The sequence below is a fragment of the Drosophila teissieri genome, chromosome 3R (assembly GCF_016746235.2).
Source record: "Drosophila teissieri strain GT53w chromosome 3R, Prin_Dtei_1.1, whole genome shotgun sequence".
Lineage (NCBI taxonomy): Eukaryota > Metazoa > Arthropoda > Insecta > Diptera > Drosophilidae > Drosophila > Drosophila teissieri.
In genome coordinates, this window is record NC_053032.1 from 18903871 (window position 1) to 19192228 (window position 288358).

A 288358-nucleotide genomic window follows, 5' to 3' on the forward strand; every position below is an offset into this window, starting at 1 on the left:
AGCAGCGGATTCTCCATATTGACCTCAGTGCACTGCGACAAAATGTGTGTCAATAAATGTCTAAATATATAATATAATATATAAAAAATAAAAGAAATAAAAACCTATTTTCTATTTAACGCTTTTCGTGGTCCTGATAAAATTTAAAAAAAGATCTATAATTTCAAACATATTCCATATATTTCATATTGCGACCCCAACTTGTTTTGTCTGGGGCAAGTATTTATAAGCAAGTATCTAATATTGTACTGCCTTAATTTCTCTCAGTGCACCCACACAACCAGCTCATTAATTCGCATGTAGTTTAGCTCATCCTTCGGCCGCCTGGTGACATTCATTTGCCGGCTAAATGCTTTCTGACATTGTTTAATTGCCCTGGCCGCTCGGCTCCTGGTCTCGACTTCTTCCAGTTCCAGCTCCTCGGGGGGAAGCCCCTGCTTATCCGATGGCCGATGGCCGATGTCCGATGGACATTTGATAAATGATTGTGCCTGCAGTGTGCGCTTCAATTTGTTTACCTTCTTCCCGCAAGGAGGCGGCTTTCGATGCTCGATGTTCGGTGTTTGGTGTTTGGTGTGCCCAAAGTGTCCTTCGGCGCGTTGACAGCTGTCAAAATTGTGTGGCGCTGGCGCTGTGTGCCAAATCGATAGGCGGACTACCAGTTGCCACTGGATTTTCCGCGAGCTTTCCTCTCGATGCTTCCAAGTCCATTTTCACTGCGCAGTGAGAACCGGAAGCTTCCGCTCAGCAGCAGCATCTCAGTCAAATGCAAAGGCAATAGCAATGGCAATAGCAATAAAAAAAACAGCGAAAGAGAGTTCGCACATCCTTTGTTTACAATGAACAACTCCACCAATTTGAGGAGGATGCTGATGCTGATGCTGTGCTGCTGATGCCGATGCCGATGGTGATGCTGCTTTTGGGGCTGCAGGACATTCGTTGATGACGGGCCCGGAGCAAATTCTCCGGAGAGGAGAGTCCTGCATATATGCTATTCCGATTCCAATTCCAATTCCGTGTGTTCGCTTGCGAGTGTTGAGCGCAAAGTGTCAACGCGTGCTTTGGCTTTGCCAGCATTCTTCTACGCTTGGTTCTACGGCTCTTTTTTTTGCCCCTCCACCCCACCACCCACCGCCCGGTTTCACCAGAGGATTCCGTGTGGAGCCGGGCATATGGCAATCGATGGGCGCATTGGCAACGCTCAGTTGAATAAATATTTTATTAATGCAAAATTCCCATCTGTTGTGCACGTACCTTGAGCCAGGGGTTTCTTATCACATCGCATCGAAGGGTTTTCGCCGTGCGTGGGTTTCCATATTCTTATCGCACTCGGGGTTGCAAATTTGGCATTACGTTTTATTGTGCGTCGTAGAGGTAAAGGGGAAAATTCTATTAATATTTGAAGGGTAACCGGAAATGTTTTGCAATTGTATTTCTAGTGTTTCGAAAGTTTTCGGTGTATCTAGAAGAACATGAATAAAGTAATGGGGGTCCAGAATCAGGGTATTACTAGATGAACATTTCCTCCTATCTTCAACAATTTTAAACGTATATAATATCATATTTTTTGATAAATATAAAACCACTTTGAAGTATTTAATAATATTTTCTACCTATTTCATATAACTAGTTCTGTAGCATTCAAAACAGATTTTCTTCATATTTACTACCATATGAACATGTTTATAACAACCATTTTTATCCATTAAGCTGAATTTATAAATTTAAAATAATTAAAAAAAAACATTTTAATATCTGTTTTAATATTTTAAAATCTTTTTACTTCGGTTTTGGAAGAGCATTTCCGCGGTCGTCCTTGAAATTGACAAGCTCCGCTTGGAGCTTTTTATTGTTTTCGGTTTTAGACGCAGCAGCCGCTGCCAGAGGAGAGAATGTTTTGGCCGTGTGGTTCAGTGGCTCAATGGCTTTCGGTGGCTGGGTGGGGAGTGGTGTCCTTTTGGGGGAAGGGGGGTGGGGATGCCGAGTGGGGCGCAGCACCGCACAGCATAGCACACAGCCCACAGCACACAGCCCACCGTGCAACGGTGGTCGGGTTGAAAACTATTCTGTCCCGTGCGCTTTGATGCTCACTTCACTTTTCCACGTTCCACGTACTTTTTTTCACCCATTTTCTTTGGCCGAACTTTTAGAAATGCTTTCGCTGTGCGAGTGTGCGAGTGTGTGTGTGTGTGCGTGGTTCGATGGCGGCAACGTTTTTGGTCCTTGATTTTGGTTTGGGTTTCGCTGTGGGGACGCTGTGAGATTTTGGCTTTTGTCGCTCTCTTTGACAAACGCAACGCAACGCGACGCGACGCGAGTGGGCTCTTGGCCAGGCTTTTGTTGTTCCCAATAAACGTAAAAAAATAATAATAATACGAAATTCAGATAAAAATAACAAATAAAAATACCAAAATGCACACTCACTGGCGGCTCCAAGCGTAAGTTGCTCAAGTAAAAAAGTGCGGTGAAAGCAGCGACCAGAGGCTGAAAAATCGAAATAGTCGCGAGATTAGAAGTTTTGTGAGTGTGTGTGAGGGACATGGAGAAAGGACATCGCGTCGCCATGTTAGACGTGTTTGTTGTCGTTGTCGCCGCCACGTTGTCGGTGCATCTCGCTCCTGGATGCCACTAGAATCGGGACAGCCATAGCCCATCCTCGGCGCGGAGCATTGGACAATGGCAGTTGCTCCGTAATCCCCACCAGAAAGTGCTAGAGGAAAAACCCGCCAGCGGAGGAAAGTGGGAGCACCGTTAGACGTAGACGTTATCCCGTAGACCCCCCGGAAAATCCCCGTATCCCCCCTGGAAATTCCCACAGTGTTTTAGTTGTTCGCTCGCTCGCTCGCTCGCTCTCTCTCTCTCCCAATCTGTGTGTGTGTGTGTAGGTGTGCGTGAGAGTGACTTACTCCTTCGCGCTGTCACTCTCCCAAGGACTCTTTCGGCACATCCTCTCCGTTACTCTCTCTGGCGTGACATGTTTATGTTTTGGCCCCAAACGGCGCTCTCAGTGGCCAACTTTGACAGCCAGAACTGTCAGTGTACAGTGGCGCCAATCGGGCAAATTGCGCGCAAAAACCTTGTTGACAAACAGCATGTGATGGTGGAGTGAAATGGACAAATGCAAGACTCACCTAACGCACTTAATGGTTCCTAGTTGATACTAAACTGATACAAAGGACGAAGGACAGCGGTGGATATCTCTGGGACACTGGCGGTGGATTGGTAAATTGATTGGTAAGTGAAGTAATGACTATTGCAATTTTAATTAAATTTGTATAATTTTATAAAACTGTGTATCAGAATGTTCTTTTAGCTTTAACTTACCTTACGTTCTATTCTATAAGCAAACTGACACTATCCAGTTTATTGTTTAAACAAAAGCAATTCGACGAGTGAAGGAAAACTCCTACTTGAAGCCATTAAATTCACTCTGAACACAAATGAACTCGTGTAACGTGCTCAACAAATCATTGGCATTTCATTATTGACTAAGTATTCAAATACCATTACGAGTTTGGGCCACCATCCTGCATAATTTCCCGAAAGCCCGAAAAGCCGAAAGTCCAAGATCCCAACTCCGACTGGACCACCCACATTATCTAATATTTATCGAGTCGCACCGCCTCCGCAGAGGCAGAATCTAATTTGGCCGGACCACGACTGAGCCACACTGACAATTTTAAATCAATTTGCTTATTACAAAATGCCATCGAGAGATCCCAAGGCGCCGAGCGGAAACACGCAAATATGCAAATGTTGCAGAAAGCCAAAGTGCAGAATGCCAAATGCCAAATGCACAACTGCAAACTCACACAGAAACACACTCACCCACACACATACGAAACCCACACACATAATCTATTTAATTAAAACTCTATTATTAGTATCTATTAAGTATGCAATGTGACAATCCGACAGGCGAGACATTTGTCAACGGAATTTTTCATTATTTTAATTAACTTTCTCTTCACTGTTCGTTCACCAACTCAAACCAAAAAAAAGAAAAGGAAAATAAAGGCAAATAACAAAATCAGACCATTTCGTGTGCAGACAACACAAAGCCAAAAATTGTTTTGCTATTGCATTTTTTGTTCGGTTTCGCTTGCATTTCCATTGGGCTGCACTTCTTTTGCAGAGGGAAGCGATTCCATTCCATTCCATTCCGCTGTCCTTTATCCTGCTAAATCGCATTACTAGCCTGTCATGTGAAATGTCAACCGTAAAGCGTCCGCTGATTGTTAATTTCACTTTTATTACCACTCGCCGTGGTTGTTGTTCCTGGCTTTTACCGCCATCGTTGTGGATCGCCACATTTTGTTTGCCATTGGCCAATTGTCGGTCGCTTTTGGCTTTCAGCTTTCAGCTCTCGGCTTTCGGCTTTTGGCTTTTGTCTTTGAGCCGCGTGGCAGGAGCAGGACCTCCGGTGGCAGGTCGTCCCGAAAGTCGCTCTAAATGGGCATACAGTTCGCCTGGTTTGTTAGTCGTCCCACCAGCCGCTTTGGATGACTTTCAGTTGCAGTTTTTGGTGCCCAGAGCAGCCTTTTGGCCACAGATTGGCAGGCTTAGCCAGGTATTTTGCCATTGTTTCAGCCATTCGACGAGGGGGCCATATGGCTGTGGCCTAGTGGGTGATAATCGAAATGGATTACAGCCCGAAATGGGAGATCGCTGTCAACAGAAATGGCGGAAAGGAGAGCAGGTGACTGCAAGTGAAATCGCAATAAGTAGATACCTGAACAAGCAGTAATAAGATTTAACAAACTGAATCGAGTTTACCTTAACTTAACATCAACAAATTATATTCCATTCTGTTACTTTTCTACCGCTCATAATATGATATGGATCATAGAACACCAAAAGTTATTGATTTCCCCATATTACTTTTAAAAGCTGTATTCAAATTTACAGAACGACCCAGTTGCTTTGTGTTTTCAATTACCATTAAATCAGAGAATGTGCACAGAAGTGGTTCCCTTTGCGACCACAATGCTGCATGACACCGTGTCACCTGTTACACTTGGCCCTTTGTCCATTTTGGCCCGGCAATCAAGTCGCCATGAGCACACATCGGAGGCCAAGAGAAAAAGAGTCACAACGTGCATTTGGTCAATTGTCTCGTTTACAAATTGCCCCGCCGTCCGGGACACAAGCTCATTTTCATAAATGCAACAACGCCAGTGGCGACGTCCAACTTGCTGCACGTGGCATGTGCAACTGCGACCCCCGATCTGCCCGATTCGTTGCCATTATCTGGCAACTATTTCAGAACAACCACCCACTCCCCAGCGCCACATAACCCACTTCCACATCCACATCCACATCTCCATCTCCATCCACAACCACATCCACATTCACTTCCAACGTCTGTCACTTGCTATTCCCAAAGGTGCAAACAAAGTGATTATACTTAGCTATTGTTCCGACTGCTCGAAAAGGTGAGCGGTGGGAGTTGCTAGTTCCCCGGGAATTCCTCGGAGTGGGAGTTCTCCGTTCTCCATTTTCCGGGCGTTACTTCTGCGTGCCGGGAGCGGGCAGTTTATTAATTGAAATGTTAGTGCGGCCAGAAGAGTAGCAGCGCCATGGCACCAGCCAGTCTTAAATAATAGATTTGTATCGAGAATTGCGGCCAAAACGATATGGCTGTGCAGATACGGATACGGACAAGTCGGATATTTGATGCTCATTAAGTTAAGTGGTTTTAGTTTTTCCCCACCACCACCACCACCACCAACCAATCTCCCAGCGCAATTTATGCGCAGTAGTTTTCCTCGAGGATTGGGGCAGTAGCTGCACTGCAAGAAATAATTGGGTACTAATCATACAGATCAAATCAAAGTCTTAGATACGGTAGACATGCAAAAGAAGCCACCTTAGTTCTATGAGTATTGTATGGCAAAACTTGCTGACTTGAATATTGAAAATAACATTTTGCAGCTAGACTTTTTTGCCGAGTGTAGCACTCTAAGGCGGCTCACCAAAGAGGTTCTGCGAAGATGAATCGGTGCTCGTTTGTTTGGAATCCAGTGTCGCCGCAGTGGGTCGAACTTACTCCGATATTGGGCATTATCTGGGGAGCCCAGATTCGTGACTTTTGTGGCCGTGGCCTTTGTCTCCGCTGAAAGAGTCGGTGCCGGTGATCCCCAATGGGATCTTTCTCTCTTTCCTTCATTCTTTTTGGTTAAAGGTTTTTGTGTAAGGTGCACATTAGTAGTAATTTTTAATGGTTTACTTTTCGGTTTTGTTCGCGGAGGCTGTGAACGGTTTTTTATTTAAATTCGTATTCGTATGCGTTGTCTTCTCTACGATTTTAGTGGTTTATTATTTAAATGAGCCTGTGGGTTATTTCTTGGCCCGTCTTTTGTTCGCCCTGGAGCCTCAGATTGTTCGTTGTTCGAATTTAATCAATTTGATTTATTTTCCTCTCTCATATTGTGTTGAAAATATTGTTCAAACGCATTGTGTCCATCCAACCATCCGACCATCCATATTCCAAAAAACCCATATCGCATGGCATTCTACACGTGTTTTTTTTTCTTTCCTATTTTTTTAAATTTTTGTGGAAAATGTGAGGAGTAGGCTTCTCTCGAGGGAATCGGGGGGAGGCATTAACATAAGCAGCTAAGGGCTTAAAAATTGTCCAAGTCAAGACCTTTCCGAGATAGACGACATTTTTGGAAGAGACTCCGGGATTCCATACCCCAAAGAGACTGCATTTCTTCAGGCCGAGATTTATGGTTTGCTGGAGCTTCTTTGGTGGTGACATGGAAGAATAAAAGTAATTGGAGATACCAAAAGTGGTCGTGGGTCCAGGAGAAATGTAACTAAATACTCCATGTTCAGGAAATTTATTTAATGCTCTGTGTTACGAAGGTGTTTTTATTTATTTCGTAGTAAAAAGCATTACTGTTCAAGCTCAATAAGCAAATTATCAACACGACATTTTACAGTCTTGTTTGCTTACTGCAACTATTTCATTGATCATTTTCGATATAATTGAGTCGTTTACTTTTGCAAGCGGAATATAATGATGTTTACGTATTAGTTGTCTTTAATTAGGTAAATAATTTGCACAATAAATTAAGCCAGTCGGCAATTTATAGCAGATTTAAGGTTAGTTAATATCAGTTTACTGCCTTTTTAATGCATTTATTCAAATGAAACTCAAGTTGTTTGATGGACTTTATTTTTAACATTTATTGTTGACATATTGAATGTTTTTAGCAGCAGGATGCTTTAGCCAGAAGACTTTTAATGTCCCAGATCAACTTCAGCATCATTTCCACTGCTCATTTGACTTCTTCGAGTTTCCCCCAATCTGTTGGCTTATCAATGCCAACTAACAAGCCTAACCAGCTACCACAAAACACGACACCAACACCACCACCATCGCGCCCAAAAGTTATCTTTATGGCCAGAATGCAATCGTTGAGCCAAGATGGCAAATGGAGAGGAGTTTCGCTTGGAGATGGTTATGGAGCTGGATATGGAGATGGAGATGGAGCTGGAGATGGAGACACGACCACACCCCGTTGCTAAGTTCCACAGTCAGCCCACTTTGGTTGATGAGAAATTACATTTGAGCTGCGAGCAGCAGATGCCAATCTTATTAATGTTGTTAGTAGTTCCTGGCCATGCCAATGCCATTGCGAATGCCAATGGCAATGCCTTGTCGACTAGCCAACATTTTTGCATGCAACAGCAACAAGAAAAAGAACAGCAACAACATCCCCACCCCCCTCCTTCCGACCAGGCTGAAATGTATCAAATTTCAATGCACAATCATCACAATCAAAAAATAAAAATTCTGAAATCAACTTTTTCCCCCTCCCCTTTCCCATCCTTTCGATCCATCGGTCCATCTGGAGCTGGCTGGGATTTGGAGTTGGATTTGGTCGTGGCCTCGGCTTTATTCTCCACTTGGAGCCTCACACTTGGCATTTGCCTTTGATGTTGCTGTTGTTGCTGTTGTTTCTGTTGTTGCTGCTGCTGCTGCTGCAACGCTTGTTGTTGGTAATATAAGATACGAAATCAAAAATACATCATTGCCAACAAGTAAAGGCCGCAGAGGCTACAGCCACAGTTTCCGAAAGACAGAGTGCACTGAGGAAAACAGTGTGTTGAAAGTCTGAGTTTTTTGTCAAGGAAAATAACTCTTTAGATTGGGTGACTTTAAACATTTCCTATTGGCATGGAAAAGAACAAATAGTAGCTGTAGATATGCTTTTGAATGAACCCAGTCCCGTTTTTCTCGCTGTGCAATCGCCCTGGAGCTAAAGTCCAGCTTAAGCAGCTCCATCTGCATTCCCCGATGTCCCACGTCCTCCGTCCTCCGTCCTCTGTCCACTGCCCAATGTCCAGTGCCCGTTTTCAGTTTTCAGCTTGCGGAGTTGCAAGTTGCAAGCCTCGCTGATTGTATGCATGTTTCGCTTTTCTTTTCGCCGCGCGCTAAATGAAGTAAGCAAACGTTGATTACATGGCCTCAAGTGTGCGCCTCCAAGAGAGGATTGCGGATTCCGAGTGGAGGATTGGGCATGGGGCATGGAGCATTGGGGATTTGGGATCGGAGAAAGATCGGGGAGTCGAGGGGTAGAGGATTCATGAAGCAGGCACCACAGTCCTCGTCGTCGTCGTCGTTTTTAATGATGACTTCAAATGAGACGCTGTTTATACGTTTTTCATGCAGATACAGCCAATCGGGCGGATTTGGCCAAAAGGCCTTTCCATATAATAGACTTGATTTTCGTCTGATTAAACGAATGTTTGTGGCAGCCCCTCCCACAGCTCCTCGTTTACCTCTGCCCCCTTGGACAAGCGAAGAAGTGTGTTAATTTTTAATTAGAGTTGTACTGTTATTTGTTGTTGCCTCGATCAGCTTCAGAAAGGGTTAAGAATGCAATTGACTTTGGCTCGCCCTCTTGACTTCACACGGCCGCCACAAATTTGCAAACGCAACGAGACACGAGTCCGATTTCAAGGAGGAGTTCAGTTCAGATTGGGGGGAAGGCTTTTGGGGCTTTTGGGGCCTTAGGGACAACGACATCGACAGCCATATAAGGTGGGGCCAACAGCAGCAGGGACACAAGCTCCTCTTTACAACTAACATGTTCTTAATTACAACGAAATGGCGAAGGTGAGGCCAGTGTTGGGGCCAGGTGAGCATTCGGTTTGGCTTTGATCTGAATGGCAGTGGGTACTCCAGGGTCCAGGCACTGCAGTCGCCGTGCTATTATTATTATCATTGGTCACTCCACTCCACGCCATGATATGCAAATAAATAAATAAAAAGGCAATTGACAAGCTCATAAACTCACGGACTCGCGCGCGCCTCAAAGGAAACTCAATCTGCTAGATGCAAATGAAAACGCAATCATATTTTATGTATGAGCCTGGCCCGCTGACAAAAAAAAAGGAGAAAAGCAAACAAAAGGAAAATCAGCGCGAATAACATGCGAAATACAATAAACTGGAGTCGCCCATACATACATGAGCCCGAAGATTGGATTGTTGGCCGCAGATGTTTTGGCCATTTCGCAGAGGGTGTCTCGTTGGGAGTGTGGGGCCAACAACATTAATCACAATTACCAGCTGATGTCATAATGTAACTTCGGGAAAAAGGCGCACCAGCGAAATTAAACTCCAAATGAGTGGCAAAAGCGTATGCTTCTCTGAGTGCTTTGGTTTTCATTTACCTACGAGCAGGAAGGCACACCACTAAGATTCAAGATTATACCATATACATAGTAGCATATAGCATTCATAAGATACAGCTAGTAACTAACAGAAAGATAGTTGCATTCTTTGAATTATTTGCCAACTTTCTCGCCCTGAGTCACCCTATTCCTGGTCATGTGGGGCGCTTTTGGGAAACGCATTTGCCTGGCAAATGCAATGACCGTGGCACTCCGGCGAAGACAACAGCGAAGGTGTTAAGTTATGGCACAGTCTGCTCCACACAGCTGGGCATCCAATTTGGCCCACCACAGGCCGCTGCTCCTCCGTGCTCCTCCACTGGTGGCCACCTCCAACTCCTTGGCCAGAAATTAAGCATCAGCATCGCAGTTCGCATTTCGCATTTCGCATTTGCCATTTGGCGTGTGTGTTGGAACATTCCAATGGCTCTGGGTGGTTTCCACTGCTGTCACTCGGTACACTGAACAAAATTGAGCAAAAACACCGCATATAAGGATACCTATTTAAGAATACCAAGTAGTTGCTGATTAAATGAATGTTTTATTCTATGTGAAAATGGTTTCTTTTTTCTTTAATTTAATACCAATTTCCAAGCTATGTAAGCCCAGTTGAAATACTATATTTTACGGTGCAAAAAGGCAGGACAAGGGGGAATATGAGGAGTGAGCAGAGCCAACTCGACCACTCACCCTGTTTTGGGCCAACGAGCGAGCTACGCGATTTGATTTATGGCCCGTTGTCAAATTATCCTTGATAAGTCATTAATATATTTTGTTAGTTCTTTTAACCAGGAGTGCCTGCCCCTCGCCCTCTCCCTTGCCGCCTCGATTTCTGGCCCTGCCCTCCTCGTCAACGAGTGTGTGTTTGTATTACTCGATTCCGACATTTGACTTTTGGAGCGCCAAACACTTTCGTTTGTACCACAATTCACATGGTCATAAAAACTGCGCCTAAATAGCTCCCGCTTCACAATATAATTTATGTCTCTGCCAGCCAGCCATGCGGCTCTCAAATGAAGTGGCAAATTCACACTTTTGGAAAACCACTCCGCCGCAATCGAGAGGCCCCCCCAAAACGAAAGGCAGTAAAATCGTAATTGTGTGGGCTGAGAATACGAGTAACATCATCATAAAAACCAATTCACAAATCATAAATATAAATGAATTTCGTGCGGAGGAGCAAATCGATTCGATCGCATTTCGCATACAATAAGGCAATCTCTGATTTTCGTATCATAAACTTAAGTATATCCCTCCTAGACGTCGCGAGGGGCCCTCTGAGCACATTGGCTATGTGCCAGCCGTAAATCTTCCGGCCTATCAGCATCTCCCAGATATTCAGAGATCGAGGTATCCAGAGACCGGGGTATCCAGAGATCGAGGTATCCAAGGGGTCCAGGTCCAGGTCCAGTGTTTGCGCATGCGCACGCGTTCGGGTTTGAGTTCGAGTTAGCCGGCGCTGATAGATTTATGGCGCCAAATAAAATGCCTCGAGACAAGCGGCAAAATCACCAGCCTCAGTCTCAGCATCAGCCTTAGTCTCAACCTCAGTTCGCTTCGGTTATTTGCTTTTTATTTTCTCGATGGTTTTCGGCTGGGAAAACAGGAGTTTGTGGGGCGGGTGGAGTGGTACTGGGATTGGGATTGGGAATGGGAGTGTGGGGCCTTTTGGCTGCCGGACCAGCTGCTTAATCAAATAGTAAATGCGAGAAGAGTGCAGTAAAACACGATCATTGACGAATGCGGCCATATTACAGCTCCATAAACTGCCGGGCATATTGCTTTTGACTCAATCTAGTAGCGATTTGGGTGCTTTTCCCAGCACCATGGGAAAGTAGCACATTTCGGACTACAGAAATATGAAAGTTATCAAAGAATACTAATTAAAAGGGGATTTAGACAACACCTGGAAAAGCCCTTCAAGTTATAGCTTATCATTATTTATTCATATTAAAGTTCCCTCTTCCATAAATTATATTTCAAATCAAGTAGAATATTTTAATGAAGTCTTTTAAGCAGGGTGCTTCATATTCTTCTACTTATACAGCGATATAGCGAAGCAAATCTAATCACTTAGTGAATGAATCGCGGCCACGCAATTTGCAAATCGCCATCATGATCGCACCACAATAATTCCCCCGATACGATAATTAGTCGCAATGCGATTATAAAACATTTCCCAGACCGGAGCAAAAGACTGGAGTCTGGTGGAGTCCCCCAATCGTGGAGGACACTGCGCATGAGTAACGCGCCGCCGACTCAAGATTTATGGGCTGACGCTCTGGGGGATTGTGGAATGGGTCTCCAACTGGAGACGGGGCCTCCAATCCGCCCAGGGCGGTAGATAAAGCTGGAGCACACTGGGAGAAAATATACAAAAAATACTGAATAAAGGTTTTAAGGCCTCAGTGTAGTCACCAAATCGGAAGAATTATCTATGGCTTTTTTATATGCCTGGTTTCTTGGATTTGTAACTCAAACTCGACAGCACCTAGAAGCTCTTCTGAAACCGATTTTTTGCAGTGCATCCTTTGCATCTGGCTCTCTAGATGGCGACACTGCTGATGTCCGAAAGATCTTAACCGCTCAGCGCTTTTTGCTTTTGCTGTGCTTTTGCTTTGCTTTTGCTTCGGGCATGAGCGCTCGCTCTCGTAATTTATGCGCTCAGATCGTTGACATAATTGGTTTGGGGGGAGGGTTTCCACGCCACATGAGCAAATTGATTGAAAACCTACAACAAAATCAACGGAGTAGCTAAGAAAAAAATAAAAATAAAAAATCGAAAAGGAGTGCAGAGAGAGGGGGGGAGAGAGAACGAAAACTTTTTCGGAGCGACATGCAACAATTTTTATGAAAAATAATTACACCTTTGTACTTTGTCAATCAAAGTGAACACGACGCAGACGGCAAAAGGCAGACAACATGTTGAAAAATCGGTACAACATTTCATTGAGTCAACACAAATGGGCCAGGCTAACTGACTGCGAGCCACGTAAATCTCATTTGAGCCTCCACTGACATGTCGCAGGATTAAGTTGTCAATTGCTTCGGAGTTGGTTTCATAGTGCCGTGCCTCCTGCCTCGTGCCCCCCTTTTCCCCCCACCAAGCATGTATGTATGTACATGTATGTATGTGGCAGCCACGATTTCCCCTCGATGCGAGTGCAAAAATATTGAAATTACGGGGGGCTTAGTTGCAATCTCAATACAATGATCACCTTTTGATGGATTCCCCATGATTTACGATGCGGCAGCCAGTTAACCAGCTAACCAGCTAGCCAGTCGCCTTTGGGCCTCCAGACATCGAGCAGCAACAATTAACGAGCCCCATTTTAGGTGTTGCCTGCCACAGAGCAAAAGACGCAGCTCCTTCCACCTGCCAATAAAGATAATTTATGTACCTTCAAAAGTGTGATGGTGTGTGTCTGGTTAGTTGGATTGCGGATTGCTGGATTGCGGATTGCCGGATTGCTGTATAGCTGGATGCCTGATTAGCACCACGTTCTGCCATCTGAGGCTATAAGTCAATTAGTTGGGCGATCTCTGGCGATAAAATTGGCAAATGATATGCAATTGATTTTTAGACAAAAAGCACAGGGACGGTAGACTGGGTAGATGTCTTCACTTGATTAACATTAATAAGCTAGATGCTTCGCAATATATTCAATCAGGCTTTCATCTTAATTGCTAGATAGATGTATCTTCAATTTAAGTATGACAATAAAAAACAAGTTGTAAAGACTTATATGCCAGCAAGTGTAAACCAAATACAAACTACTTTTAAGTGAAAAATTCACACACCAGTGTCACAGCATAAAATCAAATTAAAACTTTTTACAACTTTGATTAAATTACACCAGTGCGCTGGCTGGAATATCTGTCTGCGAAATAGCGCAACTTGCATAGGGGCCAAAAGTTTTTTATCCTGACATTTATACGTTACCAATGGCCATAAACATAATTGCGCACGCGAGGCAATAAAAGTGGCCAACTATCAAAAATAGTGGAAAATACATGGGAGTGCCGTAGTTTTTCGCATATCACGACAATGATGCAAGCTGTCAACTTCCCGCGGTGTTCATAAAAGTCGCGTTTTGTTTTGTTTTTGGGGGCAGCAGATGGAGGCGAACTCACAGATACCCAAACTAATAGATGCACGCAGAAAAAACCATTATTATACATACAAATATAGTCATTCGTATGAAGTATTGATGTTCTAAACGGTTAAACTCTTTTATGTTTATTTGTAATGGGATTTTGTTGGCATAACCATGAATGTTTTATACAGACTTCTTCTCTGAGTGCAGTTCTCCCAAACCTATGGAAACATGAAGTGGGTGCCACTGCATTGGCATTGTTATCGCCCCGGATACGGGCCCCATTTTCAGCGGCAAGTTCGTCAATATCCATTTGCAGATTCTGGTTTCGCGACCCCCATGCCTCATGCCTCTTCACACATACATATGTACATATAGCAGGCGGGCACTCCGAAATATCTATCGACTGCACATTCCTGTTGCATATTTGCGTTTGCAGCAGCGGCACTTATCACTTCATTGCAGTTTTATGATGCGTCAAAATTGATGCTTAACGGTTTTTCGCGTTCTCGCCGCATTTAGAGGCACTCCGTGTTGACGGTTTCTATCTGTGTGCACATCTGTATGCGTGCCACTTTGCGTGTGTATGTGTGTGGGCCTGGTCGTGAGCCATGGCCAATGCAATGAATTTGATTTTGATGTTGATTTGCCCGTCCGCGAAATGTGCCCAACTGTTGCATGCACATAAAGTCAGCCCAGTTTTCAATTTTCATCGCATTTCACATCCGTGTTGGGTTATTTTCTCTAATTGAATGTTGTCTGGCTCGAAATAGAGATAGAGAGCAGAGATCGTACTAATGAAAATCAGCTGGAAACTTCAAATCTTTGCAGAAATAATAATAATAAAATCCAAACTTACTTATTGATAATATATTCATATTTCTGAAATTTATTTCAACTTTCTACAGGACAATCTTCATTAAAATACAAGTTGTTTCGACTTTATGATAAGAAAAATTAATCCAAAATCCAGTTTACCAGTTTCTATATTGGCAATAAAAAAAAACCTACCCAAATTAGGCATGAGTTGACTTAATTGCAGTACCCCAGTAATTTTCCACTTTACTGCGACACATATCACCTTTCAGGCATTCCTGAAAAATATAGCTGCTATCACGCTGACAATACCAATACTCCCCTCATTATTATGGTTGGCTGTTTTTTATTTGATTAGCGCCAGGGGAATTCCCCAAAAATGCGGGGGAGGAGTTTTAGTTAGGAAGTTCGACGGCTAGTCCCATTCCAGTTAGGGTTCGATTGATTTTATTACCGATTTTTAGGTGGTTTTTATGTTCTAACAACAATTTGGGGAAATTTTACGACAGAATAACTTAGGGGGCAAACAACTCTGTTTCCACTTTTATTTTCCGCCATTCAGAAGAACTTTTACGATCGTTTAATTGAATCGTGAACATATCTTTCGCTTTGATTTCCTCTATGATTTTTTTATTGTATATTTTTTGTGTGTTTTTTTACTTTAGTACGCGAGCAACCAGGCAAATGAGCCAATGAAATATGGTTACGATCGCTGGCCAAGCATTAAGTATTTACATTGACAACTCGTAAAGGGCGAGCATTAAAATCGAAAAGTGGGTTACTCAATTAATGTGGGCTGGGATTGAGTCACTCGATCTGGGATCTGATCTTGTTATACACTCCCAGGCAGGCACAGAGGAGCGACAGCTGAAAGTAAAACTGTACAATTTACACAACTGCCGAGCATGTGGCAAAGTACGGAGGACGCAGGACGCAGGACGAAGGACGCAAGTCGAAATTACTCAAACAAAATGGTCGTAAATCGAGAATTTGACTTCTTGTCGTCAAAGTAGGCAAAGGAAACCACCACCGAGCGTTCACTTTCAGGTAGAAGATGGCATATATAGTTTCCCCCGAAATGTGCCGCCTGAGACTTCGGGGAAATACTACACAAGCAACACTTACCAGCCAACCGACCGATTCCGATCCCAATCCCAGTCCAAAGGTTAAAGGTTATACCTCTCCCTCCAGAGGACTTGTCCCTCGCTTTCTTTCGTTTTCTGGATCGAGGGGCGCAACCAGAAATTGAAACAAAACAATCAGCGATGCGCAAAGGATGCGCTGTTAATTTCATTTACCCCGAAAACTCACTTTCGCTTTCAGTGCCAGGATCTTGGAATGAAGGGATCCTGCCTGCTGCCATTCTGGGCTACGAACCACTCCACCGCACTCCATTCCATCAGTTTTAATTTGGCAGGGGTTTGCCTGCCATCCATGGCTGCACATGTAAGTCGACACCTTGCCCGGCGAACTATGACCTGGATAACAGGAGACACTGTGAGAAAAGAAAAGGAATTCCGAAGAAAGTGTTGCAAGATGATCGACCAGATTGAAAGCACTTTGCACCATCAATGAGCTTCTTAAATTGAAATCAACTATTGAAGGAGAAACATATCCAGTTATATCAGTTTAAAACAAGAGAGAACGCTTTAGTCGAGTTCCCCGACTATCTGATACCCGTTACTCAGCTAGTGGAAGTGCGAAGGAGAATCTTCAACACTGACGGTTTTTGTCGCTTTGAGGGCGTTAGAGTGGGCGTGGCAAAAAGTTTTTTGGCAAATCGATAGAAATTTACAAGACTAATACAAAAATGAAAAAATATCGAAACATTTTTCAAAAGTGTGGGCGTGGCAGCTTTGGGCGGTTTGTGGGCGTTAGAGTGGGCGTGGCAAAAAGTTTTTTGGCAAATCGTTAGAAATTTACAACACTAATACAAAAATGAAAAAATATCAAAACAATTTTCAAAAGTGTGGACGTGGCAGTTTTGGGCGGTTTGTGGGCGTTAGAGTGGGCGTGGCAACATGAATCGACAAACTTGCGCTGCGTCTATGTCCCTGGAGTCCGTATGTTTAATCTCAACTTTCTAGCTTTTGTAGTTCCTGAGATCTCGACGTTCATACGGACAGACGGACAGACGGACAGACGGACGGACAGACGGACAGACGGACGGACAGACGGACATGGCCAGATCGACTCGGCTACTGATCCTGATCAAGAATATATATACTTTATATGGTCGGAAACGCTTCCTTCGTTTCCGTGCCCCGTGCCCCGTGCCGCCAAAAATGCAGCAACGACTTTGGTTTATAATGGCCGGACAAGTTTTGTTTTTATGCGATTTCCTTTCAGCCTGGTTAGTTTTAACAGTAGTTTTAGCTGGACATTTAGATTGCGAATGGCCTGATGGCTCATATTATGACCGCAATGAAGTCCGATCGCCGATAATCCGCACAGCAACTGGCTGAGTCAGTTAATTCTCAAAGATGAGGCAGATTCCTCCTGATCCCGATCCCATTAATTCGCATGAATTTATGAGTCAACTTGAAGCATAGGTTAATTGAATCCCTCAATGAAGTGTAGAAAACTCAAGTTAGTCCTTAAGATTAGGAGAGAAAGCAGGGGAAGTGGCTTACTTATACGAGCTAAAGTGCTAAATCTCATCTTGTTCATAAAATCTCTTTTTATCCGCGAGCCAATAAAATCGGTCATCAAAATTTCGCATGCCCATAAAGTCGGAGTAAAAGGTTATCATTATAAAAATTCCCACCCTTGAACGCGATATCTCGGAGTTTTGGAATCTTCCCACAGAAGCCTTCACAAAAAAGCCCAGTCACCTGTTGATTGACCTTTGGCCTCAGGTGAATCGGGAGCCAATTTTAGAGGGGGGGGAGGGGGGTTCAGCGGGTGGAGCCGAGCTACTTATCTGGCCAAAAAGCAAACAATCACGCGGCTGACTTAACCAAATCGCTGCTCAACAATGAATTCAATTCAGGCAACGTCTGCCACCCAGCGATCGAGTATATATATTGATATAGATATATACATATATATATCTCCATATACAGACACTTGTATATCAGTGATTGAGCGATCAGTTAAAACGTTTCTTTTTATTTTATTTCTTTTTCCCCTGAAGTGAAGCAGAATGATTGAGTGGCTTTCATAGACCGACCTGCATGTTCCATTCCATTCTCCACCAAAGGTATTTCCCATGATTATTTTTCGAGGTACAGCGAAAAAAAAAACAGATAAAGGGATACAGTGCGGTGGGAAAATGTAAGGCTAATGAGTATAGTATTTGATGACATTTGTATGCACAGTAACTGATGTGTATAGTTCCAAGAAATATCATGCAAAAATAGCAATCTTTATTTGTTACATGTTCGTTGTGGTTTTATATTACCGCACCGCACTGTAGCAGAACAAAATGCGTAACCGCAACATTAAGTCGCATTAGGCAGTGTCAAAAAAAGCATTTACCTTTGCGATAGAATTTGGTGCGGTGTTTTTGTTTGCCTTCGGCCGCTCTCCACCTGCAATATATTTCAATTGCTAACTTGACATGTCTATCCGCCTGTCCGTCCGTTAGTCCGTTTGTCCGCCTGTCCCACTGTCCCGCCGACCGTTTTGGCCCACTGTACCCAATCTGGAGAGGGCTCAAGTGGCATAATTACAATATACCTGTCTCTGCTCCACCTCCACCACCCCCTTCCCTCTTCCCCCAAAAAAAGAAGCCCATCAATTAGGGAAAACACTTTTGGGGAGCTGTCAGTTTTGACCACGTGGCCAAGGATGCAGTTAGGTGTATGCTCGTAGGTACATAGATAACCCGTGCTTAATGAAACGGGCGATAAGTTGCTCAACTTTAAGCGGCATACTTGTCACTTTCGACAGGTTCGTTAATGCAGCATGTTGCACGTTGTTTCAGGTTGCAGCTTTATTTTTTGCTAGGTGTGAAGTGCCATATTAAGCGGAAATTTACGATCCCGTCGCGGATATGGATGTGGATATGCTTAACCCAGAGCAGACAACCTGTTATGGTGCGAAAGTCCTTGAAGGCCACAAGGCCAACACTCAATAAATTAACCCTTACCCAAAATCCTCCTTCAACTGGCAGTTCTAGTTCTTGAAAAGGTAAAAATCTCGTTGTTCCGGTCGTAAAAACTTTGCCATTGTTTTTTCTGGGCAGTTCGCAACTTTACGACTTTCCGAGTGCATCATCAAATGGGAAATGGAAACTGGGAAATGGGAAAACTCCATGGCAATGGGCCCGAAATGAAATATCAATAAACGACGCAACAATTGAATTTACACCAAACAAAACTTTTTGACAGCTTGTAAAGGCAGAAAGGAGGGGGTCTGGTTCTATTCCTCAGGAAAAGATTGCTGCAAATGGAAGGACGGAGCATTCGGGGAACGAGGAACCGAGGAATCGAGGGAGACATTTTTACGATGAGCCCACGGCGAAAGGGTCGCTCGAGGGTTATGTACACTCGCCTCTAGTCATAATTTTCTATTTATCGTGTAATTTGTAGCGCAATTTGTTGCTCGTAAAACTCTCAAGTGAAAATACCATCATCGTGTTTAGCGTCATCGTTATCATCATGGTAATCATCATCATCGCACTGAGGGCCCATATAAAACTCGTAAAATGTGAAAGTTGTCTCCGTGCCACGGGATTCGGCATTCGGGATTCGGTATTCGGGGTTCTGTGCGTGTAAACATCAGGAATTGACATCATAAATGGTTCTGGCCGAGTTCATTGAATTTATAGACTTCCTCGCACTCATGAAGTCACAAAAACGTCCATTTCATCGGTCGTTAAAATGTTTGTGGGAGATTTTCCAATGGGAAATCGCTGTAAGGTGAAAATGTTGTGGTCAAGCTAATTAGTAATCCAGTTTAATAGCCTTCATTAAATTTGGTAATGTGCATTTATTGTCATGTAAAATATTATTAATATATTAGCATACATATGTATAATACAAATGTTATCAGATATGGTTTAGGAATTATGCTGAGGCTCATTTTCCTTTAGAGCAACTAAAGAGATTTTACTTAGAGATTTAAGATTTAGTTTGATTTGTTAAACTGACCTCATAAGATATTTTGTTTTCTTTCTGAAGATAATTATACCTAAAAAGAGCTTGTTTTATATTCAAGCAAATCTTAACAAATGCTAAAAATTATAGGCAAACGCCATATCCAAATCAGTTGTTTAAATCAAGCTTATAACCTGAGAGAAAATTGTTTTCTACCCAATTGCTCAATAAACATTTCCCGTGCAATTTTTTCGCATCGCACACAGGGCGTATACGCAATCGGCAGATCGAAACGCACACACGCACAGGCATATCCATCATCAGGCACACAGACGAGCGCGCAGACACACGAAAGTATTTTGCAAATTTGCGCTCAATTAATTGCAAATAATTCATTTGTTGTTCGCCACGGATCAGAAAGAGATGGCCGCGCACTGGGGTATTTTATGGCATTTTGATTTCATTTTTGTCAAGCAACTGGGGGGCTGCGGCAGAGCTTTCCCCTCGTCCCCGCCAGATCCCCACCCCGCCGCCCGCAGAATCCGAGCCTTTTGATTTATTGCCGACCTTGTTATGTGCAGGCGCATTAGCGATATATCCATTTCACTTTCCATAATGGCATAATGGTGGCGGGTTCGCATGGAGACCACCCCTTCGGCCGGCGGGCGAAGTCCACGCGCGAGAGCGAGACAACAGGGGCTTTTCCAAGCTGTAAAGTGCGGAGGGGAAATGCGCTAGCCCTCTCTCACTCTCTCTCTCGTTCGCTCTCTCTCGCTCTCTCCCTTTTGGCGGCTTCGGCTTTTCCCCTCGCTTTTTATGGCAAAACCGAAGAGTGCATCCAAAAGGAGGGGAACTCGAGGGGCCACTCAAGGATGGCTTTCGATCGCCTGGCATCCGCGCGTTAATCGCAATTTATGAGTTTTGATAATTAGGAAACGCGATTAAAACAGCCCGAAACAACGTCATCGTTGTTGGCCTGCTGATTCCGAAATGAAAAGGTGGCCTTTTAATCGAGACTTAATGTAATTTTTCTGTCGCTTTAACGGGTTATCTCCTCCTTTTTCATTTTGCAAGTTTTTATGTCTGCAGAAATGGCGATCTTAACTGAATGCTTCGATTATTTTCGATACTCTTGAAAGAAAAAACATAGTAGGATGTAAAAAATAACTAAATTCGCTTTTGTTAAGGAATAATGAGTATTGTAAAACATAATAAATGTATTGAAAGAAATATGCGGTATATAAGGTATAAAAGCCTTCTTTAGATATATACAGAAATTCAAATTATATTTATTTATTTATAACCAATCATGGTAAGAGCATGCAGAATCATCTTACTTTCATAAAAAGTCATTGTCACCCCACGTTTTGAATAACTTTGTGCGGCTTACCTTTTTTTTTGCTTCAGAAACGAAGTTGCACTGACAATTAAATTTAATTTGACGTAAATGCCAATATTCAAAATGCAATAATTCTGCTGAAACAGCAGAGTCGTACGTACGTATTTGTACTCATTCCGAAAATCCTGATTTCAATCCGATTCCTGATCCCAGCAGCTTTTCCCCGTCATTCGGCTCATGGCTTTTGGCTTTTGGCTGATGGCTTTTGGCTTTTATTTTTAGTCGCGCTCGAAATCAATTTATAAATTTCGTTTCATTCGGTTTTTAATCTTTGAGGTTTCGGCTTTTTATTGTTTTTGTTATGCAAATGGCCGGTGAGCAAGAACAACAAATGTTTTATATTATTTTTGGCCAGCTTAGTCAGCCGGTTTGGCAGCATTTCCTTGGTCGGGTATTTTATGGCATTTTGCAAGATTTAAGAGCATAACAGTTCTCCAGTCCAGTTCGTGGCCAAATGTGAACCATAAATGTCCAACGAAATAAATAAAAAAAGGTCAGCGGGGTCGCTCATATTTTAACTAATTCGACTTTATTCCACATATTAAATTAATCGCTAGCTTGAAGTTATTAAAATACTCGTAAAATTGGTTTAGTTTCAGTGAATCAAGTTTATGATTGAACTAACACAAAATGCAACTCAACACTTTACGCAAAAGTAAAAACATTAGAATACCAGTTCTTTGCATTAAAAGTGTTTTATTCAATTTTCTGTGATATAATAACACAAGTTTTTGGGTCTAGAATGTGGTTATATTTACTAACGAATAGTTTATAAGAAACGAATGTACAAATTTGATTATTCAAGCATAAGCAAGCGCCATACCCTATTTTTTCTCTAACAGGCTAATGGACTGTATTAGGATAAGTCACATTTTTCACACTTAAAATGCGTTGTTAAAGTGCACAGATTTTGCGAAGACCCCTAGATTACTTAGCCCGACCTTGAATTTCCCTAAATTGTTGCAGTTTGCTGTTGGGTTGCTCGTTTTTCTCCTCCGGGAGTCGACTCCTTTTTGGCTTTTGTTGCGGTCCGAACAGATTGAATTTTTGGCAAAAAGTTTTTAGCAAGTCCCACAGAGTCCGAGGACTTTGCAAAGGTCTCCGAGGCCGAAAGTCCACAAACTGTGACCCCAACGATAAGAGGGCTCCCCCCAAAAGCCGGAGAAAAATACAGGAATACAAGAATTCAGGAATGGGGCCCAAACTAAGAGTAATTGGTTACGTTGCCTTATCGAAATACGAGTACACACAGAGAACCGGGGGAGTGGTAACAGCGTTTAATTAGAGTTTGCTCTTTACTTATTTATTTATTTGTGGCCATCCAGCCAGGACCATCTTCCTCCTCGACCATCTTCCACATCCCAGTTGCTCCTGGGCTCCTAGGCTCCTGGGCAGCTCATGTTGCTCCTGTGGGTTTGGTGAAGGGGGGGCTCTTGTTTTCCTTGGCTGCACTGCATTTCTGTGTGCTGACCATTAATAATTTCATTGAGTCGATATGCTTGCTGTTGTTGGTGTTATTGTTGTTGTTTGCACAACAGCAGCAACTTGCAACAGCGGCAAGAGCAACATGGAAGCAAAAGGCGGCTTCCGTTTGGAAGTCCCCCCGGAAAACTTAGCTTCCTGCTCCAACGATTTTTATCCGAACTTTGGCTTTGATTTTTGTATATATCAACAGTACACAATCGGGGAATTGAAACAATACAAGACATCATTTTCCGCCATGAAGTGGCAAGAAAATAAATAAAATGTGTTTTATACATTAAAGAGTATTTTTTAAGCGTTTTTATAAAATAGTTGCAGTTGTTTTGGCATCGCTTTTCCTTCTTTTGTTTCCTTCAATTTTCAATTGAGAATTTTTTGGCACTTGCAGATTGCATCCAGTGGCCACGCCTCGGAAAATCCAGCCCCTCAGCCCACTGACCACTGCCTTGCCACCCGAACCCCCCCTGCCACCTCCTCCACTCCCCTGGAAAATGAGCCATGTTTTCGGTTGCTTTTCCTTCGCTGCTGTTCTGCCGTTCTGCTGCTGCTGGTCATGCGATAATAATATTTGTTATTTACTTTGGCGGAAGGAAAACCAAGAAAACCAAGGAAAAAATCAACTACAAAGAAAACCTCGAAAAAATAACGGAAATGCACATAAATTTATTTATTTTGTGCGTTTCTTGTTGTTTCTCTTGCCAGAAATTTTCTTCGTCGGGTTTCTCATTCCTTTGCTTCTCAATTCGATTTTCTTGACATTTTCAAAATAAGTTTCATTCTGATGCTGATGGCATTTTCCTGCGATTTTGTTTCCCAATTTTGTTGACATCAATTTAGGATAATATGCTCGACAAATAAGATAAAAATGAGCTGAAATTCCATTAGCAGGTTGTTATTGCCAATTGATTGAATTGCAGTTTGCTTCTTTTGAACTCAGGTTAAATTTATTCATATGTATTATTAGTTAACGCTTTCTTAAACTATAGTTGGTGATATATGAACTGCTTGAAGTACTTATGCCTTTTACAAAACGTTAAATGGAAAAGAATCTCTAAGTTTTCGATTGAAATATCTCCCCTTGACGAATCGAAGTCCATTTAGCAACCGCTTTTGTAATCCTAGAAATGGTATCTCATTCCTTAATTTAGTTATTAACATGATGCGTCGTCTTCTTGCTGCCCGCCTCCATTTGGACTAAGTAGTTTTTCATAGGAAAACGATTTCCTCCATCTGTGTAAAAGTGATTTTCACTTCATTTCGATGGGCTCACTCCCCTGGAAAACGGCACCCCCGCCCCCCGATTGCGCCCTTGACAGTTTCAAGTGGTTTTCCAGGGCAATCAATCAAAAAGGCAGCCAGAAGAAAAACATTTCCCGACAAATGTGCCAGGAAAAGATCACCGGTCCTGAGAGGAATGAGTCACTTGGGAGCGGGATGAGGATTTCTCATTTTCGATTTTCAATTTCCAATTTTGAATATTGTGTTTTGGATTCCGTAGTGTGTAGTTTGCAGTTTGGAGGATTTGTGTGGAGGGGTGCACAACACATGTGGTCACAATCACATGCGGATGGACAAAAGACTCGGTGCATCTTAATCCCCGTTGCCTTCCGCTCATTTGCATTTCCCAATCCCAATGTTTTTCCTCCTGACTTTTCCTCAACTTCAGCGCGGACTTTCTGCCCTTTTCTAACTCAATTTTCCTTTTTTCGTTGCAGGTAAAGTATGATCAAAAACCCGGATCAGGTAAGTGAGTTAGGAAACCTAAGCCCCTTGGAAGTTAACTTTGTGGAAATAAGTTTTCCAGCCTGATAGATGTTAAAATCTTTATATACAGTGGATGATTAAAGGAGTAAAGCAAATTAAAAGATTTTTAAATAGATGTAGTAAGCAACCTAAATATTTCTTTATTCTACATTTACTTTATATCGTCCAAATACTGTTATAATTACCCTTTAACCCCATGCACTGTATACAAAAATATGGCATCGAAGGCGACGGCCTAAATTTAAACCCAATATATTGTGATGCCGGCGGTGTCCTTGAGATTAGCGGGGCGACAGTGGGCGTTGGGCGGGGGGCGTTCCGTCGGCTGGCCGAAATGGAATTGACACTTTTGTCGGCGGCTGTCAAAAGCAGAGCGAAACAGTCGAAAACGCCAAAAGGACATCGTCCTGGATGACCCGGCACATTTGTTTAACCAGCAAATTTGCCATCGATTTTTCTTCGGGTCAGTTAAAGTAGGCTGAATGATGACTGGAAGAAAATCAAGTAAAACTCGAAGGACCTTTGCTGCACAGAACAAAATAAGATATTCCTTTTGTAGATAAATTAAGCACATTATAGCAATAACTTAAAGAATCCACGTGCTGCATATTGGTTTATTGAAATATCTTAAAGTCATAAAAAATCAGAGGAATGTCCTTGTTTCTTTCCGTGTAGAGGGTGTGAGTCGCAATAGATCAGGTAGATTTACGTACAAGTGTCCTAAGCCTTTTATGGGCCTTCTCAAGCGTTGAAAGTCACAAAAAAATTAGTAGGCAAAAGGAAGATTCAAGGAAGATCAAGGAACTGCCAAAACAGGTAACTATGCAGGTAAATTCCGCGTTCACAATGCAGCTCCTTTTGACAGGACCTCAGATTTTAGATAAATTGTATAATTTTAAGACCTTGGTTAAATGAATTGTAAGTGGCAAACGGAATCAAAACCAGAAATCGCGTTATTTAAACAAAATAATGGTTTAATACATCAAAATATGAAATATGTGTGCGAACAACTAAAATAGAAATAAAGAACAATAAAATATAAATAACCCTAAATATGCAATGAAAGCAATATACAGACTAATATGATCAGTTCAACAATGTTAAAACAATTATAACTTATAAATTATAAGAGAAAATCGCGACTGGCTTTAATCTTTAACTTACAAATAAAAGGAGTGCACATAAAACTCAAAGATCCTATAACTCCAGTGACTCTCAAATCGTGTAACATGCCTAGCTCAGCAGTGGCTGCACAACTGTGAAACAGCTGTAAAACGCGTTGCCATAAAACACTTAGTGCCTCTCGCTCCAACGCAATGCAACGCAGGCCATCTCGCTCGCCGCTCTCTCCCTCGCTGTTCGGCGAATTCAGACAAAAACAAACCATTAAAAGCGCGGCGAAAAGAGCGCGTGCACTTGTCTGTCAAGATTATGGCGGTTTCAGTCACTTTGTTGCTGTTTCTGTGTGTTCTCTGTTATTTTTTTCGCATTTCGCAGCGACGGCGAAGAAGAAGAAGAGCGCCGACGGCAACTCCTATTTTTCTTCATGTGCCATTTTTTTTGTTTTTGGCTTTCTGTTTCGGTTCTTGCTTGAGTGAGTGAGCGGGAGCGAGCGAGATGGCGCCACATCAAGTTGATATCGTGTCGTCGTCTTCATCTTTTGCTGTCGCTCGTCGTTTGCGTTTGATAAATTGCGTTTATAAGAAAGAGATGAATTGTCATGCACACAACACACACTTCTCTGCCGGCGTCGACGGCGACGCCGACTGCGCTGCCGGCGTTAACATCACTGTAGGTGTTCACAAGTGTGTGCCTGTGTGTGTGTGCGAGTGTGTGCGTGAGTGTTTAAATCATATTGGCTGGCCCCCCAATTGGTGTGAGTGCACGTGTATGGGTGAGCGTTCCCCCTCTTTTCCTTCTCTTTCGCTCGTCTGGGATTGGAAGTTTCCAAATGCAATTTTCCTTGAGGTTTTCCCGAGTCGGTTCCTTTTCGGCTTTTCTTCTTTCATTTGTTTTTTTCCCTTTTTTTTTGTTCGCCAGCTGGGTGGAGACCCAGCCCCCTAAACTCGCTCCCTGCCCCTCTTTGGACCCAACCCCCCTAACAGACGCTCTGCTCGCCTCCTGATTATTTTCCTTTTTTTGGGTGATTTAAATTTCATGGTCCCTTCAATTTGGCAAAGTTCTAAATATTAAATTAAATTCCTCTTTCATTTGGGAACATTCTTGAGCTTTTCTGGAGCTGTCTAACGATTTTAGAAACAACTTTGAGATTCCCATGATTTACCCAGAATATTGACTCAACTGTATATGTAGTCCTTAATAGTTTAGTTAATATAAAGCTTATTATTAAAGTATTTTGTATAGAGCTCAAAATTCAAAGTAAATATGTGTTCTTCAGTCTTAAGACTTTGTATTAAAAAATAGTCAACGCTTTATTTACATTCTTGGAAATGCAAGTTATCTCTGCTTATCAAGTTTCATGGGAAAACAGTTTGTCACTCAGCCAAATTCTGCGAACTAAGTAAATTCTAGTCCTCGACTATCACTTCGCAGAAAACCTCGAATTTTCTCAAACAAATAGCCTTAATTTGATTAAAATTTCGTGGGATCCTTGAACTTTGCTACCGCGTCGATCGATCTGCGGCTTTCGCATTTAATTTGGTCACTCAAAAGTCCGAGAAGTTCCCACACTTGGCGTTTGCCTAATTTATTGCACTTAATTGATTCGCTTTTATGTGATTTTTGTTTCACATAAATTACCCGACTTTTGGCCCATGCAGAAGCGCCAAAGTTGGCCGGCCGAAAAAAGCCAAAAGAAAGCGAGTCCCAAAACCAAAAAAAAAAGAAGGGAAAGGAGGAAAGAGGGGAAGAGGGAAAAAGCAGCCGCAAATCAATCAAAGTCTCATAAATTTGTCAAAGTGTTGACAAGACGCAGAAACAGAGCACCTATATCATGCATAGCTCCCAAGATTTGGGGGGTTTGGGACTCCCGGATGAAATGGCAACCAGATTAAGTGCAACATCATCTTTTTGACCAGCGAAAACAGACACGGGAAATCCTTTTGGCGAGCGTCGGAAAACAAACAAGGCTATTTTTCATTTTCCTAAAAACGCCGGCCAAATCGCCCCGTCTCTCTCGCTCGCCAGTATCCCCGTCTCTTTCGGCGTAATGGCAACTGCAGCGCCAAGCCAAAAATACGCTGGTGAAAAATGGCCTGGGAATATGTGTTAACTGCTTTTTAAACTGCCACGAGGACGACGACACGACAGTAACAATAACAGCAACAATAGACAGGATTTCGGGCTGAATACGAAGATTGGCATACCCTGGATTTTGCGGATCAGACGTAGTAATTGGTATAAGAAATTGGAATCATTTATTTGAGTACATTTGTTTGAAATTTGTCTGTTTGAAATCACGCCTAAGTTATCATAACAAAAATCTAGTATTTTTGCAATATATTTTTTTGGGTTGTACCACCTTTTGGCGTTACAGGGTATGTAGAAACCCAATAAAAGTAGGTTCGCCAGACAGGAGAGCGGAATGACCTGCAGAATATGCAATTTTCGGTGTATGTTTTTGACAATTTATCGCCGTGCCATTTGTTGTTGTTCCTCAAGAGGTGGGAAACAGCGAGAGGAGAGAGTAGAGAGGCCCGAACAGCTGTTTGTTGTTGTCAGGATCGCATATCCTTCCAAAGTGGCCAGATCACCGTTACAAGCAAAAAAGAACGCCAAAAGGAACTGCAGCGAAAAGTTTGTTTTCGTCGTCGCCGTTGCTTCTTCTTCTTCTCCTTAGAGTTTCTTCTCTTTTTTGCCGCTTTTCTTCGAAGGCGTTGCCTATTCGCGCTGAAGTGTGTGTGTGTGTGTGAGGGGGGCCCGAGTGTGCCAAAAGAGAGCGAAAAGTGAGCGAAAGCTGAAGCTGATGGACAACTGAAGCTTTCTCGCTGCCTTTCAACCTGTAAAGGTGCGGCGAAAGAGAGCCAAGCTGCCAACTGCCACTCACTCAAGCGAAAATAACAAATGGGATTGGTTTTTGCTGATTTTCGACGCTGACGCCGGCAGAGGGGCGAAAAACCCATAAGCCGTCTCCTTTTGGCCAAAGCCAAATAAATTTCAAACGCGGCGAACATTGCGCAAAAAGAGGCGAAAACTGAGAAAGAGAAAGAGATAGAGCACCGCTGTACGGTACCGTATATGCATGTGAATGACAAGTGTGTGCATGACAGAAGAGGCGTACCAACAAATCAGTCATCGTCGCCCAGGATGCGAGAGCGCCTGCGCTCTCTCGCCGCCGCCAGCAATTCGCCGGAGCGTGCGCATAAACCATATATTCCTCTCGCTTGCACTCGCTGAGTTATGGCCATGAGCGAGTTAATGGCACAATTGTTGCATCTGAACAGAGCGGGGCAGCTGCATGATTGACAATCATGCCGCACCGCTTGCACCCGTGTACTTTGCTGTTGTTTGCCGCTCAGCGCTCTCTTCGCTGTTAGTTAACAGCGATGTTAGGAGTGGAAACACGTCCGACTGTAGCGTAAATTCAAACGTATCTGGCGGGTTGGTTTTTCGATGAAATATCTTTCATCCGCACAGTGTATTTTTGACTGCGAAGCGCGTACGACGTGTGTCTGTGTTGCGTTGCGTTCGAATAAAAAAGAGAAGAAAAGCGAAAAAGCGTTGCCGTCGGTGAAGTTTATTATTATTATGATTATTATTATTGCCCGTTAACCACGCGTTTTGCCATCAATCAACAAATAAACAACACAAGAACCACATTGGAAATCGCGCGCGTTTTTCCATCGCGCGTACAAAACAATCACGTTTTTAAGTGTGTTTTTCAATCACAATCGAAAAGTTCTTCTTTTCACAAATTGAAGGCCCAAATAAATACTGTTATTTGAGGGCCGCGGAGGGAATTTCTTTCAACGAGGGGATCCCGCCGATCCCCCCGCAAAAAACAAAGAAACACGCAAATTGCCGTCGCAAAAACACCACACAAATTGCATTATATATTAACAATATAATTTGTTCATCTCTAGTAACGTAGTATGTAGAAGCAGCTGTGATAAATAGTGCGCATATTATACGAAAAAAGCAAAAAGAGTATACGACAAACAAATAAAAATAAAAAGCAACCACAACTACTACTATAAAATTAACCAAGGAAAAGGCAAGGAAACTCGCAAAATAAGAGAGAAAGAGGAAAGGGAAAACGCCATGGATTTATGACAACAACAAATGCAACCCAGTAACAAATGATGTTGCATCAACTACTACAATACACGAGTATACCAAGAACAACAACCACAACTGCAACGGCAACCAACAACAAATTGTATACGATTTTTATAAACCAAACAAATGCTATGTAAATAATTATTATAACAAACACACAAGTAAAAAACATTCAGAAACAGATCTCCCGCTCTAGAAAACAAACAACAAACGCGCGCGTAACAAATACGAAAGCAACAACATCAACAATACAACAAGTATACAAACGTAATAATAATACATAAAATCTAAACAAATGTGCCTGTGTTAAATAAAAAAGAAAGCAAATTCAAGAAGCAAAGCGTTCAAAAAGCAAAGGCTTCCAAATACATGAAAATAGTGCAAAACATATAAAACAAAATCCCAGAAAATAAAATCCAAAACTAAAAGAACTGGAAAAGGAAAAGCCAAGAGCCAATCTAAAGGACTTCAAGCGGGCAGCTACAGTAGAGCTTCCCTAGAACCGAAGCAGTTGCAGCGGCGGAGCGGGACGTCGGTCAGTGTGTTGCGCCCCCATTTGTTGTTCCTACTGTAAAAAGTGGCACAAATCGGGTTAGACGTCGCTCCCAGAGCATTAATGGCTCAGCCCAGGGTAAGTAGATCCCCCAAATTCCACAATCTATATAGAATCCATATAGAATGGTCCCCGAGAGTGTTGTTATCCTTAAACAAGTACCGACGGCTAAGAAAATTTAGTCAGTTCTCAATCAAGTCAAGTAGCCAAGTAGTGCCGACGGCACTTATAGGTTTTACTTTAAGATGATAATATGGCAGTTTTCATGTAATAGGTATCCTACCAGTGTAACCAAGACCATCTATGTATAACCAATATATTCAAAATGGTTCGAAAATCGTTATCCAGCTTCTTAATCCAACTTCATAGAGGAAATCTATATAACAAAAAAACCTAGTCCAATTTCACCCATTTCAATCAATTCAATGGGGAATAGTTCTCATTTATTAGAGCCCTATCAAAATGAATTTTAACTAAGCGTTTCCGAGTGCGAGTGTGTGTGTTGGAATAGGAAAGAAATCACATTTGATTTATGCGGGTCATTTTCTGGTACAAGTTTATATAATTAACTGAATCCATTTCATTTGGGCAATGCTCGAATTCAAAGATCCCCGAAAAAGTGATAGATACTATATGACAAAGAACAAGTGAATTATTTAGAAAATTTTAAAATGATTTCTAAATGCGGTTAGAGGTCAGTAAAAGTGTAAACTTCTCCACAAGACTTCACATTTTCGCACCAACAAAGTTGATTAGATTTTTCTATAAACATGGCTGGGACCTTCACCTCCAGAAAGCCCCCCGCTGAACAGCCAGCGATGTTTCCACCATTTTCCATCACGTTTATAAGGCATAAATTCTCGCCTCGCTTTTTAAACGGAGTAATAATTTTTACAATCCATCTGGATCGTAAATTATATGCTAATCAGGTGACCGGCAGTCTCCGCCCTCCCGCACTTGAAAAAAAATAAAAAAATATTATTACCAAATCGCAGTTAGACTTTATCAATTGATTATCATGGACATGCGAAGTGAACTTGATTTTTATTTAACGGAGCAAAGAGACCTCAAACATGGCTCTTTGCCAGTGTGTGTGCTACCAATTAGCAAGTGTGTGCGTGTGTGTGTGTTACCAAAAGGTGGGCCTTGCTCTTTGGGAGCATTAAAAAATAAAAATGGAAATGGAAATGGGAAAAAGGAAAACGCCCGCGGGAATTTCGAGTGTGCTGCGTTACTGGCGAATAAATTTACGCCTGTGGTTTAATACCCGATTCTGTGCCGAATTTACCTCTTTGAATCCCCTTTTTCGTAATTCTCCTGCGGCTCTTTCCCGAATCGCGCCATTTCAATTCCATCAAATGAATTTTTCGACTCGGGGCGAAAGATATATGTATATATACATATGTATATATATGCGGGTATTCTGTCTGTTTGTCTGTTTGGCTGCTTGTGTGCATTTGATGCATATAATTTTATTGCACATTTTGCACATTGCCAGCGGCCCAAAAGCGATCCATTCAGTTTCTGCCGCTTCGCGGTTTTATTATTTACAATTTTATTTGCACCATTTTCCATGACTTTGCACTGCTATAATTTGCGAAAAATGGCGGGAAGCAATTTTCGCGGGTTCTTCTCCCAACCCTTAACCCCCAACCCCTTACTGCACATGCATTTTTATATATATTTAATTTGATTATTTTATGCCATCGAAACGGAGAGCAAAGAGAGGCCGTGTAAAATGTGCACAAAAAATGTGCAATTGCAATTTGTATTTGTATAAAAATGTGCATTGCAGCTGCTGCACAATTCCCCCCCGGCGCCTCCCCCTTCGGTTTTCCCACCATTTTTCAGTTCGTGTGCCATTTCAAACGCCTGCGAAATGCAGCACAAAAATTGTTTTGGTGTTATTTTAATTTAAAGGTTAACCGCAGCGTAATTTGTGGCATAAAATATAATTCGTCTATCGTGTGCTCGACTCTCCCACTGCGTTTGTTCGCCTATTTTTTGCTGTAGTGTTTCTCGTTCGCTCTAGACTTTTAGAAAATAAAATGAAAACTCAAAATCAAAATAGAAAAAGAAAAGGAAAAGATCAAGGCGAGCGGAGCAGCGGAAAATGCCACAGTCGATTCTGTGGTTTACTTTGCTGGCCAGCAGCATTTGCCAAAGTTGATGGAAACATTCGGATTTCGACTTAGCTGGAAACTACAAGCAATTTTTGCCAGGAAAAAATACTTTTCAATTTATTAGATAAAACTTTAAGTTGCAAAATGCGCAGGAAACTTAAAATAGTTATAATTCAGTGAAATTATAATTCGCTGAAATGTGCGCAAAATAGTTATAATTCAGTGAAAATATACTTCGCTGAAATGCGCGGATTGTGGATTTCTTTAAAACTTCTAAAGCCAATCTATTAATAGCCATAAATTGAATTCATTTTGGCATTTCCTATTTATTAATCTGCTGGAAAATAATATTCGTCAGCTTGGTATAGTAACATATTTTCCCCACTGCTGCTTATCATATTTGCAGAAGGTTAATCTGTGGCAGCGATCAACCTTCGTCGCGAATTCTTTTCTAATTAAGTGGGCAATTCTCCAGTCTTCCCAGCTTCCCCGCATGACTCATGGGCTCCAGCAGAGCAGAGCTCCTTCCCCACTTACCCCCCTTCCACCGCTCCACCATTCCCCCGTTTATCTGGAGATTTCAGATACATCTTGGCTTTCGGTTGAGAATCCGCTCGGCAGACGCTTCACATGCCAGCGAAATTGAGCGAGTAGGAAGCGTCAGGCTGAGAGGAATATTTATAAACAAATTACATATGCATATTTCTGCAAGGGGTGCGAAGGGGGGCCCAGGGGGGGTCATGGCACTCTATATGGGGCCTCCACTTCTCCCACTTTCCACCGATGTTGTTTTTCGTGTGCTAAAGAGCTTCATGTTTAATGATCAAATTGCGTGCCTGATTCTTGGGTCGGTGCCTGCTGGTGCTATATAGTTGTTGCCTTTTGCTTTTTGTTGCTACAGCCTATAGAGTAGAGAGTAGAGTAGTATTATTATTTTAGTTATTTTTTGCTGGCTTTTTTCTTGCTCTTTTCTGGCTTACTACCAGCACACATAGTTGCCAAGTTTGACGAGGTCGCTGGCTGCCGTTGAAAGTGTTTTCATTAGTTTCATTTCTTCTTGCATTTACGCTTAAAAGTTTTTTAAATATCGCTGCCTGTTTTCGTTTGCCGTAATTTCCCCAAGCATTAAGTCAAAGTGTTTCGCTAATATTCATCGAATAAAATGGAATTACTCTTTTTGTTCGTCGTGAACTCTTTTCTCGCGGATATCCATCTCTCCAACTATATAAAGGCAAGAAAAAAATGACTGAGGGTCTGAAACGGAAAAAGTGTACAGACGAAATGTGTTGTAAAGTAGAGGAAAAATCATTTAGACAAGTTGCACGCCGCTCATTAAATTAAATGAGCCATCAGCACGCAATTTATTTTCGTATTTTTGAGTAACTTTTGGCCCCGACCAACATGCCAAACTCCAAAAGACTTTTGTTTCTTGGCGCCCGAAATTTGGTCAGCAAAGTTGGCCAAGTCCTTGTGCCTTAGCAATTTAATTAAATGGCCGAGAAGCGGGAATCAGATAGTCATTTAGGCCAATAAAACGATTACTGAGTGTGTTTTTTCTTCAACTTGTATAAATATAATATAATATTTTCAATTAACTCGAAACGCATTCGTTTAAATCCATTTAAATGCAATACTTTTAATTTGCATGTCTTGCCGCCATTTTCCGTCGTTTTCCGTCAATTTAAATTTCAAACATTTTCCTTAAATTTCGGCCATTAAATTGTCTTCGCTTTCGATGCGCTTTAAGCGTTAAATTCCCAGAAAGCGGCTAAAAATATTTTCAAAATTTCTTTTCTTTCGATTTATTTCTGATTCGATATTTGTATGTGCGGTTTTGCTTGTGTTTTCCGAACACACGAAATTTAAATTTACCTTTTTGGACAAACTTTTTGTTGCTATTGGCCGCGCTTTGTTGGCTTTTTGTTAATCATCTGCCAGTTTTTTGTGTCTGCGAGTTTGGGGCTCATTTTAATTTAATAAATGCCACAGACTGACGTCATTTGTTGTTGATTTTTGATAAATGTTAAAACGCCAAAGTATTCATTTATTTTTTTTCCGCCGCTGCTCGCTTTCAATTCGGCTACCGAGCATCTAATTTTTCTGCTTTAATTTTATGCATATATTTCAGTACCATTCCTTCTTTTTTTGCGTGTATTAAGTATTTGTTTTTCGACATAAATTAAATGGAAGGCGAACAAAAAATTAGCACACGTTTTCGATGCTTGTCAACGTTTGATGTTCGCCTGCTCGATAATATTGTTATTATAAGCAATAAAAGTTAATAATATCGCCTAGGATGAAGCGTGTTTTCGAAGTTTTTTTTGGGTGCTTGGCAGTGCTGCAACTGTAAATTAAAATAACACCCAGGCACGCAACAAAAATTAATTGTCTAACACCAAATAAAACTTTTGAGGCCGCCCGAAAAAAGGCTGGGCGTGACTTCGTCCGTCGTCCGTCGTCCATCGGGCGTTGGGCGCAGGGGGCGTGGCAGCGGGACACACCTACAACCAGCGGCTCAGCGGCTCGTCTGCTAATTAAGCAAAGCTAAAGTTGAAGTCGTCCCAGAAAAAAAGGGGATAGAATTCTATATAGAGAAAGATATATGTGCGGGAAGAAATGGAAAGAAATTCAAATACAACATGATAAACAATTAATTTTGATTAGGCCTTCGACTGCGCCAGCGCAATTAAGAAGGTTTTTCGGTTTTTTTTTTATTTGGTCTATGAAAATACGAAATCCACGAAAAAGTCCAATAGATAGAAAGGGCGAAAAGCAAAAGTGTTGGGGGTACGCAAGAAATCGATAAACGAAGTCGGTTGTGCAACAAACATATTGGTGGCCTCATGCGGGGAAAGTGGGTGGTCGATATGGCTATATGACTATGTATAATGGCGGCCATTGTCACCATTTTGGCCAAAACACCAGCGCCCCACACACACACACACATGCGCACCTATTTGGCCATCTCTGTCTCGCATTTTCGGTCTGGCCGCATTTTTGCAGCCATAACTCTTCTGCCACTGGCGTCTGGTTTTTGGTCAGTTTTAGGCGCCGCTAGATAAAGCCCAACCTCCCATTTAAGCCCGTTTTTAGCATATCCCCCCTATAGACACACACACACGCAAAATGTCCTTGCTGCGCGGCTATTTCCGGTTCCTCTCTGCGTTTTTGTTTGTGCAACGCTTGCAACAGTTTCAAGTTCACGCAGGCTTTGGTAACTCTATTTCAGGCTTTCGGCTTTAAGCTTTACGGTTCAAGCCTAGATTTCCAATTTTATTCTCAGATATTTGAAATGAGAGTTTGTTATTTGTGCCCTTTTTATGGAATTCGATTTGCAGATTTCCCCCATCCAATATTTTCTTCAACTAAACTAAACTAAAGTTGTTGCCTGTTAGGTAGAGCAATAGTTTAAGTTAGAATTGCCGGCTGAAAGCAAAAATCTGCATATTAAAGCTCTGCCTAAAGAGTCCAATTGAGTTGTTGCTGTTTAGTTGGTCGTAGGCTGGCTTTCAGCAATAACTTAATGTGGCCCAAACACGACAAAAACATACCAAGAACCGGCACACACGGCCCAACCAACAAACAAACAAACAAACAAACAGACAGACAGCCAGCAAGTGGGACAAGAGTCGGAAAACGCAGGAAAACTCCCCCAAAAAAAGGCTGCTCCACAAATATATATAGAAATACAACACAGAATAAAAACAAAATCGTAGCTCCTTCAGCGCCTGTCACTGACAGTTTGGAGCACCACCACCCAAATTTGTGCCCACTTCTGTTGTTGTAGTTCTTGTTGTTGTTGCTGTTGTTGTTTTTGTGGCTGCCATGGGGGGCGTCATAAATTTTTGAAGGATTTTCGACGCTGAACTTGTCAAAATCAGACCATGGGCCTCGACTGCGGTGCTCGGTGGTTGGTTGGCTTATATTGATCCGGCTGGCCAAGAGCTTTTCCATTCAACAAGGTCAACGGCTCGGTCACTAAACAACAGAGAAAAATGGTGAAAAATACAGGGACAGCCAGTGAGTTGGGGAGACAGAAACCCGACCATCAAAGATCATCAATCAAAGTTGGCCCAAATGGATCGGGGAGTTGTAGCCCAACACAAAAAAAAAAAAAACAAAAAAGAAAACTATGGACCTAAGTGTATTTGCCTGTTCGATTTTTACTCCTCATTGTATTTTTGTTATTTTGAGCTCCTCTTCTCCACGGCGGCGGCTCAAATTCCCACATTACTTATGTACAAGTACAAATTGTGGTAATTTTCAAGATCTCTTTGTTGCTCCACAATTTCCTCATTTCTAAACGAGCCAAGAAGCGAACGCCAAGAAATCGAAACGGTTAAAAAGGAAAAAAATAAAGTAAAAAGAAAAAAGAGCAGCATTCGGTTGCCACCAACACTAAAATTAGCATAACAACTTTATAGTTTAACAGCCATGAACTGAACCCCAGCGCGAAAAACCGAAGCCGAAAAAGCCAGGCCAAAACGAACCGACTAAACCCGGACAAGTTGCTGGGTATCTTAGTGGCTGTAGTGGGCATGGTAGTATCTATGAGTTTGTATCTCGTGCATGTGCACACAGCAGGCAAGAGCAACAACAGCAAGAACACTAAGAGCAAAAACGGAGGCAGCACGACCGCCTCACTAAACTAATCTCTGGTTTGTATCTCAAGGATTGCCACAACCTCAAAGGTTGACAATCGTCGTTTGCAGAAGCTTATTTTGTCCTCCTTACTCGATTCTTGTGCCTATCCAAAGCCACCTGCAAAGCCAGCTGCTGTTATGACGCGCACTGCTCACTGCTCACTGCACTAGTTCAAAGTATAGATACAAAGACACAAAGATACTTCTTCCCTACCAACAGCTGCAGATCCTTGACATTTTCCGCAAACAAGCCAACCCCACCCACCGCTTTTGCACTTCAAAACTCCTCTCTCAACGGCAAGTCAATTGCTCATTTAGTGTCAAAGATTTTTCCAGGCTGATAAAAAATCAACCTCAACTTGTTCGGAATGGAGGGAGGTGGAGAGGGGGGGATTCGAAAGGGGGGCCATCTCTTGTCGCTGCACAAAAATCTTTTGTCAACTTCTTCGTGTTCCCTCAAATTATGCAGTGTGAAACGGAGAGGCGAAGTGTATCTTCAGCCGACGGACGCCACTTGAGTACAAATGATAAAAATCTCACACACCGCGTTGAACTTTTGTTAAAAAGAAGGAGAAAAAGTACCCACATACATATATGTATGTGTATATGTGCATATGTATGGACATATAAGAAAAATCATTTCTCAGTTGTTTGGTGTTATTATTATTTTGTAGTTGCACCAAACCTGTTTGCAATTGCGCGGCTCCACAAAACGTTGTACAACTTAAAGATAGATAGAGAACAACCAACAAACCTAAAAAACACACAAACACACTCGAAAATGCCTGGCCAGATTAACTGATAATATTCAAAATTGTCTGCTGCTTTTGGCGCTTAATTAATATGCAAAAAACGTCGAAAGACAAAAGTAAGGTAACCGAAATGTATAGATACATCTGTATGGGTTGCCAAATGTGCGATGAGTATACGTCCATATAATGTCGAAGCAGCGGCAAAGTAATCACAAGGTCGTCGCTTTTGTTGCGTTTGTCTTCTGTTGTTTTGTTCTTCTCCTTTTTCGAGGTTTGAGCGTCTTTAATTTAGAAAATGTATTTAAATATGTGCGCTTAAAAACGATTTCATGTCGCCGCTAATTTGGCTGCACTCAGAGAAACGAGTCAGCAGTAAACTCGACTAATAGCCAGGGAATATTACATAGCAAATCTATTATATTTGGTACAAGTGAATGATAACAACACTCTCAGGACTATATCAAGCTCAATAACAAATAATTTGGTTATAACGAGAAGTAGTAAAGATGCCTTTTAAGCATCTCCCCTTGTGAACACCCTCTAATTGACCATTCTGCTCTTTCATTCTGCTCATCCCCACAGTACGACGATGGCCTACACGGCTACGGCATGGACTCCGGAGCCGCAGCAGCGGCCATGTACGATCCACACGCCGGTCACCGGCCGCCCGGACTGCAGGGCCTCCCCTCGCACCACTCTCCGCACATGACGCACGCAGCGGCGGCGGCGGCCACAGTGGGCATGCACGGCTACCATTCGGGGGCCGGGGGTCATGGAACACCTAGTCATGTATCGCCGGTCGGTAATCACCTAATGGGCGCAATACCCGAAGTACACAAACGTGATAAGGATGCGATTTATGAGTGAGTATACGTATAGTAGTGTAGTGTAGTGTGTAAACTAATGGAATTCGGTTCGCCGCCTTCCACTTTGGCAGTGGTGGCAACTCTGCTCGAGTGACCCGAGATGATCTTGATGCCAGTCGAATTTAGTTCAGATTCAGATTGGGGCTCAAGTGGGGAATGAGGAATGTGGGAAATTTGGACCCAGAAAAGTATCTGTCAAGTTGTTATTGATCAAGCACAGAGTAACATAGTTGCTGAGCACTTAAAATCTTTAGTATATGTAAGCTGAAAAGTGTAGAAATGAAATAAAATACAGTTTTAGGTGCGATTTATAGAACTATATAAGTTTATTGCCTGTAAGATTAGTTGAATGCCATAATAAACTTTGAATTGCATTTAATTAGGATCAAGTCCAGCCTTCTCATCCACAATCAGCTGGATATCGATCAAAGTAGCCCAACCAATCACTTCCAATCAATATGCCGCTCTTTATCGATTTATAATCTTTGGCATGTTCGCAGTGACCCAGCCCAATTTGCCACCTGTTTTCGCCTCTGGGCACGCGTAACTTCGCCAAACAGGAAAAAAGAACCATGCAGGAAGGATCCTTTTTTCCAGAGATAGAGGGAGATAGAAAGAGAGGAAGATAGAGTGATAGAGAGAGAGGGAGAAAGGGGCGTGATCCTCTTGCGTTTTGCGCAAAGTACAAAATTATGGGTTTGCCTCTGCGGCCGAAACCCGAACAGAGAAATGTCCGTTTTCCAATTCCACGGTATCTGGGGGGTGTGTCAGGTGTTTAGTGACGGACACGGAACATGAACGTGCTTAGGCATTAGGGAGTCCGCAAAGAGTCCGAAAACTAAGACCCAACCAACCAACCGTCCGTCCATCAAAAATGAGGTGCAGTTTCTCGCTCTGCGGTTCGGGTGTTAATTTGCCAAAATTGTGGTCTCTTCTCCATTTGGTTTTTGTGTCTTTCTCAGTTCTCTGCTTTTTATACATAGTTTTAAAGGCGTTTTTTCTTCTAACCCTATCGTACGATCGTTTTTGTGTCATTGCGTGTCCTGGCAATTTTCATGTGTTGCAACTGTTTTGCCAGCTGTCTGAGTGCCCGAAATGCTTGTTTGCCCAGTTTTTTACTGCACATACATAACACACATATAGGAGTATATATTTTTTGTGCAAATATTTGCTTTGAAAGGGAATTTCATGAATGACTTATGTTTGACGACTGTTTGATGATTGTCCCTGTCTCGAGTGACTGTTTAAACACGATGATGATGATTATGACTTCATTGAGCACCTGCCATTATGATTATTATTATTATTTTTTGTTTTTTGTTTTTTGGCACCTTATTCCCGAATTCAAATTGAAATTGAAATTGAAATTGTGGAAAGGGCAAGACAAAGGAAAAGAGCTCTCCGCTTAACACCTTCTTGGCAGCCAAACTTCAGCTGCTCTTTTTGCCTGGTCATCGTAAATGAGTGTCAGGCGGTTTTATTTTAGCCTTTTTCATTTCATTTCGTTTGGTTTCGTTTTTTTTCTGGGTTTTTGTACTGCTCCTGATCCCAGACCAAAAACGCACTCAACTGTAAAAGGCTGGAAACTACGGACTCGGACTCGAACTCGGACTCTTATTAATAGTTTGTTAAGCGCAGGTCGACACCCCCTACTTTTGGGTCCGGTCTCTTTTCCTTTTTTGTGCCATCTAATGGGTTCTTTTCTGGTCAGAAGGGTCCCGCCTAATTTTGTTCAGGTGCAATTTGTACAGAAATTGAGAAATTGGTCAGGGGAAAAGCCGAGTGCCAGCCGTGTGGAAATGGAACAAAAAATGGTCAAATCATGTTGAGTTGTTGAACTAATCCGTCAGCATGAAGAGGGGGATTATTTATGTGTGCATAAAGGCTAAGATACAGATACAAAAACAGATATAGAAACAAACACAGATGCAGATGGGCAAAGCAGCTGCTCATTTGCATTTAGCTGGACAGGAAATGTCCTGGGTTTTCAAGTCGATACTCTGATGTATTGAAAATAGTTAGTAGCTAAAAGTGAAATGCACTAGTAATCGTTGATAAGTAAGGTGAATAAAACATATTATCCAATTATATATGCTTGTGCTAGTTTATTGGCCAGCTAATCTTTATTTATTGCCACTTTCAAGATTTAAAGTTGCCCAGAGCAACCGATATACATATGTATATACAATATAGATAGAGATCGAGGGACAGCTGCTCATTTGCATTTTGTAGGGCAGGAAGTGTCCTGAAATTTGACCAACTGATGTATTATGTATAGTGTATTATGTACGATGTATTTATTGTGCCATTTTCCATTGCAGACATCCGCTATTCCCGCTTTTGGCGCTGATCTTCGAGAAGTGCGAATTGGCCACATGTACGCCGAGGGAGCCCGGGGTGCAAGGTGGCGATGTCTGTTCGTCGGAATCGTTCAACGAGGATATTGCAATGTTCAGTAAACAGGTAAGAATAATGGGCCCAGCTTTCGTTTCCATTCGGTAATTGGAGACGACTCTTTCGGATGGGGATGCCATGGCATCGGGTTGGCCTGGGATGGCCTGAGTTGGGAACACATGGCCCACATGTGGCCACTAAATAAATATAAATGAAAATGAAAATAAGAATAAAAACAACAGCCAAATCGCGGCACACGAACTTAACGAAGCAAGCCGCTAAATGATCGGATTACATTGCCCCGAGGAGTTGGATCGGGATCGTCGAGGATCGATTCCCATCCATTCCATACCATACCATACCATTCTGCTGCTCGGTCTCAATGAGCGGGGCAGTCTGCACTTAATTACAGTCCCCGCTGACAAGAGCAACATCTACGATGCTGCAGCCACATCCCGAATCCAAAATCCCACATCCCATCCCGCAGCAAGATCAACAATGTCTTGCTGCCATATGTCACAAATATGCGATGTGACTTCAGAATGGCGCTGCCCACACTTGACACTTCCTCCTCCGGGCCGCTTCCACGCCCCCTTTAGCGCCCCCTTTTTAGAGTTCATAAAACCGCTCCTGAAGATGCGCTGCCACACACTGACATTTGGATAATTTACGATGTTTTAACATACAAATTATAATGTTGCAAGTAGCTGCCACTGCTGCTGTTGCTGCTCCACATCCTGCTCCCCATATGCGTTAGCCAGCTATTTTTATGACTCATTGAAGATCGCATTTGAGTAACGAAACAGTAGACGCGCAGAGTCCAAATGTTGATGCCAAAAACGAGTGAAAGCGAAACAAACAAACAAGAATATGAACAAGAACAGGAACAAGAACTTATGGCTCCATTCTACGCTCGGTGACATTTTTGGCAAACAACAAATGCAACCAGCGACGCCCCCAGTTGAATGTTATAAAAATGATGTTCTTATTTATGGTCCATTTGGAATTTTGACAGGCCCCTGCTATGGGCAATAAAACGGGCAGCAACAAGAACAACAGCAACCGCGAGAACAACATAAAACAACACTCGGAACATCGCCTCAAAGTCGAGTCACATTTATCAAGATCTGTCCGAATGTCTTGGGCTCTTGGGCTTTTTGGCTGGCTGGGTGAGATTTTGATAGACTTATGTCAGATTGTCAGTAAAACGTCACTTTGGGTTGAGGTGTTCGAAAGATCTGGCAACGCCAATGAGCAAATCAAGCTGCACCACTTGACAGTCGATTAAATCAAGAAAAGTGTGTTAACTATTAGAACTTTTTGGGATGCAACAATTATGGGTTACATATAATGCATACAAGTGCAATATTTCACGCAAAAGTTAAAGTATCTTGCGATTCAGCATAACGATGTGCAATGATCCCATCTCGCGGCTGACATTTGTTGATCATTCACCGAACCGAACGTCAACAACTAAGTTGTCGCTTGCATTTCGTTTTTATTTCGGTTTTCGCCTCGGTTTTTCTTGCTTTCCACGGTTTCCTCGGTTTCCTCGGTTCAGTCGACCGACTGAGTCTCCCCGTTGAGTTTTCAGTATACTCGTAGTTTTTGGCCGAGCTCTTGCCTGTTTGCGTCGTTGTTGGACTGACAAAAATAACTCAAAAATGTCATTCGCCCATCGAATTTTAACAAACGAGCAGCGGAGAAAAGAGCGTCGCCCCAGAAGAGGGGCTAAAAATAAGGCGGCACATTGGCACTTTTTTACTCGTAGTTGCTGTTGGCGCAGTTGTTGCTTCTTCTGCATCTGCATCTGCTTCTCCTGCTCCTGCTGCTGCTCCTGATGATGATGATGATGCCGATGCATTTTATATAGATAGATTGCATAGATATATCTCTTCGTTGGCACTCTCCCGCTATGCCATACATATACGTACGAGTATATTCACTTTAATTTGGACTATGCAACTGCGTAAAATGCGCCACGCCAACGCCGGCAACAGGGTGATATTTTCCCTACAATATCTCGAAGACCATCCCAAAATCCCAGTGCCCACATATATCCCCCATATCCACCGATCTCTCTCCGCGGAAGATCCCCCTCGGTATGGCGGGCATAGTTAGGCGACTTTTGGTGTTGGCGCTGCTAATGATGCAGCTAAGGAAACGCTTTATAATTTCTCTTTAAAACCAGCAACATGTGATGCAAATGATGAACAAAAAAATAAAGACCACAACAAGAGCCAGAATAAGAAGCGCCCATGCAGATACATATATATGTACATATAAAAATATATATATAAAATGCCCAGCGAAAAGTTCGTTGTCTGATCATTTCTTTGTTGCGGATCCCCGAAATGAGACAAAGGATGGCGCGTCTGAGTGTGCAGATCATTTCATATGATTCCCACTTAAAGTATGTAATTTAAAATGAAAATCAGCTCGTTTCTTGACATTTCGCTAATAGTTTGGACATGCGATGAGTTGATTTGTTGCATGGTGCAACACGTTGCGAGCATGATTGCAAGATGGCAAGATCCGGGATGATTAATGAAGTGCCTCTAGTTGGCCGTCCTTGACATTTGTCTGGCTGCCTAACAACTGTCACAACATTTCAAGCTGGCCAACAACGCATAAAGCAGGTAACAGGCTTCTAACCGTAACCGAACAGGTTAAGCCCTAATTCCAATCAATGTTGTCGGGACTTTTCGGTTTTCTCCGGGTATACGGCTGGGTTTTCCCTACAAAAGGCAATTTACCAGCTTACCTTTTCCCAGTCCCCCTGCACCGTTGCCCCCTCCCGTCCTCTTTTTTGTTTCGTAAATTGCATTTTCTGATTTCATCCGAAACGAAGGAGGATGGTTCATAATCAGGTATGAAAGGTTACGCTTCGCATTTGTGTTGTTTGTGTATTGTCAGCAGGAGCAACGCACAGTCTCAGCCTCATTGGAATGTTCACTTTGCCGAGGGATCTCTGTAGGAGAGATATCTCTGCTCGTCCCGTCGTCGTCGTCGCCTTCTCCTTTCACCATTCTCCACTACGCATTTGCGTTTCTCGGGGTCCAAAAACCGAGGAGAAAAATCCAAGAAAAGAAAAGGAACTTAATCTCTTTTGTGCAATATTCCCTGCTTCGACTCTCCGTTGTTTTGTTCATTTAATGATAAAAAAAAGAAATACAGAAACCTTTACCTTTTTATTTGGAATTTGGTACCTTTTTAATCTCGCCCTCTCCCTCGCTCACCGACCCTCTCCCTCTCGCTCCCTCTCGCTCTTTCTAGCTGTATTATATATATTATCAAAGCATTGTTCTTTTCGTTGTGTGCGATCGCAACCCTTAGCGGGTTTTGAATTTCTTGGCCAGAACAAAAGGTTCCCTCTGTTATTTTTATTTATATCTCGCTTTTATTTAATTTCTTGGCCAAACTGCGAAATGAGCAAAAGTGCGCAGGCGCAACTGTTTCACCCAAAAATAAAAAAAAAACACAACAAAAAACCCAAAACAAGGAACCGAAATCAAGGGGAGTTTTAATTTTTCGGAATTGCGTTGCTTTCATTCCGTATGGTGATTGCCGCAATTGCACAGCGTGAATTGATTTGGCACAGACGCCGAAAAAAAGGGGGGGAAAAATCGAACGCAGGGTGGATTTTCCAAGATTATTTACTTAACAGTTGCATACGAGCCACAATCCATTTCCATTAGCAGCCAGCAGACAGCAGCCAGCAGACAAGATGCGTTCCCAATTCCCTCAAATATTTGTTTATGGAACCACTTGGCGCCTTTTAAATGTGATTATTTAGTTAACTGCCTGCATATCTCGCTCTCTATCACCATTCCTATGTCCGTCTCTTTCCGATTTCGGAGTTTGTATTTGGATTATGGCAACATTTTCGAGCTGCTGCTGCTTCTCTGCCCGGGGAATGACTTTCAATATTTGTTCAGTAGTTTGACCCTTTTTAACAGCTCTATATATGCCAGCGCATGGAATGCGTATCTGTATCTGTCGGATACATGATGCGAGTTAACCCATTAGGCCGAACCATCAATTTTCGCTATCCAAAGTAAAGTAGAGCTACAAACACCAAATAGAGCCACAAATGATACCAAGATCAATGAATCTCACGAAATATGGAAATGATTTTCCACAGCGCTCGCTCTCTCACAAGCATTTCACATTTTACTCTTTCGCTGCGCCTTTATTTATGTGGCGTTACTTATGGGGAAAATCCAACCCCAAGCGCCCCAACCTCCCCCCCCAGAAGCTAACCCAAAATGATTTATGAGCGCCGGCTCCCGAGACGAGATGTCTGCTAAACGTTCTCAATTAAAAAGCAAAGCACAACGAGCGGCTGTAAAATGACAAATTGTGATACAATTGACAGGCGAACTTGTCGGCCAGCAACCGTCTTTCTCCGATAATGTGTGTATAAAAGATTTCTGCTTATTTGCACGATTATCACGATTATCACGATTATCAGCCAAAGACCGGATGTTTGGGCGCAGCGTAACAATTACGTATCTCTGGCACTCTGCTATTTTCTACGATTTTCCACTAGATTCAACGGTTTTCTTGCATTTTTTGGTTCAGGTAAGCGGGGAAATCTCGTGGCCAATGCAAATATTGACACCGTCTCTGCAGAGCTCTTTCTGTATTTTCCTACCGTGTGTGTTTGCCCACAGCGAAGAGCGTTAGAAGTACGAGTGCAGTGTATCTCAGCGGTAGCTGCCCCAGTGAGTTTACCTTTGGGTCGTAAACTGAAGTATCTGAAGTGGAGTATCTCCCGGGGACCCACACTCTTCTACTATACACTTCACGAGGGGTACGAGGTTGTGGGGCTATAAAAAGAAGAAGCAGTTGGCGAGTTGGTGGGGGTCGCCGAGTCTCTGGTTTTGTTTCTAGTTGCTGCTTGTGTCACCTCAATTGCGGCTGTTTTACTACCGATATTGTGCGCCCATTATAAAGATATAGATATGGAACAACTACAACTATGACAACGCATTCGCTTTGCCTATGTTGTGGCTCTATTTGTGTTTCTGTTTGCTGATGATGCCGGGCAAAAGTAATCAACGACATTAAACAAGTCCCCAACATCATCGTCATCGGCTAAGCAAATAAAGTTCTCTTTTTTTCCCCGCTGGATTTCGGTTTTGTATTACAACGAAATTATTGTTATTTTTATGAGTGGGTTGCGGCACAAGGGCGGCGCGCCGAGCTTTCGAAGGGGGGCTATTGAAATAGTAGTGAATGGTAATGTTTGATTGCAAATTTTAGTTAGCAATCCGATTGCCTCCTGATTTACGATCATAGTTATTGTACTTAAATATTTGTTAAGCAGACTTGCCCCCATTATTGAGCCCCTGCATTTTGGCTATTGAGCAAGCTTTTAGGCACCTAAGCGTGGTTCCATTTTCCCATTGTGTAGGTGTGAGAAACCCGATATGGTTTTGTCTCGATGCGAGTTGGCTCTAGTTTCATTTGATTTGAGGTAGTTTGTTCGCTGTTTGAGGTAAGTGCAATTTCGCAGTGACTGCGCAAAGATACATAGTTCTTCGTGTGTTTTGCGGTCACAACTTTTGTTCAGGTCTAGACGAGATACTCATTTCTTTTAGCCGAGTTTATGAAAAATGCCCCTCAGCCATATCTGCATCTTCTTCGGCTGTTACTTTAATTCGGTTTGTTTTCCCCGGGGCCACAGTAAAAATCTTGATAACAGACACTCGCACAGCGTCGCCAAACTCCTTCCCAAATATATATATGTACGTACATATCTAGTATAGTATTTATATAAATGTTGCTCTTGCTGTTTGTTTATAGTAATGTTGAAGGGGGGCAGGGAAACCCGCATGCGGCTGGCGCCGTGGCACGCAACATGGAACTGAAAATAATAAAATGCGGCTACGTGCTGCAATTTAGGCGCCTCGCCTTTCGTATCCCCCGCTGACTTTTGGCTCCGCAATTAGATCAACTAATAATAGGGCGGGATTCTCCAGGGCTAGTAGTTGCAGTCTCAGTTCTGGGTCGAACTTTGAACTTTGCGGTTTGGGTTTACAACTAATTAATGGGGAAATATTTATTAGCATATCTAGCAAAGTATGTTATTATCGATAAGCCTGGTTAATTTCGCAGCGATAAGAAGGCGGGCTTTTGGCTTTTCATTCAGACAATGACTTGTTTTTTAGCTGGGCCATTCCCGCTCTTTTTCTACCTTTTGCGAATCTTTTTGGCCGGCCCTTTTCCGTGGTATTGGGCCGTGTTATCACGGCTATCACTGTTATCACTGCACTCTTTTCTCAAGTGGCCCAGAGGCTCAATGGCGATCGACAGGCGGCTTCTGACGGCAGCGACAAATGCTCAAAATGCTGGCTACTGTGCGCTGATTCCAAAAGTCGCTGGTGCGGTGGTGCATAAATTGCTTTATGGCCCAGTCGCCCAGTCCGCTGGTACGGGTCTAAAAACTCTGGCTGGAAGTGCTGGGAGTGGGAGTGGGGGCTTTATGGCCACCAGCCACCACATTACTCAAGTGCCTGCAGACCAGCAAATATAGCATTGTATACCGTAGTATTGTCCCTAGTCCGGGGCTATCTCCTCGCTGGCTCGGAATGATTTTATAGCCAAGCGACCTGGCCATAAAATCATGCCCAACCGTGTGTATTGGCATTATAAAACGAATATAGTCCGGCTGGAATGGAATGATGTCTTTTACGAACCCAGATTTAGTTGCTCAGTTTTCGCTTTTCTTCCTCGCGTCTCGCCTTTCGCCTTTCCGTTAATTGCCCGAGGAAATTTCCTGATTGAATCATAATTTGAGCTATAGAAGTGAGTTCTAGAGAAACGCATTGTATATGTATATATAGTTTTTACGACGGTGTATGATGATAGCACGTGGTTGATGAAATGGTACTGATTTCAAAATTCCCCCCATAATCGCGCGCGCGGGAAATTTATGACCACCTACGCCAACTGAGTTTCGATTTTTATTTTATTTTACTTAAGATTTGTTTTTTCTGTTTTTGTTTTGTTTTTGTATCTTTGAGGCCAGCGATTTGGAGACGCGACATTGTAAACCTTTTGCCGGTTGTATAATTGCATTTATTGGCATCATAAAAAAGGCGCTTTGAAGAGCAGTATCTAAACAGTAGTGATTTCTTTTCGCCCGTTGTCGCAAAAAATATGAAGTGAATAAATAAAAAATCAACAACGGAAAACAGAAATAGAAATTTATGAGGTGCTCATGTGAAACTGATTACGAACGGGGTTCGCTTTGGGCACTCAGGTTCCGATTTTGCTTCTTTTCTATTTTCTATATTTTTTTTTGTTATTTTTCTGTTTTTTTTTTTTGAGGCGCGTGACGATTTCCGCAATGACTCGATTTGAGAGTGATTCGAAATAAAACTGAACTATAAATACGAAATTGTCAGCTGCAGACGCCCACGCAATGCAGCAGCACCACTAGCAGCATGTTGACAAAACTGTTTTTGGGGAAAAGCTGGGGAAAATCATTTCGTTTTTATTCCCATTTCCCATTTCATTTTCACGCCCCAACTGCCGAGCGTATTGCGCGTATTTATAGACTTGTCTCATGCTGTGCATTTTACTAGTTGCCCGCATGATTTATATATTTTTAAAATCATACCGTTCTCGTCTCCCATTTTCGGCGAAGAATAACTTCAATTAGGATGGACCGCGGATGTGTTCAAGGTTTTGGGGCAGCCATTTTTTTTATTTGTTTGGCTCAAAAACCAAAAGAGGTAAAGTGCGTGCAATATAGGCCCGGCCAACATCTTTGGCCAATTCTTTTCTGCTTTTCTGCTTTTCATATCAGTTAAAGCCAAAAGCGCGAGCCTGCATAGCGAAACCAGTTTGGCGAGTTCCCATTTTATCTGTATCTCCAGTGTGTGTGCGTGTGTGCGCCCGCGTGTGTGAGTGTGTGTGCAACACCACATCAGCCAACCAGCATTTGAAAATGCAACATAAAAGCCAACGGGCAACAACTTTTGCAAAATACCCAACACGCAACTTGGCTCCCCGCATCAGCCCCCCTCAATTTTTCGATCGCGACTCTTCAATGGCCGTGCTTTGTGTTTGTTATTATTGTATGTAATGTGTAGTATGGCATGGCATGGCATGGCATGGTGTGGTATCGTATGGTATGGCACTCACAATGGGGCGTTTTTCTCATACGACCATTTCGTACAATGGTGTGGAAGTGCCCACATATCGAGATACAAGTCTACCAACTCCTTCCCGCCTCGCCGTCCGTGTGCAAAGTGTGTAATTATTAGCTGCACATGGCTCAGTTGATTTCAAATTGCCGTTACTGCCTTGGACCGCTGGAGTCGAACTCTCGGACTCGATGCTGTGTGGGTTTTCTTCTATCTGGAAGATCACAGTTGCAGGAGCTGTGGGAGACTCGAAGCTTTATAGCTGATTGGAGAATGCCTAACAGCATCCCAAGTGCATAGTGTGACCAAGGCAGTGTAGTCCCCAATCAGTGTGGCCTTGCACCTGGCATATGCGATTAATTGTGTTTACGTTTTCAATATTGCCCTAATCCGCTCATTGGGAGATCATCCGCAGTGCACGTAGCTCCTTTCAGGGTCATGTCTTTTATGCCCGGAACAATGTAAAACCCAACTGGAGGACCGCCCGCCTGCAGGGCAACCTTGTTGCACATATGTAGCTGGGTGGTCAGCCGGCCACAACTTTGCACAAAAACACAAGCCACACATACGCATGTGGACAAGGTCAGGTCCGGCGACCGTCGACGACCGTTATATAAGATATCGCAGCGGGTGTTTGTCGGCGATATCTGTTTATCTAACTGAAGACCGAAAACTGAAGACCCGAGCTCGTCTCGGCCATATATTGCGGCTCAGTTCCGTGAGAGCCAACACATCCAGCGATGAGTCGCAGTTCGACAACGGATTTCAAATAATTCGCACAGCATTTTGATGACCTTCTCGGTCAGTCGGTTGGTCGGTTGGCCGCTCGGTCTGTGTGGCATTTTATCTAGCCAGATATTGCCTTTGTGATCTTTATCTAAGTGTGTGGTTTATTTTTATATCTCTGTGTGTTCGGGATTGCTATAAAAGCGAGAATCTCTTTTATGGTCACAGCGAGTCGCATCGTCACCTCTTCGGTCTCTGGGCTCTGTGCTATGGGCTATGGACTATGGGGTCTGGGGTCTGGGTTTTTGGCTTTGGCTTTGGGTCCGTTGATGAGCTGATGAGCTGATGAGCACAAATGTTGCGTTTCCCATGCTCGCCGTGGAACCGATTTGCTTATGGTTGCTGTTGTAGTTTTATAATGTGTACAATATTTTGGTTTGGCATGAGCTTATCGGCCACCAGGCCATCATAAAATGGCAAAAAAGAATCAACTGAAAGAGCACTGTGCTCGTTGCACACAGGACAGCTGGCCAAAGTCTGCAGTACAGAGGGGGAAAAACCTGTGCATTTATATAAATATCATTTAAAATGGTTGTTCATTTAGCAGAACTATTTTTCATTGTGTAAACTTAACACCTACTGACCATGTCCCTCTCATTCTTTCTCCTTGCAGATAAGATCACAGAAACCCTATTATACCGCAGATCCCGAAGTCGACTCACTGGTAAGTACGATGAAAAAAAAATAAACCAAAAGCAAAGCTGGCAACAAAGTTGCACAGCCTCCTTAGCAGCAAGTTGCCAAAGCCAAAGATCATGGCTATTTTTTTATTTCTTTCCCCAAGCGATCTTGTGTGTGTGTGTGTGAGTGTGTGTGTGCATCACCTTGACCCAAAACAACGACGACAATTGAATAATTTTCTTTTATTTAGAATAAATCACAGTGAATTTAGCAAAAGCCACAGCCAACGAACGCAATTTATGAGCATTTGTTCGTCCGACCGAACTGAGTTGTTTAGTCATTTTATTGGACAGCGTTGCCATACTTTTCGCTCTTGCTATTTCCCCTGCTCTCGCGGGAATGGGGGGATATAGTAGTCGTAGTCTCTGGGCGATATCGGGGCATATAGACATGCATATAGGGGAGTCGAGCGACGAGCGTCGAGCGAACCCATGCGAACGACAATATGAAGCAGAACGATTTAATGATGCATATGACATTTTTGCACTCTCTAAATGGGCTGCCTGCCTGCCAGCCAGCCTTGGGTGTGCAAAGAAAAAAAAAAAAACAAGAAAAATAAGTAAAATGCAAAAAAAGATGCAAAAAGTAACAACAATGGAGCCAACGTCTTGGCTTCGGTGGAATATGCATTCGCGATCTTGGGCAGAAAAGGGGGGCTCGATCCAAGGCAAATGCCAGCAGTCAGCAGCCAGCAGCACAACCTTGACGATGATCATGATCGCCGCTCATGATGGGCTCAGATCTTCGAGGATCATTATGATTATAGTTTTGGGGGGAGCGCAACTCATGCTAATCTGCCAGAGGGCATCCAGATTTTGAGCACTTAGAGGGGAGCTCGTTTATGAGCCACAGCCAGAAGAAGTTTGGGATATCTAAAGCAGAGCTTACACCAAAATTCATTTAACAACATTTGCTAAAAACATCCGCAAACATCGTCTAACCGCTCAAGTTAGGAGTAAGCCCCAGCAGATCCTGCTCCCTATATTTTTGGTTAAGTCTCTTTCCTGGCATTCCGCAGCCCGCAGAGTCATAACAATTTTATGGCCAAGAGTTGGGAAGTGCGGGAAACGTTGGGGGGGCCAAAAAGAGATCATTTCGGAGGCAGCAGCAGCAGCATCCAGCTGAATGTAAATCAAGACGGAAATGCCGCGTGCAAAAAGTGCAAAACGAGCCATGCAATTGGCTACCAGCTAAGCCAAAGTCGGATGATGGAAAAAATACAAAAAAAAAAAATAAGTAAAAAATTCAGATGCATGCTGCACATATAGAGGAACGTATGAACATATATAGTGCAGAGAGCCGGGAGTCTGGCGGAGTATAATGAGATTATGGGCAAAACTAATTTTAATTGCCGGCAGTCGTAAATGTGTCACTCACTTACCCACTCACTCACGGCGGAGCTGCCTCTGGTGGCCCTAATTTTATGCACTTGCAGATTAGTTTATTAGTTGTAGTACAAAATCACTGAAAAACCCCCCCACCCCCCGAGTGGCAACCGCCATTTCCCCCCGCCTGCAGCAGGGGCATAGATCGTCTTGGCCATGGCCGTGTGTCTATCTTTTGGCCCGCTCGCGTCTGCGTCTGCGTACTTTGGCCATAAATCATTTTGGCATGCCACTCTGTGGTTGCCACTCCCCTGGCCGCCGCGTGCACCGCCCTCTTTATCCGCTATCGTGTTTGAACATTTAAAAGTGCATTTAGTAACACTCACTTAAAGGAAGAGGCAGAAATAAAAGAAACCCCTTGCTATAAAAATGTTTATGGCATGTCTTGGGTTAAAATGGAATTCCTGGCTGCAGTAGCCGCAACAATAACCAAAACCAAACAGGCCACACAGCAGCAGTTAGCAGCATCGTAAAAATGTCAAATGTCAAGCTGATGTTTTAATTAGCGGTCTGGCCACACCAGCAATCACTTCAATGCCTCTCTGTGTGTGTGTCTCTGTGTGATTGAGTGTGCCCGAGTGTTTTGTGTAACAAAATTAAAATGTTAATTTAGAGTTCGTATCGCGATTGATGTAGATCTTTGCAGTGACATGTTTTTATTTTACCCTACTACATTTGAATTTCTTCTCGTTCTCTTTCAGATGGTGCAAGCAATACAAGTACTTCGGTTTCACCTTTTAGAATTAGAAAAAGTAAGTAACGATTTTGCAGTAATATTTCTTACTTTAAGCATACCACTTAAGTCAGCTTAAACATTGCCATAGCTTCCATATCAAAGCCCATTTATGCAACCTCATCTATGCGGCAGAAAAAGCAGCATTTGTTTAGTCATTGCAATTAACTGAAAAAGCCAGAGTGGCAAGCCGGGCCAAGTCGCAGTCGTCGGCAATCATTTATCAACGCCCCAAAAAGACCACCCAAAATGCTTAACCAGGAACCGAGGAATAGGGGAATCGAGGCACCGAGGTACCCAGGACCCAAAAACACAGTCTCCAGCCGGCAGGCCCATAAATAAAACCGGGTCCAAAACGGCGGGGCGAAAAAAGCAGGCAAATAGTTGCCAACGGGCGCGCATTTCAATTACCAACATTTGTGTTGACATTTTATTGAGCCATGTTGCAAAAGGGGTGAAAAGGGGCCAAGTGGCCGAGGGGACACATGTATAGTTGCCCAGCAGGCGGCCACAATATATATACATGTACATATATGTATATATATCTGTATATATCCGCAGTTGGTCTAATACACTTGCAAAATGTCTAAATTAAAGGAGCCATTGCGGCAGCAACAAGAAAAATCGGAAAAAATGCAGCTGAAAATTGAAATTGAATTAATTGCCAATCAAAGTGAAATATTTGTTTGCGGGGCAGAAGGGGAACACAGGATGTGGGCCTAGACCACAAATATTTGGCCAGCGGCAGGTGTTTTCTGTAGTTGGTTACAGTTTCGTGCGTAAGATAAAAAACGAAAACGACAAAAAAAGGCAAATTTTTTTGGAAACAATGGAATGCATTCAGGTTTCGGCATCTCTTTTGTTGTTGATACATGAGGTGTGATGACTGCAGGGACTTCCCCCCCACGGATTTTCTAACATAATTCCTAGATAACGCAGTCACATTAATTATTTTCCCAAGTAAATTGAATGAGGGAGGGTTCGCTGTTCACTGTTCTCTGGCACAACACCTACTTGATTATTAGACACTTTATTGTCTAAATGGAAAAATTACAGGTTGCCTAATTTGTTTTAATTTCAAATAATATGCAAGCGGCTTCGGGTGCGTGTCTCCCAGTCTGTGACTTAATGGAAGTTGTTCCTCAAACGTGGTCGTAATTAATGCCGGCTAGCCCCCTCTTTTCTGTATATTTTGTTGTATTTCATTTGTTGTATATGCTGTATTTGTTGTTGCTGCTGCTGTGCTGAGAAAATTAATTAGGCAAATGCGCAACGAAGCGTGGAGCGAACCTAAACCTAAACCGAAACCGAAACTGAAACCGAAGCCCAGAACCCAGAGCCGGAGTTTAAGCCAGGCTGAGACTGAGACTGAGGCTGAGAGCTAAGCCGGCCAGCAAACCCGTCCGAAAGTCGCTCTTCACTCTTTTTTCAATTAAGTCTTAAGTAAGAAATTATGCAAAACATTCTACACGAACCGAAAAAGACCGAAGCACAACAAGGCGAAACGCTCAGGGAATATATATTGAAGTGGAGCTATATTGGAGTGGAGCTGGCACATCATTAATGGCGATTGTTTGAAATCCGAGGAACATGGATACTATCGATTTAGAAGTCTGATTTTGAGATAAGCCACCTGACCGATGCAACATTACTGGCCATAAAGCAGTCGGCATCTTGGCCCTGCACTTGACCCAAAGTCATTTGCTGTGGAATGCAGCAACTGGCGGCTGCTTTTTGCGGCAAGAGCATAGGCCATGGATATATGGGCTAATGACGGCGAAAAGGAATCGAACGAAGAAGAGTCAATCAAGGTGCAATTAGTGGCTAATCACCAAACGCTTTCTAAGCTCGCGAAAGCAAACAAAAGCGCAAAACTAGTGCAGTAAGCCAAGTTAGTCAGTCAGTCAGTCAGTCAGTCAGTTGACCAGCTGCAATTTGTTGCACCCTGTATAGAAAGCCAGAACAAGCGTGCAGAAAAACAACAAAAAAAAATAAAACAAAACTAAAACAGCCAAGATCTTTATCAACATCACAGCAGCGGCCGAGAGACCACGACAGGTTTTTGTTTTGTCATTTGTCACTCACACAGCTTGCGACACACACGAAACCAACAAAGAACTGTAGCAACTTGTACTGAAAAACGTTAAATCGAATTCGAACCGAACCGAACTGAACTGAACTACAAAAAAAAAACAAAAAAAATAAGGCATAAAGAGCACACTCATTTATATGCAGCCAACAAAATGCAGCGGTCGATTTTTGGTGTATAAAATAAATATATAAATGCAAAGAACAAAACGACAGAAAAAAGGCAGAAAAAGCACAGCTACAATGAAATACAAAATATACTTAAATAAAATGTGCGGGTTGACTTGCAAAAAACAACAAAAAATTGTGAAAAAAAATACAGAAAAAACATACAACATCTATATGGGAGCGAGTAAATGTATATCTGTATCTGTGCATATTTGTTGCCGCTGCTAAAAACAATAAAAGCAACAACGGCGAACAGAATCAGTTAAAAAGACGTTTTCAAGACTTGTGTCTGTCAAAAACTGGTTTGGCAGTCTCAGTTTCTGAGTTTCTCAGTCTCAGTCTCGGAGCTCCAGGCTTTGGGGCCCCAGTACCCAGTACGAAGTGCCCAGTTCCCAGTCTCCAGCTTTTTAGCTCCCCACAGCACACGGACAATTCTCGTCACAGAGTCACATGCAAAAAGCGAAAAAAAGCCGAATCAAAAAAAAATACAAAATGAAATACAGAGAAAAAATCAAGCAGGCAGGCATTGCAATTGACAAACAGACAGTGGGACGGTGGGACAAACCGACTGATGGACAGATGGACAGTGGGACAAACAGACAAAACAGGCAAACGCAGACGGAGATGGAGACGGAGATGGAGACGGAGATGGAGACTGGGACACAACACGTTGGGTCAGTTGCACACGCTTCTCCGCCAGCGGGGGGCATGGGTATCGTATCGGATCGGGGAATCGGAATAGGAATCGGAATCGCTTGGCTTAAAGCCGGCATGGGGGCATAACAGAACCCACAACAACAGCAATAGCAACAGCAACGATTTGGGGGCCTTGTTTTGATGGCCTGGCCAAGATCGCTTGGGGATCTCTCGCTGAAAAACACCAGCAACATCACCATCGACAGCTGTGCACTTTTGGCTTTGGCGATGATGCAAGCCGAGGGCTGCCAAAAGACAACTGATGCGTTTCGAGCACTTTTTCTTTCGGCTGATATATCAAATATATCGGGGAACTCACAAACCCAACTCAGAAATGAGCCAAGTAGTGGATGCGTTGAACTTCGAGCAAAGGAGGTTCGATCTTAAAGAGCAACGTTGATAGGCTATTATGGGGGCACTTATGCAATACGTGCTACAATTAATTGCACCGCATTTAAATGTCAGAGAGAGCACAGTAAACTTGTTAGACAGACGACTGTGTGCTGCTGTGCACTTTTGGATGGGGGAATACTGAATAGACTCGTATAGTTGAAGCTATCTATGAGCGGAAATCGAGAATTACCACTGCGCAGATTGGAGCGATTTGCATCGAGATTAGAACGGAGGAAGCTGCAAGGGAGGGGGCGAGGCGGGAAAAGCCGATGTTGCTGCTGTGAAAAGTTTTGCTTAACAGGATGTACAAATGAGCGTCAGCGTTTACAAGCAACGCCCTCTGGTTGCTGCTGCTGCCAATGCCGCACTCCATGTCCGCCAGACGCCCTTGTTGCTCGTGCGGCCACCCAATGTGCAACAGCAACAGCAGCAGCAGCAAGAGCAATGTGCAACAGCAACATGGGGCCACTGGCAGTCATAAATATCGCAATGAGCCGTTCGAAAATGTCACATACAATGCTGACAAATTAATCAAAACTTATCAGCCAGCCGGCATCGGAACTCCAGTCCGCCAGTCTCCGAAGGGCCCCAACTTGCAACAGCAGCAGCAACAACTGCGGCAGCAGCATCGCATAAACATATCAATTTGGTGGGCGCCCTCATGTTGCATGTGCATGTGCGGCAACATGTTGCTGGCGCGCTAATTGCACGCTTTATGGATATTGTTATGGTCACTTTGACAGCTACAAATGCAATCATAAAATCATGAGACCGCCACGAGTCGCGGCTCCTCCGCCAGCAACATGTTGCCGCTGCTGGGGCAGCTTATCAGCGGCGGCGACAAATTTGACATTGTCCTGTCATAAACCAGTTGCCCGGCCAGCCCGTTGCTCTTTTTATCATATTTTTGCCATTCTTGTTGCTGTTTTTTGGCTTTTGCGTATGTATTTTTTCGGTGACAATAACATTGAAAGCAGCCTGCAAACGAGTTTGGCCAGTTTGGGCAATGGGCAACAAGTTAATAGCCTGGCTGTTGCAGCTTTTGCGGGCCAAAAAGCGTACAGCAAAGAAGCAGAAGCAGCAGCAGCAACAGCAGCAGCAGCAACAGCAGCAACAACAAACAATTTGCATAAGCAACGCGCACTTTTTCGTAAATTAAATGCCTGGCCCGGTTAAATGGAGCACCCTGTTGTTGCTGTTGTTGCTGGTGTTGCTGGTGTTGCAGTTGTTGCTGTGCTGTGTCTGCCAGCCATGGCCCAGTGCAATTAATTTCTTTTTAGCCGTGGCGGCGGCTGCATTCCTCTCTTTGTTGCTGCATATTTGCATATATGCCTGACTCACACTCACTTTGGCCTTATCGCATTTGTTTTATCACACACACACACACACAACACTCGCAACAACACTCACGGCAACAGCAACAACAGGGCCTTAAAAACGCATTCTGTTTGGGCCAAGTCTTCATGGGCCCTTTGCCTTTTGCCTTTTCCCGCTGACGATGACGATGACGCCAGCGATCCTCCACTCCATGTTGCTAATGCGAGTGTTGCACGTGCTGCTGTCTCATGTTGCTGCTCGGTCTTGGCCCGGCTGGTTATTTGGCTGAAAGTGTGCCCTGGGGCTAAGCTGCCTGCCTCGTCTCGTTCGGCTTGTCTGGCCACTTCCTTTTCGGCCAGTGCATTATTTCGTACCTCTATGCATATTTATGGGCCTTGGTTAGGAACTAAAGCCGCTGCCTCAGCCATTTTTGAGTGCCATCATCATGTTCACGGGTCTGGGCGATGGAGTCGCCGTCTGAAGTCGGAGTTGGAGTTGGAGTTTTCAGGTAACGCATCAAAAGCAATTTGCATGCCATTTGCCGGAGAGGGGGAGGGGCAGATCGGCCAACCGGGATGAGCAGGTTTTCTGGTTGGGGCAAGAATGCGATGGCGCTTAGTGTAAGGCAATGTTTAAGCTGGCTTCAAGTGTAGATATAAGCTATGAGTGAAAACTAAATATCAGCGATACCTTACACCTGCAATATTTACTTGTCACTGCGTTCTAAAATGCATTAAAATACCTACTACTGTACAAAAGACGTGTATAACTAAGTTCAAAATCGAAACATATAATCCTACAGATGCAATTGGCTACTTATTTCCATCGTCTAATGTGCTTTCGTTACTATTTTAAATGTTATTTTTACACATAGCATAAGGATACCCTCTAGTTATAAGCCCCCTCTGATGTTTTCAGAGCACCCCGTCCATTTAGAGTGTAGCACCCCCCTTTAAATGCACCACCACCCCACCCCCATCCCCTGCGCCCCTGAAGCAAATCGACTCAAAACTGATGATCTCTTCTCTCTCTCTCTCTTCTCTACCACCTCCTCTGCCTTGATCGCGGGGTTGTCTCGTTGCAGGTACACGAGTTATGCGATAACTTCTGTCATCGGTATATATCGTGTTTAAAGGGTAAAATGCCAATAGATTTAGTGATCGACGAACGGGACACCACCAAACCACCGGAGTTGGGATCGGCGAACGGAGAAGGGCGCAGCAACGCCGACTCCACATCGCACACCGATGGAGCTAGTACACCAGACGTTGTGAGTACCCCCTTCGCGGGAGCACATGGTCCTATATTGGCGAGCTACAATGCGGTGGTGCACCCATGTTCGTAGTACGATAACGACCTTCTTGCAAAAACGAAGCGGGTGCTCACAATGCCCTGGGATTAAATGAATCAATAATAATAATTGCGATCAATCAATACGAAATGCCAATCGAGCGAATAACCGAGCGATAACCACAAAAAAAAAGAAAGAAAAAAAAAGAAAGAAAGTAAAGAAATGAATGTTGCTGCACACTGTTCAAGCAAATTAAGTAAAATTAATTCACTTTGTGCGAAAACAAACATAATATTAATATTGATGAATTCAAATCCAAATCCGAACGCAGAAGAAGTTGTACGTCATTATGAACACACACAAAACACCCACACACACACATTGTAAATTAGTCAGAATCAGTAAAAGTAAAAAAAATACGCAAAAACAAAACAAAAAGCGAAGAAAGCTCCAAACAAACACACACACAAAACACAACAAAATATATTAATAAATTCAGAAATTCAGAAATATACAGAATCAAGCGAAAAGGAGAGCAGAGGAATTTCCTAGCCGGAGCAGCAGCAGCAACATCAGCGGCAGCAACATGCAGCATGCAACATGCGGCAGCAACATCAGCCGCCCAGCAGCAGCAGCAGCCGAGGACAGTAACCGACATGAGTGACTAACCAGCGACAAACGAGCTTCCAAGAGGCTTCGGCCACAATCCGAACCGAAAAAACACAACGAACCGACTCCACGAACGACCAAACAAACGAACTGCAAACCACGAATCACGAGTGTATCTCGCAGATGCGGATGCGAACGCGGATGCGGATGCGGATACCCATTAATGTTGCTATCGCTGCCGCGGCCAGAATTTGTTTGCTCTCCTCTGTGTACAGTAAATGCCATAAATATAAGTTCCGAAAAGCACTGTGGACAGCCGCGGCCAGGGCCGAAGTGAGTACACTTTTGCCTGCGCCGCGCGCCTTCCCAGTTCATCTCACGCCCTCTTAAAAAACAGAAAACAAAAAACAGAAAACAAAAAACACGTAAACACAACAAACATCAGTTTATATATCTCAAGCAGATTGTAAATGATAAAGATAAACAATACTAAACAAAAGCAACTGAGCAACAATAATTAGAGCAACAAACAATTTCGCTTAATTTGTAAAAAGTACCAACAACTAAAGAAACAAGAAAGCCAGATAAGAAAAGCATAAAGTAATTGAGAACTAAATTACAATGAACCATGTTCCAGAACTTCGTTTTTGCAAGAGGCCCATATAGCTCGCCAATATATTATTAATTATTATTAACAAAAAACCCAACACTCACACACACCATTAACCAACTATTTTTGATTATTTTTCTTTACTTAATACCCACACTGAACACCCTCAAAAAAAAAAAAAAAACATCCAACTACCAACCAACAAGAATTGAAGTAATGAACTTATATTATGAGAAAGTTTACTAACCCCCCAAAAACTAACCAATTTTTAACAATTTTACATATGCACATAACTCTATATAGAGTTCTATATAGAAACTATATATAAATACCCACAAATACGCATATATTATATATGTATACTGATATACTGATATGATATGATATACGAGCGCTGGCCTGACTCTTCTGCCCTGATCCTCATCGGGTACAGTCAGTTAGTCAGCTGGTCAGTAGGACAGTGGGATCGATGGGTTCGCTCGTCGGTTTTTGAGTTTGTAAACTTGTAAATACGTGACATCCCCCGTCCCTCCTCTCTGAACAATAACAGCAACAACAAGCAGACACAGACATAGCCAAAAACAAAAGCTAAACTACAAAATACAGAATACAGAAAAACACTAGAAACACAGAGTATACGAGTATACCCCCACATTTCTAAAATCTCTCTCTATCTATATTACGAAAACTCTTACGTAAATCTGTGCCAATTACTTGGAAAACGATCACAGCATCCCAGCACCCAAGACTTTTCACCGCTGGAGGAGACCTATGCCAGTTATCGCATCAAACACGAGGCGGACTTTTAGTACCGCCCCCCCACTACCCCCCTCGTCTTTTCCCCCTCGACCCCCCTCAGCAGTTCTGTATGAATATACTGAAAATCGATCTAGTATAGAGATAACGCTTAGCCATGTAGTTTGTAACTAAAGTCAAGTCTAGGCTGCGCTTAAAGAATTCACTCGCAAGTAAAAGAGAGAGGAGCAAACGCTAAAAGTATAGTTAATTCCTAGAAACTTCTAAACATATTTTCTATGCTTAGTTTTCAATTTTTTTTTTTTTGGTTTGTCTATATGTTTTCGGGAATTTTTGCACTTTAGCAAACGTGTATACGATTTTTCAAAAACAAAACGTCCTCTTCCCTCCTCGTGTTTTACAACACTGGAGCGAACTTGCCAAATAATAAATAATCGCAAAAAAAGAAAGAAGAAAAAATCAAAAATGAGAATATTAACTATTTTCGTTGATCTTTTTTGTTTAACTCTCAACATGCAACGCATATACGTAAAAGAGATACCAGAAATGAAACCCCAACCTGAGTTCAAATGCAAAGTATACGAATAAAACTTTATTGTTTATTAAATAAAAATGAAATCGAAAGAAAAAGAAAAACAAAAACTTAAAGTTAATTTAATTAATTGAGGATTGCAATGCGCCTATACGAACGACATTTTAAATGAGCCGATACCCTTCAAGAACAATGATATACGTAAATCAACCGCAACAAAAACTAACTAAAAACTAAACAAACTTTAAGCATTTACTAAAGCAAATCGAAAACTACGCGATACTACTATTATAAAATACACATAAAAGGAGAAAGCTAATGTAATTTAATTGAATTAGAGAGCCGTGGAGAAACTTAGAGATCCCGCGCTCTCCTCCCCCCAATTGTATACTATAGCGTACGTTATATAGTTCTTAGTCAGGCCCCCAAAAACCCCAAAAATCCCAATTTCCCCACTTAGGAGTTGTATGCCTGCAATCGAAACTCAAAGATACGAAATTCGTTAGCAGCAAACCCCTCTTCTAGCTACCAAAACCAACCAACAAAACACTTTCTACTGCTAATTTCTACTACTATTTTGAGTCGTAGACCTACTAAACCAACAAAACTACAAGAAATGTACTTAAATCGAACTGCGAACAGTCGGTCGCAGTTCCTCAGCTATATGGGCAGTCATTTGTATACTTAGACTATAGTCGAACCGATTCCCAGCGGTTTATTATAGCCAACTAACTAAAAACCAACAACAACGTGAAAAGCTTTTGTACTATTTTTTCAAAACTACAAAACGAAAACTTCTTGCAAAACTATAAAGAAATTTGCAACAAAAAAAAACATTAAATTAGTTGTTGTACTTTGTCTCAAACCCAGAAAAAAACAAAAACAAAAACTTGTATGTAAGAAACTAAAATTAAACTTGAAAAATCGCTGTAATTATGTAATAATTTTTCTGTTAGCATAATTCGCCGCTTTTTAGTTAAAAACAAATCAAAACACTGTTGCAAAAAAGGAGAGAAAATACGAAGATGAACACTTTGTTTCCTATGAGTTTAGTGTGAGCTTTTTGCATTTCGTTAAATATTATTTTTAATGATTTTTGTATTAAATGTTTTGCTACCAAAAAAAATACAAAAATTCAAAAAAGAAGCAAAATTTTTATTGTTGCATTGTAAAAATACACTAAAAATACAAACACAAATACTGAAACTGAAATACGTAATTGCTTTAGGTGATATTTTATAAAAATATAACACAAGTAAAAATAATAATAAAGAACTAAGATTAAAAAATGATGCAAAATATATACGTAATATGTTTTAAAAATCCAGAGAAGGCGCTTTTTTGCTTTTTACTATTTTTAAAATATAAAATAAATAAATAAATTAACCATAGTTTGAGCATACATTTTTTAATAATTATTATTATTATTGTTTTTACAACTGAAACGTTTTATTTAGTTTTTAGCAAAATTGTAAAATGAACGTAAATGTTAAAAGAAACGGAGAAATGGAGGAGAGAAAACGCAATCAAAAATTGAGAGAAAAGAGAAAAGTAAAATAAAAATCCAACACAAAACAAAACAACCAGCAACTTCTATACGATATACGAATACATTTTAATGTAATATTTTTAATTATTTATATGTATACTAATAATATAATTAAAACAAGGAAAAACAAAAACACAGAAGAATTAAGTAAAAACAAAAACTACAGAGTAACGTTTAAAGAGTTAGCCAATAAATATATGAAACAAACGAAGAAACAAAAACAACAAAAAAAACCAAAATATATTTGAAAAGTATAAAACAAAATGAAATCGATTTTTTTCTGGCCACCCTAGTCTGTAAGCAATCATGGATTTTAGGACTGCTCCCTCTAATCGAACTGGGAGAATTAGGATGCCATTGAAGATCACCATTCAAGGATATTCCGCCGATGAAACCAAGGAAGGATGACCGTTAAAAAGGATTCGACTTTTTTCAATTCTTTCAGCCGGATTTTTCAGATCAACTAAATGCAGATGGATTTCCAGATGGATATATATCTATAGTTTAGGGACTTCTTCTACTTTTCAGCCGCGTTTGGATACGTCTTATTCGTTCCATGGATCTTTGGATACTAGTATTTCCACCTTCAGGTCTTTTGGAAAATCAGATCGGAATTTTCGATTAGCGGTTTTTGAAATGGCCTCAAGAGAGTTTTACTAAGTAGCTGCCATTGATCATGCGACTTTTATAACTAGGTACCTAAATTACTAAAGATTTTGTGACTTTCAACGCAGTTAGGTTAGGGTCCTTATAGAACATATTTTCTCAAACTCCTTAATACTTATATAAATAATTTACTACAATACTTCTATCATAATGACCTTTATTATTATAACCAATTACTTTTTGAGATGCCTCTGTAAAACTTGCTTTCTTTCAAAGTGCAAACGAGTTCTTCAGATATTTTCACCCTGCTCAGGAACGGGAAACAGGACATACTTCTGGCTCCTGTTCCATTAACAGCGGGTGTAAATTGAGAGGAGCTCGGCTCGTATTACTCGAAACCCAGTCGAAGGACAAAACCAGGCGGCACGTGTAAGCCGCTTAAAGTGCAGAGGGAGGTTTTCGATCCAGAATATTGGGGGTGCTGCCAGCAGGGATCACTCGATAAGTGCGCCAGATCTCAGAAACTCTGAAATTCGAGCAGTGAACCCAAGCCAAGCCAAGCCAAGCCAAGCAAACCCAACCCGATCGTATCGTATCGAATCGTATCGTATGGGACAGCTGCCACGCGGGGAAAGAACGTGTGTGAAACACCTTAAATGACTCTTTTTTTTCGGCCTGGCTTATTTTCCGTGTTTTTTTATATTTGGTTTTTTGGGTGCGTGTTAGATGAGTTCGTTCGCTTAATGGTGGCTACATGTAATTTGGCATTTTGCGTGATTGCCCTGGGCGTGTTTCTGGGCTCTTCAAAGTCAAACCAATTCAAAAGGAATTTCCACCGAAGAAAATGCTCTTTCGTGTGGCTTGGCTTGAGTTTTGTATTAATTTCTCGAGCAACGCCCCAAAGCAACAACAAACGAAAACAATTTTCCAAGCAGCGCGCGAAGTAACCTATAATTTTAGAGACATTAAGACAATCCATTCCCTTTCCCAAAACTCCAATCCCAACTGGTTTTGAAATCGAAGACCAGGCCTTTGCAACAAAGTAAATAAAAAACCAAACTCTCACAAAAAGTACAAGAAATACGTTGCCAAAGGATCGAAGACTTTGGGGCTTTGGCTTTGGCTTTGGCTCATTAGCGGCACTCTCACCCGAAAACTTTTGAGCCGAAATACGAGTTAGCCAAAAGGATTTCTTTCTTATAATTTGCTTTTATGCGGTTTTTTCTTATTTTGTTTGTTTTTCACTCTTGCGGCTTTCGGCGTCGTCATACTGTCTGCGTTTTGTGGCACAAACGAAACCGCAGAGCAGACTTGTCCCGAAATTTGTGCATTCATTTGTGAAACACAGAGGGACCTTCGCCAAGTCCAAGGCTACAATTAATAAGCCAACAGGCCGCAAAAGCCCTACAAATGCCCAAAAAAAATCCAGAAAGTTTGATCGCTTTTTTGGGGGAAACGAGCGCTGAGATACCCCTGTGTTGCACTTAGAATGCAGGTTCTTAAATGAGTTTATTAGGACAAATTGCTTAAATTAAAATCACATTATAACTGATGAATTACGTTAGGGAAGAGCGGTGCAAGTCGATTGCCGTGCTAATACACTCTCCGAAATACAGGGTACTCGGCGAAACCCAAAGTCATGCGCGCCGGCGATTTCGCCCTTGTGATCCGTCGATCTTTTGTTATTATGTATGAAGTGTCGCGTTGGCAGGAATTTCTCCATCGCACAACCAACAAAAGCAACAAAGGCAACACAAGCAACAAAAGCAGACGATCCACAGACGGTTTTTTGGGTGGTGGCCAGCGGGTGGACAGGGGGGTGACCGCAAAAATGTCATCACTGCTAATGTTTCAATGCAGTTGCCACAAGATTTCGTCTGCGGCTGATCTGCTGTTCGTCTTCTCTTCGCTCCATTTTTTGTTAGCTTTCAACGGCAAATTTTTTGATCAGCATTTGGTTTTGCCAGGGGAATTGCACGTACTGAACGCGTTGAATGCGATACCTTTTGGGTCACCGAAATCTCTGGGCGGCGTGAAAAGACATGCCAACCTGACGGCTCTCCCATTTTATAACCATTCGAAACGAGAAAAGATTAAATCCTAATGAAAACTTTTCGCCACAATGTTAACTTCTAGTCGTAAAGATTTTATAGAATATCCCTTTTGCCATTTAACTGTTTTGCTCGATTCCAGGAAATCGTAGAAGCTGGGCAAAAAGCATTTTTGAAATCTTAATGAAATTTCGCTGCTCAAGTGTTGCCTTCAAAGGACGGCGGCCGACAGGAGGAATACTCTACCTGATTGTGTCAACCCTTTTTTTTTGTTTTGTTTTTTTTTTGTTTTGGCCCTGTTGCTTACGTTTTGGTGGCGGCCAAAAAGTATCAATTCAATGGAAATTTATGCCGTAAAAATGCCACAAGACCAGCCAGCAACAAAAAACACACACACTCTTTGTCTTGGACTGAAACATTTTTTCCAATGAACACACAGTTTCGGTTTCATTTTTTGTGCTTTTGGCTTTGTGAAATATTTTTGCACCGAGCTCTCCTCTATCTCTTGGCCATTCAACTAAGCTGCAAATCGGTTTAAGAGCTTAGCGAAAAGGCGAGGGAAATTATACAAAGTCCGTTGGACGGTTTACTTTTGTGTCATTAGGCAAATGCAGCACCTCTCCCAGGCTTTTACCTTTTTTTTATATATTTTTCCGTTTTGTTTTTTAGTTTTTTTTGCCATGCCCACCTGAGGGAAGCCCTATGTGGGAGCTCAGCTCAGCTCTGAACAATTACCATTAATTACCCGGCGTACTCGCTGCACTTGGCACCGCAAGTAACGCCACTGAAGTCCACTCGAATATCAAAAGGAAAGAGCAGGACAATTTACGCTTGTTTTAAACTCGATTAGTCAGCAGTTGATCCTATCATCGGATCAGTCCCCCCTCCCTCGCCGTTGATCCCTTTTGACCCCATTGAGTGCTTTTCAATTACCAACACGCAACTGACCACAGGGAAAATATAAGAACAGGGGGCCCTTAAGTCCGCTTAGCCCGTATTGACCACTTGTAACGTGTAATCGAATCCAGCTTGAAGGGCATCTATTTCCTATGATTCAAATATCAAAAAGGGCAGCCACTGACCGCTGCTAATTGAATTTGGCCCGAGTCTCTTAACCCTTTTCGCAGGGTCCTTAAACATTCGCCTCTGCTGCTGATTGATCAATGTGGTTTCGAAGGGCTACCCATTGGATACATTTCAATATTTCCCTTGCATATGGAATGCAGTAGATTTGTCATTGAACTTTCAATTGATTTTTTGCTATTTTGCTCTGGCTTTCGTCTCCATGTTGCTCTTAGCTAATTTTTGGCTCTGAATCTGAATCGGAATCTGACTTGGTCCAATGATTTCGCCCACATCTTCGAGGACATAAATCACTTGCACTTAAACCCGCTGCTGGCGACGTCTCCGCTTCTATCTGTATTTTCCCGTCTATCTGTCTGATTGTCTGATTGTCTGTTTGCCTTGGCCATTAGGCCCAGTCCTGGATTTTGGCTTATTTTCGGAAGGGTGTCCTTAGGCCTTTGTTGTTGTGCTGGCATTTCTATTGGCCCGGAAGCTGTGCGGCCAACATCTACAAAATAGTCGGCTCAAAGTTATTTTCGTGGGGGCAGCAAATTTTTATTGCCTTTTTGTGCTTTATTTCCTGCGCACTATTTGCGGGCCTAAGAAGTTTTCCACGAGGAAATCCCCGGAGTTTGGGCTTTATGCCTGAATGGCGCGCCGAGCATTAGATAATGGTGTTCCTGCTTATTGCTTACATTGGATTTTTCTTTATCCCCACATCTCGCAGTCTTTGGGGGGGATTTTCTATAATTTGCAGGCAGCTTAGCAAATTCCGCAGTGGCCAGGGGTTCGGGGGTAGCAGGGAACTAGCCAAAAATAATTTATTGCATATATAATAGCGCACGTGCCTGGAAACCCTACTCCTTTGTTTATTTTCTGCCTTGGCCTATTTTCTCCTTTTTTCATACCTAGACAGTTCTTTGATAAATTGCCTTATTTATACATTGGCTAGTTTTAAAGTTATATTTTCTATAATAGGTTATAAGTCACAAATAGTAAACCCCTTTAACGTCTAGCTCCAACTTCTAATTAACCCGAATGACTGCTAAGTGCAGCTTAAGAGAAATTTCAATGGAACCAATGCCGCGTAAATCTCTAAGCTACTTTTACTTGCCAAGTACTCAGCCCTGAGAATGAGAGTTCTCCGCCCTTGTCTCCAACTCTCCGTGAGTATTTCTCTGAGAGTTCTCTGAGTGCTCGGGCTGCTTAGCCGCCGAGGCAATTCCCATTTGGGCCACATATGCCCGGCATTATGGGGCATAAATAAAAATGCCTGCCACGCTTGCAGCTAATAAATGAAATATGATGCCACCCACCACCCTCGATGGAAATGGGAAATTGTCGTAGCTCCTGTTTATTGGCCCGGCCTCAAGTTTTCAATATCGCTGCATATTTCTGCACGGCGACACAATTTCTATATTTTGGCAAATTATTTTCTCGGTCGCGTATTGGATTTCCCCTTGGACGGCTGCCGAGCAGGAAAAACCACCCACTCGAAAACCCTCTTAGGTGTTCGTCCTTCCTCTTCCTTTTTCTTTTTCTCTTTTTTTTTTGTTATTTGTGTTTCTGGGATGTGGGCTGTTGCTTTGCTTTGGTATGCGCGGTGCGAAAACAAAATTGACGTCAATTACGCAATGCACACGGGGCGCTGAATATTCACTCCCCGTTTTTACCAGTCAGACACCAGCTTTTCCCGCTTTCCCCCTGCTTTTCCCCCGCCGCTTTTCCTCGGATGCCTGCGCTCTTACTAATCCGCTTCGGGGATTTGGGGAATTCTCGGAGCAGGGCGCATAGCATACTTTTCTGGGCGGCGAAAAGCGCGGGCAACACTTTGCGTCAGATGCTCTCAAGTTGCTCGTGTTTCGCACCCTCGGCGCTGTTGTTGTTCCTTCTGTGTTTGCCGGGCGCTAATTAACGCATTAAATCATATTAATGTCGCCAAATGTTTCAAAGTCAGCCTGTCCCGCTCTGCTCTCGCATGCTTATTGGGTTGCCTTCGAAGGACTTTTGGTCCTGTCAATAAGCCGGCATAAATGGCCTCTAATGCAACGGTCTATTCGGGTGGGTTTCGCCACTCGCGATGTTGCCTTAGTGCCATCAGAAGTTGCTGGTGGTAATGAGCGATTTAATGCCTCCGTTTTTGTATTTTAATTATTTTCTTGAGTATTCTCTAGCGAAAGCGCTTTAGTAGAGAGCTATTTATAGGGTTTTCTTATTTAAATAAATGGCTTTGCAGCTATACTGGCTACTTAGAAGCTGACTCACACTACTTTGTATGCCATATTTCCTGTAAAAGCAGCTTTGGGAGCCACTCGTGTTGCAGTCGTCTGTCTCTTATAATTCTAGTGCTGCTGGTAGCCGAGATGCTGCTAATGCGGCAGCTTATGAAGTATCATAACTTGCTGCCAGCTTAGTTGTTGCTGCTGCAACTCCAGCTTCTGATGCAGAAAAATCACAAATTAATTAAAGAGTCTCGCGCGGTTCTGCTTCAGCTTCCTTCAGCTTCTGCTTCTTCATCTCTCGCACAGCCAATAAAACTTATATAATAATTGTTCATAAAGTGTACAATATTATGTGTTTTCAAATGAGGTTTGGCTGGTCGTCGGCCAGACGAAGACGAAGACGCTGCATGTTGCATGTTGCTTGTTGCATGCAACGCTCATCGGGAAGAGACGACGGAAGACTGGAGACGAGAGGAAAGGAGTGAGAAGCGAGGAGTGAGGCGAAGGGAAGGGAAGCCATGCCGTGTTGTCAACTATTTCTTCGGTTCATAAAAATTGTTATTAATTGGCACTTAAATGCTCAAACGCAAAAGTTGAGAGACGACGACGACGACGAACGTTGATGCTGTGTGTTTGTTTGTTTGTCTGTCTCCCGAAGCGTGTTGTGAAATTTAAGCTTTTTAGCAGTTGTTGCTGTTGTGTTGTTGCTGCAGTGTTGCTGCTGCAGTTGTTGTTGCAGCTTGCCGTTCGTTCGTCCGTTCGCTCGTTGCATGTTAACCTTTGGCTCGCTTGTAATGAATGCAACCGAAACGAGCTGCCGAGGAGCCAGAAGAAAGATGCAGGCTGCGGAAGAAAGAAGCAACAGCAGCAGCAGCAGCTGAGGAGACTTACTTAAAGCTCTCCATATAAATTTCCAGACTTCATGTGGCACTTGTTTAAAGTCCATTTTGTGCACTGCGTGAGTGTTTATTGAATGTCTCTTTCTTTTTTTTTACTTTGAGGCCCAGACCCCAACCTTTCCCCCTTCCTTTGCCAAGAAAGCCGAAGAAAGTCTGTCTCCGTGCGGCGAGAAAAATTAATAAAATGCGATAAAATGGCAATAAAACGGCAGCTTCATACATATAAAATCAGAAACACACAGAGTAGAAAAGTCACAGTTCTCATTCCTTCAATTGTCGTACTTAAAATTGAACAAAGTATTTATTTTATACATATGGAGTCAAGAAGTGAGAGAAAACTCGTAACAATTATCAGCAATATTCCACACATAATATATATGCGTGTTCGTCATAACGAAGCATGACTGTGTTTAATCGAGTCGGAGCTGTGTTAAAATCGAATTGCAATCTTTAAGCGCCCCAGCAATGTTAATTAAAATTATAAAAATACGAGTAAATTAAGGCACCAAGGCACCCAGCAATGTGCAAGAGAACACCTTGAAAATATAATTTCTGTTTGAGCCAGCAGGCTCCCCACCTAGCGGCCCCTCCCCAAATGAAGCAACAACAAGAAGCGGGGGAATCGGTTGTGGAATCATACGAATATATACGAGTATATGTATATACGTTATATCTGAGATGCTGCCCCGTTGCCATTTTTGGCCGACCGACCGCTGTGAACTGACTGAATGTCTGACTGAGTCGGGTCTTGGACTCGAATTCGAATTCGATTCCGTTTCCAATTGCCAGCTCGAGTGGCCGAGTGTAAATGATATATGTGGGCACATCGGGGAGGGGGAGGGGGAACAGCGGACCGCACCGTACCGTCTTGTCTGTCATTTTGGAGCCACACAAAGATCCCAGGCCCGTGGGCTCCAGGCCCCGAGTGCAAATGACTTATAAGAATTTAATATTTAACAACACAAATCAATTCAAAAATCATCAGAGGGGTGCAGCAAAAAGTGAAATACAAATGCAAAAAACAGACCAAAAAACCAAAAAAAAAAAAGCAAAACTCATTTGTTGCAGCTCGGCGAGGTTCGAGGTTCGCCGGTTTCCTGGACAAAGTCTCATTTCGGTTCCTGCCCTTTGCTTTTCGTTGGTTTGGCTTGGTTTGGTTTGGTTGGTATCACTGCGCAGGCAACGAAAATGAAACTTTAACATTACGTTAAGGAAACGATCCGGCACACAATGTACAGGGTAGCGGGTTGGTGGGGGACTTGCAGGGGGTTGGCAGGGAGCCCAGCCCAACCGAGAGGATGACGATGATGATGATGATGATGAGGCCGGAGTCTGAGCCCAAAGTCGTTAACATGGTGGTCGTTGCCGTACGGTACGAGTATAGTGTGTTGTTGCAGCCTTTTTGTGGTCAGCGCAAAAATTATGAAAAATCTCAAAAAGAGCTGACTGTTTTGTGTTTTTTTTTGCTTTTCATTCTTCTGGCTTTTGGCCATGGCCTTTGTATGATTTCTTTCTGGCTTCACTTCGATTTCGAATTTTTCGTATTTTAAAATTGTATTTTTAGTGTCAGCTCCAAAAACTCCGCTCCCTCCCCTTTCCCCCCGCCCACCGAAAGGCACAAGGCCAGACATAAAATTAAAAAGACACACAAAGCGATCAAGAAGCAGCAGCCACATCGCCACAAAAGATGCATCTCCCGCTGCGACCCGAAAAGAATCGATAAATAATAATAATAAAATAAGGAACCAAACCGAACGCCAGGCGATCCAAAGTTTGCAACACACTCAACTCACAACATTCAAACAGTTTTTGCTGTTTCTCTCTAGCAAAACCGCAACAAAAATAATTTAAGCGCTAATTAAACAGAAGTAAAAAGTGCAAAAAATAAATTAGTTATCAAGCCAACCCAGTTCTTAGTGACCAAGGTAGAAAGAGATCGTTAGACAAACAATTTGCAAAGAAATCGGTAATACTCCAAAAATAGTTTTAAAGATATAATACATATATGTACATTAACTATTACTACATTGCACTAAAATCAATCCATAAGATGCACTTTACAGTCTGACTTCAGTAAGCAATCTTTGTCATTAAGTGACTTATATACAAATCACAGCCGAAATAAGTTGCAAATGAAGTATAAATTTAACTAAAAATCGAAAGAAAATAGCGTTTAATTGAGGAGACAAATCGCCCAAGTTGAAGAAGTATGCACTCGAAAATTATCGAGCACTTAACACGGTCGCGGCAGAGATTCCGATACGGATTCAGAAACAGATACAGCTACAGATACAGATACATATGCAGATACAGATGCAGATGCAGATTCGGGATCGCGATCGACCATATTGCATTCGCCACAGAATGGGGATCGATGGGGCGATATATATCGGGGCATGCAGAGGGGCTGTGGCGGGGACCTCGGGGGCAATCTGTGGCAATACAAACACTTTGCACTCAACACCCATTTAGCTAGGCCGCCTGGCTGATGATGATGATGATGATGTGGCCGCCAGCCGCCAACAGAATTGTTTACAATACAAAAAAAAGCATCGGAAAAAAGAAGAAAAAAATGGGGAATGAAAACCGAAAGAGCGCGGAAAAGTGGGGGAAATTTTGCGATCGATTGCAGCGCGGGCAGAGGAAAAGGAAAAGGCAAAGGAAAAGTGTGAGGAACCGCAGAGAGAACTGTAAACTATTTACAGCCTAGCTGGCTCAATGATTGTTTTGCTTGGGTTTGTTGCTGCTTTTATACAATAAAATTTATTTGATTTCTTTACGCCGCTTTCATGCCTCAGTATTTTCCTTCAATTTTCCCGCTTTTCCTTCCCCAGCCGCTGCTCGCCTCTGCACTTTCGTGAACGTGAACGCTTCGCTGAGGGAGCTGTGAAGGGGCGAAGCGAGGGGCGGGAAAATGCAGCACAAGGAAAATGCAGCGCAGGGAAAATGCATGGTGATCATCGTGATGATGACGCCAACTTCGGACTGGCGGCGGTCGCTTCGCTTTTATAAAAATAAATTGTTCGCAGACGTAATGATGCGAAAGCAATTGAGAATTCTATATATGCAACTGTCTGTGCATCTGTGTGCGTTTGTATCTGTGTATCTGTGTGCCTGCATTTGTTTGTTGTTTGTTGGAATGCGTAGAATTTCAATTGACTGTGGGCCGAACGAGTGCGAGCGAGAGGGATATGGGCGATAGACGGAACCCACTTACACTAGACTTCAAAGTTATTGATCGTTTAAACCTCTGACTTAAGGTATACATTTCACCTCACTGGGTTTTCTACTCAAAGATGCGAGTGTTCTAGTGCAGAGTTACTATCTCCTCTGAAGCAATTAAACTGGAAGATTGATAATCTAAATCTTGCACCTCTCCCCGCAAAAGTCAGGGTCAGTTAGTCAGTTAGAACCCGTCCAAAGTCAAATCGCTGTCAAGTCACAGCCTTGGCCACCTCATTCCCCCTGCGGCAATTGCCAGTGCTCAGTCCACGGTGATCCTCGCATCGTGATCTCTTCCTTATCGGCGGTGGACCATCGATAATGATTATTTTGACAGGCAACTGACACGACCACGTGATACCCCTGTCACTCGCATTTCTGCCCCGATGTGCCCAGTGTTGGCTAACGATCAACGAACGCAGCTGGAAGCGAAATCTTTTCGATCTTTCAGTTGATTGCTCGTTTTTTTATTTTCTTGTTTGGTCGATTCTTTAGAAATCTAGTTTTTTAGGGATGGCCGGACACGCCCCGCAGAACAGCGAAAAAACCTCAACCAAAGAAGTTAATTGTTCGAGATATATATGTATGGGTATAGGTATAAGCTACCCCCTGCGAAGCGTAGTCGTCTGTGGGAGCGGGACAGCAATAGATATAGGACTAAGGATTCGAAATCAGAACTCGAAACTCATCCTGAACATCCTTGGAAAATGCGCCTGCGTGGATCTGGGTACAGTCTGGCGGAGTTAATCCGATTTGTTGCGCCCCCTAACCGAAAAGTCCGTAGACGAGGGTGAGTTATGCGGCGGTCCTGTGATTGATTGCCTGATTTTGTCAGGGTTTTCGGGGTGGTTTCCGTACACACACACACACAACCCTCATTCTGGCCAAAAGCCAGTCGAACGGCGAGCGAGTACGAAGTGAAATTGTTTGAAAACGCATTTAATTGCATCTCATTGCCATCTGACTCCTGCCAGTTACCATCACGTTTCGGTAGGTGAAAATTTGATTAAGAGAAAGAGCAGGAGAAGCAGCAGGAGAAAGATACAGAGAAAGAGAAAGGGGGCTCTTCGGTCTGGTCAACATTTTAATTATGGCAATTACAAATTGCAATGGCAAGCGCAGAAATTGCAAAAATCACGCATTTTATTGATTTTTAATTGCAACTCGTTGCATACCAAAAGATACCAGCAGCGTCTCGAGGCGAGGATCGCAGGCAAAGAGAAAAGAAACAACAACTGAAAGGAGAAGAAAAGATCCGGGGACATGGGCATTTGTTGTCTTTAATTATGTTGTTGATTGCCCGTCAGTTGGCCAGTCCGTCCTTCTTGGCCCGTCATTCTGGCCATTTAGGTGCGAACAACTAGCTGCCTCTTGGTTGCACAGCCACACCACACCAGTTAGTCAAGTTAAGTTGTCATAATTTTTGTCGTTCAACAACACCTGCAGCACGTATGTACATATACACACCCATATGCACACACCTGTATAAGCTGCATACGCTCCATACACACCGTACTCTAGAGGGCCAGGAGCTGGAGTCGCAGAGCGCGCCAAATGCCGCAAATAACTCAGTTAATATAATTAAGTTTTGCACGAAATGTGCAGCAGAAATATGCGAGAAATGCCACGCAATCTCCACACTAAAAACAAAGCTAAAAAGGCAAAAACAACAATAATACGCCCAGAATTCTGCCTTTGGGGCAGAATGAAACGAAAGTTTATGAACTTGTCCAAGTGTATATTAGTGTGTTTATTTCTCCTTTTTTCTTCTTTTTTGTATAATGGCTGCCCCAATGACTTTGCGTATATGTGCATGCAAATGACGTAATGACAATGTGGGCAGCAGCACGATTTATTAACCTGGCCAAAGTTCAGCGATAAAGAACCAACTGGCAGCCAGGGAACTCAAGAAATGTCAGCCAACTAATAGAGTACTTAGTGCCGAGCACCTTTAATAATTTGCAGCAATTTTTCCAGCTTTGGGTATATAGCAAATAGAACTAACTAAAAATGCTTTTAAAAAATGCATACATTTCTGTACGTTACTTCAGCATATGAATTTCCAGCGTAATTTAATTACGCTTTATAATCGGCTTAGTGGCAGAGTGGCAGAGTGAGAGAGAGCGAGTGTCTGGCACCTGTTTTCCACCAAATGGAAAATCAAATTTCATGCCAGCCAGCCAAAACATTTGCATACAAATCAGCGAGAGCAACCCTTCAAATGCCCAGACAGCAGAAAAACAAAAAGCCAAACCAAATGAAAAAAAAAGCACAGCCTTCTAATGATATTTTGATGTTGTCTCGATGGGTCTTCAATGGGTGTTGGTTGGAAACCCGCAAAATGCGTGTTTTAAATCCAATTTAGACATTATCTAATTTAGGGCATCTCCTCTCCTGACTGCCTCACTGCCTCACTTGGCTCACTTGGCTGACTTGGCTGACTTTGCTGACTCTGCTGACTGACTCGAGTCGCTTGGGGGCTCTCGCTTTATGCAAATCTATGGAAATTTCATTATCGCACACCCCTTTTGCTCGGTCGGGAAAACTTTTTACCAAACATGCCCGGCCGGCTAAATGATGTAAATGCCGTAAATGCTGTGAAAGGCGCCAAAAGATGTAATAAACTCATTTAAACTCATCGCCACCGTTAGACTGTGCTTTTTTCGGCTGTCGAGGGTTTGGGTAATGAAATTTTCGCTAGAGCATCTTTTGCCCTCCCAATGATAATATGCAAATGGCCCGGCCCAGTGGGACGCCCAGCCTACCACTTCCACTTCCGAAATACACTCCTACTACGCTGACTACTCTGAATACTCCGGCTTGAACTAAAGTGAATCTCGGGCAGCGTTTCGTGTTGCAATAATCAAATTTTCTAATTTTTATGGCCCTCTGCGGGCTGACAAAGCGGCGAGTAATGGCCAAAAAAGTGAGGCTCACGACCAGGTCTAATTGATTTGGCAGTGGCCGGCATGATTCAACCTTAAGTACTCTTACTTATTCCTGGAGAGGCACAGGCAGCGGCATTTCGCCCGAAATATGGGAGTGGGAATCGGAATGGGAATCGGAATCGGAATGGAAATGGGAATGGGTATGTTACTCTGGGAGTCGAGGAGCGGAACTTGTGCCTCGTCATGGCCATGGCGACGTCGTCTGCCAGTCTGCTGCTCGCACTGGCCATGATGCGACACTTTTGGCCAGGCCAACGCAGGCCAGGCTTTTAAAGACTCGACCGCCCCTCTCGCTATTCAAAATGCTGTCTCGAAAAAGGGGGAAAAAAGAATGAAATAATACACAGAACTCAAAAGCGCCGTGCTGAAGTTCGCGGCAAAGATGACTGGGCTAAAACTCAAAACAAGAGTGTTCAGATCGCATTCAGATGAGGATTTCATGGCACTGAGCAAAAAACTGCCACTTTTTAAAGTGTATTAGTATGAACTTGATCTGTGAAGCAGTTACAACCAATATGAATATTGATTGTTAATAAAACTATCATATTTTGTGCCTAACAGTTTAACTACCTTTAACTATGAATACATGGAATATGGGCTATCATTTTGCCTAGCTACAGTTATTCCCCAAGTTAAGTAATATTATAAACATTTTCTCAGTGTAAAACTCTCCTATTTCGGAGGGACGGGGGCGTTTATTTGGAATGCGTAGCTCGCGCGAATCTTTGATCTACATTTGAGTCACTCTGGGCCATTTATCAGTGTGTTCATATCAATAATACTGTATGAATTTCGTATTATGCTGCCTGCTGAGGTGACTCGCCACTTTTCGGCTTCCAGAGGGCATGGCATACCATGCAGCCCCGCCCATTCCACCATCACCATCACAGCCACAGCCACAACCACTGGCAATGGCATTTTTTTTTGAGGCATGACTCGCCAGACAGCGACAAATCCTTGTAATGCCTCGTCTCTGGGCATGTTTCCTCTAGTCGGGCTAATTTCAGCTGTCAGCTTATCGGCCGGGCCGGGCCGGGCCGAAAGGAACAAGCCGGCGAGGCGATAAGTTGGCCAACACCTTGGGGCACTTGCAAAGTGCAATCTATGAAATCTGCCCGCTTGCGAAATGAAAATGTTTGCGAGCGTCGTGTAGCTGGGATTTGCGTTAGTCCGCTGACAGGGAAACGTCCACGAAGTGTCCGATTTGGGATCGGAATCGTACTCGTACTGGCGAATGGGAATCGGAATTGGAATCGGAATCGGGATCCTGCTGGCCCGGTCTGGCCCGATGTCTTGGCTAATCTCTCGGCCAGGTTGTCGTCTCTATCGGCCAGCGGAATCTATTTGACACCGTCTGGGGTCTGGGGTCTTGGCTTTTGGGTTTTTGGTTTTGGTTTTTGGACGCGATGTCGTTGTTGTCTTTCCGTTTGTCCCCCCAGGGACTTTTTAGCACGCCACACAACAAACTATAAAAAAAAACAAGAAAAAGATGGGGAGTCGGTTAAAAATGGGGGAAAAGAGAGTGGACCAGGGGCGGGGAGGGGGCGTGACAGTTTACATGAAATTACTTTGCATACACATGCATCAAATTAATTACACGATTAATGTTCTCACATGCAAGCCAGTCTGCAAGCCTCTTATGCAAATCTATTTCTCGCGATCATTGCAGCATTTGCATGTCGCTATCTTGATATCTTTTGCCGGCAAGAAAATGATTCCATTGCCTTTCGTGATTTCCCTACCTCCCCTCCCTACCACCCCCCTCCCGTTTGCATCCCCTGGAATTTGTGTTGGAATTGTGTGAAACATGCCATTTGAATAATTATCTTATTTGCATGGCAGCCGCAGCGAGAAATGCACTCAAGTGCAAATTAAAAGAGGAAAAAATAAGGAAAACTAGAGTCCAAAGTTCTGGAGGCCTGTTTTTGTTGTTATTTCTCCGACTGGTTAATCTGGGGCTGTGTGAGCGAAAAGTTCAAATTGATAGCTCCGAGATTTGTGGAGCAGATAAATCCGATCTCTGCGAAATGCAAAATCGCGTGCAGCTCCATCTGCTCCATTTGCTCGATTTGCTGCATTTCCGCCGGGTTTTTCCTGCTTCAGATACCTATTTTCATTTTTTTGTACTTTTTTTTGGGGCTGCAGTCGCTACGTTTCCACTGTTTGTGTAACATAATAGCAAAGGCAAACAAATGATAAGTTTGATAGAGTCACAATTGCGCGCCACCGCTGCCTTATCTATTTATTATTTTACCTTACTTGTATTCCTGGCTTCTTCGGGGAGCTGAGTAGTTTTTCAGGTAGCTTCTGAATTTTTATTATCAAAATACTAATTTCATTGTTTGCACAAGATTTCCAAATTTCTTTTTTTTTTGTATTCTCTGCCACGGCAGCCAGTGCTTCAATTTGGCTGTTATCAGCCTATAAATATTTAATCACAGACCTGTACTTTAGGCATTCATTCTCCACTCTCCATTCTCGCTCATGTTTTATTGTTATTTTGGGTTTGAGTTCGGGTTTCGTTGGCTGCTGATAGCGGACAGCATGGGAAGTCAAGATTTCTGGTTAGATAATGGTCACAAGGGAGCTGCAACGCGGCGTATGAGTAATTTGCCGTGTTTGTATCTAAAACAGTCGACTCGCTGTTCTCTGGTTTAGTTTAATTATGTCAAGTGTTTCGACATGAAATTAAAATGTTGCCACTCGAGCTGGAATTTAGCTGGAAAATTAATTTGTCATTGCTGAGTCGAATTCTGAAGATATGATAGCAGTCGACCTCAAATGACTTTGCGACCGATGACTTAGGCGCTGATTAATATGGAATTATTCTGTGAATAAAGAACTAAATAAGTGTGATGGTGAGGTGAACATTTTGCACCAGAGCTTAGCGCCTTTAATTTCAATAAACTTCAAGCAAACTCGAACAAACTTAAAGCCTTTTGTCTGGCTGAGTGTACACAATAATTGTGTGTAATTAACTTGCCATTTGATTGAAATTATACCCCGCACACACACACTGACACACACTTAGAGACACACACCCATTCATTCATTTGTGGAAAATTCTTAGTAAAGCAATTTGCCTGCCAAAAGTGATGGCTGTGCTGCCAAGGGGGCGAGCGATTCCAGTCAGCCATATTGAATTGTTCGGGCTGTGCCAAGGAGTTTTGCACCTCCACCGGCTTTAATTAAAAATTCAACCCCCCAAACAAAATGGCTCACACACATGAGCACACGGTTTACAGCTTGAGCAAATTTGAAAAACAATTAAATGCCATGCGCGCAATTAAATACACAAAAGGTGGCAACAGCGAAAAAGGGGAGTAGTGGGCTGTGTGTGGGCCGAACTCTGGGGAAAAGGGGTGAAAAGGGGGGAAAAGTGGAAAAGGGTGGAGCAGCTGCTGCTCAAGTGGCACACACTCGCACACACACTTAGGCACACTTGGAGTTGGGGGGTGGTTATATACCGTTAATTAAGCAGCCTGCTAACAGAAACCCAACGCCAAAGAGTCTTCAGACCGAGAGCATTCCGGACTGTGGAGGGCCTTGTGGCTAAAACCAAAACCTAAGCCAAAGCCAAAACAACAAACATGACACAAACAGACAAACAAAAGCTTTTGTTGCCCCAGCACAACAACGGCAAATCCATCAAAACAAACAGCCAGGAGGGATTGTTCCGAGGATTGGGACTGGGATTGGGCTTCAGCTTGGGGTTTGGTCTCAACTTCCACTCGCTGCCACTCACTTTTCCACATCGAGCATTTCCCATCAGCCCCGCAGATCCTGCGAAACCAGAAACCGCACGGAAAAACTTTCATTCGCAGCGGCCGTGTAAAAAGGATTTAATTATTTGCTCTAAGGATATGCTCATCCGCTGGGGGAGAAAATTTGTTCCTGCGTGTTTGCCAACAAATAGAAAAAATATGCTTCACGTCCACTTGGCAGGGTGTTTGCCAAACGAAATCAAACAAAATTACAGGACTATCTGCACAGAGGAAAATGATTACCAAATGGTTAATTTATTTCAATAAATAGATATAGGTAGGAGCAATCGAATGCAAGATTAAATATCTTGATAGAAATTGCATCTATAAGATACAGATTTGGTTTAGGGAGTTAGAGTGCGTTTTTGGAAAGTGATAAATGCTGTTTTTTTAACTAATACCTCTCCCTTTCCCAGCTAAGCTGCAGTTTGGATTTTAAATTGTAAAATGCGCCCGAGGCAAAGGTCTAATCCCAGACCCAAACTCAGACTGGGATTGGGATTGCAGCCGCGGGTTAGGCTTAGACTTACCCCCGAGAACCCTCTCCCGAATGTCAATTGCAGGATACACGCCGTCGGGCAATTACGGCCTAGTACGAAGAGTATGAAGAAGGGCGGGAAATCTCTGCGTGTGCCACGCCCACATCGAATAAGGGAAAACTTCCCACGCACCGAAAACGGAGTTACGAGCCGTAATTTGATTGTTTTGCTTTAGTTTTCGATGGGACTTGAGTTCGAGTTCGAGAGGGCTGCGTTCCGAAACTGTTGATTGTAGTGATTAAGCGGCCAGGAGCTGTGACAGAGATTTTACCAAATTACAGGGCTCCATGGAAATTGCATGTTTTGACTTTTGGGTGGAACGCAGCACGACACGCGTCGATATTCGTTCGACGACTACCACCTATTCCACCCATTCCACCAGCAATTATCTCCCGCAGCTGAGCCGACTTAGCCAAGTCATTTGGAAAGTTCTCAGACTGACCGCAAGTCAAACTTCTCGCCAGCGTAATGAAGTGAGCGCGGCCCAAAACAATTGAGCAAAGTTATTCTATGCTTCAGCAATTTGTGTGCTGCACTGTGAGTAAAGGGAGATGGGTTGTGGGAAATCGTAAAAGGAGATGAGTTGTGGGAAATCGTACTTTGAATTATTTCCCCCAAAAGCAACCATGTTTTTGAAAGACTGCATGGTCACACTGGGCTCCTTCGCTGCTAACGGTGTGACCTTGATGGACTATAAAGCAAAAGCAAACAAATTCTTGGTAATGCAATGTAAACTTCTTTCCAACGCCCTGCTCTCAGTGTAAACTTTGATGGCCCCGGTGGTCGTAACTTTTTTTATGACTCACTTGGCCCTAGAAATTTGCGGTTGTTGTCTCGGTTGCCCATCTACACTTGCGCTCGCCCAATTGTCGCTACTCCACTCCAGATATCATCAAAAATTTAGCAAGACGAGCGGTCGGAGAGGGCATTAAATAAATAATTTAGCTCCGGCAGGTAAACGAAAATTGTTTCTTGATCATTTTAATGCACCCAAAGGGCCGCTCCGCCCCGAAAAAAAACTTTTCACGATGAGGGAGCATTACGTGACGTGGAAATGGAATTGGGGTTAGATGGGTGAACCCCCGCGTTTCGCTTTCATTAATATTAAAAGCAGTCCCCAGCATGGGCGCTCATCATTTGAATAAAAACCGATATTTGTTAATAATTGTCGCAGGACATGCGAAAGGAATTCGATAGCTTAATTTGTGGAGCGGGCCATCGGCTAATTGAAAATGTAATTAAAGCACGCATCGATTGGCCGGATCCTCTTCAAGGAGCACGCCAGGCATTTGGGCCAACACTCGGCGGTGTTCCGAGCCTCTCAGCTCCCAGTAATTGGAGCCACCTTCACAGGGCCCAAACCGCCAAAAACAAAAAAAAAAAGAAATAAAGAAGTAATATTGAAAAATGAAACAGAACCCTGGCAAAGTGTGCGGCAAGTGTGAAAGATGCGAGCAAGTCCAGAAGACTTGGCCCAGACCATCAAGCCTATCAAATTTCACCGACTCCGCTTGGGAAAGTTGTGTTGCTCTCTTTGGGCCGCAGCTCTGTTTTTATGGCCATTTCATTTGATTTCGGCTGGCTAATTAAATAGTTCCATTTCGGCCGACGGTCAGTCCAAAGTTGTTGTGTTGTGTTGTGCTTTGTCTTTGTTTATAAGCCATTAAAGCAACGACAATTGCTACAATTGCAGGCGGTTATCGCGTCCGTTTATGGTGGAAATTGTTTATGCGACTATCAAGAGACACCTTATGGCTCATAAAGAGGAGGGATGGGTTTGGATCGGATTGGATCGGATTGGCTGGGCTAGGAGTGTTTAAAATGCAGACGGTGTTGTCTAATTATTAATAGATTTGCGGCCGCGAGTGTGTTTGAAATGGAAAGTAGGCAGAAAAGCAGGAACCAGCCTTCCCCTGGAACTTGGCCAAGTCGCCTAATCTAACCCAAGCTATATATTATTTTCCCGATGCCTTCAGTTAAGCTAATCCCCTAAAAGTTCATTGCTCTGCGAGCTATCTATTAAATCAAATATATTCGGCCATAACAATTATACAAAGCAAACAAGCCACAAATTGTCTATAGCAGGGCGCTATTAATATGCGATTTAACAAATATTTAGCGAAAACACAAGCAATATGTGCCCCGAATTCGAAATGAATCGCAAATGCGACGAATCACATATACGTATATTTCATTGTATTCGAAAGTCAAGAATTTTTACGAGCTTGGGAAAATAATAATTTTATGGCTAAAAATTGTAGCTTGCACGTGCATGAAATTAATGCGAACCGCTTTGTGTATTTTCGTTATTAGCAGAATTTAAATTGCTCTCCGATCGATTTCGATCGCTGAATACCTGGTACGTTGACATTTTTGGTTTCTGCATAAGTTTTTCCCCGCTGTTGTTTCTTTTTCCTTCCCGGTTTATTTTGTTTTAGCTGCGTTTAATATGCCATCGTTGTCGCTGGCCTGTTGTCCATTGCCAATGACGATGACGATGGCGGTGGCGATGGCGATGTTGATGATGATGGAGATGGAGACGAGTTGATTCTACTCCTAGTTAGAAGACGGCCAGATCGCCAGAGCCAGTCGCTGCATATTAATTTGATAACTTATATATACCCTCGTACAATATACATGTATATCTAGCTATATTTATTTCTGCACACGACGTTGTCTGCCCGCTTGTCGCTTCGCTGTGGCTCAGTTTGGTTTTGGTTTGGTTTTGTATTTTGCTCTAGGCCTAGGCCACGACAATCTTGAACATTTGTTTGTCCACAATATGGCCAGGCCATGGCACTTTTGACAACTTGACAGTCGTGCAGACAGACCGTGGGGAGGGGGAGGGCGAGGGGGGTTATAGCCAGGCCAGGAGACGGAAGAATCCGGACAAGACGGGGCTGGCTATGTCTGCCTTTGGCATTGGCCATGGCTGTAGCGTCTGGCGCATTTAATGGCCAGGCGTGTCAATTTAAAGCGACATTTATAACCAATTTGTAATCAATTCTAACAATCAGCCAACGCATGCCCCACACTCCCCACCACACTCCCCATTCCCATTCCCTTCTATTCCTATTTATATTTCGTACTGAATTTACTTACTCATATGCCATGATTTACTCTCCACTTGCAGCGGCCGCCGAGCTCATCGCTGTCCTACGGCGGCGCAATGAACGACGACGCCCGATCGCCGGGCGCTGGTAGTACTCCCGGTCCACTGTCACAGCAGCCACCTGCCCTAGATACATCAGACCCTGGTAAGTTCAGCCCCAAGTCTAAAACCTATAAGCTAAGATCTGAAACATCATTAGAGTAGCAGCAAATACTGAGACAGGCTCATATCAGTTAGTCGCCTGCGATAAAAACCCATCTGATTGATATGAAACTTGGGATGAAACCATGTAGTTAGCATACTTACCAGAAACTAAGCTTATTTTGATTGAAATATGCAGGAAATCTATTGTAACAGAAATTACTTGTAATCATACCACGCAAAACTCGAGCTGATTCTAGCCAGTTTCGATCTGCTTAATCCCTATAATCGCCATTGAATGTGTTACACACTTCACACCTCTTGAGGCGGCTGTCTCCCACTTTTGATTATGTTGTTTGCCCCTGTTTCAAGTGCCGCCAAAGCTTTTCGAACAAGTTCGCCGCGTAAGCGTACAACAACTTGACAAAAGAGTAACAACAACTACGCGCACCAACAACCAACGACGAACAACCAACAGCCAACAACCAAAAGGCTGGAGAAGAAACAACAACTTTCCTAGGGACAGCCCTCGGATCTGCGGCTTTTGAGGCCCTAGACTGCCTGTCTTGGAGATCCGAGCCTGGAGCCCAGTGGACCCACCACTCCAAGCTCCAAGCTCCACTTCAGCCTGCAAAGAGTTTTATGTGTATTTTTTTAGTATTTTCCCCACACTCCCTCCCCTCCCTCCACCTCCTTGTTGTTGTTGCTTTTTCAATATTTTTTCGAGTGCGACTGACTTTGCACTTGGCGCTTCTTTTTGAAGATCTCGTGTGAAGGTGAGGTGAGGGGTTGTCAGAGGGGGGAAGTCAGGTGAATTATTTATGGTGATAGGCAAAAATAATATTTTGTTTCTGTGTTTTTATTTCCTCGGAGAGCGCAAGTGCGTTGTTTTCCCCTTTGTTTGTGTGGCGGCAGCGAAAAAAACAAAAGCCCTGGCCAAAACAGCTCTCGAAAAAGACACTCTAGGCCACTCGTCGTTTGCTCTCAAGAAAATGAGAAAAAAATATGGAAGAAACGAATATTGAGTGGGGGCCCCAAGGTGATAATGCAGTTTCACTGCTAAAAGAATCGGGACACTGAAAACAAAACCTGCAGGCCAAATTACCATATGGATAAATGATAAGCCTCAAGAACAAAGCAATTTAAAGTAAAAAAGGCAGAATATTTTTGTGGCACCCAATTAGCTTAGGTTGCAACTATTTTTTCACGTGTAATCGAGGGAGGGGTTTGAAGAGTGCTCCACAGAGTTGGAGGCGTTCCGCAGCCAATCCATTGACGTTGACGTCAAACTCGAAAAAAACTTTAAAGCGCGCCGAACAGCAACTTTAACATTTGTGTGTGAGCTCCACCGATATGTCAGTATATATATATACGGACGTACATCGAAAATATATATATACTTTTGGTATGGTCGTGTGTGCGCGCCATTTTGATTGATTTATCTACACGTCGCTTGACTTTGTAGACAAATTAAATTTCGGCATAGTTCGAGTTGTGCACTCCCGAGCACTCAATAGAAATTATCTACAGTTGAATAATTTCTAGCAGCGCGCAAAATTTCCATGTTAATTTCGGCACCGCAGCTTCCACTCTCCCTCCCCTCCTTGTTTCCCCTGGTTTTCCGAGCGATAAGAAAATGGCAAGCCCCGCCCCTCCCCGCTTTTCTACTATCCTACTGCCATTCGGCGTCTGTGGGAAATTTGCGTCGCGTATTTCGGGCGTAGCAAATAGATATTTTCCACATTTTAAGTAGACAAGGCAACGCAGGGCGGTGGAATGCGGTTGCCAAGAATAAGTATTTATTCTCCGAGCTGCAGAAATTCCACTGCAGAGGAAGAGGCACTGCGGCAGGGGGGAAGGGGAATATTTTTCTGTCGTAATTTTATGCACGAATTCGTAAAATGTTATTCAAATGGAAAATGTGATTTTTATCAATTTTGACAGGAATTTCATGCCCCAGCCGAGAGCACAAAGAAAAGTAAGGAAGGGCAAAAAAAGAAAAAAAGAAATCAGCAGAGAAGAGAGCTCAGTGCACAAGGATGCGCATCCTGAAAATTTCCATGAATTGTGCGAGGAGCGGTGGTCATGGGAATGGGGAAAGGGAAAAGGGGTCATGCCCCCGAGGAACTTAAAGATACTTCTCGAATTTAATTATAGGTGTATTCGAATTCTCCAAGCTGCTAGATAGATTTCCCCATAAAACCCAACATACTTCAACTGACAGCCGCAGACCCTGTAATTACACACACACACAACACCCTCATCAACTTCGCTTCGAGTTCAATTAAAAATATTTTTCCAAGTGACGAGCTAATGTGGCGTTAAAGAGCCAAGCGATACTCAAATTTAAAGCCCAATCTGTTTATTTACACGGCGAAATTGACGAGTCGTCAAGTGTCGTGCTTAAATGCAAATCAAAACGAGATCAGCCGTGGGGTCAGGGAAATAAAATTGGAAATGAAAATAAACACGGCCAACGGGTGGTCCTTCAGCAACCCCTTGGTTCTTCAGTTTTCAGCGATAAAAAGGAACCCCCCTCCCTGCCGCCACTGACATTGATTGAAAATGCTGCGTGACGTAAATTAACTTTCATGGGGGTTGGGTTAGAGAAGTGCGTGTTATCCTTTCCGCTCGGGAAGTTTCGTCAAGCCGCAAGACCCACACAATTGCCAATTGTTACAATTTTAAAACATATCCTTCGCACAAGGTCCTGCTCGCAAATCACAGAGGGGAGATGAGAGGGGATGTAAGGCAGCTTGTTTTTGTCACTGCGGCATTTAAATCCTACCCGACCTTGTGTGAAGTGCACTTATTTACTTTTTTCTCATTTTTTGCTGCTTTGTTGTTGTTTGGTTTTGTGTTTGTAGCCCAACTAAGGCGATTATCTTTGGCCGATGCCCTGTTGTTCTAGCTTATTTACATTGATGGAATGAGTTTTGCAACAGCAACCAGAGGCACAACAATAACAGGAAGCTCTAACTCTGCTTTGTTATCTTACCACGCACAATTAGACAATTTCCATTTCCATTTCCATTTGGGTCTTTCCCTCAGAGTTGACAGTTTTTCTCAGGCATTTCGCCCTGGGACTTTTCTCTGTCTTTTGTGATGTGAAAGCATTTTCCTCACTCCACCCACTTTTAATTGTGTTGTCTACTTTGTTTTGGGAAAGGAAGTAAACTCGCTTCGAGGCTCTTTTGTATATTTATTTATTACAAATCACTGGCATCACTATCTTATAAAGTTGTAAGATCCGTATTTAATAATTTGAATCAGAACTCACAAATGTGTAACTCCCTTTCGCATTCAGATGACATCCAATCATAATTCACACCCCATATTATCTGCTGATCCATCTTTTTAGCGTTCCCACAACTTTTTAACTCTTTTGTCAAAACGCTGACACGAATTTCCCAGCCCAGAGCCCAGACAGCGATCGACAAAAAATGAAATTAAAATTTTACGCATTAACGAAAACGAAGAAAAAACCTTTTGTGCAGTGCTGGCAGAAATTGCCCATATCTGTGCGGGGTTATCTTTCGGGCATAGAACGGACTGGGCATATTTATATTCCTGGTTCGGAATAGGAATGGGAATGGGAATCCCTAACCCCTAGAATCCGGCAAAACGTGCCAGACCAGCTGCTGCACGTTTGGGATTCCGCTCGGGTTGATTCGCATTCGCACTCGTAAAAATTGAAACAGCAATGCGATGTTTCATAATGAGGACTTGGCTGAGGGGCAATAGTCGGGGGACCAGGAGCAGGACCAACGAGCAGAGCTTATGTAACATTACGTCAAACGGCACAAAGGGCAATACATCTTCATCCCCTAAAAAGTAAAACACAAAAACCTAAAACCTAAAACAGCAAACTCAACGAGTGACGGGACTTGTTCTTATTTTACAATGAAAATTTACGAACTGACTGTTGCTTTTTTCCTCCGATGCGCGGTACTGTGTGGTGCGGCGCATTATCATATTTCTGGGCCGACACGCCAATGAATAGAATGCGCATCGAATTTCCCGGCAGTCGGGCCGGAATCTTCCCGGGGTAACCCTCACATCAACGGAATCATCAACACCAGCACTGGGAGTTCCTGAAATGCTCTGAAGGATGATGGGGCGGAAGGTCGCCCGGAGTTGACAAACAAGCAACACCAAAAAAGACTTTGAGGGTTGCTCAAACTCCCGAATTCCCGAATTTCCCGATTTCCGAACAAAATGCAAACTTCCGTGACGTGCCGTCTCTGTCGCAAGCTCGTATAGCCATCTCTTTCGCTGGGCATCGCGTTTCATGGGTGGTCGCTTTTGACTTGAAATTTGTCTAGCTTTACACTTATCGCCGTAATATAGTTATGGATCTGCCACACTGGCGGTTGCATAAATTAGTAACAGCCGGACGCACACTCAAGCCATCAAGTGATAAGTCGGCGAGCGAGATGGCCATACCGCTTGAGAAAGAGACAGACAGACGGAGAGATAAGTATTTTTTTTGTGTTTTTTTTTTTGGTTTTTAATTTCTGTCCCCCCGCATTAACCTCAATGCTATTCATTCTCAAGGAAACATTAAAAGCCATGTACTCCCGACTTTTATTATTCATTATTTTCGCATTCATTTCGGTGTCTCGCCGTCTCGCTGTCTCTTTGAACTGCATCCGCGAAAGAGAGGGGCATACGGCGGGCGAAAGAGATGGCACGATGCGATGGTGGCGTGCCATTAATAGAGCTATCAAGTGCCGTATGCTGCTGATGACAGTGGCGGAGCTTATCAAGCTGCCAGTTTTGCAGTTTTGCAGTTTAAAACTGCATTTCTCAACACACAAATCACAAATCACTGCGCGGCATGCAATCTCTCACACAAATCATTTCATTTTTGCCCGACGAAGCCAAGTGTCATTAGCGTCACACGTCCCGATCCCGATCCCGTTCCCGTTCCCGCTGCCAATCCCGATCTGCCCCACCGCCCCATGCTCTTAATGCCCCTTGGTGGTGCCAAGTGTTTATTAGTACGAGGCATTTATCAGCAATTATAATTATACGGCTCTTTCTCTCTTGGAGCTCAAGTGTGTGTGCGAGTGTGTGTGCTGTGAGCCCTGGCGACCTCTCGTTTTCGCTGAAACCATCAATGAGATACGCCGGCGATGGCAGCGAAATCAGATCATTTATACTTCGAAAACAATGTGATACGAAATGGTTACTAAGAAATTATTAAAGGAACAGCAACTTGAAATAACTACAAGTTTAGTTTTATAAAATATGCATTGTGCAGTGGACCTATTCGCAAGGACTCCACTGTATGCTAAATGCTTTTTAAATGCCCAGCCAGGCAAATTAAGCAGCTCATGTTTTGGGCAGGCTAGCCGACAACCTCTCGACCGGCCACGCCCACTACCGGCATTATCCACGACCCCCTTAAAGAGGAGGCCTTGTTTTCGGTTTGCTCGCTTCGGAAACAAAGCCACCGAAACACCGAAGATATTACACAGAGAGAAATTGCTATGCAAAGTGGTACTTCAGTTTTGATGAAGTGGAAAACTTCATTTCCCCCATTTTAATGATGTTTGGATATCCTTTAGGTTATAGTAAACTTCATATTGTATCTGATAGCACTGAGACATACCTTATTTCGCTGTGTACTCCTCGCCCTGCGCCCACTGACCGCAGTGGGCGTGGCAGCAGCCCCTCCCCCAATCGCCCCCCGCCCAGTTTGCCTAGGCAAACATTCAATGACAAATTGTGCGCCTTGTGGCTGAATGATGGGCGTGGTCGGTCGGCGGTTCTGTGCTCACCTGACCAACTCTGCCTCTCGTTTCGTTTGGTTTCGTTTTGTTTTGTTATGCCACCTACTAACTTAACTTGGCTAACGAACCACCCACCCCCTGCCCTGCCCTGGCAAGAAGAAGGCACCGCCCACCTGGTTGGAGCGTGTCGAGGGCGTTTTGTGAGGAAATTTTGACATTTTGTAATGCGTTCCTCCGCTGCCCTCGAAAAAAAGAAGGAAATTATCTAGCGTCAACAGGAGGAAAATTGTGCCAGAAAATGGTTAGGGAAAATTGTGTAGAAAATTGTGGTAAATATAGGTGTATTTATATATACATTTTCTGGCCCGACGGCGTGGAAATTGTAGGTTAGCCTACCCTAATGATAAACGACATTAGCGAGCGTGGAAAGCGAGAGGGAAACTCAAGGGGGTCGATGAAATGGACTTCTTGGCGATGCAAATGGACTGATAAAAGTCTTGATCACGAGGGCAAGGAACCAGAGATGATCATTGAACCGTCTGCAATTTTGAGTCATCTCAGTGGCAATTGTCTCCGGTCCGCGAAATAAAGTAAGAATCAGCACAAAGAAATGCGAAATGCAAAATGCGGAATTTCTGGGGCTTGTAACCGCCCCCCACCCAAAAAACACACCCACTGAACGAAGGAGATGTACGAGTGTACACACATGTGTCTTGGGCTAAATTTAAACAACTTTTTCGCCCGGCCATATAACGCTTTCAATGGAAAAATATCTTTTGTAGCGCCAAATGGCGCCGTGGCACAAAAGTTCCATTCCGTACTTATACTCTGGTGCCTTTCATTCTTATTTCGGTTATTCGGTGGTTTTCTTTTTTTTTGCGAAACCATTCGGCTGCAGACTCTTCAAATATTCATTGAGTTTGACTAAAAGGCCAGGGCAACCCACGGCCATTTCATTAGCCCGGTGAAGTTGGCCCCAAAAAAAAAAAACACATATGGAGAAATGGGGAGCGAACCGGAGCTCCTCTTCACATTTAAATGCGCACATAATTTCTAATTTGTGCGTCTAATTTATGGGCTTCGAGTGGCAGCGAGTGGCAGCCAGAGACCCCAAAAACTTAGCACAACAAACTTGCCAATTTAACGGGCGCCCAACCAGAAAAAGAAAATACTCAAGTGAAATGAAAGAAAAGCGAGTAGAGTGGCGGTAGAGTAGAGCGAACTGAAGTGAAAGCTGGCGGCAAAAAGTTTTCCTCATTTCGCACTTGTACGCCCAGAAATAAGAAATAAATAAAGCCATTTCTTCTAATATACAAAAAGCCTCGAATGGGAAAATTACTTTTTTATAAGGAGCCAGTCCCCCCCTCTCTGTTCCATGGAAAAAAGGGAAAGTATCCACCCACCCAAGGCCACACCTTGATTCAGAGGGTGGGTGGGGTGCAAGTACATTGGCAAACATTGCCTAATTTGGAATTGCCTATGAAATGTGCATTAGAATAACTAGAATCTACTACCAAAGTGTCACCCTTCGCAAAAGCGAAAGCGAGGGGAAAAAAACCCCCCAAAAAGGTGTGTAATAAAAACAAATGTCTGTCGTTTGTTTATATCAGGCGGGCGGCAATTTCTTTGGCCGGAAAAGTTGCGTATTACTTCTCTGTTTTCTTTCCTTTTGGCGTTGTCTCTGAGTCTGTGAGGAAAACCCTTTGCAAACACACACCTGGTGTGGTCCAGAAACGGAAAAAACAGGAAAGAATATATGTGCAGTGGGAGGGGCGGGGAAACACGCACATCGATTGCTCAAAGGGCAAAAAATCGAACTAAATTTTACGACATAAACATAAATTTTATGACAGCCCAGAAAGTAGTAAACGCCCGAGTCGGGAAACCGGGAAAAGGAAATCAATTTTATGCGCTCTGGCCAGAAGTAAGAACAACAAATGGTGGGGGCAGTGGGGGGGTTGGGGTGCCCCATCAAAGCTTCGGGCCAGAGATCTATAAAATCTATGTGAGAACTATTAAAAAGTCGTAAAAAGAAACTACGAGCGGGTTGGGGGCCTGCGTTCTGTGGGTGAGTGTTGGCCTTTGGCGGTCGTAAAGTCGCCAATAGAGATTTATTTCTGGCTTATCGCCTGGGAAATGGCGTAAAAACAATCGCGCCGAACGGCATTAATAATGCCATTACAAGTGTATTGTCATAATTGTCCTTGGTCATCAACGGCAGGCCTCCGAGCAATTAGGTCGCTCCGACTTCCAGTGCATTATGTTCCTCTATATATTTGTATCTTTGTTTCGGGCCCTAATGTAAACGCATTTAAACGCAATTACTTTTCACCCAACGTGTTCACTGTTGGCCAGGCCAACACGTACCAAAGCCATTTCGGCTTTGAGCCGGCCTCAGCTCTTCGGCTGATGATGATGATTGCCGGCGTGGCTTGGAGTGTCGTCATAAAGATCTTTTATCAAAACGTTAATGGATTGACTCATACAAAACACTCTCTAGCCCTTTGTGCACGGCAAGAAATTAGGTGGCAGTGGTCAATAGAAGAAACTCTAGGAGAAGTAATGCCTTAGCTCTAAAATGAATTTAGCTGCTAACAATATTCATGAATCATAATTTGGGAGCAAAGTTCTAAAATCTTATGGGTGGTGTATGGAATGCATTTCCTTTCAGTGTACTCTTGCGTGCACTTTTGTGTGCATAGGGCTTACACGTGTCTGTTGGCCGAGTTTTTGGGACAATTGCAGCGGACTTTAGCTCTTCGGCTCGTATAATATGTAATGTAAAGTTAATGAAATGCTTCACTATGCCCCGCCCCCGCTTATCTACACTGAAACTGTTATTAATTATAGGCGCACCCTAATTTGCTGCTAGTGCGGGTATCATTTGGAGTCCCCAAAGTCGTCAGAATGTGCTGAAAGCCTATATTAATTGCATTTTAATGAAACACAATAAGGAAACTTTGCGGCCTCGGGCCAGAACCCTTTTCCCAACTCATTCCAGGGAATCTAGAATCTAGATCTATAATAAGATCCTAACGGCCCGATACGAGCCTAGTTGTTAATGATATGGTAAATGCCCGACTCCTTGGAGAGTTTTGGTTGTGAAAAGATTAACAGGCCTGCGAAATGGCACTATATCTCTATACCTGGTTGGCTGGTTGGATTTTATTGGTCGGACGGACTGGCGACTACCACAAATGAAATTAAATATTCGAGGCGGTGCAAAAAATGCATTAAAACAAATGCGAAAAAATGTGGAGCTCTGCGGTTGGCGCATTTGTTGTTTTCATTGCATTATCAGGCGGCGTGACAAGAAAAAATACACGAAAAAAAGTCGGCAAATAAATAAAACATGCATGAGCAGCGGCTTATATAGCACATCTGTCTCTCTGTGTGTGTGTAGGTGCATTGTTGCTGATAAAAAATTCATTAATTCATATACAAAATGCAATTAAGCGCAGTGGCTGCCACAATAAAAGCACGAAATCACTGATGGCCGACTAAAAAAATGCAGAGCGCCATCTAAAGAGCTGTCGATAGTGGGGATACCCTCATTAGATCGATTGGCTTTATGCGTATTTATTTCCTTATCGCATATATCCACTCTATTGCACCGAATAGTATTAGCCTGGAAAATTAGTCTATCAGTTAAATGAACATCTGCTTCAAATTGAACTTTCTCTTGGCATGCAAAACGCAAATACCTGGTGGTATTCCAGGGTATCAAACAGAAAAGTGCTGCATAAATAAAATAGTGGGCGGCGTGGGGGGTGCGGCGGTGGATAACAGCAAACGCAGCAGTTAAATTAACAAATTGCATGCATATTTTAATAAAATAAATATTTTAATAAGATTAAACTATAATGCAGCCAAATGTCAAAGTGGCGCGTTGCACATTCCCCAGCGGATAACAGCGAAAGAAATTTGAATAAAAAACTGATTGCTCTGTTTTATGTAGGCATATTTTTTTTGGTTTTTTGTACGCTGCTGTTTAATTTATGCGGTTTTCAATTACCCTTTTGATATGAATTAATGACCACATACAATGCATAATCCTGGGGCAGCATATCGCGCACTCCGCTCGCTGCTCACATAATTTAATTAAACAGTTTGTGGCAGGTGGGTGGTTGTGGGCGGTGGTGGGCGGGGGTGTGGGTGCTATAGGTGGGCTATCATGTTGCACTTGTCTCTATCCGCAAGATACGCACCCATTCCACTCGCCTTTCATTTGCCAATGGCTTTGTGTTGCATGTTGCTGCTGCAACATTCCTGCAACAACTGCAGCGACTGCAACAACAACTGCGCCACGAGCAACAACATTCTTTTGTTGCTCGCTGGGGCAGCAAAATTTCATGCCTGTGTAAACTATTTGTCGACAATTTTGTCTGCTACAAAAGTCCGCATGCCACAAGACCAGACCGTGCTCCATGTCTATCCGCCAAAGACCTCCAGTCTTCGAGAGGAAAATCCACGGCCATGGAGCGATGTGGCCAAGACCAAAGCGTTGAAGCGCACGCCGCCGGCACGAACACGCTCAGCCTTTTGGCCCTGGCCAATTGCCGCTCTAATGACTCCGCTCCCGAGTGCCCAAGTGGCCAACTGCTGCCTGCTGCCTGCTGCTGCCAAACTCAATTCGCTGCCAATCAAGTGCAACTTTCCAGGCGCATGCAAAGTACATAAACAATGATGCAAATCAATGGCTGCACTCAGCGAAAAGAATCTTATTTCAACTTACTAAAAATATTCTTGAATAATGTTCCTGAACTTGTAAGAAAGCTGGAGTAAATGGCTAGTAGAGCTCAGCAATATGAAGTTACCTACAATAGGCAACGAATAAGACAAAGTCACGTTTGCATGTCTTCTACGGCAGTAAATCAGTTTTCTCTGCATGTAGTGCTATCAGTCTAGAGGCAGGGACTCGGCGGAGGTTACCCTTCTTATCGCCAATGAAAAGTTTGGCGCGTTTAAAGTAAGTTTACGTGTAGCACGGCAAAGTGCATTGATAAGCAGTGCAACCCGTGCACCCCGTGCACCACCCCGCCACCCCCGCGCCAACGCATCTTGGCCTTTTGCTGATTAGTCGATCAATGTTCGGTCTGAACGGAATCAAGCTTTTAAATATGCAAAAGGCAGAGGTGGAAACAGAATATACATGCGGCGGCATTAAGAGCTCTTAAGAGCAGCGGGCTCGAACCAGTTTGGGACCCTCTTCCTGCCCCTGCCACATGCCCCTTGCCCTTTTCTGTTGGCCAACTCCCCGAACTCCTTGGCCAGCGCCATTATGGCTCATTATCGCCCCGAGCAACACAACATCTTACAGTATGCTGATGAGTTTTTTGGCCATTCTAATAGGAAAAGGCCTGGGCTAATTTATAAATATCTGGACGGAGAGCAAAATAAAAATGAAAAGCAGAAAAAACGGAAAAAGGGGAAAAAGGAAAGCACCACCGCCTCTGCGGTGGTTTGTTCATTAAACGACTGCCACGCCCACCAATGGGCCTGTTCATTAATTGTTGACAATGATTACCTGGCCAGCGCGCAGGAGAAGCTACAAAGAGACGAAGACGAAACGAATCGAAATGAAATGAGACTAAGGCAAAAACCCTGCCCTCTCGAGGCGAATGCAATTTCAATTTTCAACGACAGGTGATAAATAAATCGAAACGCATCGAATTGAAAGCAGCAGCGGTGGCATCGGCAATCGATTCGTTGCGTTGCGAATGAAATTGCGCCATATTTGGGCGTTATTTGTGGCCGAGCGGTGCTCCGACTTTCCAGAGCCTCCAGGTGGAGAGGGAAAAGGGTGGAGGTGCCCAGGACGGACTGGGCAGTAAACCAGCCCAAACGGGGCAGCACTCCAATCCACAGAGAAGACTCCTCCTGGACTCCTGGAGCTGCGACTGCAAGTCAAAGTCCGATTCGAGACTGAGGCGTTGGCAATGAGCGTCGAAGGCATTTAATTGCCACCGCGGCATTTTGACGTCTACGCATCAGGGAGAAGGGATGCACAGAGAGAAAATCCACAGTATATTGGGAATAAAATTTTAAAAGATAAACAATCTATTTGAAAGCAGAGAACAATATTGCCAGCTTGCATATTTCAAATTACTATCAGAGAGTTATCTACTGTTACATAATAGCTAGGTTCGCAGAGTTTCAAGTGCTATATAGTATGTTTTTTTCTCTCTGATTGGACAGCGAAAGAGACGGAAACAGAGCAGCAGACAGAGACGGCGACACAGGAGACCCAAGAAGACTCTTTCGAAAAGGTGTTTTGTCGCCAGTTCGCCAATGCTGCCTCCAATTGAGTGCGAATTGGCATTTCATTTGGCGCATTTGGCATTTTCGGGGCGCGTTGATCATTTAGCCGTGTTTAGTGTCCGTCGTTGTTGCGCTTTTTAATTTCGTTTTCTGATCGGCGGGAAAAAACCACAACAACAACAACAACAAAAACCACAAAACAACGAGGGAAACAGAGCCACAACAACACAAATGATTTAAGATGTTCGACTGTCAGTGGTGACAACATTGACAGTAAAATTATTTCTACGCGCTGCAGAAGGTTAATTATCGTTGATTTATTTACAACGCACTAAAAAAATAAAAACAAACTCCAGCTGGGTCATACAATTAAAATGAGAATGAAAATCCGGCTTACGTTACAGCAAACGGAAATAGGAAAGAATTCGCTGGGATATCAGCTTTTAGGGCTTAATTCGTTTTGGGAAACGAATAAAATTCGAACTGACTGCAAAATGCTTACGGGCTTAAAATTGCCATAAAATGTCACAAAAAATCACTCGAAGAAATTAAAAAAAAATTAATAATTTATTGAAATATAATGCGTGCAAATAAAATGCGGCAAAAAAGATAAAACACGGCAAAATTAAGAGCGAAAAAAAGAAGAAAAAAGTTTACCATGACAGCCATAAATAATTAACAATACAAAAAGAGATGAAGCAGCAGAAGAGTATTCTGCGTTAATTTGCATTTTTGTTTTGTGATAACAAAAGCGTAAAAATAAGCGAAAAAGTTCAGCAATTTCAGCAGGAACAAACATGGCAAACCGCAGGCAAAATTAAAACACGAGCACAATGTAAAAATATTAAATTAACATTAACAGGGAAATGAAAGCGGTTAGCGTGGGTGGGAACTTCAATATGTCCACATGCATACGTGTGTGGGCGCTTGTCAAAGTGAATTTAAAATAATTATTGTACATTATGCGCCGCAATGCGTATTAAATTAAATGCTGCACAATAATAAAATTAATCAGGCACCAAACCAAAAAAATTATGTTATATAAACGCGGCGGGAAAACCAAAAATTGCAGCCAGTTGGCAAACAAAAGCCAAACAAAAACCTGCACAAAACTATATGGTTCAATAGCAGCAACAATAAAACGCACGTAATTAAGCGTTTTAATGCTTCATCTATGGATGAGGGGGTGCGGGGGTTGGGTAAACATGAACAGGAAAATATATCTGGGTTTTTAATATCCCCCATATGAAAATGGCACACCTGCCCAGAATGTTTACTGATTTGGTTTTCATTTGAAGAAAATCGAAACTATCCAATGCCATGCAAATTACTTACAAAGAAAGTTTAGAAAATAGCACTTTTTCATAAATCCACAAATTAGCTGTGCTTAGTGGTTAGTTGCAAATTGCAATTTATTGATAATTATTGTAATGCATGCGGACAGCTTTGATTGAAATTAATTCACATTCCCACTCTCTTCTCGTTGCAGATGGTAAGTTCTTATCATCACTCAATCCTTCAGAACTAACATATGATGGTAAGTCGCATTCCACATTAAGTCATTTAACACTTCTATATCAGTAGCTATACGAGTATAGAGTAGATGGATAGTCGTAACTTTAAGATACAACTACTGTATGAGTAGATCTGAGGCGAAACACGTGCTGCCCTTCGGTTCGCACATCAATCAAAATTTGGCCGATGGCCAAGGGCATCGATATAGATCGGTTCCTTAGTTCCTGGGTATCTTCCTGGGCTGGGTCCATTGATGTGCTCCTTGGTCCTGATGGACTTGATGGGCTCTTTGATGTCTGTCACTAATCCTGTTCGCGATCACGTTCCTGCCCGGTGCACGCCCACTTTGCTCACGGCAGCGGCTTCCTGTTTCTGCGATCTTTTGAAATGAGAAATTTCTTTTTAATTTAGACTTAAACAGACTGCGCACCGGACAGCTGATAAAAAATCATTATAAAGTTAAATTTTAATTAAAAACTACAATCGATTAAAGGGATGGGGATGGGAATGGGGACGAAATACTGTCTGCGGCTCATAAATTGAACATCGGCGGTCTCCGCAGCTTTCAACGTGCATGTGGGCCACGCCCACTGAAAAAAAAAACAAAAAAAAGCAGAAAACTTAAAAAATACAACAGCCGACAGATGATGATGATGAACTTGTGCCAATTTTTGCGCTGCGAAAATCAGTGGCAGTTTTGATGATGTCCGATGTCCGAGGGCCGATAGTCGCGGCATTATGGCATTATATAAGCGCATTTCGCTTTCATTAATGAACATGAGGCAAAAACGAATGGTCGAGCGACCGGCACGTGAATTGAAATTTGATTTATGATCGGCGAGCGGCCCTCCATGTGGGGCTTTTCTTTCTGTATTCTGTATGCTGTATGCTGTTCGTTTTTTTGTTTTTATATCTTTTCTTTGCTGGCTAAGCAGCCTCCTCTGGGTCGTAAAGTCGCAAGTTGAAATCGCAGGCCAGGATGCAGTTTTCCCCTCTTTATGATGCGTTAAATTGAGGAATGGCGTGCCAGAGCATTTAAATCGTTAAGAGGCAAGTGTGGGGCCGGTCAAAAGTAACTCACATTCGATTGTTTTTCCTGCACTCGCAAAAAAAGGGGTGTTTCTGAGAGCCAGTGCTATCAAAATTTAATCACAGGAACAAACCATGATGATATCTCAACTTGTGAGAGTAATTTTTATTTATCTTGAACTAGTTACCCTTGTGACATGTTATAAGACATTATTTCCTTTTAGTTTCCTAGGAAAGAAAACCTTATTGATATCCGATTTATGCACTATCTTTTCGCCAGTGTGAGCCGAAGTTCGACAGACCCAGTAACCTACAAAACAGGGCTTTATTTTAGGCTGGCCGAAAGCAGAGCAGCCAAAAGTGTAATTTGTATTATTTCCTTGGGCGGCAAAGGCGGGGGGCGTGCCCTCGAGGGCGGCGGCGGTGGCGGTGGCGTTGGCGGATGGCAGACAGCCGTGGGCCATGGCCAAGAGCAGAAAGAGACAGCAAGAGACAGAGAGAGAGACAGCGAGCGGGCGTTTAAGCACAACTTTAAATAATCGTCTGTCAGAACTGTCAAACAAGCCGGCAAGCGCTAGAATTAATGGCACACGGGCAGTGCGAGGGAGAGGGAGGGGGATAGGGAGAAGGAGAGGGAGACAGCTGCAATTTGTTTAGCCCTGCGCAGGCGCAAAGCGTCCGTTGAACCTGCAATCCGGGCCACACTCGTATTCGTAGCCCGGCATATGGCTGTGTATGTGTATGGGTGTATGTGTATGTGTGTATGTGGAGCACAAGTTGAATTATTGTTTCTGCACTTTTTTTTCGCTTTTAGCGCAGTCGCAGCGAGTTAAAAACAATGCCATTGCCATGGCGGTACTTTATCAAATGCCCCGTCTCTCTCCAATTGTGCGAGGCCGTCTCTTTCACTCCCGTGCAGTGGTATTGCCCTCTCTTTCGGCATGTGTTTGTGTGTAAAATTAATGTTGTTGCGCCGCAGCGGGCGAACTTTCAACTGTTGCTGCTGCTGCTGCCGTTGCTGTTGGCTCAAGATGAAAAATTATTGCTTTTAATTTATTGCATAAACAAAGGCTACACCATTGGAATAAAAATGTCTGGCTGTGTGTGTGTGTGTGTGTAAGTCTGCGCGAGTGTAACGGTTCTCAAGGTCACGGGCGAAAGAGACAGCAACTGGGGGCTTTCCCCGGCTTCGCTGCCAACTGTCAAAAATGATTTAGTAGTTCAAAGCCGCGTTTTGCGTCTGCTGCAAAAGTGCGAAAATATATGTGAGGGCAGCGGACGTCCGACAGCAGCTGTCAAATGCAAATACAACGCAGCAGCAACATCGCAACAGCAACAACAGCAACAGAAACAACAGCAACATCACACGTTTTGACAACAAATTTTGACAGTTTAGCAAAGGTCATGCGGAAAGTAAAAGTTGACAGGCCTAGAGGTGTGTGTGTGTGTGTGCGTGTCGAGTTGATGGTGTGGTCAGAAAAAATAAAGGGGGTGTGTGTGTGTATTTGATAGATTGACATCATCATTCGGCCTTTCATTCACTTGTCAGGAGCACAGTTAGCGCAGCACTGAAACATTAGTTTTTTATAGTTCATTGAGCCAGCTGAAAAGCGAGAGCGAATCATTGACAGCCGGCCACAATAAACTGACAAATCAAACTCAAACTCAAAATCAAAAACAAACCAAACCAAATTAGCTAGTCATAAAAGCGTCTGAAGTGAGCGAATAGCCATCGAAATGGCAACTGTTGATAGATCATTTGGAATAAAACACAAAATACGACGCAGACGCGTCGTGATTTATGGCATTTGATAAATGAGAATTTAATAAATTTTTAGCTTATTTGGATTTTTAATTTTTATTTCAGTTTTTCAGTTCTTTTTTCTTTGTTGACTTTTAGTGCGGACGGCAATTAAAACGTGTGTGTTTGAGCCAGCAGACAAATGGTGGCGCTCGAATCGATAGATTAACGGGGTCTTAATGTTGTTTGATGGGGTCTCACTTTTTTCTGTATCGCCTGGGATTCGAATTTCTTTATTTTCGATTTTATTTGCCGTGCCATCAATTAGCCATAATAGCTCCGATTTAGCGCTTAAGCCTTAAATCAATTTAATGAAAACTATATGCCAAATTGGCTGTCAAACCCAAGTTTCTTGAGATCTAAAAGCTTTGGAATTCGCATAGGCATTGTATTCGAATATTCTCTCTGTGCACAACTCACAACTTGGAGCATTACTTTCGCCAAATTGAATACCCAAACCGTTTAAGTCACTTTCTTTGATGCTCTGGCTCATCATAATTCCTCGACAGTCACCGAAAGACCGAAAGTTCTTTAGCCAGACGCAACCCACATAAATCCAGAGGTCCCTCCCAACTTTGTTGTCCTCGTGAATTATGCATGCAACAAATTGTATAAAAATTTCTGCAACTTTACGTTGTTACGTGCAGAAATTTGGAAATCAAGCGAAGCGAACCCCAGAAATTTGAGGAGCACTTGTCGAGGGTAAATACATACTACATGTGTATGTACAAACGTAGCAGAGGCAAAAACCGAAAAGGACCAAAGGACCAAAGGACTTGCAGGACGTCAGTCCCTGGTCGCTGGTTTTTCCGGCTTAGCCCAAGTCAACCCCCAGAGGATATGCTTGAATATTTATTTTTTTTCTTGGTTTCGCTCTCCGCTCGGCGTTTACAAAGTGATTACTTCTGTTTAAAAATTGATGTCTCGATGTTGGACACGTTTTCAATTTCCAGCGAAATGGCGCGTGCTGCTGCTGCCGCCGCTTTTCCCCGCAAAACAAACTTACAGGTGCCGGATACACTTGCCATCGACTCTGATGAGGAGGAGGCTCGGATCAAAATTGTCAAAAGAAATTCCTTAAATGACTTTGTCAAGTCGTTAAAAGCGAACACCATTTGGTGTCGCTCTCTATTTTGTTTTTATTTTTATTTTATTTGCTGTCTCGTTTGGCTTTAATCACCGTTTGCTGTCATGTCCGAGTTGAATGGCAATTAAATGGTCTACGACTCGTTAAATCATTCATGATTAACTCACTTCAGCTCCCTGTCCTTGAAGATTTAGTGCCGTTGAATATCGTTAAAGATATGCCTCACATTTCGGATCGGCATCGGAATCGGAATCCAAATCGAGAACTGAACATTGAAAAGCAGACGAACTGCTGTCGCATAATCGATGAACTTTGATTGGCACTCATAAAACCCAAGCCCATCAACCGGTTGTGCTTTTCTCCAAATAGTAGCAGCATAATGGCATATTATAAATTGCCGCCAGCCAAAAAGGTAACTTGGCACAAAAGTCGGCTGGCTTCGCTGGGCCCAAATGGCTTTTTAATTTGGTCAACGAAAACGGGTTGGAAAATGTTTGCCGAAGCGTTGTTTGTTTTTTGTGTCTGCGGGTTTGACATTTAATGGCCTTTTGCCTTCTGGGGGAATGTGTGGAATGTTTCATTTGCATATGCAGCCTGCGCCCTGAAATATGCAGTGGTTTTTGTTTCACCAGCATAGCTCGAAGGTGTGTTCTCTTCTGCTGGGAATTTCGTGCACACAAAAACACTGGGAATTTTCACCCGTGAAATGTTTGCAACCGATTTTGTATTTGACACTGTACGGAAAAGTATGAGAGCCAGCTTGATGCATTTGTTAAAGCTGGTGCGTTTTAAATATAATTTACCCAAAAGTAAGCAGCTCAGGGCATAGTGTTTTCTTTCTCTGCATTAATTCCCTATTTAATTTAGTTTTGCCCCCGTATTGCAAGGGAAAACTTTGATTAAACTTCTTGCCAATAGCAAGCGCAGCTCGTATGTACATATAGAGTACATTCCGGCGTACATATATATGGCGTGCTATATGTCTGACCAAGTTTCATATAAGTAACATAGATAGCGCGCCCACAGCATAATCGAAGGGGGGAAGGGCGGAGAAGTTGGAGTGGCAGAAGGATATCCATTTGCCAAAATAGCAAAACTTGCATAAAAACTTTTGCGCAACAACTTGGACTTTTTCATCAAACAAAAGCAAAAGGAAAAATAAGAGGGAAATGAAACAAACTTTTAATGCAATCCACCCAACCAACACCAACACTCCTCCTCCCCAAACAAAAGCAACACCAACAGCAACAGCAAAAACAAGCCGAAGATAGACAAACTTGCAGCACGCCTCCTCGTCCTTGTTGCCGCCCATTTGCACAGCTGTCAGTCAGTGGAAAATATTTCCCAGCCCGGCCAAAGAGAGAGAGAGAGACGGCTGCTCGAGAGCGAAAGAGAAGCAGAGAAAGCTGGCAAGGCAGAGCCAACATGGCGAACAAAAGTTTTGCTCGCTGCGGCAAAAAGCGGAAATGCATTCAAAATCTAATATGGCAGCCATGGTCATGAGCAGCAGCAGCAGCAGCAGCAGCAACAACAGCAACGGCGACTGGGAGCGAAGCCCCACCGCCACCCACTAGCCACCCACAATCCACCCAACACCCCCTACCACTTTCCACTGCAAAGTAGCAGCTAAACAAAAAGGCTAAAGAGTGCCAAAGAAGAAAATGCAATTTTCTGAAAAACCCATTAAATGTTTGCCATCAAAAAAGAAAATATATATGTATATGTATAGGAAGGGGGAGGGGTGGAGAGGGGAGGGGAAGAAGGAAAGCCAGAAGAAGATGGGGCCAGCAGGCGAAATAAGAGATGGAGTAGAACCAACTGCAAATAAAGCAAACGACGAGCGCCAGAAGATGGCGGCGTTCGCCAGTGATAGACTGTGCGACTATGTGCATATAGCTGCTATATTGTACATGTCCGAAAACTACAGTCGTCCCTCGCTAGGAGCGAACTACAGGCAGGCAGTGCAAGGAAGCAGTCAATAGCAAGCACCTTAACAGGTGTCAGTTGAGCACTTCAACTATTATATAATATATCATAATAAACTACCAAAAAACGATGAAATGTTAAGTTAACTTTGTTGAGAATTATTTAAAGAAACCGATTTTAATGTGAGTTTAAAGTATGCGTTAGACACCTTTGCCTGTAGCTTCCACTCCCCAGAATGACTTGCAGTTTATACGTTTTCCTCTGCAACTTTTGTGGCTCCTATAAAGCCATTAGCAGCACTTTAAATTGCCTCGAAATTTGCGCTCCCAGCTTTAAGCCCGATTCGCAAACGGCTGAGAGTTCGAAGGCTCACATGTCAGAGGCACCAAAGGCACAATGTGCTGATAGAGCCATTTACGCCGTCAGCACATAATGATGGAGTGGGAGGGGCTGGTGGAAATGGATGGGAAAATGGAAAAGCGGATGGTGGGTGGTGGGGGGATCTGGATGGAAGTCTGAAGGAGCAGCTGCAGCGGCTGCGCTTTTCTGACGGATTTCCCCGGCACATAGAAAACACACAGCATACAACGGTTGCCTTGGGCTTAGACAGACGAATACGTCCATGGAATAGATGCAGACGTGGCCAAGAGCCAGCCAGGAGCCAAGGATATCAGCTAGCAGCAGCTGTGTCCTGTGGCCCCATTGTGTGTGTGTATGTGTGTGTGTGCGGCAAGGATATATGCCTGACGATGAAATTTAATGGGGTGCTTTGATGCGATTGGTTTTCATATAACGCAGGCGCTTAAAATCATCGAATCATTCAAAAGAAAACTGAGCTGACTGCTCCAGCTCTCGCACTCACACACACACATGAGAGCAAAGCTTTTCCCAGCTCAAACACACACACACACACTTGTGCACTTGTAGAAAACGCAATGCTTGTGTATAAGAATTTTTTCTGCTGAGTGGAAATAAAAGAAATGTAGAAAAATACTAGAAAAAAACGGGAGCGAAAAAAGGGAAAAAGAAAAAATATAAAATCTATGTGTGTGTGCCGGAGCATTTTCCTTGACTCCACTCGGGCTTTATATAAAGAACGAAATGACGACGACAGCTTGAGAGGAAAATGTAGGGAGAGGAAAATGAATGGAAAGGCAGTCGGAGTTGGTCGGAGTTTTCGCCAATACGCACACAGACAGCTGCCACACAAACGTATACAGCTAGCTAGCTTTTGGGATGAAAAAAAGCTTTTCTTTATTCTAGTTTTTCCCTCTTATTTATCCCTTTAGCTGCTTTTTCTATTTCTAGCCTTCCTTTGTCACAGCCATAAATTAGATATATGTATATACCGGGGTTATATTAAGTCTGGGTGTAGCTATTTTACATGTGAATTGGGTATAAAATTAAATTAAGTTGACCGCCGTATTTGTCCTCAAGTTGGCCATAAATCCGCAAGGTATTCAACAAGTTCTCAGTGCATAAATTGTGGAAAACAATGCCAAACTGATACATTAACACTTTAAGCCACCGAAAACAGCCCCGGGGAAAATGTCTGGGGAAAATGCAAAACCCCCGAAAACTCGCGGCAACCCCATGACAAATCGCTCTCTTTTAAGCCTGTGTGTGTGTGTTACAACGCGTGTGTGCGGAAAAACGCAGTCAAGCAGTAAAAACAACAAGAGCTCACACACACACACTCGTATCGATTATTGTAGCATACTTACTGGCGTCATTCCACTTTATTTATTTTTGGTAGTTTGGTAACCAGACAAAGAAAATAATGAAAGTCATGCTTGGTTTACAGATTCCTTGAGCCTCTGTTTTTTTTTTCTTTATTGGTTCCTCCTTTCTGCCCGTAATCACAATTTGTTTGTCTGTGCCCACACACTTAATGTAGTCGAACTTGAGGCGATTTGGAGCTGTGCCGTCTGGGAAAATCATTTTACAGCTGGCGGGCCAAAGTTTTCCCCAGTTGACAGGCGACTATTTAACACGCGTCATAGCATGAGTTTTATGCGCACTCACACTCGCACTCGCACTCACACACACACACCCAGAAAGTCGGGGAAAAATAAAAGAAAACCAGTGTCAAGGTTAACGACCAATGAATTTATTTTGCTTGAATAAATTTTACGATAATGAGGAAATTGTCGTTGTCGTTTTGGGTATTTTTAATGGCCGTAATGTCGGCGCAGATATCTCTCTCTTTCTCTTTCTCTGTGTGCGAGTGCTGGCTAAAATGCGAATGAAAATTTTTAAATTTCCGAAATTAACCAGTTGATCTTTAAGCTACATTTCTCGGGGCAATGTAGTTTTCCCTCTTCTTCGGCTTATCAGAAATGCCGCAAACGTTTTTCAATTTCCGGCCGGCATAGTTTAACCACTCAACGGTGGTGGCTTTCTCGGCGAAAGGACCTCGTTCTGAGCTCTGGACTTCTGCGATCCAGGACTCCGCAGGACTCGGGCCAACGCCAACTCCATTTTACGTAACATTAATTCTGTGATTTATTAGGGTCACGTGACCGTCAAACGGACGACTGAAATTGCACGAGTCACGAGTCAGCCAGACGACCACAAAATGCCCAATGCCACACGGCGAAAAAATGCATAACAATATCCTTATTGTCTTTCGCTAGTGAACATAACATCTCTATAGTAGCTTATTAATTTTTTTTATTATTATTATAGTCTATGGGTAGCCAAAAGCAAACAGTAATGAAAAACAGTGGCGCCAACATATATGTTACCTTAAAGCTAAAATGCATTTCTCTTTTTCTCTCTCTGCAATTACACATTATATCCTTACCCACATGTAGAGCTCATCAAAGTCTTTCAATTCAAATCAGTCGTGCAAAAATTGCCTTCGAAATCCGCATCGAAATTCTTTGTTCGGCCCGTGGAAATTGCGGGCAGGTAAACAAGTTTCTCCACCTTCGACTGCCTGTTCTGTTGCCTGGTTAGGTGTCATAAAGTGCATTCACATGAATGCGATAAAGTTTATTGTCAGTTTTTTTCTCTTTTTTTTGCGAAGAGGAGGGGCGAAGGGGAGTATGAGGTCCAGAGATTGAGGGGCCAGATGCTCAAAGGAACAACAAGAAAAATTAATACCAAAACATTTGCTGGTCTGTATTGTATGTCTGGATGTCTTGGGTCGTTGTCCGTCCGTCCGCGTGTCCGTATGTCTGTCCGTATGGGAGATCGCACACGCCTACGCAAACATGTCGCAACTGTCATTTCAGCTTAAGTTGGTCCATTGTACGTTTATATTAGTCGCGGGCCAGATACAAATAAAAAAAAAGAACAGAATACGAAAAAAAATAAAAAGGCCAATGAGAGGAGCTTATGTGTGGGCAGGCTAAAGGGGAAAAGAGGCGGGAGCCAGAAGAGTTACGAGCGGACCGATCCAGACTTTCAAATTCGCCTCAAGTGTAAAGCGATATGCGGATGCCAAAGGATGTCGCCAAAACTGATGACACAGGACTGAAGGAACCGAGTTCCATAGCTTAAGTTACAAGTCATGTTCGAGGTGTGGCACTGGATTTTTATTGAAAAACGAACGAAACGCTTTAAGGCCTCGCTCTCCGCAGCCCCAACTAAAACCACTTAGTGTGCTTTAATGCATTAGAACTGGCTTCATGCTCTACACACACATATATATATGGAATATCCCCCCTTTTTGGCAGCCATTATTTTCATAACTATGCGCGAAAAGCTTTTTCATTTAAATTAAAACAAAAGCAAACAACAAATTCCTATGCGAAAAAAAGAACTGGAAAATGCTCTGAAAACGGCAGCGGAAAATGCCAACAAAACTACAAAAACAGTGCAACAAAATAGATAACTGCTCTGTTGTTATATTTTTTTTGTTTTTGCTCTGTGCTCGTAAAGCAGCTGCAGCAGCGCCACCTTCCGGCCGTCGTGGCAAACTGAAAGGAAAAAAAAACCGAAAAATTCATTCGCTGCATGTGAATAATTACACAAAAAGCCAAGAAAAAAGAGCGAGGGGAAAAACCAAATGAAAGATTGCAGAGATGAAATGCCAATGCAATTTGGGTTAACAACATTTTGTTTGCGCTATTTCTTCAGCAGGCTGGCTTTAATTTTTCAAATAGAATTGAAATAAATGAATGGAAATCGAATACAAGGCTTTAAAGAAATTGTTTCCATCTCTAGGCGGAATATAGCTTATCAATGGGAGGCTAATCTTTTTGGTAATTCCCAATGACAAAATTCCAAAAATCATTCAAAAAATGGGAATTTTGCGGTATTATTTAAAGTTGTTAAATTCTGTTTAAAGGGATTCATGTTTTAATTTCCGCCGCTCCACTGAGTGAGACGAGTATTGCAACTGGATTACAAACAGCCGACGGCAATGCAGAAACATGATGACTGACAAAGGAGGAATACTGAGACAGATAGAATACCTGTTTTCCCAACCTGTTTTCCAGTTTTCAGGGCCACCCCAAAGGGTTTCCCACAGCCTATGCAAATTTCATATTCCGCCATAATTCGCAGCCATTATTTTGCCAGGCGCAAACGAGAAACTCGCTCACCTGCCTCAAGAATCGCCTAAATGAATCCATCAGATAGACCTTTAATAGGAGAGACACGCCCCCTCGAAGCACCCCCCTTTTTTTGGCCGCCACGCAATTCGCCCCCTTTTGGTTTTCCTACCCATTTCTGCAACTTTTTCCCCTTCGTTCATTTGGCGCGTTCAACCAATTGGAAAATTTACACGTGCAAAATGTTGAAAAATTGTTGCGGTTTATGTATTTTATTTTAAATTTTTTCCAGCCACCGCTGCAGTCGCTCGAAATTGCTGGGCATAAAAATTGAGAAAAGCCAGCGTAAATTTCCACACGGCAACAATTTCATTTTAAAGCTTCAAGTGACACCATACATATATATATACAAATGTACAGATACACAAATATATATCTATATATGTGTGTACGTATGTGTTTTTTTATGTTATTTAAATGTGTTCACATTGTTGTTGCTGCTGTGGCTTTTTGTAATATTTTTAATTTCGCCCAGGCAGCGACATAAATCATTTTGTCGCGCATTGCAAAAATTCCAAAAGAGCAAAGCGAAAAAATTACAACAATTTTTAAATTAGCTCGCATGGGAAATGCCTGAGTGCGGAGGGGGTGGCGGTGGAGGGGCTGAGTGGGTTGAGTGGGTGGGTGGTGGGGTTTGAGCGGAATTAAATTTTCATATGAAAAACTCGCAGATAACAACAGGAACAACAACAACAACAGCAGCGGGAGCAAGAGGTTGGGTGTGGGGAGCAAAGCCAAATAGTAGAAAATTGGAAAGATGAAGTTGCCTCAGATAGCAGGACACAGGGAGGGGCGGGGGCTTCGAAAGGGGGGCTGCTGACGAAAAAAGCAATTTTCAATTTTTCTACACAAAAATGCCAAACATGCTGGGGCTGAGAAAAGCGAACGAGTCTGAGGGTGGTCAGGAGGGGGGAGGGCGAAGGGAGCTTGTGCTAAAAACTTTGACGACAGCCAAGTTGGGCGAAAAGGGGGGCGGTGGGTGGCGGAGGCGGAGGCGGGGGCGGGGCAGCGTTGGCGTTTGCGCCTTGCAGTCGCTGGCAAGTGATAAATCATTTCAACTGTCACTTTCGAAACACAATTTTATCTAAACACAGACACACAGAAAGCGACCCGCACACAGACGCGAAGCGACAGACACAAGTGCACTGAGAACAAATGCTCAATAGTGTTTTCATAGGCGTTACTAACTAACAGATTTGTAAGTGATATCAGAATCAACTGGTTTCAGTTTAAAGCAATTGCATACAGTTTATTTCCTCAAACTAAGTTGATTAAATATAATGACTGAGTAGTTCAAAAACTTAAGTATATAAATTTAATTATTGAGCCCACTTTTTCTCACTGCACTGAACGGAATTGAAGAGACTTTGGCATTGGGGTGAAGTGAACTCTATGGAAAATGGAAAATTCGTTTCGTTGCGTCTGTTGTTTTTCTTTTTTCGGCTGTTGTCTGGTGTGGGGGAGTGGGGGGGGGAATACTTTCGGCTGAAGGTGGGGGCACAATGGGTGTTAGTTATAATGTGTGGCAGTGTGTGTGAGAAGTGCATGGGTGATAAGGCAAATGCATTTCGTAGCTCTGGGGCATCTAATCAATGCCTAAGCGCCATTTATCAGGCCCATGGGCACTTCACAAAGTTTTTGGGGAAAACTGGGGGAAAAGCGGGGAAAATTCGGGCGCTGACTGTGGGGAGAAAGAATACACTTAGCTAGAGGCTGAAAAGCAAATGGGGTCGCCACCGAAATAGTGCCACTAAAAATAGAAAATCGTTCGTTGCGTTTCACCGACCAAATGCCAAAAGCAAATCAAGCAAAGCAACAAAGGAAATTAAAAATAAACATATAAAATCAGAAATTTAAAAAAAGTCGCTAGTACCTTAAGGTAATTTGTAATTCAACTAAAAGAAATAACAAAAAAGAACAAACCAAAAATAGGTGACTAAAAATACAACAAAATTTGCACGAGGGCGAAAAAAATTAACAAAACCATATTTAATTTGAAAAACATTTCGAACATTAAGGTGGCAAAACAAGCAAGAGTAAAATAGAACAACAGCAAGATAATTTAAAACACATTTTTGAAGCAAATTGAACCACACAAAAGCCAAGTATAATTTAAAACACATTTTGAGACAAGCGAACCATAAATGTTTTAGCACATTCTCAGAATCGAGAGTTGTGACATTTAAAAGCCCCATAAACAAAAGAATCTGAAAAAGCATTTTGGTTTAAAATAATACATATTTTGTGGCATTTTTTAAGCGTTTTGTCTCTTGTTTTGTGGCCAGTTAAAGCGAAGCGAATTTGCTTTGTTGGCCTTATTGATTTAGCATTGCATAAGGCAATAGACATGAAGAAGAAGAGCGGAGGGACTCAAAAATCGAATTAGTCAAGTCACAGAAATCGAAAATCATTAACTTGGCAGAAAGCAAAAAAAAACAAAAAAAAGCGCTCAATTCGCCGCACTTTTATGTCTTCACTAGCTTCGTCCCGCTCTGGCGCAGCAAGAGAGAGCAGAGCCGTTGCGAGGCAAATGGCGCTGCCTTCTTATATGCGGCCATCGAGGAGCGAAAGAGAGAGGGAGAATCTGCGGCTGCACGAGTGTGTGTGCTGGTGTTTGCTTGTGTTTCTTTCCATGTGTGTGCTAGTGTGTTGTGTGCTTGTGTGTTTGGGAGAGCGAAAATCAGCAGACTGTTTGGCTCTGTCTCTTGGTGTTGTTGTTATTGTTATTGTTGTGACTTTGTTTTGTTTTGCTGCGGCTTTTTTATTTTATTTCCTTACAATAAAAACGACAATAAACTTTTTTAGCGCTAAGATTTATGTGCGAACAATTTTTTCGGCCACTCACTGTACCTATGTTGTTGGTCTTGTTGCCACCAAAAATCTCTATTAATTTTGCTATTGATTTCGGTTGAGTGCATAGAAATAACGCGTTGTGAGGTCAAATTCTATTAGCTGAAAATGTTAACAATTTGTTTATGAACAAATAATAACATTTCAAAATTCGCTTTTCCTCTCCTTAAAAAGGCCAATAATTTTAATCATATAAAATGTCACAAAATAACGGTAATTTATGTTCCAATCGCGCGTAAAAATAGTTAAAGTAGTGAAACATTTTAAATTTAAATTTATTACCACCGAAAAGCATTTCAAATTGATGACCAATTAAAGAGATATTTTTGCACTGTTTGTGTTCGCCGATTTTGTTTTCGGCCATATTACGTTACATTTTAATTGGACAGGTGCAGTTTCAGTGGCAATTTAATATTCCATTTCATTTTGAAAAAAACAACAGCGACTTGCATTCGCTCTGCCCGAAAGGGGCGTGGCATTCGGGGGTGGCTCTGTGGATGGGTGGTGTATGCTAAGGCTGGGCGTCAGGACCACCCCATAAACACCCCACAAAAGCGTTCATAAAACGTGCCCATTTACTACCAAGAAAATTGCCCATTAAGAAGAAAACGAAGCGTAGTCTGGCCCCCCTCCCCCACCCACCAACTTTTCCTCCCGCTTTTCTGACCAGAATGGAGGCAAGGTAAGAGGGAAAAAAATGGAAAATTTAAATAAAGGTGCGTTGCCTGTCTGCCCGCGTCGTTGAGCTCAAGAAAGTGCTTAAAAAAATAATAGAAATTGCCCGGGAGATTGGCCGAGGGTTGCTATTGTTGTTGTGCGACGCGGCACGCCCCCTCACTTCATTTTCTGCTTCTTACCAACCTTCTTGCCGCCTTCATTGTGCTTTAAAGCCAATAAACCAAATTATTATTAGCGCCATTTTCCCCGCTCATTTCCCACCACTACGTATTTCATTTAAAGTCCAAGTTTATCAGCTTAAAGTGTCCATTGAGGTTCTTATGTTTACGAGTACATATATATATTTTGTGACCCGTTTTCCTTGAGGGTTTCTCTCCATGCAGAGATTATTGGGGAATTTCAGGTGTGGGGCACCTGTCATTCTACGAATTTTTGACGAAAGCCCAGAGACAACTATCTGCGAAGGCTTCAGCAGATATCATAAGATATATGCGTTGGCTTAACATATTCAGTGTGCTGTCAATATCGGTTGAAAAGCATTAAGTTGACAAGTGTTGCGAATTGTGTCAGTCAGTCGGTGGCTTAGAGTGGCTCAAGATCTTAATACTGCTGCGGATGCCTTAACTGGAAATGAGTTTCAGTTCGTTTGCCGAAAGGCTTAGGAACGCGGAAAATTGAATTAATAATTATACGTGCTTTTCCCGCCGCGATAACTAAGTAGTGCAGCGATAATTTACAGGCGGTCTTATAGTCGTATAGTTTCTTATTCGTACTTTGTCTTCTAATAGAATTTACTTAAGTTTTTTACACAGTAATGTTGCTAGTTTAATGGACTTTTATGGCATTTGCTTGCATATTCACTTGCTCATTATTTTCACTTGTGCATTTTAATACAATAGTTTTAATAGTTATTATTGATAGAGTTCTAACGATCGGCTTTTCTATCTTTTGCAGGACGATGGTGTCGAAGAGAATGGTCCTCACCTGCCGATGCTCGCAATGCAGACGCCTCCCGGCGATTGTATTCCTCAGTCTTCCTCGGTAGTCCTGGTAAGTAATCCCTTCTCCATTCTCCATTCTCCATGCTCCACCAGTTACCCAACTCCAGGGCACAGCTATCTGTCTGGGGAACTATCAGTTGATAGTGCTGCTTATCAGCGGACTTGAGCTATCATCACGAGACCAACTGACGTCAACGTTTCCATTAGATTTCAGTAATTTACAACATGCATTTTTCTGTTTTGTTTTTCTTCTCTCTGCCCAACCCGTGTTTCCTCATGCTGGTTTTTTTCCGGCTAGCTGGCTAGTTGGCTGGTTAGTTTTCTTTTAATTTCTGCTGGGCCATCGATGAGGCTGCAAAAGCAACAGCCAGAGATCAAGCGGCTCAGATTGTGCCAGAGAGTTAACGTTAATGGCAAAATACTAACAATGGCTGCTGCCGAGAGTAGGTAATTTCTATAATGATATACGAACTGGCATCGCCCAACGTGCAACGGCTCCTCCGCAGTGGAGTTCCAGTCGGAGTTTCGACCCAACACGGAAAGAAAAGGATACAGTTAAAATTCACAAGAAATTATAGTTGTGAGAATTATGCATTATATTGGAACGCACAATCCTTGAGCACATTTTATTCTTCTTTAAAATGCCTTGAATAAACTAGAAAGGCCTTATTTTAAAGGGAATTTCTCCCAGTGAGCTCTTTTTGAGAGTGCGCCTGATCGGCGGCCATGGATCAGATCAGACGTCCCGCCTGCGGCCCCGAGTATCTTGAGTTTCTGAGTCCCAGTCTCAGCCAGTCTCAGCCAGACTTTCCGACTTTCGGCCTGGCCAATGCCAATGAAACGGCCATCAAAATGGCATCGACATGGCTCCGGCGAACGCCTTCGATTGTCTTCTCAATGGTCGGCGGATTGGTTGGAGGGGCAGGTCCCAGAGGTGCCTCTTTATGGTTGCATAGATCCAAAGTGTACGGCCAAAATGCGTGCCAATTACATGGGGCCGCAGCTTTCTTCTAATAGCAAATGCTGTAATCAAAATTCCATAACATGCCCAAAAGCCAACCTGCTCCGTTGCTGGCTGGCAATTCGTTAAAGTCAATTTGCAAATCATTTTTCCATTGAAACTCAATCTACGAACTACGTGAAAATACCGAAAGGCAAGACCTGGGGCCTTCATCCTCCTGCCACATCCTCCACAGCCTCTTTTTCATCCTCTTGCCGCATCGATAATAATGATTTTCTTTGAAATGCATACTCGAGAGCTCAGCCAGGCTTAAAAGAGGGCCCAGAGCCTCTGACAGACAACTTTGTGTGCTCCACCTTCCTCCCCTTCCCCAACGTCCTCCCCTTCCACGCCTTTTCCGCAGCCCCAACCCTTCTTCGATGGCTTCGAAACGTGGTGTAATAATACTAAATTGTTGCTGATTATCCTTTTGGCGGTTTGCCTTTGGACATGTTCTCCAGCCTCGGTCTTCTCGGCTTCTCTCTCTTATTTTTGCATACGCTTCGCCTGAAAATGGCGTCACAGTCACTGCACATGCAACACAAAAAGCACAAAACACAAAGCAACAAAAAAAATAATTTAAAAAAAATAAAAGCAGCCTCCACTCGAGAGATGTGTTCCTCGGAGGCCCATGGCACTCGGGTCCGGAGGAGCCCTGCTCTGCATCTCTATTTTAGCTGCAGCCGATTTTGAAAGAAATCAAGCAAAAATCAAAGCCCGAGCCGCCGCAGCCTCTTCAGGTCTGGAGTATTATGGAGTGCGGAGCATGGACTCCGACTTCGACTCCGACTCCGACTCCGCTGAAGAGGAGGCCCCAGAAAGTGAACAGAAAGCCCACTTCAATAGTCACATAAATAGACTGTGAGTCGCGCTCGAGAGTCTCGCGCAGCTCGTCTCTGGCCAAATGGAAAATCGTGTGCCTGGGTTCCTACACTACCAAAAAATATGTTACCAAATATGTTACCAGCAGTGGAAATAAAACAACTTGGATAGTTTGATCCACTTCGTAGGGCAGATACTGGCCAACATAAATCAATGCACTCAATGAAACAAAAGTGGCGCCCAACGTGGGGCTCTCTATGGCCTGGGTTTTAAGGAATCTTTCTTGTTCCTGAATAATTGGCATTTTTAGCGAGGCTTCTAATTACACCAAAAATATTCCAGTGTACACCGACTTCTACTTCTATTTGTGGCTCTGCAATTTTTGAGGTTTCCTTCGTTTTGGGTGCTTCATTTTTATGCTTCACTTGGCCGCTTTGGCTTTGTCGGCACTTGAGCTGCTCTTTCAGCCAGCTCTTTCAGCTCTTCGGAAAGTCGGCTAAAACTAGGAAAAAAAGAACACCCAAAACAAAAACAAAAAGGGGCAAAGCGTTTTCCAGCCTTCGTTCGCGGAAAGCTTTTTGTGCGGCCAGCATTTTGGTAATTACCGTTAAATGACCCAAGTCCGAGGCATAGAGACAAAGTCTCTCGCAACTGTCAGCTGTCAGGTGGCAAGAGGCAAGCGGCAAGTGGAAAACAACAAGCAACTGAGGAGCAAGCAACAGCGGACAACCCAACGGCGTGGAGACGAACAACTTTGCGTTCAGCCGCCAAGTTGTCGCAGTCCTTGACAATTGTCAACTGCTTAAAGCCTCAAGGCTGATTCGCTGTCTGCAAATTAATTGCGCCCAAAAGCCAAGAAGACGAGAGAAGCTCATGGAACACCAGACCAGAGACCAGAGACCAGAAGAAGGGGAGCAGCGATCTTGGCCCGGCCGAAAGGCAAACAAATTTTGCATACCAAATGCCAAGCTGAGGCAGAGAGCTGTGTGCAAAGTTTTGTCTTCGTTTTGTTTTTTTTGTTTTCCTGAAATGCTGCACTTTGCATTTTAACCAGAACTTTGGCTGCGAAATCAATTAACAAACAATAAACGTTTGTTGGCCAGGCCAGACACGTATTTTATTTAAGTATCTAGAATATTAAAATGGGATCAGACACGACACAACTTTGTGTGGTGGCAAACAGCGGGGCAGAGTGGCAGAGGTGGCAAACACAGTACAGAACAGAACTGAAAACAGAAATTGAAGCAATGCGTTGCTGACATTCATTGAAACGTTTTCGGAATATCTGAACGATTCCCAGCCGCCTTTGCTTTCTTTCTGCTGCAGTGCTGATAAATTCCCGAGCCTTTTCATTTTCGAACTGCAATGTTAAGCACTCGGGCTTAAATCCAAAAAGCCAAGCCGAAAAGCTGCACCGAAAAAAAGCGCGACTTTAATGTTTACAGAAATTACTGAATCACGTGAGAATCACATGCCTAAAATGCAGTTGTGAGTTGGCCAATCCCTGGGTGCTAGTATTTCTTCCGGTGTGCCATCAACTGCAGCGAGTGCCACCCAGCAATCGTCGACAGTCACCGCATCAACTTAAGACGATTATTTATGAACTGCTCGGGGGGTTGGGGATCCTACTCTGGAATCGAACTGAGACTGAGACTGGAACTTGGGAAGTTGGCCTGGTGATGGCCGTTCCAGGACACTGACATCCAGCGAGTAGAGAGAGAAGGAGAGAAGGAGCTGACCCAAGGGAAAGAGACGGGCGACGACAACAAACCCGACACCGACACTCTGTACAATGTACCAATGCGTGTTCGATGACTTAAATGACAAGAAGAACGCGTTCATTGCGAGATGCCAAGGCTGCAATTGAGCTGGCCAACCTCAAAAGCCGAGTTCACAAAATACTCTCAGCCATGTCATTACAAACTGACTAAATGACTTCGGAGAGATGTGAGGAAAACGGCAGAATTCGAGGATACTTGCTTATTGCGATTACTTTTTGAGTTCATCTTTAATTTTTTTAAGACCCACTTAACGATGGGTAAAAGATTATATTCAACTGGTCCCAATCCGCAGTATTAAGCTTAGCGAGCACATGCAAAATTATCTCACAGATTGAATATTTTGTTTATGGATACCTCAGCTCGCGAAACGAGATTTGCATAAAGCCCCACAGCGAAATCATAAAATGCTTCGAAAACAAAACACCATTCGCCTAACAAAAAAAAAAAAAGAAAAAATGATTTGCGTGCGAAAAAGCCAAAAATAAAACTGAGAAACAAAATTATGGCCAAGCTCGAAAAAGAGCTAATAAAATAAAATGTTGGAACCGAAACGGGCTTCATCTTTTGTTTTCTTTGAGGCTGCATTTGATGTGCTCCAAATATTTCGGACTCACACTTGTGGACTTGTGGTGCTGATTCCACAGGCTTCACATAGTTTTGATTGATTGCCACCCCTTCTGTTCCCTTCTGCGTGTGAATATATATTTCATATTTTATAGCCAGTGAAATCCGACATAAAAAACAACCATTTGCGGTCAGAAGTCTGCACGAAATTTTTCAATTTTTTTTCTGTTCCTGTTGCTGGACTTGAAATCTTGTGTTTGGGTTATGAGAAGATTTATTGTAGTCAAGTTTCAGAGATATTTGGGTCTTGGACAGGTTAATGTTGCACCCCAAAAAAAAAAAAATAACAAAAACGAAAAAGTTGAACAAATAATTAACTAATTTTTGCATTTTATCTCTACTTGCAGACAACTTCGGAACGAGTGCAAGCGGTAAGCTTTCTCCCTATAATTGTATAATTATTATTACTATACCAATGAAGTGGGGCAGGCCCCCAAAAAATGCCACGCCCCCCGAGAGATCAGAGTTCTGGCCCAGAGTTTTGGCAAAATGGAGAAGCCGAACGAGAGGAATGACTGAGGAATGTCTGCCCATCTCTGTTCCGCACTAAACTGAAAATTGTAGACTTTGAGATGCGGAATGACAGGACCCATAATTATAATCGCGCATAACCCATCATCAGTTCGGTTCAGTTCAGCTCGGGCCTTTCAGTCTTCAGTCTTCAGTCTTTAGTCTTTAGTTTTCAGTGTTCAGTTTCCAGATCCCTTGATTTCTGGTCTTTGGCTTGGGCTATGGCTTTGGGGAGAAGGAACAACTAAATGCCGGGGCACATATAAATTTTGTGATTAAGAGCCATCTTATCATTATTATAGAGTGAGCGCACGCTCTGTTCGGGTTGTGACTCTTGAGATGGGGCCAAAAAGGCACTGGGAACCCGGGTGGGGATGTGAAACAAAAAGGCTGGAAAAAAGAGTGTATATATATATAGATATATATGTTTGTGTGGGGAGAAGAAGAAATACCAAGCCGCACAACACTCACACACGATGAGATATTTCAAAATGTAGCCGTGCGTGAGTGCGGGTCGGATTTTTCGATTTTTCGATGGGCATGGGTATGAGTATGGATATGGCTATGGGTATGGGTATGAGTACGGGTATGAGTATGGATGTGGGTATGGGTATGGGTATGAGTGTGCGCCCCTCGCAGGCATTATAGGATTTAGTTTTTGGGATTTCGATTTCTCACACAGGGAGCGGGGTCGCAAGAAATCCAGAAATGTGTAGAACATATTGTTGCTGTTGGGTTGCGTTTCCGAAGATTTCCTGTGAAATACTTTAAGCCCAGAGCCTCCGACTCCAACTCCAACTCCACTCCACTCGGTTTCGGTTTTTGGTTCTCTGATTTTGATTCTGATTCCGATTTTGTTTCTGTTTCGGCTGCGGCTGCGGCTTGTTTCTTGCTGTGTTTTGGGTTAAACATACTTGAAATTCTTGTTTCAATTTCGGCTGCTCGGCGGATGGGGGCCACTCGGTTCGTAATTTAATACGCTTTCAAAATTAAGAAAAATACACACATCTACCAAAAACCAAATACCAAATCGATATGGCCGGGTAGGCCCAAAGGTCACAGCCCAGAAGATTCAAATTCGAAATTAGTAGGGAGAACATAAATAACGGCGAACAACAAATAACACACTCCCCGCCTTAGAAAAGTGTGTGTTTTTTGTATTTGTCTATTTCTTGAGTTGCTTGCGAGTTGGAAATATTTCATTATTATTGGACAGTTGCCGAGCGGTTCACAGATTCATTTCATCCGATCTCCCATCTTCCATCGCCACATCTCCCATCGCATCTGGATTCTTTGGTCGTTTTCTTATATTTTAATTTATGCTGTCTGTTACTTAACTTGATTTGCATATTCTCAAGCCGGAGGGTAGAACCAAATCGACTTGTATAGTCTGTATTTTTTAGCCTCTCGTTTTTCAATCTAATAAACCATTTTGTTGCTAAGTACAGCGGCGGAATAAATGCGAATTTTTTGCTCGCCCTCACTTTTTGCACTTTGCGCCCCGTTTTCTCTTTCTTCATTGCACGCCCTTTCTCTCTCTCACTCTGTCTTTCCCTCTCGGTGCCTCTCTTTCTGGCCAGACTTTTCCCCTCCAATATGGCCGACAAAGCTGCACAAAATGGGGTAACACCAGCGCATATCATACAGAGAGAAAAAAGATTTTCACATGCAAGCGCAGGCGGAGGGCGGGGGGAAAAACTACAGGAAATGAAAAAAAAAGAAGCGAAATCGGGGAAAAAATGCAGCAAATGTTTTCTTGTCTTCATGTTTTCGTGACTGATGCGTTATAATTTTCAGGCCGTTAAAAAAACATTCGCTGTGTGTTATTAAAAAAATGTATGCAAAAAGCAGGGGGAGGAAGCTGAAGAAGAAGCAGCACAACAGCCCCAATGTCTGGGACCGCCATGAATTTGGCGCGTTGTCTGCGCCACAACTGCAATTTTGATGTCAGAAAAACTCAACTGCAGACGTTTAATTTTTTCCACTTTTGGTTTTTTTGCCCGGCTTGTACTTTTATTTGGTTCGTGTGCTAAGCGAAATTACACGCTTATGAATTGCTTAATATCGTGTAGCACCACCAGGCATAGAACAAAAAAAAAACCAAAATAAATGTGGGGGTAATAAACCAAAAAAAAAAGGCGCAATCAAAGACGAGTCACTCACCTGTGGGTCCCACATCTGATATTTGAGTGCTTTTTTTCCATTCGAAAAGGTGTCAATGCGAGTGCATAAAGAGTAATGAATACCTGCACAGCCAAAGCAGCCAAAAACAAATTAAACCCGCTGCCATTAATCTTCCCGGCCAACTCCCTTGGTGGCAGATCGACTCCAGAGCTCGGCTTTCAGCCAGTTCCTGTCTCGGTTTATTCTGGGATACGAGAACCGAAAACCAAAAAACCTGGATACGATCCAGGTTGCAAAGGCAAGGTGAGATGCATTTCAACAAGTCTCATAAATTCGAGCGGATTGAGTGCACAGAAATCTTGTCTTGCCGCCATTTGCATACGCATACGAGTTGAGTTGAGAAACAACAAAGAGCAAACGACACCAACGCCGAGGAGGGGTTCATAAATTTGGCAAATTTGACAATTATGCGCATTAATAATAAATAAAATTGACAATAATTTAATTTGAATAATTTGATTTTGCATATGGGCAGGAGAGTCGAGTCGACTCCATATGGCTAATCTGCATTTAAGGCGGTGTTCCGTCAGCTTTTTTCCATCTTTCTTCAACCGCTTTTTCCTCGTAGGCGTGAAAACATGTGTTGGATTTTGGTCTGTTTCTCATTTGGTTTTTTTCTTACTGCTATCGCCTGGCCCGACCTGGAATTTTAATAAACTTTTTCGCCTGCCAGCCAGCTAACCAGGCAGTATTTGGGTTTTCTCCTTTTTTTTATGTTCTATAAGCCTATTGAATGAACTTCCAGCATCAGCCTGAGAACCAAAATCCAGAGAGTCCAAGGCGAACCGCAAAAGTCCGTACGAAAATAATGAGGCATGAACATGTTGCAGCATCGCCAGGCTTTTTTCCTTTGCAACATTATTATTATTATTTTTATTATTATTCCCCGCCGCCCCCTCCTCTCCACCCTCGAACGCTTTTTGTTGCCGGCCAAAAACAATGCAACGAGCCGACAATGATGATGGTTGTTGCTTGTTGGTTGTTGCTGGCCGGCTCAAAATATTGCAGCGGATCACACAAATCCTCCATAAAAAGCCTCCTCTCTCTCTCTATATATATATATATATATATATACTTTATGTGTGTATAGATATTCGTGTGTGGATGGCAAAGCCGAAAGCTAAAGCGGCTTTTGTGTTAATACTTCAAACTGTTCAAACTGTTTTTTGTGCCAGCCTGGGAACAACAAACACGAAATCGAAAGAGTCACAAAAAATCACAAAAAATGGCCACAAAAATTGCTATTGACTTTGGAGTCTGGTACGCCATATGCCCGAGCTCTTGTAGTTCTTGTAGTTGTTCTTATTGACTTGTTGCCGTTTTATGGCGTTGCGCGATTGGGTGATCCATCATCATTTTGCGGCTCCGATAATTTGCAGTTTATTCATATTTTTCCCTCTTCGATGCGCCCATGAAAATTGCCAGGAAAATCGAATGCTTCGTATGGAAAACCCTGCTGTACATCTATTTAAATGTTTATTTTTATAATATCATTATTGCATTGCCGCTGTGCGGGCATAACTCATAGGCGATTGTGAAACCGAGCAAAGTCAAACTAAGCGGAGTATTGCATGTTTAATTAAGCCATTGGTGCCAGTGGCACTTAAGCCTTATTAATTTGCCGATCGTATGCATATCACTTAACTGGTAACTGGTCGCCGTCTAAACCGAAATGAATTGCTCGTGTTTATCACTGCGCCGCGGAGATTCAATAAAGCGTTTTATAAACAATAAATGCCGGGCCATAAATCAGGCAGGTCGGGCTTAAGGCCGCTCGCACATCCACATGATGGCTAATAAGCGGGCTAACACCTTGGGGGTCCGCGGCTCGAGTGTTTACTGTACAGCCACCCACTTGACGAGCGTGTGATGAACGTGATGATGATGGTGGAGATGACGATGACTATGACGCCCTTCCTTTCCAGGGCTTTTGTCAGGCGCTTCTGTTTTGTATTTCCATGTACTTCTCCCGTTTCCTCGCTGCTTCTTTATTTTTATTTTTTCTCAGAAGTGGCTGGCTCAAGCGCAGCTTCTTGGCCAACACTTGAGCCACGGCTTTCTCGAGTGTTTGCCAAGCTGCAGCCGACGACAAATGGCTGGTGGAGGGCGTTTTTGCTGGTTTTTGGCCACCCAGGGTGATGGCTGATTTCTTTTGACATGTTTTGAATTCAATTAACCGGCCTAGACCGCCGACGCTGTTTATTATCATTTCGGTCCAAAACTCAATTAGTAAGGCACCCTGAAACAGCAGAGCAAAAAATACTCGGCCAGCCAATGAGCCAATGAGCTTAAGCAGACTTCCGCCATGCTAGTCGTTCCCATTGGAAAATGATTGACAGACGATTGGCATGGATTTGTATAAACAAACGGAAAACTCTGCTGCCGCCCATCACCGCCCATTCCCGCCCACCAGTGGAAAATGGAAAGTTTTCCCCGTGCGGGGTGGCATTTGGCGTTCTTCAGTTGGTGTGGGCAAAAGTTTATTTAAAAACTAATTGAAAACTGCTACGATTTCCCCCCGCCCCCATTTTCCACCATCTACCCGCACAGTCAAGTAGTTTGGAAATATTTTGCCAGCCAGAGAGGGAAAATATCTATAGCCCTCCCTGTCCATCTCCATTCGCTTCTCGTCTGCTGGAAAAGCAATTTTGTTTGTTTTTGCTGCTGCAACTTGACGGGTGGAAAAGTGCATTTTGTTATTGAATTTTATGCAGACGGTACAAGAAATGGATTCAGCTCCGTCTTTATATAAATAGAACTTTTACACAGAAAATAAGGATAGAGATTTATTGACATAAAGAATAGGCTTCTTGCTTTTTCAACACAGTTTATCTTTCGGTGTAGAGCTCAAAAAACCGGACTAATTGAAGTCACTAAAGTAGAATTTAGTCGGATTGTGTGGGGCTGCTGGCTGTGCAAAAATCTTAATCAATCGGGCAACTTTCCACAAGCATCTCGGAGCATTTGGGGTTTTGTCAGCTTTACTCTATAATTGCATTCTGGGGGAGGAAGGCGGCGGGCGGAAGGAAAAGGAAAAGCCAGTTTCCAGCAGGAAACTAAAAATGTTTTGTATGTCCGTATAAAGGAAAAATCGCAAAATTTACTGCAAATTGGAATTTTGCGCAATTGTAGAAGGCAGAAAAAAAAATGGGAGCAAAAAGAGTGTACCAAAAACAAACATGAAAATGTGGCAAGCAAGGCAGACCAACTGTAGTTCTTTTTTTTTTTTCTTTGCAACAATAACAACACACACATCGCTTATATACGAGTTTAAGTGTATATATATGTTTATATGTCTGTCTGCGTTTGCGTCTTTGGCTCCTGCATCCTTCGTCCTTTAAGCCAATAATAAATAAAAATGCCAGCTGGAATGAGTATTTGTGTTTGTGTGAGCCACCCACGAAAATTGCGGCGGCATCAAATTTATTTCCACCTCCCCACGCCCCACGCCCCAAAAAGCACACTTATTGGGAATCGAGCGGGCAGCATAAAGTGCACAAAGTTATAGTGAAAATTAATTAAGTTTTGCGCTGCGCTTAACAATTCAATTAAAAGCAAAAATGCAAGCGCCTTTATCGCGTACAGCGAAAAGCACTTTGGGAAAAAGCTACGAAAACGCACCGTCCTAATCGGTTTTCCCCCCCTCTGCCCAACCCCCTTAAAGACCCCTTTTCCTTGTGCAACACGAGTGCCCTTTCAAGTGGCACAAGTGCTTTTGCACATCGTTATTATAACAATAATAAGCGAGCCAGAAGATGCGGCTCTGGCCAAAGATTAATTGTGTTTGGGTCTCGAAAACGAGCAACAAAAATGAGGCAAGCAAATGGAAATGGGAGCACACACACCAAAAACACCACACACACACACCGCACACCACACATCGCACAACACACACCGCAAAGCGAACTTGGAGTCGGCGTAAAGTGCAATCCACTTGAAGGAATTTACATATCACCAGCAGATACCAGATACCCGGGCCATGCCTTCCCGACATCCCGAGACGAAGACGACCCATCTGCATCTCCAACTCCAACTCCATCTCCAACTCCGACCATCCTGACCATCCATGTTGCAGGCAAATGCATTAATCAATTTCATGTTTTCTTAAGCGCGCGCCCGTCGCGATTTGAGTGCCTAGTGGGCTCCTCTTGCAGAAGAAATCGGGGCATTTGAGGGGTTACAAGGGGGTGAGATCCCCGTCCCTCGCCCCTGAGTGGAATAATCAATTTCGAGGATCATAAACAACTTTTAATGAAGTTGTTAAGTGCCAGCAGCTAGTTTCTTCCGCGCTCTTAGCAACTAAAGTGCAGCTCACAGTGCTCGATGATAAGCTTTGTGTGTAATGGACGCCAACTTCTCGGCTTCCATTTGGCCAGATTCCGTTGGCCAACTCGGAATGTGCTATATACTACTATATGTATATACTGCATACATACACTATAGGCCAACGCATTTCCATAATTGCTAAATTATGCAAACAATGGCGGGAAGTTGGGGGCGAAAGGCAAAGGCAAGGCGCTAGAAAGGTTCCAACAAGTGATTGTTTTGGGAACTTCTTTTGTTTACGTTTTTCAGTTTTTCAGTTTTTCAGTTTTTCGCTTTTTCTTCCCTCTTTCTGGTAAATTAATTTTATAACTTTTCCGGCTTGGGGCTCCACTGATTTGGCTAGTGACTGTATTTTTACCTGAGAGCCCGTAGCTTTCCCTGCGTTTCCCCGTCGAATATTAAGTGATAAAATTATACTGATATATATTTATCTGAATTTGAAAGGAAACTTTCAGCTATTTCCATGATAGAACTGTTCATTTGAATTTAGCCCCGAAATCCTCTTCATTTTCTTTATCAAATTCGAGAGCATTGCGTGGTCTGTCTTTGCTCAATCGAAATTCCTCGGGTTCTGTTTGGCTTTTCGTATTTTTTATTTGGTCTGCTGCCATCAGGTTTTGTTTTATGGCCTATTTCGAAAATCCCCAACCCCATCCCCACCCCCCTCTTCGCACTTTTCTGACCACTCGCCAAGCGAACGTCTCCATCGGCGACTAAATTAATCAAAACGAACTTCCGGTTTACGCAAAATGGCGTGAAGTCTGCCACCGCCATTGAATGCCTGAGTGTTTGCATCTAGGTGTGGCTACTGTGTGTGTGAAAATTAATGAATGAGTTAACTGAAAAATTAATGAAAAGCGGCCAGAGTGAAGGTGGAGCGAAAGCAAATGCCAAAGGTGTTGTGCCAAAGATAAAGCGTGGAAAATTTATGAAGGAATTAAGCGAAGGCTACCAAGTTAGACATTTGCCGGTTGGGCAATATTTGTTTTGGGCCCCGAAATCTGATGATCATGGTCGTCTTCGTCGTCATCCTCATCATCATCATCATGGTCGAGGAGGAAGGAGCGTGAAATTATGCAATCCATGGATGGTTTCTCTGGTTTTGAGGGGGAGTTGCTTGGTTTCGGTCTGGTTTATTTTGTTTGCATGTGCGCAGCGATTCGGGCTTCCTGTTTGCTGGCATTTGAGTTACTTAAGTGTAACTAAAACTTTAAGTAAACACACAAATAACATACTTAATATTAAACAAAAATATACACAGTCTGTGGAGATCCAGCGCTGATGATGATGATGAAAAGGAAAGGAAAGCACACAGGAAACGCCTGGGTTGGCCGACAAGATTTCTGGGCCTACAAACAAAAGATAAAAGCCTGGGGAGTTTAAATTAACCAAAAATTATGCAGGAACATTACCAAAAGCCAAAGCCACAGCCAAAGCGGCAGCCCTGACAAAAATTAATTTTGTTTATAAACAAGTCTTGGCAGCCAAAAGGCAGAGCCCAGTCTACTGACCTGCAGTCACAAACAATGTCATCCATATGATTATCGTTACGAGCGAGTGGAGTAATTTTATGCCCACTTGACAAACAGCCATAAACCAGAACAGCAAACACAGAAGTTGTCTTGGAGCAGCAGTAGTTTGCTCATTTTCCCATTTTCAGATTTTCCCACTTTTGGGGGTTATGGCATAGTCTCGTAGTGTGTAGTACTGTGACAATATTGACATAGGCCTCGCAAGATTTCCCCCCAACTATGAAGCACCACTCACTTTTCTACCACAATTTTCTACACAATTTTCCAGGTGATGCCAGCAATGCCAGCATAGGAAGTGGAGAGGGCACCGGCGAGGAGGACGACGATGCGAGCGGCAAAAAGAACCAAAAGAAACGTGGCATTTTCCCAAAAGTAGCAACCAACATATTGAGAGCGTGGCTGTTTCAGCATTTAACGGTGAGTACCACACAGTAGTGCCCCAAGTGCCCCAAGTACCAAAGTACCATAGTACCATAGTACCTTCATTTCCACCTCCGATTTCTGGCCAATGGCTTCCCGGCACGTCAGAGATGTTATCGCGATCTCAGTGGGAATCCCTGACTGGCTGGGGGCTGGCCCCACCCACTACCCACTACCAACTAGCAGCTAAACCAGCCCCAAACTCTGATAAGAATTCGCTCTAGCTGCATGGCGCGAAAATCGTGCTCACTTATCACAATTATTTAGGCAAGTAATTATTCGTGCAACAATAAAATCTGTGGTGATAGCAGTTTGCCAAGTAAGAACCTCTATTTAGCTGAAGTAGACAGTCAAGTTGGGCTTGAAAGAAAAGAAAAGAAAGTACTTTTGAACAGAATGGGTAAACTTGAAGGTATTTTAAACCGTGTTGTCTCTCAGTGCAGCTATTGTTTTATTTTCGTTGTTTTTCCAACGTGTGGCAGGTTGATAAGATTACCGCATGGGCTCCAATGAATGGCCTGCGTCAATGGGCGGTGCAGTGGGCGGGGAAAAGCTGGGTAAAAGGAAAACACGGGAACGGGAACGGGAACGGGGAAAAGCCGGCACGATGATGTAAACGATAGCAGCCAGGGAAGGCGCCATTCGGAACCTTGATTATATGGCCATTAGGGTGGGAAATGCAAACAAGATTGTGTGCTGTACTCGATCAGACTGAAGAGTCTATCCCCATCCCCATCCCCACCTCCTCTCCTTGCTTTCAACTGCCTAACCCAATCGCAGAGCATTCAGTTTGAGGCCTAAGCCTCCGTTTTGGCCATTTATCCATTGGGCAATACCCTTTCGGACATGGCAGCTTCTTTGCCCGGTCATCGCGTCCAATTAGATTTCCATTTTGGGGCCATCAAAGAGCTCGGCTAAACGGCCTCCAAATGCGGCACTAAAAACAAATTGCCAATGGCAATAACTATTCAAAGCCAGCAACTGCAGTTCAAAGTTCCTTTTTCGGATACTTTGGAGATGCCAAACGGAAGTCCAGTCCAATCCGCCGGATGTGTAATACAAATAAACAGATTTGTTATGCGCCACTTTATGTTAAGCAACAAGAAAAGCAATGCCAAGGAAAAACGCCAAGGGAAAAAGGGGAAAATCCAAGGTGGCCAAGGGTTGAATATGCGGTTGAGCCAAGTGGCCGGCAAACAAAACTATAAGATTTTATGCTGGACGGGTCAAGGAAGTTCCAACTACGTTTTTTGGCCATTAGTTTTGGGGATTTTTTGTGAGTCTGCTGGCGTCGTAACTGCGTATGTAAAATGATAGAAATCTTAATGGAATTTTGGTAAGCGAGTGTGTGTGTGTGGCCAAAGCTAACGACCAAAAGCTGACCAGCGCGATAAGCCAGCGAATCGGAAATTAAAGTTGAGGCTGCGTTTCTGGCCCAAAAGCAAACGAGAACGTAGAAAAAAAAACATGCAAACGTTTTAAAATACCACCCCAACCACCCCCCTGGGCCGAAAAGTAAAGTAAACGGAAGAAGCATTAGCCCAACCACCCCCATTTCCCCCAAACCCTCGGTGACATTGATGAATTGCCGTTTAAATCAGCGCATCACTCATGTTTGCCCAGCGGCAGCGTCTCGACTTTCACAGACTGCACATCCTCAACACTCAGATGCTCATCCACATCCACATCCACATCTACATTCACGTTCACATCCACATCCACATCCTTGACTGACTCCGTCGTCCCGGCTTAATGCCATTAACAGTTTTTCAACGCATTAGGGAAATTGTTTTTCCTCTGCGCCGACATGCGTTTGAAACTTTAATTTCGTATTCAAAGCCCTTCGATTTTGGCATAATGCAATGATTGCCAATTTGATTTATTGGCCTGCCGAATAATTATCTTAAGAACCACGCAGCCTATGAGTGATTACGAGTATATTTGAAAAGTATCGAATGGAAAATAGAGCGAAATGCAACACTGGCCTTAGAATGATTAGCATGTGAAATGCAACCCTGCCACTTCCGGTAGATCAATCAAATGCAGTGCGACATAGGCAGCTGCAATCAAAGACCCAAATTCGTTGATAATCATAATGAGATAATGAAAGTAAAACCATATAAATTCAGCTACTGAGATGTCGCCTGAAAGCCGTCGAATCCGCGCAAGACAGACCCCAAATAAGACCGCAATGATGGTGCTAATGAAGTGCATTGCATTCTGGAAAGAGGGGGGCTGGAAGGGGGGGCGGGGGGCTTGGGGCCGGGTTAACTGACTGGCCAACCAAAAAACAAAAGGCAGACGCAGACGTCGGCTGCAACAGCAGCAGCAACAGCAACAACAATAGCGTACATTGAGGGCATTGCATGGCCGCCTTGTTGTTGCTTTTGGGCTGATTGCCGTTGTTGCAGAAATGCATGTTGTTGTTGCTGTTGCTGTTGCTGGTTGCCATAATTATGGCAGGCGCGCGAATATTTTGTTTACATTTGGCGCGCACTGCAGACAGGCAACAACAACAGCAGCAACAACAGCAGCAACAACAACAGCACCCAAGGCAACGGCAGCAACACCAACGGAAAAAAGGCCTCATTTCGCGTGCTCCGCCTACTCGAGCAGCTTGCCACATGTGTGCAGTTTGCAGTTCGCCGTTGCCGTTCTCAGTTTGCCCATATGCCCCAGGTCCGCTCCCATTCTCCATTTAAAGCTGCCCCTCCTCTGTCCCGCGAAAAACCCTCCCTCGCCGGCAATTTTCTTCCGGCTGTCTGCATTTGCTGTTGCTGTTCTGCTTTTGGGCCTACATTTTGACGTTGCCGTTGCAATGTGCCACTTGCAACCCCCGAAAAAAAGTGCGCAGAGCGCGAAATGTTAAGCCGTGGCAAAATGGCCAAAAGGAAGCCATAGAGGGCGGTCGCAGGGGGTTGGTGGGGCAGGGGCATTAGGTGCAGTCGCGGAGAAAGAGTTGCATTGTTGTCAGCGAGTCATGTTGCAACGGCGCTTAGTGTGTGGCATTCTTCAAGCCGTTGGCTCATAACGAATCTGCAATGCGCTGTGAAAACTAAAAACAAAATTTTAGTATTTTCAAGAGACTTACAAAGAGACTTGCAACTTGTAATATTGATAGATAAGTCTCTGTAAATATATTTTCTACCCACCTCTAATGAATTTTTCATCAAAACTTAAATAACTTGTGCAATTTATTTACCGCCCCCGTAAAACGTAGGGCATCTGCTAACCGGCCAAGCTGCATATTATTATGACTTTCCGCCACAAAACTTGGCGGATGGGGCAGCATTGCGATTACTGCTGGGCCTTCTAGCGCACCTTATCAGTGGTGGTTGCCACAAGGGGGGGCAAATACGAGGAAACACTCATTTGGCTTTGTTTAGACTGGAAAAAATCTTTATAATGGCCAACAGTCGCCTTTTCTTCGCTGTGGCAATGCAATTTTCACCGCTGCAATTTGCTGCCAACGTGGTTGTTGTTGCTGTTGCTGTTGCCGTTGCTGATGTTGCTGTTGCAAGTGTAGTTGGTGTTGCTGCAGTCGGCGATGTTGCTGTTGCCGTTGGCTTGTTTCACAAATGGCGTCGCATTTGGCGTTGTTAATGGCGTCGGCATCGCTGGCATCGCTTGGTTGCCCGTTGCTGGTGCCTCATGTGTACGTGGATGGGGCAGGGCGATGCAAGGGGAGTGCCGGGGTGGGGGGGCTGACTTCTTGGGCTTGTTGTGCCATGTGTCACGGCGTTGCAGTCATGTTGACATCATTGGGCCCAGGTCCAATGAAATGGGGGTCTCACTCTCTTTGGGGCCTGGGGCCTTGGGCCCCACTTCCACTTGTCAGCAGGGGGAGAAAAGGAGTAGGCAAACCCCAAGCCCCAAACCCCCCACCTCCCAGCCCACTCCCCACTCACCACACACATCTGTGTGCGATGATTGTTTTAAATTCATTTGCCAAGTTTAAATAAACACACAACAAAGTGAAAATATGCTGGCAAAAAAGTGGAGCGAGTCAACTTGCCACAGGGACGCAAGACAGCAGACGGCAGACAGAAGGCAGGAATCACAAAAAAGAAAGAGACGCCTAGCCCAGCGACAGAAAGAGACGGCGATGGAGTGACTGGGGCGACAACTTAAAGGCGTGACAGTAATTAATTATTTTGTCGTATGGTAAATTAATAAACCAAATGGACTTTGTTTCTACTTGACATGTTATGCACTCTCTGCGTATCCAGCAACAACATGCACACATTTCGCCACATGTGTGTGAGTGCGAAATGCATAATTGCTTTCATTAGTCTAATTGGTGCAACAAAGTGCAGTTGAAAGAAAAACGCTTAAGCAGACAGAGCAGAACAGAGGACAGAGGACAGAGGGAGACGGGCTGCTTAGCTCTTGGGAGTACACTCTCCGTCATGAGTGTAGGCGTTGAAAGAAAAGCTTTTGCAAATGATATATATGCACTTCTGATCCCCAAGAGTCGGACAAGTCAACGAACTTGACCTGCCAGAGACTCGTATATAAAGGATTATACTCGGTTGGGACAAGTCGGTCGTATTTATAGTTGGCAAAGAAATCTTTGTCTTTTGCCGTGAGGCTTCAGCTCACAATGGTAATGGACTTAGTTATGATCTTTTTTCAAACCAAAACCTTGGGCATTTCGAAATAAAATATTAAAATTGCTATGTCTTTCTAGAACTGATATAAATTTAGAATACTCCCTGGTAAGGTTACGTGTACTGCTGATTTATATTTCGGCTTATGTAACCTTGCTGCTGCAGGCATTAAATATCGAAATATATGCTATTCCCGAAGTTGAACGCTCAATTACTCGAAGTTCGCAGACCATTCCTTTTGCCCATTGACAACCACAAAGTTGTTCCTGCTACTGCCAGATGTCTCGGCTCGTGTTGGCCACAACATCAAATCAATAACCAGGCTCCACCTGCATCTGGAATTGGCCAAGCCCACCCACTGCCACCGCCCACTTTCCTTGTGAGAAAGCCATCTCTGCAAATAGATGTGCGCCACAAAGTATGCTATAAATTCCGTTTTAATTTACCTGCATGTAATTTATGCCTTCTGACTTCTTGAACATTTTATATGGACAAGAAAACGAGGTGCAGCAGCAGCAGCAGCAGTTGCGATGGAATGGGGCAACATTGCCATTGGCATGTCCATTGTATTTACATGGCTCCTACGTTTATTTGTCAATACGCAAATTTCATATAGTATTTGGTATCTGCCTGTTTTGTTGTTGCTCTTGCTGTTGTTGCTGCCCGAAAGTGCGGGCGTGTCAGGCTGAAAGTCCTGGCCTCGACAGGACAGCAAACAACTATTGCTGCCGGGCAGGACTACAGCACAGACTTTGGACTTTGGACAGCAGCAAGACAACACGTAAAATTTATTAAACACAAACAATAAGGCAAATGCATTTAAGGAGCCACAGCTACACAGGCCAAGCCCTCACTGCTGCAGGACAACGGCACAAACAGCAGCAACAGCGGCAACTAAATTGCATTACAGGCGGCCAGGACATGCCAACACACAGATAGACACACGAACACAGAGACGCAAAGACGGAGACAAGGATGTGCAGCGTTGCACATTTCGATTGGAATGGCCCCGCCTTAAATGTATAACCCCAGAGTTGTGTATGGGTGACAGTTCATATATTTTTCGGGGCTGACCGTAAATTTGCAGACAATTTCTTAGCCCAGTGCAACGACAAAATTGCATTTGCAGACTGCACTGCGGAATGGGATCCCCTTGCATCACAATTATCGACTGCTGACGAGTGGCCCAAAAGCAGCCCAAAAGCTGCAGGAACCGCCCACAGCTGCCGGAAGCGATTGCGTCCAGTGGAGGGTTAAAACACAAAGGACTCCTTCGTCCTTCGTTCTTCGTCCTTCGAGCACGCGCACAAGAGTATCCCGATTTTTCGAGGGCGAAACAAAGCCAAAATCATTTGACGGCAACTTCCGCTGAACGGAGATCCTTTGAAATAATTTTTTGACAGCAGCCAGGTGACTGGTTAAACCGCTTCTCTGCCTGTAATGCACTAAAAAAATTTACAAAATTAAAACATCAAGAGCTAATTACCTTCAGGAGCCATACAAAAATGTCCGAATATTTGCCGCCCTGTAAGAGCCAAACAAACCAGCATTAATGGAGTGAAATTGTGCTGCGATCGGAATCGTTTAGTCAACAATAAGTGCACAACAACTAGGCAAATAAAACAAATTGTAATAAGCGCCAGGCCAGCCAGCCGATTAGATTAGCTGCTGCTGGGCAGCCATAGGGGTTAAGGGGGCGGGTCGGCCGTCCAGGGGGAGTGGCACTTTCACTTTAGCCAAACTATTTACCCACTGACGCCACTGTGTCGGCGGTTCGAATGCAAGATTTATGGGAAGTGGACTACTCGCTGGCATTTGTTTGCCCATTTGGCGCTAGACACGCGCTCCAATTGCAGTGCCCCACCCCGCCTTAACCCACTCCATGCTCCGGCTTAACCCCCTGAGGTAGCGGCAATTGAGGACACTTTGAGTGGCACTGCCGATAAGGAGGACGCACTGCAACCGGCCGCCTGATAACGCCCAAAACACCCGAAAACGCTGCGTTTCAAGTGCAGCCATCCACGCGGGCTGACAGGTTCCCATTCGGTTTTATTGCGGCTATGATTGATCGATTGTTTGGCCGACTGGGTTGGCTAGATAGATTGTAAATTTGGGCACTGCAACAGTTTGCCCAGCTCCAAATTCGTATTCGATATGCTAAGGGTGTCGAGAGTGGGGCGTTTCCATACTCATTCCATGTAAACAACTCTCATTTCGTAAATTATATATATAAATGTACTCTTCTATAAACCCTTTAAACATGCAAATATAATCTAATATCATTTTCGCATATTCTTGCAGCATCCCTACCCATCCGAGGACCAGAAGAAACAATTGGCCCAGGACACCGGCCTAACGATACTGCAAGTGAATAATTGGTAAGTTGCCGCTGGAGATTCGATCGCATCGGATCAGATATCCTACCAAACACACAACATCATAGTGTCATAATGTGGTAAACGACGCCCTGGGTTGTCCATTACTCACACGCTTTATTCCCTGACTTGGCCATAAGATTCCACTCGAAACCAAAACCAGAGCACACACACACGCCGTATGAGAAAATAAAACTATCTGGCCGAAAACAAATTTATAAGGCAGCCCACGCCAAGGAAATAGAACCTGCCACAGGTCGACAGGCAGAAAAGGTGAAAAGAATGTGGCAAACAAAATTATGGGCCTTGTGTTCATGAAAATAGGAAAGGGAAACAGAAAACTGGAAATCCTAGAGATCCCGGAGTGCATTAGGCTCGGGATACATGTACATGGCAAAGAAACGTCTCTGGGAGACGGCAACTTCATCAAATTTTGCACATTATGCGACAGCCGGCAGAACTTGACACTCGGCAAGCTGCAAACGGCAAACTGCAAAATGCAGCCAAACTACAAGATGCGCAAATAGGAATGGAGATGGAAGAGCTTTTCAAGCAAGTTAAAAGCGCTGCTGAATCTTTTATGCAGTTCGCTCAGACGTGGCTTGGATTGGCTTGTGTTGGCTTGGGTTGGCTTGGGTTGGCTTGCCGTGGAATGCTTTTAAGCTAAGACAGGCCACAATAAAATCCGGCGAGAAATGTGTGAGAGCTGCGCCGCCTGGCAGGCACTCAGCTCAATTAAATTGAATTTCGCGCTCACCGAAGCACACTCCAAATTAACAAATACTACGCTATCCGCAGGACCCTGCCCATCCGATTCGCTTAGGCACGCAACACTGCGTAGAAAGGTCCTGCGGAAAAGGAATACACAACATTTGAGGGATGGGGAAGGAGAGGAGAGGCATTGAATGGACGGAGAAGCCTTGGCAGAAAATAGCAAAATAAAATGTTGACACTTTTGGTTATTTATGGGCAGGCGGGCAGGACACCTTTTGCTGAGCCAGTCGCTCCGAGCGAGCAGGACACTAATCCTGGGGGAATATCGCATCGCCCCCAGGACTATAGCTCTCTAAATGTGTATTTATTTTTGCGCAATTTGAGCCGAGCAGAATCGTAAGAAGCATAAGAAGCCATTCAAATGACCAGGAGATTGTGGAGAAGTCCATTAACACCCAATAAGATGCCCAGACAGCAAAAGTAACTTTCGTAATCGAAAAAGTTTCGCTTTTTTTCGCTGCTCCTGCCGCCGAGCAAGTTTTAAATATTAACGCTTAGTTACAGCTGCAGGAAGAAAAGTTATAATTATGGGCTAAGTACATAAATAACTTCGCAAGTGTTTGCTTACTGCTCCGAGTTATTGTACTTATTTGAGCCTATATATATTTATATATAGTGCACATACATAGTCCCTTCGCATCTGCAATCATTCCAATCAAGTGCGAGGCCAGCGGGCAAATCGATTTGCAGCTTACAAGACTCGAATCATTTGCTGCATCTCGAAATGCGAGGAAAGCGAGGCAGCAAGTCAGCGAATATCTATATGGCAGAACGGAACTCAATTCCATTTTGTCGTTTTGATAAACGATTTCACGGCGTTGCAACAATTTCCGCCCCAAAATGAGCAAAAATCAGGGGCAGATCGCAAGCGAAACTCAACTGCAAATTGAAAAGTCAAAGGGGCGAGCGGTGAAATGTTCCCTTTTTCAATCCGTTTGGAGGCGGAGTTCCCAGTGGCCAAGTGCATTAACCTCGGCTAACTTGGTTTTTGGCTAATGCGAGTAGCTGTATCCATTGCCGTCCTTGTAGCTGTCGCTGTGCACTGCGAGAAATTCCCCTCTCCACCCATTAAAGTATTTCTCCAAGACGAAATAAGCAAGTTAATGCTAAATCACTTCTAGAAACCAGATACATAACTTTAAATGTAGCTTATCAGTAATATTCACTTATAATTCAGGGACATAGTTTCAGTTGTGGCATTAGTTTTTCTCGGTGCAACTGTAACTGATGCCTCTGATGTTTTTCCTTTTCCCCGTTTGGGTTTTTTGCTGGTGGTTTCGCTGTTTGGCATTATACGAGTATATAGGTTTTTTGTGTTTATCTTTTCTTTTTTTTGAGGCCGTGTCAAAGCTTGCGGGTAACATCGTCTTGGCCAAGTGACTGTCACTCGGCCGGCGGCTTTCTGCTTTAATCATTTGCTCTTTTTGCGCTTTTTGTGTCGCCACTGATCCTGCGGATCAACGGGCAACTGCTTATTATTTCTTATTGCATTTATTAAACGACAATCATAACCAAAGTCGGCGAGGCCCATTGATCTGGCCGTGGCAGGGCAGCAAAAAGTGTGACTCTGGCGGAGATTTGGTTTGGTTTATGGCTAAGTTGGGCACATAAAGCACCGTGGTCCCGGCAAATCCGGGCCAATTCATGCATAATTCATCGATCCTTTTCGGTTTTGGTTCGGTTACGATCAGTTCGGTTCAGTTCGATGTGTTTAATTAGGGAATGCCACTAAAACGATATCTTCTGTCTGCTTACAGGTTCATCAATGCGCGGCGGAGAATCGTCCAGCCGATGATCGATCAATCGAATCGTGCAGGTAACTATCGCTCTTATTCAAAATGAAATCCACAAAAAAAAAAAAAAAAATCTCCATAACTGTGAAATAGCGCTGATCTAGTTAAGAACTAAGTGCGGTGAGCCGTGAGGATCGCCTCGCTTATTTTTGCCATCCATTCGAACGCAATTTCTAATTATGTGCATTTTTTCTCTTTTTCCGCTTTTCCGCCCTTTATCCACTTGGCAACTCACCAACAGTCTATACACCGCATCCAGGTCCCTCCGGATATGGCCACGACGCCATGGGCTACATGATGGACAGCCAGGCGCATATGATGCACCGTCCGCCCGGAGATCCGGGCTTCCACCAGGGCTACCCGCATTACCCGCCCGCCGAGTACTACGGCCAGCACTTGTAATCCTCGTAATCCGGCCCCGAACCGGAACCGGAAATGCAACTGGAACTGGTACTGGAAATGGAAACGGAACTGGAACTGGAACTGGAACTGAAACTGCAGCCAGAGAGCTCTCCGCCGGAAGCGATCAAGCCAAAATCATAGCTTAAATTTTACCACCACCCAACACTGGAGACAAAGGACGAAGTACGAAGGAGCTGAATGAATACACAAGGATCCGATCCCAAAACTATAGCATACCATACCGCGTGGCAATATCAGTCAAGTAATAGCAAACAAAAAACAACAAGCAGAGAACAACAAGCGTAGTAAAATCTATACAAAATGATATTAGCTAAGCAACAGCGACAACAACAACCGCAACAGCAACAAAAAGAACAACCACAACAACAACAAAAGAAACAGCAGAATCCAGAACAACAAAAAGCACCAGCAACAACAAACCACATCAAAAAGAAACCAGAAATTTGAAAAGAAACTATTTGTGTATACCTTAAACATAAATAACAAAAGCAGAAAAAAGGGAAAATAAAAGCAAGAAAAAAGAAATATTTATGCATAAACAAAAATGAAACGCTTAGCTATAAGTTAAATAAACAAAATAAAACCAGAACTCACACACACATACACACACACACGCACACACACAGACACACCGAGACGCAACACAACAATTTGAAATGCAAATTTTTATGTTCAAAGCTGCAGAGTGCAAAACACAACATTTTAAAGCATGAATTTAGGCGCAGTCCAGAAAGGATACAAAATTGGATAGGACATACAAAATTTAAGCGACATTTCGTTCGGATTTGTTATAGATTTTAGTTTGAATTTAGAAAATGCCCCGCCCCGCCAGGAAATCAAGGGAAAACCAAACCAATAGCAGCATCAGCAGCAGCAGCGAAATTCGATCGAGTTTGAATATACATAATTTGCGCAATGGAAGGACGAGAGGAGAATTCTTTGCTAGTTCTTAGTTTCATTTTAGTTATGTAACAAGTCAGTTGTAGTAACGCTTTGTTTTCTATACCTTTACGCATATGTATATGTACATACAAAACAAATCGATAACAAACTATAGATACTATACATACATACGTACATCTACGTTTAGGCGATAGCACCCTACTATATATCCTACGTTTAGACGATTAATTTAAATAAATTGAATTGTTTTCTAATTTTATGCCTTGCAACACTTAAGTAAAAACGAAATGGAATTTAATTTTTACAAAAGGGAAAGATGATCGATCACTAGACGAGGAACATTATGATTTGAATTTGTTTTAGAGTTTTCATTGTGTGTGCGGATCTTGTAGTATTATTTTCCAACTGAAGCACACCGACCGATTTGAATATATGAATATATATATTAATATGTATATGTATATGTATATGTATGGATTTTATGCGAGAAACAAACAGTACGATACAAATAATGGCATAGGCATATACATAACTCTGAATATGTATACGTAATATTAATAATAAATTATGCTTACGTTTAAACTGTACTTTTATTTATGTATTCTAATTTGTATGCGTTAATCCTTAGTTAACTATTATTAATATTATTACATTTACTTAATTAATGATTTAAATTTAACTAATTCAAGAGGATAGAATTGTACGAGAGATGATTTATTGATGAAAACAAAAATGCATATATGAGAAAATATTTGAAAAAATAATCGTTCTTTGTGTTTTTATTTGATTTTGGTTCCGATTGGTTATGATTTTCTTTCAGCGCGGGCAAATACCTATGTTTTTTTTGGGGGATTTAGACTCCAAGAGCCTTATCCTCCCTCCCAGGATATGTTTATTTTTATTCCTGTTGGATCTTTTGGCAGACGCGTCACATGCTAAGGAACTGAATTGAATTTACATTGCTTGTGAATCTGATTAATCTTAAATGGTAACGAATATACGTAAATGCAGAGGGCAACAAATCGAAATTTAAGTATTTAGTTTGAAACTTATTAACTATGAATAGATTGAAGGTGAAGGTGTGGAAAGCGAGTACCTATTTGGAAAATACAAACGCGAAATAAGATGGATTACTTAGCCTGCTCTTTGAACGAAACTTGAGCTTCTTTTGCATGGGAACCCAAACTTTTTATTGGCATACACACTTAGGCAAACTCCTCTAACTTCTTACCGACTACACTCGAAACAATCACTCAAATGTATACGAACTTCTCTAAGAATCCCCAAGGATGAAAACCTTATGCGAATTTTTTGCACCTAACGAGCGAAGCGATAAATTTATTTACAAAATTTTGCTAAATTGCAAATGCTGTAATTGCGAATAGAAATCGAAATTGAAATTGAAATTGAATTAAAGGTAAATCGAACATTTTCACAATTATACATCAGAACTATACGATATACGAGTACGAGTACGCATCGCTAGTAATTTATTAGACTATATATATAAAGTAGTTAAATAATCGACCCAACAATTGACTTGAGAAACGTTTAAACGCAAACGCAAACGCAAATTGTACAGAACGCCTTAAATGAGAAACCAAAGTGGAAGCATTGAATGAATGAATGATGTATACGAGTCTATATACAGAACATAAACTATACCTAGTTATACCTAACTAAATTTTAATAAATCTCGAATAGTATATATATATATATATATATAACTATATATCATACACTTTATGGCTTAAGAAAAGGGAACCAAATGCAGTCGAGTCGGAAGGCAGTGAGTGATATCCCCCACAGTTGTTGGATCCGAGAATTCCCGAGAGTTTCTAAGTATTTTGTATGAGCTTCTTTTATATGCCCCTTCAACATTCGATCGTGGGGATGTTCAATATCTGATCCAGAGTATCGTATCTGGGGGATATGCTGCTCGCTGCGCCGAACCGACAAAAGCTTGTAAATTAAATCAGTGCGATTGATTGTGAGGGGGGATATGGCAATATTTGTGCGTATCGGATCGATGTGGATAAGCACCCACAATAATCCAGATAATGAGCTATACGATTTATAATACGCATTGTATGTATATGGGACGGACGAACTCAAAGGCTTTTTCGTTTGAAATCATTTGCGTGTCGGAATTTAAATTAAAATGTGATTTTTCTCGAAACTTTAATGTATACGCCGTAAATATTATGAATATGATTATAAAGTGCTGCAGCAACATTATTATTACCATTATGATTATTACTATTGATAAATCGATTATAAATTTACATATTCAAGTGTAATGTATGTAATAAATATTGTACATTTTTGATAACTTCCCCGTAGACTATACACTGTAAATATATCGCAACATTTGCATACATCACCCACACTTAAGTACATTACACTAATTGTAGAGCTAAGTTTAAACCTAATCTAAAGCTAGATCCTAGCGATAAATGGTAAGGGACGATAGGGCGCAGAAATGCAACCCTGAGCATAGACTAAAATGCACGAGAAGTAAATTAACAAAGGACATGTTAAAATGAAAGAACAATTTATACAACTTACCCACGCGACAGCATCAAGTAAACCCAAAAGAATGAAAGAGCTAGAAATAGATTGAGACACACTTGCGAGAAAGAGAGAGCTAGCGAGCGAGCGAGCGAGACAGAGCACTGGAGTTAGAAAGGGAGAGCTAGCTCTGAAGTGCGAAATCCAGAAATTAAATCAATAAAACAAAAGAGAAAAGCAAGGAAAGGAAAGGAAAACTCTAAGAAGTAAAAACTATAAATATATTTATATGGACAATTGAATTAAATAAATGTTTGTGCGTGTAAAAATTAACTTTAACTAAATTGCTAGACTTAAAGGCCAGAATGAATTAAATATAAATATATTGAAAGGAAACAGTATCATTAAATTAATTAACTAATTGAAGCTTCTATGTAAAGAACTAAAAACCAATTAACGAATTCCTGAACTTCTTGGCGCCCCAAAATCGCCAGATAAAAGGCGTAGCAACAACAAGGGCGACACAGAATATGGGCAAATATTGAACATAATTTTCAACTGTAATAAATTATGAAATAAAAGATTATGAAAACCAATCGAGAGTCTTTTTAAATCGACTATGTGTATGTGTGTGCCAGTAAACGGGTTCACGGCTTGACCTCTGACCAGTCGAATGTGCAGCCTGGGAATGGGAAATCCTGGCTGTCCTGCGTCCTGCGTCCTGCGTCCTGACAACTGACGTGGGTCCGTTCGCAATTTGCCAGCTGTCAGTTGGCTGGCTCTCGAACCCAGGCCCAACTTTAACTGAAGGTGGAACCCTTAGACCAGCGCCAACTGACCCTGCTTTCGACCCGCTCTTGACCGTTGCGTGCCCCTTCAATTTGCGCTGGCCACTATACTACTCGTATATACGCTATATACATGCATATATCTTCGGCGCTTCTCGACCAATATAATTGAACTATAATTGCCCCGAAATGTTCGTGCGGAGCACGCTTCATCTGCTCCGACTTCCGCCCCGGCTTTCGTGATCGTTTAGACCCGGCATTAGCCGAGTTTCGAGTTCCGAGTTGGTGAGAACTGCATGCACCTCTTCTGGTCAGTGCACTGGGAGAAAAGCAGGTAAAATCTTATATTTATTTTGCGATCTACCTATAAGTACTGCGTAAATGTTCCACATTATTTGATTGCGCTAGTTGTACATAGACCAGCCCTTAAGTGCTTTAACCCTTTACATTTTTAAAAATGTTCCACATTATTTAACTGCGTCAGTTGTACTTAGAGCAGCCTTTAAGTGCTTTCACCTTTTACATGTTCATAAATTCGAGCTTATATAAATTGCTTTAATATGCAAAATAATAGTTTTATTTCTCTGAACCAAGCAGCCTTGTTTCTTGCAGTGCTGCTCCAAATACCATCGCATTCTCCACTTCATTGGGTTGTTATTTTTTGGCAGGCGCTGCTAATGCCAATCGAGTGGCACCCGACAACAGCTGCGTGGATTTCCACGCACTCGCCCCTAGTGGCTGAAACGGCCAAGGAAATTCAATTAATATTAATTAGCCAAGGTGTCGAGCTGGTGGCTCTCCCGCTGGATCCACGGATCTCACGCTGTTGCTCCTTGGCCAAAACATACACGCATTATTTCGGCCACAAAAATACCAACCAGACACCAAGAACCGGACGGACTCGCACGCCACATAGATAAATGGAGTTTTAATCATTTTCCAAGTGTGAAAATTAGTTGCGTTTAAGTTGCCTATAATTAGTGGGCAGTGGTGGCAGAACCCCCCTCCCCTTCCAGGAGGCACCCCCCGCCTTGTCCGTCGGCGGCTGTAATTACTTTTACGAGCTGTTTACAGCTGCTGCGAGTGGTCATTATGTGGTGGCTTATAAAAATATCTGCTGTCAATTTATGCAAATTTCTTATTTCTCCGCCCGCAAGAAAAAAAGTTTCCCTTCCGTCCGTGTTTCAGTCCACCTACACGGAAAGTTCTTTAAATTGCCAGCACAATTGGACGGAGCAGAGGACGACATCCCGGGATTCCCGCCCTGCGGCTCTTGTTTTTGAAACTTTAATTTATTTTCATTGCGCATTTTGATGCTCGTAATTCCCTCGTTATTGTTGCCTCCTGTTGCCTCCTGTTGTCCGGATTCCTCCCTCTTTTTCCCTTTCCATTTCCCAGTGTTATAATGTCACGCTCGGTGTTGGCATCATTACTTGTGCCATTGTGCTGGCCCCGCTTTGCATATGAATATGATTTGGGAGCGACACAGTGCAAACTGCGCTTACACAACCGCACAGCCCTTAGACGCCGAGTCGTCCCATCCCCAGTGGTTGCTATTTTAATTTCGAATCCGAATCTTTTTTTTCGTATCTTTCACCCGCCCGAGAACATTGTTGCCTTCTCTCGCCGCTCTTATAATTTCAAAACAGATTAATGTTGCGCATATGTGACACCATTTTATGCGACGGGTTTATCTCCTTTATGGCATCATCGTCGCATCTCCGCCTCGAAAGTGCGTCCCGTTTCCAGCCGAGGCGTTCACCACCACCGAGGGCTTCACCAGGTTCAGCCAGCTCAGCCGGGGTCTTAAGTGGGATCAGCACCGGCATTGGGTTAAATGCCCGGCCAGATCAAAGCAGGTGCGAGCGTATTATGAGCAATTTCTGTCCGCAGGGGGAGTGCGTTGCGACTTCGATTTGGATTTTGTGGAGGGGAGTCACGCCAAAAGGGGTTGCAAAGATAAACTTTAGATTTCTCCATATAAGCTAATAACAATTACAGATTTAACACTAAATTCTAAAGGAAACTAAAATGAATTTAAAGTTGTTCTGTTGTTAAGCGAATGCCGCGATTAGTTACATCTCTTAATAGAAACACGATTACTGTGAGATATTTGTATTTTTATGTTTTGTCTTATTACAGAGGGTTAGTCCTCTCGGATTGGAATACAATGGATATAGATTCCCATTGTGCCAGCCCGGCTCCACTAATTTTGGCATTCATTGGCCGCCGTTCTCTCGTTCCCCGGGCCAAATCTATTTAGCAGCATTAGCCATTGTCTTTGGTCTGTAATGTGATATCGCAGCGAGAGCCATCCATTCAAGACACGCGTTTGTCAAGCCATTTATTCCCCCACCGACTCACTCACTCTTTCATTCATTCATTCATTCGTTCACTCATTCATGGCTCCATTCACTCGATAGCTGTGCGAGTGAGTAGATGGCCTGGAGCTAGGATCTGGAGAAGTACGAAGTCCGAAGTCCGAGGCTCATTAATGCACTTTGCATAATCGCAAAATCATTCAGACGGCAGACAATGGGCGCTGCGATGTGTTTTTGCGGGGGCGTTGGTGTCAAGTGGAGCAAGAGCTGGAATTGAAATGTTTTCGGATAATTTAAATGACTTGAATTATGTAAATTGTCGCCCCAGACAATGCACTTGGAGGAATGGCGAATGGGGGAATGCCTGAAAACTGAAAGCTGAAAGCCAGACGATATCGTGCGGCCCGCACTAGAGTCACTTACAAATTTAATTAAGCTCAATTGAAAGTAACACCACGAACGGCGGCTGGCATTCCGGCCGTTCTGAGATCCATGTGGCGACAATCCAAAACTTTGTTTTGACAATTGATTCAATGAAAAATTTAGTGCACCGCCAGTTGGATATTCTCTGGATACCGAGCACTGCCTGTTGGATGCTGCATGCTGGATGTCCGTTGGTCGTTGTCCGTTGGCCGTTGTCCGCCCACGCGAACCACGGACATGCGGACATGTGGACATGTGGACAATCGGACAGCTTCAATATGTCATGGAGCTGACTTTTGTCTCGATTGCCTTTGCACTTTCATCGCGGCATGTCGCGTGTACTTGTCCCACTTACTGTGGCATAATTTCCCCGTATCTCTGGGTAGTATCTATATCTCTGGGTAGCTGTGGCTGTGGCTGTAGCTGTATCTGTAGCTATATCTGTATCAGTATCTGTACCTCTCCGTGCTGATGTCTGCATTTACATAATTGAATTTGTTTGCTTGATTGTCGAGCTGTCGATGCTTCGTTCGCTTGGATGTTTGGCTGTTTTCCGCGGTGCGGGAGGCATCATCAAATTGACAATTGCTAGTTCCGGTCGTTTGCAGTTTGAAGTGCCATCGATGCCGGCCTGCAGGCAGATACAGATACGGGGACTCGGGAGATATGCTCCTCGTATACACACACAGACACATAAACTGGGAAAAGGGCCCTCATCCGCCGGCGCAAAAATCAACGCAATTTGTCAATAAAAATGTAACTCAAACGAACAGATTGTGAAGTGTGCGAATGTGCTCGAAACAATCGGCGGGCATAAATTATGGTCCATATATGTATGTGGTGCTGGTGGTGCTGTTCTGCAGTTCTGCTCTTCACCCGCCCTCCACTGTGCGCTGATCCACTGCTCAGTGGTGCGATGCGGTGGCTTCTGCGGTTGCCCCCGCTTTTCTGGTGGCCTCCATCTGCGGGCTGCGTCTGCGATTCGGATTCCGATTCCGATTCCGATTTCGGGATGCTTGACTTTAATGCGTATAATGATTTCCAATGCAGATTAAATGATCAGATTATGGGGCACTCGAGCTTCTGCTCAAGAGATCTCTGGAGTGGAGTGGACTGGAGTGTGCCTGCGGGTGCGATTTTGGTCCACCCCGATCGGGTTGATTCCTTCGATGGCTTTAAATGATGACGCATTGGGAAATCTCTGCAAGTGCGTTTGCCAATTATCGTCATTGTTAATTTAGTCACATTTCATGTTGCTTACGGGCGATTCAATTATTTAGAGACTGCCCCATCCTGTCGATTTTAAATTGCCGCAAACGAAAAGCAATTTAATTTTGAATTAGTCGCTAAGACAGTCTACTTATGTGCCAATACATAACTTTACATATGTGCCACATACTCCTAGGTACATATGTATGTACATATGTATGTGCAATATACAATCAAGTTTAATGCATTTAACTGCAATCAAAAATGACTGTTCTATGCATTTCCAATTCGCACACACATTCACCATCTCTCTGGCAAAAATCTTTCAACAGAATTTATATAAATGCTGTCAATGCAGCTCGGCCTGCCACGCCCACTCCCACGCCCACTGTCGGTTTTGCCAGCCAAAGCGAAAAATATATTTGAATGGAAATGCAGAGAGGAAAGTTGGTTGGTGATTGATTCGCTGGGAGTTTTACTTTTCGAATTAATAGGGCAAATTTTATTTAATCTCATATTTCAGCAGAAGTATCTTAAAGATTCACAAAATATATAAACATATTTGTAGGATTTTATATAAAATATGAAACTAGTAGATAGTGTATGTTGCTCCCAGTATATAATTTAGATACATATGAATTTTTGCAGTGTGTCCTTGGGGAGGAGTGAGGTTTACAACGTTGAAAATTAAAACATGAGAATGGCTCTGCGAAAGTTTCGTACTGCAGATGTAGCAACAATAGAATTTATATTGAAAACTAAGGAAAATGTTGCAGTCGTTGAAGAACAAGACATTTTACAACAATTGCAAATGTCTGTGGCCAAAAACTGTGCGCATGTCAACAAATTTTGCCGAATTTCGTTTTCGGTTGTGTGTGAGCCGTATTATAAAAGTCACAATAATAATTTCTTAAAATCTTTGCATATTTTTGGCTGCATCCGAAGACGATGATGATGATGTGGCTGTTGTTGCTGCTGCTGTTGCTGTGGCATGCATTTTATTTTATGCTTCCTTCCGTTGCACAACCCCTTCCACTGGCGAGATATCAGAGTATGTACTGGCTTGTACTGTGTACTCCGAAGATTCAACCCACACAATGAGATGAGAGGGACACACATGGATGGATTTTTCGGTGGGGTTGTTTATATATCCGCACTTAATGCTTAATTCAGTTACAGCTGCTCTGCTTTGACATTGTTGTTGCTCTCGTTGGCGTTGTCGTTGTCGTTGTCGTTCTGGTTCTGGTTCTAGTTGGCAAAGAGTGACATTGTTGTTGTTGCTCCGGCTGCGATACCATTGACAATGACATCATCATTATGGCGTACTCAGCTTCCAGTTCCCAGCAGCAGCAGCCGCAGCAGCAGCGGGAACAGCGGGAGCAGCAGGAGCAACATCTTCTAGAACAGCATCAGCAACTTCCTTGTTTGCCAACGTCTTCTTATTTTCTGTGTCCTCGGTGGCATCCTCGCTGGTGTAGAATCCATTCTTCCTCTTCGGCGCTGTCACATCTTTGTTATATTTTTGCGCAAAATAAATGAAGTAAAGTAATATTATTGCACTTAGACCGCATTAAGTTGTACGTGGCAATCTGTGCTCCATTCTGCTTGCCAGCGATACGAAGAAAGTGCGGCAGGATGGTAAGGATGGCGAGGATGGCAAGGATACTGTGGGATGGGCGCCTTGGGGATTGGGTTTAGTTTTCAAATTTAAGTGCCAGGGATTCGCCACGAAATTAGCCAAAGAAATGGCTAAGAGGAGCTGGCACTGCTCGCTGCCTGATGATGATAATAAAACCATAATCAAGTATGCGTACATTGCACTTAGCCCGGGATCTCGCCTCACTTCTCTTTCTCTTTCTCCCAATACACATACATATGTATGTCTATCTATAAGTATGTGTGAGTTTATCCGATATACACCCCTGCTCTGGTTTCTGGGTTCTGGGGACTCCCTTTCTCTTGGCCATCTCGGTGTCGCCAACACAGTTAACAATGGAAAATTGCTGTTGACATGATTTTGCACTTTCGCATCGACTGCATTCGGCAATTAGATTTGTCTCTGCATTCTCAGTGCATGTTGTTGATCTCGTTCCCCCAAAACTGTTTGCTGTCCTGCTGTTGCCATTGGCTTTTCGTGTTTTTGTGGTCATTCGCAAAAGTGCAACGTTGCAATTCGGCTGCTGCTCTGGCTGCAACGTGGCCATTGCGTAATGTGCGGCTGTCAATTTATTTGAATTATTTCCGAACCCAAGCCCCCAATATGCCACCCTTTTCGCTGGCCACACCCACACCCACCACCGCCACCCGACTGCCCGCCCGACTCTCCAAAGTCGGCAAAACGGAAAACGCTTTTAGTACCCAAATGCCACAGCCCCCCCCCACCCGCTTCCAGAGGGAGCCCAGCCATCATCCTGCCTAGGTGTCAAAACAGTTTCTGTTTTATGGCACACGGCTCAAGACTTTTCGGTGGGCTGGTCACTTTTGCAGGCCGTAAAACAAAAATATAATTATGACGAGGGTTTGCACTCGCCCAATGGACTGGAGGATGGCCGATGGCCGATGGCCAATGGTTGAGAAGGGGTAGAAAGTCTTCAAGTGCGGCCTTAAGTCTTAATAAATATATGTGAAGCTTCAGCCGCCGAGTCGTAAAACGGGATAGCTGTATACCCCTCATATGCGGGATAGTACGATACTGGGTTAGTCCTATCGGGTGTTTAAGGCACCTCATGTGCGCTACGTCATCTTGGATCAACTTGATATTGCACCACCTATTGAATGTGTTTATCAAAGAATATATGTCGAGTTCTTTGATTATTACAAGTATATTCAGGGATACAGTTGATAGGGATTATAGTAAGCATACGTAAAAGGATTATTTTTTTAAACCTTATAGGTTTTGCAGCACTAAATGAATGAAACCCAAAGCGAATGAGTCACTGAACTCGAGAACTCGTCGGAGACGCAGGAAGTGTAGCGCACCTCGAAACCTATCGGCATTGTTATGTCCGAAGGAGCAACAAAAATCGCATAAAAATCGCAAATTGAAAGCAGTCGCAACAAAAGTGCCGCCTCGAAAGGCTTCACTCGCCGTCTCCCAGTGCTCATCCGCATCCACAGCCACATCCACATCCAGAGCTACATCCAGTGCCACATCCATCTGCATCTCAACTTCCATCAGCAGTTGCATCCAGCCAGATCCATTGCCCATGTGCGATGGCCAGAGTTAGTGTCAGGCGCTGACAGACGGATGGACAGACCTTCGGCGACTCGGAGCTGCACTCTTGACCAAGTTGTTGGAGCTGGAGCTTTCGGTGGGTGGACACCACTTTAATTAGCCTGCGTTCGAGATGGCATTGAAAGTGCCGACCCGAGCACTGAGATGGATGGGATGGATGGTCAGAATCGGAGGCCAGATGCACCTGGGAAAACAATATTCCACTTACAAGTTATACCTTGAAAGAAATGACATCATAAACTGGACAGATTAGAATGAACCCACAGCATCTACTATGCTTTATTGATAAGAAGCTGCAAATATGTGTATTTACTTGTACAGCTAGTACACACGTGTTTTCTTTCAGTGTAGAAAGGGAGCTGGGATATCGATGGATGTGCCACTGGATAAATGAATGAATTCCTGAGTGCTCGGCGAGCATTTGAAGCGGACCAATGATGATTTGTTCCCCGACTTCTGATTGCAGTGCTCTTGCTACTTCTGGTAGCTTTTCTTTTCTTTTACTTAATTTTTATTGTTTTGTTTTATTTTTTTTTGGTGGTGGTGCTGTTGCTGCTGCTGCTGCTGCGTTTGGCGCGTAATTAATTCTTACAACAATTTTTCATTTCGGGACGCTGAATGAAACAAGAGCAGCGAATGCCTCAGTCGAAGGAGGAGGCGAAAAAAGAATGTGTTTGCTCAATGAAAAGTGCCAAAAGTAATTAATTTCATGCGAAATGCAACAGAGCGATGCCAGCCCCTCGATGTTGCTGCTTGTGTTTTTGTCATTTGTGTTGCAAGTTGCGAGTGTGTGTGTGTGTGTGTGTGTTGCACGTTGTGCGCTGCCCATGTGGCTGCGGAATTACTCATGCCAGTCGATCCCTTTGCCATACTTGCCATACTTATTTCCCTGCTCCTGATAATTGCTTTAATTTTCTATTAATAAGCGGCAAAGGAAGCTGCTAACAATTAGCCGCTGTGTTGCATACGACTTATGACATGGCATGAGGATTGCGGATTGGGGTTTGCTGATTGCGGATTGGAGATGCGGGGTGCGGAATGAAGGATGGGGGATTGCGGATTGGGCACTGCGGATTGGGGCATCGGAATCTCGAATTCGGCATATAGAGGGACCTGGGACCTGGGAGCAGGGACCAGACGGCTGTCGGATTTCAGTTGAAAATACAACGCGACGACAGCGTCAGGTTGCCAAAGTTGGCGGTTCGGCAAACATGGCGACAGTTGCCAGTTGTGGCAATTAATAATTTTTCCCGCCCTGGGCCCTCAACATGCGCCATTAATTATGCCGGCTAGAGGAATTTCCACGGCAAATGGCAAGCGACGGCGGCCGTGCAACTGTCATTCTGTTTGGCTTTCGTTCGGTTCGCAGTTTTCCCGATTTACCCGATTTTCCCGAGATTTCCCCCCAGCCCAAAAAAAATATAGACAATGAGTTCGCCAGTGGCGAGCTTCATTCATTTTCCAATTAATTGAGGCACGCGCGATACTTTCACTTCTCATGCTCCGCGCTGAATTCGCTTTCATTTTCCTGCCACATGCGGAGGCGGTGAAATTGCGCCAGGCACGGGGGCGTGGCATGTGGGGCGTGCCCGGCTTAATGGCACTTGAAAATCAAATTGGTAAAAGCAATTAAACGACGCCCCAAGGACACATTACAGCAGCAGCAACAACAAAGGCACACCAACAACACACACCCACACAACAGGCTCACACACACACACACACGCGCACACACACACACACTCGCTCAAACAGGAGATGATTGCCTATAAAAAAGAAATTCTAATTATAATTTAACGCAAATTCGTTGTCTGCGCCATCGACAACATCCTTTGCATCATATACATAGATGCTGGAACACTTGTGCACTGCAAGAAAAAAAGATGTACTGCTTCAAGATGAAACTAAAAGTTAATTGTGACAAAGTGCACCAGTAGATGTTACACCATAATTAAATTTCGATAGTGCTTAATAGATTATCTAACGTCCTTTGTAGCTTTTCAATAGTTGCATATTTTAGGTGAAATTTTAACATTTATTACAATAATAGTGATAATAGTTCTTTTGTCAATATGCATAATTAACGTATTTTTCTGTCAGTGCACGTCCTTATGGCTGACTGGTTTATTTTTGCGTTTAAGGCAATCGAATGCTTTTGAGGTTTGGCCGAAATTTCGCAAGAGCCACCCCAAAATGCCAGCTGGTTCTCGGGACGTGGGTTCGGTGGCTCTTTAGTGGGTGGTGGGTGGCTGGTGGGTGACTGGTGGGTGGCTGATGAGTGGGAGGTGAGTGGCTGGTGGGTGGCCGGGGTGCCAGAGCGTCCCCTGTTGCGCAAGCACTGGCGCCTTTGTTGGCTGAGTCCTAAAACAGTCCGCCGCACAATGCGTCCGTCAATTGCAGGCTCGCATCCCGTTGTCCTGCAGCTGACAGATCCTTGCCTTTCCACCGCAAACCGGCGAGGATGTGCCGAAAGTCCAGGGTGCCTCAGATCCCCGTATTCAGTTCCATTCACTCAGCCACCGAGTTATTCAGCTTTGCGCCCGATTTGAAGTTCATATTTGCAGACGAGACGCGACTTTTTCCGCTACTTTTTTTTCCATCCAGACATTTGTTGTGAACGCTCCGTTTCATAAATTGGTTCCATATCCCATGCCCTCGGGTGCTGAAAGTCTTTATGGCCGTCTACTCCATTTATTGGCGTCGTCGGCTGAGTCGCATAAATCTGTTGGTCGCCATTTTGCTTATTTATTAAAATTAAAATATATGTATATATTGTGAGCACTTTCTCTTCTATTGACTTTGCTGGCAGCGGTTTCTTCTGCTTATTTGTTTGTCATTTTGAGGATTTTGTAAACATCCATTAGGAAGCTAAAAGCTGCAAGAAATTTGTTTTCATGTACGCACTACTAACACTATGGCATAAGTAAATTAAATTACCTAATTTAAAATTATTAAGCAACCAAATTCTACATTTTCTTATTTTTTAGAAGATAGAGAAAGTTCAATGATTGAGATCCTATCTTGAACCATAAGTTTCAGTACAAAGCAATTGATAATTTCTACTGTCTCCAATAACTCTCTAGTAGTTACTCTTTAGTAAATTACTTTTTCAGGCTCTGTTTTATCGTCGTCTTGCCACAGTTAATCCTTAAGATCGAGACTTTATCCACTGCCATGCATCCTATGAGGCTGAAAATGGCAAAAAATATCCTTTGGCTGGGCTGGACGCAGTGTATTAAATTATAGCACACACCGAAGGTCATGAATTCCTATTTTCCCATTTTACGTATTGCTTTTCCTTACGCCCCCCAATCCCCCCATTCCCGAAACCAACAACAAATAAATGAAAATTGTCTAAAAGCAGAAAAATAAACTAAACTCGCAAATTCGCATTTTTGTCGAGCACGCAGCGAACCCCAAAAAGTCGGGAACTGGGGGGAAGTTCAGCTTGGGCCCCAGAATCCAGCTTACCAATGCCATTCCATCCTCGAGCTGAACCCAATATCAACACTGCGGGAAAAAGGGCAACAAGCAGGGGGGACTTGGGAAAAAAGCAAACGCAAAAAGTAGCGAAAAAATAAGAGAAATTGTATAAATTGAAGTCCTTTCGGACCATATATCACTTTACTTGACAGAGCAATTCCCTTATCTTTGAGAAATCCTGTCGACTGGAAAGTGCGCAAGGACGACGAGAGCAGGACCAGCACCAGGACCAGAAGCTGGGGCTAAAGCTGAAGCTCTAGCGCAGCACAGCCAGGACGAAAGCGAGAACGGAGCCAGGAGACACGAGCAATGCGGGCTGCACTGAGAGAAAAAGAAAAACACCAAGGCGACAAGCAGATGTGTAAATAAATTGGTAATAAATGGGACGATTGACTAGAAACCAGAAGCAGCAATTGAAGATATCTTTTAAATGCACGGTTATTATAAACTATACAAAGCTAAGTTATTTAGCTTATCAAATAATAATAGATCACGACATGAGTTCATCAGACCAACTGTTTCGCGCAGTGTGGCCATGCCGTAGCAGCTAAGCTCGAGTTTAGCCAAACCGACTATGCTGGTAAGGGGAGGGGGGAGGGGTTTTGGCCAGGGGTTGGCACTTGGGGGCGTGCTTTCGTCGGAGGCGTGGCATAGCTTAAGATGACAGCGCGCGCGGTTTATTTGAATTTCTTATTATGGTGGAGCAGGCCAGGCCGAAAGCCAAGAGTCTTCGAGGAGAAGCTGAGGAAGGCGGGGAAAGCAGCTTTTCTATTTTCCCATTTTTTTCGTAATTTTCCGTCTTTTCCTTTTAGCAGGCGAGCGAGGAGAGGGAAATCCTTTTGCTGGGCGGATTCAATTAGAGCACCTTTTTATGCAAATTTTCCCGTTGAAAGTTCAATAATTGCCGATGTTCTACAAGCCAAATCAATGCAGGCAGGTAAGGCAACCCGCCATTAAGAACCGCCCTTTCAGACATCCCCACACCTTGGAGAAACCCCCCCCCCTCCCCTTTCTTCCCAGGATCTCAGGGATAATGCAAAGCGAAGGACAGCACTTCGCATCTTGGGGTTGCTTTGGAATTAGTTTTCTAACCTGCGGGCGCGTAGCTGATAATTAAAAATGCAATTTTTTATATATACATATAAAAGTCATAAAAAAGCGAGTTGGAAGGCAAACGAACCCCTTCAAGAAGCGGAAATGGCTAAAAGAAACCCAAGACAATGACGGCTGCTTCTGATTCTGCTTCTGCTTCTGCGTTTGCAGTGGCTTTAGCTTTGACTTTGGCTTTGACGCATAAACCAAAACGCAAAATGTCGCCCCTGGGAATCGAGAGTTTCCCGGAGAGATGGGCCGTTCCCGGCAACCCTTTGAAGGCGAGAACCAATCCCGGCCAAACAAAACAACTTCATTTTGCATTATCCTGCCATTCGACGCTATCTACCTTTGCCGGCCCGAAAAATCTTAATGGCAATTTGAGCTGATTTTCAATGTTACAACTGGGAGTTGGTCTGGTCCTCCTGCCAACTCTTTATCAAGCCATTATGTGAGCCAGTCAGCCGGACTGATTGAGCCATCGATAAGTCCGGAGGTTGGCCAGGAACCCAGAAGCCCAGGAAGCCAGCCCAGATGCAGTGATCTGCCACTTACCAGATACCCAGATACCCAGTTACCAGTTAGCAGTCAGCAGTTAACAGTCACCAGCCACCTGGCAGGTGAGAGCAGCGATAGAGATTTGGCCGGAATGGGTTGGCAAACAAAGCTCGTGGCCCGGCATTTTCCCACATTCGTTGGGGAAACTTTGGATTTTTATTATTATTATTTCTGTGTTTTTTTTCTGTGTTTTGGCCAGTCTGGGTCGGTTGGGTTTTAATGAGGCGTTAATTAATTGCGCCGCTTGCCCGTTCTGACGTCGTCGAGAGCGCAGAGATTTATGGTCCTCTACCACTTTTCCTGCTCTCACATCGCTCTTCGCTCCTCGCTCTTCGCTTTCCGTTTTGGCCATCGCGAAAGTGTTTATTAAAATATTACATTTGACATAATTGGAATTTATGTGCCACGATTCGAGGGCCGAAACGCAAATCTCATCACGTTCGCGCGACTAATGAGCAAAAGGCTGAGTAGCAGCGACAAATGCGCGTCGTGTAAATGCGAAAAGTTTAATTTATTAAGTCGTTGTGTGGGATTGTCACTTGATATTTACGGGGATCAATAAAAGTGCTTGTGATCACTTAAGTAACCTGGTTCTGTTAGTACGTTATCACTCCGCAAGTTCATTGCCTCCATAGTTGAGATATTCTTCTTAAACACAATTTAGCTTAAGACATCATATTAACATATTCAAATCGCCACCCTTTTAGGTAAGCCAGTACTTTCGGCTATCTCCCGTTTTTTGTGCCCACTTCCGGCTAATTAGAAATCATTTTAAGCGCCTTAAGCCAATTGCCCGGGCCAGCGAGCAGGGCAAACAATGGCAAACACATCTAAACGGTCGTCAAACAGCAGTTAAAGCGGTACAAACAGTAACAACTGGGTATCTAAACACCCGAACATCTGAATGGGCAACCCCGTGGCCATCTTAAACGCCTGATCTCTTGTCTCGGCGCACATAAAAGTCATCAAATTCACTGAAAACAACATTTGGCTTTGCGTTTACGTTTTGCTGTCATTGTCACGGGATTCGTGGACGTTGGGTGATGGGCGGTTGGGAGAGGGGGGCACTTGTCACCGGGGGACGCAGGCACACATTCGGTATTTAGCGTTTTTTGTAGCCCCTTTTTGCAGCCGCACCCCCTTGACGGCCTTAACCCTCGGCAGCCCAGGCCGCCGCACGGGGTTTATTTCACCCCGCAGCAATCAGCAAGAGTGCCGATGCCGACGAAGCTGTGCATTGCGTCCTGGTGCGTTTTGGGTCTCAGACTCATCTGGAATACCCATCCTCGCGGAGTCATCCTCACTGCTGAAGGTGTGCACATGGAAAAAAGTATTGCTGATCCTTCCACAAATATTAAACATTTTTACAGTGAGTTAAACCAGTGAGAGCAAAGGCGCTACTCAAGTGACTACTTAAGTAGTTGCTAAGTTGTTAGTACAACTTGTTACCCAATGCAATGAGCTGGCACACTTTCTTGCAGTGTACCCATACCCATTCCGAGCTGGATTCCCAGACCCATCCTCTTCGGAGGAGTTGTCGCTGTCGTTGTCGTCTTCCCTGAGGGAAACGTCAAACAAATGACAGTTGATTAGACAAACATCTCGACGGCGGTGGCGGCGCAAAACGAGCATCAAATGGAAAATTGTGAAATTATGCAATACGCTCTCGCATTCACGTGGCACGGGCAGGGGGGCAGGAGGGCAGGGGGGATTCCCGGAGTCAAATGAAGTAGTTCTGGACCCCCGGTTGCCGGGCGATCTTAGCTGGCCGATAAGATTAAACTCCGGCGTACGCACCGAACACCAATTCACCAATTCAACCTTTGGCCCATACTCCACCCCCACCCCCCCAAAAAACCACCCACTCAGCCTGGAGGGATTGTGTGTTTCTTTTTTTTGCCTGTTTCTGTTACTGTTCCTCCTTCTGGGAGCTGGAAAAACAGACAGTCAGACTGGGAGATGGCGCACAATGCCGAAATAATTGAATGCGATGAGGCTCATAGCCGTCGTTGTCGTCGTTTTTTGGCATCAAGCCGTTAAACAACAGGCGTAACATCAGCGCCGCTTTGGGGATTTTCCGGGGGAGTCGGAAAAGCGGCAAGGGCGGGGGGAATGGGCCTCCAAATGGGCCTCATAATAATTTGTGAAATAGGCAATATCAGTCAGGGCAAGTAGTTACAATTACTTAAGTGCTCACGGCCGCCGAAAGTTTCCGAATGCGATGGCTGCTCTTCTGAAGGGTCCTTTCAAGGGAGTTAAGCAAGGTTACAGAAAGCAAAGTATAAAGGAAAATATAAGGTATAACATCGGAGATAATTTAAGCAGATTTTTCAGCTATCGTTTAGGAAAAAGCAGTGTTATTTGAGTGTACTATAAACATATGTATATTAAGGATCTACACAACAACTCATTTCAATCTATGAAGTAGCTTCTTAGTCTATGTCTGGTCAATAACGTGCTTAGAACGCAATCAGTTAAATGCACAGTATTTTTCCTACTGTAGGTACATATATTGAGTGGTAGTACCAGGTGCCGGAAATACAATACTTGAAGAAGTGGCCCACAAGCAGCATCTTTAGGCCACTCGAGCCAATCTGCCAACACTCGATTGCATAAGCAGCGATTTATCACCGGCCCAGGCACATTTAGCGTATGTTTGCCCAAAACCAAGCCAAACGGAATTCAAATTCCCCTTCAGGATACAAAAGGAGAATGCACTCACTGCAGGGGAAGGGGACGGGGTAAATGAAGGGGGAAGGAGACGGTGGCAGGCAGAGGAAAAATAAATAAACCCACTGGAAAATCCCCCCGCCACTAAAGTCCGAAATGAAAACAATGCAAAGCGCAGCAGTTTTCTGTTTTCAGTTTGCAGTTTTCAGTTTCCAGCTCTCTACCTTTGTGAAAGGTCGATGGAAAGTCGAGGACCGAAAGGGGGAGCGGTGGGCTCAGCTGCGTTGAGTGGAACGTCTGTTTCTAGAATTGTTGTTGCGAACGGAGTTGGAGGCGGAGGCGGCGGAGGCTGAGGTTGAGGCACTGGGTTCCCGGTTCTGGGATCTGGGATCTGCCTGTGGCGACTGGCAGAAAGAACAGTGCACTGGCGAAATATCCAAGTAATGACTAGCAAATAGAAGTAGGCAAAAGACACGTTTGAGTATATTTAAGAATATCTTAAAGTAAATAACTCCAACCAAATAAAAGAAATTACATTTTACATTCCGCTTTCCAGATTCGTTTTAAAATAAAAAATACTTCAAAGTATCTGTATCGAAAACCATAAATGATTGTTCCTTTCAAATAAATATAATGATAAAATGCCTGTTCCTTTTAAATAAATATAATGATAAAAGCATATGATGTTTTTCAAACATTTTCGTGCAGTGCATCAAAGGACATAGCGCATAGCAGTCTGCAGGATGGGGAAGAGGTGCGTTCTGCTCACTGAGCAGTGAGCATAAAAAAATGCCTCGTCCTGCCGCTCATTGCTGTCGTTGTTGTTGCTGCTGTTGCCATTGTTGTTGTCGTTGTTATTGTTTTTGTTGTTGCGTGGGCGAATGCTTTAACAAACAACAGAAGCTGCCGTTTCCCGTTTTGTTGATGAAATAAAATCCGCCTTTTGTGCATTTAATTTTTAGAATGCCCCAGACAAAAGCGCAGGCAACAACAAAGGGCGTATCCAAAAATTTAACGCAAACAACCTCACCCACAACAATGCCGCTGAATTCACAATGGCCAGAAGGACACTCTGTGAGTAACCCACCTTTGTTGTTCTTGCGGTTGCTGCTGCTGCTAGTTGTCATCTAACAAAAGGACACCAACTGCAGCCAGCGTGCAATTTGATGCCCTGCTCCGAAGAAAAGGGGTGGAAGCCCTTTGGTTTCTCTTGATTTCGCAGACGCGAACCATTCGAAGAATGTTGACGAAGGCGACTTAATTATTGGCACGCGTTGCAATTTTTTGGCATTGACCTCAGCGGCGCCACGTGGCGTATGCACAGACTGAGACCACAACAATGCCACAAGAACAACTAACATAACAACAATAAACATTATAACAACAACTTCAGCAGCGTAAGACAAATTATTGCCAAATACCTCGATTGTCAGATTTGAGCAGAAGAGTAACTGTTACTTAAATGATCTTAGCTATACTCGAAAGTTTCTTAAAAATTAAATAAAATACCCTCAGCTTATTAGATACAACTAAGAACCAGTTTAATAATATAAAAGTGCAATTAATAACATTTTAGTTAAATATTTTTACTTTCTCAGTGTGAAAAATGAATTTTTGGATGGCGCCAGAAAAGCGTTAGGAAGTAAAAATTACACAAATGGACTTAGCGGAGATCCCTCTCCTCGTCCTTATCTCTAGTTCCGTCTCTTTCTTCGCCGATGCCAAAAGGACTTGGATTCAATGCGAAAATAATTTCTTTATCCTTTTTATGTGCCCATTTGGCATGTGCCGTTATGCCAAGCCCAAAACTCAAGCTCAATGGCCTCCAGAGGGGGTGGCAGTGGGCGTGGGCGTGGCAGATGGAAGAGGGGAAGGGGGAGAGGTTGGTTGGTAGCAAGGAGCAACATCAACGACTTCGTCGCCGTTGCTGTTGTAATAACATCCCCCAAATGGGTCATTTGCGTATCCTCAAACAGCGAATAAAAATCAGTGAATAAGAAAAACAGGAAGTGTCGGAGGACATCCGCATGTTTGTTGCTGCCGTTCCGCAATTGTGTGAGTGCACGAGTGTCCCACTGTCTGCCTGTATGTGTGTGTGGGTGTGCGTGTGTGCGGGTGTGTGGGCCATAAAAGAAGCAGAGTGTTGGGGTCCCAATACTTTTGATTAAGAGTTCGACAACGTAACGCTGCTAATTGCAAACGACGCTCCGACGCACGATTTATGTCGTGACCGAAATGGTCATCGCAGTAGTCCTTCTGCTTCGAGTACACACTTACATGCCCTCCGATCCAATCCAATCCGATCCGATCCCTCGTCACCAAGCCACCCCTCTCTCCTGCCCCCTCCTCCTCCACCAACTAGCTCTTGGCCAAAAAGGGCAACCTCTAAATGGGCATGTCTACTAATTATCGCAGGGCGTGCTGCCTTGCATTGTGCTCCCGAGACTGTCGGGCTGTCTATCTGGAAAAAGGTTTTTCGCTTTCCGCTTTTCGGGCCATCGGGCAATCCCTGGCCATCGATGAGGAAATTTAAACCGAGGCCGAGTTGGCGGCGGGGTAGGATTAGAAGTGAGGTCCATTGGAGTGTTATCGATGGAATTGGCTAGGGTTACCGAAACCTGATTACATTCGTTGTGGCCAATATGAAGCGGATTATGTGGGTTGCAGTTCAAGTCCGGGGTTGATCGGCTGCTAAAGGCGCTGGGAACGGCGATAATCCCATTCATATTGCCTCTAATTAAAGGCATTCACATGATGGCACGTCGGTGGTGATGCGCCTCCAAAGGTCGCATTTCCTCCATCTGGCATTATTATAATCGATTTGGCAGTGAAATATTATAAGAACATAATTAGTAGGACATGCTATTCAAATGGTTGTAAGTGAAATAGTCATCAAATCAGTTGGTTCTAAAACTAATCAAGAGTATTATTGGGAAAGCCAACAAAGATATTTCCCAGACGGCATTCGTTCGCATCTGGTATGCAAATCGCATGAGCTATTGGCAAAATGAAACTTTCTAAACGCTGACATGTAATCCCCCGAGTTGGAGTCGCCGTCTGCTGGTAATCCTTTTTTCGCAATTAACAACGCATACGCATGTCAACACAACAGCGGGCAGCCTGATGCTCATTCTCGTCCTCATCCTCGTCCTCACCCTGATGCTCATCCTCTGAAGCCACAAGAACACTCAGACGAGTCAAGGAGCAGGAGGAGCTGCTATGCCACATAACCCAGCCGATGCCATACCCACTCCATGTCTAGCTGGCCAAGATTAATGGGCGAGTTGCGTTCTGCTGCGGCGACTTATGGAAATTCATCATTATCTCGCAGCCAGCAGCTCTTCAGCTCCGCAGCTCTGCAGCTACAACTGGCTGGTTTAATGAGTTCCCGAGCGATGTTCAATCCAACTCATTAGCTGCACTTTTCCTGCTAGCCAAAAAGTGCAAATGTGTCTCCTGGATACTATTCTGTACTATACCGCATATATATATAAATGTGTGTATATATCCACTCTATATGGACATGGTTTGCGGACTCGTGTGCGTATTTGTCATTGTCAACATGGCTGTAGAACATCGGAATCGCAGGAGCTGGTGGACTGGGACTGGGACTGGGACATGGAGATGGGAGTTGGGAGCTGGGAAGCAGCTGCTCGGGCTTTCGGGCAGGTGATTAACATAAACGCCAAGTGTCATGTTTTGCACTTTACTAAGCATAGTTTTCCTTTTTCCCTCTTTGTTCCGTTCGACTAGCAAATTGTGCGGATTCTAATGGCCGCTTTCCAGGGCAGTTTTCCTAATCCGGGGACTTGGCACGCGTTCCGAAAACTTTAAGCCATAAATCACGGCGCTTGCCAAACAAACAAGACCGCAACCGCAGACGGGCAAACAAAAATCACAAAAAAAGGGGAAAAAAAAACAAAGTACACACAAGTCCGCAGGACCAAGAATGAATCCTTGGCTCGTCCACGGTCCACATCCACCTTTGATAAATTCAAGAGCACGCACTTTTGATTTAGGCAAATCCCCACTCGGATATGTGAGACTATATCATGCATTGGCAGAAGTCAGCGGATCGGATTGGAGTGGGTGTGGTTATGGGTATGGGAAATCTCCATAATATATGCCGGAACATATTCAGCACACAAATTGCAGCCAGCAAGGAGTCCGGCTGCGGATTCCTGACCAGTCCGGATGCGAACCGGATTCTGCTTCAGAGGATTGCAATATTATAATTCAAATTTATGCAGCCACGAAGGAACCCTTTTCACACGCACTTTCTTATCGACAGCGAGTGATTGGGTGGAGCGGCGGAAGATGGGTGGGTGGAGGTGGAAAAGGACATTCACTTTCTGGCAAATGGAAAACGAGAAGACTGGCGGCGGAAACGGAAATGAAGCCAAACGGAACAAGAAAAACAAATTTACAAAATGAAAATGCCACACATTCACGTGGAGCGGGGGAAAAGCCAGCATCCCCACGGTATTCGTTTGGCGATTTGCCTGTCACAGGGTTCGCAGCATCCCCATCTTCCTGCTCGCTGCCCAAACTCCAATTCTCCTAACTCACCAAATATCGTTGCTGTCGCCGTGGCTGCCACTTGTTTTATTTATTGCTTTTTTAACCCTTTTTTTTTTGGGACTCGACTCGACTCGGCTCGAATCGCCGCCGCTTGTTATTCTCGATTTCCCCCTGACAGTGCTGGCCAAATGAAATCGAACCAACCCATTGCCATTCCCACATTTTCCCATTTTCCCGCCCACTCGAGGGGCGGAAAAGTTTCGCTTTTGCAGCACGCAAGCTGCAATCGAACGGCCGCTTAATGAAGTCGCCGCCAAGTTCATTCGAAATGCATCGATTTCTGGCCTCCGCTTTTATCCTAATGAAAAGAAAGTGAACTCTGGAGCTGGGCCATTTGCATAAGCCTAGTGGCGTTTAGAGAAGCGGATAAAGGTCAGTTGGGAAGCTGGTCTTGCAGCTTAGCAACAGTTCTATAGTTCTTACTGTAACTCCTTATATGGCATTACTGGAATCTAATTCATTATTTGATTTTTTAACTTATTCACGCAGTAGGTTTCTCTATACCATTGCAACATTAGCTTTATGAAGCTCAATACAACATTTATTTGAGGTCATAAGGCATAAATCAAAACGCAAAGGTTTCGCTCAATTTGTGATTATTTTTCGCACTTCAGCCGACTGAATTGTCGCCACATCTTCTGGCTACAAAGTGCGAGAGACCGCAGAATTAAGTTGACATTTTCGTATATTTCGTCTGGCATTTGCGGTGTGCTCCAATCAGGCGAAGTGGTCAAGGCTCCCACCTGGCTAATCTACATCTACAAGTTTGACATTCTTCCCCCACACGGCACCTCCAATCATAAATTGGCAATCCTTAAAGAGCAGCAGCAGAAAAAGCAGAAAAAAATACACCGTCCACTGGCCGTTGAGCAACTTCATTACACGGCAGATCCCAGAGATTCGGCTTAATTGAGACGCAGTTCGTCTGGCAGTTGCCACTTGCAAGTTGCCCGTTGCCAGTTGCCTGGCCAAAGTTAGCAGCTTTTTCATTAGTTATATTAATTGAATGGCAAACACACGGCACCAAAAAAAAACCCACAACAAAATCCGTTAATTTTTTGTCGCCAATTTGGTGGCCAACCACCAAGGCAAAGCCACTTTTTTGAAGCATTCGTTTTTTTCTTTTTCGTCACACTCTGTTTTGGAGTGGATATTATGATGGGGTTTTGTGGGGGAATTCGGGGGAAAATCGCTTTATTGCAGATGATATATGGGATGAAGCTGCTGATGACCTCATTGGTGGAGCGCAGAGTGCACGGCAAAAAAATTTGCGTTCCTCAGTTGTAAATGTTTTGCAATTTATTTCCTATTTTAATATGTAATATTAGATTAGTAGTGATTGTTTCTTACTTCTGTAAGATGACTCAGTTGTCCAGCTTTGATGACTGTGGCTTGTTGATAGCAAGGACTTTTCTTTCTGTGCTGGGATTAAGCCTGGAAAACCTCGACTGCTGACCAGCTGCCCCTCAGTTTGGCTAATAATTTCAGCTGGTTGTCCACTATGTTCTCCATTTTTTCGCTGCTCTACCTTGCTGTTGGTTTTGTTTCGCGCATTCTGCCTGCATAATGACAAAAGTTTGCACTACAATCTGGGAGTTTTGGCCCCCGGCTCCCAACTCCCAACTCCCCACTCCCCACTCCCGACTCTGGGCATCCAGCTGGTCGGATATACATAGCTCCTCGGTGGTCAGCGTCCATTTGTCCATTTGTGCGCTGCGCAGTCGAGATGACAATCATTTAATTAGAAACTTTCCCATAGGCTGCTCGTCTGTTTGTTGCCTTCTTTCTTTTCCTCTCTCCCGCTGTTTTTTATTTATATTACTTTTTTCTTATTTTAATAAGTAGTTTTGCGAGCTGTTAATTAACTTGTTTGAACAGGTGTGAAAAAGTTGTCACTGGGTATGCGATGGGATGGGGCTTGGAGGGGTGTCCAGTAATTACAGTTGGCCAACTTTTCAGAAAAGCCCGGCCTGGCTGCTCTTTGTCCGTTCCTCATATTTGCATAAAGCAGCGGTGGCAAAATTGCAGGCACAGCAGCAGAATCAGCAGCAACATCGTCGCCTTTTATGCATTCTGCAGTGACACTCATCATGGCATTGGAGGAGGCTTGGAGGAGGAGGATTGGAGGATTGGAGGAGGTGCGGATGAGGTATCCAGCGGACTGCAGACTTGCAGAAATTAAAAATTCCGATCGGAATTCCCCGATAAGTTGTCGCCGCAGAAACAATTAAATATCGCTGGCGTCGTCCACACAGCGACACGATTGGCATTTGTTATAGGCGCCTCGGTGCTCGCAAATGCGTAGCAATTGGCGCTACATTTGGCCACGGATCTGCGCCACTGGCACCTCAACTGGTGACTGCTAACTGGTGACTGGGTACCTCCATCACCTCCAGCTCTCCAGTTATCCAACTCCCCAGCTACGTGACCGATCGCCGTTCGCGATACGCTGCCACCGATCCCTGGCGACTATTTTGGGCTTGGGCCATTGGAGCAGCGGTGAAACCCCAGGAAGACTGGCATCCGCGACTCCCAGACAGGCGAGTCAAAGTGTCAGGGCGCCAAATGGAGCGATGGAGCGCTGGAGCATTGGAGCGCTGGAGCGGCGGATTTGCCGTTTGACTGATGATCGTGATTAGGCGGCGATCGCAGACCCAAGAGCTGAGAACTTAACCGAACTGAACCAGAGCAGGCACTGCGAGAAAATCTATGGTTAAAATGCTCACAGGATGGTAGTAACAGAGTTGGTTATCTGCCTTTTTATTCATTTTACATATTTTCATGAATGAATGATTCATTTTAGATCTGTAAGATTATTATGTTTTTAATTTGATTATAAAGTAAACTAGTTTATTGCGAACAATTTAATCAGATTTCAAAAGGCTTTCTGCCTTTCTGTGTGCATTGGGTTCTCAGGACGAACCCCTCTAACAGATTTCGAGAACGTTGCAGGGCGGGAACCGGAGATCGGCCAGGTTCATTAAGCGAAACGCTTTGTATAAATTATGCTAATGATGCTTCAATTGATTTGTAATAAAAATCCAAAACGCTGCAGCCATAAGATAAATATGCTCGAAGCACGCACTCCGCCGGGCATCCGATCGAATCCGAGAACGAGAACGGGAACGGGAACAGGAATCGCTGGATGGAGAAGGGAGGAGCACTCGAACTGGAGCTGCGACTGGAGACACCGCCACGGGATGGGATGGGATGGGATGGGTTGAACTGGGAAGGGGAGTGGAATGGGCTGCGATGAGGAGCACCTCCTGGTGCATGTTATGTGTTATGGTCTGTTGTCCGCCTGTCGTCGCCGTTGTCCCCCAGCGGCGTTTTTAGTGTTGCAGCTGCAGCAGCGGCAACATCGCAACATCGCAACAGCGCAGCGACATGGCCAAGTTTACATAATTAGAAAGCTGGCGCATATGGTGCCGCCCCCACACCACCACCACCACCACCACCACCACCACCACCATCACATGCTCAACCACTGCTACACTTTCCACAACCAATTTGGTGGTGCAGGATTTTCCGTCGCGCCAGACAAGTTCAAGTTTGCCGGCTTTGAACCCTTTCACCAATTTCGCACACTCTGCCATTTTCCGGGCTGCCGTGGCCCAGCTGCTGCAATTAATGCTCCATGTGGGCTGAGGACTCAGGACTCCACCCACACACACACACTAGCTCCTTTCAATCCCCGCCTAACAATGTGTGTGTGTGTGTGTGCAAAATTGAGAAAACATGCCTAATTTCGTGTAATTGCTATTTGATTTATTGCAATCTAGAAAATTTGACTTTTGGCGCAGTCTGCGCTGCCGTCGTCAAGTTGTTTTTACCCTGTTCCGCTCCCCTGCATTTCGGGGATCAAGCGGCCATTTAGCTAGTGCTCACTGTAACCGTTGGTCGTGGCTGGTGGCCATCGTTTGGTGAGGATGAGGACGTGCCACCCACCCAGCTGCTGGCTACATTTTCTAATGAGTAATTTGGCCAACGGAGCTGCCTGGCTAATGATGTGCGTGAGTGGGTGGCCGGTTGGGGAATGCGTGATAAGATTTCAGAGTCAAGTAATTGCCAGTCCAGGACAGCTACAGCTACAGCTGCGGGCCAAGATGTAGCGCCTGTCAACCAACTCTGCTGGCCCCGCAGCACAGCCAGCAACTAATAACGATTGCCTTACACTTCAGCCACCAACTACTTACTCTCTACTTACTATACGAGTATAGAGTCGTTTGGACGGGTATGAGGAGCAGCCTGAGCTCCTCTTGCAAATTCACGGGGCAAGTCCTCGCGCGCCTTTTATGACATTAGGTGCTACTGCATTACCCGTCGGCAATTACAGTGGGCAAAAAACTTGGTTCTCAAAATCTATTTGGTTGGGTAAGGGATAATAAAGTATAGTACAAGCTGCCTCAAATACATAAAAGCTGCATAAGAACTCACACAGTGTTTACTTTATATTCTTTCAAGATCTTCAGTGCTGTTCAGTGTAGCCACCCAGTGGAGCCGCAGGTATGTGGCGTCCTAATGAAGCCCACCTATATGGCCAGAGTCTCGCCTCCAATTCCGTTGAACCCCCCCCCACCCCCCGCCGAGGCAGTGGAAAACCGCATAGGTAGACGGCAGCTCCTTCGCCATTAAGCTGGAAAAGTGCTCGTGTCTGATGACTTTTTGCGCGCGTTGACAATTTTCCCGTGTGATGTGCCCAAGATTGATGGCCCGCAATTATCGGCGATGAGGTAATTTATACATGCAAGTGTGTATCCGAGTGTTCGCGTCCTGTCACGCCCCCCACACTCACACACACGCACATCAATACACATGGCGAGGAGAGTGTGTGAATTCAATTAAAATGAAGTGCAGAGCCATATTTTATGCAGCAATTGGAATTAAAATTAAAAACTAAATATCGATTTCGAAAAGGACAACCGCATTGGTGGTGGGGGGGAGGGGATATGAAGTCTACAGGGGTTAAGGGTTAAAAGAAAGTGCTCAATACCCGCACACACACAGACACACACACGTATGCATATGAGGTGGTGTGGCAATAACACAAATTACGCAACATATGGTGCCAATGATGTTGCCCTTTTTGACGTTCGAATGTGCCTTTGTGTGTGCCTGTGTGTGTGTGTGTGTGTGTGAGTGTGTGTGATTGCGGCACAATCCTTTTGGCTGTCAGTGATTTTAATGCCTTTATTTCTCCGGCACTTCCTTTCGCCCTTTTCTTCAACGTCCCAACGTCCCTCGCCATTTGGCTGCTCCTTTTTTCCACTTTCCACTTTCGACGGGCTTTTTACTTTTTTAATCTCAGGTGACGCCGCCTGGGTGTCGTAAATCAACCTCACCACCAGCAGACGGAGAAAGGGGTGAACTTTCTCCACCCCCTTTCCCTCTTTCGCTGTGTGTAAGTGTGTGAGTGTGCGATAATTGAGTTGTGAGTGCGTGTTACAAGACCTTCGAATATAAGTCGGTACACGGGGAATAAAACACATTGTATGGCAAGGAAACTTTAATATTTTCGACTTCTCGAAGAAATTTCGTCGTGATGACCAAGAGGCAACTGTATTTTTTACCTATATAAAACATAAAGAGTGCTGTGTATGCTCGAAGGACTTTTTATGCTGGCATCCTTGATAAATTGACGTGCGGCTCAGGAAGCTGCGAATTATCGGTTCCTGTATATTGGGCACTTCGATAAGGGGAACAATGGGCACATCCTTGGCACTTAATGCTAATTTCCGCGAACATCCTTTGCACCACCCGCGGTGGGCCTTTCGTTTTGCCATTAGTAGGAATTTCACTTTGTGTTCGGGGGGCTCTAATGCCATAAAGAATTATAAAATGTCTTAATGGTCGCGTAACAATTTGAACAATGAAAACGCGCCCCGAGAGGCGACACTAATCGCCAAACGAAATGAAATTTACACAAAAGTTTTCCCCTTTCCTTTCAGGGGAAACCCCATCCTTTCTCCGCCTGGATGCTTCGATGCTTGGATGCCACTGACAAAGGCCAGAGATGGTCCTTAATTTTTGTGTATCCTGGCTCTGCCAGCGGAAAGTGTTAAACATGTCAGGGAATTTGTTTATTGGGGCTTTTCGGGATCTTATGTTCGGCTGGGGTTTCCTGCGAATCGAGTGGAGCGGAGTGGAGGATGGGCATCTGTTTGCGGCCAAAGTTTTGGCCTACTCGCAATTTCTAATTAGCCGGCTGCGAGTTTAATTAAAATTGAGCATCGGCTCTTCGGCGGCGGCACTTACACTTTTAGGCCAGGTGGCTAGGAAAGCTGCGGATTTCTTGCTGCTACGCTAATTTTTAATTAGAGAAAATTGCACGGGTTTCGGACAGGCACTCACCGCCGAGTTTCCACCTTTTTCCGCTTTTCAAAATGGCCGCCAGCTAGCGCAATTACAATTAGTATTGCATACTTCAAGGGTAGCAGATAACCTCAAAAAGCGGGGCGACTGGCAAATGGCATTAAATAAAACTTAATTGACAATTTGAAGAGCCTGCCGATTTTGGAAGGGGGGGGTGTAAAGGGGCCAACCGAGTTGCCATTGCACCAGTCAATTAAATTCACCACCAACGCCACCACCATCGCCACTGCCATCGAAAACGAGAACAACGTATTGACTTTTGCATTAATTTGCGAAAACTCCAACAAACTGCACAAATTAAAAACTGAATTGACAATAATTTAGCACTTCTCGGCATTTATCTGCCCGCTTTTCCAGCTTGGCAAGCAAACCAAACAAAATGGCGTTTTAACGCTAACTGACAGCTCAAGTTAAAAATGTCTGCTTATCGAATTGAAAATTATTTAAATATGCGTTGCTAATTAGGCAGCGGACAAGTTCAGCGCAGTTCCCCGACTGCCTAAAAGGGAAATGTCCAGTCACGAATTGGATGTTGGGGTTTCGGATGGGGCAGCTATAATTATTCCTTTGACAACTGGAAATTAGAGAGAAAGTGGTATAAATAAAAGGTCTATTGTGCAGGTAGATCCACTTTTATGCTCAATTTATTAGGTATTTAATATTCAGATTTTTAATTCATATTATTATATGTTTATAGGCTTGAAAAAACTTGAAGAAACTATGCTAGCATAGAAAACAATTTAAACATTGCTAGCCAATGATCCTCCTTTAGTTAGAGTATCAAATGCACGGATCCGCAAATGTAACCAAACTTTTGGGGCCAACCATTCGGCGGACATTTGGAGTTCTCGGAATGTCAATTTAGGAACAGGATATACGCCAAAGTTTAATTATGCAAACAGTCGGAGGCAGTCGCACTTTCGGTGGAAGAGGCAGGGCGGGCACAACTGACCGAAAATGATATACAACTAATTTATTTTCAATTTTCGGAAATCATGAGCGCTATTAAAATGTTAGTGGCCATGGGTAGGGAGTGCTCCATAATCTGGCTGGCTGCATTAGAGGGCAGGCTGCAATGTGGCATGAAATTGACACAGGACACCACCGATGCAGATGTGGTGCGCATGTGGTTGGCTAGGTGGTTGAGTAGGTGGTTGGGTGGTGGGGTGGCTCAATGGAGTCCATGGCAAGCGGGGGAGTGAGCACGGTGGCTTTTTATTTTTGCATTAACAGCAACAAACACGACAATAAAATGACAACTGAAATGTCCGATACGCAAATAATATGCAATTTTATTTTATTTTAAACAAAGGATGAGCCCGCGTGGGATTGGCTGGGTGTGGAATGGAATGAATGTGGGCGGATTGGATGGGGATTGGGATTCGGATTGGGTTTGGGATTGGCTGACCGGCTGAATGGCTCTTTCGGACGGATGTTAACTTCCACTTAAATGGCTGCGCTTCCGCTTGTCGTTTGTTTGGCCTTTTAATATAATGTACATAATTTTTCAATTTTTATTTATACGCCAGCGTGTTTATGTGTGTGCATTTCATTTGCAGTCGCATTATCGCACACCGCACGCCGAACAATAATAATGCATAATAATGTTTCGGATTGGGATTGAAATTGGGATCGCATCTCGCCCATGTTCGCAAATCAGACATCAGCGTTTCAACGTTTTTTCTGCTTAATTTCGCAATTTTTATCCACAAAGAGCAGTGCTTCTTCGGTCGTTCAGTGTGTGCACTTCTCTTCCCCCACCATTTTCCCGCCTTTTCCGACTTTTCCGCCTGACATTTCACATGCAGCTGTGTGCGTGAATATATGAGTTGCATGTGGAGCCCGACACACTCTCATTGTTTATGAATTTCAGCCCCTGGTGACAGACAAAACGGCAACAACCATCGACCATCGGCCATCGAAGAGTGCCACAGCACAGCAGCTGCTTCAATTAAATATGAAAATTTGTCAATTATTTTGTGCAACATGCGACGTTTGTTAAATTAATAATTATCCCTGCTCGACTCGGCGCCGAGAATTAAGCTCTGCCTTGGCCCCAATTCGATTTTGGCAGTGCGGCGCGACAGGCGAGTGACAAATTAAAAGGCGATTCTTCATTAACCTTTAATTGCTGAAATGATCACCTGCAGTTCTTAATTAAAGTAGGGATTTATGCCACGTATCTGGCTTTTTGATTACTTATTTTGGTCATAATTGTATAGTTACTTCATGAAATCAGGCAGGAAAGCTGGATACCACATTAAATAAATTCAATATAACAATTTAAATTTAAAAGGTGTTTCCATAAACCTGCATCTTATTAACTCCCATCATTTTCTGCCTAGCATTGCAGAGCTGGAGATGTGAAGTGTATTTTACAGCCATATTTCACAGAACTAACTAATTTGTACCATTTTATTTATAGCTTTAAGTTAATTCCTCGTGGGCCACTTCCCCCAACAGGCGCCACTGCACCACCCACTTGCACCGCCCACAGCTACGCCCACCCACTCGTGCGCTGCTCCCCCAATAACTCTGCACTCATATCTCCCCCAGTTTTCCCCCACTGCCATTGCCACGTCCATTTGCATCCAAGATTCCGAGTCGCAGTCGCCGACGCGACGTGCCTAAAAAGAAATTTCGCTTGTTTTGGCATTGCCGCTTGACATGCGCTGCATTGTTGCCTGTGTTGCCTGTGCTGCAAGTTCCATGCTGTTGTTGCTGCGGCAGTGTGTGTGGCATTTAACACTATCAAGAGTCAAAAGTGCGTAGTATAGGTTTTTGGGGTAGGGAAGTGGGTAGTGCTGGCTGCGGGGCAAGAGAGTGGAGCCGAAGTTAACTCAAAAATGTTTGCATGTTGCGTGCCACGCAAACATTCTGCACCACCTACCCAACGGCTGAGTAGGCAAAGCGCGGTGTGGGGCTAAGGGAGGGGGTCCAGGGGCGGTGGTTCAAGGGGGGGCAGCCCCTTGCAAGGAGGGGGCAGCCGAGGAAGTAACATTTGCATGCAAGATTGGGCGCGCGCGCATGTCCAAAGTGGCGTCGTCGTTGTTTGTTGTTCGTTGTTGCAGTTGCTCTGGGCTACGAAGTCGTCCTCTTTACCAAAACCAAAAACCAAACCACCAGGTCCCCCGCCGCCCCACCCCTCTGGCAACCCCTTCTCAAAGTCAAAAGACCCCCCCTCAAAATCCACTATTTTTGGTGCTTTTTGCCCTGATGCAGCAGCTGCGTTTTGCGATTGGCTGACTTGGCCTGCCCTTTTGGCCATTTTCGTGTGCATGTTGATAAGCCAAGTGACCCCCGCTCACTTCAAAAAGACGGCATTGCCCAGTCTTGAACCTCTGACCCCCCCTTCTGCGCCAGTGTGTGTGTGTGCGATGCTTTTGTGTGACATTCAATCAGAAAATGGCGTTTTCTTGTCAACGTCTGCCAGTCTCAGAGCCCCAGTCCCTGAGTTTGAGTTTGAGTTTGAGTTTCGGCCAGAGAAAGAGCAACGGCAACAGCAAAAGCAACAGCAAAAGCAGCCGGAGCAGTTGGCGAATGTCACGCCCACGTTTTCAGCTGTTCCTGCCCCACGGCCAGCATAAGCACCCCCTTTCGTCCGACGTGTCCACGTCCATGTCACAACAAACGCCGAGCTTGCAACAATAAGTCAAATGAACAAACAAACAAGAGCCAAGGCTAACAAGTCAGTGAAAGCGAATGTACGATGCTCTGGAAAGTTTATTTGAGAATTAATACAACAGATAACAATGACAATGATTTTAGATGCAAATAATTAAGACCAAATTTGAAGTGTTTGCCAATTAAAGTGTAGTTACTTAGGTTGTCTTATTCAGAAAACCTTTTCTATAAAGTGGTAAACTAATTAGATGCTTTTAATAATCCAGTTTAAAAGGCTAGAAGTCATATTACTTACCTGAACTATATTACTTTATTATTAATACCTTGCAATACACTAGGTATGCGCTTTATCTGTTAGAGCATTCCCCACATGATGACTTCTGCTGCTCCAGAAAAACACGAGGCCAACATCCAAACTGATGGCTTGAGGTGGTGCCCCAAAAGGGGGGGAGGGGGTTGTACAGCAGGCTCTGGCTCCCTCAACAATGTCAACTGGTGCTCGTAAAAATGCACAAAGTCCAAGAAATGTCAAATAATTTTAGCAACGATATAAACCCATTTCATGTTTACGACAAACGTTCGCCCGCCTCGCTGGCCAAATGTGGATGATGACGAGACGGCGACTGCGACGCTGGTGGTGCTGGTTGATGGTGGTGCAAAATTTGCATGGGCCACGCCCCCACCCCCGCACACCACCCGCCCCTCCTATCCAAATGCGCCCTGCTCCTCATGCGGAGGCGTCGGCGTCGGCTTCGCTGGTGCTCTTGTGTTTTCTAATGTCCTGTCATGTACTTTATGAGATGTCGAGCGCCAGCGCAATGCCAAAGATGGTTGGATCAGGAAAGTGGTGCACGTTGCTGCAAGGTGGAGCGGGGTGGAGCGGGGTGGGGCAGGGTGGTGGTGCAGGGGCAGTTCGGTGGCTCAGAGGATGGGGCTTGGCACAGGGCAGGAACCGTGCGCGTTATCGTGTCAAAATGAGGGACAAACGACAACGACAAGAACCAAACGACACGAAATGAACGGTCCCGGCCGTAGGATGCCCTAGTCCTCGACAGGACGGACATATTAGGAGCCTCAGTCCTCCTTTGGCTTGCTATCCATGCACTGAGACTAAAAGTCACTTTAGAATTATGAGTCTTATCCAGATAATTCGTAAAGAAATGCCTCACAACTATATATTAAACAATACATGCAAGCAATCATTGAGCAAGCATATAGTCTATATTTTTGCTAAGTTAGCTGTGAGAATTACGTTTAATATCTGTTTTTCTCAGTGCATTCCCCTTTCCGCCCCTGATCCACTCGCTTTGATTGTTGGTTTTCGGCTTCGGCTCATTTCTCTTAGGCTCGCTGGCCGGCAATCTCATCCGCAGCCGCTTGACAGGAGCACAAGTGCAGGCGTGGAAAGCGGGAAAGCGGGAAAAGCCAGGAAAAGGAGGAAAAGCAGCTGGTGCCATCGCATTAGCTTAATTTGTGTGGGAGGCGTCATTAGAGACAGGCGCCCCATCAAAGGAATCGGACGTGAAAGAGCATCAGTCCTCTGAAAAGGGCTTTTCGGTGAAGAATGAGTCAACATCGTCATCGGGCGAGAATGACGCATAAAAGTGCATATCTACGGGGGTTAGATGTATTACCCGACAGCATTGTTGTATTGCACTTTCCACGGCAGAAAGAGGAAATACACCCAAGTTATATCTCTTTTTATGAACTTACCTCAAATAGCATGATTCTACTTCCAATGTAAGCGTATGATATATTAGTGAATATAAACATAGCAGATGAAGATGATCAAGTGATTCATCTGTCATATTGCAGTCGATGCAAATGAGGCGCGTTCAATGAGTCACCCGCCAAGTGATTTCCCACTTTTTGTCCTTTGTCACATATTAAGTTCTGCTGCTCGCTTTCTTTTCGCACTCGAAATAGCGCAGTTTTCCATTTGGGCCTCCTCCCGCGAGAAATCTACGTGGCCCCAAACCGCCCACGCAATATCCAAAACTCACTCCCCGCCGCCTGTCAACTCGCATATACAATTTTTGTTTATTTTAGCAACTGATTTATGCATGAGATAAAGCAAACTTTGTAGACATTCTAAAGCAGAGCTCGAAATAGCAACTTCCATTTCCCCCACCAGCTGCCAAGCGAAAAAATTGTATATTGGAGCTCGCAAAATATGCATAATATTTGATAATGCTTTCAGCGACATGTCCTTGCTGTTCCTGCTGGTGCCGCCAGGAAGTGGGGATTTCGATGGCAGGGAGCTGGGGGAGGGGGGGCAGAAATTTACTTTCAGCGAGGAGTTCTCGATCTTATCGAAGGCGCCATGTGAGCATAAATTTCGAGCTGCCGCCGTAGCAAACAACAAACGGCAAACAGCAAACAGCCAACAAAAGGTCACAGTCAATATGTTAAATCCTCCATACGGAAAACCCTCCTCAAACCCCCCTTTTCAGGGGGGGTGCTGCCTCTGTCCGGGGAGGAGATTGAAATAGCCGCGCTGCCAATTGTCGGTGGGCGTGTCCAGTTGCTGCAAGCAAATTACAAGACGATACTACAATTATTTCCTAAGCCTCCATGGATCCTCCCCGCCGCCTGCTCCACGATTTCCGATCCTTCTGGCATTGTTATTACTTCAAGTGAAGGGGCTAACTGGAAGCCGGAAAGTTTTGCGAGACCGAGCAATTAATACCAAAAATTACACACTTCCATTCGCGAGGAGGCCGGATTTGAAGAGCTAGCACTGAGAAAAATACATAAGTTATAAAATAATATTTTCAAAATATTAAAATAGTTAAGACTAAGATATATATGAAATGTTGCTGTAGAATGTTGTTGTACATGCAAGTAAAGCAACTTATTGTGTGAACTTAAAGTTGCTTTGAAGCACACTATCCTAATCCAATCTATTTCCAATATTTCTCCCCGTGTCCCTCAAGTAACAACTGGTGACTGACTCACTGGTTGCTGGTTAGTTGGTTGCTTAATCGCTGATTTCCTGCCCGATGGCAGGACCAAGTTCTGAACTTCTGAAGTTCTGGGCGCCCGTTTCCGTTCGCACTTGAGTGATTCTGCCGGGGATTTGGGATTTGGGATTCGGGTTGGGTTGGGTTGTGAGTTCTGGGGCACTGGCTTCTTTTGTTTCTGCTCGGCGAGAGGGACAAGCTCATAAATAAATATACAACACAAATAAATTCCGCAGCCATGGGTTGGTTGGTTGCTTGCTTGGCTTCTCATAATCAAGCGTTGTCTTTATCGCCGCTAAGTATCTGTATCTGCCCAAGTATCTCAACCCGCCGCTGGCTGTCCTTTTGGCCGCCTTTTGTCTTGGCCTTAAAGCTTTGCTGGAATCCTCGCATCCTCGCATCCTCGAATCTGCGGAGTGAAGCCAGTGAAGCGTCAAGGTGTACCAATTTGCAGGCCATGCTTGACTGCGCCTAATAAGTTTTACCAACCGCATTGGATTCTTTCCAATGCCAGAAAGTTGTCAGGGCAGATGAATAAATTTCGGGCCAACTTTTCGGTGGCGCTGGATGAGGAGAGATGGAGACGCTTTTGATTTCCAACTTGTCGCCCGATTGTCACACGTAAACAAAGCCTCAAATTTGGCCAAGTCCGCAGAGTCAATCTAACCATCATCCACCCCGTTTGGGCCACCTCTGCCCTGCCTTTTGGCCGTGTTCAGCAGCGTGCGAATGATTAATGGACGGTTAGACAAATGGAAATTGTATGAATTACATTAAAGTGTAGTTAGTTCGAATTCGGCAACTCCGGGCTTGGTGGAATCGGGAAAAGAGGGAAAACCGAGCTGCAACTTTCCCAAATGCTGGCATTTCGTTTTTTTCCCCCTTTTTGGTTGACTATTTTAAAATGATGTAAAAGTTTTCTGTGGCAGTTTGTGAGAGGGTTTGAGGTTCGATAACTGCAGAATTGGAAAGTGCAGAAACTTTGCTAATGAAGAGGCAGTGGCCATGACAAGACTTTAAAATTGAAACCCCAATTTCGGTGTACGAAAAATAATTCTTATCCCCCCTTGTCAGGTCTTGTAACTAATTTGCAGTCTGTGAAAATGTGAAATGTATGCCCAGACCAGCAGCAGCAATTTTTTTGCCTGTGAAATTACAGGGAAATGTAACAAGAAACGAAATTCGGTATGATTTATGAGCTAAACAATTACGTGGCAAAGATGTTCCCAGGTAAAAGGCACCTCGTATTAGACAAACGACAAGCCGGGTAAATGGAGACCCAACTGCAGCGAAAATTAAAGTCAAAGTCAAAGTCGAAGTCGAAGTGGAAGTCGTGGCCGGCAGCAGCCCCTCAGCTTTAATTTCCGATTAAGCCAGGGAAAGCAAAACGTACAAAATAACTAAAAAATAAACGCCAACGAGCAGAACAAACTGTAGCAACATAGGGAATTGGCAGCCAACAAGCGGACTGCAAACGGCCATTGCAATGGTGTATCATATAATAATAATAACAACCCGGAGGAGCAACAACAACAGCAGCAGCAGCAGCAAACTTGCAACTTGCAACTTGCAGGCCCGGCCGAAACAACAAAATTATTACAAAAGCCAGAAGGGGCAGGCCGGCCAAACAGCTTTTTGGGATCTACCAATGGCCAACTCAACTCGGCTCAGTTCAGCTCAGTTCGGTTAAGGCCGCGTTGAGCTGAGTTCCCTGCTGCCCTCGCATCGTTTTGGAAAATCTACCTTGAAGGTAATTATAGTAATTACTTCACGAATCGCAAGTAGTGAGCGTTGCTGTTGCTGCCGTTGCTGCCGACGTGCGACCGCCTAAAAACATCAACAGTTGCCCCGTTCCGTTCGGTTCGGTTTGGTTCGGTTCGGCTTGGTTCCGTTCCAGAAACGGACTTGACCAACATGGCCATGTGGCGGAGAGCAAGCAGCGGAGGGATCTGGCCAAAAGCCCATTGATACCGGACAGAGACAGACATGGCTGCCACAGCTCCTCGCTTATCGCTCCGAGCCAGTTTCCCTCCTTCCCTGCATTTACCCTCTTATTTTGTATTTCTTCCTTGCTTCTTTTTTTTTGTATTTGTAGTTTTTTGCTTTTGGTTTAAGCCGGGCCAAGAGCGCCTGCTGCTTTCTGTGCCGGCACAATCGGATTGGATTTAGCTTTAGCCCTTGATTAGTTTTGCGCTGAGCGGAGGATGCCGCCAACTTGCTCTTATTATTATATATCTACCTACCCACGGAGACCCCGCTTATTGGTTGCAGTTGCTGCTCCTCTGGCTCCGAGTCTCGGCCACTTTGGCCAGGGGGATCGGCATTGGATTGGGATTGGGATCGGTTGGGATCAGCCAAGACTAATTTTCTTGCACACGAAGCAATTTGAATTCACCGAGATCTCCTAAGGAATTTCTTCATGTTGCTGCTGGCTTGTTGCTGTTGCTGCTGCTGCTGTTGCTGTTGCTATTGGATGTTGCTGTTGGATGTTGCTGTTGCTGTTGCCGCTTTGGATGCGGCTGGTGTCCATGTCCGTCCGCCCGGGCGCTTGTTGCCGTTTTGTTGCCTGTTGGCTGCCGAGCAAAATTGCTCTGAACTTTGCTGCACTTTGGCAATTCGCAGTTTAAGATCACGATGTAATTTTTGAAATTGCCATGTTCGTAGCGGCTTTCGAATGCGAGTTTGGATTTCGTACTACTCTGCCTAATTTGTCGCCGGCTGCAAGGGCCTACTATGTATGAGATGCTCCCTCAAATGGCGTCGGAGAAGGAGGAGGAGGAGGAGGGCAAATTATGACTTCCCGCGGTAAACTGACACAATTAAATCTGAGAGATCGCCGCCGCGAACTCGAGGCCCATTGATAAATTCTAATTGTTAAATTTAATAGCCATATCGATCGCTCTGCGCCTGACCGCAAAGGCCGTCGACGACGTTGGCTGAAAACGCGGCCCCATTCGCGAGGCCATTCGAATTTATTGGTACAAATGGCATTCTTAATGATGGTCAGGTTACCATCTTGAGGAGCGAGGCTCTCGGAGATCGCTGGCATGGGCATCGGCATTGCTGGGATCCCTCGGATCGCCGACATCGGCGCCTGTTTGTGCCGCTTTGTCGGCACTTGGCCGCCTTGCAGTTTGTCGCAGTAGCAACAGTCGCAGCAGCAGCAGCAACAGCAGCAGCAGCAGGAGCATCAGCGCAACAGCAGCAACATTGCTGCAACAGCGGCAGTTTTCCCAAAGCATTATAACCGATTTTTATTGCTCGCCATATATTTCATCTTATTGAGTCGTTTGCCTTCCCCGGATGGCCATTTGGTACCATTTGGTACGGGCGGATTGGCCAGGGGAATGGAGCTCGATCGATGACAACAAGTGCGCCGGCTCGATTGTTTCTGGTTGTGAGAAATGTGCAGGAAATGATTTTGACATTGCGAAGGTGCAGTTGCGCTTAGCGAATATCTTTCTGATCTGGGCAGCACAATGGGCACAGAGGGAAAAATAAAAGATTGCTATTCTACGAACCACGAAGAGATCGCAATCATTATTTACTTTGCTCCCAACTTACTTCGTACAACTGGCAACTAATCCCTAATGGCTTATAATCTCAACTCTTTGAGATAATAAAACAGACGCATCTCAATACTCAAATACTCAATACTCAATACATAAAAATCCTTTCTGTAAACTGCCTCCCCTTATAATAAAATCTCACAAATATAATAACAAACTAGTTTCGCATTTCCAATCTCTACAACATGTTGGTCATTCAGTGAAATGAATCCCTATCCCTAAAAGCTACGTTTCTCTGCGTGCATCCACTGGCAGTTCCATCTGCAATCGGAATGCCATCAGTTAAGAGTCCCAGAATCGGAACTCGCCCTGCGATCAGCTAACAATAAACTGCGAGCCACACCCAGAGTCAGGCAAATGATAGGGCGAAAATGCCTGCCTAACTGAATTAACCGGCTAATCAGCGGAGCGGCCAGGTAAGCCAGGTGAGCCCAGTAAGCCAGGTGAGCCAGGTAAGCCACCATACACCACCATACATCCACTATCCACTAGCTCTGTTAACGGGGAGTGAGTGAGTGGCTATGATGGCCCGTCCTGGCCCGACTTCATCATCGGGCGATAGCCATCAACATGGCGCAGGAAGAGGATGAAATGCGTAGGTCGCAGCTGGGAATGCGCCAGCGGATGGGCCGATGCCAAGGCGATGGAGACGAAGATGGAGCTCCATGCCGGTTGGGATGAGCCAGCAAATCCACACGAGTACACAGAGAAAATCAAGAACACATTGCTACATTTTAGCATAGCGTGAATATGGATATTTTTATTAAACAACCAGCTGAACTTCAAACTATCACTTGATTCCCTTGCCATATAATACCATATAACATGCCTAATGTTTAATTGCCAAGCCTGGCAAATTGGACACCGAATTAATAAACGTTTTTCTCCGTGAATGAGGGACAGGCTTTGGCAATGCCAGAGGGCCAGCCTCCTTCTGCGCCGCCGTCTCTAATTTGGCCGGGGCAAATAAATGTCGTTACAAATCACGATGGAATTCAAACTGAACCGTGTCGAAGTGGAGGCAGAAGTCGGAGTTTGGAGTTTGGAGTCCAAGCGGAGTCTAGGGAGCGATAAATGGCAGTCTGCGACTCGGATGCCTAGACCCCGACTTCCACTGCGCCTTCGACTTTGGCTGGGACTGCGAATGCGACTGGCACTGAGACTGGGACTCGGACCTGGGTTGGCTCATTATTTAATGGACTGATCGATCATAAAAAATGAGCTACATGTGAGCGCAGTATGTAAGTACAAGTTGTAGTCGCCGTTCATGCCGCTGCATTCGGGCGGAGTTTGAAACCCAAATGGAGCTTGTCATGTCGAGGGGCTTTGCTTGTGAGTGGTACAAATGTTTTAGGCCACAATTGGAGCACTTCTGTTTGACAGTGCCTATGATTTATGCGCCTGCTGTTGCAGCTACATCTACATCTACATCTCTTACATCGGTTACATCGGCAATGCTGCAACGGCAACTGCAACAGCGACTGCATTTGCAACTCGAGAGATTTCCATGCGCACTTCCGCCGGAATTGCAGGCTTGACTTTTCCGTCTGGCCGCCGGCTTTTGCTTTTGCTAACCGAAAATAACTAACTGAGGCAAAAAAGGCCGAGAAGGATGCTGCTGGTGAAAAAAAGTGCAACAGCTTGGGCAAGTGTGGTTGCAACTCCGTATTTAGCCAGCAGTTTATTAGGCAGCAGAAGAGTCCTGCAGGACTTTTCACATCCGCTGACAGGGGCCAAAGGCAAATGGTAGCGGCAAATGGCAAATGGTAGAGCCACTGCCGCCGCACCAGCAGCGGCAACAACAACAATACGAAGTCGACCAGAAAGGCAACCAACAAAATTCAGTGGAGCAATTTCTATGAAATTTATTTCACATGAAGATTTATCGCGATTCCAGACAGTTCTGGCGACACCTGCCAACGCCTACAAATGTAATTTATGGCTCTCCCGCATTATGCACACCAGCTCACACACACACACATACCAACACACACACCAGCACACACAGCATGTGGCAACTGTCGCTGGTATATCATGCCCCTCTGACCCCGCCTCTGCCCCCAAAAAGGCCCCAAAACCCCACCCATCCCCCATCCACCGTTTAGCACACAAAATGCTCATGAGCACCAGCCGATTCTGCTGCTGCCCCGGCACTCCGACCTCAGACCCCGAAAAACCTGACACTCATCATCCTGCTGCAGGCGTCATCCGCTGCCCACGAAATTAAATATATAGTCGTATGTGTCGCCAAAATGTGACTCTTAGTGACTCAAGTTGCAAGAGAAACAGGGGCATTTCACTTGATTACAAGTACCCAACTTGAGCAAATATAAAAGTTGTGTGCTTAATAAAGGCACACATAACTAGGTCGCTGAATTGGTTTTACCTAGTAAAGATATTCCAAACTATTAGCATCGTTTCTGTACTCGTTATAAATGGCAATACTCGAAATATCCACACAAGGATATCTAAGCAAGGATTGAGGTTGACTTGTAAGTTGCTCTAAATTTGGCACACCCATGCATCCACTTTTTAAGAAATTCTCGCCCACCCTGGTTAAATCGCTTTGAATGGCTTGTGGCGAATTGATTATGAGCAACATGAATCTATTACCGATCAGGCAAGTGGCTTCAAAGTTTATTAAATTATGTGAGGCACTCGCAGCCAACTGGTCCATGACCAACAAAATCAAACGATGGGGGACACCACGTCATCCCATTACGAGTATATCCCAACCTGGGGTTACTACCGTAATCCGCACACTTAGTCGGCTGTACGGTTTCTGGACAACCCCTGGCAAGAACCGGGAAAAGAAGGGAGCCAATCCTTTGATATGTTGAACAAAGTGCCACTTGGCACAAGTTCCAACGACATGCGTTGTACATTTGCATATGCCAGAAGGATGGGGTTAGGATGGGGTACCATTCCAAAAAATGGGAAAAGGATGCGGAGAGCGGAGTATGGGAAAGGGGGCGGTATGAAACCACAGCAACAAGAGCAACTGTCATTTTGAGCTTTTTGAGAAATTCATAAACTGAAAAAGTGGATTTTCATACGAAATTTCTGCGTGTGACTGTCGGAGTGGCCAACTTTGAAATTCAAATGTGGTGCACTGACAGCACCACCATCAGTACCATTTCCAGTACCCTTCGCAGTGCCATTCGTAGTACCAGCAACTCCTCCAACTTTTCCAGCCCAACCACCCACTCGTCTGAGCCACCTTACAACCTGCTCAGCGTGTCGCACGCATGAACACCTCGCCTGAAGGACCTCTGATGTTGCTGCTGCAAGTGCTGCTGCTGCTGCTACTGCTGCTGCTACTGCTGCTGCAGATGTTGCCGGGGGGGAGGATAAATAGTGTTGCTGCTGTGCCGTTGCAAACAACATAAGTCGCACTAATGCCCATAAAAGTGGCACCCTCCCCTGGAATCCCAAGCCCAAAGTGCTTGAGATAAAGCCGAGCACCTGCAATGAAATGAAATGGAATGGAGTGACAAGTGGCCAGCATTTCATGCGAACTGCAGCAGACGACGACATTTTAATGATAAACACTCTCTACTCTCGACTCTCGACTACTACTACTACTAGTTCTACTACTGGCTCTACTGCCACAACTCAATAAACTTTGCGTCAAATGAAATGTGGCCAGAGAAACGCAATTTAATAATTAACAGCACGAGCAGGCCAGCAGCAATGCCGGCCGCCTTTATTATTGTTATTAACATTTTTGCGAATGCCGTGAGGCGGGCTCTTAATTGATGGCCCCTCTCTAATGCAGTTGTACAAAAGCTGATGGGGCTCCGCACTGAGCAGGGGTATGAGTTAAGACCTCCAAGTATAGGCAGCATAGGTTCCGCACGAGGGGAGTGCTCGCAGTCAGTTGCTGACTCGCTCTTTTGCATGTGCCACGCCCCTCCACCAATGGGGTCTCCCTCACTCGCGGGCCATTATGAAATTATCGTCATCGTCTACGGTCAACACCCCGCCCCTCCCCCTGTGGACCCCGCGCATATCCCGATATCCCGACCAGGCCAGACCAGACCAGACATCGCTGGCCGGAGACATTGGCCAGTCCTACGGACTGCTGCCCGCAGGCCATAAAATACACCAACCGAATGGGCCTACGACGTTTCCTTGCCTTCCAGTTGCTCTTGCATTTGCAGAAGCCAGAAGCCTAATTGCAATTTACCTTTTGCCTCCCTCCGAATCGCGCATCTCCTGCCAGCCAGCCGTTGAGAATTTTAAATTGTTTAATGGTGACTAACTTACGATTCCAGGCCGAGTTAATTACGCCGGGGTGCATATTTGCCGAACCGACTTCATGGCCCCAGGACCACACCTTCTGCGAGGCGAAGGGGCCACGAAAGCGGCCATAGAAATGACAGACACTCACTTGGCGGGCACTGAGAGAAAATGGGTAGTAGCTCTAGACATCCCAGCAGTTCATCAGATACCAAGTGTATCATCATCCTTGATATCCAAAGGATATTTCATGATTATACAACTAATGATACATAGTAATGAAAAAACCTATAACCACCTCTTTCGCTCAGTGTAATGTTAGTCAACAGGTGCCAGCAGCGAGACGGAGAAAAGGAAGGGAAATCGAGCGAACGATAGCATTTGTGAAAAATTAAACAAAATGAATTTGTAATTTCATGTCATAAATAATTGGTCGCTAACTCGCAGTTGGAGCTAGAATCGAGAACCAAGTGGCTTTTGCTCCAAAAGGAGAACTGCAGATAGGTGGACCCAGATCGGGGACCTGGCCAGAAAATGTAAAAGCTGAAATTACGCTAAATGCTGATTAAGTGAACATTTATCATCGCTAGTTGGCTGAAAACAGAATGCAGAAAACTGCGAATGTCGAATCGCGAGCTGAAAACTGCAGCTGTATCGAGGAAGTGAATGTGCATGCGAATGGGGGGCGCCTGTTGGGTTAGTTAATTTTCTTGGAAAAGCGACAGCCAACAGAAGCTGCCTTCCCTGTCCGAGTCCATGTCCATGTCCGATGGCCCAAGGCTCTTGGCTCAAAAACAGCTGTTCGGCGATGAAGGAGGGCAGGAGGAGCCAGTTGGAGCTGCTGGATAAATGAGCCCACAACCCGGTAGTAGGTAGTCGGTAGTCGGTAGTCGGCAGTCTTGGCAGGGAATTAAGTGGTAAAAGTTGTCCCAAGATGATTGGCATGCTCCACTCGAATTTCTGAAAGTGGAAAAATAACTGCGCCAGATTCTGATTTAAGGCATAATCAAGGTGATTTGAATACCAACTGGTAAAATGATATAATCCATTAACATTTTAGTTATTAAAATATAAACTAATGTTCGATTTGGAGTTAATACATAATTTCTTAGTAGCAAGTACCCAACTGCCGCCCATTCTTGGAATGTTTTGATCGCTGGCAACTAAGAAATAAAACCATGTTGCAAATCCTATAAGGAACCACTCGACAGGCGGACAAAAAAAGTGAGGAGAACAAATGAAATGAGACCTGGCCAGGACAAAATGTCGGCTTATCAAAGCCAAGCTCATGTCCGCGGAGCAGTGTCCACCGTCCAGTGTCCACCGTCCAGTGTCCACCGTCCAGTGTCCACTGTCCACCGTCCAGTGTCCAGTTCAATGGCCATGGACAATGAGGGAAAATCAAAGACAATGACAAGTAGCCGGGAGATGAAAATTCAAGAAGATGCAACGTCAATTTGATACATATTTATGATAATATGCTGGCTCAGTCAGGGCCATAAAAACGGTTCCACCATCCCAAGAAGTTGGAAAAGCAAAAAAAAAAGAAAGGAGTGCAAAAAGGGGGAGGCATCCGAGTTCCATTGGCGGCAAACAAACAAACGAATCGAATCGAAACGAAACGAATCGAGTCGAATTGAATCGAATCGAAGGCTGAGCGGTTCCGGCCAGAATCTCTTGGCCAACTGGTACTGCTTGTTAGTGGTTACAAACAGACAGCGACCGCTAGCCCGGGATCGGATCGGGATCAGGATCGGCATCGGGATTGGGATTGGGATGGGTTCCTCAGCCTCATTGTTATCGGGCCATATCAAAATGATCGGCGAGCGTCGAGCCAGCCACATTTGCGTACCGAAACTCTGGCGGGGATGCGGCAACGGCGGCAAAGGGATCGCTTGTGATTGTGTCCGCCGAAACAGCTACAAACAATCGCCGCCAACAATCTGGCCAAGGAGATGGAAGAGGTAGAGGTTCAAAGGGGTATGCTCTTGGTATGCAGATCGGCAGCCCTGTCGGGAGCCACCACCAGTTGCCAGTTGCCGGTTGCATTTGCATGCGGAGTCGGCAAACAGGAGTCGCAGCGGGCTCAGTCTCGGTTTCAGGCGGGGATTCAGTTCAGAGACTCAGTGGCTCAGCGACTCAGAGCCCAGACCCAAAGACGACGCTGTGCAACTCCCGCCAAGAGCAGCAGCACACTTGAAGAATATTTACAATTCAACCAAAACATGCTCACTGAAAAGAGCCCCGTTTGAGTTCAACATTTATCTACAGAAGTTGTATAAAATATTTATTCCTTTTTAAAGATTTCAGATGAGTTTTCTTCAGTGCAGGATCAGCAGTTGGGGGCCGGGGGAATCGAGGATCTGGAGGAGCTCGAGTCTGAGGAGCTGAGCCTGAGCCTTCGCGATGATTGCTGGCCATTGATAAAGCTGCGGCTGCCTCGTGTACGCGCTGTAACTAAAAACTAGAAGCATTTACCGCAATTGTAATGTCGAAAGTACATGATATAAGATCATAGATAAACGCTTCAGATTCTGTGCCATCTCCCCTGGATTCCCCTGGATCCCCTCGATGCCACGAATCCACTTGTCGGCTCGTTTGGAGCAGAACGTTTGTTCTTTCATGTCGCTGCTTTTTGCAATCGCAATCGGGAGCTCTGCTCCTGTCTTTGGATCCCGATCCCGATCCCCATCCCGAGCCGTGGTCTTTTGGTGCTCTGCTCCGCATTTGGCCCGGTAATCCACGCCAACTGGTAACTGGCAACTGGCAACTGGCTGGCTGTCCCTGTATCTGCGGCTGTATCTGTATCTGCAGCTCGGCCTGGCTTGGTTTCGGTTTTATTAGATCATTAGTTGTCTGCAGCTCGATAAAGATCGCCCAGACGCTCGCCTCACAATCGATTGCCAAAGAGCTTCTCCTCGCAGTTTTATTTTGGTTCAACTCAGCTCAGTTGAGATCAGTTCAGTGTTGGTTTCCTTTCCGCAGTTTTCAGAGCTCTGTTTTCGTACTTTTTGCTGTCCATAAAGTCGTTTTGTTTGTTCTTAATGACTGCGTTTAGATCTTGATAGTTGGCGTACTTCAAAGGGACATTGCCGCCGGCATAGACGACTGACTGGGCCAAAGTCAGATTGTTTATGGTGCTTGGCACGACTCCGGGCCTCGGGACCTGGCTTGCTCTGGGAACAGGATGAGTTGCTATGGCCAGTGCCCTCGTCTTCAATCCCATCCCATCCCATCCACTCTACTCCAATCCACTCCACTCCACTCCACTGGAAGATGCAATCCGAAACCGCTGAAAAACGCTTACAGGTGCACGCTGCACCGAGCTCTGTTTGGGGATTGGTTTCGGCCGTTTCGGGTTTTCCTGCCATTAAAGTTGATAAAATATATTTGGCCATAAATGTCGGCGATTATAATTTCGGTGATATATGGACACCGTTTTCGGAGACTTATGTAGCTTGGCCTGTGACTGATTCAATCAATTAAGATGTCGTCTTCTCTTACAAATTTGGTAGCTTAAACGGGGTATTTGATTTTTTAATGAGGTGGCCATAAATAAGCCAAATATCCTGATTTAGTAATGTTAATAAGGATGGCTCAGCTTTCAGCTGACTTTCAAAGATACAGCTCTAAATATACATAAACCGAACTATATTACCAATTTATTTTCACAAATTATGTTCAATCCATTAACTCTCCCAGCGATTACATGGAAAACATTACTTCTGTTTATCAATCACAGTTGAGTCAAGGTAATATTTACCATTATTGACCACTGTGTTCAATAAATCTGCTTACTACACTTCCAACCTCCATATTTCAGCTCGCTTCCCGAACTTTGGCCGTGTCCGTCAGCAAAAGTTTGCCTGTTTATGAAGTGGCCAAGACAAAAGCACATACATACACACAGCTATTGGCTGGAAAATGGAGGCTTTGCGCACAGGTTCGGGCCATTAAGCAAACGACACTGGCCAGCAATGCAAAAGCTCCCTTTCGGCCAGGATCACAGGACACACACGTGGAGAGCATGAGGGCGGGGAGAGGCGGGGAGGGCGAAAAAACCCACATTACGAGATGCTGTGAAGTGCATAAATCGATGAGAATGGCAGGGACTATGCCACTAACAACCTAATAACTGCAGCAGCCCGGGCTCAGACGACAACCTCGACGACGGCCGTCTAATCACGGTGGTCCAGTGGGTGGTGGAGGTCAGAGGCTGCTCCTCCACTTGCTCCCGCTACTCCCGCTCCTCCTGGTTGAAATACCCAAAGCAAAGCCACTTGCAGCAGGGACTCCAGCTCGGTCAGCAGGCATTGTTCTCGCCAGGCAAAGGCAAAGGCGTTGACTCTGCGGCTGCCCAGGCATCCATTCATCTGGCCCCCTTTTAGCCCACCGAAAACCACCCAAAAAGCCTCCTAGCCTCACCCACCCTCCTAACCACCCACCACCCCCTCACCGGTGCACCGGTAAATTTTGCACTTTAGCTGGCCAAAATGTCATTGGCAGCAATGGACGCAAAAACCGCAAGTACACTTGAGTGCTGCACTCCAGGTGCCGTTCTACGCCCACTTTTCCGACCTCCTCCCCTCCTCCCGCACCCTTCTGGCTTGCCACGCCCCCTTTGCTCCTCATAATGTGGATGCGAACGTGGCCGGGACATGCACGACGTTGTTGATGTCTAGCCTGCTGGTCTAGTGTGTCTAGTGTGTCTAGAGTGTGTGTTTGTCAAGACCGAGGCCGAAAAACCACCAGACATGGTCCAAACCAGAGGCCTGGGCACCGGCAACTGGTAACTGGTAACTGGGAATAGGAACAGGTCCAAGTCCGGGCCCAGAGAAATAGGAAACACGCTGCATTGGCCAACGGAACGGCGGAGCCGTCGGCGAGAGATTTCATGTGAAATTAGCATGTCGTGACACAAATGACTTAAAAGCACTCAATCGCACCGAGCACACCAAACAAGGAGTGAGAGAGCCTGGCCAGGAAACGGAGGAGGATGTGCACTGAGCCAAAACTATAGGAACTTAGCTTTAGGATAAATACCTGGCGATGCAATGTATGATATCTGAGTTACAGCCGTGAAACCACATCTGCAAATACCAAATAAGCGAGGCAATTACATTGTTATTTTCAACAATCTTTCAGTTTGCTAGCTCAGTGAAATGGAGTTGAATTTGTAAGGATTCAAGACTATTCCGATTTTTCGCAGTCTGCTGTGCAGTAATGGCCATGTTCCTCAGGCCGAGCCTGTGGCAAGTGTCGCTCGCCCGCTGTGTGCGAAATAATTTACACTCACACGTGGAGTTCATCAAACTGTTTGTGGCAGTACTCCACCGCCCCCCCAAAGCCTCCTAAGTCCCCTAGGAGGCCCTAAGACCCCACTACTCACCCTTTAACCCACCTGGGCACAACTTAATTAAGCCGCCGGGACAGGGAGCACACCATCATCTTCAATGGCAGCCGACACTCGGATCGCATTCGAATCGCATTCGGATCGCAACGCATTCCAGACAACATCCCATACCCATTCCATACCCATTCCCATCCCCATACACATCCCATTCCATTGATTGCATTAATGTATTTCTTCAAAATTATTGTTTGCCCAGCCGCGCGCCTGCTTATCATAAATTATGTAAATGGAAAAACGCGAACCGGAAAACAGGACCGCGCCGAACGAACAGCGAACAGCGAACAACGAACAACGAACAACAATTCTCAATTAATGAAGCTCCCCGATATCAGTATCATGTGAGTCGCCGGTTCGCCAGATAAAAATGCAAAAACACCCAGCTCAAGCAGCAAAAAACCAAACAGTATATATAAGAAAACAGGACCACGGTCCTACCTGAGTGCTACCTGGATCGAAGGCAGCCAAACATATACCCACAAAGTGCCCAAGGAAGCGCAAGGAACCCACAAAAAATACTCTGCCGAGTGCGCCAAAAATTAAGCAGTGACAGTTGATAATTTGTCAAAGCCACAGAGTCCAGTCACCGCGACGAGCCCTAAACTCGTTTCCATGCCGAATGCGGCCTGGAGTCGGAGTCGGAGTCCCTCGGTTAAGTTGGCTAATGCGACTCACTATACTTCATATATTATTCGACTAGCCTATGCTAATTGTGACACCAAGGGTAATAACCACTGAAGTTGGCTGCTGAAATTGCTACTAAAAAGCTTATTTTTATATAATTCAAATGCGCATAAGATAGCAGGTTACCATATGATTTAAAAGTATGGATTATATGATTACAATTATCTGTTGAACATGAGTTTACTCTATATGTTTCACTCTAAATAGGTTAATTTTACCTATCTCTTAAGAGCATCCAATCTTCCAGTTTGTTCCAACTGCCTCTTGTTCCTGAACCTTTTTATTTATTTCCTCGTTGACGACAACATGCCCTGCTCATAAGCCAGGCCCATAGCGATCCACCTCCGGAGGAGCAAGATGGCCAGGACATGGACACGCATGCGTAAGTCGATGCCGCTGTAAGTGTCAGTTGTTGCTGATAATTAGCGATTAAGGACGACAGCACACAGTCACAACTGTACTGCTGAAATATCAATAATAACCAAAATATGTTGAGGAACTTGCATAAACAGAAGATATAATCGAAAGAGGAGTTTTCCAAGGCTAACCCATTATGGTGATCCGAAGGAGATCTAACATGTTATGGTTGCGGAGCACTGGAGTTAGCTTGAGATGGTGACTTTAAAAGCCCAACTCCTGCAGTTTTAAATGCTTAGGAACTACTTTGTATCTGCTGTGTATCCCCGAAACTAACCAAAATATGTTAAAGAACTTGCATGAACAGATGAATAGCGTTTTCCACGGCTAACCCATTTTGGTGATCCGAAGGAGATCTAACATGTTATGGTTGCGGAGCACTGAATTTACCTTGAGATGGTGATTTTAAAAGCCCAACTCCTCCGTTCCCCTTTAGAAAATAATTTGTATCTGCTGTGTATCCCCGAAACTATACCTACATCTCCCCACCCCCTGTAAGTTTGCGGCCTAGGCGCTGATTAACTGTCGGCGGTTCAAAGTGCTCCAAGTTGCAGGGGGCACATTGTGGATCGGGAAAAGGCAGACTAGGTGGTACTGGTACCCAGAACACGCACGCACATTCTGAGGTCAGGCACGAACATTTTAATGCGATAATTTAACCAGAATTTGTGGTTACATTGACTAATTGAACAGGTGTGGCCATTAAGCAGCCGCAGGCACAGCAATCGCATCGTGCATATGCACTTGCATTTGCATGCGTACAAAAAGGACATCGCCGCAGGACGTCGCGCCGTTACTGCTTACTGCTTACTGGGTACTGGTTACTGTATCCTGGTCACTGCTTACTGGTTACTGGTTACTTGTTACTTGACCCCTTGCGTGACATTTCTGGCGACGGGCGACGGGACGAGAAGTCTGACCAAAGACCAAAACAAAGGGACAGGACATCGCAGGACGGCATGTTAATTTGTTAGCTTGTTGAGTTGCTAACCAGGATCGGATCCAAGGGATGATGGCATGGTGAATCCGGCTGGTCAAAGTGCATTGCGGTTTTGGCCAGGTCGATTCACCGTCTTGGAACTGGAATCCATCGCATGTGGCACGGGAACCCCCGAAATTAAACACTGTTGACAGCTCGCACTCACACACAATTTGAATAAGTTGGATGGGTTCTGGGACTTGCGGAGTGTATCCGTATCTATATGGCAGTGCGTCCCATTGTCTTGACAGTTGCATGAGCTGGGATTCCGCTTTTGTGGTCGAACAATGGCTGATGATTGGGAACATTTCATATTTCGCTTTATAATTAGGTAATTTGAGTGGCCAGCCAGCCAACCAGCCAGCCAGGTAGTCATGGCAGCCAATTAGGGAGCTCTGACATCGAAGTGAATGCGTTGAAGTGTGGGCCATGTTCCATGTTCCATGGAAGTGCAACGAAACTACCACATACATACTCGTATGCCATCGAATTGGAGAATCGGAGAAAATACATTTAATTTGGGGAAATCACATTTTATCTGTCCCTATTTTAGATCCGTATCTAGCAGATACTATACATGCACGCACATGTTCGGCATGTAACGCATTTTCCAACCATTCCAACCGTCTTCTACCCGCTTTTCCACTTTTCCGTTGTGCCCTGTTGTGCATTTGCATAGTCAACGATTTTTTGACATGTTGACAGTTGATTTTTCTGACAATTTAACTGGTTTCGATGTAAAATCAGTTTCGAAAATTACACTCGAATGTCAGCTGACGACTTTAAAGGAATTTTCTGAGCTCACCTCGTTGTTATTGTTGCTTTGACTGTTGCTGCTTCTGGCCATGGCGTGCAGCAAATTGTTGCTGCCCCGACTTCTTCTTGCCTGTATCTCAACAATCAGCCATGAAACTATTATTTTCACTCCTGCCCCCCACCTCAGGCCCCCCTCATTCCACTCCTTTGTGTAAAAGTCAGCAGGCAAATTATTTAAATTGTTATATAAAACGGGTAATTATCTGGCAAAGAGTAATTAGTTTTTGATTTTTTTTTGCGGCCTTCCGCTCCAAGCTTGAAACTCTGTCAGTTTCGCCATTATTCGGAAACCAAAAAGTGGCGAACCGAGAAACATAAAATGCAAATGAATAAATATTTATTTTACAGGAAAGTAGCCCACTAAAAATATGGCAAGTTTAGATAAGAACATGGGAGAAGCGATACAATTATTCAAACATTAAATGTATACCTTAGTTTTACGTGTAATTCACGTTAGCGATAGATTTGTGCCAGTGAAACTACGAGTTTAATATTTAACCAAGAGTAATTTAATAACCACCTTAAATGACCATCATTACCGATAATTTTCTAGGAACTTCCGCATGTCATCCATATGTCAGCGGTAAGTGGATGTGGCAGCCATTTGTTGCCTACTTTCAGGGCGCCAGTGAAATGAAGACCTCGCGAGCGAGCGGACAACCGAAAATGCGGCTCGCTTAATTAATTAATGCACTCGGGCAATTTATGAAAATATATCAAGAGCTGACAAGCTGGAAATTTATGCGCCCAACTGGTTGGCACAACCTGAAAACGGGAGCAGGAGTTGCTGCCCAGGCCAGGCCAGTCAAGAATTCTGAATTAAGAGCCCGGGAGTCGACAGTCGGCGCCGCTGCCAATACAATTTGGGCGCACCGCTGCAGTTGCAACTGGCAACTGGCCACTGGCCACTGACAACTGGCAACTTGCAGCGTGCGGCATTTGCAAATGGTGCAGCGATATTGCGGTGCAACTGGGTGCAACTGGGCTCTTATGAGCAGCAAATGCAGCGCGACTAATGCGCCTCAAAATTCCAGCCACGGGCCGCTGTCAGCATCTCTGCTCCTCCGCCGGCCAAATGCATCCAGCAATGCGTTCTGGCACTTGTGAACATTTTAATTATATACGAGTATGTATGTATGTATGTATGGGCAGAAAGGTGGAGCGATTGGAGGATTAAGGGGAGTGCGTTTGGAGCCCCTCGACTCTGAAGTCGAGGTGATAAAACATCCGATAATCGCCGAGATCGTTTTGCTGCCGCTGCATCTTCAGCGCTTTTGCGCATCGCTTCGAATCGGCGGCCACATGCAAACATTATAATTTAATTGACAAGATTTATCGCATACGCAATTAGTGTGGCAAATGGCAACTGGCAAAACGGCAAAAGTGGCAAAAGTGGCAAAAGAGGCAAAAGCCCGCTGCCGCTGCTTTTTCCGCTTTTTCCGCGTAATTCGGTGGATGCCGACCGACGTTTTAGACAATTTTTCAGCCGCGCCTGCATAAATCTCATCTGCGTACTCGTAGTCGCGACAATTATGCACATTTTGCTTTAAACGTCCCAATTAATAATTTTCACATTGGTAATTATGACAGGCGCGCTGAAGTGACAACATCAAAGGGGCACAGAGGTTCCCATTCCAGCGACTACACCTTCTTTCCCCAGCCACATTTTCACTTGGCTTCTAGTTTCTGGTTCCTAGTTTATTTAAGCTCATAAGTATTTTTGGGTGGCCTGTGTAATTTTTCGGGCATTAGGCAAAATGAGCATAAATTCCAGAAACGTGCCCGTTCAACCAGCAAGAAAATAAATATGATATTACAATAAAATATAGAAATATAATAATGTTAATCATACAAACATTTGACCATTTAATAATGTGTTCTTAAACATTACTTTGCTCGTATCAACAACGCTTTCATCTTGATTTATTTTATTAAATAACACACCGCACTCATAGTATCGTGGATTTTGAAAGCTTCCTTTGAGGGACCGTAGGCTCCACGCATATGAATTTATCTCGTGCAACACCTGCCGCATTCCCAGGCAACTTGGCTGCGGAACCGAGCCCATGGTATCCGAGGATCCCCTGGCCCTGGGATGGAGAAACCGCAAATGCTAATATTTCTGTCAGACTGCGGCTCAGCCGATGGAATGGGGAGCAGGTGCTGGAGGGGTTAAGGGTGCTGGTAACACCGCAATTCGCCAGGCTGAAAGCACTTTGGATTTCAATTTGTGCAAAGCGAAATATTTCAGCTGGGCTCCTTGGCCCAACCCCCCGTGTTCGGGGTTCTCCTGCTGGCTGCACAGGATTCCCGCTTTAATCTTGCGGATTTCTTAGGAAAAAGAAGGCAGCTAAAATAGATAAACAAGCGACAGCAGGGAGGCACCGATCCCAATCCCAATCCCACTCCCACTCCGACCTCCAATCGCAATCCGTGGGTCCAGGACCTGAGCTGCAAGCCGCGTGTTATCCTTCGAGGCACCTGCTCTGTTGCCAGCTTCTTCGCCAGGATTCTCAGGATACTTTTGCTCTTACACCTTGAGAAAATCAGCAAATTTAATACAAAAAAGCAGTTATTTCGTATATGCAGCTAACCAAACTAATTTAAAGCAGTTTAGATTTGAATTTGTCCACTTATCTACGCATAGTAAATAATTTGTTAGGACTGTGTACTTTCTTTTCTCTCAGTGCATGTCTTAGCTCTTTGGTATGCATGAAATGTACGCGACGCCAAATTTGTTGTGCGGCGAGGCGAATGCTCAAAATGTTTCCAAAACCATTCACACACACAGGAAAAGATACAAAGATCCTGCGACCTGCGAAATGAGAGGGGAAAGGATTCGCAGCAGCCCCCGCGCATATCCCACATATATTTTCAAATTCTTATTGCATATAAATTCGCACGTGGTGCGACTAGTATAATCAACAGGGGGGCAAGCACACTTTTTTACCATGCAACCCACACTCCCATCCGTGCCCCATCCTCCTGCGTTCGGTATCTGTATCTTTAAAATGTTGCCATTCCTTGCCACTCGCTCATTAATCTTACTAATGATGCTGGCCAGCAAATTGCAAGCCAAAGTGAGGAGAAAAAAAGAAACGGAGGGAGCTGGTTGGAAAAACAAAAACAGAATCAGAATCAGTCAAGCAAAAGCCAAGACAGCGGGTAATGAAAATGATAAGAACATTTCTGCAGCAATGCACAGAAAAACGGAAAACGAGCATAATGGAAGGGAAAAGCGGCAGAGGGGCAGAGGGGCGGGGAGGGGCGAATATAATTAAAATACCTTCCATCATTAGTTTTGGAAAATGGTTTTGCGTGACACTTTCGAGGGCAGCGCTGCAGCCAAGCACAAAACTGCGATAACCCGCAGGAAAAACAACGAATAACAGAAGAAAACCCCGCAGAAAAAAAAGAAAAAATCCAACAAAAAGTATAACAAGCAAGGCCGAAAGGAAAGCGGGAAAAACTGCTGGGACTATCGCAGAGTGCTCATCAAAAAAGTTAAATTAGGACTGCGCCAGAGACGTCGAAAAAAGGCAGAAATTTTTCATTAAAATTAGAAGCAAATCAATATTTTTTTTCGCTTAGCCGGGGCAACAACAACCTGTGGGGAGGGGGGAGGGGAGAGCGAATCAAAAGTCAGGGCGGCCAACAAAACAAGAAACAAGGATAATTAATGATTTCTGTGCGCTTATCTGGCGGCAGGTTGGGTGTTGGATGGTGGTGCTGGGTGGTGTTGGGTGTTGGGTGGTGGGTGGTGGTGCTGGTGTCGACCAACTTTTGCCATTGTCTGGCATTATCTTTTTGCTCTGCGTGTGTTTGTCTCACCAACGAATCCACTTGCCCCTCCTCCACTTCTTGCTTTTGATTCACTGGGAAAAACATCAAGTGCATTTATTGCATATTTTTATACTTTGAGGTTGGGCATTGATTTATCTCAGATACACTTTTATGGCAATCGATGATGCTTTAATAACTTGGCAGTCTTGTAAGGCTCTTAAATATTTAAAAATGGGTTTGTTACACCTTTGAAAATATCCTCTGGCATTATACAAACGTATAAATCATATACCCACTAAGTTAAGAGAATTGAGTTAAGAAAATACCAAGCAATCTCTTAAAAATGCATAGTTAATGTGCTTGATTGTTTAATGGCTTTTTCTCAGTGGCTGCACAGCAATCGAATCACAAAAAGGTGAACGGCAAAAAGTTGCAGCCACATCTGACCATCAGCAGCAGCGGGAGCAGGAGAAGGAGCAGGAGCAGGGACAGGGGCACAAACAGAAGCTGAAGCAGAAACAGGACGAGCGGCAGGACGCCTAATCTTTAAATTCAAATCTCATTTGCTGGCATTCGAACCCCGAACCGCCCGGCTCCTGCTGATCCTGCTCCTTGTCCTCTATTGTTTTGTAAATTAAGCGCAGCGAGTCCTCCTCTTTTTTTTTCTTTTTTTGGTGCTGGCTCGCCTTGGGTTTGCCATTGTTTGATTACAATTTAGCATTTCGTGACTGACTGAGCGGCGGAATGAAGGATCTATTTGTTGTCGCGTAATCTTGTGCAATCACTACAAAACGGCAATAAATCAGGATTATTGCGAATGTGGTGCGATGCTATGCGATGCGATGCGATGCGTGTGAAGCGGAGCCGCAGTCCTGCCCACTTTCGCTGGCTTTTCCCCGGCTTTCCCACCCCTCTGAAAAACTGAAAAAAAGAAACCAGGAAAATCACAAAGAGAAACGCCAGCGGATTGGGTTTTGTTTTGCGTTCCACTTCTTGACATTTTCAGCTGGACTGGGTGCGTGCAGCCAATGATTTATGTTGCTGAATTTGAATAATTTATAATTAAAAATGCGGCGCGTGGAATTCGGTTACTTAGTGTCCTGTAGCGGGTTCCTTGACTTTCCGCGACTTTCCACGACTTTCCACGACTTTTCCCGCCTCACCTCCCCGCAGCCCACTTGCATACTTTCGGGCTGTCAGGCCCTCATCTTCTGATCCTGGCTTTTGTCTCCTTCGGTTACTGGCTTTAATTACTTTTATCCTTTTCTGCCTTCTCGTTTTTTCTCTCGAGTTTTTCTCTTTTTGTGTGTGTGTGTGTGTGTGTGTTGGTTGTGCCCATTTTGACATTTCCGCCGGCACGGAATTTCTTTTTGTTTTTCGCTTTTCCGGTCCCTGGTTTCGCTTCCTTTTGTGCCAGCGCCTAATCTAGTTGCCGGTCCTTATGGCTTTTAATTTCCTTTTCTTTCGCCCAATTTATCATTGCCCAGCTTAAGGTAGATATGGGTCACACAGAAAGGCGGTGGCAGTACTGTACCGCTGGAGTTTCCCCTCGTCTTCGCATAGATCATGCCACCTTACTTCACCTAATGACCTCTCAATCTGTCCCCAAAGTGAGCCCTTTTCGCATTGCTTATTTCGGTTTTTAATGCCGGGACAGCGACTTCCGTCGTCGTCAGAATTTCATTCATGACAATTGCGATTTCGATTCCGATTCCGATCCCAACTCCCCCCTGAGTGCACCGTGCATTTGCAGCTTTGATAAATGCGCTTTTCGGGTATGTAAGTCAGTAGCCAGTTGTCGTCGTCCGTTGCCAGCGATCGGCGCATGTGAAAAATTATTATGCGTTGATTTCGCTGGCTTTGAGCAGCCGCCGCCGACGCCGCAGCAGATTAAATAAATTCTGCCAGCCATCCAGCCATTCAGCCAACCATCCTGGCTAAAAACCAGACCCCAAACCGGGCTTAATCTTGGCAGCACTTGGTAGCCAGGCCAACCAGCTAGCCAGCAATCCTGCTCAATCCGCCGCGGCCACAAAAAGTTGCAAACTCAATTGGAACCTGGGAACGGCGGCTGCCCCTGGTAGACGAAAAAGGGGGGATTTTGGGGGGCCAGCGACGGCAAGGGGGCACACGTAATCCCAGTTGCTCCATCAGTCTTGTTCGATCAATTGCACATGCGCACAGGTTTGCCAGGCGATTCTTGCGCTGCGCATTGTTTCCACTTGCCGGGCCAATGGATGCAGCCAGCGTTCGTTTGCCGTCTTCATGTCCTAACTGAAGGTATCTCAGCTAGCCTAATCAGCTAACTATAAATGTTAATAAAAAATATATAAAAAATATTAACAAATTTCTTACAAAATACTAACAGCTTAAATGCAGCTAAACAACTCAACTAATAGTATATAAAGTATTGCCTGCCTAACTTTGGGCCACCTTGTGTTAGGGTATTCCGCTCTTCGATCCCCATAGCTGCCACATGCCCCCAGCTCTTTGCCAACCCGATCCCCAGTGCGATCGAGGCGGCCTGGCTGCAAGGGATTATGTTTTATTTATGCCCCGCACAGCGAACTTAACTTCAATAAATGTCCGGCAAATATGTGGAGCATGTGTTTCCCCGGCAATTTTTGTCGTCAATTTTTATGTTTGACGGTCTGTCGAAGTCTGCGTTTTGGCAAAGGGTTTCGCAATCGCCATCGCATTCGATTCGATTCAATTCGTTTCGTTTCGGGATCGATTTCAGTTGACCATTGTCGGCGGTGATGTTCTACATTTCGTCATATTATTCGCGGCATTATTGTCAACAGTGGCGGCTGGCAAAAAGTGAGATGGCGGCTCATCTGAGGCGGTGTCCTGTCGCTAAATCGTGAAATGCAATTACAAATCGCAGTTAAAGGGAGCAACAAAGGAGGAGGAGGAGCAGGAGGAGTGGTTGTTAACCAGAAACGGCCCAAGGCTAAATGCTTTGGCTTTGGCTATGGCTTTGGCTGTGGCCGGCCAATTTCAATATGAAAACCCAATTATCACGAATGCCCCGACCATCGACGCCTGAGTGACGCTTTTGTCTGTAATTGACTGTGGTTTAATTATAAAACGCCTCTTCGCCGATTGCCCGTTCGAAACGTATTCCTGATTCCGCATCGGAATCGGAATCTGAATACGAATACGAATACGAATACAAGTCCAAAACCGCATCCTGCAGGGAAGCTGGACACTTTGTATAATTTGCCAGCCCTTCCCTATCTACGTATATATAGTATGTGTGCACATGTCCAACTGTCTGGCTTCCATTTGCCAGTTTGCTGGCTGTTAATTTTGCACTCGCATAATGTGCATTATCAATACATTTAAACCTATTTTTCGGGGCGGACAGGAGGTCGACCACAGAATTTGTGGAAAAGCAATTATGATTTTGTCATTTGGGCCATGTATCCGAAAGATACTCGTACTCGTACTCGCACTCGCCAGCTTGCGGCCAGCTTGCTTTTGGCCAGTTTTGATCTGGTTTTCACTGGACTGGGGACGCCCCCCATCCTGAGTTTGGCATTTTGTAATATGCATTCTGAGTTATCACTGCTCACGTTTTCCGTTTGGTTTATGGACATGCCTTGCAGGGTGCGCAATGATTAGATTTGCAAATGCATTCATTTCGGTTATTGTCATTGTGCCTCACCTGATGTCTCCCCACCTAGCCACCTAGCCACCTCCTCATCCCCCTGCCAATTCCGGGTGCAATTGTGTGTTGCCCCGCCTGCAGTGGGTGGGTGGCATGTTTCAGGTTGGCTCATTGGCTCGTTGACTCTGTGGTGCCATAACTTGGCTGAAATTAGCATTGATTTGGCTGCGGCCAACCGCAATGCATTGCCCCTAATCGATACCCAATGTATCTGGACGGAGTGCTCTGATTGCCCTGACCAATTTTGACCGCTCCTGAATTCCTGAATTATCCGCTGCTATTTTTTGTCCATTTTGGTTTGGAGCGTCCATTTGGCACTCGTAAGTGATCGATGGGTGTGAGTTGCAGTACCAAATGATAAAATGTCCAACTAAAGTTGTATATACGCGAATTTAAGTTTAATTTTAATGTTTCTTGCAATGTTTTGTTCCAGAACTACTCAAATTAAGCTTAATATTGACTTAAGGACACATGAGCTCTATATAAGCGAACATTACTTCCCCAGTGGACAATCCGAACCCCACAAAGTTTGTTTTGATAAATGATTTGGCTTGTAATGAGTCTCCAAGCAGAACAATCCTGGCCAAATCAAACCAAGGCTGTATTCCCCCATTTCTAATTACCAATGTTAATGTGGCTGGAATCCTTTGGGGTTCGAATCTGAATCTGGAGAGTCGAGAGTTGAGAGTGCTTGTGTGTGTGTGCAAATATTTCCGAGGGGTTGTCCAGATCCTGGCTGGGATCAGTCACCCTTTGAGTGTTTGCCACTCGGAAAGTTAGCCAGAAACGGGGAAAAGTTTCGAGGGGCGGCGCACTAATTGACAAAGTGTTGAATTACATTTTTCGGGCGCTTCGAAAAATTCCTCGGCGGCTCTGACATTAAGTAAATTATTTTTAATACGTTTATGGACTTGCGCATATGAACTATGTGTGAGTGGGTAAATATTCTCAGTGCGTGTGTATGTGTGAGTTGTTTATGTAATTATGTAATTTTCACATGGATGTGATTTAATTACCGTAATGGGATTTGATCCAGCAACGACACTGGGAGCGAGTGAGAGGGGTCGAGTGTAATAAAACACTTAATATGATGAATGATGTATGAATCGCAGCGGCGAAGGGTTCGCTGCCCCTGGTGACCCCGGGGATCTCCAGAGTCCGCCAGTCAAATGCCTCAGAAGTCCTCCGCCAGCCCAGAAGTCCAGGAATCGAGTTCCAAAACCAAAAGGCTGCCTTGGCTGCCTGAATTTCCCATATGATTGCCACTCGCCACTGCAGCTGGGCGATTTCCCAGGCTTCCCCTTTAATTTGGCGCGTGTGGCAAATTGCGCCAATTTACTTATTAAGAACGCAAGAGAAGTATTTTCCCACCAGCGGCAAAAACAAGCCAAATCCCCTCGACGGCTTTTAAGTTATCACTGCGAGGTAAAAGTTATCAATTCCTTACAGAAATGTAATAAAAACAAGAGAGCAATTTGGTTAGTATTTAAAAAGCATTTATTTCAAACTGAAAAAGTAAAAGTATAATTCTTATTACTCGCGACACTTAAGTTTGAGCTAGCTATTTTTTGCAGTGCTTAGAAGTTGCCTTGGAATTTCCGGACGGGGCAGAAATTGCGTTTCGTCCTGTCAATGTCAGAGGAATTTCAGTTGCGGGCTTTTTTTCGGGCTATCGTGTTTTCTCTAAATCGAAAGTCAAAAAAGTTAAATTATTCATAGCAAAAAAGCAATTTGAAAGCGCAACTGTGCGCCGCGCTTCGAGGAGGCTAACAGGGCTAAAAGGACGAAAAAGGACTGAAGGGGCTGAAAGTTTTGTAAACGCAGTCAAATTGCAATTAGCCTCTTGTTGGGCGCCGTCTTGATGGCTGTTGTTGTTGTTAGTGTTGCTGCACTTTGATGCATGCGTGATGAGGCATACGGTATTTGGCTGCATTTTCCGGCTCGAAACTCGAATTCTCATTCCCATTCTCATTCTGCTTTTGCTTCTTGACAGCAATTTTCCAGTTGTGAATTATGTGAAATTCTCGCCGCTTGCCGTGGCTAATGGAAATGATTGCCAGCTAAAACGCAATAAAAAGGGGCAACGGGGGTTCCTGCCTGTCAGTTGGCTTTAATTTAATTTTGCACACGAATTATAAATGAAATCAGCAGCGAAACAGCAAAACAGCGCTGCAAAATGTGAACAAAAATAAAAAAAAAAGGAAAACAAGATAAAATACTGAGAAATTCAAGTGAACAACATGGCCAACACGAGGGGGCGGGGCCGAGGCCAACAAGCGCAAAGAAATGTAAACAATTCATTGAATTTGCAATTACACGCACATTTGGCACACACACACACACAATCACACACTCGCACACACACACACACAGAAGGCGATGCGTGTAATGTTTGCTGAATGTGTTTGGGCCAACATTCCCCGCGCATTGTTTGTATTTATATTGGAATGTATCTCGCAGATACGCGTCATACATATCCGTGTGCGTATGGCAGCCACTCCCCTTCCACCGCCCCCTTTTCGGGATGAGAGGGAGTGACGCCATTTAATGTTTGCACACATCATGACTCGCCCGATACGCTTTTGTAATCACAAACCAATTGGAAATACGTTTGGCATCCGCACCAAAAACCCAGTAAAAACAAGAGAGAACGCTATAGTCGAGTTCCCCGACTATCTGATACCCGTTACTCAGCTAGTGAAAGTGCGAAGGAGTCTTCAGCACTGACAGTTTTTGGCGGTTTGTGGGCGCTAGAGTGGGCGTAGCAAAAAGTTTTTTGGCAAATCGATAGAAATTTAGAAGACTAATACAAAAATGAAAAAATATCAAAACATTTTTCAAAAGTGTGGGCGTAGCAGCTTTGGGCGGTTTGTGGGCGTTAGAGTGGGCGTGGCAAAAAGTTGTTTTGCAAATCGTTAGAAATTTAAGAGACTAATACAAAAATGAAAAAATATCAAAACATTTTTCAAAAGTGTGGGCGTAGCAGTTTTGCGCGGTTTGTGGGCGTTAGAGTGGGCGTGGCAACATGAATCGACAAACTTGCGCTGCGTCTATGTCTCAGGAGTCAGTATGTTTAATTTCAACTTTCTACCTTTTGTAGTTCCTGAGATCTCGACGTTCATACGGACAGACAGACGGACAGACGGACGGACGGACAGACGGACAGACGGACAGACGGACGGACAGACGGACATGGCCAGATCGACTCGGCTATTGATCCTGATCAAGAATATATATACTTTATATGGTCGGAAACGCTTCCTTCTGCCTGTTACATACTTTTTAACGAATCTAGTATACCCTTTTACTCTACGAGTAACGGGTATAAAAAGCGCACAAACACACGCAGTTTACACGCAGATGTAAATAAATAAATAACTGCGGTTCACCCCCTCCCCCACCAACGAAATGCCAACGTTTTAAACCCTTTTAAACTCCAAATCGAACCTGGCCATCTCTGCGGGAGGTACGAACTTATCACGGGCTCCAACTGCATTTGAGGTGAGAATTAAAGTGACCCGGGCATTAACTCGATGGCCGAATGGCACTCAGCAATTTTATCATCGCAGGCATTAGCATTCAGCGGCAATATTTTAGCTTCATTTGGAATATAAAAGTGGGGAATACAAAAGTACATGGCGATGTCAACCATTTAAATGTAAAATGTAGTTAGTAAATAATCAATTTATGTTATTTAGTTGCGCAAATGTCATGCAAATGTTTCTATCGATGCTCAAAATTGGACTAATAAAATGTGGCATTTTTTATGACAACCAAATTGAAAGCGAAAAGTAAAATGTCATAGCTCGATGAACTCGGTATTTAAGCCTAAAAAATGTACAACAGTGTGTATTTGATTAAAATTCTATATATTTAATGACTATTTCTTTGCCCGTTTTTTCATCACATTTTCCATTTTTCAAGGCTTTTTGTGGTAAAAGATAAATCACTATTATGTGATTAAGTCGTAGCAAAACAAGCCCAAATGTCATTGGCCTGCGAGGAAACCAAAGAGGGAAACAATGTTTCATTATTCGGTGGAAAGCGAACACAAAAATGCATTTAATTTGTTTACAACATATATAGGTAAAATGGCTGCCAAAGCTGCGGCCAGGGCTTTTCGTTTTCCCGCTCCCCGGGGAAATGGAAAATGGGAAGAGCCACTCCCCGAAAGCAAATAAAGTCGCCCAGTCTGCGAATGCCAGCGACGACTGCAGTTTGCATTAGAAGCTAACCCCCGAACGATGCTCTCGGTTGTTGCAACATCGCCATGATTAATGACCAGACACTGGGTGCCCTTCTTCGAGCCACTGCCGCAACCCCACCTCCCACCTCCCAACCCCTTCCCCATTGCCACCCAACCGCCTTCTGGCCCCGCACCACCTCCTCCCCCTCTGCAGAGACCATCAAGTGCCGAGCAATTATAAGCCAAAAACTGGCAACATTGCGAGTCTCTGGCAGACGTCAATCAGGCCGAGAATCCAGACTTGGTGCACTCTGAAAAATTACCAAAAAATGCCAAAGCTGCTTTAACAATCATGATTACTAGGGGTAAATAGCAAATTCAGAGTTTAGTTACAAACATCTAGGCCAAATAGGTGCAGTTAGTTCTCATCAATTAGGGATTCATATGCTAAAACTACTTATTACGATCAATCCATCAAATAATTCCCACTAACAAGTATCCAACTACTAGCAGCTTTTTCCCACTGTGCACGAAAATAGTTACTTTGCTATTCCACGCACCAAAGGCCAAATTAATAAAATCAAAGCAGTAGCAACAAAAATTTAATAAAATCTTACTCGCAAGAAAGAATTCGGAATGGAGGGAGGTCCTCGCTAAATGGATGGGGTAAAAATGCAGCATGGGATGGGTGGTCTGTTGGGTGGTTGGGTGGTCCGGCAAAGAAGATTAATGATTGCAATAAATCCAGTGACAGACAGACACAGGCAGCGAGCGAAAGACGCACTAATAGTGCTCACCAGCAGCAAGGACAGCAAGGACGGCAAGGACACAAAGGATACTCCGCTGGCTGCTAATAATGCGCAAGTTGAGCCCAAGTTGAAGGAATCGTGGCCAGCTTACGGCGACCACCAGCAGCTGGCTCCGCATGTGAGCATTCTCATTGGGATTGGAAATGGTCCGGGGAATGGCACCATTACGCTGATTAACACACGCGCAGGGGTGACTCCTCCTCCTCCCTCTGCCGCTGCTGCTGCTGCTGCTCCGTGTCCTGTTTCCACTCCTGCTCCCTTCGCCGGCTTCTGGTGCTGATGCCCATCCCAATCGCAGTCCCAATCGCAATCCCAATCCTGGTACCGCTCCCGCTGATAACGTCGCACAACATGCCATAAGCTGCCCGACTGCCGATTGCCAACTAGCGACTGCTCATTTGACCGTTCCCATCCCGCCTGGCCCCTTGGGGTGCGAAATGCCAAACAGCAGCGGAAGTGCACTGAAAGAAATACCAGTGCATATAGAAAACATTTTGCACTTGGTAGAAAATGTAGTAGGAACTCAAAAGAGTAGCCTAAGCAAGTTAATATAATCTAATATAATCTTAGTCTTAGTCGGATAAATTAAAAAATGGGTACTTGGCATCTGTAGCTTAAATACAAAATTTATAAAATAAATTCAAAATTCCCTTTCTTTGTATTATATACCTTCCGTAAAGTGATATAATTAGTGATTGTTTTTCTCTCTGCAACAATACAGCAAGGCGCCGCAGGAGAAATTCATCATCTTGCTGGGCCGCTGGTGCCATATCCTTAAATCTAATTACGACTTAATCGACGCCACTGGCGACAGTTGCAGCTGAAAATGAAGCAGTTTGCCGGACTCGGGAGCAGGGGAGACGGGCACCAGGATGAACCACCACCATGGGCACCAGGAGCCACCACAGGCGACTTCCACCACCGGGCTTATGATGCTCAATTGATAAAGTCAAGTCCGGACACAGTCCCATGTGCTGCCATATCCTCTGCCACTGCATCCATCCCCATTCCGAATCCGAGTGCGATTCCGATTCCCATTCTGATCCCAATCCCAGGGAAATCGCATCTCCCGCCGCTTTTCGCCAACTGCCACGCTTTACATGTGTTAATCACAGAATGGCAGTGCTCCTGGTCTCTTTCGGGCTCTTTTGTCTTCTGGCCAGCGCATTGTTAGTTTTAATTGTCTAAAAAGCGCGAACAACAATGCACTTGGCAGCCCACTAGTGGCAATAGCAGTTGCAATACCAGTAACAACAATGCCAGTAATGCCAGCAAGGACGACGCTCGAGAGCAAATCGCTGCGACTGCGGGATACTCAGCCAACGTTGAGTGGGCAATGAATGAAAGTGGCCATCAGATTTATCATTGTTTTACCCACTTCAAGGGTCTCACGAATTAGTTTAAGCGGAAATAATCATTTCATTAACTTATAAATGGGTCAATCCTCCTCATATGATATGAGCAACTTAAAAATGCTGTGTATAAATATTCTTTTTATCCTTTGAAATGCATTAGGAGTTGAATAAATCCCCCTCAAAAGGATGTGGAATTTCATAAGAGCCACTTGTAAATTCCAGCTGCAAGCTGCTGGCAAAGTCGAAGTGACCCCTTGTCAGGATGCGGAAAAGGGTAAAAATAATAAAAACTAGAGACAACATTTGATGATGGTTTTGTTTTGCATATTGTGCCGTGTTGTTAGCCTGTTGTTCCCTTGCGCTTTTGTTTTCTAACACCCGCAGCGACAAACACACACACACACATGGCTGGTGGAGGAGGGGTGGAAAGGGGGGCGGGGGCAAGGACACGGGGAGAGTGTTTGTATACGTGCGTGCAAATATCATTGCAGAAGCGTACGTGTGGGCGTAAATGAATAAAATGGCTCGAGCCGCCGAAAAACGATAAATTCAATCGAAAATCGTTACATGTCAATGCATTAATCGGCCATAATCCCATTATGGCGCAAGGATATGCCCCTTGCTGTCCCTGTCTCCCTTCTATCTCCGTCCCACTTCCACTTCCACTCCCACTCACGCCCATCGAGCGATGCGTGAAAAATATGGCCACGCATCCTTTTGTTTTCCGTGTATTTGTATATCTGAGTGTATATCTGAGTGTGTGTGCCTGTGTCGCATTTTATATTCATGCCCGCTCATGTTTTGCTTTTGTTTTTGTTGTCGTCCTTTTTGTTTGCCCGTTTGATGTTTGTTTTGTGCTTTTCCGAACGGTTTTATCTGCGGCTCAGCGTCGCGCATTTTCCGCTTTTCCGCCGCCTCCTCCACCTCGCATTTGACAAATGGCTTCTGGCCTGCCAGTCCGCCGATCTGGGATTCGATTTCGGGATCCAGGATTCGTCGCTGTGGTGGGTGCGTAGTCGAGGACTCAAAACTGCCCATTCCCACACACACACACACTACTCCCCTTTATCGCTTTACATTTGATAAAAATTCCATCTATTGCATTATATTTACCTTGCAACTGCAGCAGCGGATTGCAGGATCACAGGATTGCTGCATGTCCGATGGCGATTGTGCGGCTGCTGGCCACAATGTTGATGCCACAACAATGGCCGTCGCTAAATCGCAGAGATCTAGATGGATGATGAGTGTCGAGCGGGGAAAGAGTTGCAGTTGCAAGTGCAAACACAACGATGCAACAAATGTTGCGATTTAATTGAAGAAACTTTTCACTGCTAAGCGGACTTCTTTCAATCTCTTAAATTTATTCATTGGTCCTTAATAATCAAATTGGGAATGGAAAATGGAGTTGAAGATAGGAAGGAATGGAAAAAAGTTTAGCTTTCTCTCTTTATCATATATCATAATAATACAAATTAAATATTTGTATGCACTGAAAGTGCTGCTCAAACTTGAACATTATCTCAACTTTTTGCAAAAACTAATCAAAAGTAGTTAAAGTTTCGTTCCTTTTATCAGCAAAGTGCAAAAACAATAACTGAATTATGGCCAAAGTTGGGACGTTTCCAATATGAGGCACGGGAATTTATTAATATATATTTCGGGATGGCGGCGGCATTCAACTCCCTTTAACAGGCAACCGAAAGCCCCATTTCGAATGTCATATTTCAGAAATCATAAGCTCAGCGCGACAACAAATAAAAAAGAGAAAAGTAGCATGAAAATTGTTATAATTCCCGGGAAACCGACAGGCGTGGGATAGGGGGATAAAATTGCGTTTTGGGGGAAATCCCGGTGGCTGGGCTTCCGATTCGGAAAAGCGGATGAGGCACGACGACATTCGAACGCATAAAAATGCCACAGAGCCGGTGCGATGTTTGTGCCTTAGGGCTGCTCCTCCTCCTGATCCTGATCCCGCTTCCTCCTGCTACTTTATATCCACTTTATATGCTCGCAGGATGTCCCAATTACTTTGAGGCACCCACCAACACACACACAGCTACCTCCGTGTGTGTGTGTGTGTGTGCGTGTATCGTATTTCAAGCCAGCCATGTGCGAATAGAACTTAATCTGCAACAAAATGTCGCCAAAGGTGGTTGGCCACGTCCTTTTCGCCTCGCAAGATTACTTTCTATATTTTCCAAACGTCTTTTCCACATATGTATGAATATCTTCCTCTGCGAATGTGTGTATTTGTCTGTGTGTGTGCCCCATAACGTAGGCCACATAATTTTTTTCGCATGCCCTGGGAGCGCTCGAAGGATTTGTGACGGGATTTCCTTTTCTATTATTGGCATTAGGCATGTCCTGTGTGTGTTATGCATTTAAATTGCGTATTTTTCTCAGCGATTTGTCTGCTTATCGTCGGTTCGAGCCCGGCCACGCCCCCAGGCAGCCAGGTTTCTTGCCACCCCGCTCCCGTACTTGCCTTGCCTCCTTGGGCGGGGCTAAAATTTCTTAATGTTTATGGCCTGGGCGAACGTTTTTCATTAAATTTCTTCCTTGGCTAGGCCTAGCTCTAAGTACTTTACGATGTCCTGCGAAATTATGGCACTAAAATGTGCTTTTCATATTGCCTACCAGGAGTCCTTTTTCTTTTTCTTCTCCTACTCCGTTCTTTTTTCAGCACAGCAATTTTTATGTAATTTTAAAACAAATACTCCAGAGAGTCCTGCCATGCTACATTACACACACACACAGATAGACACAGAAGCGGTCAGAGCGTGGGCAGACCCGCATTATCCTTTTATCCGACCACTGCTGACCAACGCTGCTGGCCACGTTATCAGCACGGGCAGCACGAGCAGCAAAGACAGCAAAAGCGGGAAAAGCAGGAAAAGCAGGAAAAGCTGCACAAGCGGCGACCGCAGCAATTTTCAACCCTTCTCATTAGAGGATTTCAAAGGATAAAACGCGCTGCGATGCGCTTTGTTGTTGAGTGATACTTTGCCTAGCTAAACTCATAGGTGCACTCAAAAACAAGTCGTTGACTAACACAAATAATTATAATAAATAATAAAACAAATACAGAGAACTTTACCACATAATAATGGTCATATAATATAGTTTTCGACAGTATAATATTTTACATTACTTGAAGAGTAATAAATACTTCATTTATTTCCAACAAAAGAAACTTAAAAATTTATCATGTAACGTAATGTTTAATCTGCAACTTCACAGGTATTTTTCCCAGTGCACCCACTGAGTGGGCGGAGTTTGGAGCTGGCCGTTGGCCATTTGGTCGGCATTAGTTTGAACCCAGCTTGGACTCCTCCTGCTCCTGCAGCTCCTGTTCCTGCTGCTGCTGCTGCTGTTCCTATTCCTATTCCAATTCCTGTCGCTGTACTGGCAAGGGTTACATTTCCGTGTTTGTTTATTCAAACGGAAGCAAAGTCGTTCTGTTATAACGCCAGGGACTGAACCCCTTTCCCTTCCCCCTTCCCTACCCCGCACTCCGTGGCCCTGCAGTGCCATTTCCATAGTACACAACTATGTACATCAACATCCTTTGCACCCTTTGTTGGGCACATCCTTCCACGACTCCTTGTTGTTCGGCTGCTGATGTTGCTGCTGTGCATGCAGGCGATCAAAGCTCAGGGCAATTAATCATTTTGTTTGCCCTTTACACCCATTTATTCAGCCTGAACGCCCCAAAGAGCAGCCTCACTGCCGTTCCAATGGGCTGGCCAGGCCATGAGCAGGCCAGGGGTGGCAATGGGTTATCCTCGAAACGCTCGATAGAACAGGACCAGTTCCTCGGAGGTGGAGGAGGAGGAGGAGGTGGAGGGGCGGCAAAGGAGCACGAATGGAGGCCTGGCAGTCATCATGGCACTTGCTTGCCGGGCATCAATCTCCCGCCTAAGCAAGAGCACTTTTGGCGCCCATTTTGCTGGCCCAAACAGAAATCAAGAGCCCCAACGAACAGCAACCACGTAGTGGTACCCAGCACTTGGAGGATAACAGGGTATATTTACAAAGTAAATTTGATAAATGATCTAATAAGGGGTACTCTTAAAAGACACACTGTTTTGAATTGATAACACTGAACAAACTTTAAAACCAAATTTAGTTTCACTTAATTGGGGAACAATGCAATTAAGCTTATGATATAGATAATTAAGAGAATGAATATGTTAAGTACATATATTCTTTTTGAAAATACATGCAATCTTTTGTCAACATATAAACCATTGTGATACCCCGCTATAGAGGACCCTCATGTCCTCCTTTCGGCATAGTATCTCATCTTTGACGCAATTTGGAATCGTTAGCCAGCCGGAGCACCATTATCCATCCGCCACCCTTTTGATTTAGCCCACGCCTCCGTCCTCCATTAGAAGCCCGATTTTGACCACACTGTGACTTTTGGCCGGGGGCGTGCAAGTGGGCGGCAAAAGGGGCGTGGACCTGGCCGGAGGCAGGGCTTTTTACACTAATGGAGGCGTGGCGCTGGCATGGTATTCGTGATGCGGCTGATGCTGATGCCGATGCCATAATGAGCTCAATTCCCAAAGAATGTTGTATGCCCCATCCTGGTGTCCTGGCATCGGCATCCTGTTTCAGATTTCTGATTTCTGGCTTTTCTGTTTGAGTTTGAGTTTGGCAACGGCATCAATGGCGTCAATTATTTCATTGTCCCCAATCGTTCTCGTGGCTCGTACTCCTCCATGTTGTTGACTTGTAACTGATGACGCTGCTCTTTGTGGCGTTGAAAATTTTGTGCTGATTTAGCATGAAACAATTGGTATGTATCATTGACTTGAAATACCCTCAGAGAGATTCAGACGACGAATAGCGTTGATATGGCATAATAAATAATAATTTAGTGGCGCTGCTACAAACTTAAATGTAAGATATACAGAACCTTTTTATACAAACGAAGGTCCTTGGCTTCTGTTTTAGTTCGTCATGTAATTGTTTGATTATAATCATGTAACAAATAATAATGAATAAAAATTTAAAGCGTCCACAATTTAATATGTTATTTTTTTCATTTCAAAGTTAGGATATTATTTATTCGCCGTATCGAAGCATTCAATTCTGACCTCTTCATTTTTCCAATTGGCATGAGTTGTTGTGTGGTTTTGTTGTATTTACTGCGTAGTTTGACAAATTGCAGAGTGAGGGCAAGTTAATCCAAGGAGCTGGAGGAGCTGAGGATGAGGACCACATCGATGGACGATAATTGAGCAAATATAAGGAATCGTGTGGCCAGAGGCTGGCATCACTCACAACGAGGAGAAGACCGAAGGCTCCACTCCACTGACGTCATCGTTCAACTCGTTCGAGGATAAAGCAAATATCCTGCGAGCAGGAAAATCCACTCGCGCTGTCAGTTATTCAGTTAATTTTAAGTCTCGTGCAATATTTAAAAGAGCCACGCAGAGAGAGTCCTTGTTAATAAGTTATGTGGGTGCAGGCACTTGGGTTCACCTGCTATCGTCCTTGTTTTCCCTTCGTTTTTTACACATTTTGTGTGTCGCGGATTTATATTCCACTCACCCGTTCCCATCAAACGAAACTGTCACATTTCAGGTTACATTTTTATTTATTACATTTATTATGAGAAATTCTGCATGCGCGCATACTCAAGTGTTGAAATGCAATAAAAGTGAGATGCCAAGCAGTGAGCAGTGAGAAGCCCGCATCCCAGACCCATTTCCCATTTCCCATTTTCCCCGCCCATTTTGCCACTTTTCCATTCGCAGCTACGTGCATGAATATTCGCTCACCTTTTTCAGCTCCTTTTTTCCGTGCTTTTTTCCCACTTTTTTCCCCATACGCAATTCGCATAATTTTACACACGAAGTAATTTCGCAACACCCCTTGCAGACACACACACCACACACACACACGCACACACAAGCGCTCACATAACTCACACACTCGCAGCTCCTTTTGAATTTTCACACCAATTTTTCAACTCGACAAACCCGCTTGCAAAAAAAAAAAAGGAAGCGCTGAAAATAAAACAGCAGCCAAGACAGAAAAAAGAGAATGCCCCTTAACCCCCCTCATATAAGAAGGAAAGGAGTTCCGGGGGCTTGGGGAGAAGGACTATCATCAGCATTCCATGGGAAACGCACGCTGATGTGCGAGAAAAACACATCCTGCAGATGGAAATGGAGTGGAGTGGATGGGGTGGATGAGAGGGAGGGGGGGGGAAAAACCATGGGGATGGAGATGGAAATGGGCAGAGGAAAATCCTCAATCGCACGGCCAGTCCGCCGTTGGTTCGTCTGTTAGCCCAATTTGAATGCGCTGGCGCATATATCATTCCGGTTGACAGGACAATTCTCTTATCTGCGCAAAGCCAACACAACAGCCACACCAGGATATTGCCGGCCTGGCCAAAAGCAGCAGCAGAATCGGACTCTGAGCCTGGCCAAAAACCAGACCAGAGCCAGACCGAACTGGAGGCCAGCAGCCGGATTCAGAGCCACAGAGAAAGGCCGCCAGCTTGGCCTCCGGCCTCTTTGTTCGCCGCTCATGTCCTGGCCAAGTGTCAGTAGCAAATGAATTTTTAAAAGTGCGAGCAATAAGTGTTCGTGTCAAATCAAGTGCAGTTCAACATGCCTAGTTCGAACACTCCAACCAAACTAGTAGTCTTTAGTAGTTTACTAAACTATTGCTTATAAGATACATTTACTTACTGCATCTTATATGTGTCCATTTATATTCACTTCTCAAGGATCTGTGTTAAAAGGAAGTAAGGCTCTAATCCGCTAAGTACACCTTATATGGCGAAGTTTACCCCACTTTACCACACTTAAGGGAACCCAAAAGAAATCAAAGTCTGCTGATCAGCAATCAATGTGCTCATGGGAATGGGAGGCCCATTAGAGGGACAGATTTTGATGAAGTCGCGCCGTCACAACACCATTCAGCCACTCATCCGATGGAAGCCGGGATGGGATGGGAGCAGTACGTGTGACCCATTTATCAGGCAGCTGCAGCCCAAAGACAATCCAAATTAACGCACAGCAACAGCACATCGCAGGTCCTGGTCAATCACAATCTCCATGTGTGTGTGTGTGCTGGCTTGTAATTTGTACAAGCTGCTGTTGTCGTCGTTGTCATTAAAAAGCCATTTCGCCCATATATCATCGCAGTCAGGCAGTCAGCAGTAGCAGTAGCAGTCCGCCCCCAATCCGATCCGTTTTGCTCCGCTCGGCGCTCTGTGCTCTCCACGCCCACAGCTCCGTTCGTCCTTCGTCCTTCGTGCTGCCAGGCATATAAATTACTTTATGATATTGTTTTGAACCTGCGCGACAAATAATATTGTCAGCGATTGGGGGAGGCTGGATTTACGGGCGGCGAATGGGGTGAGAGGTCGTGTCGCCAGCTGGCAGCGTCAAAAATTGAAAGTTTCTGTGCCGGATTGGCATGGCTATTCCAATTTGCTATTGGGATTGGAATTGGGACTCGGATTGGGACTCGGATTGAGATTTAGTCAAGCGAGCGAAACGCTTTAACCGCACTTATGGCCCATTTGAATATCCTGTGATCCTGTCTGCCCTGTCTGCCCTGCCTGCCACTTGGACCCCGTGTGTCCGGGCAATAAAAACGTCACTGCCAACCGGCACACTCACACACTCGCACACACACCCACACACACACATTTTTTCGGGAGCTACCGCACTCGCTCTTATACGTTTATACGCACTTATCAGGACCCCAAAGTCGGGAAAAGGAAGCAAGGACATCAGTGTCAATTCAATTTTATTTTCATTGTGTCATAACAATAACATAAAATTAAAATAACATAAAAGGGAAATTGAGGATGCACATACAGCGCGGGCGGGCAAAATATCCTGGCGAGAGGGGAAAAAGAGGAGTGGAGTGGAGTGGTGGACTCAACGCGGCGTGAAATCGTCAGGCAGTTATCCTTGGCTACATTTCATCAGCGGCAAACATTTAAAAATATAAAGAAACAAGCGCACAAAGGATGCGCAAGGAAGAGCCGAAGGAAAGGCGGCGCACAAAAGTTGTGCATAAAACAGGAAACGGAAACACATCAGCGTGGCGGAAGTCAAAAAGTCGTCACATTCACATAACAATGATGGCAGCCATCGCATCCTTCTGCTCCTTCTGATTTCATTGTTTTGCCTTTTTTAGCGCACATGTGGGTAGGTGGGTGGGTGGGGTACGTCGGGTGGTTGCCATGACGTAACAACATTTATGGCGTAAAGTAAGTAACGTAATAATGTCGCCAACAGTTACCAAAAAAGAGCTGAAAAATCCGAAAAAAGGGGGAAACAGCAGTGGGCTGCCAGTGGCCAACAATGGCTGCCCCCATTTTTTTGTTGTGCTTGTTTGTTTTGTTATCCTTTGGCGGGCAGGATAACTCGCTTTCTGTCTGGGCCGGCGCTTCTGCCGCTGTTGTTGTCATCGTTGTCACTGTCTTTTTGTCGTTGTCAGGAATTCATTTGGAAAATTAATAAAAATATATGCACAGCAGCAGGGTCCTGCGGGCGATTTAAGGGGCGCGAGTTAAAGAGCTCCCAATTAACCTTAAAGTCTAGAGAAACATGCTTATTTGATCAGTTTTTCTTACTTATTATCGTACAAAGAATTTGGAAAATTCCCCTTTGCATCACCTACACGATTAGTAAGTTTTGATATATCACATACTGTTGTACTGTATTCATTCATTTCCCCTAAGTGCCTGTTCATCAGGAGTTGTGTCCTCTGCACAAGACATCATTAATGCCAAACAATCTAATAGACATTATCGACCCCGCCCCCACTTAGAAACCAACCTATTCAAATTTCTGGCGGCATTATCTGTGTCTGTGGAGGAAATCCACCCAATTGGGGCGCAATTTTTCAATTTCCCATGCAACGCATATTTGGCATACAATTCGATTAGAAATGCTTTGCTTTTCGAAATAATAAATTAAATTTCTTCCACCGCACCCCACGCAAATTTCCAATGCCATTAACACCATCTAGCCCCTGTTTTTATTTATATTTTCGTTTTATTTTATTTTTTTTCTTTCATGAGCGCCGTGAGCATCGCGGGGTGCAAAAGGTTGCGAAATTGCGACTTGTTGGGGAATTCCTGCGGCAGCGGTCTGGAAAATACAAAAAAAAAAAGGGAAAACGCGGGGGAATCAATTTCCTGCAAAACAGAATCCTTGAGCCTGCGAGGGCTTTTCTTAAAATAACAAAATTACTTTCCGCATGCAGGCCAAGTCAAGCCCAACCGATCCGATCCGAGCGGAATGCCATTGACAACCATTAATCATGGACGCCTGTCAGGGCGGGTCGCCATCCTGGGGGGTGGTGGAAAGTGGGTGGGGATTTGGGTGTGCGAGTGGGAGTGGGAGTGGATGTTGATGTGAGTGGGTGGGGCGTCTGCCGATTGTCCTGCACTGCAATGCTGATACTTTTTCCTTGCCCTCCTTTAAACTGTGTGCCTTCGGTGGAACATGCTAATGCCTGCCACTGGGGCTCAAGTCATGCTCCTGGCTTCCAGCCACGCCCAGCTGCGAAATTGACAAGCCAGCCGAGTGCGTTGTGTGACATGACACTTGCCGAAGGACCAAGGACCAAGGACCAAGGCCTGAGGACCAGGACCACGACCACGACCAGGCACTGGTCACAGGCACCAGGAATAGAAATTGGAATAGGAACAGCTCGGAGGACCAAAGGCATGGGCGTGGGCGTGTGCCTGGCCAGGTCGGAGGCGTTCAGGGGAAGTCAGGTTATGTATGCCATCATTAGACGTGGTCCGTTTGCCACGCCCGTGCTGTTGCAAATTGGCAGCTCGGCAATGGACGGCCATCATGTCAAGTGACAGGAGCTGGCGCAAGGAGGCCGAGGGGTAATCGGAATATGAACACCGTGACAAAGGCACAAGGAATTCAAATGTTTTGCAGATTATTAGACTATATTATGACATAACAATAAACCTAACAAAACTGTGACTTTAAACTGAGAACTTTCGTATTTACATAACTATCACTGTAGACATCAATATTTTTGTGTAAGGCCACATATGATTAGGGTTCCTTTAAAATTGTATCAGCTTGAATGTGTGTAATATTGTTTTATACCCAAACTCACGACTACCACTGCCATTTTCTGCACGTGCACTTTATTCGAACCCCCTGTTGATGGCAAGTCAAAGTTCAATGCGAAAAGCCGAAATTCCGATTGCCAAGATGCAGATGCAGAGCACAGGAGGTGGGAGGCAAAGTAGGCTGGTACATTGTCTAATTGCTCACTTTATGGGCGGCGAAAGGGTTTTTGGGGGGAGGTCCTTTTTGGGGAGTGGGACGGATAGTGCCATGTCATAAAGTGCATGAGGCCCCGCCCTCGGAAAATCCAACAACGAAAATTGCGAAATGCGCGCTGAAACTGTGATTTGTGTGGGCACCCGATAGTTGACATGTATTTTCAATTTAAAGGCCAGCACCTCGGCCACGCCCCCCACCTTTGGCAGGACACATCTCCTGGTCAATAATGAATTCCATTCATTTTGTCTGGCCCACTCGCCTCGCCTCCCCCTCATGCTATTCATTTATGCAATTGCAAATGCATTTCGTCCCGGACACAAGTTTGCGAGTCCTTGGCCAGGAAACGTGACAGAACAGCAGGCAGGGAATCGGAATCGCAATCGGAATCGGAATCGGAATCGGGCTCTCCTTCTCCTTGTCCCCTCTCCCGACAGCGATAAAACTTTATGCACTGCAAAATGGGAACAAGGAGCAAAGGAGCAAAGGAGCTGGGAGATGGGAGCTTGGAGCTTGGAGTAGAGGAGTCGAGAAACAAGGAGCTGCGGACCCAGCATTGACATTTCAAGTGGACCCCATCCTCGGAAGCGCCATCAGAATAGTTTTAATAATGCACAAGACGACGACCAACGAGTGAGTCCGGTCTGCAGCATAAAATCCAGGACATACGAGCAGGACTTTCCAGCAGAAAACAGATAGAGACAGAAGAGAGTTAGCGAGGAGGAGCGAGCGAGGGGGTCAGATAAGATCCGGCACAAGTAACTGAAAGAAATAAAAGAACGAGAGGAACCAGCATGAAAATTCAATGCAACTTTGTCTATTCGATGTCAAAATGAATACTTTTGCATTATTTATGTCGGCGCATTTGTTTGTCCAACTACAACCGATAACGAAGGACGAGGACTCGTCTGACGGCATGAAATTAAGGATGGGCCAGGCAGCGGACATAGTAAAGGCTGGTATCCTACATAGATGGCTTAAAGCGAATACATACTAAATGAGCTGATTAAATGTTGATTAAAGGCAGCGAATAGTACGTAAACTGACACATAGCTGGCGCCACAAGTGATCTTTTTCACAACTATTGCATACTTACGGGCTTATTTCGAAATCAATACGATCCTCTTACTTCAGACTTTATGATAAATCGTATAAGGATGTTTGCGAACATAAGCTCATTTAAAATACTTTATCTCAAAATTGTCAAGACATTCGAGTCAACAACTCCACATACATAAATTACTCTCTGTACTTTTTTCCCTCCAGTCAAGAGTCCTCTTCAGAGGGCCGGCAAATGCCAAAGTTATTTTGGGACAGCAGTAAAGATATGTTGGCTGAAGTGGATGTTGCCGTATTGAGTTCAAAAGGACACTTCAGCGACAAGGACATGTGCATGCAACCAAAACCACTTGAAAGTCTTTAGCCAGGCGCTTACAAGTTGTTCACTCAAAAAAATGCGGGAATGTTAAGAAACCTTTAATGTAGAGAAAATTAACTGTAAGTATGATTATTTTCGTTTTGCATTTAATTTGTATTATTTTAAGCCATTATTTCCTAAGTGCGTAAGCATTTAAAATTCTCAAAAATCAACAACATTAATCGCTTCGCTCTGTAAACTTAAACTTAAAGGGAATATTTGGTTGCACAAAGAACCTTGCCTTAAAGGCATTTTCGATGGGATAGTCGAACCCGATCTCAAAGTTCCTAACCAACCGCGAAATAGCTATCTCCAGCATCATATCCACAATCCGTTTGCCTGCACAAGATCTTGGTCCAAACCCAAAGGGAAGATACATGAACGGCGTGGCAGTTTCACCCACCAAATGGGAGTTGGACTCATCGCGCAGCCATCTCTCTGGGATAAATTCCCTAACCTTGGGCACAAACTGCTCCATATTGGCCATCTGGTAGTTGGCCGCAATGCCAACATCCGTTCCGGCCACCACTCTATATCCACTGAGCACCACATCGTGGGGCATGCGGCGAAGGGTGCCCGGGCCAATGGGATACATGCGAATGCCCTCCTTGATGCAAGCTCTCAAATAGGGCATATTACTCATCCTTTCAATGGTCAGGGATGAGTCCTTGTTGGGTAATATTTTCCTGATCTCCTCCAGCAGTCGAGCCTGCTTGTCGGGGCTCTTGGACAGGCTGAACAGGATTCCTCCTAGAGTTACAAGGGTCTGTTCGTAGGATATAATCAACTTAAATATTTTTGAATTGATTAAATTGTTAACTTACCGGATCCGCGCCTGCGAATAGCAAATCCATGGCTATAATCACAGCTGTTTGGCGATCAAAGCGGGCCAGCTTCTCCAGCAGGCTAGTTTCCAGGCCAATCTCATTCAGTTTTCCAGCCATGGCGTCCTCCTCGATCCGCTTTAAGGCGTTCCCAATGTGGAAATGGCAAAAGTCCGTAATGGTATCCAGTGAACGCATGAGCTTCTTGAAATTCGGCATGGGAAAGTATTTCCAAAAGGCGGGCATCATATCCAGCTGAAAACCCAGCTCGACCACATCCTGCAGAGCCAAAACTAGCTTTTGAATATCCTTGTTATCTCGCTGCTCTCCCAATAAACCAAGATGTGTGTTCAGGGCGACGGAGCAAATGGATTCGATCACCAAATGCCGAATGTCCACGGCAAAGTCATCGGGCATCTCTTGCGTAACAGGATCTCGAATAGTGCGAATGCTTAAATCAAATTAAAAAATTATAGTGAGTTATAGTGAAAATTCTAACATGCTTACCGCTCCAGAAACTCATCGCTTACTTGCAGCAAATTCGTCATATAAAGCTTGGCGTTACGTGGTTGCAACAGAATGGGGTTGACGGCCGTACGCATTTTTCCCCAAGCAGGACCGTTTCTAAATATATATACATATTAGCAGCTAATAATTACTTTTTTTATGTAGTTAACTTACCCCGAAGTCAGCCCATCGTAGCCATCGAATACTTCCCGCCGGTGAACCCTTTTGAAGTAGTCCATTACCTCAAAACTCCGTCGGTAAGGATACTGACCTTCGTTTCGAAAGATGACTTCGTAGTCCTGCGGGTTCATCGTGAGCACCATATCGGTGCCTGCCACACTGGGCATCCTAAAGATACTTCCATATTGCCGGTTCATATCGAGAAACATTTCGTGGACCGGCAAATTCTTATAGCGACCTTGAGAGAGCGTTTCAACAACAGATCAACAACAGATGTTCTCCAACGAGAACATACTGGAGAGCTTTTCCTTCACTTACCGCCCGGCAGAAAAGCTCTGATCAATTGCAATTTGCTGGGTCCCGGAATATCAGCATAAGGCTTGGCCTCTTCCACGCTCACCGCAGTGGCCTATTTGTTATATTAGATATATAAGTATATATATTTAAAATATTTTTATCCTACCTTTTGGGTCAGTCCCCTCCATAGCCGGTAGATCTGGCCAGAGATCTGTTTGTTTGCGTTCCACTGCTTTGACAACATTTTGCAGACTAAAAAGTTGGGAGTAACTTTCGATTTGAAAACTTTTTTGATTAATTCACTTTTAGTGAGCTGGCAGAGCTTTCAGTGCGCTCTCTTGCTCAGCGGGTGAATATTTCATTAATATTGTTTATGTTTTTTCTGCCTTTTGTTTTGGTTTCGGTTTCGTTGCAAAGATTGCCGAACTTGGAAACGAGCTTTTTGTGATGTCATAATTGGAATGCCTATCTTAATTCTATATTTTGACACTTTTGTATTTTAGTTTTGCTTACTTGTTCTTATTCTTACTTACATATATTGTACATCGTAGCCATCTCCCCAATGCATGAAAAATCATTCAAAATACACTTAACTAGAGCATTTACTACCTATTTACCTGTTACTCGAAGAGTAAAAAGTGTATAAAGTATATATATTTTTGGTCAGAATCAAATACCGAGTCGAGTGTAAATTTCTATCTGAGTAATGGGTATCTGATAGTCGGAAAACACCACTATAGCGCTCCCTCTGGTTCAGTATTTAAATTCTAACATACATGTTACGTATACGCGCTGTTTACTCCGTTAACTCTTTAAAAAAGTAGTCGAACCTTAGCGGAGCCGCCGGAAATTAAAGCCTGTCACCAAGAAACACCCACACAGGCACAGCGAATACCCAGACAAAGGCAATATCAGCGGTGACAGAAAATCTATATAGACGGGCCAGACTGACGGCTATAATAAAATCGATTTTTTATGTTTTTGGCAACTGACAAGGACGCGTCGCAGCGGCTGTAAGCGTCTCGACCAGCGAGCCCATAAATATATCCTGTGTAAGGACATACACACTCACCGACTGAAACCCAGTCACACATACACAGGCACACGGACACACACACGCTCACTCATTCGCACACTAACACAGAGACAGCAGCTGATGATGGGCATACAAAAGTTGACCTCGACTTTGAGCTGTCAAAGCCAGCTAACTAAACTGACCTAAACCAACAAAAATCGACTTTTGCAGCCTAAACACAAAGCCTGAGGATGACATGGCCGGAAAAAGGGGGCGTGGCAGTAAGAGGGGAACGGGGGGTTGCGGAGGGGTGTTAAAATACAAAATATCAGCATGACGCAATGATTTCCGGGACGGGAGTGAAAATGAAACCTGTTGGAGCGGCGAGCTGTTGGCAATATAAACAAATTCAATTTGACAGCTGACAGCGACGGCGGTTCACACAAACACATCGAAAAGGAGAGAGCGCGCCACACACACACACACACAGTGGTAGGGAAAAGAGAAAGCGGCACACACACACAGAGTAACAAACAAAAGCCGCAAGTAATAAACTTTTACGATCTGTTTTACGGCCACGCGGCACGTGCAACTAGGCCCAGGATATTTGTTGTAGGAGGGGGCAGCGGGGGGGTTGCAACATAAATTTAATGAAGCTAAAAGCGAGTCGCAACAACAATGCAGACATCTCACCCACACGTAAACACACACCCACACAGTTACAAAAAGAAAGAGAGGGAAGAGCGGTTCACATGTTGAAGCGGCATTTCCACGGAGGCTGGGCAATAATAATAAAATAAAAGTAAATTGTTCAAGGCCAGCCATATTTTATGTTATTATTTTACAAACATCCAAGCATAGGGCACAAGGGGAGGGGACTCCACAGACGATAGAAAAAGGATAATAGCAAGGGAATGGAATGCAGAAAGCCAGTTGCTAAACCAATACAGTTTTTGGGCGCCCTAAAGATATTTATGGTATTTCAAATTTATATAATAACAAGAAGATAATTCTCTGGCGTTTAAAAGTTATTAATCAGAAAGGAAGCTGTACATTTCAGTATTATGATTCTGATTACGTTTATTAAACAGTTTTCAATTGGTATATTGTTCTTATGCAGATATTACGATGCTTATAAATTACCATCTCAATCTAAACAATTTCATGCAAATTAAAAGTGATAGCAATTTGCCGCTCAGTGAAGAGATTTTGATTTTGTTTTGCAGCGAAAACTGAACAAATTTCGCCGCATGAGTTCGCCTGAAAAAAAAAGAAGGAGGATGTTAGCCAAATTCTGGGACCTCCCCCACCCGCCCCCAATTGTAGTGTTGTTGTGTCTGCGACACAAAAACGTCAGAAGCACTCACCGAGAGCACTCGCCGCTGTCCTTGCCGCAAATGCCATTGATGGATGATGCGCCTGCCCACTCGCCCATTCAGCCACTCGGCCGCCCCTTCCACCCACTCCACCCATTCCACCCACTAGAGCCACTACACCCCGAACGTAGTCAGCAGGATTCCAAAGGATTTCACCCCTGCGCTGGAGGGCAAAAATAAAAACACTAAAACCTGCAATTTGTATGGAATACATCAGCAGCAGCCAACGAAAGTGGACGCAGACGTTGGCCAGAAAGAGGCGGCATCATGTGAGCTGAGTTCTGAGTTCGAGTTCTGAGTTCTGAGCACTGGGAGTTCCGGGTTCCGGGTCCTGGTCCTGGTCCTGGAGTGTCTCCCCAGTTCTGAGTTATAGAAGGCCATAACCTGCACTCGCTCGCCCCGTCTCGCTCTCGCCGCTGTATCGCTTTCGCTCGCTCTTTAGCGCGCTTTATGATTGCCAGACATAAATAAGCGGCAAAAGCACCCCGATGTGTGGGTGCCCCGTGTCCAAAGTGCACTTCCCGTGTCCTCAGCACGGGCTCACCTCGCTTACCTGCCCCGGTAAGCGGCTCCTTTTCGGAGTCCTGCACTCCTGCACCTCTGCACTCCTCTTTTTTCCTACCGCTGTCAACGCCGCCGACAGCTGGATAAATGTGTATCTATGCGAGCTCTCCTGTCTGTCCCTCGTCCTTTTCAGCTCCTGCCGCCTGTACTCGGCTCATCTCTGCTCCTTTCTGCCGTCTGCGCATCTTCTTCTCTTCTTCTGTTCGGCGAAGGGGTGTGCGTGCGTTGAGCCAAAGTAGCAATTCATCATAGAAAATGGCGGAAGTAAGCTTGCCTTTGTGTGGGTGCACGTTGTATGTGTGTGTGTGGAGTGCATGAGTGCGTGTGTGTGTTTGTGAGTGCGGATGACACGCACTATCCGACTGGGGGCCCAATTAAAAGCGGAGAGTGCCATATGATAATGGGGCTTAAAGTGGAATCAGAATAGAGTGAAGTCTACAGTATTTAAAGATAAAGTGTATTAGACTTTCTTTTACTTATCGAGTAAAATATGTGATTAACCAAATGCCAAACTAATACCGCAGCTTCTGCCATTAAAACATATCTACTCTATAAACCATCTTCGATTGGATTCGATAGTTAATTAAGCACTTCCGCCTTGAGTTTAATTGACGATTTGCCCACATGTCTGTCAATTAAGTTGGATGCGAATCCAGCATCTCGGCACTTTCCCAGCGCTTTGAACTGGGAGCAATCAAATGTCACTTGACACACACACACACACACACTTAAGTGTTATGGCCCGATCTTAAGATGCCACATTGCCACATGCCCCGGCCATTTGCAGCTACATGAAAAACGCATCTTCCATCCACTTAACGGGCCGGGAACAACATAAACCTGCTTTTACAGCCCCGAGAACTCAAGGACCTAGGGATATCCTGCGAGCCAAAGGCCAAACTCATCAAGTTTGCTCTAAGAGGCGGGCATTTAGTTAATTTTAAATGCTGATTAGCGCACTTTACGGCGGCAAAAGGAGTAGAAGGATGAGAAGTCAGTTGGGGAATACCCCAAGTAAAGTGCCCATCCATAGAGACCCATTCGCAAGGATCCACAGCATATGTGGGTGTGTAACTTATAATTTTATTATCATTACCAGCGGCGAGTTGAGTGTCTTATCAGCAGAGTTTTACGAGGCCACAGATCGCATAGGGGTCATGTTCCGCTCTTATCCCTGCCAAATGAAAATAAACATTGGCTTAAAATGCTAAAAGGTTTACGATGCGTTGACGACATCGTCATCATTATCATTATCATGTCCGAAGGGAGGGTCTGTGTTTATGTGCTTTTTATGCGCTTTTTATGCGCCATTCCTAACCTCGATTTAATTGTTTAGCCGGTGACAATCATTACCCCCAACATATGTGCATACATATGTATATACAAGTAGTATGAATGGCCAGACAGTGGCTGAGTTTTACGACTCCAAGGAGCTGTCAATTTGATGTCCTCAGAGCCATTGACAACCCATCGCCCCCATCCGCCCATTCGCCTAATAAAAACATGAAGATTACACTTTATGGCCAGGGCGAACTCAACGGAAGTTGTAAAACACTCAAGTGTAATGATGCCAGAGCTTTGCATCCGCTCAGCCGACACTGTTTTGGGTGTGAAAACTAACGCCAGGACCTTCCTCTCTCGAACTCAAGATGAAGTTGAGGCTGAAGGACCAGGACTCTCGGATTTTACGACTCTGGGCTTTTACGATGATAACATCTTCGATGCATCGCAGTCGCTTATTATTTTTCTATTACATTGCAATTTACGGCGTTTGATGAGTGATTTTACGATCATTAAATGGAATCAGATTTGTCATTTGCCCTGTTAAATAAAGCGCAAAATTTACACGTTGTCATCCTGTCTGGTCGTAAAAAAAAATGTGTACCAACCAAAGTCAAAACCATTGAGCTATTTGTGCTGCTTCTTTTTATTACCACAGAATGCTTATCCTGATCCCTTTTGTGGCTGCCGTGGAAGGTGTAAAAATGTTCCGCCATTACTATCATTGTTTTTACTGCCCATCTTACGACCCAGACCCTGTCTGGGGATCCTTCGACTTGAGAGTCTCTGTTTTGGCTGTTTATTCAAGCGCGAAAATGGATTTGTTTTTTACGACTTGATTATTATGACTCCGACTGCGTTTGATTACAAATATTATACCGCAGCACAACCAGCTACCATTTTTTCTGGCATTTTTTCAATCCTGCTCAGTGAGCTCGTAAATGGTTTTGGTTTTTTGATTTTGTCGAGCAATTTGTTGCTTATGTTTATTAATGAGCAATCATTCGGTGCAGTGCAGGCTAAATAATCCCAGCACGAGATGGAATTTCCTTAGTTTATCCGGCAGCCACAAATTGTTGACTTGACTTGACTTGAGTTGCAAGTGTCCCCGAATATTTTCTTGATTAAATTCCGCACTCACCCGCCGGAAATCTCTTCCGTTCCATCGGACGGCAGGACAATGGAGATGCTGCATAAAGAAACAATTTGCGTTGGCAGCAGTGGGAGAAGTGCAATAAAATAAAATTAAATCTGCAATTTTGAGGTTTTTCTATTGCCCATAAAAAGTGTCTGCATCTGTGTCTGGCTTTTCTTGGCTTTTCTTCGGGGGTCCGAAGTCTGCATTCTCCATTGCATTTACCTTTGACCCACCTAAATGGCAGCCATGCAAAAACACGAGCTTGATTAAAAATGAAACAACTTGTGGGAGTCTTTGGTTCATTCTTTTTTTTTTGCTTCTTGCTGTGAGGTGCCAGTGACAGAGCCATTGTCTTTTGTGTCAAAGCACGTATTATGGCAGATTTCCCCACAAATTAAGCTCAATTGTTATGGCGGCTAATTCCCAGCTTGGATTAGTTTCCCTGGCACTTGAAGCTGTGACGAAATGGTTATTTTTTCTTGTGAGAGGAAAAATTGATTTCCACTTAAAGCCTTAAAGACAGTTTAATGGGCACTGTTTATTTAACTATTTATCTTGCTATTCTGCCGCGCGAATCGCTGCAAATTCAGCCAAGCGACGCCGCCTCGCATAATTCGGCATGAAAATTCCCAATTCCAAAATTCCGAATTCAAATGGCTAATTCAAATTTGTTCACGCTGATAAAACCAAAAAGCCAAGCCAACTGGGGATGGGGACTTTTCTTGGGCTTATCAGCAGGGAGACAAAGGCTTGGGCTCCGGATGAGTGATGGGCTCGGGCTGAAAGGGCCGCGAGCTACGGTGGAACGACCCACCTAGCAGATAAGATTACCTAACCCTCGGTTACGGATTTCATTCATTTTCGGATTCGGCTTCGGCATCGGCATCGGCTTTGGATTTCACCCCTCGTCCTGCCGCAAGGACGCCCCGCTGGCAGTGCCAATGAAAAATGAGTTAATTAAAGCCACGTTCTGAATGCCAAGGCGATCAAATTCATTTGGCAAACTTTTCCCCACGCCGCTGATGCTGTAAAATGCTAAACATTCCAATTCGTTGTTGTTGCCACTGCCGCTGTCCAAGGCGCTTATTAAATCAAGTTAATAACTTTTAGAGCCGCAATAAAAGTGTCAAAGATTATAGCATAGTTATAAGCACTGGAATGGCATGGCGCTGGCATTTGGGCAAGGGGCACAGGCGAAAGCAATTAAATTCGGTTTAATTACGACGCATTTTTGTTTCGGCCAGGATGCGAAAGGATGCGAGTGCGGAGGCCCCCAGGATCCCCCAGGATGTTTGTTAATTTCAACGCCTCATGCGGCTCGGCTCAACTCGGCTATGATAAAATGGCAGACAAACGCGCGGAGCCGGAAAATTTTTGTGACCAATGTCGTCGTCCTTGCTGCGTCGTCACTGCTGCTCCTGCTGCTGCTGTCCTGAATGTCCTGCATGTGTCCTTCTGTCCCCCAGCCGAGTCCACGTTCTCGTCCTCGTCCACACACATCCTTCGCCGGTTATGCATGCACAGCATTTGCTGGCGGAGATTGGCAGCGGGTGCACTTGAAAAAATATGAATAAAAGCGCGGCTCAAAAAAAGAATACCTTTAGCTACCAAAAATTCAACGGCTACTATGAATTCCACTTAGAATTGTATCGAAGTTAAAAGACTATAAATCAAATTTGCAATATTTATTATTAAATACCTATGAAAAGTTGTATTCCACATTTGCAACTTTCAGTAGGCCGCGCCACGTGTAAGTCTCCCCTGCTTTTCTTTCAGTGGCTGAAAAGAGGAGCGGCTCGGGCATGTTTATCTGCACGCAGACAGATACGCCGCCTGTCGAGGATGAGCAAAAGGATGCAAGGAGCAGCAGTGGCAGCAGCAGGAGAAGAAGCCGGAGGATCAGGAGCTGGAGCAGTGTGTGCAAATGTTGTGCGAGCCATTAATCACACGATTTCATGAATACATCAGCCAGTGAGGCGCAGAGTCGGCCAGACGATGTTACCAAGGCTAGGACAAGTACTCACACACACACGAGCACACACGCACACACGCACAACCAGAGAGACACACACACACACATGCGATGGCAATGGCAATGGGCAGGCCAACATAAACGCAACAAAACGAAATGGCTCAAAAATCTTATTTTCAGCTCATGTTGTGCTCGTTTGTTATTTTTTGCTCCCATCGAAGCGAATGGCTGGGGAAAACTGGATGCTTTTCCCGTTGGGCTGCTGGACTTTTTTGGGAGGCTGAAAAGTAGCCGCACATGCGGCCAGTGCAAAGTCGAAAGGCAAAGCATTTGGGGCTGTCCAAGAGGGTTAAGGCGGGCTCTCCAGTTGCAGCCTCCAGTTGCATTAATGACATCGGTCCAAGGGGGTGGAAGAGTTGGGCAAGTGGGCACTATGGACCAGGATGCGAATCCGAATCAGCCGCACTGATGGCATGTGCAAGTCGAAGTCAGAGTCAGTCACTCAAACTGGCTGCGGCTGTGACTGTCAGTGGATCCGTCTGGTTTGGTCAGGGACGTTGCTGCAACTCTCCTTCTTGCCAAAAATGCCACTCCTTTATCCAATACTATTGCCAGCCTTTGAAGCTGTCGAGCATTTGGTTGTCAAAAGCAAACCATTAGGCCCTCGACTTGACGATGCTCATAACGAATAAAAGGCAATTCAAGCCATCCCATGCAGTGTTCACGTTATAGATAGAATAGGAAACCATTAGCAGTCCTATAATTTCCGCATCTTTTGCTAGGCTTTGTCTTGATTTCAGCAGATCCAAAAAACGAAACTAATTAACCACGCTGGGTTTTTCAAAGTTTGCTCTTCTCGGTTTTGGCTGTCACCTTGCGCGCAGCAAGTTATGCCAATTTGGCAGCTCATTTGCGAAACGAAAAATCCCTTTACACACTCGTGCTGATAAACATGCCAACTTGGAACTTTTAAATGCAACCGAAAACGGCAGGAGGCAACAATCCTTTCGCTTTGGAGTCAACACACTCACACACACACTCCCATGCACACGCACACTCACCGAGACACACTCATTTCCGCTAGAGACAAAGTTTTCTTTGGCGGCCTTAAAATAAAGTTTTTTATATTTTTAATTAGATGCACATGAGGTTTTACTTAGCCAAACTTTTGACATCCTGCCCACACAAACACACACACACACCTACACACCCGAAAGGGGGCACACACACGGTTATGGCATCTTTAATGCCCGGTCATATTCAACGAGCTTTTGCACTTTGCATGCGCCACTTCCGCCTACTTTGCCACCGCCCACTTTTCCTTTTCCACCGCCTTTCCAGCACCCCCCGTGGGGTGCAACTTCCGTGCCCGTTGCGCCAAAAACTTTTCCAGCTCGAAACAACAAAAGTGGGAACAACACAAAAAGCGGAGCTGGAATTTTTACAGACTTATACATCCTGACACATTCCATGCCCCGAACTTTAGTTGCAATTTTGCCTGCTCTGCATTTCGCTTTCTTTGCTTTTATACCCGCTGCTCCTAGAGTAAAAGGATATACTCGATTCGAAGAATCACAGGATCCAAAGATCCTGCAGCCCATAGATTCCACAGCCCAGAGCCCATCACAGATCCTGCAGCTCAGATCCTGCGACCTAAAGTTTCCGCCACATCCCGCACTTCGTTCGCACTTCCCCCAGAGTAACAGGTATCTGATAGTCGACTAACGCGTTCCCTCTGCTTTATTTTGTTTTGAATAATTTGGCATATCACGAAAAGTTTTCACCCAGAAGAGGAAAACAATCTAAAGCTGAAATTACTTAAAATCGGCTTACGGAGCGCAGCCCAGTTAGCAGGAAAGCTGAGCAGTGAACTTTTCTTTTTGGCCACATTGCAGGTAAATGTCAAAATTGATGCCACTCAAAATGCGCAAAACTTTTCGCCGGCTGCAAATTTAGTTGCTGCTGCTGCTCAACTGCTGTTGTTGCTTTATAGCTGCTCTAGCTGCTAATTTTTCGCATTTCCCCCAAATGTCCGAGGCAACAATATCAAACAAAGTTTCGCATTGTTTCATACTTTACCACCGAATACTCGTACTAGTAGTTCTCGCTGGAGTAGTGAAACCTTGGCAACGGATGCCTCGCCAGCCTTCGCACAATTAGCCGGGCCAAAAGCGAACGCAGCGGAGGAAAAGCGGGAAAAGCGGGAAAAGTCGAGGGAAATTGGAGAGGGTAAAGCGCAGGCACAGTTGGCACAACTTGGCTTTGGGCCTGGGCTTAGCCTAATTATAAAAATGAGACGTCAGCGTCACAATTTCGGGGGCTGCCACTGAAGGCTGGCAGAGCGGTGGAAAAGCAGGGAAAAGCGAGGAAAAGCGGCGAAAATCGGGGAAAAGGGTTCGGTTAGCAGCCGCATGGAGAAATTTTAAATTGAATCAACTTGAGTGCTCATAAATTTTTCTAGGGATTGCGGTAAGGATTTTGCATTGCGTCACTTGCAGTCCCCTTTTTGCGGCTCGGTGGGTGGGCTCAGGTGGGAGTGGGTCCAAGGACTCGGAATTCAGGACTCAGGACTCAGGACTCACCGCCCAGATCCAGGACTCGGGCTCAGAAGCAGACTGATACTGATGCTGACACTGCGGCAACTTTCGGTCGCAGATACATTGCGGAAAACAGCAAACCGCAGGCCAAATTTCGGGGAATCATATATTTTCATATATCCAGAACAAGTAAATAGTATATAGTATATATGTGTATATATGCAACACCTCTTTTAAGTTGTAGTTTTTTAACTTGATGTGGTTAGTTATTCTCCAAGTGTAGCAATAGTTGCACTTGGATTGCTGGCGAGGAATCCTTATAAAACATCTTGAACTTTACAAGCCTGCTAATTGCAAGTGTTGCCGGAATATTTCCGAGAAACCCAATTAAGTTGTCTGTCAATCAGGCAGTTTCATTGCCGCTGCCAGATATTCGCACAAATTAATTACGTTCTTCGTTCTTCGTTTTTAAGATTTGCCACAGTAACTGAAGAATCCTAAAAACGAATCGCCCGCGCACTTGCAACAATTTAAGGCAATCAAAGGGGGCAGAAAGGAGAACAAAGCAAACGTTGACAACACCCACATACAAAACATACATACATATACATATACATAGAAGCAGCGTGTCGCGGGGTAATTTAAATTTTAATTTTGATCTTAATCTCTTAATGCGAAATAAAATGCCGCACACTGGTGCCCCACGAGCCGCAGTCGAGCACGAACCGCATTCCTTGTCCGGGTATCTGTACGGGTATCTGGATGTGGGTGTCCGGGTGGCAGCCCACCATCATCACCACATCCTGCCCATCCCAGATATACGTATATACGTATATACGTTTACATATATATATAAGTACATTCTTATCTAGACAGTCACAGTTGGCTTCTAATTTACATTTCCTCGCTCGCTCGCTCGCTCGGCTTCATTCTTTCCCTCTGAATTTCACATTGCCTTTGTCGCCTTTGCTTTTCCTTAAAAATTGTTATTTATGGCTTTCGGTCGGCAAATAACTTCATCAAATTAGAATCTACCGAGACTGTGTTGTCTTATACGGCAAAGGTATAGGGGAATGAAAGTCATTTAAATATCTAAGTACATTGTATAAAATGTTTGGCAATTATCACTAAAGTTAAGGTAAAGAAGAAAACCACATAAAGCCAACCATCATTCCAAGCTTTTTTCGTAGTATTTCTACTCACATTAGATAGTATTGTATTCTAATTTGACATAAAGCTCCACAAACACTTTGCTTATTGGTTTTAGCAAGCCCTTCATATACTTCTGCCCATCAAAAACCCACTTAATTGTGTGAAAAATGTGCCCAGAGGGGCAGCAGACTTGATGGGAGTAACATATCCGTATTTTGAGGCACTTGCAGCAATAGCATAACAACAATGTGAAACCAAATCAGCAATCCCCCGAATCCTGGCCACTCCAACTACGCCTGTTGTTCTGCAGATCCCGAACTAAGCCGTAGCACTTAGTCGGCTGAAAATTAAACAGGAAACGTCATGCATTTTGCATTCGAGTTTGTCCAGCAGCCAAATGGGCACATACTCATCCATGGGATCAAGTCCATTGCCCATTCACCATTGCCCATTACCCCGACCATAATTGTATTAGATATCGGAGAGTTGGTCTGCCCGACTCTGAAGTCCCGAGTCCCGAGTCTCGAGTCTCGGCTATTATACAAATGGTCATATTTAATTCGTTATGCTGGCTATCGAAAAAATGGAAAGCCCCATATGGAGATAGGCACATATGCGTACATCTCCACCTGCCCTCCGTGGATGGGCATTGTGCTAAATCCCGTGTCTAATCTGTGGCCATAATGCCGCATAGAAAAAGATAAAGTTTCGCAGTGGACAATGTAGGTAAGGTGACCATAAACTTGCATGATTTGTTTTATGGCCAACCGAGGACGTTATTATTGCTAAGAGGCACGCCCACCAGGGTCACCCCCCCTCCCCCCACCACCTTCCCCTATTTTCCAACCATTTCAGGTAGCGAGTCCTTTGGGTATTGAAGATATCCGTACGAATTTGGTGTTTGTGTGAGGCGGGGGAAAGTCAATAAAGCATAATGTGCGCACGTTTTTAATTGGCGCCCGCTGAAAGCCGGAAAAAAAATGTGGAATTGTGGGACTCGTGCATCCTTCGTGCTGACCAGAAACCAATTAGCGCCACTTCCTACTCCACGTGTGCCACTATTGGTGCGGATGCCAGGATCCCTGAATGCCAGGATGCCAGGATGTGAGGGTGACTGACTGGCAGGGTCTAATTACGCTTCAATTGCGCCACTTGCATTTAGATCGCTAAATTATGGAAATTTTTTGCAAGGCGCATTTCTTACACTACGTGTGCCGAAGTCTATGAGCATGTGTTGGTGTCGAAGCACTGAGAGAAAAATTGTAAGTAAATTAAATATAGGTCTGAAGGAGAAATAATAATATACAATGCTATCTCATAGCTATATATTTATCGAATAATACAATGTCTATTCTGTGTAAATAATATATTCATGCTATTTAATTCTTACGTTAGAATATGTTAATCGAATGGTTTTGTATAAATTCGGTCCCTTCTGTTACATATTAGTTATCTTATCTTGTATTAAAATTGTTAAATTTGACATATATTTCATATAGATTTTCAAAGAGCCTTTTCTGTTACTAGAAAACATGTTGGGTTGGCAATTTTTCCCTCAGTTTTTGTGTATGCGCGTAAGGCGGGCAATTTTAATTTCAAATTGACAAAGCGCAATTAGGCAGCCGTCTGGGCCAGGCTGCTGGTCCTTTGTGGCCCTTTCCTCGTCCTGTGCTTCAGGCAGGAGCAAAATACGAGACCAATCCCCGGCTAAGGACTCCTGGCCTTAATGTATTTTATTGACGTTGCCGAGGTTATTGCATTGGGCATAAATTAATTTCACGACGCGTAAATTGAGCAGTTTTTGACGCAGCACCCCCACAAAGCCAATTATGTGTAGCTGTATTTCCCTCTATTTCTGTGGTATTTTTTTTGGGTGTCCTGAGTCCTGAGCCTGGTGACAATTTCGGTGCTGCTTACCTTAGATTTTGGCTGTCGTAATTGTGTGCCACACTGCAAACCATTAATTCTCGTTAGCGTCCGAAAAGCAGAAACAACAAACAGCAAAAGCAATAACATCGAGGGCGGGTGGCAAAATGGGTGAAGGGGGATGGAGGGGTATAGAGGGGGATAGAGGGGTATAGAGGGGGGTGGTCAGCAGCTTGTCAGCTTCTTGGCTTGGTTTTCATATTAATTTAGTTGATTTTTGTGTGAATTAATTAGGCAAAAGGTGAAAATGAAGATGAATGTTTTAATTAGGCCGGGGCAGGTGAATGTGCCGCGTGGGTGTGGATTGTGGAATGAAACGACGGATTTGAATGTCACACGATGGCAGCGCACCCCCACACCCCCATTCCACCCATTACCACCCAGCAACTCGGTCGTGCAACACTTTAAGGACCTTTAAAAGGACAATCCCGTATTGGGCGCCTTGGCAGAGGACACCCGTAGAAAATCCCCGGAAAAGGCTTAAGCAATGTCTGACAAAACACCTGAGACATTCAATTATATCGCCACGCGCGGCACCAGAACTGCAAAAACTGGGAGCAGCAGCAGGAGCAGCAGAAGGAGACGGAGCTGGAGACTAGAGACTGGAGATGGAACTGGAAAAGGGACAAGGAGGCCAGGACGAAGTCAGCTGGCGGAGAAACATTGGGCGACAAGGAGTCCGCGCTGTGTTGGCTTATGGAATTGTCAACCAACTGCGCTAGCAAGTGGGAAAATTTTAAAAATATATATTTTTACAGCATTTATATAAAAGGGATGTGGCGAAAAGTAAGGCTGTGAAACCGCTGGAATAATGCCCCAGTTATAATAGATTAAGCCAAACATTGTTAGCATGTTTACTAGAATGAAATTTATTAAAATGATGCAAGTTTAATAACTGGCGAACTGCTGAATAAGTTCGTGATTGATTTTATTGTGTAGAACAATGCATATTGTATACCCTAGACAGCAAGTAAAATTGGAGAAAATACTTTGTTTTATGAAATATAATTAAAGGCACAAAATGTTATGCCAGGGCACTCAAAAGTCGTTTATTTACTCCACGCTGGCTCCCAGAACACTAAGCTCGGTTAGAGCCATTTGGGAAAGAAAAACAATAATAATTTGCTTGGTGGTTTGCAAAAATTGTTAACTGCAGCAGCAATGGCAGTCGCTTGAGACGGGGATTTCAGTTTAATAAGCGCCAGACGAACCCAGCCAGCTGGGTCTTCAGTTTTCAGCCTTTTTTCCCCCGACTGAATGGAGACGGGAGTGGAGTGAATGGAGTGCAGAAGTGGCTGGAGGATGCTCATTGGGCGCCCTTAGGTTGTCATAATATTTAGCATACTTCGCCAAAGGAATGTCGATGAACTGGAATCGAAATTGGACCACAGATTCAACGCGAATCGTGATAGAATGTCGGGCAGCCCAAGAATGTATGTGCTATGATAGATATGGGCAAAGGCAGAAGTGGAACACGCTTTATGCCCTTTTAATCTGTTGTTAAGTTATGTTTTCCGGGCGGGGCACATTTCAACAACTCCCATAAAGTTGCTCAATGGCTTGTCAATGTGGGGGGGGGTTCTAAGGTTTTTTAGGGCAGGCAGTTTGGGACACATTAGTAGAGCATCTGGGTGTAACTGAGCCAAGTTTATGTTGGGCAGCTTAAAGTCCTGGACCAGCCAAGCCCCACATAATTCTACTCACCCAAGGGTCCGAGCGAGAAGTGTCCCCAAAAAGCTCATTCATACAACATTTAAACACCAACTCCCACACACACACACACAATCACAGGCGTCAACCTTTGGCAGTCAGCGTAATCGCTTTCAACCACTTCAACGGCCATTTTGGGTTACGTTACGCTCCCTCTGCCTGCGTGTGTGTGTGGGTGTATGTGTGTGAATGGGATCCCCAATACCCCAACCACACACACACCCACAGCCACACTCATACCCACCCACACACACACATACACACACACACACTTGCGGATACAAGGACAAACAAGCAGACATACCTTTATCGCTTCAAAGCACAGAAGCCGTGCTGAAGAGTGGAAGATTTATGGCGGATGTTGGAATTTAATGAAATTGCAAAACGAAAATGTAACAAACTCGACTCCGGAGTGAAAGGGATGCCACTCACACACGCACAAAATGGCGGCAAAGGACAAACAACAGCTGCTACTAGGATACCACACACACACACACACACGTACTCTCGAACACCTTTCACACTGAGAAACAAAAAGGGTGCAATTAAGGTTGTAAATGGCATTTTTGAAACAATACATTAATGTGTAATAATATTTTGTAAGGCACTTTGTGTCCTATACTTCTTCTACTTCTTTCTTCATGTAACATACTCCTTTTCTCATTAACATTTAGAAGCAATATTCTTTCCCTAGATTTGTTCAAATATTTTAAAACATTTTTTTCGAAAAACATATATTTCAGCTGCGTGTAGTTCCACTGCTCTCCCCATTTCTTCAACGGCTCCTTTTTGCCTCCTGGCTCCACCTCTTTTGCTTGGATCCACAAGATTGCCACGCCCATTCTAACGCCCAAAACTGCCACGCCCATACTTTTGACAACTTTTTAGATTTTTGTGTGATTGTAGTATTTAGTATTTTTTAGTTTCTATCGTTATGCCCGCTAGCTGAGTAACGGGTATCCAATAGTCGAGTGTTTCGCGTTCTCACTTTCTTGTTTAGCTTACATTTGTGACACTCGCCTTTCGCCTAATTTGAATAGCCATCGCTTTGGGGCTGAGTCAGCTTTAAGTGCCGCCTGCAGTCGCAGTCGCCGTCGCATGTGTAAGCACCCCAAACAGCGCCTAAGCCCCATTCCGCCCCATTCCGCCCCATTGGCCCCGCCCCCCATCCGCACACACGCAGTGCATTAACACGCACTTGAAAAGTGCAATCTGGCCGCAATTGGAATGAATACCCGGCCGCGAAATGGCGGCGGGTGATAAAACACGTTTTAATATCAGCGGCCAACCTGCACGAAGCCATTGACAATGGACCTCGCTCGGGATCAGGACTATAGTCCCCCCCCAGGCCGCCATGTCCTTCGTCCTGCAAATGTTGCACATAACGTTTTACAAACTTTCGGTTAACTGGGCTCGCAGGCACAAGGACACTGGTTGGTCGGCGCTGCAGGCGCTGTTAAAATTCAATGAATTGAAATTGTAAAGCACGTCGCGACGCCACAGGATATGGCCCAAACACACAGATAAACGGACAAATCAACAGAGGCACATATACATGTGCACGCGGAGAAATTCGACTGCCAGTGCACTGAGAATATATGCTAGGCTATCTCTGTTATTCAGGGTGGCATTGTCATGTTTCATTATAATTAAAAATTAGTTTAAATCTAGACTTCAAATAAGTCTTTAGAGTTAGCATCTATAATATCCCACCTTACACTCGAGGGTATTTTTTTCCAGTGCAGGCGTGTGCAGTTCAAAGCCACGGCCATGACTGACTCGATGTCTGTGTCTGTGTCTGGCCGCGTGTCTGCATCTGTGTTTGTGTCTGCAACACCGGTAATTACCGCCACGTGACAATGAAAATTACCAGCAAACACCGCAGGCAGCCGAAGGACCCAGTACACAGTACACAGTACCCAGTATCGAGATCCTATGGCTTTAAGGATGCTGGTCTGGCGGCGTAAATATTTAAGCGCAGCAGCATCAGAGGCATCAGGACGAGGGTCACATTGGGTGTCAAAAGCCATTGCTTTGCAAGATCTACGACCTGCGCCTAAATGACTCGACTCGGCCAAGTCGAGGACACTTTATGTAAGTCACACTGACATGGCAAAGACGACGGATGTGGGGGAGGGGGGTGGAAAGCGAGGGGAGATGGCAGAGCAGGTCCTGTGGAAGTTGAGACAAGCGAAAATTTAGCTGCAATTTGCGAGGCAGGGATGCAATGCGTGAGGTTACGAAAAAATATCCAAGTTTTTTACGACTTCAAATATTTAAAACATAATAAACATGGAAAAATGTAGTATATAAATATTTAAACATGGAAAAGTAAAATTTAGAAATTTTAGTTTCCTTAATAAATTTACAAGTATATTTGTGGTTCATCTGGTGTCTTGTATTCCTTGGTTGGTATCCCTGGCCAGCAGCACTTGCTGCAGCTGGTCCTCCGGCCACGCCCCCTTGGCCAGTGGGCAGCTGGCCCATCAGTGTAGCTCGTAAATAAATCAATGAGCAGTTTGGTATTATATCCTGCGCCTCGGAGTCACTGCCAGCACCAAAGCCAAAGCCAGAGCCAAAACCAAAGAGGAGGAGATTGCCTTTTTTCTGGGGCATAAATTTGTGCGACTTGGCCAGCACTCGGACTTGGACTCGGAGCTTGGAGCCTGGTGCTTGGATCCTGGTGCTTGGAGTCTGTAGTTTGGAGCTTGGAGCTCGGTGCTCGTGGAGAAGGCAGGACCAGAGAAGGCGGGGCCAGAAGGAGGGCTCTCGTCACTGCTGACGTATGTTTAGCTTGAGTGGATTTTATTGTGACAGCGCCAGGATTTACTGGGGACAGCAACTGGAACTGGCAGTCAGTAATGAGAAAGCCAGGACATCGAGAACCCCCTTCACAGTTTGCTCATTGGATTTTGTTTAGTTTATGCACTAGCCCGAAATTAATTTGCGCATTTTTCGCCAGCTTTGTCAAAATGCATTCAGACATTGCGTATACGACGCAGAATGCCTTAAAAAGTAGTTTTAAAAGCAGAAAATATAGCTGCACCTTAAACTTTAACTGATTTGCTAAATTTGTTAATCAAACATAATTAGTTACATAACAAATAGTTCTAAACAACCAAATAAGATATACCACTGATTTCAGATTAAATCAATTTCGAAGAAACTTTAAGCCAACACAATTTATTGAGTGCACTACAGCAGCGGTGCGTATACGACATGCATCCCCGGGGTATAAGGGGAAATCAATGCTGAAATATGCAAATTTTTATTTCCGCGACAATTTCAATTTAACGACAGCCAAGACGACGACAACGAACCATTTTCTATTAACATTGGCTTGCCTTCCTTTGTCTCTGCTTTCTGCGCTTTTCCCTATTTTGTTGTCTCTGCGTGGGGAAAATTGCTCTCCGCAGAGCCGTTAACACCCCTTCCCTCCCCCCTCTTGCAACGGAAAACGCGCCCCCAAGGGTTGACGCCCGGTTTGTGGGAAAATGGTTTTCCGAAAAATAGAAATCCGTAAGCAGTAAGTAAACTTTTCCGGCTGGAGCGGTTCCACGCATTGAGCCATTCAAAGGATCATTATGCGTGTGCCCGCGTTATGGGGCCTCAAAGTGTCGTTGGTGGGTTTTCGGTGGGTCTTCCACCGAGGTCTTCCACCGAGGGGTGGGTCCACCTCCACCAGGGGCTCCACGTTGACGAAGGTCTTTTGGAGGCGAGGCTCATGGGGATTTAAAATCACATGCGAATTTGTATATGCGTAAGGTGCGTGTGGAAGATCAAAAGTAAAGTTGAACTTTGTTTCTGATTTCTGATAAGAAAACGAGCGAGAATGCTTTGGTCGAGTTCTATCAGACTATCAGATACCCAGTTAGTCAGCTAGTGGCAGTGCGAACTAGAGAGCAGAGAGAAATGTTATTGCTGTACCGATTGATATAAATATGTGTATGTTTAATCTTTCAAATACGAGTTTATTTCTCAAGTTATTACTTCTGTTTGCTCCCGTAAAGAACCTACTCCATCCGCTTTTAAAAGCTCTTGCAAACTGTCAACTGGCGAGAAGAGCGTGTTTCCCAGTCGAATTGCCGGATTAATTGCCAGCACTAAATATGGAAGGCATTAGTACAATTGAATTATTTATTATTTATTGACAGCTGCCCGAGATATACACAAGTTGGGCAGCACCCAACTAGCGCTGAGCTTAAGCTGCCCGGCGTATGCACAAGCCAGTAGGAAACCCACTCCGCACATAGTGCTCCCTTCCTAGAGCACACAACTCCATCCCCAAAAACAAAAAAAAAACGAAGCGAGCTGTAAGATTTATAGCAGCCGACTAGAGGGAAAGCTCATGGGAAAATAACTTTAGCGGAAAAGTGCCGACAAAATACAAGAAAGTGCTTAACCAACAGAACGCGGCAAGCATAAGGCCTTCAGCCAGCAGCAGTCCACTTACAAGGAGGAGCTCCAAGTGGCTCCCTCCGGACTCGTCGCCTTCGCCGCCTTCGAGCCGAAAACTTCATGAATTTAATTACCGAATTTTTTCGCTGTAATTACGAAATTCTTTTGGCCGAAAGTGGAATTTTCATTTCAGTTTCATTAAAATATTTCTGCTTGTAAGTGTTTACAAAATATGTGTGCCAGGCTGCTCCCACTTCCGAATTTTCTCCTCCTAAGTTGAGGATCGAAAAAGGGAAACTTAGGCACTTGAACTGGAGACTGCCAAAGGGTTTTAAATATTCCGTTAATACTACTAAGTAATACTACTAAAATATGTTACTATGTACATTTCTATGGCATATTTACCGATTTTGTGAAATTATACATATCCCAAAGTAATTTAAAGCGATTGAATTAGCTTGTGAGCACTGTCACCGACGAATTTGGCTATATTTATGGCCCACACTCGTTGGCAATGCAATTACTCAGTTATTGACCCACAAAAGCCGCAAATTGTAGGCACAGACATGGAATCGGAATGGAGGAGCCAACGGAGGCAAACGGAGTTGCATTTGTTGGCCGTGCGATTGCATTGTCTTCACCTGTGCATTATTAACCCGACCACGATAAGCTCATAATGAGGCCGAGCTAATTTCTTACGGCTGAGCCGCCTTTGGCCAACCTGTCCTCAAATGTGCGGCTGGACCAACCCCTTTGAGTGTTTATCTGCGCAGGAAGCCGAATGCATTACCTGCCTGGCATGAAGAGTCTTTAAGCCTGAATTAATGATGTCTTGTTTTGTGTCAAGAAATGTGTTCAAGTTTGGAACCAACAACTACTTAGCTTCTAGCTCAAGGTATTTTTTTACACGCTCAATTTACTTATAAATAAAAACAGTACGCTTTATCAGCTCAAGTAAAAGTTTAAATAAATCAAAAGCGAAATCTATCAGTTTAAATTTAACGGACTTAGCCAAGACTAGCGGAATTATTTACAACTAACAGCTAAAACAACTAGCGGATGGCTTCTGAACTAGAAGGTTCCGCTACCGTCCACTGGGTGGCGAATGAAAATCACCCTTTCAGCTGTTTCAGTAAACAACGCACTCCAGCCCTGTAAAAATACCACTGTAATACCATAATTAATATACCAGTTCTTTGAACAGAAACATAAAAATTACATAAATAACTGCCATGAAAAGGAGCTGCCGGTTATTTGTTCGCCAAGTGCGGCATGCCTCCACCACTGCCGCGAAAGGAGCTACCACATCGGCGTCCTCCAGGGCAGCGTGTGAAGTAAAACCAGAGCCGGCAGCACGTGCCACATTTCTGGAGAGGATTCAACGCGGACCGGGCTTCCAAGACTTTTTTGCGGTCAAGCCCGCGTCCAGGCTGAAAACTGTCGAAGAGGAGCCTGTGGACACCAGTGTTCCGTACCTGAACTCGATTGACTTCAATGGAAATGGCAGGAAGGTGCACTTTGAGGTCTACGGATGCCAGATGAACACGAATGACACGGAGGTGGTGTTCAGTATCCTGCAGGAAAATGGCTATTTGAGATGCCATGAGCCCGAGGAGGCGGATGTCATCATGCTCGTCACGTGCGCGGTGCGCGATGGAGCGGAGCAGAGGATCTGGAATCGATTGAAGCACCTGCGCGCCATGAAGAACAAGCGCAGTACGCGGAGGCATCCTCTCCAGCTGACTCTGCTGGGTTGCATGGCGGAGCGACTGAAGGAGAAGCTCCTGGAGCAGGAGCAATGTGTGGATGTGATCGCCGGACCCGATAGCTACAAGGATTTGCCGCGATTGCTGGCCATCTCGCGGCATTACGGCAACTCGGCCATCAATGTGCTCCTCTCGCTGGACGAAACCTATGCGGATGTGATGCCCGTACGATTGAACTCTGAATCCCCCACAGCTTTTGTGTCCATCATGCGCGGATGTGACAACATGTGTACCTATTGTATAGTGCCCTTTACCCGCGGACGCGAGCGCTCCCGCCCACTGGAATCCATTGTGGCTGAGGTCAAGGCTTTGGCGGAACAGGGCGTGAAGGAGGTCACGCTGCTAGGTCAGAATGTCAATTCGTACAGAGACAGAAGTGCGCTGGAGGCACAGGAGTCCCTGAAAGCCACCCCAGTGCCCGGCTTTAGCACTGTTTACAAGCCCAAAACAGGCGGCACTCCCTTTGCCGCGTTGCTCAGATCCGTGGCTCAAGCTGTTCCAGAGATGCGCATCCGTTTCACCTCGCCGCATCCGAAGGATTTCTCCGACGAAGTTCTGGAGGTCATCAGAGATCACCCGAATGTGTGCAAGCAACTCCACCTGCCAGTGCAATCGGGCAACACGCAAGTGCTGGAAAGGATGCGACGTGGTTACAGCAGAGAAGCTTATCTGGAACTTGTGCAGCACATCAGACAGTTTCTGCCCAATGTGGGGCTGTCTAGCGACTTTATCTGCGGCTTTTGCGGCGAAACGGAAGCGGAGTTCCAGGACACCGTATCTCTCATCCAGCAAGTGCAGTACAACGTGGCCTACTTGTTCGCCTACAGCATGCGGGAAAAGACCACTGCCCATCGGCGCTACAAAGATGATGTGCCCTTGAACGTGAAGAATGAGCGGCTGCAGCGCATGGTTCAGGTTTTCCGAGAGGGAGCTACACAGCTGCACCGTAAAATGGAAGGTCAGGAGCAGCTCATCCTTGTGGAAGGAAAAAGCAAGCGGTCCGATGCTCATTGGTTCGGTCGGAATGATGCCAATATCAAGGTCATAGTTCCTAATATAGATGTACCCATATCTGGAGATCCCACAGCTAAAAGATCCTTTGGCGTGGGTGACTTTTTGGCCGTGCGCATTGAGGAATCCAACTCCCAGGTGCTGAAGGGCACGCCCCTCGAGCTGAGCAGCATTAGCGACTATCACAGCAGACAGTTATTACAATAAAATGAACTTTAATCGTACCTAGTTGCAGTTGTTTTAATCGCATCACATCACGTCTCCATGACCTCCGCCTTCTCAGCCGTCGCCTCACTCCTGCCGTGATACTTCGCAACTTGGCTGCGATAGAACTGAAAGATCTCGGCACTGGCAGCCCGGCATAAGCACTCGATGTCGTTGAACTGGGCTATTTTGAAAGCGCCCTTTGTCTGGACCAGCAGCAGGTTTCCTTCCACGGAATCAAAGGCGAATGTGAAACTGGCGCGCTGGTGGAGGGTTTCACTTTGGTCTGGATCCAGCACATACTCGCCCTGCTCGTTGATGATGCAGTGGACGGCCGCAAAACTGCACTTCAAGGGCAGGCCTCCAATCAGCATGGCTAGGCAGGCGCAATTCACGGCACAGGCATCAATCTGATGGTATATATATATTATTATATGTAACACAGATGAAGAAGATTACAAATCCTACACTGCCACGATCCTCCAGCTCCTGGATCTGCACGGACATCTTTGAACGCGGATGAGCCTCCGACAGGAGTGCCAGTTCCAGAACATCTCGAATGGCAGCCTCCCGAATCCGTTCCTTAACCTGGGGCAGGCCCGCTTTCGGCCGGTAGTTACACTCCAGGTAGCTGCCATCTATGCTCAGGTTTTGGGTCTTCACCTCGATGGGGCCGAGAACTGCGCCTATGAGACCTGTGGCACCTGCAAATGGCAAAAACCATGTTAGCCGGTTTTGGCCATGTACTAGAGTTGAGGAAACACGGGTATACCCTGGCTGTACATCACGGATCCGTCGCAACGGGACAAGGGATTGAATTCGCAGTGCATCTGGCGAAGCTTGTCCTTTTCCACGTCCATTTTCGCTGGTAAACTAATGTTATATTTTCCCAATATTCAAAGAAAACAACGTGCGCGTGCTATCGCCTCGTCTTTTCGATAACGATGACAGTCTTCCGTCGACATATCGATGTTAAGAGATGTTGCGATTGCACGTGCCCTATCGATTACTGATTAGTTTGGCGGGCGGAATTTTCATTGAAAGTTTAACTTTATGTAATAACCCATTCAATTATTTTGGCCCGTTTAATATACCGATTGTACACATTTAAAGCTAAGGACATGCTGTTTTCAAAAGACGTATTAATAAGTAACTTTAATAAGTATCCGAGTAGTTATATTCGCAATTAATTCAAATGATAACAACATACAATCAATTAATTTCGGGAGGAGAATAATTTAAAAATACTTTTAAGAGAATATAAGCCGAGTTTCTGTCAGGCAAATTAAAAGTGCGCGGGTATATAATGCATATATAATGTATAATGTTGCTCCGACTGGCGATATACGCTACCTATCGATATTCACCGAAAGCTGGCCAGCTCCAATCCGAATCGCTTCTACAATCAGTTTCTTGCTTTGCTCGTCCGGAATAAGTTCAGTAGAGTGTCCCAACAAGATGTCAGGTGGGTTGCCAGTCCGGAGTTTTCCAGTTCCTTCGACTACCACATGCCCTGTCCCCCGAATCCTGTGGCTTATATAACACCTTCGTATCGTCGCAGGCGCCAATCCCTTCGCTCAGTTCGAGAAAACTTTCTCCCAGGCCGGCACAACATACAAGTACTTTGACCTCGCCTCCATCGACAGTAAATATGGTAAGTGATTACGGTCTTTAGAAGGCGTTTAAAGTGGGCGTGTCTGTCTACGTGGTCGCAATAAACTGGTGTAAATATGCAGAGCTAAATTGGGATTAATTAAGCTCCCCAAAAGCACCTGTTGAAGTTGGAGTTTGACCCCTGAATTGAAAAAGTGGAGAACGGCGAACGCCGAACACCTCAATTTGCAAGTCGGGCGATGTCAAGTGGAAGGTGCTCCCGGTGCATTAAGTGGCTTTTCAATAGTTTTCCATGGGCGGCAGGCTTGTCTCGCGCCGAAAGCGAAAGTTATCATCACTGGATTGATTGCCGCATAATGGGGCTCGTCTAGCGGTGATAACAAATCGTGTGCCTCCAAATTTTATTTCCCAATTTTACGTGCTCACATATCAGCGGATTAAGACTACGCAGATCTGCTGATTTGGGGTCGTGGTCCGATTGCTCCGAGATATCTCCCGGCCAGTGGAATGTTTTCACCGGAACAGCGCGTGTCCAGAAATCGGGGGTCTGAGGTGAGGGCTTTCTAAGGTGGCTCCCAGCATATAGTGACGCCTGTGAATCGCATCGAGTGCTGGACAAACGTAATCATTGTACCTGTGATAAGAAGTGACTGCTATCTGACTGGCACCAGTCCAACTGCCTAAGGTGGACAATTCCCAGGACTTCATTTGAATGTAGTTCTTATGTGTATAGGGAAGCAAAAGCGAGGTACTTGTATTGCTTTACTCGTGAATTTTACTTTCACAAACGCAACTAAAAGTAATTTAAAATTTTTAAGATGTATATGGTTAGTTTAGCTAATTGCTCTACGAGGCATTACTGTACCTGTGATGAAATTCGAGTTGTAAACATTTTGATTCACACCTAACATTTTCCACTCGTAGACCAACTGCCCTACTCGATCCGAGTGCTTTTGGAGTCGGCGGTGCGCAACTGCGATAACTTCCACATCCTAGAGAAGGACGTGCAGAGCATCCTGGGATGGTCGCCTGCCCTCAAGCAGGGATCCAGCGATGTGGAGGTGTCCTTCAAGCCAGCCCGTGTCATCCTGCAGGTGAGTTTCGTACGGCCATCTATCAAATTTATATTAAAATCATGGAATATATTGCTTCTAGGACTTTACTGGAGTTCCTGCAGTGGTGGACTTTGCAGCTATGCGCGACGCTGTGTTGAATCTGGGCGGCAATCCCGAGAAGATCAATCCCATCTGCCCCGCCGACTTGGTCATCGATCACTCGGTCCAGGTGGACTTTGCTCGTGCTCCCGATGCTCTGGCCAAGAACCAGTCACTGGAGTTTGAGCGCAACAAGGAGCGCTTCACCTTCCTGAAGGTGGGTTTTCTTTACTTTTTATCCCGATATCTTTATTAATAATATTATTTTCCAACTTAGTGGGGAGCCAAGGCTTTCAACAACATGCTGATCGTGCCACCTGGCTCTGGAATTGTCCACCAGGTGAATCTGGAGTACTTGGCCCGCGTGGTGTTTGAGAATGACGCCACCGATGGCTCCAAGATTCTGTATCCCGACAGTGTGGTGGGCACTGATTCCCATACCACGATGATCAATGGACTGGGAGTACTGGGTTGGGGAGTTGGAGGCATCGAGGCGGAAGCTGTGATGCTGGGACAATCCATTTCCATGTTGTTGCCCGAGGTAATTGGCTACAAGTTGGAGGGCAAACTGGGCCCACTGGTCACATCCACCGATCTGGTACTGACCATCACCAAGCACCTGCGCCAGTTGGGTGTGGTCGGCAAGTTCGTGGAGTTCTACGGTCCGGGAGTGGCGGAACTCAGCATTGCCGACAGGGCCACCATCAGCAACATGTGTCCCGAATACGGAGCCACCGTGGGATACTTCCCCATCGATGAGAATACCCTCGGTTACATGAAGCAGACAAGTACGGGAAATTACACTGTTAGTTTAAATAATATTTGATTCATATTTCAACAATCGTTTTAGATCGCTCCGAAAAGAAGATCGACATCATTCGGCAGTATCTGAAGGCAACCCAGCAGCTGCGCAACTATGCTGATGCGGCCCAAGATCCCAAGTTTACTCAGGTTGACATAGCCTTACTTATCCCAATCTAAGCTTAAACTAACACACATCCCCTCTATAGAGCATCACCTTGGATCTTTCGACGGTGGTCACCTCCGTTTCAGGACCCAAGCGTCCCCACGATCGCGTTTCTGTCTCTGACATGCCTCAGGACTTCAAGTCGTGCCTGTCCAGCCCAGTATGTTTTAAATTCGTACAATAGGAGTTAATCAAATCAATTAACCATGGTTTTCTTCATTGTTACCTTAGGTGGGTTTCAAGGGATTCGCCATTGCTCCGGAAGCTCAATCCGCATTTGGGGAGTTCCAGTGGGATGATGGCAAGACCTACAAACTGCAGCATGGATCTGTTGTCATTGCGGCCATCACATCCTGCACGAACACATCGAATCCCTCAGTGATGCTGGGTGCCGGTTTGCTGGCCAAGAAGGCCGTGGAGAAGGGTCTGAACATCCTGCCCTACATCAAGACCTCGCTGTCGCCTGGATCCGGTGTGGTGACCTACTACCTAAAGGAGTCCGGAGTCATTCCCTATCTGGAGAAGTTGGGCTTCGATATTGTGGGCTATGGCTGCATGACCTGCATTGGCAACTCCGGTCCGCTCGAGGAGAATGTGGTGAACACCATTGAGAAGAATGGCCTCGTGTGCGCCGGAGTTTTGTCCGGAAACCGCAACTTCGAGGGTCGCATCCATCCCAACACCAGGGCCAACTATTTGGCCAGTCCTCTGCTGGTGATCGCATACGCCATCGCTGGACGTGTGGACATCGACTTCGAGAAGGAACCTCTGGGAGTGGATGCCAATGGCAAGAATGTGTTCTTGCAGGACATCTGGCCAACGCGATCGGAGATCCAGGCGGTAGAGAACAAGCATGTCATCCCCGCCATGTTCCAGGAGGTGTACAGTGAGTACTTCGTGTGCCACCTTCATTTGAGCTTGGGTTAACGTAACTTTCATCTGCAGGCAAAATCGAGCTGGGTTCCCAGGACTGGCAGACCCTGCAGGTGTCCGAGGGCAAGCTCTTCTCGTGGAGTGCCGATTCCACCTACATTAAGCGACCACCCTTCTTCGAGGGCATGACCCGCGATCTTCCCAAGCAGCAGAGCATCCAGAAGGCACGTTGCCTGCTCTTCCTGGGCGATTCCGTGACCACGGATCACATCTCGCCGGCAGGATCCATTGCTAGGACCTCGCCTGCTGCCCGTTTCCTGTCCGAAAGGAACATTACACCCCGAGACTTCAACTCGTATGGATCGCGTCGTGGCAACGATGCCATTATGTCGCGCGGCACCTTTGCCAACATTCGGTTGGTCAACAAACTGGTCGCGAAGACTGGACCCCGCACCGTGCACATTCCCAGCCAGGAGGAGCTGGACATCTTCGATGCCGCCGAGCGGTACCGCGAGGAGGGTACTCCTCTAGTCCTCGTCGTGGGCAAGGACTACGGCAGCGGAAGCTCTCGGGACTGGGCCGCCAAGGGTCCCTTCCTGCTGGGCGTAAAGGCGGTGATCGCGGAGTCCTACGAGCGCATCCATCGTTCCAACCTGGTGGGCATGGGCATCATTCCGCTGCAGTTCCTGCCGGGACAGAGTGCCGAGACCTTGAACCTGACTGGCCGGGAGGTGTACAACATAGCCCTGCCAGAGAGCGGCTTGAAGCCGGGTCAGAAGATCCAGGTGGAGGTAAGCTATTGGAGCTGCTGCATCACTAATCCGTGGTATACTAATGAACTTTTCTTTTTTAAGGCTGATGGCACCGTCTTTGAGACTATTCTGCGCTTCGACACCGAGGTGGACATCACCTACTACAAGAATGGTGGCATCCTCAACTACATGATTCGCAAGATGCTCTCTTAAGCGACCCATATAATTTTGTTTTTGCTTTGTATATTCCACATGCATTTCTACACTGTAAATTGTAGTACCCTAAGTTTAAATTTGTGGTGGTGCTTCCCCAACCTGGTTAAACCAATAAAGTAAGACCTTATTCTTGGTATCCAACTAAACGGGGCTTATGCTTAGCTGGGAAATGGAATATTGGTATCAATGAAATGCAGTATATTAAACCATTCTTTCGTGTTATGACAAATGAAAAGTATTTGCATATCTAGCAAAATGTATTTAATGGGTATTGAAAATATTTATCCACCAACCTACTTCGTTCTTTTTTGGTACTTACTTACGTGTTCTGATGAGGCTTAAAGGTCGATCAATAATTTTCTAATCTTGTGGGTTTTCTCATAAACAGATTATTTTTATAGGTGTGATTTAAGGTTTCCTGTTGAACAAATTTCGCTCTCATGAGATAAACAAAGCCCAGTGATGCTTGAAGTGTGACAAAACTGAACTGTGTGTATCCCATAAACTGAAACCGGAGGACCTTTTCATCCAGGATACACGCAAAGCACTCGGATATTCGCATTCGGAACTAGGCTGCTTACAAAAGAGCTATCTAAAAGAAACAGCAACTGTGATATGTGAAAAATTCTTGGGTAAAATCACGGCTACTATTTCCTTAGATAACTCGATATAAATTCAGGACGCGATCGAAGTTCCGAGGCAATTGTGGCCAACAAATATTTTATGATTTTAACTGATTCTTCGGGGATCGAAGAACATCGTTTTACCAACCGCGACACGTACTATTCCAGAACTAAAACCTGAGAGTTGGCCATCCAGCTCTTATAAGCACGGTGCAATGGCCGCTGCCAGCGCATCAGGTTTCCTGGTCGATCGCTTCTGCTCCGAATTTCCATTGGCAAAATTCGCTGATCCCGGCAATTGGCTTTCTGTTTTGCTGGCATGCTCGACATTTTTATGCCGAATTACCAAAAATTGTGAAGCCCGCTTCTGGGTTTCTTCATGACTGCACTTTGTTCGGCTTCAAAACCCGGCGCACTGAACCCGGCATCAACTATGCTGGTTAGAGGATCGGTTTCAGGGGGCTAAGGCGGGGCCACGGTTGGTTTCCGCAACCGAATTGACCCACAAATACGGCCAGGGGTTAATGAACAAATAGTCACGTTGTTGAAACCAAGAACATGCGTAATTTGGGTCATTTTATTGCCGATTTAAATGTTACAACCTCATCGAAACTAAACCGATGTAGTTACAAAATGAAAGATAAAACATTTTATACGAATTCCCCACATTCGTTACCTACTGTACCATTGTAATGTTGTTATTCACTCACATAGAAGAAAAGAATTCTTATTTTTAAATCGCATATCAGTTCATATCTACAGAATTTACAATTTAAACAAACCGCCCTAGAAGCGCTTCATATCGATAAGTCAGCTGCAATTAATGATTGAATTTCAATCGATAACTACAGCTACTGACATTGTTGTTGATAGTATCGAATCAACATAGAATTTTGTTCCAGCTCTAGCGGTTACAGTGAGATTTTGCAATTCGTTTTATTTATAACGAAAAAGCGATGATGCTGTAATATTTCTACCCTCGAGCGGCGGTTAAAAAGGTCCAGAGTCCAATGTCCACCACTGGCGACACGTGCCGGTCGATGGGGAGGCGCTAGGACGCAGGACACAGCCGCATTTCGGCCGGAGCTGGAGGAACACGGCCGATTTTCAGGAGACGAGACAGTAGGAGGAATAAATTAAGTCTGATTTTTAGCTATCCGGGTATGGAGACTGACTACCAAAACTACGTGGAGTCGCTGTCGGGAGTGTCCTCCGACGAGGACGACTTCTCCACGGTGGACAGCTCGGACGAGTCTGCGGAAGAGCCAGTTCCCACGCCATCATCAATTCCAAGGACACGGAATCTGGTGCAGATGCTCTACGACAGAGAGGTGGGTCCCAACGGGTCAAAAGAGTATCGCCAATCTTAATCTGGTCCCTACGAACTGTTATTTAGTATTTAGATCATTTTGATTAACATAAATTATGCAAAACCTATTAGGGTGTTAACTTTCCAGTTCAAGGTCTACCTTTAGTTTTATGGAAACTTCGAACACATTCCGATTGATTTTTAGAAGCGAATGTATAGTGTATATTATAGATTATTAAACAAAAGAATTTAATAGAAGGAGCTATCAGGTTTAGAAAAGGACATGCGCATGACTATCATAGAATGGAACTTTTGATAGTTTTACTTATATTTATCTCTCTAATCTGTTGTCTGTGTCAGCAACTGCACTCATTTTGAAAATAGCTATAACTTAGTTAACATTTCTCTTCTCAGCGCACTGGATACTTCTCTGGCTCCTCCAGGGCTGGCCAAAAGCAACAGCTTCCTTACGACAGAGTGCCAAATAGGTTAAAGTTATATCTCAAGGATGTTATGGCCAGCAATCTGATGGAGGGGTATGATACTCGTAAAGTCATAATTTTTAGTATTCTGCTTATAACCTGGATTTCCATGCAGACACATTTTCATGGGTCTAACTGCATGCGGCCAGTACATGCTCAGCCATCGGGTGGTGTGCAACGACAGCTCGTCGCTGAACCACTACTCCTTCAACATGGGCTATAAATACACGTAAGATCCATCTCTTTTAACATATCCTATATTAATCATATCTTTCCCCCAAAGTCTGTACTTCTGGCTGTTCCAACCACACAAGAGGCTGCGCCACTTCTTCTCGCGTCGCCTCTTTGACGATCATATGGTGGACAACATTAAGACTGTAACCATGACGCAGTGGAAAAACGCGCAGCACCAAATCCTAGTAGTCCACGGTGCTGCCACGGAGGAGGGTGAAGATAGCTATATAACATATGTCAAAGTTCCTAGGCTGGGTTGCTTGGAGTGCAAGAAACTCAACGACGACGGTCCATGTAGGTGTTTGAAATACAAACTTTTAAGTTGCCCATGAGCCTAAGCCCTTTTCCGCCATTAGATTCCTTTTACAATGCGCACTGCCTGAACTGCCACTTAACAGTGCACACAAAATACTCCTCGACTGAAACTGATCCGGCTTTTGAGCCGAAAATAAATCTGCTTTGCCCGGAGCGCATTCTGATCATCTCCAATGGATTTATGCACATGCTGCGCATCGATATGGACACGCCGGCCGTGACCTCGGGCTACCTTCCTCAGCAGCATAGCCTCATCTTGCCCAGTCTTCAAGCGCAACCTCAAGCGCAATCCTTTTTGCTGCCCAGGTCGCTTTTGGCCAGCGAGGAGGATCGCTCCTCAGTAGCTTTCACAGCGTCCGGATCGGAAGCGGAGTCTGGAAATGAACAAAGTGTAGTGGCCCGCATAATTGCCGACTTTAGCGACATTGAAACCGAGCAGACGCAGCGCTCTAGTCAACCCGGTCATAACCATAATGAGTCGCAACCCGGAGGCAGCGTTTACTGCTCCCCAAAAGCGTACGATAAGCTTATTTTCACGCCACACTACAGCCCCACTGTGGTTACGGGCCCTAATAGTATGACTTTGCCGGAGACCACCCTGCCGGTAACAAAGCCGCTTGCCAATGAATCTAGTCCGCCACGGAGGCGCAACCATCGCATAGTCACCAAGTTCCGCAATGGCATTACTACCATAGATTTGCAGGTGGGTTTTATTTTATGTAATTAACTTAGGTACACCGAGTAATACTTTTGTCTTAATTCATAGAGCCCTCCCATTGCCAATTCGATGACGGACAAATCGAATGCATATGAATTTTCGGAAGACAACGAGAAGTACGAAAAGATCTCCACTTTCCGAAAGCGACGTTTGGCGGAGAAGAAGTATGAGTTCTCGGAAGACAACTCGGAGAATATTATACCCTTCACCAAGGTGCGATCAGCGGGTCGGGCTTTCAACTCATCCACTGCCAGCACAACCTCTCGCAGCTTCCATCGCTTTTCGCCCACGGCGCACTTCTTTCACAACTCGCCCTGCGCCTCGCCCTCCTCTTCACCACATCCTTCGCAGCCGGCACAGACGCCCCCTCATCTGGGATTCCGTTCACCACCGTCCAGTTCCATGTTAATGCGTTCGCCAAGCCGAAATGCAAACTCGGCTCAGCTCTTCAACCAAAAATCGCCACCATTATCGCAGGCCACACAGCAAATGCTTAGTTACAAGCCGGTGGGTCCGCTGGGAGCTCTTTCCCCACTCCAGATGTCATTGGCCAAGCGTTTTGAAATCGGTGGCTCCATGTCGCCAAACGCCGGACTGAGCTTCCTGTCCCCGCGTCGCGATGAGCCACGAATTGTGGAGATGCCTGTGCAGGGCGGTGTAATGCTAGAGAAGCCGGTGTGCACAAAGAAGCTAAGAAGACGCTATGTAGAGGAGGACGATGCCACCTCGGTCATCACCAGCGAAGAGGGTAAAATAATTATTTTCACAGTATAGTAAATATTGATGTCAATATCTGTTCTCTTATCAGACGACTGCATATCACCCGGCTATCACACATCGCTGCCGATGGAAGTGCACGGCTCATGTTACTCGGAGATGCAGATGATTTCACAAGCGTCGTATCAGCGGCTACGCTGTAGTAGCGTGGTAATCACCCAGCACTCGTTTGATTTGGAGACCTTCACGTACTACGTGATCAGCCTGTTGTGTCAGAAGCACCAGAAGATCTACAATGTGTTCTACGACTGGGCGTACGAGGTGATCAACGTGTGTCCACTAAGTCAGACTATCGCCTGCATGCTAACGGCCCAGTTCTCGGCGCGGGATCAACCCCTGGCGATATGCTTGCACTGTACTGGCCGAATGGACTGTGCTTTTCACAACAGGCAGTACGAAAGCCGCATCTTGTTTACCTGGAACATGGAGAGCGGACAATGGCTGGTGCTCGACTATGGAGAACTAAAGGAGGTGCACGAGCAGTTCAACCCCCTAAAGCGGCTGGGCAAGGCGCGACCTACGTTTGCCCAGATGGTTAAGAAGATGGGTAAAGAGATGGCCGCCGGCTTGGGTCTCAGCCTGCCCGACTACACCTCTAATCTGCGCGTGCTCAACTCGGACATCCGAAAGTCCAAGATGTTCATCAGTGATCTCGACAACATGGTGGAGTTTCACTTGAAACGCACACACCACGAGATGCTATGAACTCATTTTTTAGTTTACCAAAATACATAGACGGACTGGTAAAAATAGAAAAGCTGGAAAAATGTAAACAGTCATAATCTTTAAAACTTTCAATGCAAACTTCTTGATAAACAAATTCGAAATATTACAGCTTTTACCGTAGTGAACCAATTCTTATAACCAGTTTTTTAGTTTGTAAGACTCGCTAAGGTTGCGTGCATCTAGTTCAGTTTTAAACACAAACAACGTGTGCTGTATTTAGTATTTAGTTACCTATACCTTACTTAGTGCAACGAAACGCTTTTCATAAACTTGAAACGCGTCCTAATTTCGACTGAAGTCATTTAAGTAATCTACAACTTAGTTTTAAGACGCGAAGCTCGACTTCTAACCTGCTCATACCTACACATGCATACAGATACGTACATATACTTTTGATATTCGACATTTCGATTCAACTATTAGCTCTAATATTAGTTAGCAATGTCTTTTGAACTGCGGTACAAGTAATTAACGTACCGATTTAATTAGTCTCATGCTTCACAGAAGGAGCATGTGGAAAATATACACATGTAATCAATCCTAGGAACTATGTTTCAAGATATTAAATATAAGAAATACAATTCAAGATATTGTTCAGGAAGTCTCCAGTCCAATAATGAAGTGCTGGCAAATATAAGCAAATCAGTTACTTAATTTAGCTCATTTCCTTAGCGCCACGTCGGCTATTTTCTCAGATTCCGCAGGACGACTCGTACTGGTCAATTCTATGGAAGTAATATTTGGATTTTGGATGCTGCAAGAATGCAAATGATGATTTGAAAATCTGACGGTATACCTTTACTGGAAACTCACCGCTTGCGTATTAGCCTAAACATTTCCTGGTTGCAAAATGTGGCTATAAATATTATAATCCCCTGACTGCAGTTTAAATAATCGTTAAGAACGATTAAGGGCATCCACGTATTCTCCATCTCGCATACGAAGGCAATGATTTCGAGAAACCAACTTCCGCCCATTATGATAAAGAGTCGAAGATATATTCGATAGCTGGAAAAGAGGGTAATGAGTTTGTTTTATCAGGAACAATGTACTATTACTTGGTACTTGGCATGGTTCCTGGAGAGCTTTTGCTGCTCGCATTTATTTAGCACCTTCTGATTTTTTTTGTTCTCCACATAAATGTATCGGGTTGTTAGAAAAAAACTGGCGCTGTTCAGAATTATCAAAATCGCCAATGGTGCGTAAAAATAAATCATTGCGGACCATCCGTTGGCTGAAAATAGTTTAAAGTACTCAGAAACATGAAGTACAAGTAATGAGATTTTCAAACTCACTATATATCCAGCAAGAAAATACTCCCACTGCAGGAGTAAAAGGATTTTCTACATTTGTTTCAACAAATTGATCCACTAAAAAAATTATGAATGTTAAGAGTCCAGCCATGCTCCACACGATGATATTGTAGTTAAAGAAACTGCTCCTGTTGTTCTTGTAAAAATCGTGGAACTTTCGCATGGCGAATCTTCTCCAAACATCGAAACTTATGGCGGAAAGCCAGAGAAAAGTGGCCATCACAGTGAAGTAGCCAGCATATCCTGCAGTATAATAAATATTAATTTGATTTAGTAATGGAAGAACTTGAGTTGGTTACCGGTGAGATAGCAAATAGGGGTCTTCTGCTCAAATATTCCAAACAAGCTGATGACATTCAGCAAGAAGGTGACCGCCAAGCAGATGAAGTACAGATTGCAGCACTTGCCATGCAGCGATCTGAATTTCGGCAGCCATAGGTACGCCGCAATTGTAATGACCATGAAGAAGACGGAGCTGGACTTGACTGGAATGGGAGCAATCGGTAATCTGGATCTCCGTACATATTCAAACCTACCATATGCCATTTTCATAGATGGTATCTTTATGCAGTTGAAGGCGACAATGAGGCTGTAGTTCTTCCCGGTACTTGTCGGATTGGGCTGCAAGCAGAACTCCTGCTTGGAAAGAAATCGCTGATCGAAATGCCGGAATAACGATCCATTCTAAAAGTGTTGGTTTATTAAATATGATTATATTTAATATTTGATATTGTGCGTAACCCACATCATATAGGGACCACATATCGTATTGGCATCCCTCCGCATCCAATGAATAGTGTCTCTCGCAAGGAAGCGGAAGATCCTGCTGCACGACCATGTCCTTTAAGACGTGTTTCCTTACTATCGATCCGTCGAGTTGCGTTATGTCCAGGACGTATTCGTAGGTCAGGTTTTTATATACGTATTTGGAGCACTCGTTGTCCGCCATTAGCTTTTTGGGATGACAACAGAACCGGATGCAAGTCTTCAGTTTGCACACACAGCCACGGATGTGATTGGGCACCGAAACCCTATCGCCATCGTAGTCAATCTCGTAGTCATACACTCCTGTTAGTTTGGCGGGAATAACGACATCCTCGTATCTATACGATCCATTTGACAGCTTTTCACTTTCCCTTAATTTAACCGTATCGAAAAAATCGCAGTTGGGAATGTCTCTGGACTGAACATCAATCACAAGGATTATTAGGAGTAAGTACACAATTCTGAACGTTCCCATTGTGATTCACTTATATTTAATAGGTAAGTTTTCCGCTCCACCGACTTTTATGTGCGACTGCTCGACTCAGAATAAATGTTCGATCGCAAAAGGCCACTTTAGCCTGTTCCTTTATCGCATTTTTCTTCACAAGATTGAATATGTTTAAAAATAAGTTGCACATAAACCTTTCTTACAAAGAGCGGCGATTAGTCGTTATATAAGCCAGCTAACCATTTATGTTCCTTGCGATACTCAAGGATACTCGCGTTTGCTATTGATAAAGTGCATTTCTATATGTAAACCATATTACATTTTATTGACTTCTACACTACGGACCGATAAGCAAACAAGTTTCCATAATATATAAGAATGTTTTGGAACTAATTTAATTGATGCATCAGGTGACAGTCCTGCGTCATTGTGCAAGTTTCAAATTCAATGCCACTAGTGCGTTTAGGTTGTATTCTGAAGACAATTAATGGTTTTCATTAGTAAAAATAGCATACAACAATATTAAAAACAAAAAACTTACCTATCCTTTATGGTTTTCAGTACCTCCTTGTTGCAAATTGTCAAAAGAAATATTATGATGCCTTGACTGCAGTTTATCAGGTCATTCGCTTTGGTAAATAGCATCAAAAACTTTTTGGTTTCGCATATAAACGCCATTATTTCCAGAATCCAGCAGCCACCCATAATTACGAAAAGGTACACATATAGGCCGAAACTAAAAATATTACAAGTAATACTGATTTCTCATTTGGAAAGGACAAAAAATATAATATAGTACTTAGCACGGAATCTCGACGTTTCTTTCTCGTCGCAATTTCTAATGACTTTTGTCCTCAGTTTTTTCTCCGCTCGAATGTTGCGGATTGTTGAGTAGAACATTATCCCGTTGAATAAAATAAGAAGGAAGATCGGGCCATACAAGTAAAACATACCCGACCAGCCATCGGCTGAAAAAGGAAGTCAACTTAGGCTTAATGGAGTCCAAGGAAGCATTTATACACTTACTCATGATCCAGCAGGAAGCTACGCCAACAGCTGGAACAAAATTTGAATCCGAATCGCTGGAATATGGAAAAAGTAGATCTACTACAAGAACGCCCAAAGTCAAGATACCAGCAATGCTCCAAACGATGAGATTGTAATGCAGAAATCTATTTCCCATGCTTCTGCAGAATTCTCGATTTTGATGCAAGCCAAATCTTCTCCAGACATCGAAACTGATCACGGAAAGCCATAGAAAGGTGGCCATCGCAGCGTAGTATCCAACGTATCCTATAGTACATAGATACTTATAAAGATAAAGTGGTTTATCCTGCATCGGAATATCTCACCATTGACTAGGCAGAGTAGATAGTTTGCAAATATCCCAAACGTACTGGCTACATTCAGTAGAAACGTAGCCATCAGGCTTGCGAAGTAGAGAATGCAACACTGACCATGGACGGTATGAAACAAGGGAAGCCACGAATAGATACCAATTGTCATGGCCATAAACACTACGGACGCTAGTTTGACTAAAAGGAAAATTAGATTGGTTGCGTTTCGATTCGGTGAGTATTACCATAGGCCATTGTCATCGAAGGCTGGATGACGCAGTTATAGGGCACAACTGAGTAACTTTCACCAGACTTCGACTTTGTGGGCTGTAAACAGTAATCCTGCTTGTAGAGAAACGCATTATCATAATGACGTAGTAGGGTTCCATTCTGGAATTTAAAATAAAGTTATTGCAAGTAATATTAACCATTCCAGTTCCTGACTTCAAATAAAGTCCACTTGTCTTCCGCGTACTGTTCTGCATCCAGATGATAATGGATTTGGCATGGCATTGGTAGATCCTGCTGAACGATCATGTCATTCATGACGTGTTTCTCAGTCGCAATTCCATTTCGCAGCGTTATATTTAGGGCATAATCGTGGGTGAGGTCTTCATCTACATCCTCGGAGCACTCTGTACTGCTCATCAGTTTCTTATGATGGCAACAGAGGCGAATACACAGCCTTAGCTTGCAAATACATCCCCTCACGTGAGTAGAGACCTGCTCCCTAGATCCGCCATCAAGGATCTTATAGTCATACTCTCCTGTAAGTCTGGCGGGTATGATGAGATCCTCGTATCTATACGATCCATTTGCAAACTTGAAACTGTGCGTTAGGTCCACGGTGTCAAAGAAATCGCAGTCTGGGATATCTGCAGCAATGCCAACCAAAAGTAAGCTCCATATAAAGATCCAATATAAAGTGCCACTCATTTCCAGCAGCAGGATCGTTACTTTGCTCCGAGATCGTTGGGATGTCTGCTCCGCTGGACCACTGGATGCAGAATAACTTGTTTTGCAAACCACTTTGATTCTTCGCCCGATATCACGTGAATCAACATTTATATCTGTGGGAATTCAGAAACAATCTGACGCTGCCTGGCCACTTTTTACCACTAAGATAAAATCAAGCTGAGTGGCCTTATTTACGTCATCTGCTGCAACTTCGGATATAAACTATGGCGTGATTAACAAATGCATCGAGAGCAATCCAGTTTTTCCAAGAAAGAAGGTTAAAACATACCCTGAGAAAATATATGAAAAATGATAAACGAGTGAACCGATTAAAATAAAAAGAACTGAATATTTTACCAATTTACCTAGTTACCTCCGACAAAAAGAAAAAGAGTGTCGATTTCATTTTGAATTTTTTATTACATCTGTATACATTTATAAAATATATTAAACAGTAACGTAGTTGTATATTAACAGTACCGTACAGTAAAAGTAATCGTACACATTAATAAGAGTCATAAAACATTAATAATCTTTGTGCTATCAACTTTTAGTTTAGCCGCAACGAAGCTTAGCTTTCAAAACAGAATCATTTCCGAAGTTCCTATAAAAATATCTAGGTGTTCGTATTGGAAACAGGTGACAGAAAGATCTTGAAATTGCGTTTAATTTCTTGGATAACAAAAACACAAAGAAACAATCAACTTAAGTGTTAGACAGTAGTGATAATAATAATAATAACTATAGACCGCATTTCGAGAATGAAACGTGGTGCATTTCTTGAATAGAAAAGTTTTTGGGTATTTTTCAAATCGTTTTTTTTTGTTTTTTTTTCCCCATGTGTTAACCAACCAACTTAACATAATTTGTCACTAAAATACAAACTTAAACAAAGGACAGTTTGCTTGCTAATAATATTTACACATAGAATATAATAGGTTTTTGATTTGTTTTTTCTCCCATTTTGTTTTTGTTTTACGTGTTCGTACAAGTTCGCTGACTAGTGGTTTACTATATATATATGTTTTTATCAATATATTTTTGATTTGTATATATAGATTACTTTGTTTGTTTGACGGGAGTCACTTGGCTATCTGACTACCTTATATGAAACCACAACACTTATTTAAATTGCAAAAAACGTTAAACCTCTAAAAATACATTTAATTCACATTTAGTTTTGTTTTAAAATCCATTAGATTTTTTACGTGGGACTGACTCTTGGCATCATAAACGTTCTATTGGCTTGCACACAACATACTCGTACATATATGTATGTTCGTTGTAGTTATCAATGCATGCACTATAATAGACATTCAAGTTTTGTTCAAAATATTTAACAACTACATAGCTACTCTAGTTGTTTTATCCACCTCGCTTAACAATTGGAAATCATTTCACTAGTAGGTGCCCAGCCTTTGAGGCGGCTCCTGGCTGTCTCTATGGTTTAAACTAATCCAAAGGTAACAAATCGGTGTACTTCTAAAATCTCTAGAGCATTTCAACATCTTTACTCAGTGGGTTTCAAGTTCAGCACTGGTTTTAGCTTCATAGCTCATGCTCTGTGGACAAAAGTTTGCAAAAACATAATACAAGATACAAGACCTAACTATGCTTTTTATCAACCAGAGATTAAAGAAACACCCCCAGTGAATTCGCTTGTTTCTCCTCCTCCCTTTTCATTAATCCTTTCGGTGTGGTAGGTACACTTGGGCGCAGATGTCGCTTAGTGTGTTTGTTTTGAGCTTAATCATTTGATGATTATTCACAGAAGTACTGAGGTAGTGTTGTTCCATCTGTCGACCCGTTGCATTGCGATTGCTTGGCTTTACCAGCTCTGGTTCATGGCCTGCTCCAGTTTGGCCTTGGCCACCGCAGCGGCGGCCACAGCGGCTGCCTGAGCCGCCGCCGAGTTGGTGGACAGGGGATGTCCCGCTCCGGCGGCCACCACACCCTGTTGTTGCTGTTGCTTGCCAACGGCCACGGCGGCAGCTGCAGCAGCGGCCAAGAGCGAGGCGGACGGTGAACTGGGCATGAAGTTCACATTGATGTTGATGGGATGCACCACGGGCATGCTGGTGTAGCTCTTCTCGAGCAGATCCATCCCGTTGAGGAAGGGCACCAGCGCATTGTAGTCCACGTTTAGGGGCACGTAGTAGTTGCCCTGTCCGTGCAGTGCGAATATGGGCACCGTGAAGGAGTGCCTCGGCGGCAGCGGAGCTGTTGTGCTACTCGGAGTGCTCAACTGGCCACCGGCAGCAGCCACCGCACTCAGCTTGGCCAGCAGTGGGCTGGAGTTGGAGTTGCCGTTGTGCAGCTCCGCCTTGATGTCCTTGATGTCGCTGAAGTTGAACGAGGGCGAGGGCTTGTCCAGCCGGTTGGCGGAACTCGCTCCCGCGTTGCTGGACTCGGTGTGAACCTCCAGGGGTATTTCTCCATTGGCCGCTGCCTCGGCCAACTTCCGCTTCTTGGCCATAATGGGGGCTATTTCGGGTTCGGTGCCGTCCTTGGAGTGCTCCGACAAGGCCTGCAAGTGGGAGTGATCGCTCTGGAGGTGGGCCGCCACCGGACAATGCTCGCTGCTCGTCTCCTCGTCGTGCAGCTCGTGGACGAAACGCTCCTTGATGTGGTTCTTGTACTTGTAGTTGTTGTTGTGCTCCACCTCGTGCGAGGACTCGGAATAGTTGCGCATCCTCACGGACATCAGGCTGTCCTGGGTGTGGTGGCTATGGGCCAGGTGGGGATGCTGCTGCAGCAGCAGATCCCTGGGCGGTGGCGAGTGCATGTTAGAGGTATCGGTGTGAAGGATCGGCTCCCTGGACGATTCGAAATCGTGGTGGCTGCTGTCCGTATGGTGGTGATGATGATGCGGGGCCGTCGATGTAATCACTGGCGCCTGGTGGGGCTGCTGGTGTGCCGCCAGTGGCGTGATCTTGGCTGGACAGCTACCTCCGGCCGGCGGACAAGTGGTGGAACTGGCTGCGTTGCTGCTGTTACTGCCGCTACTGTTGCTGTTTCCCCCAGCACACGCTGCTGCCGGTCCACTGCCCGTGGAATTGCTGGGCACATTATCAGCAGCTGACGGTGCTCCAGCATTGCCGCCACCATTGGTCAGCGGGACCTTCGAGTCCATGCCGGCATTCGAAGCTGGCGAACTGCCATTGGCGACTGCAACTGCTGCTGCGGCTGCTGCTGCTGCCGCTGCCGCCGCCTGCTGGCTCCTCTGCAGCTGGTTGAGATGGTTCCGGAAACTCAGATCCTTGACGTCGTTATGGTCCTGACTATGCTCCACATCCGAGGCAGAGGTGGCCAACATGTCGCGCAGGTGGCACAGCGGTGGGTGGTACGCCTGGTGGGGACTGCCGCTGGAGGCACTCACATTATCCGGCATGTGGCAGCTGCGCGTCGACTTGTAGCAGTCCGCTGTGTAGGGATAACCATTAGTTACTTTATGATTCATTTCGGTATTCAGCGGTGTACTCACTCTTGAACATCTCATCGATGTGCTCCTGCAGGCGACCCAAGAGTCGGTGGCAAAAGTCCTGCATGTGAACGTCGTAGAGGAACTTGGCCGCCTCCTTCATGCAGTCCATGTAGCCACTCCGGTAGTCGCTCTCCTTCTGCTGGCACTCGCTCTGCAGGTGCTTCAGGTGCCTGATGGCCATCTCGATGATCTCCGTCTTCTCGATCCGGCCACGCCCCTTGCGCTGGTACTGCGGCGGGATGAGGCGGGACAGGTCCGCCAGGCAGGAGTTCATGCGATCTCGTCTCCGTTTCTCGATGATTCGATGGGAAAGTGGATCTTGCTGTGGGCAGAGGTGGTAGAGATGGTCTGGTTAATAATGGCTTGAAGCTCAGCTAACTAGAGAACCCATTTTGAAGGGTAGTTAGTGGGCGTTTTAGACCCCTAGCCTAAGTAATGATTGTTCTGCTGAGAGACGATTTTCTTTTGCTATTTTGTTTCATTTTATTTTCGCTAATTTCGGTTCTCATTTTTTTCGCTTTATTATTTTTTCATCAGTTCTTGTTTTAGTGCTCTTGGTTTCTAACAATAAGAAAGGGTCAAAAGTGGCGGCTGCATCGATGGCGGCATGGTCATCATGGCTCAAGGTCATTGCACGTGTGTGTGGTGGGTGGTAGTTGGTGGTGGGTGAGAGTGTGTGATAGCTAGTGGGCGTGGTCATCATCCGGGCGCTGCTCTAACGCTCTTTTGATCCTTTGATCTTGTCTCAGTCGTTTTGTATTCGAATTCGATATATTTTTGCAATTGATTTCAATTTGGAAATGATAGCGAGTTTTGGGTCGCTCTTAAATTGTAATATTTACCCTCGATGTCTTATTACGTCTTCCGGTGGCATATTCAGCATCGTCCTCGCTGTATGCCGTGGCTGATGTTGAAAAATTTAAACTAGATTCTGTGCAATAAGGAAAACTGGAGACAGCTGCTTCGCTATAATTCGTTTCGATATGCAAAAAGAAGTGGGAAGGATAAAGAAACACAGGTAAGTCCAAATCTTGTTCAAATATGATTTATATTATTTGGTTTTGTTTTGTATTGTTTTTTGTTTTTCGTTCAAATTTTCGTATTTAGATGGTAATTTTTTCAAATTTTTTTATTCGTTTTAGTAATGCATTTATTAGGCGCATAACTTAGCTTAACTTAGGTGTAGTAACTTAGGCTAGTTAGTCTAGGATTATTAGTTAAATGCGTTGTAAATATGGTTTATTGTTTGTTTTCAGTTTCTTTGCATTTATTGAAAATTCAGCATCAAAATAAACTAAGGCTGCAAGAAAACAAAGAGAAAGTGGATTAAATCTTGTCGGTACGACCCGAAATCGCTTTGGATCAGCCAAATCAATCAGTGTGCCTCAATGAGCTCTCCATCAGTTAGCCGGATTTTGGGCTGTTGGTCTCTTGGCTAAAATCAAACGAGCGTTTTGTTTGGTTTGTGTTGTAGTAAAACGGGTGGAAATGCCTTAAAGTACGGTTAGCATACGATACGGTATCCGGATCCGGAACGGATCCTCAGTCCAGGCAGGAGATCGCTCTCGCACAATTACACACGCACATTGAATTGGACAAGATGTCAGGATCGTGGGTGGATCATAAAACCATTTTTATTCAAAAACCATATGTATTTCAATTCGTTTTCAGAATTTATCCCCCCAGATGCCCTGAGGAACGACACACGTTTTTGAATTTCCACCACATATATCAGGCCAGCTAAATTTAGAACCTACACGTTTTTATTGCCATGTGCCAAAAACGAAAAGCAAATATAATAAAAAGCTGAGCGAAAACTTGAACATAATTTGTAAAGAAAGAAATATCACAATAAAAACTGTTGCCAAGCGCCATGGGGGTAAGACCAAAGAGAAAACCCACACAATTCCACGATTCACAGACTCATTGAATGCCAATTTCTCAAAGCAAAGCCAAAACCAAAACAAACACATCACAAGCATCGACCAGAAAGCGCTAGAAAACCAAAATAAACTAGAGTGGCCACAAGAGCGAAATAATAATAAGTGTCATGGCTCTGGGCGATAAGCGGGCGACCACAAAGAAACGCACATCTCGCATACTACATGAGTCCGAATTAACCATCTAGTATATGGCGAGATACTCAGATACCAGAACGCACCAGTCCCTGGCGCCTAGAACTTGTTTATCCGACTGTCCGGGCCCCACCCCCAGCACCACCCCCTAAAATTAAAGCGCCAGCAACTTGTTTTCATCTTGGCGTTTAGCGCAATTTGCTGAATTCGATTTATAAACCGTGGCCAATTATCGTGCCGCCGAGCATACACTGCGTATGAGTAATGCAAATAGAGTGATTTGGACTGGGCGTGGCTTCGCCTTGGATTGCAGGTTGACTGCACTCGGGTAAGTAAAGAATTTGGTTGGGTAATTGGTTAATTCGATCAGTTAATGTTTTTACTTTTAAGCCGCAGTAGGATATGTGTGAGTCGCAATCAGATTTCGAGATGAATGTTATTATCAACTCTGAGTCTCATACCCAGCTATATGAATCTGCAATTGTTCATGGTCGTTGATAAATTTACACCGATGACAACGTTTTCGCCAGAGTATTAGCCATCATTCTCGATTAATTTGGGGGGCTGCGCCATCGGGTAGATATCAAACAATCCCGTGAACAGGGCGTGTACTCGGGTGGCGTACTTTTAATCATTGACCAAAGAGCAGCAAACTGGGAACGTCAGTGAGAATCACTCGTTTGATTCATGAGAGCCATGCCGAAGACCCCAACAAGTTGGCAATGTGCCCCCCGTTTGAATGGCGCTGGCCCACCGAAATGTCTTACGTTTGTTTACTTTTCGTGTGCCGTTTTTGTGGTCGCACTATTAAGTAATTGGCATCGGAATACGAGGTTGACGATGGCATCTACAAGTACTCCAAGACCCTGCCCCACGCCATGACGACAGCTCCTCCGATCATCCATCCGCGGGTTGCCAAAGGCATGGACAGCATTCCCCAATACGGATCGTAATTTACTATATGGGAAGCTATCGACACGTTTGCGTACGCATGAGTCTCTGATAATTAGCCCATGTGCCAAGTGTCGTAGTAACATATAATAGAATTTTCAAACGAACTCGAGAGCCCATATGAATACTCGTATCTATGAACTTGTCTATTGATATTCAAGTTTGTGTTTAACCATTTCCTGTCCTTATCGGGGGTAATCAAACCCTGCAGATTAGATTGCCACGCTACACGTGACGACTTTTCTAGTATATTATTTTCTGTTTTTATGCCGTTTTGTTGGTTTTTTTTTCGACACATAAGTATTAGGGCTAACTGATTAAAGCCGAAAACAACTTGTTCTTTTCGGATTTGATTAATCTTTTCTTCGAATGGGTTATTCCAAATTAAAAGTCTGATTAGATTGGGATCAGCAAACACCTCAGAAGTTGTAATAATGTTAATCAGTTACGGGACAGTCATATCTTGGTCTCAAAATCTTACGTTAATCAACAGCAAATGTCATTCACTGTTGACTCATTCTCATTCAAGCCCAAGTGATTCATGAAACTTTCGGCGATGCTAAGAGCATAACAATGCCTACATCGTGTCCAAATGTAGAGGGGAAAAATAATAATTCAATCAACGTCTTATTACTTAAACAATTAGCACTTGAAAAACTGCAGTACGACTTGTTTTTGATTAAATGGTTCACACTCAACTAGTATGTGGTACCACATATGAAACCTGTTTCTAGAAAATATTGATTAAATCGATTCATTTCATAGAAATTGATATTAAATGTAAAAAATTGGCAGCCGCAAAGGTATTTCTTTTTCGTAAAAATCAACTTCTCGATGATATTTCTCCTTGTGTATTGATTTACACAACTAACATGTTTACGGTGGACAATCGTGGCATTCAATGCCAACAGTTTCCGCCGCTGATCTGTGTCACAAAAATTTCCATATCGACATTGGGCAATGGAAATGCGCTGCTTTGAATTGTGAAATCTCGGAGGGCGAGAGTGGAAAACAACCGAAACGAGACAACAAACGGCAGAACGATGACGCCGAACTCGAGGAGAGAAAAATAAATCATGAAGCTAAATACATAGAAGAGTCTGCCCCAGCGTCTAATTAACAAAAGTGGGCGGGGCTGGACTGGACTGGTCTGGCTCTCGCCTGATCGACGACCTTGGGTTTGTCGGTCGGCTGATAAGGTGTGTATAGGCTTCTATTATATACTATATCACGAACACACTCGGCTAGATTAGCACCAATTACGCTAAAAGTGCAAAAGTGCAGCGGAGCATCTGTTGTTCAGGTGAGCGACACAATCACGTGAGATGACCAAAACTGGAACTGAAACTTAAAGTAAAAAACTAAAATTGAAACTGGATATGCCGCGTAGCGCTCATAAATATTCAGTTGAAAAAACTGCGACCTACCGGGCGGGCACGTGATATAATTGTTTTTGGCCAAAGTGCAAAGACCAGAAAAAAGTTGCTGCACCAGCGGAATTCGATGCGCAACAAATTCGAATTTCGCATTTCAGTTGATTCAACAACTAACCAACCTAACCAATACACAAACGTGCACACGTGCCGCATGGATTGCTTAGCAACAGTTTTTGGGGCTCGGTCTTTGGGATTGGGATTGGATTTTGTAAATGGAATCGAAATGGAATCGAGGGCAACAATCCCCGGCAAATTGCTCTCTGGCGTGCTGTCTAGGCGAAAAACAATTCGATGCGAGTCGAGTTGAGTCGAGTCGAGTATAAACAGATACACCGACACAACCACGACGCGCAAAGATACAGATACGACACACACAAAGATGCAGTGAACGAAAACATATATGTAGATACAAATACGAGGCCACTTGGAGGCGGCTGCCTTTGGCTTATTACGCATACCCTGGTGCTTCTTCAACGAATTTTCAAGAAGCGCTGGAAAAGTGCAAATGGAAGTTTCGTATCGCGGCTCATTTGCAAATCCAGCTGGTGATGAGATAGAGCTGTCTTTGTTCCAAGGAAAGTGAATCACAATCAGAGTTGATTTATGAAATCCTTGTTTTGTGTATTCGGCGCAGCGTTGGATTGGATAGCCATGTGTGCCTTATAAGGGCAAGTTGGTATCAGAACCGATGCATCAGAAATGCCTAGCTTAACTCTTCGTTATAGCCCATCAAAAGCCTATTTAAAATAAGGATTATACAACTTATCCCCAACTAACAGTAAGAAAGTAAGCTGCTAGTAATAGTACAAGTATTCTTATAATATCCCAACGTACGCTCCAAATTCCTCCGCTAATCATGCATCGCAGATCTCCAACTATTTTCATATTCCCCATCCGCATTCCCCGGCTGAAATGAATGTCCGCACTGGCCATAACTAGGTCAAAAGACACTCAAATCCATCTATTTAAATCGTTTAGCGGCAATCAAATGCAGTGGTCATGAGTCAGCGGACCCAAAGCAAAAAAAAAAACACCAAGACGAGTGCATTAATCACGAAAATCCACCACATACTGCACAAATACCATGCGAATTTCACAATATCTGCGGCACGTTTGCCGCCCGTGAGTTGTGGACTGCCGCTTTACAGGGGGGGGTTTTTTTTTTTGAGGGGGCTATAGGGGTCAGGCTGCATGGAACGTGAACGACTACGTGCCCGCTTCTCAAATGCCAATGGACGGCGTACCGAGCGGACGATGATGATGATGATGATGATGGTGGTGGTGGTGGCGGTGGTGGCGATAAGTCCGGCGACGGAACGAAACGTATCGATGCGGATCGAATCGGATTGAGATCGGGTAGGATCGCCAACATTTTCGGACATTTTCGACGCAGGCGGATATATATCTGTTCATATAATTTATAACACTCCGTTCTGCTATTTATAGCGTGCTGCATGCGTTTGTTATTCGTTTTGGTGATAAGCGCGATCGAAAGAGTGAATAAATTATAAAACAACTGTGTTTATATGGGATTTTTTCCATTAATTAGTAAATATGAAAAAAGTGTCTTACTTTCACGAAAACAACAACATTCAAAGCCATTAGATAGGTAATAAAATATGGCCAATTAAGTCTTTCATTTTGATTATTTCAACACTTTCGATGGTTTTTCAGTAGTTTGTCGATCACTTCAGCAGCTCCAATCTAGAATCTCCTGTTGATTTTTTTGACGTGTTGTCTTGCTGAACATCTGTGAGTTCATGTTGTGCCGGAATTCCATTTGGAATCCCTGCAACACAGACGTAGCCAGCAAACAAACACACTTTTTCAGAGATCTCTTGCTGCTCCAGATATGGTGTCCATTCGATTGGGGAAATGGTGAGCTGTTAATATCACTAATCACTGGGTCAATGTATTCAATTCGATGGCGTCGTTGACAAGATCCCGAAATCGAAAACAACGAGAGACAGCTGAGTACTAAATGGGGTTGTGGGGGTGTATTTTGATTATTTTGCTGGGGGTTTAGCAACTGTCTCGTCGTGCAACAAACCCGAGATCTCACTGACGCTTGACAACTCTAGACACTTTATATGTAGATACATATATACTTGTACATGGGTACACATGTGCTTATAGATAGATAGATACATTTCGTTTTGGAGAGGAGCGATTGTGCGTCACGCCCGTTTCGCTTTTTATCGCGTGTTTGCTTATCTCTATTTGTGTTTTCTCTCTGCTATTTTTCGCTTTTATGACTGACTTGGGTGTTGATTAAGATGGCAGCGCGTAATGCAAATTATAAACACTTCAGCCGCGCCGAAGACGCGTGTTTACCACAAGTGGCATTTGATAAGGAGTCCACCGCAACCGAATTTATAATATTTATTTTGATTACTTTTTTTTTGTCAGTGCTGATCCCGTGGGCAAAGATTAGCGATTATGTTTAACCAGTTCCGTTCATTAATCATATGTTTTTGGATAATTAAACCGGCTAGACACATAATTAAGCGGCACACGTGACGTATACGTAATCATATCTGTTTCTGTTCATAAGCCATGAGTAACTTTCCCCCCCAAATTCGCAGTGAAACCCAAAATCAAACTGGAAAAAACCCGACTACGAAACGACAACATATCCAAAGGCCAATCAAATTGGAGACCTGAATATTTGATGAGCGACTCATTCGATTAGCCCTTGTGTATTTATAGAGGAAAACGTTCCCAGGAGCACCGGTTGCGGTCACCGCATACCAAAATAGCCAAATATAAAGCTCAATCAAAAAACATAGCCACAGAACCAACAGAAACCTGAGCGAAACACAAAACTTGTTGACCTTCAAAAGGACACGGCCCAACGCGCCACCCAAAAGCTAGAAAGGCCACCCATGCACGTGAACTGAACCCCTGAACCTCTCCCCGCACTTCGCGCACTCGATGGCCAATCAAAGGAGATGGTTGGGGGAGCATAGACCCACGCTGTTGTTAACTGATATTTATAGCCACGTTTTGGCCGTTGACATTTATAAGACAGGCGTAAAGCCCCTAAGCACCGTGATTATATTACTCATTTGCAGCGCTGGCCACACCACTTCACTTGGATTATTAATCCCCACTCTGGCCACACCAACGCAAATCGCACTTTTTTCTGATTCCGCTCGGACACGTTTAAACGAAATTCAAGTTCAAAAATACAAACTAAATGGAATGGGCGATTGGGGTGATGGTGGGGAGTGGGGAGACTTGCAGGGAAAAAATCAACGAAACATCACGTTTGGCGAGTCGTGCGTTGGATTTTGTTTTGTGTTTTGCCTTCTGGCAAACACGAAAAAATAAAGATGAAATAAAGCGCAAACTGAAGCACCCATCTCGGCCAAGAATAGCCTCTCGACAGTGTCTGCCCACGTTTTCTTTGCCCGATTTTCGCGTTTGTTTTGCAAATGCAAAACGCTTTCTAGCTCGACGTCTAAAAATACGCGGCCCACACAACCCAAAACAGATCCGAATGGTCCACACCCGATCCTGACATGCACGTACATAACGACCATTAGTTATAGGAAAGGAGGCGGAGACTTAGGCTTAACCACTAAGAGTCTAAGATACACTAAACCATTAATTAATTCGCAGAGAAAAGGTATCACAAGTCTTAGGCATCTAGATTAACGACCTGTTTATCCACAAATTTAGAGATTGCAGCTATTTCGCAGATGTATATCTTTATTCTAGGATTCAATTGGTTTACTTTGTGATTCAGATGAAACTTGAACAATTTTTAACAATTTGGAGAGGGTTCTCTGGTTGTTACACATTTTGTGATAGGTTTTCTCTGCGTGCTTAAGCTAAACGCGCACAGGTGAAAGTGAGTGGTTTGATTTAGTCATTGGATTGGCTTTTATTTGCTTTCGACTTGCAGCGGGATCTGGGGATCTGTGCTGAGTATACCTACCTTTCATACTTGACCGGATGGGCGGCGTGTCCGTTCGACTCGTTCCAATAGGGCTCCATGGTGGTGCCAATGGGGCTCCTGCTCCTCGATCCGCCTCCGCCTCCTCCTCCTCCTCCGGCTGCTTGGACTGGAAACGCACCGAATCCGCTCCTGGGCAGTGTGACCGTTTTGTGGAGCGCCTGCTGCGTCTGCTGCTGCGTCGACGTGGTTTGCTGCAGTTGCGGTGGAATGGTGGAAGTGCTCCTCCTTACGTCAGTGCAGAAATAATTGTGAGATAAATGCCGGGGGCGAATTTATGGGCGAGCAAACAGGTTGTCGAGTCGATGGCTGTGCGGCGAATTCACTGCGCGGCGAGTTACTTTTCTCTTCCAAAGCTGAGATGAGAGATATTTTATACTTTTCTTTCGGGTTCTTTTTTCACGTTTCACGTTCACGTCCCGGATTTATATTCGAAATTTTAGAATGGCATTACGAAGCGGCCTGTTTATTTATGTTGGATCGAGTGAAAATGCTGATAAGTGTGTACCGCCTGTTTACTCTTTTCCGCTTATCACTGGGTGTGCGTTCGCGAGTGTGTGGGTGCGATAACGATAGCGATAACGCGTTTACTCCTCCTCCTGTTTTTTTCGTACTTCTCCTTCTTTTTCCTTTACTGGAGCTTCAATTAAGGTGCACTTGTTGGAGCAATTCTCTTTTTCGTTCGCGGTATCCACACAAAAAACAACAGAAGAAACACAAATAGTGTCGGAAAACGTGATTGCGCTGCGCGGTTTTTTGTTTAATTTTTGTTTACACGTTTTTAGCTTTTATCAATTTTATGCACACACTGTTATTTGTTTTGTTAATATACATATATGGTACATACATAGAGCCACAGAAAACAATAACTTCCTTTCGTTTCACAGTGGAATTTTACCAGCCGCCTCTATATACACACACACACCGATAAATATATGTACGGGCGAGCGAGCAACGTGCGTGCGTGTGCGTGTGTTTCACTATTAAAGCACGTATATATAGGTATGTATCAAATTTGTTGTTGTGCCCCTCCAGCTAATTTTGCTGTTTTTTATTTGCTCTCCCTCTTGCCTTGTTTTTTTCTTTTTTTTTGTATTTAATTTTTGCACTGTCACGTCACCCGCACCGTGAACTATTTCCCAAACGTCTGTTCGCGACAAGAGACAGAATCGAAATGAATGAATAAAACTCGCTGGCCGCACGAGACCCCAAAAAAGAGGCGAGAGAGCGCCAAATTAATGACGTGCACGCCAAAAGAGAGAGCAACATGTGTTGTTGGGAGAGTGAATAGAGATAAGGCATTTCGTGTGCGGCGAACGTGATTGCCACAGTGGGACTGAGACGCGAGTTGTATGGCCACAAAATCCGTTGGGAGATACACCCGAGGGACAATTCGCACTACATGATTGGCCAATTTGCCAGGTTGCCGTTGTTTAAGCAGAGGATGCGCTAAAATCTGAAGCAGTTACAAAATGTATAAAACAAATGGTTAGTTATCATGTGAATATATAACCTATTAAGCATAAAGCTCTGTATGAAAAAATATTGCCTACTTCAAGGGTGACAACTCGCAAATATGGCGACTTCCTTTAAAATGGTTGTTTTTTAAAATATGTTGCGTGCTTTTAAAGGTAAGTCACATTTCTAATTTTCAAAAGTCCGAAATGCATTCTATTCGACATAAGCCAATCACCCTGATTGGCTCCACTGTACCATCGACATTTGGGGGCTTGATGACTAGACAACACGTACTCGCACTCGCACACTCACGCCACTTACAAAACCACTGGTAGCGTTATTGTTGTTGCAAGATTTTCATAAATGAGTTGCGTGTGAATTATATATGTATATTTATAAGCATTTAGTTGGCCGAGCCGATACCGATATGGTTGTGGTTAACTTTAAGTGCGCGCCATATGATACTCAAGTACAAATTTCGACTCTGGAGAGTTACCGTTACAGTGGGTCCACTCCGGGCAAAAACAATAAAATAAAAAAGGGAAAAATAAAATATATGTGCATATATACGAATAACTGAAGAAAACAACGACGCAGAAGCTCAAGGCGAGCAACAACAAAAGTCGGCGGCATACAATAAAACACGTGAAACGTGACAAATTCCAAAGCGAAACGAAACAGCCAAGTCAACTGGGCGGCGGCTGCGTGAGCGAGAGAGAGTGAGACGGAGAGCGGGAGAGAGCGCGAACTGATAACCGGCGCTTGGCAACAACAATCACAAAGCCAAACACGCACACACACAAACACACTCACGACTCGGCCGACATTTTGTTTTTATTACAGAGCGCAACAGTCGCGGCTATTGTTGTTGTTTCAATGAGGGCTTCACTTAAAAAAACGAAATAATAATCATACGCTACGTTGTCACCCTCTCTCGCTCTCTCTTTCTCTCTCGCTCTTGATCCATTTGCTTTTCGTTTTTAATCGAGACACGTTGAAAGTGGCAAACACACTAAAAAGTACAAAAAAATAATAATAAATAACAACTCAAAATTCGTGGCGCATGACGTAATTTCTCACGCGAGCCGAGCATGTCAGCGTTTTGGCACACATACAAGCGCACATTCACACACGCACACCAGTGCAGCACTCAAGTTTGTTGTTGGTCACGTGTTGTTGAAATGTTTTCGCATTTACAAAACGCTGTTGTTTGTGTTTTGCAGTTAATTCGGATTTATACAGTCCGAGCTCCATAACTCGAACCAATATGCTAAATAGTTGTGCTGGAAGAAATGTTTGCTTTTATTCCCAATACACCAACGATTTCATTTTTCAATTAAAAAAGCTGAAATAGTTTTAAAAGTATGCCAACTTCCATCTTAACAATTTTTCAATTAAAAATCAAAAATAATTTACATTTAAGTAGGTTCAAGTTAAGCGGTGCTTACTGTGCTCCTTTGTACTGGGCTTTCCAGCGTGTTGATTGTATTTAAATGGCTCTCGGCTATTTTTAGCCGCCCCAAAGGTCACACCAACACAATGACAGGGGCCGTAAGCCGTACTCCACACACTCCGTAAGACCCAAAATCTGGTAAGTGTGATCTGCGATGACGGATGACGAATAACTCAGACGTGTCCAATTGGCCACTGGGCTCTTGCATAAGAGCGCGGCTTGTTTTTGTTTCTGTTTTGGTTTCGGCCTTTCGATGATCTCTCGCTTTAATTGCAGTGCGGCACGTGCATCTGGTGTCGCCTTGCACGGCGTTACGTATACGCCCCGTTCGGATGTTACACATACGCCCGGTTGGTTGGCTGGAGGGCACGTGCACAGGCACAAAAACTGGCTCGGGTTACTCATGTGCCACATTCTCGTAATAACGCCCCACCTCCCCATATCCCCACCACCCCACCTCCACTCCTCGCAATCTTATCGCACTTGTAATATGTACATTTACTGGCTCACATGCTCCGACGTTTTTTCGGTCACGTGTCGTTCATCGAAGTTGTTACGTGGCTCAGTGAATTTCCACGAAATGAAATGCAATCAAAGCTGGAGCGCAGCGCAGTGCAACTGCCGGGAAAATGCATTCGTTTTCATAATGCAGTAAATGTAGCTAAAATGGAGTTGAAATTGTGTGACGAGCGCCGTGCACTTGTGGATTGTTTACGTGTTTTCTCGTGTTTTCCAGCCGCTTATCTACCGCCGTCTGTATTTTATATTTACCCCGATTGCATGGCCAAAGTTTAATCACGAAAGCCGAAGGAAAACCCCCAAACGACAACAATTGCGACTGGCGGAGCTGGTAAAACTATTTTTAAGATACTTTTTATTACCACTGGAAGGGGGAATCCACGGCAGTGTGGGGCCTGTGAAGTGAAATGGAATGTTAAGTAGAAATCAAACAAATAAACAATGCAAATTGAACGACTACTGCTTGCAGCATGGTACTGCTCACATTCCAAAAGTGGAGGAGCCATTTGGTTATATATTCGATAAATAAATTCTTCTGCTTTACTCAAATGGCCTGAGAAATATTTTGCAATTCATTTCATGAGTTTGTCTAATTATTTGGAAAACTAAGTTCACTTTAGTTCACATGTACCGAATCTGGAACAATTGATTAATAAAAAAAAATATATATTTTTTTATATATATGTACATATATTTATTCCATATATGTTTATTCCACGGTGGATTAGGCAACGCACCCAAATGCTTATGACAACCTCAAATAATCGTAAGGAAACGCACACTAACTCAAGCAATTTGCACCTCCAATTAGGACAGGTGCGAACGACATTGGGGCGATCAGCAGACCAACTAAGGCCTAATCTGAAGCTTGGCGTCGTATAAAATGGTTTATATCATAGCAGTTACAGAAAAGAGGGGCCAACATCAAGTCTACTACATAAAACACAGTGAAACAACAAATATACGCGCTTATCAGCTTGCGAAATTTCAATTTCAAAGTCGAGGTGAAATCAAGAGCAATAAAATGACAACGAACAAAAATAAAGAAACCCCTGATAAGAGCGATCTAACCCAATAAAAATAGAAATAAAGGCACAAATAATCTGAAATTAAACCGAACTGAAACGGGTCTGAGTGCTATAATATACGAGTATTTGAGCACAAATTGCGATTGCTGGCGCTGCTGATACTTCAATCTCGTTTTTGCCAGTGCTCCTGTTGTTCTTGTTGTTATGTAGATTAGAAATCTCGAGAAATGTTTATAAAAAGCCAAAGAGTAAGGGGATGGGAACGGGGCGGGGGCAACGACACGTGCGCCCGCAGCTGGACAAATAGAAAATTACCTTATATACAGAGAGGTAGCTGTGCACCTACTATATGTTTTTGTTTATAGGTGAGTATCGGCCGAGTCATGGAATGAATGCATGTACAGTGCCTGCATTAATTAGTCGTGGAAATAAACAAGTATACACGTGAGGAAATATGTTATGTTATATATTTTTGAAACATCTGTAACATTCAATAATATCATGAAAGTATGAAATTAAATATCTTTATCTTATATATCTTTATTATTTTGTAACATTCCTTATAGACTTATGACATCAAATAACTTGGTATTCAAATAAAGAACCTCGATTGACATGTAACATACCTTACAGATTTATCTCCCTGTGTACGTCAGTTTGCTTTATCAGAGAAACCCCATGCTCACCGACTTTTGAGTGAATGGGATTAGAAGGAAAGTCAGGGGCATGACGGCCAAATCCGCATAAACAAACAACTGGATATAGATAACAGAAAGTAAATACGTCAGACTGTACGTATTCCAACGTAGATATACTGTGGATCGTTATCAAGATTGGGATTTGCTCAAACCACTTTAAAAAGTCTACTAAACATGACAAGCCTTTCTATTCCAATTGAAAACATTCAGAGAAAGGAAAATAACTCGGCATCCAAAAGTAACAAGTATTATCCAGAATTACGGCCATCTAAATTACATCTGTGGATTATTTTACACATCACACATGGAAGTTTTCCCCATTAGCCAGGCAGCTGCCGATGAATTTAATTTGCTTTTAATTGATTTCGCGTTTGTTTACGCTTACGCTTACGAGTTCTATTTCTGCCCGTCGCCCTCTTATGTAAAGCCAACAAATTGTTACACGTTTTGCATGAGAATGTTTTCGCTGCTGCTGCTGCTGCTGTTGCCGAGTTTGTCGTTGATAAATCAACCTAAGGCTGGTTTTGAATTTCCTATTGGGCCGGAGATGCCAGCGAAAACGACGACAAGGTGACGCCGCCTGTAACTCGCCGCACTTTGGCACTACAGTCAAGACTCAGTATGTCGGATTTCCAAGTACTTCTACTAATTACATTACAATATTACATTCATTTCTAAAGGCATTTAGATCTACTATTTAGACTAGTAAAATGATATGGAATCAGTTGATACTTTCACTTATTATATAAATCTTGAATTTCGATAGTACTTCCATTTCCATTTGCATACAATACATTTTGCAATGGCACACACTTCGGAAAATTCGGAAAATAAAAAATTTATTTTGGGATAACCCAAGGGTTGTTTTTTAAGTAGTTAACACAAAGAACCCAAACACCACTGAAGTTCAACTGTGAGTTTGGCTGACTTTGTTGGGTTTCCAAGTCGGACTTGGGCTCGTGGAGGAAGTGGCTTTAATTATATGCGCACACTGACAAACTGACAGACAAACGGGGGTACATACGTACTGTATGTGCACAGTTGCTGGCTGTAGTGGCATTTGCATTAATCGAATTTGCATGTGAGGCATGATTTATGCCAGTGAATCGTTGGCTTCAAGAGGTTACGGCGGTTAAGGGGGTTACGGGGGTTATGGGGGCTATGGATTGCCGCAAAATGTCAATTCGATAGAAACCAATGTCTCGCCGGGCAGTCTGCGTCTGCTTGTGATACGCTGCCATTTGTGTGTTGCCTCTGTTTCTGATGTTGCAACGCCCGGGGCTTAACACGTTACGCATACGCCATGGTGGCCGCTCTGCCCGTGATAAGCCGGCGAGAACAAACGCTTTTGTCACACAGCGACACGAAAGACACGAAACATGTTGCAACAGCTGCCCCCAAGTTATAATATTGTGTGTAGTTGTGTGCAAACGTGTATTGGGGATATCTGCAAGCTGGTTACGTATACACGTGGGCGAACCGAACTGCCATTGAAAGCTGACTTTGACGCAGTTCTCGGCTCGCAGCCCCCGGGCAAACGTGAACGATTGTTGGCCACGTAAGAGGAGCCCCAAACGTGCTAGCCGCCTGCCTTTGTCTCCATTCGTCGTTGCTTCCCAGTCCCCCAAATGGCCCCCGTCTTGCCATAAATATATATATATACATATGTATAGGCGGTACTTGGGGGTTCTTGTGGTTACGCATTACACTTTCGCAATGCAACAAACGATGAGCTACCGTCTATAAATATTAAGAGAATTATACAATTATTATAAATAAAATTGTGGTTTACTATTTGAATCAATCCTTTCTGATTCAATTATATGAAGCGCGATTCCAAATAATAAACGGAATAAACTGTTACCTAATCGACCTGAACGACTCAATTTAAAGTGGCTATAATTAGGACTGTCTAACCCATAAAATCATATTAAAGTTCAGCAGATTTTGCACACGTCTGTCCAAGTAACTATTTGATTATAATTATTATAATAGGATAGGCTTTATACCGCAGCAATTCTAAACTTCAAATTCAACTTGCGAAATCTTACACATTTTTATGGCAAATTAGGCAACACACAATACCTATGGAAAAATATATTTGTTCAGATCGTTATTCTTGACGCAAACAAGGAAACAATAAGACATGTTTTAAAGCCTCGTTTCCCTCAATTTGCTATCGCTCATCATTGATTGGCGTTGTTTACTTTTATAAATCTTTCGAGACATTAAAATAAATACTGTGCTATAAGGAAGGGTTTTAGGTGCACGTTTTCGTTGATAGACATGGGCATTTTCAGACCTGTCACGAATTTTCAGTAATTAAGTAGATTGTTACTATCTTTTCACAGGAATTTTGTTTTGACAGAAAATCCACGAGGCAGCATTTCAGCATGAGTGCATCTAAACTGGAAAAATATTTCAAACACAATTCGCAGCAGCAGATCTATGGGTTTACGAAGGCAGTGCAATAAATTCCAGGTTATGGCTACCTGATTGCTAATGTGCAACACGTGTTCACTTCACTACACTCACCTGAGTCCGAGTGCCTTGCCTGCTCAATTAAGCAAAGCGAAGCAGAAATACAACCAAAATAACTAGAAAAAGTTGCAAACAAGCGGACGTAAGAGGTGCCCATATTATTGCTTCATTCCTCCGCTCGTTTTACTTGCTTTTCTAATTACCACAAGTGTTAAAATGGCATATCCCAACAAACTAATTAACGAACAATTCGCGGCAAATTGATCACGTTTGCTGGGGGTCGCGCAAATACGCCCGGCGACAGAAGCATTCCGTGAAAGTTGCTTTTTTCAACCAGTCATAAGCAATTAGTATGTGAGCAATGGAAATCGATTCAAAAAGCGCGCCTATTTTTTAAATTCCAACGTTTCCCTGTGAGTGGCATGTTAGCCAACACTGTTCGCACAGCTGTAAGCGTTGCCACTTGTGCTTGCGGGTTAACCAACACTGCTGTCAGCTGTTTTTTGTCAGCAACAAATTATTATTTTTTTGTTTTTCCCATTAGAACGTGCTAAATTCTCAAGAAACTATGCAAATTAGTAATAAAAAGTGATAATTTCAGCAGAAAGATTGTGAGCTGTAAAGGGTTCGCCAGGCGATCCCAGAAAATGTCAGCAGAGGTGTTTTTTCCGTGTGTTTGTTGTTTTGTTCTGTTGCCTAGCAACAAAAAAGTCCAAAACACTAGCCATTTCCTTCCGGTCCCGTTACTACGTCGTAATCCAGTTGGAAAACCCAAGGATTAGCAGGAATCCCAATTGGAAACCCGAATCCCCAGGAAATCACCAACCAATTTTTGATTACAAGCACAGGAGAGGTTTTCGAAAACCGAAAATATTGAAAATGAGTTCCAGGAGCCGAGCTCCCTAGTCACTAAGGTAAGTTCTACATTCTAGTATATATATAGGTACATATTTATTTATAAATCACGCAATTGCCTTACCAAAATTTTTAATTATCAGGAAAAAGGGAAAGAAAAACTTTTATTTTCCAACGAAAAGATCAAAAGCCGGCGAAGTTTTCTCATTTTGTAGCCAACGAATTTTCATTGAACGAGAAAATGAGAAAATTACCCAACCAGCCAGGTAGTCAGCGGTTTTTCCGCATTTTCATTTGCGCGTTTTCCCATCTGAAGCGCTCAGCCATTTAAAGACAATTAAGTCGAGTCCTCGTGGCGGCCGAGGCATCGCAATTTGTATCCCAAGGAAAACTGGGAACAGCCACCACCACCCCCACTCCCTTTCCTTGATCCTGCACCCTGCACCCCTCTCTGCCCCGGTTCCGAATCCGTCCCCACCCCCGAAGGACCTCTCCATCCACGTTCCATATCCATATGGAGTGTGCCATGGCCGGTTGCACATTACAGCGAGTCCTAGCGCCAGGTGTAAGATCAGGAATCCACAACTCCCGGCACACTCGAAGAAATACTTGCTGATCCGAATGCTTTCAGAATATTCGGGTAAATTTGATTGTACCACGTTAGTAAAACTCTTACAAAATAAATCATATAAAAATAGGTACTGCAAGTAAACTAAAGCTACTTGGAACAGAAAATTAAAGTCATGCTAGCCATTGAAAGGGTATCTTATTAGTTGTATAACTTTTCACTAAACTATTTACTTTTCTTACTTAAACCGAAGATACTTAAAATTAGCCTCCCTTTAGAAATTTGGAGAAGTGTACAGGACCAACGCCAACCTCCTGTGCACTTCCGCTTTGCTGCCTCGCCGCTCGTCCTGCTTCACTGCCTCCGTCTTCTGCCCCGAAACCAGATGGAATCGGAATGGGTACGCAGTGGGCGGGGGGAAGGACACGGCCGCGGTGTAAGGGGGCGGGGCAGGACGCATGCCACGCGCCTAACAAAGAAACTGCCGCATTTCACTCATCATCTTCATTTGATGAAGTGTCCATTCCAATGAATGTCAATGTCAATTTGCCCATCGGTTCTAAACGAAATTGAAATGGCGAAGAAAGTACACAAAATTAAAAAAAAAAACAACGATAAACAACAGTTTTATTTGATTAGTTATTCAGTTCATTAGGTTATTAGTTTTACTAATTCTTCAGTACCAATAACTACTGAATATTTGAAAAAAATGTTTTACAGGCAAGGAGTCCTTGAAAGTTATTTTAAAAACAATTAAATTTCCTTACCATTGATTTAAAAACAAGGTAAAGATAACTTCTATGAATAAATCTGCTATCCTATAGATAAATAGATATTCAAGATGTTAGATACAAATATTTCTATGAATTCGATAAGAACGGCGTAACTACTAGTACAAATGCTGCGGACATTCAAAGTTATTCTTGATAAGAAATAGAAATATGCCAGATCTTACTAAACATTTCTACAAGGACGTTATAAAACCAACTAGGCAACAATAGTATGATAATCATCTCATTTCCCCATCAACCAACTGTGAGCTGCAATCCACATCCGCACCATCCAAATTCGAGTCCTGTGCCCAACACATGCTTCGTTATCCTTGCCATCCTTTCTATCCTTCCTACCTGCTGCAGCCGTTAAGTGAATATGATTAGGCCAGAAAGAAAGCGTCACGCTGTCTGAGCTTCTGCATTTCATACTTGGCATGCCGTATGGCCCAATCCCATTCCCATTTCCATCTTGGTAGCTTGTCCCTATAACAACGCAGCTGCCGGCGGTGGAGGAGGTGGCTTAGGGGCAGGTGGTGGTGGTGCTATTGGACATTAAAAAAGGGGTCAATGCCATGGACTGGCCGAAAGTCGGGAAAGTGCAGCACCCACAACTATTCCACCCCGAATTCCCTTAATTTTGTAAATTTATCTATGTATCTCTTTTAAACCAACCGTGTGCTGTGGCAAGTAGTTCTACAGTAAAACATCCTCTAAACAACACAAACTTTATAAAAATACAAAATTGGAGTATGTAGTATGATATACTTAATGGAAGTTTTATCTTTGATATCTTTGTTCCTAGCTTCCTATAACTATTTTTGAAATTTGCTATTAATATTAAGGTATTAAATGTAAAGGATTAAAATTGCTATCATCAACATATTATATAAAATATTGAATAACTATAATTTAACATACTACTTCCGTAGAAAGTTTAGAATGTTCTATCACTTAACTTAAAATAACAAAAGTTTCTATTCAAGCTAATAAGCACACAGATGGCATAGGGAGTCTTGACTGTATATGTTGGCTCGGCACATGTTATTCTAGGCATCGAATTCAAACGGCATTCAAATGAGTTTCCATCTCGCTCTGCCAGCAGCAATTCACTGCACTCGAAACACCCGAAACAACAAAAACAGCGGCAGTAGGAGCAGCAGCAGCGAGTGCATTTTGACCAATTCGAATCCCCTATTACCAAACTATCAACCCCTTTTGGCCATTGTCATTGCCGGAGTGTTGGTAGTTTGTTCAGTTAGTGCTGATGTTGGGTAAAACCTTTTTCCGCCGTAGTTGCATATTCACGTTCGAGGTAAACACACCGCAGCAGCAATAACTATAGCAGCCAGCAGATATATTCCACGGATATAGGTACATACATATATACGGATATATATACATGATAAATCCGCCATCATGTAGGGAAAATCGGATGAGAGCAGAGCATTTGCAGGGAGCAGAAACAGGCGAGCGAACGAGAATAATATCCCGAAAAACTTATTTGATCAATAAATTGGCGTTGCGCGTCCTTAGTGATTTGTTCGCCCTGTGTGGGTGTGTACTGTACAGGTGTGTACTGTACAGGTGTGCACCTGTGCAGGAGTGCTGTTGGCGATGGTGATAGTGTTGTTGTTAGTGTTAGTGTTAGTGTGGGTGTCGTGACTGGGCAAACTTCCCCTGGAAAGCCAGTGAGCTGCACTTTTCACGCGTCAAATTTATGAGCTCGCCCAGCGCGCCGCTTGATTTGTGAACTCGAGGAACCCAAGGAACCGAGTGCACTTCCGTCCGGGGGCAACGCATTAGCCATCCACCCACTCCAGTGGACCTAACTACCAATTCCACCAACACCCACCCCCCCAAAAGGGAACTCCCAACTTCGTTTATTGTTTATAAACAACAACTTTGAACGTGACGTATGCCGGGTCGTTTGTCCTGTCCGCGCTTCCAAAATGGGGGATCCCCTGCTATTCCGAATCCAAACCGATCCAAACCACCACTTCTCCACCAGAAGTTCAATTGCCCCTTTTCGGGATGGACGTGGACGTCGCCAGCGTCGCCTTCTCCACAACTTATTTACTTTGAGCCGGTTGCCCTGTGAGCAAGTGCATGTGGCAGGTGCAGAAGTGGCAGCGAAAGCGCAGAAAGTGTGAACTTCAGAAGCTACAAATCAGCAGAATTTCAAAAAAGGACCGAAATAAATATGCCAGACTAGACATTTCCATAAAAAATTGCAAGCATTTCAAAGTGTCACGTTACGGACTTTGTAAATCGATCTGGAAAGAGCTTGAAGACTTTTGAAATAACTGAATAATATTAAAGTGCATTTAATATAAACCAATTCATTGAATTTAATAAACTGCAATTATATTAATAAAACAGTTAACACTATAAACAGCTGCAATCATTTAAACTAATATAAACGAAACTTAAAAGGAAACAAAATGAGTTTAACATCAAGTAAGCTAATAAAAATAATAATGAACTTTGCAGTGAAATTTAAGTTTCCATGAATTCTGCTAAAAAGAAACTGGCTTTCTATTAACGGCATATGTACGTGAGTTACTTAAACAAATTGTGATTTCCTTTGATTGATACGCGCATGTAATTTTGTCCCCGACAATTACAATTTGGCCAACTTAATTGGCCAGAGGCAGAGCCGTAGGCCAGAGATGGATTCTCCGGGTGTGGTATTATGTAAGTACAGTAAACTCAGTGCCCGACACTTCCTCGAGGCAATCACTAAGGACAATTACGTTAGTAGTGGATGTGTAACATGATAGAGGATTTACTCAAGAAAGTTTTTGTATATGTTAAAGTTGCATTAAAGGTTTGATATATTTGTTACTTTTGGTCTCAGTCAATTCTTGCTTAAATATAATGAACCTATAATTTGATTCATTCTTGGAATATTTAATTTAAATAAACGTTTATTTTTACACGTACTATAAACGCATTAAATATTTTCCTTTTGAATACTGGTTCTTTTACCTTAAAAGTTGTAAAGCCCCTCCAATAACTAAACCCTACTACGCTTCTGCCTCCGGTGATTCCCCAACAGCACGACAAAGAAAAAAACAGAAATCCCCAAAACATTGCCCCCAAATATATGCTGTACTTGCAACGAAGGAGCTTGCCCCAAGATTCCCCAGCAATTGGAGGCAAATCAAAATGGCCGACCGGAAAAAATACGATGTTGTACACAATAGACATCCGTGTATATGCACATATTTATACTTATATTTACATATATACACGTAGAGATATATTTTTCTGCTGCTGCTGCTGCTCCTGCTGCGTGGAGAACAAAGCGATGAGGAAATCAAAGCATCAAGAAATACCTGCAAAAAGTTTAATTTCATAGCAACGCCCCAGCGGAAGCAGCACAAGCCACCACCACAGCAGCACCACCACCACCACCACCTTCTCCGCACCACCACCGCACCACCACCCGCACCAACAACAAAGGATTCTTGGGAGGGGGATGTGGGGTAGGGGGATGGAGTGGGATTGAGCGCCGCTCGGGTGGATGATGATGTCGATTCCTTATTGAATACCTGCTCTTTGATTGACGACATGCCTTGTTAAGTTTGCAAAATTTCACTTTTTCCTTGCAGCACCTTTCTCCACCAGCGGCCACTTAAAGAAGCCGAAACACTGAACGTACACACCGCCATTGCCTTAGACCTCAAAGCAGATTGAATACCACAAACTAAAGAGATCGAGAATACAATACGAGCTTACTAGTCAACGAATTTACAAAACCAGGTGCAATACAGCAACATCATCATCGGGACACCAAATAACTTTGTGGAGCAGCGAAGGCAAAACATCGAACCCCAATGACCACACGCCTGGCACCGCAGCGCCAGTTCATCATCTCGACGCGCTCTGCCATCGTGGATGCCACCTCGCCACCAGAGGACTCAGTGGAGGAGCAGCAGCAGCAGCAGCTGACCGTCGAGGTGGAGAGCGCCACCACCGGACTCACGGGGGGCAGCACCACCAATAGCACCACATCGCCACCGCCGCATGCCGAGCAGTTCGAGTTCTGCACGGAGGATGGAGTCGTTGTCTCTGCCACACTGGAGGATGTCATGACACAGGTGGGTGCATTGCCGAGTAACTTGCGAGAATCTCATTAAAGATAGGGAATGTACTTAAGGATCTCAGCTAAAGCTGAGTGACTTTCACTTGGATATAGCTAAGATTTTAGTGTTTAGATTTTAGATTAAACTTAAGAAATTGGTGCTCCATAAACTACAAAAAATAATTTAATAAATACCAACCTACCTTGATAAACAGGTAAAGCTTCTCCCCCTCTTGCAGAACTGCCAGCTCTTGCAGAAGAAACTAGTCGACGAGGACGACGATTCGACGGGAGCAGGAGCAACCGGTGCCGAGCAGCTGGAGGTCATCCGCGTCGTACTGCCCATGGATGCCGAGGACTCGAGCAGCGATGCCCATCTGCATGGGCATGTGGTGAACAGCAGCAGCGACACCATGGGCACCATTACCACCACGGAGCCGAATGGAACCACCGTGACCCACTCCATACCCATTCACAGCATGGCCGATCTGGAGGCGATCAAGGATGGCGTCGATCTCGCCCAGCAAGTGGCCAATGGCCAGGTGACCGTGGTCCAGACCGCCGAGGATGACGATGGAACGCCCTTCATCACTGTGACGGGTGAGTTATGAATCTAGAACCAAAATATATAATATATTGTTATAAATCTACTTATGTTAGTCAACTAAAATATTTTTTATATTAAAACCATTTACATTTTGAATAAGTAAGACACTATTTGCAAGAAAACAAGACCGTTAAGCACAAGAAATACAGTCGGGAAGACATTATAAATTAGGAGGCATAAATCCTATTACTATTTTAAGAGAATATCACTTTCCAAAAACGCAAAATCATTGTATTGATGCTGCGCCGAATTCCCCTAATGAAATATGCCACAAAATCTGATGGATAAATTTCAATCTCGATGCCACTTTGCTAATAAGCGCAAAAACGGCGATGCCGCACAAAAAAATAGCACGTACGTGCGATTCTCGTTAGCGATTTATTCCAGTTGAGAGCGGAAAAACCCACTTTGGCCAAATCCTGAGCCGAAACTGAAACTCCTGATTTCATGGGCGGCACTTGCAGTGGGCGTGAATCAAAGCGGCGACCAGCAAACGGGAAACAAAGGACGGCAAAAGTCGCGGCTTTGTAAACAAACATAATGACAGGATCAACATGTCCTGGGATGGCAGGCGGTTGAGGTGGGGAGAGGGAGAGGGAAGTGAGCTGCAAACAAGGACCAGCTTAAAATCCGGCGTATTTTAAACGTTTGCCTGATATCACAATTAAAGCGACTTAATTTGAAAACTGAAACGCGCATGAATGGATGGATGGGTGATGCGATGGGTGGGTTGGGTTGGATGGGTTGGCTGGCTAGGCACACACGCACCCCGCAGAGGATTGAGATACTACCTGTCCACGGACACACGACACGGATCCGTACGAGCCACGTGCAAAACAAAAAGCAACAAAGAGGCAAAGTGCAGCTGGGACATCCAGACGATGGAGGATGAATGCGGCGACGAGGAGGAGGAGGACGAGCAGGAGAACGAGAACGACACACTGGTTTTGTGATATACAGCCGGGCGCACACATAATTATTATCATCCACTCGAGCGCCGCACAATGAATTAATCGAGATTACACTTCGCCGCGAAACTATAGCTATCTATAACAAAATCGGACAACGGGAAAAGGGAAAAAGGGAAAAAGGGTCGCCTGAATGTTTGCCATCGTACTTGATTTTATTAGCACAAATTACCACCACCAGGACACGCAGGAGGGCAAACAACCGAATCCGAATGGCAACATCGGGTAATCACAACAAATTGAGAGGCCTTCACACGGTGCCTCATCCTCATCCTTATCGTCATCCGAGGGGCATGAATGGAATGGGAGGGGAAGGGAAGGGATGGGGTGCACAGTGGGTGGGGATGAGTCGACGACTCGCTAATAACCGCCCGCTGTCAACTAATACCTTCGTCCTCTTTAAAGGACCCTCAACTACATCACTGCGAAAAATCATTCTAACTAATGTGATATTTCAAACATCTACTTAGATATTAAACCTTAAAAAAAACCATGAACTTGTAAGTTTTACAATTTCAATTTTCCCGGAATAGTTCTATAGTTTTAAATCAACAACTTTCTCGCAGTGCACTGATTCCCAATAAAAATTGATGCGGAATCCCTTTCATATTCTGTGCGGAAGAGTGTTGCATCTCCTTTCCCGTTGTGGGTGTTTATCAGTTATCTAAGGACGGTGGATGGGGATGCTCATGTCATAACTTCCTCGTACCTTTCACGAATATATGTTGCATTGTGTTTTTCAATTGATACGGATTTGCTGGGTGCTCATCGAATCGACGAGGCAGAAGACGACGAGCTTAACCTTTAATAATGCCAGCAAATAAAATAAAAATAGAAACATACAAAACGCGGGAATCCGTACCAGTTGAAGTGGTTGGTCGGTGATTGCCAGGTGGATGGAGATGGCTACGTAGGTGGACTACCAGGATGTGGGTGGTGGTTGCCAAGTTGCCACGCTGCCACGCTGGCAAGTTGCTGGCTTCCAAGTTCCCAGCTAGTTAGGGAACTATGGCATATGGCGGGCTTCTTTTAATTGTGCCAACAAAAAATGATTTGTTCCCGCTGCCCATCGAGATAAGCGCAAATTTATTTGTCAAAAGCGAGTCGCAGTTCATAATTCTCGGAGAATGCTATCTCGCAGTGGAAATCAGAGCGAGTGAAGCTCTACAAAGGACTCAGTTCTCAGCTCTCACCTCTGACCTCTGACCCAGCTGTGGACCGGGCCAATCCCACTGAAGCTCACGTCCCCTTGCCAGTGTGTCCGGCTCACAAAAAGGTTAATTGTTTGTTGACGTTGTACTAGATGCAGGATAAGCCAGCTGCGCTCCCCCCCGCCGCCTTATCCTGCACTTGTCTGTCATCGTTATCCTGGCAATTTGTGCACAACCCGGCTCCCATGTTGCCCATGTGGAGTGGAGCTGGGAATTTGCACAAGTGGCGCACCAAAGTGGATATTGCAATAAACCTTTTGAGCTCTCCAAACATCCGAAAGAACATTCATGGCCCTGATCAATCGGGGTTTTCATTATAAGTTCTGTGATTGATCTATATTTCAGCTGAATGAAGTCAATGGAAATCTTTGTGCTTTTGTTCTCGTTTAGATACGATCATTAGGGGATTTAAATTGCTTTATTAGTTTGTATCTTGAAAGTTCTTTACTCAGTTTATAGGATATCAGTAAGGGTGCTAAACAAGTATTCGTATTTAAAAGCGCACTTGTTTACCTATACTTGTTCCAATCCTAACTGAAATCAAAGATATTTTTAACATACATTTCTATATTTAAGCTCTAAGTACCGCTCTTTTACTTCCCAAGATAACTTTTGTTTTACAAGTACTTCAATATTCTGTGCTAGGTTTACTCTTTTTTCTCGGTTCTACCATCACCCATTGTCCCAAGATCCAGCTGAGCTGGTGTACTTCATCACACTTCATCTGCAATCTGCTAAAGATTCAATCCGAGTCCATTCCAAAGGCAATTACCAAAGCAAAACTGCTTTGGCACTGAAACCAAAGTCATTGAAAAGCCAAAATGTTTGGGCGAGAATGCGGTCCACTTGAAAGAACCTCAAAAGATTTCGTATATGTCCAAGTGGTATAGTCCTGTGCCTTGACGACTTTAAAGGACAATTGCCAGTGCAACCAGCCAGCGCCTCCATGTTGCCAGCCATTCCATATTCACTCCACTCATCACTTCTCATGCCCAGTTGCCCCAAGGGGCACCTGTTAATATTTACAGTTTGCAGCAGCGTGTCAAAGGGAAAATTCAGGGGTCAGGGGTCAGGGGTCAGGTGGTTTACAGCCCGCAGCTCTGACCGCAACAACTTCAGGCACCACACACACATACACCAGCACATGTGCTCCTCGACGAGGAATTAATATCCGAAATATGTCATGAAAAGCGGTGACCAGGAGGAAACTGCCAAAATAAAAGAAGAGAATGAAGGGAAATGCTGGCCTGACCACGGGGAGAATATGGAAAAATTCCACGCATCGCATGCCATTCCGGCTGCTTTCTCTGGTGCTGCTCCTCCACCCAAACCAAAGGGCTCCAAGCGACCCACCCAGAAACCACCCAGAAACCACCCAGCCACCTGCTCGCACCTCATCATCGGCCATGGAAACACCCACGAGAGCAGCCCGGCGACGAAGGGATGGCAGCAAGCGATTTGGTTGGCCAGGATACATCCCTCAGCATCCCAAGTCCGGGGGTTGCAGAGCGAGCGTGCGAGCGAGAGGGCCAGTTGGTGGGAGCGAGACGGAGAGGCTGCCTAGCAACCGGCGCGGAGTGGGATTGGCCAGGCGGCGTTGCCTTGACGCCGTCGTCCTGTTGCCATCCCGCTTGCGTATCCTGCATCCCAGCATCCCAGCTCGACACAGCCACACAAGGCGTCCCCCACATCCATCCCCCACATCCATCTCGACCCGACCACCACTTGTGCAGATCCCAGAAAATGCGACTTTGAGCCCGGAATTAGCCAGCACAGCGATTGAAACGGGGCAGGACGAGGCAGGATGGGGTAGAGGGTAGGGGGTGGGAATGGGCGGCAAGGACGGGGGAGGGAGAAAAAAAAGGAAAAAGGATGAACAACAAAAACAACGTACTCGAGGGTCTGGGTTGGATTACTCGCTACGGGCGCACACGGATCATAATAGCAACCACCCACCCGGCAACCACCCAACCGCCGAGGCAGCAGCCGCCGTTGTTGTAATTTAATTCGTTGCTGCGCCGCCGTCGTCGTCGTGAGTTCGCCATCATCATTATTTTCGGAGGCATATTGCTAGGATAACATTTGATTTTGGATTCAGTTGTAATTCTACCGTTCGCAGGCACTGGTTGCTCCGTTTCCACGCCAAACAGCATCCAGCATCCGTCCTTCGATTCCGGCCACTGCCATCGCAACCCAAACCGAGTAGCATACAAATACAAATACCACCCCATGGAGCAGGACAATTCTGGTCAAGGATTTCACTTTCGCTTTCGGAACTGAATTGCTGGCCAGTTGCCAGAAGCAACCGGTTGACTTCTCCACTTACAAAACTGAACTTTGGCGTCTTCGATTTGCATATTTGAACTTGCAACGTTACGATAAAGGATCGTTGAAAACCATTTATGTGGATAATAGTTCTTGAAATCTGATAGTTATACTTCCACCTTTGGATTGGATTTCTTAATGTGGGATACACTAACTTGGATATTCGGATGCTTTTAATATGAGAGAGAATTCCTAGCTTTGGATCATAAATCTTGAAACTTACTTAATTGGACTACGAACCCATTGACTCAAATTAAAAACTTCATAATTGGAAAATAGTTGCGTCGAATTGCTGGAACCTTAATTTTCTAAAGGTTCATAACTTTCGAAATCATTTGCTCAGATGCTCAAAACGTAGATATGTTTGGGTTGTCAAAACCAACTGAGATCTTTTCAAGACCCAAGCAGTTTGAAGTAGTGCATCAAGTCATTAGCGGAATCCTCTGAAGTACCACAAGATACCCACCCGGATTAGGGGCCACCAATTCCAGCAGCCTACGCTCCACTTCCGGCCAAACGAATGCATTCGCGGTACGGCTTTGACTGCCAGACGCGCCACTACCAACACCACCACCAGCAGCAGCACCACCAGCACCACCACCACCACCCAACCCCGCCGTGCAGCATTCCGTTGGAGTCGCCGCCAACGCCGCCAGTGATCAGTCCCAGCGCCGCTGCTGCCGTGGCCTACTCGAATCTCCTGGAGAAGTGCCGCTGCAAGCAATCCGTGGCCACCAATCCCGTTCCAGCACCACCCGCCCAGCTCCAATTGCAGCTGCACCACCATCATCACCACCATCACCACCAGACCTTCGTGGCCAGCGCCAGTGCAACCAGCTACAGCAACTGTTCCGGCATTGGATTGGGCTCGAGAACGGGATCGGGATCGGTATCGGCATCGGCATCGGGAAGTGGCACCGGATCCACTCCATCCGCTTCCACGTTGGCAAACTCCGCTTGTGCCGCCGCAACGAACATTTCGGGGGGATCCTCCAGCACCACCATGTACCACCACCACCATCGGCGCCACAATAACTTGTCCTACTGCGGTGGTAAATATCTCACACTTCTTCCCATCGATTTCAGTTCGAACTTTGAATAGTGCATCTGGAGCACCTGTGGGTTTATATATATACGTTCTCACTTTGTGGGTGTCAAGTGTTTTCTCCGTGGTGCCAATTGAATGCAGTGAATAGATTGAATAGACAAAGGACTTCAGGTCCTACTTTTAATCAAGAGTATATGTGCGCCAAGTTTTTGGTTCAATGTTAAATAAACTCTGTCGAATGAGTTGAAGCATTTGTCAGTAGTGCAGAAAATTCCTGTGGCTTCAAGAATAATAATATTAATTATATGTCTGAAATGGTTTTTGCACCAACATTTACCGACGGAAAAACTTCGGGTTAAATAGCATTATAATATCTTTAATTTCCATATTTCTTGTAATATCATTTTAATCCATTTAATCGATTAGCAGCTCTAAAAAAGTTCGTAGCAATACAAAGTCGAGCTCTTAAGGATATTACTAAATAGTTATAATAAAACAGGTCTTGGATTTCGTTACTTAAAATTACAAAAGCTTTCCATTTAAAAACTCCACTGTTCTGTTTGCTTTCAGTTTCGGGCCAGGAGCAGAACTACCAAGTGCAATATGTGGACTCTGAGCTGTACCACAGCAACTCCAGCCAGACGCAAATGTGAGTGGATTCAAGGCAGCCCGATAAAATCAAGCTTTATCTAAACCCCATGTCTCTGCCCTTGCCAATTTCAGGACGTACCCATTCTGCCCGGTGGGGGACTACCAGAGCAACGGCCAGACGGCCTACTACTCGACCACGGGTCAGTACGGAGCCACCTCGTCGGCCGGAGGCTCCTCGAATGGGGCGCACTCCACGACGCTGCCGTACCTGGTGCCCGTGGAGGAGGGCATCCTCCTCAATGGCTCCGCACACTCGCTGTCGCAGTCGCAGTCACAGTCGCAGTCGCATGGACGCGATTCGCCGCACAGCCTGACGGTGAGTAGCAGGGATTGGGAGCGGGATGCGGACCGGGTGAACGGAACTAATCGCCACTGGGTGCAGGAGGTCGCGTACATCCAGGAGGCGCAGAGCACGCCCCAGACGCCCACCTCGACGACCACAACCCACTCGGCTAGCGGCGGCAGCCTGGGAACGGGCGGCGGAGGCGCCTCCCCGGATTCCGACCAGAGTGCGCTCGGCAGCAGCAACAAGATTGCCTCGGCAACGGTGAGTGCATCCATGGCTACGCCCCCACAGACAGCATCCCCTAATAATGCACCCCCACGCATATACCCAACTCTCTTGCAGATCAAGTGGCTGTCGCGCAACTACGAAACGGCGGATGGGGTGAGCCTGCCCAGAAGCACGCTGTACAACCATTACATGCAGCACTGCAGCGAGCACAAGCTGGAGCCCGTGAATGCGGCCAGCTTCGGCAAGCTGATACGTTCCGTGTTCTCCGGACTGCGCACACGTCGCCTGGGCACGCGCGGCAACTCCAAGTACCACTACTATGGCATCCGCATCAAGCCCGGCTCGCTGCTGAACAGCCAGGCGATGGACGACAAGCAGATGCTGGCCGCCGGCTACGGACCATCCTCGGACGGATCCGGCGGACCCGGCAGCGGACCCTTGGTTAGCGTCACCAGCAGCACCGCCGGACAGCTGGCCGGCTCCAATGGATTGGGCGGTGGCCATGGCCAGCGGCACAGCGGCGGCACCAAGAAGCACACCTTCAAGCCGGAGACCTACGAGGCGTGCATTCAGGTAGGGATCAACATCTCAACATGTGCTTTAAATTTAGGAATAATTGTAACCTGAAGATCTAAATAGTGATATTAACTCAGTGATGAAGCAATGTTATATTCCCAAAACCAATTTAAATAGTTGTTCTTCTGCCCTTCCAATACATTTTTAAAACGACCATTGAACGCAATTCATTTATTGATTGATTTTATTGCTTCCACCCATCACCAGTACATCGGCGATGGAACCAGTGCCCTGCCCTCGTTTCCGCCCATCGAGCTGAACCACAGTTTCAACAGCGAACTGACCCTGGAGGACGTGGACACCTTCCGTGCGCTGTACCGGGAGCACTGCGAGTCCTTCCTGGACGCCGTGCTCAATCTGGAGTTCAACACCGTGGAGTTCCTGCTGCGCGACTTCTGGCGGGCCAGCGACAACAACAATCTGGACGAGTGCGAGGAGGAGAAGTATCTGAGCAAGACGAAGCTGTATCTGTTGTGCCACTGCGCAGAAGTGCAGAAGTTCGTGCGAGAGGTGGGTGCATCGAATTGGTAGCCAATAGATAGCCGGCAATCGTGGCCCGAGTGCCCGGCGTGTTCCGCGATTCACAAACTTCGATTGGTTTTATTCAACATCGTAAACAATTCGGGAATTTTTGTAGAGTTATATTTAGTTTGTACCTAATGAGTTTCACAATTCCTGGAGTCATTCATGCATTTTAAGTTGATTTTAATATAGTCCGCTAAATCTTTATTATATGTTTTACGCTTTCAACAGGTGGACTATCAGTTCTACCAGAATACCGTCGATGTCATCATACCGGATGTGCTCCGCTCAATACCCAACGCCCTGACCCAGGCCATTAGGAACTTCGCCAAGAACCTGGAGATCTGGCTGTGCGAGAGCATGCTGGGCGTGCCGGAGCAGCTGGCCCAGATCAAGACCAGTGCCGTCTCGGCCTTCTGCCAAACGCTGCGGCGCTACACCTCGCTGAATCACCTGGCGCAGGCGGCTCGAGCAGTGCTCCAGAATGGCGCCCAGATCTCCCAGATGCTAAGCGATCTCAATCGCGTCGATTTTCACAATGTGCAGGTGAGTCTTATTATACTTTTTGAAAGTATACCTTACTTTGTAAAGCAACAGGACGTATGAGTGATATACACACCTAACCTTATACCTTATCTATACCCAACTAATTGATCAATATATCCCGCAGGAGCAAGCTGCCTGGGTGAGTCAGTGTGCGCCCGCCGTGGTCCAGCGCCTGGAGAGCGACTTCAAGGCCGCCCTGCAGCAGCAGAGCTCCCTGGAGCAGTGGGCCAGCTGGCTGCAACTGGTGGTGGAGTCGGCCATGGAGGAGTACAACGGGAAGCCGACTTATGCCAGAGCCGCCCGCCAGTTTCTGCTGAAGTGGAGCTTTTACAGCTCCATGATCATACGGGACCTGACACTGAGATCCGCCTCCAGCTTCGGTAGCTTCCACCTGATTCGCCTGCTGTTCGATGAGTACATGTTCTACCTGGTGGAGCACAAAATCGCCGAGGCACAAGACAAAACCGCCATTGCGGTTATCTGTGAAAGGATGGTCAGTTAATTGATTAAACTACGTCTTACATGGGCTTACTAAAAGTCTTTTTCTACTCATATATGGCAGAAAAAGGACATGGACTTTGAGTTCGAATGCCAGTTCGCCTACATCACCAGCGACGCGGAGCACCAGACGACTCCGAGCTCGGCCAGCAGTGGTGGCGACGTGGGCAACGAGGCCAAGCGACTGAAGCAGGAATGAGGCCCCGCGACTTGGTTGTCCATGTGGATGCAGTGGCTGGCATTGAGCGGCATAGTCGTAGTGTTTATGTAACCAGTAACCGTTGACCCCATCAGTGTGCACCCCCAGCCCAAGCCCCTGTCGTCACCAGTCATTCAGCTCTGCATTTAATAATGGAACCGTGTTGTATATCCGTAATCGTATCGTATCTGTGTGCTAGTTTTTAGCCCTAAGTTCCCTCACAACCAGCGTAGTCAGTCAAAATTTTAG

The 288358-nt window shown here is 44.3% G+C and overlaps 9 protein-coding genes and 2 pseudogenes across 15 annotated transcripts in view; 7 read left to right on the forward strand and 4 right to left on the reverse strand.

Annotated features, from left to right (window-relative positions):
• The first annotated feature begins 2933 nt into the window (after positions 1-2933).
• On the forward strand, positions 2934-136409 carry LOC122619358 (homeobox protein homothorax). 3 transcript variants are annotated; one of them, XM_043796253.1, is made up of 15 exons: positions 2934-3234; positions 29332-30158; positions 38181-38461; positions 40786-40927; positions 50417-50467; positions 52571-52621; positions 58349-58534; positions 83061-83184; positions 96669-96716; positions 111582-111677; positions 116203-116226; positions 124676-124824; positions 131739-131815; positions 134344-134402; positions 134621-136409. In XM_043796253.1, exons 2-15 carry the CDS (start codon positions 30144-30146, stop codon positions 134779-134781), a joined length of 1464 nt encoding a protein of 487 aa, XP_043652188.1. In that variant the 5' UTR covers positions 2934-3234; positions 29332-30143; the 3' UTR covers positions 134782-136409. The 3 variants fall into 3 exon arrangements, with proteins under 3 accessions (XP_043652188.1, XP_043652189.1, XP_043652190.1); XM_043796254.1 differs by lacking the exon at positions 2934-3234 and having other exon boundaries at positions 28860-30158; positions 96669-96671; positions 134621-136407; XM_043796255.1 differs by lacking the exons at positions 2934-3234; positions 83061-83184; positions 96669-96716; ... (4 more) ...; positions 134344-134402; positions 134621-136409 and adding an exon at positions 60506-62857 and having other exon boundaries at positions 28861-30158.
• On the forward strand, positions 116705-117283 carry LOC122619359 (annotated as a pseudogene).
• A 21709-nt stretch (positions 136410-158118) lies between the features above and the next one.
• Positions 158119-158708, forward strand: LOC122622080 (annotated as a pseudogene).
• Positions 158709-213292: 54584 nt separating this feature from the next.
• LOC122620902 (probable cytochrome P450 12e1, mitochondrial) lies at positions 213293-215231 on the reverse strand. The gene is made up of 6 exons (XM_043798579.1): positions 215154-215231; positions 215009-215099; positions 214685-214928; positions 214511-214627; positions 214004-214454; positions 213293-213945 (listed from the first exon to the last, which is right to left on the reverse strand). Exons 1-6 carry the CDS (start codon positions 215229-215231, stop codon positions 213358-213360), a joined length of 1569 nt encoding a protein of 522 aa, XP_043654514.1. The 3' UTR covers positions 213293-213357.
• Positions 215232-235256: 20025 nt separating this feature from the next.
• On the forward strand, positions 235257-237055 carry LOC122620275 (CDK5RAP1-like protein). The gene has a single exon (XM_043797659.1). The coding sequence runs from the start codon at positions 235289-235291 to the stop codon at positions 237038-237040; it is 1752 nt and encodes a 583-aa protein (XP_043653594.1). The 5' UTR covers positions 235257-235288; the 3' UTR covers positions 237041-237055.
• On the reverse strand, positions 237032-237985 carry LOC122620276 (exosome complex component RRP46). The gene is made up of 3 exons (XM_043797661.1): positions 237810-237985; positions 237506-237741; positions 237032-237447 (listed from the first exon to the last, which is right to left on the reverse strand). Exons 1-3 carry the CDS (start codon positions 237895-237897, stop codon positions 237088-237090), a joined length of 684 nt encoding a protein of 227 aa, XP_043653596.1. The 5' UTR covers positions 237898-237985; the 3' UTR covers positions 237032-237087.
• A 418-nt stretch (positions 237986-238403) lies between these two features.
• On the forward strand, positions 238404-242759 carry LOC122619041 (cytoplasmic aconitate hydratase). The gene is made up of 9 exons (XM_043795722.1): positions 238404-238502; positions 238599-238691; positions 239576-239745; positions 239807-240022; positions 240083-240593; positions 240656-240756; positions 240816-240932; positions 241004-241658; positions 241718-242759. Exons 1-9 carry the CDS (start codon positions 238496-238498, stop codon positions 242608-242610), a joined length of 2763 nt encoding a protein of 920 aa, XP_043651657.1. The 5' UTR covers positions 238404-238495; the 3' UTR covers positions 242611-242759.
• A 1379-nt stretch (positions 242760-244138) lies between these two features.
• On the forward strand, positions 244139-248451 carry LOC122619520. The gene is made up of 7 exons (XM_043796503.1): positions 244139-244567; positions 244960-245081; positions 245143-245256; positions 245311-245555; positions 245618-246279; positions 246343-247042; positions 247103-248451. The coding sequence occupies exons 1-7, from the start codon at positions 244400-244402 to the stop codon at positions 247774-247776; spliced, it is 2685 nt and encodes an 894-aa protein (XP_043652438.1). The 5' UTR covers positions 244139-244399; the 3' UTR covers positions 247777-248451.
• Positions 248421-250350, reverse strand: LOC122619521 (probable G-protein coupled receptor Mth-like 11). 2 transcript variants are annotated; one of them, XM_043796505.1, is made up of 7 exons: positions 249856-250350; positions 249647-249794; positions 249410-249595; positions 249093-249353; positions 248863-249031; positions 248611-248805; positions 248421-248551 (listed from the first exon to the last, which is right to left on the reverse strand). In XM_043796505.1, the coding sequence occupies exons 1-7, from the start codon at positions 250348-250350 to the stop codon at positions 248458-248460; spliced, it is 1548 nt and encodes a 515-aa protein (XP_043652440.1). In that variant the 3' UTR covers positions 248421-248457. The 2 variants fall into 2 exon arrangements, with proteins under 2 accessions (XP_043652440.1, XP_043652439.1); XM_043796504.1 differs by having other exon boundaries at positions 249410-249794.
• A 2710-nt stretch (positions 250351-253060) lies between these two features.
• LOC122622370 (transcription factor cwo) lies at positions 253061-265697 on the reverse strand. The gene is made up of 4 exons (XM_043800765.1): positions 264507-265697; positions 256944-257067; positions 256102-256423; positions 253061-256040 (listed from the first exon to the last, which is right to left on the reverse strand). The coding sequence occupies exons 1-4, from the start codon at positions 264563-264565 to the stop codon at positions 254446-254448; spliced, it is 2100 nt and encodes a 699-aa protein (XP_043656700.1). The 5' UTR covers positions 264566-265697; the 3' UTR covers positions 253061-254445.
• A 7239-nt stretch (positions 265698-272936) lies between these two features.
• The window catches only part of LOC122618756 (DNA-binding protein RFX2), a 16208-nt gene continuing 786 nt past the window's right edge, over positions 272937-288358 (forward strand). The window contains exons 1-11 of one of the 4 annotated variants that reach the window (XM_043795287.1): positions 272937-273075; positions 277972-278460; positions 278660-279044; positions 285174-285252; positions 285327-285570; positions 285637-285801; positions 285883-286341; positions 286552-286854; positions 287098-287412; positions 287537-287905; positions 287975-288358. The exon at positions 287975-288358 is cut by the window's right edge and continues 786 nt beyond it. In XM_043795287.1, the coding sequence (XP_043651222.1) occupies positions 278197-278460; positions 278660-279044; positions 285174-285252; positions 285327-285570; positions 285637-285801; positions 285883-286341; positions 286552-286854; positions 287098-287412; positions 287537-287905; positions 287975-288109 (2718 nt within the window). In that variant the 5' untranslated portion in view covers positions 272937-273075; positions 277972-278196 and the 3' untranslated portion in view covers positions 288110-288358. Of the gene's footprint in view, positions 273076-277971; positions 278461-278659; positions 279045-285173; positions 285253-285326; positions 285802-285882; positions 286342-286551; positions 286855-287097; positions 287413-287536; positions 287906-287974 lie in introns of all 4 variants that reach the window. The other 3 variants (XM_043795288.1, XM_043795285.1, XM_043795286.1) reach the window with 3 other exon arrangements.

Bases quoted from the DNA above. Each gene is read 5' to 3' on its own strand.
- LOC122619520 (XM_043796503.1), top strand. From the start codon at position 244,400: ATGGAGACTGACTACCAAAACTACGTGGAGTCGCTGTCGGGAGTGTCC. The intron at 244,568-244,959 runs GTGGGTCCCAAC...TTCTCTTCTCAG, and splicing joins AGATGCTCTACGACAGAGAG to CGCACTGGATACTTCTCTGG. The intron at 245,556-245,617 runs GTAGGTGTTTGA...TTCCGCCATTAG, and splicing joins ACTCAACGACGACGGTCCAT to ATTCCTTTTACAATGCGCAC.
- LOC122620275 (XM_043797659.1), top strand. From the start codon at position 235,289: ATGAAAAGGAGCTGCCGGTTATTTGTTCGCCAAGTGCGGCATGCCTCC.
- LOC122619358 (XM_043796253.1), top strand. The intron at 40,928-50,416 runs GTAAGAATAATG...TTCTCCTTGCAG, and splicing joins TTGCAATGTTCAGTAAACAG to ATAAGATCACAGAAACCCTA. The intron at 52,622-58,348 runs GTAAGTAACGAT...GTCTCGTTGCAG, and splicing joins ACCTTTTAGAATTAGAAAAA to GTACACGAGTTATGCGATAA.
- LOC122619521 (XM_043796504.1), bottom strand. From the start codon at position 250,350: ATGGGAACGTTCAGAATTGTGTACTTACTCCTAATAATCCTTGTGATT. The intron at 249,354-249,409 runs GTAACCAACTCA...ATTATACTGCAG, and splicing joins CCCTATTTGCTATCTCACCG to GATATGCTGGCTACTTCACT. The intron at 248,806-248,862 runs GTACCAAGTAAT...CCTCTTTTCCAG, and splicing joins CTCTCCAGGAACCATGCCAA to CTATCGAATATATCTTCGAC.
- LOC122619041 (XM_043795722.1), top strand. The intron at 238,692-239,575 runs GTAAGTGATTAC...TTCCACTCGTAG, and splicing joins CTCCATCGACAGTAAATATG to ACCAACTGCCCTACTCGATC. The intron at 240,594-240,655 runs GTACGGGAAATT...CAATCGTTTTAG, and splicing joins CGGTTACATGAAGCAGACAA to ATCGCTCCGAAAAGAAGATC.
- LOC122622370 (XM_043800765.1), bottom strand. From the start codon at position 264,565: ATGGAGCCCTATTGGAACGAGTCGAACGGACACGCCGCCCATCCGGTC. The intron at 257,068-264,506 runs GTAGGTATACTC...AACGAATTATAG, and splicing joins CATCCGGTCAAGTATGAAAG to CGAAGCAGCTGTCTCCAGTT. The intron at 256,041-256,101 runs GTGAGTACACCG...ATCCCTACACAG, and splicing joins CATCGATGAGATGTTCAAGA to CGGACTGCTACAAGTCGACG.
- LOC122620276 (XM_043797661.1), bottom strand. From the start codon at position 237,897: ATGGACGTGGAAAAGGACAAGCTTCGCCAGATGCACTGCGAATTCAAT. The intron at 237,742-237,809 runs GTATACCCGTGT...TGCCATTTGCAG, and splicing joins ATCCGTGATGTACAGCCAGG to GTGCCACAGGTCTCATAGGC. The intron at 237,448-237,505 runs GTAGGATTTGTA...ATATACCATCAG, and splicing joins AGCTGGAGGATCGTGGCAGT to ATTGATGCCTGTGCCGTGAA.
- LOC122620902 (XM_043798579.1), bottom strand. From the start codon at position 215,231: ATGTTGTCAAAGCAGTGGAACGCAAACAAACAGATCTCTGGCCAGATC. The intron at 214,929-215,008 runs GTAAGTGAAGGA...CGCTCTCTCAAG, and splicing joins CAGAGCTTTTCTGCCGGGCG to GTCGCTATAAGAATTTGCCG. The intron at 213,946-214,003 runs GTAAGTTAACAA...TCCTACGAACAG, and splicing joins TATTCGCAGGCGCGGATCCG to ACCCTTGTAACTCTAGGAGG.